The following is a 288358-nucleotide window of genomic DNA, read 5'->3' on the forward strand; positions in this document are numbered from 1 at the left end:
TGCCGACCACTGCCTGATGAACTTGTGGTCAAAGGTGTTTCTCTGCATAAATTTTCCCACGAGGGACAGGTGGTACGGCACGGTCCAACTACTTGGAGCGTTCCACGGCAGTGTGGCCAGACCCATCCTTCACAACACCGGGACAGGTAGAACCTCAGCAAGTGGTGACAGTTGGTGGTTGGGTACCGAGGTCTACGCACAGCTTGATGCAGCCGTACACAAAGGTGGCCATCAATATGAAGGCGATGTTGGGCACATTTTTTCCCCCTTTATCTAGAGGCTTGTACATCGCGTCCCTGCGGACAAGATCCATTTTCAACCTCCAGATAAAGTGAACATTACTGATGCCTGCACCTCGGTAGTGCTGGTCATTGCTGCCAGGATGTAGTAGCAGGTGCCAGAGAGTTCTCTCATTCTCTCTGTGTGCTCTCAGCACCTTTGAGGTGGGACTGGTCCCCATCACACCAGCATCTGTGACCAGTGATGCTGTGCACCAGCTGCTGAAGGGCTGAGGTGCTGAAGGCGGACACAGAATCAGATGCGTTTAAAGTTTCATGGCTGCATCTCTGAGATGGCCTTGATCATGAAGGGCAAGCGAGCTGCCCTCAATCAGACAGGAATCAGACATCCTCAGATGCTATGTGAAGATCAATGGTGTCCTCACTGCATGTTGTCATCATCCTGTGATCGAGCGACTATTAGGGCTTCCATTGAATCTCCATGACAGGAGCATTCTCACAGAGGATATGCGTGCTGCCATAAGCCAGACAGGAGTCAAACATTCACAACTGCGATGTGAAGATCTATGGAGACACCTCGCTGCATGTCATCATCATCCTCCACAAATCTGACAGCTATGAGGGCCTTCTGAGCACTCCAGCCTCTTCGAGCCAGTGCGAGAGCCTCATCCCCATCATCGTCACCACCGAGGACCCCCTCACCCTCATCCCCATTGGTGTCCTCGTCATCGGAGGAGACCTCTAGCTCCTCCATCTCCTCCTCTCCCCATTGCAGGTTGTAAAGGGTGCAGCAGACACGATGATGTGTGACACCCTCTGTAGACTGTATTGCAGGGCTCCACCAATCCGGTCCACGCACCGGAATCGCATCTTCAGCATCCTGATGGTTCGTTCCACCATGTTGCGATCTGCTGTATGAGCCTCATTATAGCTTCGCTCTGCTGCAGTCTGAAGCCACCGCACGGGTGCCCTCATGGCCTCTGCGGGTAGCCCTTGTCCCTGCAGCCTCTGTGGATCCTGGAAGACTGCAGGGATCTGCAAGTGACTCAGGATGTAGGTGTCGTGCACATTCCCTGGAAACTGTGCATAGCTGCAGGATACGTTTCTGGTGGTCGCACATCAGATGCACATTCAGTGAGAGAAAGCCCTTGTGGTTGGTGAAATCCACCGAGTGTAGCAATGGAGACCTGAGCACCACATGAGCGCAGTCAATCGCACCCTGCACCTGTGGGAATCCTGAGATCAGGCAAAGGCCCTGGCATCCTGGTTGTCCTGATCCCAGGCGAAATGCACAAGGTTGTGTTGCCATGGAGAAGATGCATCCATGACCTCTTGGATATATTTCTGGGTGGCGGAATGTGAAACCCCACAGAGGTCAGCTGTGGAGCCCTGAAAGGAGCCCCTGGCATAGAAACTGAGCGCTGCAGTCACTTTCACAGCCACTGGCAGTGGATGCCCTCCATGTCCCCTTGGGGCCAAGTCCTACAGTAAGTGGCAGATGTGAGCGACCAGATCCCTAGACATGTGCAGTCGTCGGCGACACTGGTTCTCAGTCATCTGCAGGAATGGCAGGTGGTGTCTATAGACCCTGGGCGTCGCTAGGCACCGACCAGCCACAGCTCACTGTCACTCCTGGGCAGCATGTGCGGGAGCCCCTACTGCCCCTTCATGAGGTTGCTGCTCCTGCCTTTGTACAGCCAGGAGCCTCAGTCGCTCTCTCCTGAGTCTTCCACAGTCTCTGTAGGTCATCAGGCACACAGCTAGGTCACCAGGATCCATCATCCTGACGTGGTCCTCCTGCAGCATGAAAGAGAGAGAGACGTGGTTATCATGGCTGTTCTTAGCACCTTTCCTGGCCCCGTGTGACTGCCCCTTAATGCTCCCCAGACAGTGCTGGTCACCCCTTGGATGGCCAGAGATGAGTGCGCTGCATGGCTGCCCTGTTAACCTGTGACATGGGGGACACTGGCCCAAACCAGGATGCTGAGATTGCAAGAGGCTGTGAGTGCCTCCAGCAGTGACTGCTACATGGCCAGTGTTAGCGAGGAGATTGTACAATGTGTGCAGTCCAACTGCTCCAATAAAGCGGTGGCAGACTTGGGGTTGGGGGGGTGGGGGGGTGGGGGGGGGGGGGGGGGGGGGGGGGGGGGGGGGCTGCGGTTGCAAGGGTAAGATATGAAGCACTTGGTGGCCCTTTGGTGCCTCTGCGTTGCTTGCATGGGCAGGCAGGCTAGGAGCCTGACCCCAGTCATATCACTGTGGCTGTGCCTGATCTGTCTCAGTTGCAGAGGCCTGGTCAGTTTATACAGGTGTCCCTAATGCGTGGCCACTCCCCTCGCTTACCCTGAGCCCCACCTCGATTGCCTGAGCACAGGATGCAGAGCCAGGGCAGCGCTTGACCTCCCCTACCACTACCCCCCACCCCCACCGACAACGGTCGCTTCCGAGGCTGGCCGGCACTTGCCCCCAGACACTGCCCACCTCAGCAGTTGCTTCCGGGGCCAGGCATCAGTTGCCCCCGACCTCCGGCACCCCTGAGGCCCGTAAACAACGGGCGAGCTGTGGAGAACGCTGCCGCTCACTCACCTCTGTTCCCCCAAAGTGAAGGCCGCCAAGTACACGTTGCCTGAGTGCTGTTGTGAAACAAGTTGGCGTGCTTTCCCGCCAGCGTGGACAGACGATTCCGTCATCGGCAGGCTGAGCGGACAATCACAACCTGCCTTCACGCCACCATGAAGCAGGTCCCCCCATATTTTTAATGATTGCCACCAGCGGGCTCGGAAAATTCCCCCCATTGTTTTGAAAAGTCAGTTGTTTCTATTGGCCATGAATAGAGGGAAATAAAAAAATAAAGATAGTGAAGTCTGTTTTGACTTTCCCATATGTCTGCTGCACCTGGGATGAAAAAGCCACAAAACCTCAGACAAACAATATTTACACTATTTTTCCAGGGGTTGTTGCATGTCTCCTTCGGCCAAGCTGTGGCAGAAAATTGGGATGTACCCATAGAATTTCACCCATGAGTTGTAGGTGGCCGTCAGATTCAGAAAACTCCATCAGATTTTAACCAGAAACATATGAGGGATGGCTTTGACCAAGCTCAGTTAGAAGTTAGTGGACCAGAAATTCATTGGCCCCGAGTCACAGGTGCAGGATTACAATTTGTGATGTGCCCACGGCCATTCAGACTGAAACAAACACAAAATACTGCAGATGTTGGAAACATGAAATAAAAAACTGAAAATACTGGAAATACTCCGTGAGTCAGGCAGCATCTGAGGAGAGAGAAAAACACTTGGCATTTCAGGTTGATGACCTTGCTGTTCCTCTGATGAAAAGTTATCGAACTGAAAAGTTAACTCTGTCTTTCTTCCCATTGTACTCAAATGTGAATTATACATTTCTTAGTGTAAGATTATCCCAGCTTCAGAACTCCCCCATCCTATTTATCCATGTTCCCATCATTTTCTTATCTCTTTTGAAACCACTAACCACACAGGACTACAATTCCACATGTCATCCTGGGTACCTTACCCAAGAGACTTTACATATGAACTAAGAAACACAGCAGGCTATACATTACCATTAAACCCAATTCTGTCTTCACGAAGAATCACCAAGGAATTAAGAGCAGAAATTCTGTTTGATTTTCTTCTCAACTTCGCCCATAACACTGAGGTCCTCGTCTCCCCAGCTGAGATCAGCTAATTCAGTTCAGAATAGGGATTGAATTTTGTCCCTTCTTGATCTAAATGATTCAATAATAGACTTCTAATCATCGAATGAGCATAATGTCTAATAATTTCATTCTAATATTTGAACCTGTATTTGTTTCTTCAAGGAAGTGTCCATGCCATATAATTAGCATATTTTATTTCAATGAATGTATAAAATTCTCTTTATCTTTTTTGAAACATAATATGCAAAATAGTAAGATATCAATGTATTTTAGGATTTTATCTTATCAGTTTATCTTGTCTTGATAGGACTACTGGCAGAGCACTGTGCAGCAATGATGTGGATCCATGTCTAAACAGAGAATGGAAAATGGTATAAATCAATGACCTGCACTTTATGGTAATTAAACATAGAGTAGGAGAGAGCACCACATTACCCAAACAGGAGGACGGATTGTGATGAAGGAACAAGATGGTGAAGGAGCAGCAAATATGTAACTGAAATTGATATAACTTTGAGGTCCTCCAATAAAAACATGTCAGCTTTAAATAAAGCTCTCATTCCATACCAGTGTTACTTTAGGAACTCACTTCCCTCACTTACAGAAATAAGAAAGCTTTAATTCTTTAAAGAGAAAAATAATGGTATGAGCATTTATCATTAATGGCAATAATGTAATCACGTTGGTTTGACTAGTAACCTCTGTAGTATGTCCATATCTGTTTATATGGAATGGAATGCACTGGTTTTGTTCACTCATTTTGAATAAATAAGAAATATGTTTTTGTAAAGGCCTAAAGCCCAAAATCATAATTGTAATAACAGAGCCACAAGCCTGATCACAAGTTTATTATATTCCCCAATGTGCAATGCTGTCTCTAGCATAGAAACACTAAAGTTCTCAAACAATGCATTGCAAATCAGGCTCACAAAGTGCTCACCATAAGCTCTTTCACAATACTGAAAACAGGGGCCTGATACTTTGCCAGACAAACCACAGTCAAAACAGTTATTGATTTGAAATGTTTAAGAAGTGAGTACTGAGAATCCTAGCTGAAGGAGTATGCTGATTTCCTGAAATCTTGTAACTAATAAGTTTTGGCCATAAAGAAATCTGGTATAGCCAAGTTCTTCATAAACTCGATTACCAGGTCAAGAAGAGAATCACTTAAATAAACCTGAGCTCCTATGGATCAATTATTTTAGTTCTGCTTTGGGAAGTCTCAGCCTCTTCCTTCCAGACATTACCAGGTGCCAAAAAGGACGTCACTGTTGCTTCCCAGGATTTTTAAACAATTATGTTGAGAATCCAGAAAATGCCTCATTGCACAGCGAGTCTAATTGCCAGGTAAAGGGCACAGTTGAGCTTGGCTATGGGCATTTTTTGAGTCACTGTAGCAATGTCATTAAATGTGGGAGCACACATCTACTGCCTTTGTGTAGTATAGCAGCTTGGCTTGGAATTTCCTGTCTATTTGCACCCAGAGACACAGGTAACTGAGGAACAACTCAATAACACAACCTTAAAGATTATAGAAATTTGAGGATAAGAGAGTTAAGGTCTTATGTACAACACGTCCAATCGTCTCGATCCTTTTCGGCTGCCAATTGCCTGAACACATCTCTGTCTGTAAGACTGGCTCCATCCCCAGGTAACAGTGTCTTGCATGTGAACTTCTTACAATTGCATTTGTTCAGATTCTCTGCCAATCATGACCAGACTTTCAGGAGTAGCAGGAAACAAAATCATTCTTCAGATACTTTATTGCAAATTTTCTTGAGAATTGTTTTTAAAGCTATTGTCAATGAGACTTGCCCTGCATTTTATGTTTCTTTTAATGCATTTTATGGTATCTCTCCAAGTAATGTTAACAATTGAAAAGCTTCCCTGATTTTCAGTTTTTCGAGATGCTGTGCCTGATGTGTATGTAGGTTAGTAGAATGAATTGAAACCTTAATTTTCATACTTAAGGAAACAAAATGTGTGGTATGCTATTTGTTGTTTCCTTGTGCTCACATTATTTACACTAATTTATGCCCATTGACACATTCAGGCACATGCTAATAGGATTGGCAGGAAATTTGAGCAAATTGGTGTGGGACTGGGTCGGGCTATAACTCCTGGGTCACATCTACGGTGGAAATTCCAGGCCACTGTATGAAGAAAAACATAGGAACAGAAATAGACCATTCAGCCTCTCGAGCCTGTTCCAGCATTCAATGAGATCATGGCTGATCTATATCTTACCTCCATCCACCTGCCTTGGCTCCATATCCTTTTACGCACTTGTCTAGCAAAGATCTTATCCATTTCAGTTTTAAATTTATTAATTGAGCTTAGCATCAATTGTTTTTTTGTGGGAGGGAGTTTCACACTTCTACCACCCTTTGCTTTAAGGCGTGTTTCCTAACTTCACTCCTGAATGGCCTGACTCTGATTTTAAGGCACAGTCATCTTGTCCAGACTCCCCCACTAGTGGAAAAAGTTACTTTCTTTCTACCCTACAATTACTTGGAAGCTGAAAGCCTTGTTATTCTCATTCCTATATATACATAATGAATATTGTCAAGAAACCCACAGAATCCCTGGCAATCATGCAATGCAAATAGCTGAATAGCAAACTTTGTGAATTTGAGTCTGCAGCAGTGAATACCATACAGTGTTAACTCTTGTCCTCCAGTCTGCTGTCACTGCACTTGAGTGTTGTACTGTTGGAGACTAAAGTCATCAGTTAAAACAAAGCACTATGTGTCACCCTTTTTGTCAGTTGTGTCAACAATGTATAAGCTTGTAATTCCCTTGAAAGCTCAATGCACTGATTAAGTGCTCTTAAATCATGCAGACTAGGAAGCTTCAAGGTTCAAGTCCTGCTCTGTGCTGAGTTAAGTTGATCTCAGCTACGATGGTTTTCAGGGAAAAATAATTCCCAAAGCCCATTCAGTCCCAGGGCAAAACCAGTCACTTGGAATATGGGGTCAAACCTAGCTTCATCAAATTCTGTTTCATTTCTTCACTATTGTCATTTAGAAAAGCAGGTGTGGTGCCAGTTTGTCACTTTGCTATTGCCTATTTTGACACACTTCACCCCCAGTAAATCTTAAATGCTCCCTGTGCTTAACTGGAAGGAGGTAGAGACAATAAGATTAAAGGCAGAGGTGACTTTGACCATCACTAGTAGAATCGATGCTGTGGTGAAGAAGGCTGGCTGGATATTTCCTTGTAGGCTGTGCCACAACACTAGGTGGAGCACTTCTTGCACATGCACAGTGCCAGTTTCAGTGTCAGTGTATCAGCTGCTGCATTAAAACGAGCAAGTTGGTTTGACTCAGACGAACAAAACTGTGCAGTTCTTAACCAGTTGCAAGTTCTTTCCCTCTGTAAAACATGCTTTTGATGATTGAGTGAATGATGAAAATATATAATCAGGAAATTTCAGTAAATGAGGTTCCCAACTCCCAATGAACTGGATAATTCATTGTAATATTTTCTGGTGAAAATGAATATAAAAGAAAAAGCTTCTTGAATAAAATACTTAGGAAGAAATGTATTATCATGTGGGATTCAAACAATGTCCCTGGGATTAAGAGTTCGACGATCATCCAACTGAACTAAAAGCAAAATACTGCGGAAGCTGGAAACCTGAGGCAAGATTTTTTAGGTTGGTGCACGGGTGTGATCAGCGGGCACAGGATCCGACAGGGAACGGACCACCTCCCACGGCCTTTAATTGGCCAGCCAGCGTGAATTGCACACTGAAATGCTCAGTGCTGCCGGGGTGGAGGTGGGAGGAGGGCGAACGCTGAAGTCAGTGCGGGAGAGGGAGAGCGTGGATCAAAGCTCCCTGAAGGCAGAGAGCCGCCTCAGGTAGCTGAAGAATTTAAATGCAATAAAAACAGATTTTAAAATCTGGAAAAAATGCCCACGCATCAGAATCTTTCACCTGAACATATACAAGATGAAAATTCTGTCCGTACGTTTTTTTTTAAATTTAATAACGGAAACCTCATCCCACCGTGGATGAGGTTTCCTAAAAAATGCAAAGGCCGCCTGGCCGATTCACCTGCTCGCCAACTGTAACTTTGGACGGGCAACGAAAAATCTCTGTTAATTACAACTTTAATGGCCTTAATAGGCCTCTTAATTCTTGGCAGGCACGCTTCTGAATCTTGCACAGGCCTGCCAACTGAAATATCGTGCAAATGCGCGATGACATCAGGACACTTGCCCGATGTCATCACGTGCTATTTCACTCTCGAGAGGGTCGGGCGCGCCCACATGCCAAGCAAAAAATTCTGCCCCTGAAATAAAAGCAGAAAATTCTGGGAAAACTCAGCAGGTCTTGGCAGCATCTGTGGAGAGAGAAACAGAGTTAACGTTTCGGGTCCGTAAGACTCTTCTTCAGACTTGAAACGTTAACTCTGTTTCTCTCTCCACGGATGCTGCCAGATTTGCTGCGTTTTCCCAGCATTTTCTGTTTTCAATCCAGCTGAGCTGCTTGGGCTGTGAGGGGTTCCCTGCACAAAGCCTTAACACACTGAGGGAAGATAAATGAGTTAAATAAACTCATTTATTTTGTTTAATTCCATGATCTGATTTATTATGGTTTAAAGTAAGTTAATTGGTGTTCTATGTTGAGCTCTCTGTAGATGCAGCTCTGATGTAAAAAAAATTCCATCTTGCCACTGGCGTCAGGAATAGTTGCATCTCCGCAACTGTTCCTGCCACACTTCCGGTCAGTGGCAGGAGTTATAGTGTTCCTGGTAACTGCCTCCTTACTTGACCTGAGCTCGCAGACCAGTTCTCCTCCGTTGTTGTTGTGCCTAGGCCTGTGGATATGGTTAGTGGCATGACGGTGTGTGTAGCAAAGCCAACTGTACACTACTGGATCTCTTTTTTTTGAAAAATATACTTTATTCATAAAATATCTGGAAGAACATTACAAAACATTTCTAAATCACCATCACAAAAGTACAATCAGATTCAACTTTGACACATGGATCACGAGGTGCATCAATACAATCAATGGATATTACAATCATTTCGATAGGGTCAGTGCAGACAATCAGACAATGGTATTGGAGTTACCAACATACATCATGTTGCACTCTGAGGTGCTTCAATACAATTATAATACAACTATTATTCAAACCTGTGATAGGGGAGCAATCCCTGTCACTCACAAAGGAACAAAAAAGACAGTGTTACCTTTAAGGATCCCTTCCAAACTGATGGTAGCTGTGCTACTCTTTTAATACTCATTTTAAATGGAAAAACCTAGTGCTCATAGGAACATTGGAGAACAGAGGAATTGTGGGTGACCAAAAAGATGCTAGCTTTGAATAAAATTTGGCTGCTAAATGAAGCTCATACACATGCTGTGTGAGAGAGGCCTGTAACAGCTACTGGACAACCAAGCAGGGAATTGTGCGCATGGCAGGAAGCAGGCCAGGGGCTGCTGAGTTCTATTATCCATAATTCTCTGGGCTCCATTTGCCCTGTTCCTATTGGTAAAAGCCCCTTTTCCCAGAAAGAGCTTTCCACATCACAGAGGTTGCGTTCAGAAACTGGGATTGCAAAAAATAGATGAATGGGGGTGGACAAAGATAAAGGTAAAATTATAATGTGTAGTTTACTTCTGACATTAAATTGTCAGAAAGTTGATAAGATGAAGAAAATGCTGCTTCTTACATTTCTTTTAAAAAGAAATTGCAGAAATCACTGAGTGCAATGACATCTCAAATTCCAGTGAAAATCTACCCCAGAGAGTCATAATTTATTTTCAGTCACATTTCTTTTCAAATCAAAATAATCGGCCCTATTTTCAAGGAAAGTAATTCTAAGCAATTAGATTTGAGAAGCTGAGCATTTATTTCCCTAGTCTTTCATAGCGCAACTTGAGGTCTTTAATTCGTGTTCTAAACACTGTCTTTTTAACCATAACTCCTAGGATTATGTTTACACAACATCAAAGGCAAAGTAATAACCACAAAGCAATAAAATTATATATTACAATGACTTTTTGACACACTTGTCTTTGTTTCATTATAATTTTACTGAGGGATAATTTGCTTGCTATTTTCTTCATGTTAAAAGTGTATATTAGCCTATCTCAGGCTAAGATAAGGATCATAAGCCAACTGCAAACCCACAGCCAACACTGACATCTCACTTAAACCCAGCAATCCGTAAGGAAGGATCATCCTCAACATGAGGGATTGCGATTGGTAAGAAGTATATAAAAAGCATCATGGAATCATACAGCACAGACGGTGGCCATTCAGCCCATTGTGTCTGTGCCTCTTTGTAAGAGCTGTCCAATTAGTCCCATGTCCCTGTTCTTTCTCACACAGCCTTGCAAGCTTTCCCTTTTCAATTACATATCCAATGGTGTTTTGAAAGTTGTAAATAAATTTGCTTCCACCACTTTTGGCAGTGTATTCAAGACCCGCTGAAAATATCCCTGAAGCTGCCATTGATTTCTGCAATGAAAACAAATCTTCTAAGATGTTAAAAAAAAATAAGAACTGCAGACTTGAAAATCACACCTATCAGTTGCCATACCTCAGTGATGGTGGATCTCAGAGCCTGCATTTGATATGATGTTTGTCAAACTTCTGAGTTGCACAATTCTGAAGCAACGAGTAATCTTCTCCTCAGCCTTTGGGAGGAAAGTGGTATATCTTCATTCTCATCATCCCTCCAGCACCACCTCCCCCCTCCCCCATTCTATGCAAATCGCCCAGTATCACACCCCCACTAACATCATCAATTTACCCTTGGGTGAAAGTATCTGAGCTGGTGCCTGGAAGTGAAGAATTGAGTGAACCAGGTGACGAGTTGCAGAAGATTGGGGCAGAGGAACACAGGGCAGATGGGCTGAAGTTGATATTATCTTCCTCTTCAGCACCACCATCATCCTCTCCTCTGCTCACCTGTTGATGTGATAGATTTACAGGTAGAGATAGAAGCTGACCTTTGCCTCTTTAGGAATAAGCAGATAGAGACCTGTGTGGAAAGTCCTTTCTACACGGCTATGTCAACAATGAGGGTGGCAAAGAGGGTGCTCAGTCATTAACCTAGCTCCGACAAGATGCTGGTGAAGTTGCCATCACCTACAGTAGGGCAGATTGCCTTCCCGTGATCTCCAACACCTCTCCTTAAAGGCCATGAGTGACTTACAGCTGTGGTGCCTCCTCTGATGGCCTGCCTCTGCCCAACATAGTGACTATTTCCTCCTGCAAGAGGAAAGCTTGTAACTGAAAGGTGTAACTAATAGGGTAGATGAACGGGAACCAGTAGATGTAGTATACTCGGATTTCCAAAAGGAATTTGATAAGGAGCCACACAATAAGTTAACATGCAAGATTATGGCTCAAGATGTTATGGGTAATATATTAGCAAGGATGGAGGATTGGTTAACGGACAACAGGAAGCAGAGAGTAGGTATAAATGGGGTACTTTCAAGTTGACAGGCTGTAACTATTGGAGTGCCAAAAGGATCAGTGCTGGGGTCTCAGCTACTTACCATCTATATTAATGCTTTAGATAAAGAAACAGAGAGTAACATATCTAAATTTCCTGATGATACAAAACTAGGTGTGAATGTACACAAAGAAACTATAAAGAGATATTGACAGTTTAAATGAATGGGAAACTAGGTGGCAGATGGAGTATATTGTGGAAAGCATGAGGTTATTCACTTTGGTAATAAGACTAGAAAAGAAGAATACTTTTTAAAAGGCACGTAAATGTTGATGCTCAGAGGGACTTGGGTTTACTTGTACAAGGAACACAGAAATTTAGCAAGTGGGTACAAAAAGCAATTAGGAAGGTAAATGGCATGCTGGCTTTTATTGCAAGGAGACTGGAACACATGAACAAGAAAGTCTTGCTACAATTGTGTAGGGCTTTGGTGAAACCACACCTGGACCCACAGTTTTGGTTTCTAAGGAAGGATATACTTGCCTGGGAGGTGGTACAGCAAAGGTTCACTAGGTTCCTGGGATGAGAGGGTTATCCTTTGATGACCAGGATGAGTAAATTGGGCCTATATTCTCTGGCTCTTAGAAGGATGAGAGATGATCTAATTGAAACATACAAGATTCTGAAGGGGCTTGACAAGCGTCACAGACAGAATATATGTATTCTCTTACTGCCTGTAATCAGTATGTTTGTATGGAAAGTGGTTTGTCTTTTCTTACCCTTGGAGTGTTGCTATGAAAGCCAGACTTGCTTTGGATGTTGAAAGCTGGAGTCAGAAACTCCAAGTCCCGACACACCCCAGAGTTTCCATGCGCACACAGACGGGGAGCGGGCTGCACATATATAATTCAGCATTTTTAAGTTCTTGGGGCCCAGCATGTCTTTGCAGAAAGGGAAAACGGTGCAAAAACCCATGTAATGTAACTGGGAGTGGAGAACCATTGAAGACAAGTGTCCCAGGCAGGGGAAAGGCAGAGGGAACAAAAGAGGAGTTCCAGACAGGGAACAAGTCCCAGTTCAGTTAAAAAGCAGGAAAAGGGCCATGGTTAGCAGACTTTAAATGAAGAGGGCTCAGGAGGAGCCCTGAAGATCCAAGAAGGCAGCAGAAGGCTGGTGACCCCGTGCTGTGTGCTGTTGGGGCAAAGGTACCCCTTTGGAACAGTAGTGTTCAGTTCGGTGTGGCCAAAGAGCTGAAGTTGTGCTTGAGAGCTGGCACTTGAGTGCAGATTGGGGAATCCAGGGGAATGGAACCTTGGGAGATGAGATTGAAACCCTACGAGTTGGACCATACTTAAGGCGGCCCAAGTTGGAACAGCTTGTGGGGAGAATCCCAAGGCAAGATCTTCAGTGAAGACTGGAATCCCTCTTGATAGAGACAGAGTTTCAACATGATTGGTTGACTCACAATGTTTACTGAAGTCTGGGTGCATTGTTGAGAAGTCCATGTTTTCTCTCTTGTTTGCACCTGTCAAGTATTGTGCAGAGTGGTGTGTTCGACCACAGTTTGCCTGTTAATTCACATGTACCTCATATTTACCCTGAATGTGAGTATAGGGTAGATATTGTAACTATTTTTATCTTTCTGACCTCATATAGTAAAGTTTATTTTTGTTTGTTCAAAACCTATGGAATCTTGTGGCTTTAGTCTCTGAGCAAGTGTTTTTAATCTCAAACCATGTCTACTTTAAACAAAGCACTATTGGTCCCTAACTGCATCTTACCAAAAGATTGGGGGTCTGGTCTAGGATAATAACAGTGTGTATTCCAAATAAACAATTCAGCAGCAAATTTTATTGAGTTTAAAAATAAGGAACATCATTTATTCTCACACATTTACTCGAATTAACACAACATCACACATTCAGTTTCACGCGTGCACACACACACACACACACACACACAAAGATTGAATATAGATAATGATAGTGTACTTATATAGATCACAGTTAATTCAGTCTCCCACCTGGCACCTCCCACCTGTGGTTTCCTGAACGTATTCGAGGATTTAAAGTTGAAGTGAAGCTCTTGTAGAGTGAAGGGTTCACAGCAGATTGTGAGATTTCTTGTAGTTGAATATCGAGGAGGATCTTTCTCAGGTGAACTTTGAAACTGGAACAGTTTAAGTACTTTGACTGGTTGATGACTGATGGTTCTGATGGATCTGCTGGGTCCTGAACTAAAAACGATGCAGACCCTGAAACAAACTTGGATCACATGACCACTGGGTTGACACTTTTGAGGTCCACCCAGTGTAGTTTGGATAGAGGAGGCCATTGAAGTACAATGGAAAGTTGATCATGGCCATTGAGTTTTGATCTCTCCTTTTGTTTAGTAGGAGACATGGAGACAGGCAGCCTGGAAACTCCAAAGCCTTTAGGTGTTGGCCCATCCTTAAACACCAAGGTGTGTAAATTCCACAGATGGCTGAGGTACCCTCGCCTTGTCCATATTTAATTATGTCTTTGCTGAAGACTTAATACTCTCTGTAGTCCAAGTGCCAAAAGTCATATGATTTGTGGCAGCCATCTTAACAACTTGTGTCTAATTTTTAAAAGTACCAACTGAAAGTTCATACTATGACATGTCTGTACTGTACTGTAAATGGTAGACTCTGAGGGGTTGTTTCCAATGGCTGTGGAATCCAGAACATGGGAGCACAGCCTCACGATAAGGGATTGATCTTTTAGTATATTCAAGGCTGAGATATGCCCTCAGAGCATCAAAGCATATGAGAAATAGGGAAACGTGGAATTGAGGCAGAGGATCAGCCTTGATCATATTGAATAGCTGAACAGGTTCGAGGGACTATATGATCTACTCCTGCTCCTATTTCTTATGGTCTTATATGTGTCATTGTTAAAGTGAAGGAAGGAATTATAGGTAGCATGTAAATCATTGCTGCTTGGGGCATGTAGGTGATTATTATGCCTGATGCTATGTTGCAGCAACTGCGAAGGATTAGTTATACTTAAGAATGTAAGTCTGGTGTCCAGGGTGGGCAAGAAAGAACATAAAGTGTGCCCAATGTGTTACCTAGTCTGCTCTGGTGAGGTCATTAAACTGCTCTTGAAACTCTTCAACAACTCTGAGTGAGTTGGCCATCAGCACCGGTGTCGCCTCTCCCCAGGTAGCATGAGTAATGGTTTTTGTTGATGCTGAGGCACAGGATTCTATGCTTTTGTCTTCAATGTCATCTAGGAGGATTTAGAAGTCACAGTTGGGTAAGTTCTGGTTTCTTCATCTTCTGGGACTCTGTCAGGCTGCTTGATGCTGCTTTTCCTGCTCTAAACATTCTTGGAAAAGATTAATGCAGCAAAATCATCTGAGCGGCCAAGACCTGCTCCTTCCTTATCTGGTTGTCCCCTGGTCTGGTATGATGTATATAAATTAAGCAGCATTCTTAAATACTGTCCAACAGTTTCCATGCATGCAGCTAAATGCAGATTTTTTGCACCAGATTTATGCTAAGGGTGACTCCAAAAGGTACGCAAATGAGCACTTGTGTAACAAACTACCTCTTCAGAGCTCTGGGTGCAAATCTTTTTGATTGGCGTAGCAGGGGCACAATTAGCCACATGGAAATTCTGGGCCGGTGTTTAAACTGAGTGTTGAAACATTCCCATTAACAAGTAGCAATAACAACAACATCTTGCATTTATATAGTCCCTTTATTGTAGCAAAACATCCCAAGGCGCTTCACAGAAGCATTATCAAACAAAATTTGACACCAAGCCACATCGGACATATTAAGGGCAGGTGACCTAAATCTTCATTGCAAAGGTAGGTTTTAAAGAGCATCTTAAAGGACAGGAGAGAGGCAAAGAGATGGAAAGGTTTAGGGAAGGAATTCCAGGGCTTACAGCCTTGGCAGCTGAAGGCACGGCCGCCAATGTTGGAACGATTAAAATCGGGGGTGCTCAAGAGGCCAGAGTTTCTGAACAGCCAATTCCATAATGAGGCTAAGAAGCCTATAATTCAAGGAAAATTACATATGTATTTACCTAAACAAAAGATCACTTTAGACTAAATGCCCCTAGCCTTTAGAATTAAGCTTAAATGCTCCCTCTGCAAATATTGCTGCCAAAAAAATCAAATCTGTCTTTGTGGCAGTCAGTTATAATCAACGCATCATCTCATTTAACTTTCAAAACTCATTCTGAGGGGGTGGGGAAAGATTAGCAAAGCATCTTGGCAAAATAAATTCTGCTGTTTTTATCTTCAAAGGTAATCTTCAAAGGGGACTGGGTGGTACCGTTAGCACATTATGCTTTGATCTCTGGCACTTGAGTATGAATCAATCTAATCGGATAAAGCTTCATTTGTCTACTGGCCGTAAAGTCTCTGTATAAGAGCACTCTAGTCAGTCCCAGCATAGTTCTGAGTCCCCAGAGCAAAACTGCCCATAATTGGGCTCTAATTGTCAGTCTCATTCAGAGAAGCCACTAAGGTTTCTTGGTGTGGGAACTAGAAATGTTACACTGATACAATGGGGAGAAGGGATGGCTTTCTGATGTTGAAAGTTAAAACAGATTGTAGAAAACTGGCAATCTAAACAGTTTTTCTTCATGGACCAATCATCATGAAGCCTTTGGGCCATATATAAAAGGCCACATACGACTACCATCTTTCTGAACCTGCTTAAGGCAGGACCGGGACTAGCTGAGTTCACCCATTTCACATATTTTAGATGTTTTAGCACTCTCTCCACACCAATCTCAGATCCCATCCCTATTTCAAAGAAGAGCAGAGTTGATCTCCCTCTACCAACATGGAAAACTAGATTATCTCATTGCTGTTTTGGGGTCTTGCTGTGTACGTGCTGGCCTCCATGTTTCCTTACATTATGACAGTGACTATATTTCAAAATCACTACAATGGCTGATAAGCAGTTGAGGATGGTCTGATTAGGGTCATGAAAGATGCTATTTAAATGCACGTCTTTCTCTTTTTCAAGTGGCAGTTTTCTCCCTCTCCTCCTAATTAAAGATGGTACATTTCAAGTTTCTGTCCTTTCGCAAACGCCCATTCCTTGCCGTCCCCAACCACCCCCCACCCCCCAACCATCACCCCAACACCCCCACCCACCTCCTGCTCCAATTCAGATTGTCATTCTTCTCCTACACTTTTACACTCATTTTTGTCTCCCCTCTAGCTTCATGCTGGCTCTTATTGCTTCTTCTTCAGTTTTATGCTGCCTACCCTTCCCCCAACCCTCTAATTCATCCTGACGCTGTTGTCTCTCCCTCTCAACCTCCATTTTTCCATCTTCAAACTGGTACTTTGATGTCCTCAGTGCAGCTTGAGGTGCAACCATGAATATAACCATGGACCCACTAATACTTACAATGAAGACTAAGCTTTTCAACATCTCTTGAAGACAGTATAGCAAAGTTAAAGAGAGGGCTGGCTCTGTGGAAATTATATCAATTAGTGGTCTCAATCCAAGCAGTGCCTTCTTGTACCCTTAGTGTAAATGCATGAGGCCCAATTTTAACCTGGAGTGGGAATCAGGCAGGCAGGGGGCTGAGGTGAGTGCCAAAACCCATGACCTCAGCAACAGTGGTCTTGTCAATTTTATTTCCTAAGCCTCATCTTTGTGTGTTTGTTCAGTTGCCTGTTTCCAGTGTGTGGAAGCATAATTGTAGGTGAAAGGAGGTCCCTGGCCAGCATTGGAAGGAACATTGGCCAGCACTAGGTAAGCTGTAGGGAGGGCAGTCTTAGCATAGTCTTGCATTTGTGGTGAATGTTTTGAAGAAAGAGGAGGCCTGACCTTTCTTTTCCTTGTGGGGCCCCTCACTTCTTGGTTTTACAAGGAAAGCCTTTTTAGAAAAAAAGCTTGTGTGATTGAGCTTCTTCAGGTGACTGATCTTCTTCTCACTGTCTTCATCTGTTGGGAAAGCTTCCCAGCTCAGGCCACCAATTAAAATAGCATTTGGGGCTAAGGGAATCATTAGACCCTGAAATGCATATTTAAATGAGAGGCCCCACTGGCTTCAGGCAGGTGCCCTTGCCTCTGCTCAGATGAAAACATAAAACAAAGGCAACAGAATAAGATGCAGGTGGTTAAATCTCCTGGATGATTTTAACTGCCTGTCCACCCACTTACTCAGTTCCCACCCGGTCCGGAGAGTTAAAATCAGGCCTTTTGCTTCCATTACAATCTGTTCTCTCAGAAGCCTCAATGTAAAATTGTTCAGTTTTTTTGAAATCATTATAAGTGAAATAATTTTTGATCCCTCAATATTACGACAATCTACACAACAGACTGGAGCCAAAATCATTGACAGATTTCGTTCAATAGCATGCATGGCAGTTAGACAAAAAGAGTTTTGTTTCCAAAACACAAGTGCATTCGATCTCGAGTGTTTGAGTACAGTTTGGCTAATTTAAAGCACATTGTACTTGCTTTCAGCAGATGTATTCTGGGAGAGGGGGAAGGTCAGAAATTTTCTGTTTAATTCCAAAATCCACGCAATTGAAATTTGGGACTATAATGCTGACATCGCAGTTTGATTTCCTTCCCATTTTACTGTCAGGGTTTTTTTTTGTTTGGAAAGTTATAATTGTATAACAGAATGAAGCTGTGGACTGACAGCACTTTTCATACAGTGCTTGTTGTCAGTAATAGGCAGAGTCCCTCAGGCCAGTAAAAAATGGGTCTGAACTGCTGTGATTGGTTATAATCAGCACCTCTAATTGAAACAGCCTGTGTTACTGGTGGAATTCTGGGATCCCTGGCTGGCTCCCAAGAATGCCCAGAATGTTAGCTTTTTTTTTTCTCTGCAGGCATCTTACATCAGCTTAGTTTATGACAGAGAAAGTACGGAATTCTAAGAAACTTCAGCCCAAAGACAGGTCGGTGTACATACACACAGACAAGAAACAAAATATTCTAGCTGTTCACGTCGAGGAAAGTGATCTTTGTCACAAAGGTAAGTCTTCTTTGTAAATCCTTTGTGACAGCTCTGTACTGGACTTCTAGTGTTTTTGTTTAAACTGGGAAAATCTTGCTACTTTTTTTGAAAAGATGGGTGAATCATAGCTCGTTAAAACCTAACAAAAATGAAGAGCAAGCACATCATTTGCAGTTCTCGTTTCAAGGAGACATTAGTATTGAAAACTGATGCAATGTGGAAAAAGAAATGTTTTGTGGTTCAAATATAACTTTTTTTTTGCTGTCTGCATGGCAGGCATAACCAGATGATCATCGACAGCACCGATAACTTCAGTGCATGCTCTGTATCCAGACGCAGGTTTCATCGGCTCTTAATTTTCAGGAGCTGTGGAAGTGGAAAGCTTCAGAATTAGTATCCATTGCCAGACTAATGTGCATTGCTATGATCATGCATTAATATTGTATTATCTATTCAGAAGTTTTTCCGTCCATATCTATTTTTTCTCAGTTGTCTAATTGTGCTTACTAGTATTGGCTGTTCTATATAGATCGCACCTTCCCAGCTGTTTTTACAGCTGTTTAATAGTGGTACTTTGGGCTCTTATTTCTGATATGTAGAATCAGTTTTGCAAGCTAGTTTATTTTAATAGGGGGGATGGTGGTGTAGTGATAATGTCACTGATCCCAGTAATCCAGAGGCCCAGGCTCTGGGGCATGGGTTCAAATCCCACGATGGCAGCTGGTGGAATTTAAGCGCAATTAATAAAACCTGGAATTGAAGGCTAGTCTTAGTGATGGTAACCAGTAATAATATCATCAATTCTTGTAAAAAAAAAAACATCCGGTTTACTAATGCCCTTTAGGAGAGGAAATCTGGCATCCTTATCTGGCCTGGCCTACTTGTGACTCCAGAACAATAGCATTGTGGTTGACCCTTAACTGCCAGCTGAAATAGCCTAGACAGCCACTCAATTCAAGGGCAATTAGGAATGGGCAACAAATGCTGGCCTTGCCAGTGACACCCATATCCTGTGAAGGAATAAAATCATTTTCCCTTCCATCCTCTTTCTGAGCACCCAAGTCGATTTAGCTTTAGACCAAAAGTCCATGGGTGGGAATTTCCAGCCCCGCCCACCGGTGGGATCACCCGGTCTCACCGAAAGTCAATGGACTTTTGGCTGGGCCGCCAATTCACCCAGGGTGGGGGGAGCGGGCGTCCCACCACGATGGGGCCTGAAAATCCCGGCCTGTGATTCCAGATCCAGGTGTAGAAATGTTCCAAAATATAGATCTGAACAATGGCTGGAGTTGGGTCGGCGTGGGTCTGCGAAACTCCCTAAGCAGATGACACTCATTTTCCAGGTACTTTCAGGAGCTATGGAAGTGGAAAGCTTCAAAATTAGTATCCATCCCCAGACTGCTGTAAATTGCTATGATCATGCATTAACATTGTATGATCGATTCATAACTTTTCCAGTCCACATCTACTTTTCCTCAGTTGTCCTTTTTGTGCTGACAAGTATTGGCTGTTCTGTATAGATTGTACCTTCCCAGTTTTCTTTTATAGCTATTTAATAGCGGTACATGGGCTCTGGTTATATTATTTCTGTGGGCAATTTCCAAAGAAGCCCACTAACCTCTCAAATTCTGGCCAGGATCAGTGTTAGATGGAGTCAGTGCTGCTTGTGAAATATTGGAAGTCAAATGTCTTTTACCCTCTATTTAAGTCCAAAGCAGCTGCATTATTAATCTTTGATTAAAAGCAGAAAATGCTGGATACACTTAGCAGGTCAGGCAATATCCGTGGAGAGAGAAATGGAGTTAACTTTTCAGGTTGATGACAGTTCTGATCGTAGTTTTGTGTTTACTTATTAATCTTTGATTTTAGAAATCAGTATTTACCTGGTGACTGTAAAAGTCCATGGTGCATTGAAGTGCAAAGGATAAATTAGTGCATGAAGACAAAGGGTGACCAAAAAGTTGGTAAAAAGAGGAAAGTGAATATGAGAGTAAACTAGCCAGGGATATAAAAACAGATTGTAAGAGATTTTACAAATATATAAAGTAAATATTGTTTCCCTTAGAAGCAGAGACGGGATAAATCATCATGGGGAATGAGGAAATGGCAGAGACATTGAACAAATAGTTTGTATTTGTCTTCACTGGAGAGGACACAAATTACAGACTAGAAAAAGAGGGTAACCTAGGAGCTAAAAAGAGTGAGGAATTTAAGGTAATTAATGTCAGCAGAGGAAAAACTTAAGGAATTAAAAGGTTACAAATCCCCAGGACTTGATGGCCTACATCCTAAGGTTCTAGAAGAGGTAGCTGTGGAAATAGTGGATGAACAAATTTGACAAAATTCCCTAGATTGTAGAATGGTCTCAGCAGTTTAGAAAATGTAGCACCGCTATTCAAGGGGCCGGGGTGGGGGAGGGGGGTTGTGTGGTTGAGGGGAGTGGGAGGAGAGTGAAAACAGAGATCTACAGGCCATTTAGCCTGACATCAGTCCTCAGAAAATGCTAGAATCTATTAAGGAAGTCTTAACAATGCACTTAGAACATCATAATATGATAAGACAGAGTCAACATGGCTTTATGAAAGGGAAATAGTGTTTGACATTATCAGAGTATTTTGAGGATGTAACTAGTAGGGGAACCAGTAGATGTAGTCTACTTGGATTTCCAAAAGGCTTTCAATAAGGTGCCTCTCAAAAGGTTAATGCAAAAGATAAGGGGTCATGAAGCTGGGTATAATATATGAGCATGGATGGTAGTTGATAATGGGCAGGAAGCAGAGAGTAGAGATAAATGGGGCATTTTCAAGTTGGCAAGCTGTGACTAGAGTGCTACAAGGATCTGTGCTGGGGCCTCAGATATTTACAATCTATATTATTAATGAATAGTGGTTTGGTAGTACAGAACTTGAGTATTGCTGAAAAAAGAGACATGCTGAAGCATTTTATCTTGCACTTATCAGGACACTTCATAAGAATACTAATATAAGGGGAAAACAGCAATTTATACTGTATGTGAAGAGAGTGCTGATTGGTTGGCAAGTGGACTCAGATTGGTAGAAGTGTTGCCATGGAGAATGCACCAGTGATGGCAACTGACAGTTAACTGCCAAACATAATGTCAAGGAAAATTTAAACTAGGCAGCTTGACCTTGGTTTAAGGGTCCTATGATGAAAGGCTAAATAAATTGGGCCTATACTCTCTGGGGTAGAAGAGTAAGAGGTGACCTCATTGAAACATACTAGGTTCTGAAGGGGCTTGACAGGGCAGACACCAAGAGGTTCTCTGCCCTGGTTGAGCAAACTAGAACACGGGGTGCAACCTCAGGATAATGGGCAATCATCTACAACTGAAATGAGGAGAAATTTCTTCACCTAAAAGGTTGTGAATCTTTGGAATTCTCTATCTCAGAGGGTTATGGATGCTCCTTTGTTGAGTATATACTCAAGACTGAAATTGAAAGATTTTTGATCTCCTAGGGAATCAAGGGGTATGTGTGCAGGCGAGAAAGTAGAGCTGAGGCAGAAGTTCAGCTACGATCGTAATGAATGGCAGAGCTGGCTCAAGGAGCTGAATCTTCTACATCTGCTCCTATTTCTTACGTTTTCTTCACAGGGACAAATAAATGGCTTGTTGTAACTTTGTTTCGAAAAGTAGCTAGTCTTTTGAAAAAATGTGCGACAACTGTTGTACAAGGAGTACAAAAGCAAAATACTGCTGATGCTGGAAATCTGAAATAAAAACAGAAAATTCTTTCAATCTGTTTCGCTTTCCATGGATGCTGACTGATCTGCTGAATAATTGCAGCATTTTCTGCTTTCTCCTTATTGGATAAGGAGTTTCCCTATTTCTTTGCCCAAAGTTGCCATATCACTATGTTGGGAGTCTGGAGCAGTTAAGAGTTTGGTGCATAAATCTACTCAACCTTCATATGTTTTCCCAATGGGACAGGATTCAATTTTTAATTAATTGAAGGATGAAATGCTGGGCCATTGAAATTTTTGTATTGAAATAATCTTTAGTACTTCCTCTAGTACTCTCTCTCTCTCTTTCCTTCCTCAGCCCCAGAGGCAAGGAACGATACGAAGGACAATTTTAACCTAACCTGCCACTCAGTACTGACAGGGTCAGATGCAATGCTAGTTTTACACTCTTTGATTAGTGGAGAGTAATATTGGTTAGAATGTAAAACTATTGTTCCACCCAATCCCGTGGGTCTTCTGCACTGTGAGTTAGGTTAAAGTACCTCACACTGAGTCAGTGGCAAGGGAGCAGAGTGCACATTGCATGTCTACCTTCATCATTCCCAATTATGAAATGGAGGAAGTTGTTATCATCCATGACTTGATATCGTACATGTAGTCTGATGAGACCGAGGCAGTCAAGGGTTCAAGAAAAGTGATTTGTGACTGTAACATGGACTATTTCAATGCTGTGAGGAAAGCTGACTCTAGCCTGGAGGGAATCAAACAGGAACTTCAGGAGAGATAAGTTGGGGTTAAAATCTATTAATAGGAATGATATCTGTAAAGTGGGCAGCACTTGGGCTGAATAACATGCAGCTTGAGCTCATTGTATAAAGTGACTAGCACAAATTTCGTTCTTAACTCTGCCCGAACTGTTCCCCTGGAAAAGTTGTGCTATCAGAACAGATATTTTTCATCATTTAACAGTTTCAAAGTGACATTCTGTCACATGGAGCTTTTCTATTGTTACAATAGATTACGGAGAATTTCATTCAATTGGAGATTTAAACCTAAATTTACCTCCTGCTAATCAATCAATTGTTCAAATAGTAATTTTACTATTACTGCATTTGGAAATTCATTCCAGATGTGTTCGTTTTGAAATGGTAATAGAATTTCAAACTTTCAAATCAAATTATGTGCATTAATCTTCACATGAAACCGACTTTATTACTTTTAGGTTTATAATTTCAAACCTGAATACTGTAACATTCATGTTATTTGAACAGGATACTTTCAATTTACCTTTTTAAATAGCCTGTTATGGTCCATCAATCATAGCAATCAATTAGACCACCACAATTGCGTTATTGGAACAACTGGGATTTCCTGATCCAGATATCAAGTGATTGCTATGAGAATAATTGGCAAGGCTTTCTGTTAATCATTATAGACTGAGTAACTAGAACAGGAAGTGCTTGTAAATCCAGAACAGATAAAATGATCTCATAGATTTGTAGGGAACTGTGATTGATAGCGAGTGAGAAAAAAAGTTGAAAGTTGGGTCTGATATTTAATTCAGACCAATCACATGAATTGGACAGCACTGTCAGCCTTGACCCAGCACTCTTGCATCTGAGTCAAAATGATTGGTGTCTTTGGTTGCAATGTTGGAGCTGCTGTCTTTGAGGTATGGGGCAGTAAATCATCTGGTGGACGTAAATCATCTTACGCATTACTCAAAGAGAAAATGAGTTCCCACAATATCCCAGCCAACATTTATCTTGTGACCAACGCCTAAAAACAAATTATCTCGCCACTTATTTAATTGTTATTTGTGGGATCTTGCTGTTTGCAAATTAGCTGCCATGTTTGCAACATGACAACAGTGATTATGTTTCAAAAGCAGTTCATTGGAGTGCTTTGAAATGTCCTGAAATTGTGAAATAACTGCAAGTTCTTTCTTTTTTCTCTACATTAATACATTTCAGATCAAATTATCTTGTGTCAGTGTCAAATTTTGTCTGATTAAACTCCTGTGGATTACTGTAGGATGTTTTATTGCATTAAGTTGTTGCCGCTTCATCAATATTCATTTAGTTATGTGTATGAGTCTTATTATTCTGTCCCTTACTAGAAAGCGGGCTGATGGGGTCTAGAGATAGCAACTTCTGAGTTCTTTCCCCCTCACTTACATATATGGAATGGTGCCTATTCCTTACTGAGATGGTAGTGTTCCCCCATACTACATCAGTGATTAGGAACTCAGTAGAACGAGGAATCACACTTACCTCACATCACCTTGCAGAACTGTTCGGGCAGAATGCAGCTCCTCTCCCTTCAATTATATTATAGGTTCAAAAGTGAACTCATAAGTCTGAATATATTCACAAACTAAACAATGTTGTATTTGAAAACTTGATTCTGAAAAATGTTGGCACTTAATTTAAACTGTGTGGTTTCATGCATGAACCTAACTCAGTTTGAGCCACATAGATTTCAAACTTAATTTCATTGCTATATGAATTAAAATTAGATGAATGAAATAATATGGCTGGGATTTTCCAGGCCAGACCCTTCAAGGCTGAGATGGAAAATGACAGCCTATGTCTCTGAGCATGATGTGCGTTTTTTCACTTAATCCTGTTTAAAAAAAAAAAATGGCCAATTTGCAATAAGAAAGAAAGAACTTGCATTTATTTTGCCACCTTACATTATTAAGGCTTCCTAATGCACTTTAAGGCAATGGATTACATTTGGACTCCAGATTTTGTTACTATTTAAGCAAAAGTAGAATCCAACTTGTGCACCCACAAACAGCAAATGCATGAACAACCAGATAACCTGTAAACGGGGTATAGGCTGAGGGAAGAATTTCGACTGGAGCACCAAGAGTGCTATGTGGGCTTCTTTCAGGAAGAAATGGGATATTTTACATCAACCTGAGTTAGCAAACAGGAGCTCAGTTAAATGTAAAAAAAATTAAAAGTGGCGTCACAGTAACTCTGTGATCTGATTGGCTGGTCGAGAATCTATACTGAATTTGAAACTAAAACATTGTTAAGCTAATTAAACCAAATAAATTAATCACTTAATTAATAAGTAGAGGGTATTTAGACCAGAAGCAGGGGATTGTTCTTAGAATTTAGCATTTATAGTAGAAATCTAGCCCTGGGGAACGTATAGTTAATAAGGTGTCAATAAGCAGTTATTAGATTTAAATTAATTTATTAAATAGTTCTAGAAATGGCAGTTTCTGGGATGAAGTGCTTCACCTGTGGGATGTGGGAAGTCTGTGATGCTTCAAGCATCCCACACAACTACATCTTCAGGAGTGAAGCCCAACCCAAACTGGAGGGAAAGCACCCCATCTTCCAACTAGGCACTTTACAGCCTTCCGGACTGAATATTGAATTCAACAACTTTAGGTCTTGAAGTCCCTCCTCCATCCCCACCCCCTTTCTGTTTCTTCCCCCTTCCTTTTGTTTTTTCCAATAATTTATACAGATTTTTCTTTTCCCACCAATTTCCATTATTTTTAAATCTTTTATGCCCCCCCACCCTCACTAGAGCTATATCTTGAGTGCCCTACCATCCATTCTTAATTAGCACATTCGTTTAGATAATATCACCAACTTCAACAGCTGTGTTCTTTTGTCTGTGACATCTTTTGATGATCTGCTCCTATCACTGCTTGCTTGTCCCTACAACCACACAACCCCCTTCACTTCTCTCCCACCACCCAACCCCCTACCGCACCCCCCCCCACCCCACCTTAAACCAGCTTATATTTCACCCCTCTCCTTGGATTCACCTAGTTCTGTTGAAGGGTCATGAGGACTCGAATCGTCAACTCTTTTCTTCTCCGCCGATGCTGCCAGACCTGCTGAGTTTTTCCTGGTAATTCTGTTTTTGTGTTACATCTGCAGGAAGTGTACCCAATTGCAGCTCCTCACAGACCACATGGATAGGTTGGAGCAGCAGGTGGATGCACTTAGGAACATTCAGGTGGCGGAAAGCATCGTAGACAGGAGTTTTGCAGATGTGGTCACATCCAGGGTACAGATAGATGGGTGACCGCTAGAAGAGGCAGGCAGTCAGTGCAGAAATCCCCTGTGGCTGTCCCCCTCTCATTTTGGATACTGTTGGGGGGGATGGCCTATCAGGGGGAAAACAACAGGAGTAGCCAGAGCAGTGGCACCACGGCTGGCTCTGTTGTTCAGCAGAGGGGGGTCAAAGTACAGAAGAGCAATTGTTATAGGGGACTCTATAGTCAGGAGCTCAGATAGGCGCTTCAGTGGTCATGAAAGAGACACCAGGATGGTATGTTGCCTCCCTGGTGCCAGGGTCCAGGATGTCTCTGATCGGGTACGGGACATTCTGAAGGGGGAGGGAGAACAGCCAGAGGTCATGGTACACATTGGTACTAACGACATAGGCAGGAAGAGTGACGAGGTCCTGCAGCGGGAGTCCAGGGAGTTAGGCAGAAAGTTAAAACACAGGACCTCTAGGGTTGTAATCTCAGGATTACTCCCTGTGCCACGTGCCAGTGAGGCTAGAAATAGGAAGAAAGTGCAGCTATACATGTGGCTGAACAGATGGTGTAGGAGGAGGGTTTCCAATATCTGGATCATTGGGATTTCTTCCGGGGCAGGTGGGACCCGTACAAGAAGGTCGGGTTGCATCTAAACTGGAGGGGCACCAATATCCTGGCTGCGAGGTTTGCTAGTGTCACTTGGGAGGGTTTAAACTAGTATGACAGGAGGGTGGGAACCAGAGCAATAGGTCAGCAGGTGAAATAAATGACTGGGAACTAGTGAAAATGGCCAGTAAAACTAAGAGGAAGAGCAGGCAGGGAGAAATTACTGAACACAGTGGGACTGGGGGTCTGAAATGCATTTGTTTCAATGCGAGGCAGATGAGCTTAGAGCTTGGATTAGTACTTGGGACTATGATGTTATTGCTATTACAGACACTTGGTTGAAGGATGGACAGGATTGGCAGATAAACAGTCCAGGATTTAGATGTTTCAGGCAGGATAGAGAGGGATGTAGAAGAGGTGGGGGAGTTGCACTGCTGGTTAAGGGGAATATCACAGCTGTATGACAGGAGGACACCTCGGAGGGCTCATGCAGCGAGGCAATATGGGTAGAGCTCCGGAATAGGAAGGGTGCAGTCACAATGTTGAGGGTTTACTATAGGCCTCCCAATTGCCGGCGGGAGATTGAGGAACAGCTATGTAGGCAGATTTTGGAAAGATTAAAAGCATTAGGGTTGTTGTGGTGGGTGATTTTAACTTTTCCTATATTGAATGGAATCACTTAGTGCTAGGGGTTTGGATGGTGCAGAATTTGTAAGGTGCATCCAGGAGGGCTTCCTGAGACAATATGTAGATAGTCCAACTAGGGAAGGGGCAATACTGGACCTGGTATTAGGGAATGAACCTGGCCAGGTGGTCAAAGTTTCAGGAGGGAAGCTTTTCGGGAAAAGTAACCATAATTCAGTAAGTTGCAAGGTACTGGTGGATAAGGATAACAGGAGTCCTCGGGTTAAGGTGCTTAATTGGGGGAAGGTTAATTATAACAATATTAGGCAGGAACTGAGGAATCTAGACTGAAGGCGGATGTTTGAGGGCAAATCAACAACTGACATGTGGGGGGCTTTCAAACGTCAGTTGATAAGAATTCAGGACCGGCATGTTCCTGCTAAGATGAAGGATAAGTACGGCAAGTTTCAGGAACCTTGGATAACGAAGGATATTGTGAGATTAGTCAAAAAAAAAGGGAAGCATTCGTAAGGGCTAGAAGGCTGGGAACAGATGAAGCCCATGGAGAATATAAAGAAAGTAGGAAGAAACTTAAGCAAGGAATCAGGAGGGCATGAAAAGTCATTGGCAACCAGGATTAAGGAAAATGCCAAGGCCTTTTATACATATGTAAAAAGCAAGAGGGTAGCCAGGGAAAGGATAGGCCTACTCAGGGACAGAGGTGGGAATCTGTGTGTGGAACCAGAAGAAATGGGAGATATAATAAATGAGTACTTCTCATCAGTATTCACCAAAGAGAAGGACTTAGTGGTTGATTTATCCAGGGAAGAGTGTGTAGATAGCCTGGATCATGTTGAGATCAAAAAAGAGGAAGTGTTAGGCGTCTTGAAGAATATTAAGGTGGATAAGTCCCCAGGGCCAGATGGGATCTACCCCAGAGTACTGAGGGAGGCAAGGGAGGAGATTGCTGGGGCCTTGACAGAAATTTTTGTATCCTCACTGGCTACGGGTGAGGTCCCAGAGGACTGTAGAATGGCCAATGTTGTTCCATTGTTTAAGAAGGGTAGCAGGGACAATCCAGGAAATTACAGGATGGTGAGCCTTAAGTCAGTGGTAGGGAAATTATTGGAGAAGATTCTTCGTGACAGGATTTACTACCATTTGGAAGCAAATGGGCGTATTAGTGAGAGGCAGCATGGTTTTGTGAAGGGGAGGTCGTGTCTCACTAATTTGATTGAGTTTTCTGAGGAAGTGACAAAGATGATTGACAATGGAAGGGCAGTGGATGTTATCTTCATGGATTTTAGTAAGGCTTTTGACAAGGTCCCTCTTGGCAGACTGGTACAGAAGGTAAAGCCGCACAGGATCAGAGGTGAGCTGCAAGATGGATACAGAATTGGCTTGGTCACAGAAGACAGAGGGTAGCAGTGGAAGGGTGCTTTTCTGAATGGAGAGCAGCTGTGACTAGCGGTGCTCCGCAGGGATCAGTACTGGGACCTTTGCTCTTTGTAGTATACGTAAATGATTTGGAGCAAAATGTAACTGGGCTAATTAGTAAGTTTGCAGACTGACACTAAGGTTGGAGGAGTTGCAGATAGTGAAGAGGATTGTCAAAGGATACAACGGGATATAGATCGGTTGGAGACTTGGGCGGAGAAATGGCAGATGGAATTTAATCCAGACAAATGCGAGGTAATGCATTTTGGAAGGTATAATACAGGTAGGAATTATACAGTAAATGGCAGAACCCTTAAGTGCATTGACGAGCAGAGGGATCTCGGTGTACAATTCCACAGGTCATCAAAAGTGGCAATGCAGGTGGATAAGGTAGTCAGGAAGGCATATGGCATGCTTGCCTTCATTGGCGGGGGTATTGAGTATAAAAGCTAGTAAGTCATGCTGCAGCTGTATAGAACCTTGGTAAGGCCACACTTGGAATATTGCATGCAATTCTGATTGCCACAATATCAGAAGGATATGGAGGCGTTTGGAGAGGGTGGAGAGGAGGTTTACCAGGATGCTGCCTGGTCTGGAGCTTATTAGCCATGAGGAGAGGTTGGAGAAACTCGGATTGTTCTCACTAGAGCGACGGAGATTGAGGGGCGACTTGATAGAAGTTTACAAAATTATGAGTGGCGTGGACAGGGTAGATGGTCAGAAGCTTTTTCCCAGGGTGGAAGAGTCAATTACTAGGGGACATAGATTTAAGGTGAGAGGAGAAAACTTTAGAGGAGATGTGCGGGGCAAGTTTTTTTACACAGAGTAAAAAGTGTCTGGAATTCGCTGCCAGAGGAGGTGGTGGAAGCAGATACGATAGTGGTGTTTAAGAGACAGCTTGACAAATACATGACTAGAATGGGAATAGAGGGATACGGACCCTGGAAGTGCAAAATGTTTTAGTTTGCCAGGCAATATGATCGGTGCAGGCTTGGAGGGCCAAAGGGCCTGTTCCTGTACTGTACATTTCTTTGTTCTTTGTTTCACAGTAATGCCATCTCCACCAACAATGCAGTATTGTCTCAATGCTGTATTGAATCACCACACTAGATTATGTGAAATGTTGGTTGAAATTTAAATTAATGCCCAGAAGGCTTGATAGCCCCCTCTAACCTTTAAGCTTTTGATGCCTAGAGACGTGGGTTTGCATACAAGGTTCATTACTGAAGCCAGTAAACAGTCAAAGGGGAAAGGCACGGTGGTTGTTCCACCTCGCATCCAGTTAATGGGTGTTTAAAATCTGGCAATTAATCCAAAGGCCTGACATTCTTAAAGAGCAAAGTTAAAGCATGTATGTAAAAGAAAGGTCACGCCTGCATGTGGGACTGAACAGGAAAATAGAGCATAAAGAAGGCAAAAACAAATAATTAAGCATTTAATTTGTAGGTTTAGGGAAACAATGGATAATTAGCCAGTAGAGCTTTAATTGTTTTATTTAGCCTGAGGCTGGAGAACAATTTGTTTATAGCATATCTTTAGCAACAAAAAAGTTAATCACTTAAATTCTTCCCATTGTAATATTATCCAATGTAAAATTTGAAATTGCTGAAATAGCAAAGCTGTTCCACCATGTACTTAGTATCACTGCAGCAATGTAAGGTATGGTAACACAGTGGCTATGTTATCTGACTAGCAACCCTGAGGGTCATGAGATGGAGACCTGTATTCAAATCCCAGCTGGGAATTTAAGTTCAATTAAATCTGGAAATTTAAGAAAAAAATTCCCATCAGTAATGGTGCCCATGAAACTAGTGAAATGATATAAAAGTTGATTTGATTCATTAAAGATCTTTAGGAAACTCTGTTTCCCTTATTATTCTGGGCTATATGTGACTCTAGACCATGATCTAGATCAGCTGCACAGCAACCCCCTATGCACAAGTTGGCCCCTTTAAGTGGCCCTGCAAAAAAAATTAATGGGTTTGTCAATTTAAACAAATCATCTGCACAATATTTTAAAAAATAATTAGAGGGTACATTGCTCCACACCCATGGCAAAGTGCTTCTCTTAACTGTCCTCTGAAACGGCCTAGATAACTTACCACTACCTTCATAAGGGTATTTTGGGCTGGACAATAAATACTAGCCTTGTCAGCAATGTCCACATCTCATAAATGAATGTAAGAAATCTACAGCTTCATTTCACAACTTGCAAAGGTTTTGAAAAAGGTGGTAATGTCAAGATTTCAGAAAAGGGTTTGTTTGAAAAGATAGGGCTCATTCAAAATTAAGACCTACAATTCATTAGAGTTTAAAGTGGATTGAAATATAAAGATGTCAAGATCTCCAAATCCTGTCAAAATTTGTGTATTATTGTTCTGCATTCTTGGATGCTTTGTGCATTCAATTATGTTTGAGGGTAATAGACTCTGACAAGATGCATATGTCAATTTGAATGATTTTGTACAAATTAACAAATATCGCTTATTGCTTGTGTCCATTTGATATAAAAATGAATCTGAACTTTGTTAATGTGGAGCTCCAATCTCCCAATAGCTTGTTTGATGAAACTGAAATCTTTGGGTTTGTGGAGAAGGAAGAAATAAAAGAGAAAAGAATTAAAATGTGTTCAGTCCGTTTTGGCATGTTTTTTATTGACATAGCTGTTTGAAAGCGTAAACAGTTCACATCCCTTGAAAAACAAACTTTACGATAGTTATCTTTATTGTTACTGACAGACTTTTACTAATTTAGTTATTATGAATAACCCATCAAAATTGCACTCTTGCTGAAGTGGTGACAATATATGTGGTGTCTGAAGCTTAATTATATCATAAAGTTAACATGTTATTTTCCTTCTCTCTTCCCACTCAGAATGGAGAACTGTGCTTCACAACATTCTCTCACTAAATGGAGGTGCTACTGTTCTGTCTCCAGTTGTGCTTTCTGTCTCTCTCTCTTTCACACTCTCAATACTCAAAATCACACTTCAATTAGTCACATGGAGGTGGGTGAATTAAAAAGTGCCTTGCCTCTACATATCTCTCCCAGTGAGGTGATGATTAAAAATCTGCTGTCTGGAGATTTATGAGTGCAGACCCACATCCTAATAATGTGTGCCAAGCTGTATCAATGAGGGATAACTATCGATAAAGTTTGAATTTCTGTTTCTATATAAGGTATCTCTTTATATTCATCTGAAATATTTAAATGAAAAGTTAATCATCTCGGAATTTAAAATGTAGTATTTTCGATGCTCCAGCACTGATTGCCTGTTCCATGTTGGCCAGTAGTATACCTGTTCCATGTTGGGACTGTACCGTACCTGTCCCATGATGGCCCATATTGTATCTGTCCCAGTAATCTTATAAGTGTTACCTGGAAAAACTCAGCAGGTCTGGCAGCATCGGCGGAGAAGAAAAGAGTTGACGTTTCGAGTCCTCATGACCCTTCGACAGAACTTGAGTTCTCACTCAAGTTCTGTCGAAGGGTCATGAGGACTCGAAACTTCAACTCTTTTCTTCTCCGCCGATGCTGCCAGACCTGCTGAGTTTTTCCAGGTAATTCTGTTTTTGTTTTGGATTTCCAGCATCCGCAGTTTTTTTGTTTTTAATCTTATAAGTGTGACCAGTGGCAGCATGTGGAAATAATTAACTTGTGGGAGTTAAAATTCCATTTTTTATGTGCTTTGCAAACATGACAGCATATGTTTTAATTACAAAACAGACATGTATATTTGTGCAAGGATCCAGTTTATAAACATGAGGCTCTGCATTTCTGAAATGGAATGCATGTTGTGAAAATGTGAATATTTTTACAATGAACAGATCCAGAAAAATGCCTTTAAAAAAGGAAGTTTCCTTGGGCACAAAATTCAATAACTCCCGAAAACGGATCTGGAAATTGCAATGTGCGATTAATGTGTGCCTGTAGATGATCCTGACACAGTCAGCTCACAAACAGTGTGCTGCGTGCCTCAGCTCAGGAAGAATAAACTCATGAGAGGTTAACACAAGTTCAAGATAACTTGCATTATAATCTAGCCTGCAGTTCTTAAAAGGGGAGAGGCGTTGTGGATGCAAAAGGTGGTGGAAGTCACTCTGAAAGTGATTTTAACTTGGGAATGATACAAGAATTGCACATGGTAGAGGAAAGGCTTCAATACTTTCTGACATTGCACTGGAGCCCTTGGTGCAGGAGGTGGACAGCAGGAGAGATGTCATCTATCCACAGGGAACCCAGAGATCCTCCCGAAAAGCTTTGAGAAGACAGTGGAACCAGATAGATGAGGTGCTTAATGCCAGGAGTTAAGACCCTTGGATGCAGTGCTGCAAGAGGTTCAGTGACCACACATGAGTGGTCAAGGTCAGTGAACACATCATCAAATATCCGACCTGCTGTACCATTAACCTCAGGCATTACTCAATACACCACACCTCCATCATTCACCTACCAACATTCTTTATCAATCATGACTCATATCTAATATTCATTGCTTCACCTCACCCTCACACATTCAGCACTGCTACAAAAGCCTCACTTTAACATTTCACAATTTTCCCACAGTCAGCTACTCAACCATGACAGTCCAATCATCTACATTGCTCCACACACTGAGACACTTCCTACTCACAGGACAAGTTGGCACACAATCCGAGGCACCTAATTGGTGGGGGCAGGCACGGCTGCATGTCCTCACCCCTATAGTGGAGACAATACTCACTATCATTGAGTAGCCACAACTGAGGCCGTGCTCAGTGGGAAGTCTGAAACCATCAAAGATGGTTGGTGAGCTGTTACCTAATCCTCCATCTCACATCCCATCCCTCCTCTTCCCATAATCTCTTCTGATTTATAGGCTGCAGATAGTGTAAGAATGCACCTCTTGCTTTCTCCCCCAACCCTGAGCATGTGCCTACCCTTGTACATTTATCCTTTCAGCTATCCAAGAACTGTAGCCTGACCAGGCAGTGATGAAATAGGAAGAACAGGAAGACAGTTATGAAGAGAAAACACTTGTCACTTACTCTCACACTTACTACCAGCTCAGATACTGACACAGTACATACTTTGGAGGATAGTCTAGAGGCAGGATCTGCATGTGGTGCGATACTAGGCACAAATGAGCTGCAGCCAGGGCAGGGGACAAGGGTATCACCAGTGCCAGCTTGCCACTATATGAGGTCACATAGGAGTTCTGGTGCAGAGATCTCAAATGAGCAGTTTGATGGTGCGGGCTACCTAAGAGGGGTGATGAGTATGCACAATGAAATATTTGGTGCATTAGCGGGCCTGCCAGAAAGCCTCCAGTCATTGTCAATGAGCATGGAGATGTCTGGCACCAAACTGACATGGGGCTTTCGCAGAGATTAGTGTCCATCTTTTTCAGTCTTGAAGTGGTGGCCAAATTCACGAGCACACTTGCTGACCCAACCGTAGTACAGCGACTGATGGCCGATGTCTCGGCTTCTATTGTAGTGCAAGCAGAAGCCACCCGACCTCTGAGAACTGCAGCGGAGGCTCAGATTGATGTCATTCAAGCTCAGTTCGCTGCCACACAAGCTTGGGCTGCTTTGGAAACTACCAAACACTTCTAAATTGCAGCAGGAGCCAGTAGAGCAACTAACCTGAGAGGAGTCGATGATTCCTTTAAATAGCACTGTTGGGGAATCCTCCTGCTGCTTAATATGTGTTCAGCCAAGTGAGGTCAAGAGAAAGAGTTAACTAGAGCATTGAGATCCAAAATGGGATGGCTGATGTCAAAAGGCATTACGCTGATTGTCGACAAGATCTGTTTATTCTGCCAGTTTTGAGTGGATTATCCTTGTACTTGATAATGACCTGACCAAAATGGCATCCAGGATTTTTAGCACAATAAATGTGTGCGCCTGCTGTTGACACCACTTTGGAGACAAAACAGCACTCATAACACCAAAGAAACAGACACTACAAATGTGAATAATAGTGTTAAACTCCTATATGTAGAACAGGAAAAGGTGCATGGTGACTATCACAGCTTTAACAAGTGATGAGGGAACTCTGTGGAGCACACACTTCTGCCATGCTTTGTTAACTTATCACAACTGAGTATGTCTGAAAAAAGAGACATGCTGTCAAAGCTTTTTATCTTGCACTCATCAGGATAGAATCTCAAGAATACCAAATTTCAAAGGGACCAACAAATTTATACTGCCTGAGAAAATTGTGCTGATTGGTTGGTAAGTGGACTCTGGTTGAGGTATTGCCATGGAGAATGCACCAGGGAATAGTTATCTGTCAAGCATTTATTTAAACTCAAGAGTATTAGATGGGCTCACAATGTGGCACTTTTAAGCTTACCAGAAGCTACATATATTCATACGCAGGCCTTGTCCTCTGCAAACAAAAAGAACATGTTCAGGCATTGAGTTTTTTTTTGAGCTAAACAAAAGCTTGGTGAACTACAGTTTTCTGGTGTATTCTGCATGGCAACAACTCAATCAGTCAGAATCTAGTTGCCAAATAATCTGCACTCTTTTCTCATGCAGTATCAATTTGTTGTTCCCTCTGAAACTTGGTATTCTTGTGATTCTGTCCTGATGAGCGCAAGATGAAAAGCTTCATCAGCGTGTCTCTTTATTCATCAATACTCAAATTATTATGATTACCCTTCCTTTAGGCTTTCCCCTGCCTGGTTGATGCTCTGTAACTACAACACTGAAAAAATAAATATTTTCTCTAAAGAGATTCCAGCCCAATGAGGAGGCTTTGGGCCAATCCCTATCTGACAACCTGCTCTGAAAACTCTGCTCACATTTTGACAGCTATGACACAGCAGCTGAGAAAATCCACAGCATTCTTTAAGTAAAAGTAAATTCACCCTGTCCCCCAATGTTAATAGATCTTTTTAAAAATTTCAGGATCAAGATCCACATCTTCAACAAAAACTAATCAGCTCTTCCTATCTGTGTGTCAAGTCTCATTGAAATCGATCCATGGTGGCAGAGGTAATAAATGACCAGAGCATTGCATATGTTAACACTAACCCTAGGCAGATCAGGGTTTAATATCTGTTACTCCAAGTCAGTTACAGCAGTTGATCATTCCCAAGCAACAACATATTTTTGTCAATCCCATCTGCTAACAATTTTCTTCTGTTGGTAATTACCCCTCATCATGATATTTATCATTTTAGAAGATTACACAATGTCTGTTGTTTCTGAAGTATAGAACAAATCATAGTAAAGACGGATAGCTGGGTTAACTGATGCCAGCAAATGTTGGATAGTCAGACAGCAGGGAAGGAGACAAGATAAGATTAGAACAGTCAAAGGTCAAAGTGAGTATGTACCACAGGAACATAAATAATAATGAGCCACATGATAATGGCAGATCATTCCATTATATGTGGATGTTATGACTTACTAGTCATCATAATCTCATAGTTACCAAGATGGATGATTTTGCAGAGTAAATAGGTTGTATTTTGAAGGCCACATGAATGGAGGCAACACTAGTTTTGAATGTTTGCTTCTCCAAGTCTACCATTTCCATTTTGATAACATTGGAGCTAAATTTCATGAACATTTACCTCTGTTAAGCAGCTAGAAAATTCAGCATGATAATGCATTATAATACAGGTACTAGTGCAAATGCAGGTTAGAAGCACAATGAATAGTGTGTGTGTATGTGTCTGTGTGTATGCGCTGGGGTTGGGGGGGTGCACAGGGGTGGGGTGTGTAAATAATAAGATGTCTATTTTTGCTGAATAATACTCATTAGCAGCTCAGGATAGGAACAGAACTTAAGAGCATAAAGTAAGAGTTACAGATTGCAGCTATAGACTGTGACTACCTGATGAAGAGACAGCAAGCAGTACATGGTAAAGATGCTGAACAGGTTGTAACTCTTTAAGTTTACCAATCATAGATTCTTGGAATCAACATGGGCAGGATTTTTACCTCATCGGGCCGGTACAGTGGGCGGGGCCGGGAGCGGCACAAAACTGCCCACCACCTGCAATTGGGCCCCGACTGTGATTTCACATTGGCTGGCCAATTAATGGGCAGCCAGCATGAAACACTCAGTGCTGCCTGGGTGGGGGTTGGGGAGGAGGCCAAGCACAAAAATCAATGCGTGCACGCGGGTACGCTCAGTGAAAGCTTCCTGAGGGCTCCGTGCTGAAGACCTCTGACATTAAAAATAAAGATTTTAAAATTAAGGTAAACATGCTCCCATATATGAGCCTGCCACATGAGCAGGGACATGTTAAAAATGAGATTTAAAAACTTTTATTTTATTATTAATTAACATTGGAGACCTCGTCCTGCCCATGGATGAGGTTTCCTCAAAAACCCAAAGGCCACTTGGCCTTTCGGTCGCCCGCCAACTGTAAGATTTGACAGGCAGGAAAAAATTCACTTCAATTAATTTATTAATGGGCTTAACAGCCCTCTTAATGTTTGGCGGGCGCGCTGCCAATTCCAGTGGTGCCTGCTGACCGAAATATCACGCGAGTGCGCAATGGCGTTGGGACATTCGCCCGACATCATCGCGCGCTATTTCACTCTCATGCATTTCAGGCACGCGCCTGCATGCCAAGCATAAAATCAAGTATTTTTAACTGATTACGGAAGAGATCAATCAAAATCTAGCTGCTGCTTGGCCAGAGAACTGCATCTGCGCTTTATCAGGACAGCATCACTTAAAGAATAAATTGCCAGAAGATTGTCATTTTGTAAGAGCTGAATGCATAAATAACTTAGTGCTTATGTGATCATGAAGGACTTTGGTTTTTACGACTGTGTTTGGGACTTCAACCAGAGGCAAAGATTTTATTGCCAATGCGAGGTTTTTGCTGCAAGTATGTTGCTCTTGTGTACTCAGCTCTACTCGCTGGATTTTTGCTACAAGCTGTACCGTTAAGTTCTAAGGGTGATTCTTATTTTTGTAGAATCTTAAAGCAGATCGTCAGAGTGCCAGCTCAAGTTGAGGAGCCAAATGAACAGATTAAAGACATTTTGAATTGCTTATTGTGGGAGATGGCTCATTTCTTGACTTCAACAAGCAACGGGTGGCGCTCTTGAAATTTTTACTTGGGCTCATTAATCCCTTTCTTGAGGAATATAAATCTGCAGATTTGGGCTAAACATAGATTAATAATCTGTGTGTGGTCCCTATCAAAACTGCCGCCTACTTACATCCACTTTATCATTAAAATTATTATATAAAAGAAAGATGTGGTAATCACATTAAAATCCTGGGAAATCATAGAATGGTTACAGCACAGAAGGAGTCACTCAGTCTGTGGAGTCTATGCTGACACTCTGCAAGGGCAATTTTGCTCGTCCCACGCACCCTACTGTCCCCACCCCCTCCTTCCCCAATAGCCATGAAATTTCCTTTTCCTTTTTGGGTGCTTATCCAATTCCCTTCTGAAAACAGGCATTGAATCTGCTTCCACCTCCCTCTCAGGTAGTGCATTCCCCATTCCAACCACTCATTGCCTAAAAAAATGCTTTTCCTCATGTTGCCTTTGGTTCTTTTGCTAGTCGCTTTAAATCTGTGCCTTTTGATTCTTCGACCCTTCTGCCAATGGGAACAGTTTCTCCCTGTCTAGTCTATGCGGACCCTTCATGATTTTGAACATCCCTATCAAATCTTCTCTAAGGAGAATAACCTCAGCTTCTCCAATCCATCCAAGTAACAGAAGTCCTTCATCCCTAGAACCACTTTTGTAAATCTTTTCTACACCTACTCTAAAGCCTTTTCACATCCCAGGATTGGACACAATATTCCTATTAAGGCTGAACCAGAGTTTAATAATGCAATTTAAACAGTTTCTTAATTGAACCAGTGACTTTTGCTGAAGCATATTCTACAGTAAGACCCCAAATTCCTTTGGTTTAGGGAAAAGGAGACTTTTGCTTGGGGTGGAAATTTAGGATAAAAATCATTCTGTTAGACTCTGTCATACTAAAGTTGCCCTTTAAATTGCAGTAGGGAATCATGTGCTGCACATTCCCTCTTACCTACGGCTAGAATTGACTATTCTCAGGCTATCCAGGGAAATTCCATCTTCATATGAGTGAGGGCTGACGTGAATTCTCTGATGGCCTTAAGGAGGCTCTAATGCCCTATTAAAGGAACGTAACCAATCCTATTGCCTTCCCCAAGAAGCTTGGGGAGCACAAGAGGTAAAAAAGGAAGATTTTCATTGTACCTGCGGGATATCATCTCCAACATTCCAATTTTTTTACTCTGGGCCGGAAACCACGGATTCATCCTCGCAGGCACAACAAACCTACAACAGCATAGTAAATGTCAAATGTATATGGCATATCTGGCAGCTATGTAATCCCCATTTTTGCTTTTCAAGAGTTGTCCATGGTGTCTGATTTTTACACCACACTACAGATCACTACCAGAATTATAAATCTTTGGTTTTACAGTATACCACATGTGTGCAATATGGTAAACAAAACTGATCTTAAAATAATGTCAGATGTTCCCTATGTTGACACTGGAATTATAACATCAATGTTACTGATTTTGTACAACCCTATTGAACCAAATAGGTTTTATCTGCATCCGGCAGATGTACGCCAATACTGATGCAGTTTATAGAAGATACATCTGTACCTGTGCTGTATTTCTTGGGATCACTGTCCCCATGCCAGCACCACTACACTGTTACCCATTCTGAAGCTACTGCTAATTCCTTCTCATCCTGCACAAGGAAACCTCAAATTCAAATACAATGGGCATTAAAAGTTGGGAAAAGAATTGCTGTGGAAAATTATCAGCTATATATTCAGTTGCACATCAATAATTTTTTCAAGAAAATTAGAAGTGAATAAGTAAGGTGGGTATCCCCTTTATCTCCATATTATTATTTTTCATGTGGTGAAGCCTCTTCTATACCTCCTCCTCCCAGTTAGTTATAATAGTCAGCTCCAAACTGACCTGGTTGGTAATGTATTCCTTTGCTGATCCTTGTAGCAAATGTCCTAGAGCCACCCCCTCACTTCTGAAAGTTCATTTTTCATAATCCTTTTTGTAAAATGCTGCCCATCAAAAACTCCAGGTCTTGATCAGCGAAACAGGTTTCTCAGTGAGTCATTCCTTACAGCACATGCCGCAGACAGAAGAACAACATGAGATGTGTGACAGAAACATTATTAAAGGTGTGTCATGATCGGCTGCCTTTTCGTTTCTTTCCTTCTATGGAAGTTAGGATGCAAAAAAATCTTCTGGCAGTAAAATTATGCAACCTTGCCATTTTGACTTTCTTCAGTTAAATTCTACAATCCTTCACAAAATAGGAAAATCAGCCCCAATGAGCAGTAAAATAATTCAACTGTAGGTATTTTCCTCGCAAATGTGTATAGCAGTTTTATTAGAGCGCTGCAGTGCCACAAGAGATGGACCCGGTCAATATGAGCAAGTATGCTGAGATGTGGTTTAGTTGAGGCATTATAACTTGGCCACTAGCTTCTCATTTGGTCGCTGCTGGACCACATTTGGTGAAATGAAGGGGAAAAAGTTGACTGCTATTCCTTGCTGAGTTGACCTATAAGAGCACACTCTAAATTAAATTAGAACAAAGTATGTCTGTGACTGAATACTCAGGATCAGAGACTATGACTTAATTTTAAAAAAAAATTAAATACTAAATAAATTTAGTGAATGATTTCCCGTTCATTTCTTTAGGGATGAGCAGCACCAGGAATTGTACCAAATATTAGCTCACGTCATCTGCCATTAATGATGCATGAAAAGCCCAGCCCATCAATTTGTGGTGAGGAAGAAATGCCCCATTAGTTGTGAATTGCCACAAAATTTGTGCTGCTCCACTATTAACCTTGCAAAAATAGGGGCCTGGAATTTGTGGTCAGCAGTGAAGCAGAGACGCTTGCTGCTGATCTCGAAGGAAGCTGCCCACTATGATGTAGCAATTTCTGTGGCATGGATTTCCCCTATCCTCATTGCAGTTCAAACCTGATGCCAAGACAAGGGGATATCCAGGCATGCAGCAGCCGTGATGTCAGCTAGCAGGATAAGCAACCAATTACGCTGAAGTATTCCTACAGGCAGCAAACCAGGAAGTTAAAAGCATTGAATGCCTTTATTTTTAATTTAATATTTCAGATAGCAAAATAAACTATTATGTTTAGAAGCTTCATTGAAGACAAGCAAAAAATTGAAAATGTGGAGTTTTTTATTATATTAAATTTGATATTGCACAAATATAAAATTAGTATTTCAGACAAGAGTGTTTAGCAGTAATTGTGACATTAGTATGCCATTTAAAGCTAAGTTGCATCTCATTCAACAAGGTTTTCAAGGGTTTTTTATAATGAGACAAATAGCATAAAAAGGATGGAAGTTCTGGTCAATTCATAATTTGATAGCAGTCTGGAGGGACCTTAGCAGAGAAGTGTAGAATCACTGACAACTTCTGGATCTCTGTAGTATTCTGTGCATGTGCAGACTCCAAAAAAGTGCTGTGAATTTCAGTAAATATGTCAAACTCTGACAGTTGCGCTGTTGTTATCACTTTAAAATCTGGGCCAAACACACCTTTAACTCCACCATGAGTTTCAAGAAATTGCTGTATTTAGGCTGTAAATACAAATGAACCTCACCATAGATAATCAGATAATGCTTTCTCGTATTCTAAGGGCCATGTTAAAAACATGACCTATGTTCCTGCCATGAAACTTAACTTCTCTGGCCCAGAAAGGTAAGGATTGAAACTGTGGGATCTTTTTCCTGAAGGTGAAAAAAATGTTCCTAAGAGGTCTTACAAATTATAAATGTTATGCTTTTAAACTTTTTTCTTACTTTTCCTTTCTGTCTCCTTTTCTCTCTTTGAAATCTAACCTCTATCCTCTTTTTATTTTTCTTTCTATTCTTAAAATAGAATTAAGAGTTAAGAATAGAATAGGAATTCTTTCTATTCTTAAAAACTATTAAAGCCTATTCCCTTTTCTGTCATTCACTTCGGCCAGAATCTTCTGCTCGGCAAGTGGGGGTGGGCCCCACACACCGACACATAAAATAACGCGTGGTGATGTCGGGCGTGTGCCCGCCGAACTGTCAAAGGCCTATTAAGGCCGTTAATGATCCAATTAAACTGATTGTCGGGGCTGCCCGTTAAGGTTGGTGGGCAGGCGAAGAGCCCAGGCGGCCTTCAGATTTTTCATGGAACCTCATCCACGGACGGGATGAGGTTTCATGAAGAGTTTATAGCTTAAATAAAAATTTTTATTGAAATTCATAAACATGTCCCAGCTCATGTGACAATGTCACATGAGGGGACATGTCTGAATCAGTTTTTTATTCTTTTATTCCATTTTTCACGATGACATTCATCTCCCTGAGGCAGTTCAGGGAGATTTCTGCGCTCTTTTGTGTGCGTGCCGACACATAAAATGATGCGCGGACTCTCCGTCCTCCCCCTGCCCGCACAGGTAGTGCTGAGCGCTTCTGGGTGTGCGTCACACTGGGCGGGCCTTAATTGGCCCGCCCACATAAAATGGCGGCGTGCAACCGATCGTAAACGGTGATCGGCTCTGTGCCCGCCCCCGCCTGCTCCCAAACAGCCTGCCCAATGGGGAGAAAATTCTCCCCTTTGTTTCCTTCTCCATCCTTAAAATCAATTGGTTAAGGAGACAATACACAATAGGGCTCCTTATTTAAGATGCTCCTAAAATCTAGCTCTTGTCTACCCTAATTTCTCTGTCTTTGCATCTGTATCTTTTTGCCTGACAGTCAAATGTCCAAGAGTGTTTCACAGGAGTACTATATTAAATGTGCTATATAAAAACAAATTGTTATTGCTGTTGTGTGCTGCATTAGCAGAGGGTCTATCTTTCTGATGAGATGTTATACCAAGGCCCCAAGAATAGAAGAGTTCTCTTGATGACTGGGCTAACATCTATCCCTGATGTAAAATCACCAAAACAGATTAGTTGATCATTTAATTTATTTCTATTTGTGGGAACTTGCTATGTGCAAATTGTCTGCTGAGTTTTTCTACATTACAGCAGTGACTTTACTTCAAAAGTATTTAATTTTAAGATTTTGTGAAGCTTGCTGTATAAGTTAGTTCTTTCTGCTGCACTGAACTGTACTAAATTCCTGTAAAAACATATTTTTGGATGATGTGAACAAAATACCATGTCAAAGTCACCAGTGCACCGTGGCAGCAATGTGTACCATTTACAAAATGCACTGCAGCAACTTGCCAAGGCTCCTTTGACAGCACCTCTTAAACCTGTGACCTCACAACCCTGGAAGGACAAGGGCAGCAGGCCTACGGGAACACCGCTGCCTCCAACTTACCCTCCAAGTCATGCACCATCCTGACTCGAAAATATATCACCGTTCCTTCATTGTTGTTGGGTCAAAATCCTGGAACATCCTCCCTAACAACATTGAGGGTGTACCTTCATCAAGAAGGCAGCTCGCCACCATCTTCTTAAGGGCAGTTTGGAAGGGACTGTAAATACTGGCCTAGCCAGTGATGCTCAAATCCCTTGAATGAATACAAAAACAAATTGTTAATTTAAATTTTGTTCACTGTTTACCACTTTAAAACTAATGTTTGCTTAACTTCTCTGAGGCTGAGTCCATTGTACGTCTGTTTATACATTGGCTACTCTACCTGGCCTCCACCTACACCCCCATACACGATGCTGCTTTAAGGAATCAAATACATAGGGTCCCATTTTAACTCTATAAACCATATTAACCGATACAGAGTTAAAATGGGGCCATGTATATATTTTCTTCTGGTGTTATGGCAGCTGTAAGCTCTTAGCAAGAGAGTGACTAGCAAATTCAGCCAGAGCTCAGCACCCAGGGAAAGAAACCACACCAGAATTCCAATGTTGGATGTTTATTCCCAACCGCAAAAGGGAAGAAAAGTCCAACATAAACGGAATTATTTGGATGCTGAGGCAACAAAGGCCTTTGCAAAGATTGTCAATAAGTCTTGTTTTTTTTTCTGTAAGGTACTGTCAGTTTTCATTAAAGCTGCTTAAAAGCACATTTTGAAATAACTTGGCTTCTTGTCTACTGGGGACTAATTTCTGTCAGGTCAGCTCTGTTGTGGATCACAAAGTTCAGTGATTCACTTCTTTTCTCAGAATATTTGACCTCCCCTGTTGCATTGAGCAGATCTTTTAGGCGCTAAATCTGTATTCTTCCCTTTTTGAACTATTCGGTAATCACAATGTGTTATGCAAAAATACAACCACAATGACTTAAAACAAGCTGCGGTTGGAATTGGACTTGAATGGAGGCACAAGACGAGCAGAGTCGCTTTTGCCAATTATGATAGAACACATTTGATTTTCAGGAAACTGAATATCACGGAAGGGAGGGTTGTATAACGGTGAATGATGCAAAACTGCCAGTATTGCACCCTCACCCATGTCCAATATCACCCTCATTCATTCTCAACTAGTCAAGCTTTCCATTGTCCCATGACAGTAACCACTTACCTTGCAGTCCATTGATGCTTCAGTGGCAGCTGTTAATGTTGCACATCACCAATTTCTTATCCCCAGTCTGTAGATTTCGATATTGCATTCCTTACTTCTCAATACCTTGGTCGCTTCCAATGGATCCTGGCAATTTTAGTGGCACAGCCTTCAGAGTGGTAACTCGTTTCGTGTGGGACTGGCTCAGCTTTTACTTGTGGAAATTAAATTATAGGCTGGCTGTTTTCAAATAGTAAAAAAACTTTTCTCATCGACCTAAATATAATGCTAAGAATGTTTGGCAATATTAATTTCTTCTAGCATTCATTGGAGTATTGTAACATTTAGTACTTTTTCGAACCATAGAAAAGTTACAGCACAGAAGGAGGCCATTTGGCCCATCTTGTCCATGCCAGCCCGAGGATATTCTAATCCCACCTTCCTGCAGCCGGCCCATAGCCCTGCAGCTTACAGCACGTTAGGTGCAGATCCAGGTACTTTTTAAAAGAGTTTAGAGTTTCTGCCTCTACCACCAACTTGGGCAGCGAATTCCAGACACCCACTACCCTCTGCATAAAAAAGTTCTTCCTCATGTCCCCCCTACACCTCCTGCCATTTATCTTGAATCTATGTCCCGGGTTCTAGAATTCTCCATCAAGGGAAACAATTTTATCCTGTCCACTCTATCTATTCCCCTCATAATTTTGTACACCTCAATCAAGTCACCTCTCAGCCTTCTTTGTTCTAAGGAAAATAACCCCAACCTATCCAATCTCTCCTCGTAGCTACACTTTTCTAACCCTGGCAACATTCTTGTAAACCTCCTCTGCACTCTCTCCAGAGCTATTATGTCCTTCCTGTAATGTGGTGACCAGAACTGCACACAATACTCCAGTTGTAGCCTCACCAGTGTTTTATACAATTCCAACATTATATCTTTACTTTTATATTCTATACCTCTGCCAGTGAAGGAGAGCATTCCATATGCCTTCTTTACAACCTTGTCTATTTGAACTGCTGCCTTCAGGGACCTATGTACTTGTACGTCAAGATCTCTCACTTCATCTACCCCTCTTAGTATATTCCCATTTATTTTGTAATCCCTGTATCTGTTTGAGCTCCCTAAATGTATGACCTCACACTTCTCTATGTTAAAATCCATCTGCCACTTTACCACACACTCCACCAACCCCTCTATATCGTTTTGGAGGTTATGGCTATCCTCTACACTATCCACTACTCGGCCAATCTTTGTGTCATCTGCAAATTTCCAAATCGTGCCCCCCACGTTCACGTCCAAATCATTATTATATAACACAAACAGCAAGGGTCTCAACACCAAGCCCTGTGGAACACCACTTAAGACAACTTTCCATTCGCAAGGGCATCCATCGACCATTACCCTTTGTTTCCTGTTACAAATCCAACCTTTTATCCAGTTTGCCATGGGCTTTTACTTTCCTGACTAATTTGCCATGTGGGACCTTGTCAAATGCCTTGCTAAAATCCACGTACACAACATCCACTGCACTACCTTCATCAACCCTTCTTGTCACTTCCTCAAAGAAATTACCTCCCTAAACCTCTTTGCTACTCCACTTTCATTTGCTCCTTTAAGATCCTCTTTAAAAATCAATTATTTAATCAAGCTTTTAGTCATCCCTCCTAATATCATGGCTCAGTTCCTATTTTTGTTGAATTATGCTTCTGTTAAGTATCTTGATGTTTTTTTGCATTAAAGATACTATATCAATGTAAGTTGTTGTTTCCATAATAGCTATGCAGGATCTAATTTTATATCTTAAAATATCCTGCCTATTGCTGCATCTGCTAAACTAACACTGACTTCACCAATGTGATTTGACACTTAACAATACATTTTCACCTCTTTGAATACGTTGGACACCTTCAGTGCTAATGCTGTATAAATCTTAAGGCTTTTGTCAAATACAATATACTTAGAATATTTTGAATCTAAGTTAGAATGTTTAAGTTGGAAGAGTGCTAATTTCAATGGGATGAGAAAGGATCTAGCCATGGTAAAATGGAACCAAAGATTGAACAGAAAATCTGTAATGGGACAACTGGTAACATTTAAGGAGATGCTTCAGGGTAGGTACATTCCAACAAGAGTGAAAGGTAGGGAATCCAAAAACAGGCCTTCTTGGATGACAAGGTGGGTAGCGATTACGATGAAACAAAAAAAGGTATATGATGCATGTCAGATGAATTCTTCAAATGAGAACCAGGTCAAATACAATGGGCGGAATTTTCCATGCCCACCAGCATTGGGCATGATCGATGCTGTGAGCAGAGAAATGACATAATCAGCTTTACGACAGCGGGAAACCAGTTGGCCTGCCAAAGGCGGGCCATGTTTCCTGCCGTCAGACGCCAGGAACCTCATTGTAATACATCAGCATATCATTATCAGGCCAGCTGGCTGGAATCGTCCCCACACCCCGCTGGACCGTTCGTCCATGATGGCGAGAAAGCGAGCCGAAGTGTTACACAATAGCACATAAAAGACATGCACTTGGCGGCCTGAACTTTGAGAGGAACTCAGAGGTGAGTACACAGTAATGTTGTGCAGCGCTTGCCAGGGCTGCCAAGCTGCAGGGGCGTCGGCGGGGGGACGGGTGGAGCAAGGGCAGCCTTGTTGCTGAATATAGCACACAAGCATTCAGGGTGAGGGGATAGGGTGGGCGAGGGAAGTGGCCACACATTCGGGAAACCTGTAGAAAGTGACCATTCCTCTGCAACTCAGACAGTTCAGGCGCAGCCACATTGATATGATTGAGGTCAGGCTCCTAGCTTATCTGCCCAGTCGAGCAACGCAGAGGCATAGAAGCGCCACCAAGTTCTCCAGAGCTCCCCCACCACCCCGGCATACTGCAAATTCATCAGAGTTTTAGTGAGCTGAAGAACAGTTGGATGACTGCACGCGTTGTACAATCTCCTCGCTAAAGCTGGCCTTGTAACAGTCACTGCTGGAGGCGCTCACAGCCCCTTGCAATCCCATTATTCAGGTTTGGACCAACCTCCCCCATGGTTCAAGCTAACAGGGCAGCCATACAGCACACTAATCTCTGGCCATCCAAGTGGTGGCCAGCACATCCGGGATGCATTAAGGGCCGTTACACTTAACCAGGACAGGTTCTTGGTACACCCACGGTAACCACGTGTCTCCCTCTCTCTCATCCTGCAGGAATACATCAGGATCATGGAGCCTGGTGAACTAGCTGTATGGCCTGATGACCTATAGAGCGCGAAGATGACGGAGGAGAGAGCGACTGAGGCTCCTGGCTGCGCAGAGGCAGGAGCAGCAACCTCAGGAAGAAGGGGCAGCTGGGGCCCCTGCACACGCTGCCCTAGAGCCACAGCGAGCTGGCACCAAACAAAACGTCTACAGACGCCGCCTTTCATTCCTGCAGATGACCAAGAACCAGCGTCACCGAAGACTGCGCATGTCCAGGGAACTGGTCGGTCACAGCTGCCAGATACTGCAGGATTTGGTGCCACGGGGACGTGGAGGGCATCCACTGCCAGTGGCTGTGAAAGTGACTGCGGCGCTCAATTTCCACACCAGTGTCTCCTTTCAGGGCTCCACAGGTGACCTCTGTGGGATCTAACAAGCCTCCACCCACAACTGCATCCATGAGGTCACGGATGCCACCTTTGCAAGGACACACAACATTAAACATTTTGCTCAGGACCAGGACAGCCAGGATGCAAGAGCGATTGGATTCACTCAGGTCTCGGGTTTCCCACGGTGCAGGGTGCGATCGACTGCAGTCATGTGGTGCTCAGATCTCCATCGCAACACTCGGTGGACTTCATCAACCGCAAGGTTGTGCAGCTGGTGTGCAACCACCAGAAACGCAACCTGCAGGTGTGCGCATGGTTTCCAGGGAGTGTGCACGACTCCTAAGTTCTCAGTCAGTCACAGATCCCTGGGGTCCTCCACGGTCTACTGAAGCAGCAGGGATGGCTCATCGGGGACAAGGGCTACCCACAGAGGCTGTGGCTGAAGACACCTGTGTGGCGGCCTCAGGGTGCAACAGAGCAGCGCTATAATGAGGCTCATGCAGCAGCTCACAACTTAGTGCAGCAAACCATCGGGACGCTGCAGATGAAGTTCCAGTGCCTGGACCAGTCTGGTTGGACCCTGCAATACAGTCCACAGAGGGTGTCACACATCTTTGTCGTCTGCTGCGTCCTTTAAAACTGCTGCAATGTAGAGATGAGGTGGCTGAGGAGGAGATGGAAGAGCTTCACGCCTCCTCTGATGAGGAGGACGTTAACAGGGATGGGATTGAGGTCTTTGGAGGCGATGATGACAGGGATGAGGCCCTCCCACTGGCTAGATGAGGCAGGGGCACACGAGAGGCCCTCATAGCTGCTAGAGTTGTGGAGGATGATGACGACATGCAGTGAGGTGCCCACATAGATCCTCACATCGCATCTATGAACGTTTGACTCCAATCTGGCTTGTGGCAGCGTGAACACCCACTGAGATGCTCCTGTCATGGAGATGCAGTGGAGGCCCTAATAGTCACTTGATCACAGGAGGATGATGATGACATGCAGTCAGGACACTCCATAAATTTTCACATAGTTTCTGAGAGTGTCTGACTCCTGTCTGGCTTGTGCTCTGTGAATAGAGTCATATCATAGAGACGCAGTCATGAAACTTTAGAAGCACCTGATCCTTTGTTCACTTTCAGCACCTGAGCCCTTCAAGAGCACAGTGTTACTGGTCACAGATGCTGAAAAGATGAGGGCCAGCCCCTCCTTAAAGGTGCTGAGAGCACACCGAGAGAATGAGAGAACTCTCTGGTGCCTGCCCGCTACATTCTGGCAGCAATGACCAGCACTGCTGAGGTGCAGCATCTGTAATGTTTCCAGGGAGTGTGAGGCTGGACCATCACTGTGGTCTGAAGACTGCACAGGGAACATGGAAGAGGCCCTGGACTGAGACACCTGCCTTTACCTTGTGCAGAAAGGTTTCACATCTGAGTGACAAGAAAACTGCTCATCAGAACAAGGAGCCATAGGCAGGGAGACATTTTTGGGAATTTATTGACAGTAGTGCACAGTATGTACAAGTGTTTAACACCCATGCCCAGGCTGTGCAACTAATTCTCCTTAACTTTACTAACCCTGCCACTAAATCTTGGTGCTCCCCGGACACCTACAGTGGAGGTAGAGGCAGCCTGCTGACTGTGACTCCCTGCCTGTGATGACCTTGGGCATCCTCTGAAGGGCCAAGGCTTGGTGGGCCCCGGTGTGCTTTCGGGGTTCTTCTGTGTGAAAGTGGCACCCTCCTTAGCCTGTGGAGCTGGAGCTGCAGAGATCACAGGAAGAGGGGAGTTGGATGGGCCGGACACACTCAAAGTCACCTGGATGGATGGGCCCAGAGTGTGCACCTGCTGATCCTCCTCCCTGTGGGTGCCCCGGGTGCCAGGATGACTCCTCGAGGAGTAGGGGTAGCTGGATTGAGATCGAGCTGCCCCTCACCCCTCTCATGTACACACTGTTGGAGGCCAACTATGGCATCAGCGATGGAGCTGAGCCCACGCAGCAGTGCAGGAGCGACGTCCTGGACCAAGGCCTCCATAGCAGCCACCATCCTGCCAGTGTTGACCTCGGTGCCTTTGCTTGCCGGCACTATCACCTCAGCCTGAAGGCGGATGGAATCCTCCAGCCTGTCTCACAATCTGTGAAGTGCAGCGGAATCACTTCCAAATGTTCCCAAGCTGTCTTTGCAACTCCAGCAACGGAGACATGACCAAGTCCAGAGGTTCGTCACTTGACTCGGACTCAGCAAATTTCTGACCTCCAGGAGTCCTCCAAGTGCCGGGGACCTGGGAAGACCCTGCCACTGCCTGCTGTGGATTAGAAAGTGTGATGTGCTCACCAGATTGTGATCCTGGGGCTACTCTAAAACTAGGTCCCACTGAGGTGTGTGTCTCTGTGCTGGTGGAGGGTGTGGGTGAGCGCTGTGACGGGACCTCAGGGAGGGTGCCTCCAGATTCCTGTTCAGAGGTTTCTTCAGGGCTTGATTTGAGGCCATGTGTGGTGGATTCCATGAGCTGTTTCCCAGATGTGCCTGAGGAAGAAAGGGAGATAATTAGTGGATGGCAGTGGCCTGTGAATCAGGACACATCAGTCACAGCATGGTTGTCTGATGGATGATGCTGAGCCCTCACTTGGTAGAGCACTGACGACCTCATCATCAGCACTGGACCAGTCCTGGTCATCGCCGGCCAGCTGGATGGCTCTGTTTCCAAATTCTGAGAACTTTGATGTTCGGGCACTCTGCCACTGTCTGTGACCTCTCCCTCTTGTTGTGTGTCAGCTTGTCCTACATGAATAGAGATGGAGAATGTGTAAGTAGGACACCTGTCAGGCCAGATTATAAGTATACCTGGCCTGTGTGGGTGGTGAGTTGTCCCGTGGACGGGCTAAGGACAATGAAGGTGAGTGTGAAAGGTGATGTCCCTTGAACCGGCGGTGAGTGAGATCAGTGTGGACGTGCAATGGGTTTGTGAGTTTGTGATTTGAGAGTGATGAGAAGAGTGACCCACCCTGGCAGAATGGAGGAGATCATTCATCCTCTTGCGGCACTGGGTGACTGTCCTCTTTTTCAGGGTGTTGGCGCTGACCACCGCTGCCACCATCTCCCAAGCCAGGTTAGTGCTGTTGCTGCCCATCCTGCGGCCAGAGTGGGAATAGAGAACATCAAGGCAGGCCTCCCCTGCATCCAAAAGGCGCTCAAGGGGCGTGTTGCTGAACCTGGGGCCTGCAGTATTCAGTTTCAGGGCCATATCTTCCGTGCAGCAGTCGTGGCCTGGAAGCACTGAGATATGTGCTTGCGGCTGGACCTTAAATGTGGCACCCGGCGTGGTGAAGCAGTGAGGTGATGGCAGGTGGGCGAATGAGTGCCTGGCCGCCATGGAAATGGCATGTTTCCCGGGTGTGCATAATGTGGTGGGTTTGGGGAGATATCGCGTAAAAGCCCGCCATTATGGCAAGCGGGTAAAACATCATTTTACCCACCTACTGCCGCACTTAGTGCAAAGCTGGGATGATTCCACCCAATAAGTTGCATGGGGAATTGGAAAGGTAAATAGACTGGCAAAGAGAGGATAAGAGAATACAATGATAGTCAACATAAAAGGGAACTCCAAAACCAAAGTATGAGGCAGAGTGGGTCCTGTTGGAGATAAACAGGTGATATATGCTTAGAGGCACAGAAAGGTTAGAATACTTAATACTAAGAGAACTTTGTACAGGTGTTTACTAAGGAAGAGGAATCTGACAAAATATTAGCAGAAGTGGAGATGGCGGAGGTTTTGGATAGACTGAGGCAGGAGGTACTGAAGAGGCTGGCTCTGCTCGAGTGGAAGTCACCTGGTCCAGATGGCTTACATCCCAGGTTGCTAAATGAAGTAGGGACGGAGAGAAAGGGCTTACCGTAATCATCCAATCTTCCCTAGATGCAGGGAGGTCCTGAGGATTGAAGAATGGCAAACATGATATCCTTACACCCTTTCTTGAATAAGGGGCAGCAACTACAGGTCAGTTAGTTTAACATCAGTGGTGGGTAAGATTTTCAGGGGAAAAAGTCAACAAGCACTTGAAGGGTTTGAGTTAAATAAGGAGAGCCAGTGCAGATTAGTAAAAGGCAGATCATGCTTGGCTAATCCAATTGAATTTTTTGATGAAATAATATAAAAAGTTGTTGAAGGGAAAGCAGTGTTGTCTGTATAGATTTTAAGAAAGCGTTTGACAAGGTACCACATAAAAGACCGCTTAACAAAATTATAGCTCATGGAATAGGAGGGTCTGTGTCAAGTTGAATTTAAAAAATGGCTTAGGGACAGAAAACAGTGAGTCATGGCCAATGGTTATTTTTCAGGTAGACAGTGGTGTCCCTCAAGGGTCTGTGCTAGGACCACTGCTTTTTTGATAGATAAATATTACTTGGATGTTGGAATACAGTGTAAAATTTCAAAATTTGCTGATGAGACCAAACATGGAATGGCAAACAGTGAGGATGATACCAATTGGCGGCAACTGGATGTAGATAGATGAGCAGAATGGCAGACAAGTGCTAGATGGAATTTAATACAGAAAAGTGTGAGTTTATGCATTTTGGCAGAAGGGATAGAAAAAGACCAAATAGACTTATTGTCACATTCTGAAGTATACAGGAACAGAGGGACCCGGGGGTTCAGGTGCATATATCTTTGAAGATGGCAGGATGTACTGAGAGAGTGGTTAGCAAAGTATATGAGATCCTGGGCCTCATAAATAGAGGCATTAAGTACAAAAGCAGGGACAATATGCTGATATTTTTAAAAAGCTCTGGGTAGACCCCCAAATAAAGCATCCAGTTCTGGTAACACACTTATGAAGGATGTGAGGCTTCTTGGGGGGTGCAGAAGAAGTTTACCAGAATGTTTCCAGGAATATGGGGTGGGGGGGGTGGCTTAGTTAAAAGGTTAGGTTGCAGAAGCTGAGGTTGTTCTCCTTACAGCAAAGGGGATGGAGGGGAGATTTGCTAGAGGCATACAAGATTATGTTTGGATAAGGTATACAAGGAAAACTGTCCCCATTACCTGATTGAACAAGGACTAGGGAATGCAGATTTATGATTTTGGACAAGCGATGCAGGGAGAAAGTGAGGGAGACGTTTTTTTAATGTATGGAACTCACTGCCCTTGAGGGTGGTGGAAGCAGAGACGATTAATGATTTCAAAAGCAAATTGGATGGGCACTTGAGGGAAATAAACTTGTAGGGTCACAGGGGTAGAACAGAGGAATTGGACTGACTGGATTGCTCCACAGAGAGCCAGCATAGACTCGATGGGCTGAATGATCTCCTTATGCTCCATAAATCAGCCTGTGACTCTGATCTAAACAAGTGTTAAAGTTTTCTCAAAATTCATCCCACAATTCTGATCTGTACTTCACTGACAGCCACTTTCATAATCACAGTGATGACTATCTTAACCGTTCTAAAATGCCAAGAAATCATATCAAAGCAATTTTAAAGCTCAGAACAAACTGTTCTTTCAAATTCAAATTCAATTGCAAAAGAGAAGTTTTCGTGCCCTTTAACAAGCTTAATTTTATCAGCTGTGGCTTAGAGATAACGCTGTCACCAATGAGTTAGAAGGTTGTGAGTTCAAGTTTGACTCTAGAGACTTAAACTCATAATTTGGGCTGACTCATCAGTGCAGTACTAAGGGAGTGTTGGTCTGCTGAAGGTGCCAAATTTCAGGTGAGACAGATTGAGGCCTAATCTGTCCTCTCGGGAGAGCGTAAATGATTTCATGGCACCATTGGAAAAGCAGGAGAGGAGTTCTTGCTGTGCCCAGTCCAATTTTTATCCCTCAATCAACATCACCAAAGCAGATTATTTAATCATTTTCACATTGTTGTTTATGGGGCCTTGCTGTACACAAATTGGCTGTCGCATTTCCTGTTTCAATATACCTTTAAGGAATTGCAACATAACATCACTTGAAAGGACATATGTCATGCAATCAAGTTTTAGTTTCACTTTTGCTTTTATGCAGAGCACACACGGACACTCAGACAGCTCTGCTGCTGGTGTCTTCAAACTTTATACCCATGTATATCTGTTCTCAAGTGTCCAGTCTCAATAAATGAACCCACAGCGTGTTTACCCAATCGTTTTATGAGTGATTGGTGCCTTTATATCACTATAAAAACACAACATTTTCTACATTAGAACAGAGACTACACTTGAGAAAGGTATTTAATTGGCTGTGGAGTTTAAGATGTTCAGAGGTTGTGAAAGGTGCTACAGAAGTAACATATCCTTCTTTTTCCTTTAGTGCACCCTTATCAGTGAAACATCCTGCTAGTCTGGTTCTGGGGCTATCTTTTTGCATTCCTGGCAATGTGAAATCTACTAATAGTCATGGTTAGGTAAATAATCTCATGGTATACCTGGACTTCATCTTTTCAAAAAAAAACCTTGGTCAGAAAATCATAGGTTCAGGATAGACCATTTCCCAATTTTGCACTCCTGGCATAAGCAGAGATTGCTGATGTAGAAAGCCCCTCTTAAATTCATGGATAATGTTTAATATGAATTTCTTTTGCTATGACAAGTGCATATAATTTGGACAAGTCATTTATCCCCAGGACTGTTATTTTCTAGAAATATCATACAACATAGTGAACTAAAGTTAAGTGGATGAGCTGAGCAAATCACCTCGCCTGCAGCAAATCAAAGGGAGGAAATAAAAAATAAATCTGTTCCTTTGGAGCTTCAGGATTGTATCACGTTTCAATTGCAAACCAGATATTGCACTTATTTTGGTCATTTTCTTTTGTTTTAACTTTAGTATTTCCAACATTGCTGACTCCTTTCAGAAGAAAGGCACCAAAATTGGCAGTCCACTGTATCAAAGACCCTAGCGCTGGAGGTAAATGATAAACAGGGGCCTAAAGAACAGGATGGTTCTCTAACAAGTAAAGATCACCCAACGTAAGTAAAAAAAAAAAGCTGTATGCCATGTGTATTGTTCACCTTCAATAGTATTGCGCTGCAGAAAAATCACTGTTATAGGTTCAATCTAAGTGTGAAAGCAGCTCTGTTGCTCAATCACAGGCTGTGTGATGATGATTCCCTGTTATGACACAGCAGTTGGTAAAGACTGAGTTGTTTAAATCCTAGACGGAAACTTAAAAAACTGTCATAATCTATATTTTCAATTGGTATGTTTGAGATGCAGCTCTGATTTCAGGAGTAAGACCACCGAGTCTTCCAAAGGTTTTCTATATAAACCTAAATTAAACATTTATTCAATTAACAACAAATTAAACACATACACATATCTACAGATTGTTACCATAATAACTTTTAAACAAATCCCCAAATTAATCACTCCCATGCAAATCTTCACCAAGGCACCAATAGCCCATAAACTTTAAAGAGACACCAGACAAAGCACATTTGACCTTTCAAATTCAAAATGAGGTTCCTTGCAGTTTGGTTTCTTTGCAGACACAGATTTACAGGCTGGTTAGATCTTAAATGCCTCTGACTTACCCACAAACCCCTTTCTGTTTATACCTAGCTTCCCCTTTGAATGTAAATTTTCCAGTGTATTACTAAGGTTTTAATTTTACCTCTCCTAACAATAATATTTTCATCCCACTGATTTTATTAGTAATATAAACCCATTGCTTGGTGTCTCCCAGTTAGATGCAAGATTTCACCCATTCTTTTGAATGGTTTATTTAAAAATGCAAATTGTACTTTACCTTTTAACTTACTTACGTTTATCTAATTAACATCTCAAAGCTATTATACATCAAAGCACCCTAGATGGCTTTAATCCAATTAAGCCAGATGGCTTTAATCCAATTAAGCCACACACAGATACATGCATAGATACAGGCCCTACTACAATACCAATTTAAAAATAATTTCCAATAACATTATAGACACTAATCATGACATCCTCTACATTTTGCATTCAGCCAATCTCTTCTCCCATTACCCCATTCTGCTCGGGAATTTAGAGATATTACTTTTCCACCTTTACAATGAAGTAATGAATGTGTTTAATCCTTTGTGTTGGAGAGTTGAGTCACAAGTACATTCTCCTTTGAGCTTAATTGATTTGTCATCTCTTGTACTTTCCCATGTGACGCGAAAGGATGTTCTTTTGTTTCAAAACCATGTTTCTGATATCTGAGACATATAAGATCCTGAGAGGACTTGACAGGGTGGATGCTGAGAGCATTGCGAGGAAGTCTAGAACTATTGGACACAAGTTGAAAATTAGGGGTCTCCCATTTAAGGGTGAGATGAGGAGAATTTTTTTCTTTCAGAGGGTCATTAGTCTGTGGAATTCTCTTCCCCAGAGAACAGTGAAGGCTAGGCCATTGAATATATTCAAGGCTGAGTTAGATTTTTGATCGACAATGAAGTCAAGGGTTATGGAGGCCAGGCAGGGAAGTGGAGTTGAGGCCACAATCACATCAGCCATGATCTTATGGAACGGCAGAGCAGGTTTGAGGGGCCGAATGGCTGACTCTTGCTCCTAATTCTTGTATTCTTGTGTTCTGGAGTGATTAAATAATTCTGTACAGTCTTCCACAAAACTGATGATACTTGATGCAAAAAAGCTTGATGTGGACAAAATCTTTTCCTAAGGCAAGAACTGCAATAAACCAATTTCACGGTTCCTAATTCTCCCATTTTTTAGGATTCCTAACACAGATGTATTTGATTGATATATATGTACTTGAACACGTACATAACCCCCCTCATATTTGCAATACCAAGTCAATTTTCTATGCCAATTGTCTCCCCATCTTGCCTCCTGCTACAGTTCTACAGGTGCTATAGCTGCCCTCCAATACTTTACCAAAATGTACATTTCTTGTGTTAGTAAGTTACTGTCTACTGGAGAAAATATGCAGTAACAAAGGTGAGGCCAAACCTATCCCACCCCAATGTTTGAATACATGCACCTCGCAGCAGGGGTTCTTACTATGATCAGGAACTGGAAACTGGTTTATTTTTCTTAGGAGATCACCTCGATCTGTAATTCTCAGCTTTCTTGACCAATTAAGCCAGCCAAAGACACTTCCAAGCCAATTTTGTATTGCACTGCTGACAGCAAGATACAATTTGTTTTGCACAAGCTTCCATTTCAGAGATCTAAGTAACAGAAAACATCCAAGCAGCTTGCAACTGGATTTGGACTCTGACCATTGCATCTCTATTCAAACTCACCCAACTGTGTTCATTCCTGCTTATGAGAATGACTCCATTGCACAATATTCTGTTGCATAATGTTTATCTTCAGTCAGGAGAACACTCTGTTACATGATAAATGGAATCCAGTAAAAATATAATTTTGGGTCTCAAAGTGCTTGCCTCTTCCTTTATTATGAAATGCAGCCATCATATGGTTTTATTCCTAATCATGGCACAATGTTTATCTGAGTCAGAACACACTCTGTTGCAAGTCAAATGGAACCTAGCAAAATAATTGTTTTTGTTCGGAAGTCCCTTTCAACACAATCAAAATTATTTTGAAGCTTAACATTCCCTGAAACTTTGCCCATACATCCAGCTGCAAGTGACATTTTGATTAATGCCATTTGCCCTCATGATCTATCGCTCAGGAGTCCATCAATGTCATTTAGAAATAGGCAGGCTTCACTGTTTGGCGTGCTAGAAGTGTTTGCTCTATTTTAAAATATGCTTTATTTCTGCAACATCAGTTATCGTAACGCCCAAAATACTTCAACATGTAAAGAGTTATTCCAATCATAGGCTTCCTCAGTTCTCTGAATTTGTCCTTTAATTATATTTTCTTTTAAAGAGGAATTACCATCAATGTTTGTTGACTGTAAGACGCTCCAGCCAGCAAAAACCAGGTGGGTGGGCAGTTATAACTAGCCAGGTTACATACTCGCTGAAAACCAGCAGGAATCCATCATTCTGAACCTTAACTTCATTGCGCAGGCAGCAAAGACACCTATAAAATCTTCTACCATGAGGTCGCTGCAGCTCACATAATGGAAACTTTGGCTGGGCAATTGTTCCTGATGTCATTGCACCAAGTTTGCCACAAGTCCTACTGTTTATTGGAACAGATAAGGCAGATGAGGTGGCAGTAACTGCTTTGGTGTATGGGTGCAATTCATAACTGGGTGATATCTTCTGCTTCCTTTCATAAATTTATCTAGAATATAGTTTATCATGTTGGGCTCAGGCTGTCGCTCAGTTGATGGCACTGCCTAGTGTCTCCCTCGCAGGATGTTTGGTAAACTTGAATAGACCGATTGCAAGTAGGAATGCTGAATTGACCTAGCAGTACCTGGGATTGCAGAGGTAAACATCAATCAGGGTTGCCAATCCTGGTTGCCATCCAGAAAATTTTTAAGTCTCTTGTTGTTAGGATTAGATTTGGCTGTGATGCCTACTACAGTTGAATAGCCAACTTATAGCCACTATTTAGGTTCACACATTTAAAGCACTAGAAGGCAACAATCACCTGCACCCAGGTGAGATAAGAGGGAGGGAAAATGATTTTCTTTTAGTTTTTTTAAATGTTTCAGTCATGATCTGGATTTAATTAAATCTAAAACTATTTTCAACTCCATTTTTTAAATTTTAACATGGGATGATGTATCTGCATCTTATATCATGCTGGAAGTTGCAAGTTCTGGTTAATAAATAGCTCATCTTGTCTACAGTATTCATTGTAAGGTGGACCGATCTCATTTCAACTGTTAGGGAGGGCTACAAAAAGGCATTGAATGAAGAACTCCAAATTATTGGGATGCTGCAGATAACAAAAGGTTACATCTAGTCAAAGAATTCTTATATCCAAGCACGTCACAGGTGAACTGAAGATATCACTATTTTTGCAACCTGTGGCTCAGTAGGCAGCATACTTGCCTTTGAGTCAGAAGGTTGTGAGTTCAAGTTCTACTCCAGACGCTTGAATTCAAACCTAGGCTGACACTCCAATGCACTACTGAAAGATTGCTCCCCTGTCAGAGGCACCATCTTCCAGGTGAGATGTTAAAGCGCATTCCTTTCTACCCTCTCAGATATAAGATCCACATCACTGTTCAAAGAAGAGTAGGGGAGTTCTCTCCAATGTCTTAGCCAATATATATACCTCAATCAATATCAGTTACACAGATTATCTGCTCATTATCACATTGCTGTTTGTGAGAGCCTGCTCCATGTAAAATGAATGCCTTGTATCCTACATTACTTCAAAATACTTCATTGACTGTAAAGAACTTTTGGACGTCCGGAGGTTGTGAAAGGTGCTATAAAAAAAATGTGCTTTTTTTATTGCTTTGACAGACTACAGTGAGTGTGAGTCTCCTACCTAAATGGTTTGATCTGAATATTTCACATTGCATTTTCTTCAGCACACAACTCCCCGTTACTAGGGGCACTGTACTTTCTTAAACATCACTTTTGTTAAAACTATACAAGCAGATTCTGAACTCTCCTCCACAATACTGAGTAATTGTAAAAGTAGATCTGTGCGCACATTGTTAGACAGTTTTTGCCACTTATTTTTCAGTTATGCTTTTCCTTCTAGCTTCACAATTTTTTGCTGTTGAGAGATTTCTTAATTGGGTTTCTGATAATAAATTTGGGCAGTGATATTCCTCTTTAATGTAATAGGTCAGAACAATAAAACAACCTGGAAATAAAAAGCTGGCATCACTAAAAGTGGCCATGAAGCTATCAGGCTGTCAGAAAAACCCAACTGATTTACTATCGCCCCCAAGGAAACCTGTGTTCTCATCCAGGCTGGATCATATGTGTCTCCAATCCCACACCAGTAACGGTTGACTCTTAACTGCCTTCTGGAGTGGCCTGGCAAAGTGTTATGAGTAATAAATGTCAGCCCTGCCAGTAACTCCCTCATCCTAAGAAGCAATCTGAAAAAAAAATAGCAGTTTAGAACCAGATTTGTACTTCAGAGAGCAGACTGTATTAGCGTGCAAAGGGTAAATTGGATTCTGATGAAATTTGTTCTATTTGAACTTTCCCAGGAAATGAGTTGAGGAAAGATACTCGGTCAACCCAGTAGTTTTTACACTGCATTTTATGGGGGGAAAGGGAGGTCTGATTCCTGCTGAAATCTAACTTTTTATGCCACTATAAACGACACGGGCCATAATTTTTGAATTGGCAGCAGCATAGGCCAGACTTGCTGGAGGAGTCAGTCACTGTCAGTGTGGAGCCAGGCACCTGTGGAAGCTCTTCTAATATTAAAATAATAATGGATTAGTAACCTGAGCCCTAACTGGAAGCCCTGCGCATTCCACCCCCTTCCATGCAACTTTTCTCTGCTTAACTGCCACCCGAAACTGCATCAGCACCATCATGTTCAGAAGAAAGGGAAGAAAAGATGCAATGTGTTTTCTAATGAGGGACCGAGAGCTGTTAACCAGGAAGGTTCAACTCCAGGGGTAAAAGTTTTAGCTTGGCTGGCGCACCCGACCTGACTGAGCATAAAATGACGCGCGATGACATCAGGTGAATGCCCCGACGTCATTGCACACTCACACGATATTTCGGTCGCCGGGTGCGCGCAGGAGTCGGCAGCGCATCCACTGACAATTAAAAGGCCTGTTAAGGCCCAGCCCAGTAAGTAATCAATTGACTTGAATTTTTCGCTGCCCGTCCAACCTTACGGTTGGCAGGCAGGCAAAAAGGCCAAGCGGCCTTTGCACTTTTTAGGAAACCTCATCCATTTGGGGGATGAGGTTTCCAAAAGCAAATAAAAATAAAATATAAGTTTTAAAACTTAATTAACGACATGCCCCTGCTCATGTGACAGAGTCACATGTGAGGCCCTGTTTCATTACATTTTATTTTCTTTATTTTTTTTATATACAACACATCATCTCGCTGAGGCAGCTTTGTGCCTCAGGGAGATTATGAAGCACGCATGCACCAAGGTCGCACTGGCCCTGCTCGCACTCCCCGCAACCCCCTGCCTGCGCTGGTACTGCTAAGCGCTGCTGCTCGCGTTTTGCGCTGGGCGGGTCTTAATTGAGCCGTCAGCATGAAATTGCCTTCCGGCCCCGATTGCGATCGACTTCCCGACCACCCCCACTGAGCCCACCCAACAAGGGTGAAATTCTGCCCCATTGAACTGGTTATATCTCTATTCAGGGAGCAGTAGGAAAGTTATAATTGACCCCACGGTGTGTCGGACTTGGGGTTGGGTGGCAGTGGGGATCAGGTTAGGGAGTTAGGGGTGGAATCTGCTTAGGGTTGCCAAACCTAAATGCAGCAAATATGTTTGCCTGGACATTAGGCAGGCACAGAATTGACCTTGTCTGTGATAAGCCCAGTACCTGAATAACATGCCAGCACATAACTATTGAGGCTTGTGTGATTAGCATTACTTGTTATTGAAAAGGACCAGGGGAATGGAGAAATCAGAGAACATTTTAAAGTTCAATTTATGTAAACGGGAGGGTTGGTAACCAGAAGACACAGATTTAAGCTGATGGGTTAAGAAAAAACAGGTGGAGATGAGAAGAAATGTATTTACACAGTGGGTCGTTGTGATCTGGAATGAAAAGGTTACATTTCCTGAGCTATGGGGAAAGGGTAGGGGAATCGGGACTAATTGGATCTCTCTGTCAATGAGCTGGCACAGGCACAATGGGCCAAAGATTCTACAAATATCAGGGGAAATTTTATGAGCCTGTCTTGCTAGTGGACAAGGAATCTTTCTGCCACGTTGGTCAGAATATTGTGGGCATTGCATATCTGAATTTTCAATTTGTGCTGCACGTGGGAAAGTTTCCCAATTGCATTACAAATTTCGAAAAGCGCCCCGAGTGTGCCTGTATACTGATTTACACCTGCACGCAATGCACAATCACAAACATTGCAGCATGTACTTCATTGTAAAGTTATAAACTGTTCTTTTTAATTCGTTCAAGGGATGTGGGCATCACTGGCTGGGCCAGCATTTATTGCCTATCCCTAACTGCCCTTGAAAGCCTGCCAGCTGAATGCAGCGTGAAGGGATAAAGAAAGGAAGACTGAAAGGCAGACTCCTAGTTTAGATGAAACTGCTCGCTTATGTATCTTAATAAATCCACCTACTTAACTCAGACAATGACGTGACTTCACTGTTTGTAACTAACTTTCATGTGTGTATTTGATTATTCTAATTGGCTGCATTTAGTGACACCACCCACTATAATTAACAAGATGTGGTATTGGCTCTTCTCGGAAGTGGCGGGCCAATAATTACCCAACAATTTGCTGGAATGTGTGATGTGATTCACTCAAGCTGTAGACTCAGAGGCCTGAATTTTCACTCCCGCTTTGGGAACACAGAGTTTGCCTACCCGGGAGAAAGTGCCCCAGCAGGTTAGATTTTTGGTCAGGGTGGGGGTTGGGCTGCAAGTAGTCATGGCAGGCGACCCCGGAATGTGTGCAGAGGCTGCCGAGTGTGGAGGTGGGCTGGGCGAAAGGCCTGCCTCGATGCACTGGCATTGTGTCGGTGTTTTTTAAAAGAACAATAAAACATGAGACAGATCTCCAGCCTCCATCCCTCAAAACGCCTTCACCCCCATGCACTCCCCGTGCCCCATCCATGCCAACCCATGCCAACCTCATGCTCTCAGCTATCCCCATGGCCCTTCATACCCGCCATATACCCCGCATCATCCCCCATGGCCCTCCATGCCAGCTACAATAATGGGAAGCTGTGAAATCAGTATTGCAACACTAATCCAGTAATGACAACCCTCAAGCTTATGTCAACAGAGTAAAATAATGAGCATTAATTTTTTTTCAACACTGCAGAGTATTTTTTCAAATATTTAAATGGCAGGAGTTGCTTGATGCTTTGACAGCTTGACAGTTCCCTTTGACAGCTCCTTTTGTCAACTCCTTTTGACAACGCTCTTGACAGTCCCAATGAGCTTGACTGTACTTTTTACACACATTCATGATTATTTTTAATAATCCCAAAGGGTAGTTTACTTCTCTCAAAGGACACCTGACTTCCCCCAAAGGTATCCCAGGACCATGTCCAAAAGGGTACCCTACCCATTTGAGCAACTTCACAAAGTTTAGACCTGCACCTACTAATCAGCACACGATGCATTTGCTCTCCTGGCTAATGAAAATTAGGCATGATTGGAGGAAGGTGTTATTTTATATAGGCGGCTGTCTCCATGAACTGTGCAATTTGGAACCCACCCAGATTTCCCCCACAGCTCCCCACCCCTGACTCCCTGAAACTGCTGGTGGTGGCCATATTCAGGGGAGGCACCTCCAGACTTCTGCCTCCAGATCCATTTCCATAATGGCCTAGAGGCGCTCCATCATTGCAAAAATTTAGGCCACAGTGTTTGACTGAAGTTCTCTGTGATTCTGTTCAATATGTAATTTGTCATTGTGTTGGGCCACTGTATTCAGATAGGTACAGCATTAACATTCCCAAAATCACTCAATACACAGCATTAACACTCCCAGTTCAGACAACACAGCATTAATACTCCCAGATCGGACAACACACAGCATTAACGCTCTCAGTTCAGGCAACACACAGCTTTAACACTCTCAGTTCAGACAACTCAGCATTAGCACTCCCAGCTCAGACAACTCCCAGATTCAAACAACTCACAGCACGAGCACTCCCCAGTTCAAATAACACACAGCACTAATACTCTCCATGTGATAATATTGGAGGTAGTGATGTGCAGTGCTTATAGTAGTGAAACCAATATTGCATGTGTGCAGAGGATGATGCCATTGAGTTTAGCAAGAGCCAGAGGTTCCAATACTATCATCAATCACTTTGTCAAACTAAAGGACTGAATTATACAGGGGGCCACAGTCCCTGCATCCCAAGATATATTTATATCTTGGTATATATATATATGTAAAAAGCATGGGAGTCTGAACTAAGTCTTGCAGAACCCCACTGGAAACAGCTTTCCAGTCACAAAAACACTTGTTGACCTTTGCTTCCTGCTACTGAGTCAATTTTGGACTCAACTTTGTCCACCTCTCATTTCATTCACCTTTACTTTTCTGACCAATCTGCCTTGTGTGGCCTTGTCAAAAACCTTGTTAAAATCCAGGTAGGCTACATCAAGCATGCTACCCTCATTGACCCTCCTTGTTACCTCCTCAAAAAATTGAACTAAGTTAGACAGACACAACCTTCCCTTAACAAATCCATTAACAGGAGGGAGTGATAAGGAGTAGGATGATAACTGTCTCATTTGGAAAGTGTTGCCATGTTCGTAGTTTGGAAAAATGTTCTTTTCTGCAGAATACAAAAGCTGTTATTTTTTTATCATATGGGGCTAGATTTTTGCGGAGGCAGGGAGATTCTGCAAACCTCTAAAAATGGCAGCCAGGACCCAAATCCGGGATTCCTGACCACATTCGTGGGGTTTCCAATTTTAACCAGGGCCTTTTAAGGGTGCAGACTGGTTTGGGTGGCGAGCCAGCACGCTGCATTCCTGACCTTGCCAGCCTCTTTGCGGGGATTGGCATGTCTTTGTCCCTTGTAAGTTTCATGGAATCAGGCTGGCTTTTCATAGTTGTGGCTCATGGTACCTCAGAGGCATCGTGAACCATCGTCTGTGTGAGGGAACCTTTTGAAAGGTAAGTTCAGAATGTCCTCCTGACTGCCCATCCCCTGTGGCTCCTCATGCCCCCCATGCCAAGGTATGGCCCACAACAACAACTATGGCACCTCACACCCCCATGCCTTGGTATGCCCACTCACCACCCACTATGACCCCTTTATGCCCCTCATGTCAAGCTAAGGCATTTCCATATCTGTTCACCGATGGAACACTATATAGAACCAATGAGCCTAATGGTGACAGTAGATGTGTAAAAAAAAAAAGCTTTAAAAAACAATCATTCCTTGATAACTTGCCACTCTTTTAAAGAAAATATCCCTTTTACTTCAGGCCAATAAAATGGAGGTTGGGTGGGGGGTATTTGGGTGGGGGCATATCTTGGCATGGGAGGTATGAGGGACCATAGGGGGTGAGTGAGGGACATAAAGTGTCATGGTTAGACTTTAGGGAGCATGTGGAGAATGTGAGGGGTGAGGGCTGAATAGCTTTTGCTGTTTCTATTATAACTGGGATAAAGTCCCACAGCCTTTTAAACAGCCCACCTCCACACCTGGCAGCCCCTGTCGCTGCCTCCAAACTCTTCCCCGGGTTGGCTTGCCTGCCCCCAGCCTGCACACACCACTCCCCACTTCCTGACTCCTGCTACCTGCCTTGAGGATGAAAATCCAGCCATTTTAACACTCCACCCTGCTCTCTTGCCCACATGTCTGTCCTTGGCTTGTTGCATTGTTCCATTGAAGCCCAACGCAAACTGGAGGAACAGCACCTCATCTTCCGACTAGGCACTTTACAGCCTTCCGGACTGAATATTGAATTCAACTACTTTAGATCTTGAACTCCCTCCTCCATCCCCAACCCCTTTCTGTTTCTTCCCCCTTCCTTTTGTTTTTTTCCAATAATTTATATAGATTTTTCTTTTCCCACCTATTTCCATTATTTTTAAATCTTTTATGCCTCCCCCAACCCCACTAGAGCTGTACCTTGAGTGCCGTACCATCCATTCTTAATTAGCACATTCGTTTAGATAATATCACCAACTTCAACACCTGTGTTCTTTTGTTCTTTTGTCTGTAACATCTTTTGATTATCTGTTCCTATCACTGCTTGCTTGTCCCTACAACCATCTCCCCCCACTTCTCTCCCAAGCCCCCCCGCCCCCCGCCCCCCGCCCCCCACCACCTTAAACCAGCTTATATTTCACCCCTCTCCTTGGATTCACCCAGTTCTGTTGAAGGGTCATGAGGACCCGAAACGTCAACTCTTTTCTTCTCCGTCAATGCTGCCAGACCTGCTGAGTTTTTCCAGGTAATTCTGTTTTTGTTTTGGATTTCCAGCATCCGCAGTTTTTTGTTTTTATCTCTTAGAAAGTCCAATCCTATTAGTCCCTAATCTCCTGTTCTTTTCCCATAACAATGCACATATTTCCTTTTCTGTTCTGGTGGTGTGTATAAATGAAGTTTAATCCTATCCTCCCCTCTGGGTATTGCCATGAATTTAAATCTGATATTCAAAGAAGAATTTGCATTTATATTAGAAGGTTGATGTACTGCAGCTAAAATATGCACAATGCAGTATCTTGATGCCTATCTTTACTCTTACATACAGATCATTGTTTGTCAACACTGACAACTATCAGATCATGAGTCAGCGTGTCTAATCGTTTGATTAAAAGGTCATTCAACTATGTGGATGGAATGTGTGCCAGAACTCCACAAAGACACAAAAGTAGACTTTAGGCCGAAAGAGAACGTCAGTCAAAAATAACCAGAAATAATGCAAGGCTGTCCTGAAGTGTAGGGGGAGCCTCTTTGGCCTCCCATCCGGTATAAACAGAATGATAACACCCTAAAACTCACAGGGCAGATCTTATCACTTCATTCCCATCCTTGCCCGAAGCAAGCACGTGACCGATTTCAGTATTTAAATTGGGATCCGATGATATTAACATGAACCTCCTGCCATTTCAGGGCTCAAATGGGCAGAGCTGCCATGTTGCACACTGCCCCCAGTTTGAGTTGGCGGTTTAACCAAAGAGTTCTGAGGCAGAGGATTCAGATGAGGATTTTGAAGGGCTAGACTACAGAAAAAGATTGATGGGTGTGCAGTACAAATTGCTTGGCAAATTGGGAGCTCTGCCAGGAAAATTGTAGTGAATGTCAAAGAGCATGTAGGAAGCTGGCACCAAGTTGGCACTCAGTTTTGCACAGAGCTTAGAACTGATCCTTGGCAGCCTGGAATTGGTGTCCAGCTCCAACAACACATATATGGACCTGGCCATAATGCAATGTCAGACGGTTGATGTCTCATATTTCATTCCAGTGCAAGCAGAAGCCACCCAACATCTCAATGCTGCAATGGAAACTCAGATTAAAGCAAGTTTAGACTGCCAGAATCATGGCTGTAGATACCAGTGTTCAAAGGACTTGCAGAGTCCCACAGCAGCCCAGCAACCCGCACCCTGCCCGCCCCCCAGTAGATTATCAGGGTTAACAGGATCCAAGCTTGGTGGTGAAGCCAAAACTAAGAATTAGAGATTTTCTTTATTGATAGAGTTTGTTGACTTGTTCAGCCTCACAGGTCTCCTCTCACACAAACCAGTGTCCCAGCTATCCCCAATTTGTACTCTTTTGAGTCAATCGATGATAGTTTCCCTGGTCACCATTACTGAGATTAGCTTTTAATTCCAGATTTATTATGTGAATTTAAATTCCATTAGCTGCCATGCTGGGATCCCCAATTTATATGCTCTTTTGAGAAAAACAATGATCAGTAAAATAATTAACAATTAAGAGGGGTGACAGCCCCTGATGAGGCACTGTAACAAAAATAAGACTTTGAAAGGAAACTTTTAACTAATTAAATTAAAATGATGTTCCTGGGACTGATCCTCTATTTATATATGCTCAAAGACAATTAATGCCCGTCACCTGTTTCTCTTAACTTTAACAATCTAATTGACAAGACATTACTTAGGATTGCTGAGGTGCTGCCTGAGGAGTGTGGTCGTGGCTTCCATGGAGCATGAACCTGATGTCCGCTCTCACTGTGATAGCATTTGTCCTCTCATCACTGCCAATCTGCCAATGCACTTGTTATTATCTGTCAGCCAGACTGCTACTGCTGATGCTTAAGATGACAGAGTCTGAACCCAAGCCTCTTAACTCCCTTAGAGCTGCTTGACATGGCCCTCCAAGGCCACCTGCAATCTCTCCTACTGTAAAGCAGCAGCCAATCACCAGTCTTGCTGCAGCCACTGGTGTGGTTCTGTGTTGGAGCACTAGGACAGGCAGTAAGGGAATGCAGAAGAGTGAATAATTTATTTTTGGATGCAAAGTAGCATGATTTCACTTATACATTTTGTTTGGAATGTGTATTTTGTGTTGTCTTTCAATTTTGCATTGTGGCCAATGATGGTTAGTGACAGAGGGAAGATAAGGAGCGTTTAACTGTTGATGAACTTGGAATTGGACTTGTAGTTACTGGTACCACATTTGAATTAGTTCTTCACATACAGCCAGGGAGAAAGGGATTGTTTAGGTTGCTGCCTTGCTTCCTCATCCTCTTCCTGCTACTCTGCATGCTCCTGCTCCTCAGCTTCTTGCCCGATAGGTGATGACAAAGCCTGGGCCTGCATATTGGCAACATTGTGCAGCATGCAGAATACCATGATGAATCTTGAGACCTGCTCAGCCAAGGGCTAAAGGCCTTCCCCAGAGTGTTCCAAGCAGCAGAATTGTTGTTTCAGTATGCCAACGATTTGCTCTATCACATTTCTTGTGGCAGCATGGCTCTCATTGTATGCATGCTGCATATGTATGGTGGTTTACAAATCAAATTTATCAACCATGTCATCAGTGGCTATTTCTTGTTGCTCATTAGCCACCCTTTAGTTTGCCCTCAAGGTTGAAATACATCTGGCAGAGTGGACTGCCACAGAATGAAGGCATCATGCCTGCTGCCAGCATGCTTGGCATAGACTGGCATGATTTGCTATGGTGACACTGCAGCTGGCTGGTGAGGGAGTGGAAACCCTTTTGGTTCCAGTATATGGCTGAACTGGCATGTGGTGCCCACAATGTACAGTCAATGGTAGCCTGGACATGGGGAATCCTGGCCAAGTCTTGTGGTCATTCTCTGTGGCAAGAGGGAATGAATTGAAATGATCTCACTTGTATCGAGAGACTTGTGACCACAGACACCTTCCCACTCACTGTCAAAGCAGTTCTGACCCTGCCCTGAAGTTGGAGTTGTAGTCGCAGCAGTGGGCAGATTCCAGTGAGGAGGTCTTACTGAAGTGCAGACGTCTGACCTGCTGTTCCTCATTGAGGTTCAGGTAGCAGAATTGCTCTCTTAACACCCTGAGTGGAGATGGCCTCCTACTGAGAGTCCTCCTCCCCACCCTCCTTGCTCTTCCAGTAGCTTGTCCTTCTCTATTTGCCCCCTTTGCCTTCTTCAAGTCATGCTTCATTCTAAGAGGAAAGCCAGCGATTGGACCATGGCAGAGAGTAAGTGCTTTGTGCGGAAGCCTTGAAGTCAGCAAAAGATACGACAGCAGCGGCCAGACTGGTCCATGTAGATTCTTCAAACTTGACGCAATTAGGAAAAGCACCAAGAATGCAGAGAATTACAGCGATAGCCAGAAGAAATCAATCAATAACTAATCTGTAGTAGTTGTTGATCTCTTTAAATAGCATTGGTAGGGGGGGGTCCTTACTGCAGTTTAACACAACTCAGCTGTGTAAGGTTAAGAGAGGGCTATGGCTGGAGTGTCATATGCTGATTGATGTCACGATCTGTTTGCTTTGCATACCTCTGGCAGGCTAATGCCTTTAACAAGATGGCATCCGACATAGTTGCGTCAAAAGTGTGTGCACAACACTGCGTGTGCCATTTTGGAAACATAAAGGCACTATAACACCAAGAAAAAAGATTCCATCAAGTCCAATTTCCAACCATTTGTGCTTCCAAGTTGCACACATGTGAACTATCAGAAAGCAGTCCATACCAGCAAGGATTCTGGAGTGTTTGTGTTTCCCAGACCAACAGAATCCTTTCAAATAAAAAAAAGACCAGTAGGTCCAAAGGGTCCATCCACTGTGGTCTGAGTGACTTAAACCATGAGGGATCCCAGTTGCGACATGTAGCCAATCTCTGAGCCAATAATGGGGGCGGAAGGGACAGATGCTGAAATTGGTTTCGGCCCCATTTGCTAGCCTGAGAGAGAAAAATGTCTTTGGATTTCTATCTAACAGTGGCAATTCCAGCTGACGAGTACGTTTTGTTGCTGGTGAGTGGAAACAGGACTGAACTCATCAGTAATGTCCTTGTAGTCACGTGGCCTGCTGACGCTATAAAGGAAGATGGGCACCTGAATGAGACACTGAAGGCCCGTTATCACCTGTAGAACTGCATTTGAGCATGTGGTTTGAAGAATTGTCTTCAGAAGACAAGGAGTATGGAAGGAGAATAATAATAAAACCACAGAAATAATATAATCACAATTCATGGGTGAGATTCTTTGAACTGAATGTAGTAGTTAATCACCATCACAAGTTCTATTGTCCAACAGCCTGCTACATGGGAATATTAATAGGACTATATGCCTCAAATTTAACCTGATCTCTCTCCCCTGAGCTCTGACTTCACCCTGATCTCGGATCTCAATCCTGACCTCTGACCTCTCCACTGATCCTTGATCTCCTCCTCGCTCCTTCTTCCCCACTTCCCGGCTGTGGCCTGCCAGTGCATCCAGCCTCTCAAGCTGCCTGGTCCACTGGATCACCAGTAACTGGGGGGGAAGAGCCCAGCAGATAGGAAGAGAGGTGGAAATCCATTGCAAGCTTTGTCTCCAATCATACTTCAGTATCCCATGAGAACCACAGGTAAAATGATTGGGGACAGTGTCTCAGCTCAGGCACTGTAAACTATGATAGGAAATAAAGAAAAGATACTAAATTCGTAAAATTAACTGAAACAAATGTTATCTTTTCCATGAAAAGGTTTTCACTGCCAGTGTTGGATACAACACCCGCCTCATAAATCCATTAAAAAATATCCCAAGTATAATGTCACACTGGGATGGCTCAAATTGCCAACAGAAAGGAATTCCTGGAAAAGGCAGCATGCGAGTGAATTATTTTGCAGCTTGACAATTGTGTTGTCACCAAAAACTGCTCTTTTTGTCTTTGAAATGGATATCTTGGCTATCGCCAGTTTATGCTCTTAAGAATTGTCAATGAACTTAGCACAAAGCTGAACCTTTCAGGAAAAAGAAGTATGAAAAAAAATCCCTATTAAAACCTCCTTGGAGTAAAGTCCATCTAAGTGTAGGTTTCACTACACACTGCACAGGTTTCTGACAGCCACTCATGACAATTGTTCGAAACTCTGTATACTGTCTCTGAGTGTGAGCTAAAAACATTTTTTAGGGAGTTTATATTTTGCTGCACATTCTGCATTTGAATGAATTCATTTTTTTTAGCAATTCTTATCGCTTTTTAAAAAAAAATATTGGGTGTCTAAAATAATTGCATGTTTTTGCAGCAATCTACCTCTGCAAGATTCTCCACTCCATCAGTGGTCCAGGGAGTCCTCAACATTGACTCCGGATCCCATGAAGTCTCATGGCATCAAATAAAACATGGGCAAGCAAACCTCCTACTGATTACCACCTATCACCCTCCCTCAGCTGATGAATCAGTGCTCCTCCATATTGAACACCACTTGAAAGAGTGGCTAGAGGTGAGGCTAGCAGAATGTACTCCGGGTGGGGGACTTCAATGCCCTTCATCAAGAGTGGTTTGGTGGCACCACTGCTGACCAACTTGGCAGCAGATAGTGAGAGAACCAACAAGAGGGAAAAGTCTATTTGATCTCTCCCTCACCAATCTACCTATCACACATACCTCTGTCCATCATGGCACTGATAGGAGTGACAACCACACAGCCCTTGTGAAGATGAAATCCCATGATTGGGGATACACCACGCTGTGTGGCACCACCACTGCTAAATGGGATAAATTAAGATCAAATCTAGCGACTCAAAATTGGGCATCCATGAGGCACAGTGGTATTCAGCAGCAGAATGTCATTCTACTATAATCTGTAACTTCATGGCTTGGCATATCCCACACTCTGCCATTACCATCAAGCCAGGTGACCAACCCTAGTTCAATGAGGAGTGTAGAAGATTATACTAGGATCAGCACCAGGGACACCAAAAAATGTGGTGCCAACCTAGTGAAGCTACAACATGGGACTATGTGCATGCTAAACAGTGGAAGCAACATGTTATATATAAAGCTAAGTGATTCCACAAATAAATCAGATCAAATCTCTTTAGTCTTGGCAAATCCAGTTGTGATGTGAGGGCCAATTAAGCAACTAATGAGAGGAGGAAGCTCTATGAACATTCCCATCTTCAATGATGGCAGAGCCCACAAGGAGTGCAAAATGCCCAGCTGAAGTGTTTGCAACCATCTTCAGCCTAAATGATCCATCTTGACTTTCTCACGTAGTCCCCACCACTGCAGATGTCAGTCTTCACTCAATTCACTCAACATGCACATAGCAAAGGCTACAGGCCCTAACGTTATCCTAGCTGTAATGCTGAAGATATGTTCTCCAAAACTGGCTGTACACTTAGTTCTCTTTCCACTGTGAAAATGAGTGTACAAAATACTCATTTAACAAATATGGTACTGCTTTATTGTCTATTGTTGTCTTGTCTTCCTCATCTGTATTTTTGCTCTGTGGCAAACAGCTGCATTCATGTAATGGAGCCGCAATCTTAGACCGGTTGGATATTGAGCTGAGTTTCTGTCTGAGAATGATGGATTTTTTTTTATTATAGAATGCTCTTATGTTCAAAAAACATTTCCGCTCTAATTGCATCTTAGTCACTGCAGGTTGTCGGGTAGCAACATGTCAAGGAATTGCTGCATTCCAGACATTTTGTAAAGATCTATCCTTGTAGTTTTAAGTCTCGTTATACTGGATGACTTATATGTGTTACATCAGCATAAGGCATACCGCATGGGGTAAATCTTCAATGAAGTGCTTTGAGACATGTCTTCAGATTGTGAAAGGTGCTCTATAAATACACCCCACCCTCTGGCTGGAGGGGTCTAGAACAAGGGGTCACAGTCTTAGGATACGGGTTAAGCCATTTAGGACTGAGATGAGGAGAAATTTCTTCATTCAGAGGGTGGTGAACATATGGAATCCTCTGCCTAAGAAGGCTGTGGAGACCAAGTCACTTAAAGAAGGAATTAGATAGATTTCTGGACTCTAAAGCCATCAAGGGATATGGGGAGAGCACAGGAGTACAGTATTGAGATACAGGAGCAGCCATGATGGTATTGAACGGCAGAGCAGGCTCGAAGGACCGAATGAACTACTCCTGCTCCTATTTACCATGTTTCTGTGTTTCCTTCACGACAACATTAATCATCTTGTAATTCTTGTGTACAGCTCCACTGCTTCCCCAGTCAAAAAGATTTGCCAAAATTCCTCCTTTTAAGGAGTGCGCCTTTTAACATCAAAAGCCCTTCAAGGCCCTGGGAGTCATTGATAGATGCCTTTCATAGTACAGAGCATAGGGAAATGTCATGGAAGTGCGTGTGCTTTCTTTGTGTATGTAGCAAGAGTATTCCGAAATGATATTCTGACTCATTATATGGGGGTTTCCAGATAGCTGTCCAGTGGGTAATTTTCATAAAAGAACATTTACTGTGAAGGATGTTTGGGCCCAGACCTTTTCTTGAAGAATATAAGAAATTGCGATTCTGGAAAGCTTTTTGTGCTGCACAATTTGTATCACTAACTCCCTTTGCAGACTTATTTTTGGACTGAGGTTAATTTTCAAATCCTGGAGGATGAAGAGCCTGGAAGAATTTCAGAATCTGAGATGGAATATGGAAAAAGTCGTTAGAGCTGCACAAGTCTAAGCCTCACGATATATTCTCCTTGTAAAAACTGTTATTCTGACTTTGATTTCTGACAATGCCCATATTTTTAGCGGGGGAGTTGGGTTGGAGGCGGGTTTGAAGGGAAAGGGAGGATGTGCTTCTTTTCCAAAAAAAAGTGTAATCAAACCTATATGAAGCCCCTACTGGCCAAATGCCTTTGTCCCAAATTGCCAGTCTGGCTGCTTCTTTCAAATTGCACATTTTACTGGCAAATTGTGACCACTGGAACTTGTCAGACTTTTCCATTTTCCCTTCCATCGCAGACATATTGTGGTGACGTTCCCTTGTGATATTTTCAAGCCCTTTATATGCCAACCAAATAGAAACAGATTCAAGAGACTGCCATTTTGAGAATGTTGTACTAACATTGAAAAATACTTTTGGCTGTGAGAGAATTATAAAGGGGTGTGAATTTTGCAAGGGGAGACACCTTTTTAAAAAAATATAGGAGAAATCTTTTGTGATAGTATTGTTGTTTCAAAAACACGCAAGTGTTTAAATTTTAATACAAGTTAATCTACAATCAAGAATGTAAGAAAGGTATATTTACCAAATTATATTTTTACACTATGGGAGTAATTTTGTGAGGAGTTCTAGGACCAGAGATAAGGTAACATGAATTCTCCAAACCTTGGCACTAGCAACACTGCTGTCTGTGGCATCTTACAATATTATTCCTTGTATTTATTTAAATATTTAATCCTGATAGTCAAATTCTTACCAATTTCTGCTACATTTTTTCTCTTAACTTTCCTAATAAATGGAAAAGTCATGTTGAATTTTTACGGCCAATTTATTTACAACCTTGGCGATGCATTTTTGAAGAAAATTCCAGCCCAAAAGAAGCAGTTCAAACCAACCAATGATGTTACTTATTCACTCTGATGGCATTCTTTGTCACCAATACCTGGTCATCAAGATCAAATGAGTGATGGGGTTTTTCAGACACAGTATACCCGTCGACCAACTGTGACACTCAAAACCAATGAGCAACTGTTAACGGGAAACAGACACAATGGCTGAATTTTCAGGGTCCCCAAGGTTGGGAACAGAGGTGGGGGCAGGGCCAGAAATACCAGCACCAAGCGGTGTGTCAGTTCCAATACACTAATCCTGGGCACCAGCAATAATTAACAGGGCAGGGGGAGGCAGAAGGAATCCAGCTCTCTTCCAATCCGAGACCAATGAAAGCTGTTTATAACCTCATTAAAAGGAGGTGAGGGAGGCCGGGGATGTGTCTTTACAGCACTGCTTGTGGGCCAAGAGGAGGAGGAGAGTTTTCTGCAGTACAGTAAAATTACCTCCATGCAATTGGCAAATGTCTGACGCATATGGCAGTATCCAAATTTCAGTATCCAAATTTCACCTCCCCACAATGTCTGACTCCTCTCAACATCTACACCACTCCCCACAGCCCACCCCCGCAATGCCACTCAGCCCCACAATGTCAAACTTACCTGCCAACCACTCCCTGGCTGATTTCCAGCTTGACGGACAGCCAGCTTGTTATCGGGGGCTTGTCAGATGAGAAACCCACGGAAAAAATGTGAAATACATTCTGCCATTATATTCAGCAGCATGTCCTGGAAACTTGCACTTCTGGGTTTCCTATCTGGAAATTCTTTCCCGGGCCACAGCTCTCACTATCCTTAAAGCCTGACTAAATATCGACAATAGGGTCTCTCGGTGCCAGTAATAGATGAGATTTTTCTGTAACTGTTGCTCCCACAAATTAATCCAAAATGCTGCCACTGTTCAGAAATGAACTTGTTGAGCGGTTGCACCATTGCTATTGGTCAACACAAACATTTGGAATAATCAATAGGTTATTATTGGTCAATAAGCTGCTTCAAAGAGACAACTTACATCATGTTTTCGGGTCAATCTAATATAAATCAGGAGAAGGTGAATGGTGTCCATCAGCTCCTACACCATCGGCAGACTGAGACTGAAAATTTTACCTTTATAATTATACTTCATACAGTCACTTGCAGGATGTTATTATAATACAAAATGGTAGGGAACTTTATATTCTGGTAGAGTTTCTCTTAGCTTGGTGAATATGTTATCCATTGTCTAAAGCTTGAAACATCAAAGAACGTTTGTTATCCAATATGTTGTTGACATTGTGAAGTTTGCAGTAAGACTGATGAACGATAAGTTGAGTCTTTTTGGAGCATTCATGAACTTGAATTATTGGAATTGCAAAGGATGTGCCTGCGTGTGTGCTTGTGTGTGTATTGTGTCTTTATTTTCTGGTCTCTTCAGAGCACAATCCGCTTAACATATCACTGAAGCTGATCTCCCCACTGCTCAACAGCAACAATACATTGATGATCTTGACAATAACTCTTTCACTGATACTCCCCATGTCCTTTGTGGAGGGGCCTGGCCTCAATACAGCTGATAACCACAGAGGGATTGAACCAAGGGAAAGATTTGTAGGCCCCCTGGGACTAGAAATGGAGACAGAAGGGCACTAAAAATAGCACCACTGGACAACATATAGGTTCCGCAATTTCATCCTGCCCCAAGCAATTTTCCTGAGGCGAGATGGGGTGGGGATATGGGAGGGCTACCTGCCTGCATGTGACTGAATGCCAATTGAACTAATTAAATTTAATTGAGACCTGTTTTTAGAGGTTGACTGGGATTTTACAGTTGGCAGGAGACAGTTGAGCTGCTTGCGTGGCGCAGTTTCTTGGTGGTGCAGTTTCTTGGTGGCACAATGCAGGGTGTGGCACAGCAACCCCCCCGACTACCTGGATTCAGCAGGAGCCTCAGGCTGCCTCCATTCGAGCCTGATGGCAATGTCCAGAAGCCCACAGGGAAAAATCCTGCCCCAGCAAGCAGTCTCACTTTAATTCACAATCGCAATGTAAGGTGCTCTAGTATACATTTTACATACAGGGCAGAATTTTCTGTCAGGCCCGATACGCTGATGCGTAAAATGACGCGCGATGACATCAGGCGTGCGTCCCGACATCATCGTTTGGCATCGCGATATTTCGTTCGGCGGAATGTAAACGGCCTGTTAAGGCCATCAAGAAATTAATTAAAGCACTTATCAATACTGCCTGTCCAAACTTAAGGCTGGCGGGCAGGCGAAAAGCCCAAGCAGCCTTGGTGTTTTTCAGGAAACCTCATCCACAGATGGGATGAGGTTTCCTGAAGCTTTTATTAAATAAATAAATATATTTTTCATACATTTAAAAACATGTCCCAGCTCATACGACACAGTCACATGAGGGGACACGTTTAAATAAATTTTTAAATCATTTATTCAATCCTTTTAACATCCATTCAGTCTCCGAGCGCGCAAAAGAGCGCCGGCCCCGACTCTCCCTCCTTCCCCTGCCCACACAGATAGCACTGAGCGCTACCGGCCACGTATTATGCTGAGCGGGCTTTAATTGGCCTGCTCGTGTAAAATGGCGGCACACAGCCGATCGCGGGCGGCGATCGGCTCCACCCCCACCCCTGCCTGCTCCCGCCCAGCCTGCCCGACATAGGGAAAATCCTGGCCACGGGTGCGTTGCAAACTAAGTCGAGACAAATACCTTCTCTTTACTTCTACTGTAGTCAAACTTCATTGTAATGAAGTTAATTATTATTAAAAAAAACTACCCATCAACATTTCATAATTGTTAAGATAGATGGTTGAATTAAAGTGGGATTTGGGAACAGGGCAGACACAATGAATTAGGACTACTGCATGTTTGGGCTGAACAGCCTGTTTTCATTGTAAAAATTGCAAAATAATTAAATGCAATCAAAGCTACTTATTTTCCTGCTTCTGGCTAACTTCATCATCTGCTCTGGAGTACTGCCACAATAATAAGATGTACTTCATCACAACTCTCACACCATCTCCACAACCCCACCTCCCCCGCTTGCCCCCGCTTCACATGTAAAAAATGCAGTACCGAATCCCACAGACATCCAGATGCAATTGTTTTGGCTTCCAGGATATGTCTAGTGCCACTGATACTTCCGACAAGAGAAATAAGTGGGAAATATGGTGCAACGGTAGCTGCTTCATAAAAGAATTCAGTAAGAGAAAAAGGGCAAGGGAAGAGCCATTTCCCCCTCTTTTTGTTATTTAATTATTTAATTAAAACTGTGAACACTGAAAAGAGTACAGCCACATTACACTTTTTTAATGCAGTGCTGCACTACTCAGCTGCTGGTCACACTAATGAAACCAAACTTTTGGCAAGACACCATGAAAGGAATTGTTCCCTTCAACTGTGCAGCCTATTTGATTGGAGTGGTGAATACTTCTGAATCTGACAGGCCTGGACCACACTTAAGAAATTTTTGAATCAAAATGAGTTAGGCCAATTTAGCCCAGGTCAGCCTCCAATCATAGACCTGCTAATCTCTAAATTATACAGGCTAGAAGTGACTGCTTGTGATACCAAACTGAATACTTAGCGTGTTCATATGACATTCCTCAGTCCTCAGTTTCAATGGAGGTTTTAACCCAGTTTAAGTTTTTTTTTAAATTACTGTATTGTCTTCCCTTAAAATAATAGACAGAAATGAAGAATCCTGCTTTGGATACCATGAAGTAGGCTTCATAGTCTTGAGTATATTAACAGCAAGTCTTTATTAAGCACTCATAACTTTTTACATATATACAGCAAGGGATATAGGTATGGAGCTGACTCCATCCTAGGTTTTTACACAACTCTGCCCATCCTTGACTGTCTCTGGCTCTGAGTCATGTACTTTTTTACATCACAGTATGGGCGGTTCTGTACCCAGTCCCGCATTAACCCTACGTGTACAGACCCTACTAGGATAAGAAGAACAAAACAAAAACACCTGGAAAAACTCAGCAGGTCTAAGAAGAATGTTGTGTGAATACATTAAGCACTCTTGAATAAACAATGATTTCAAGGCTTAAAATCAATTTAATAGGATCCCACTCCTTGCCCATTTACCAGAATAATCTTATTAATGGGTGGGGATTATTTGAAAATGAAAAAGAAATTCTAACATTTATACACAAACATATTTGGTGTTTAGTGATGTCGGTTGAGGCATAGGAGAACTCCCAGCTCTTCAAAATAACGCTATGGCATGGATTATCTCCAACTGAAAGACAGAGAGGCTCTCGGTTTCTGAAGTACCCCTGCACCACCAACAGTGCAACCCTTCCTCTGTACTGTCAGCATAGATTTTGTGCCAACAACCTTCTGGTACAGAGGCGAAAGTGCTACCAACTGAGCCCTGGCTGGCACTCTAGTCGTAAGGTTTGCAATGACCCTGATGACCTATTTACAGGACGCCTATCGGGTCAAATTAGTATCATTTCATGCCAGAGCCAATACCAGGCTTGCATTCATTTTACTATGGCTTACATTAAAAGTTCCAGGGATCAAAACTTCCTTAGCTGGAGAACTATTTGGCAGATCCCCCTAGGACTGGCCACTACCTGAATCAGTGGTTAGTGTCCAATCAGTTATGTCACAATATTATCATGCTAACATAAGAGAAACAATACAAAGGCCCCTTGTGCCTGTGCTGGCTTTTTGAAAGAGTTATCCAATTAGCCCCACTCCAGTGCTGTTCCTCCATAACCCTACAGCTTCCTTCCCTTCAAGCATATATCAGATTTCCCTTGAAAGTTACTACTAAATCCACTTCCACCATCCTTGCATTCTAGACCACAACAACCCGCTATGCAAAAAACTAAATTCTCCTCCACTCCTCCTGACTCTTTAGCCAATGAACATTGTCACAACCGGCCCAGGAAGAGGTTCCCAATTTGTTAAATTCCCGGATGAGATCCCCAATTTGTTACGAATGGGACAGGACCCCAATGTTGTTATGATCCCGGGTGAGGAGGAATGAGCTGGTACCCCTCTTTGTTCAATCTCTTCTGTTGGTCAAACAAGCTTAGTTTAAAAAATCTTTTCCCCGTGGATACCTTTTCCCAGTCCAAATGTATTTACTTCCTATAAGGAGCCAATTTAACCAGGCTTTCTTGAGTCAAAGAAAGAGTAAGTTTAGTAGCTACTAAATCTGAGAAAAAATAATAAAGATGGGACACACACATACACACTCTGATCACAAATGAAGAGTTAAGAATCCAAATAAAAGTTTAAAAATATACAAATCAGTCATGGCTTGTCCATGAGGTGTAGTTGGTGGTACGTCTCGGTCGTTAAGTTGGGTGATTTTGGTAGGGCTGAAATGGCAGATTCACAGTCAGCTGGAGACACTTGTTAGCTTCTCCCGGGGTAGGAACCCTGGTTCTCTCTGCAGTGTAACTGAAGAGGCTATCTTGTTTCTTTTTACTTGTAGCCTCTGCTAGAACACACTCACCACCAGCAAGCGAGAGAGGGAGAAAGAGAACTCACCAGCTTGTCTTTGCAGGGGTGACTGATTGGTGTGTCTTCTTGTTTGTGTCACTCGCAAACACTGGTCTGTAGCCAGTTTTTTTTAACCCATTTTCTTATGTATTCCCAGGAGGGGAAATAGTCATGCCCTGAGCCCAGAGTCCATTTTTCTTCCATCTCAGACCATTTTACACATTCTGAGATATAAATCAAAAGGAGATGGATTTTTGGTTGACTGCTGAGATGTGGGAATCAGTCTCTATTGTCTCCACAAACACAGGAGTTTAAAAAGGTCCAGTCTTTTTGCATTTTTCCATATCTTCCTTTCAAGTGACTCTGTTTGAAGTAGGCTTTGACACCTCTTCAGATGTAACATTCCATGTTCTCTCAGGACAGGTCTGTCAGTATAATGCACATAGGAATTTTCCAGAAAGTGGTCACTTTACATTATCAGCCATCTTTTGATCAATCTTTACTTGTATTTCTTTTAAAAACACAGGTCTTCCTTTAAAAAAGTTCAATATGCCTGTAGGTAGTTGGTAGCCATAGTCCGCTTCCATGACATCAGAAACCTGTGTCCTTTCATTAATAACTCTTCTGCCAGCGGAAACAGCTTAACTTGTAGATGGGCTGCACTTTATAGGAAGCATCGAGTTGGGGATACGTTGTTAATATTTTTCTTTTCCCTGGGAGGGGGGGGTTTAAGTTTGTGCTGCAGCCTAAATGTGCAGCATTCAATCCCCACAGCAGCTCTTCCATTAATTATTAGTGACATGTTTGATAGTTTTGTGAGATAACCCACTAGAAGGGAATGAACTGCTCCCTTGGTTTGCACATGCACAAGCAAAGAAATGCAAGTCTAAATATAACTTCAGCAGAGATCCTGAAGAAGCCAGTTCTCTGCTACCTTGCTGGAAAATAGTGAGTGAGGGAGAAGTGATGAGCTGGGGATGTCAAAAATGAGAAGAGACACTCTTTTTCTCACATTAAAAAGGGATTTTGTACATCCACATCCCTTGCTGTTTTGTTGGAATCCTCAATGTGTCCTTTATTCATGAGACACTCTTCTTGTAAATAACTCGGCCATTTCTACCAGCATGGGGTATATCGTGCAGAGATGACTAAACATTATTAACAACATCTGGATTTGCTGGCAGCTTTTTTACATAAGGCGGAAAGCTGAATTTCCCTTGGATTGCTCTCCTCGTGGATGAATGCCTCAGAGAACATACTAAGTCTGCGAAGAAATGGGGTAAAGTCATATAAATCAGTGACTAAGAGAGCAACTGTACACAATCCCAGCAGAATTCCGAGAATTCCGAGTCCTCCACAAACAGTTAAAATGAAAACTTCTGCATTGTGTAAGCTGTGGATCCTACGATCGTGTGTCTGCTTTAGTTTACAACGTACGGCCTTTACAAAGCTTGGTGACTTGCATCTCGCTGTTTGAAAACTTTTGAGTAGCCCTTCTCGGCAAGTACCTTATAATCCTGAAATGTAGACTTCATTTAACCTGAGCCAAGAAAAATGCTCCAGCGTTCAGGCCTGCAGGCGTGACCTGATTACATGATTATCTGTCCCCCAATTTCATTGGATGAAACTGGCAGACAGAAACTTAAATTATGTTAATGTGGTGTTTTGTACAAAAACGAAGATGCTACCTGCCCCTTCTCAGAGCTGGACTCTCAGTCAGTTAAGAGCAGGGCACTAGTGCCAGGAGCTGGACTCTGAATGTAATGTGAACCTAGTAATGTATGAGGGAAAGTGTTGCTGACGGGATGTGGATGTGATTGAAAGCCTTGAGGAGGAAAGTTAGGATTAGCAGAAGATCTGTTGTTCAATCAGCTAAGGTATGTGAATCACAGAACAGAACTTGCTTCATGGTTTAGCTTGGGCTTGCTAATTTACCTCTATTTAATCCTGTCCTGTCTCCTTTTTACTGTATTGTTTTCGGTTAACACACACTCAACTTTACAGTGAATTAATTGATCCTTTGTTCCAATGCTGGGATTGCTTAATGAATAAACTGATATCAGGTAACCTGTGTGCTTCAGGTTTGTCGCTGATGACCTGCACACTTGCTGCACTTCCATCTTTACAGTTACTAGCTGAAGCGTGACTGACAGCAGATCGGAGGCACAGGGTCTGGAGAAATGAGGTGCTTCTACCTTCTGCCGCAAATGTTCCTCGTGCTTCTCTGGGTACTCCCGATTGCTGGTTGAATTGAAACTTTTTTTGTGCTCCGTCCCCCAGCGCTTGAGTGCCATTGCTTCAGTTTGTAGTAACATTTTATTGTGATTTTTTTTTTGTTCTCAGATGCATTCATTTCACCTTCTCACTTCTCCTAAGTTAATAACGGTAAAGGAGAAAAGTTGTCCATAGCTGATGGGAACAATGTTCAGGGTTTACGGTTAACAGACTGACTCCAGAAGGAACGTACTGCGGAGGCTGGAAATCTGAAGTAAAAACTAAATGCTGGGAACGCTCAGCAGCTCTAGCAACATGGTGAAGAGAGGAACAGTTAACAGGCAGAGTCCCCCCCCCACCGCCCCCCCCCCCACCACCACCACCACCACCACCACCACCACCACCACCAACCCTCCTCCCATGGTGGCGGGCTTGGAGGTGGAGGAGATACCAGGAAAAAGAGTGGGGGGAGGGGGGGTGGGGGGCACATCAGGGCAGCTCCCCAAAAACATTCCTGCCATCAGAGAAATTTCCTATAGCGGGCAGAAATGTGGATTCGCTTCCCACAGCACAGAAATGGGCAGCCACTTTACATAATTAAGGTCCTAAATAGGGGTGATTCTCCAGCCTCGCTGGCATTTTGCCAGTAGAGGAGTGCCCCTCCCATCCCGTGCTTAATGGACACAGCTTTCCTGTGGCAGCTCAGGGGGCCATCAGAGCTGGAGGTTCCATCCCCCAAAGAGGGGGCAATGAGCATAAAAGTCCACCCCCACATTACTAACGATCCCCTTGGAGGGCTTTCCTAGCCATTTCCTGGGGCCTTCTGCCTTCCCCACTCTGAAATCGTTATTTTTATTACACCTCTGAGAGTGCCTCCATATTGAGGTGTTCTCACAGTCTCCTACCTCCCTCAACAGCACCCTCCTTTCCCCATGAGGCTTCCTAAGCTCTGGAGCTGCCAGTCCTCTGGGCCTGTAGCATCGAGAGCCCGCCCGCCATCCTTAATAGGGCAGCAAGAGCAATACAGCCAATTAGGAGGCCACCTCCGGTAAGAATATTGAGCTGTTCTTGTCCCTGTTTAGTGTGGGCTCAGGGTCCTCATTTGATCCCGACATTAGTGTCCTGAAACCAATGGGGGAAACTCCTGCTCAAAGTTTCAGGTTGATGACCTATCACCAGAACTCAGAACCGGTTCTGATGAAGGGTCATTGACCTGATATATTGATTTTGTTTTTCTCTCCATAGATGATGTCAGACCTCCTGAATATCACCAAAAATGAAATCCAACTTGTTCCAACCCTCACTCAAGAATTGGCAGTGAGGAGGTTAACTCACGCCTCAAGAGAGTTGACCTTTCAGGAATGAATGCATGTCTGTAGCCACTTCCTATCCAATTTAAAACCACATCTTTAATAATATTATTCAAATAATAATCGTTAGTGATCCCACCCATTTGTCCCTTCGGGCATTAAACATAAAAGACAATCTTCCCACAATCTTCCTAATGTCAGCCATTAAAAAAAAAATCAGAAAATCATTCTGGAGGCCAGTGCAGGTCATTGCATGTAAACCTCAGACACAGCTGCAAACTGGTTAGTATAACCCTACTATTAATGCAGCAAGCTGTGTGGTGTCATTTACATTCTGAGTTCACATTAAATAGGTTAATGTAACCTTTCTCCCCCAATACCTCCATGGAATCAGCAAGAATGGTTTAATTAGATGCAATCACCATCTATTATCCTAAATAATATTCTTAAACATTAACTTATTGTGAAGTATAATTTGCGCCAATTAAATATTGGGAAGCCTGAAACCATTGTCTTCAGGCCCTGCCACAAACTCCATTCCCTAACCACTGACTCCATCCCTCTCCCTGGAGTCTCTTTCAGGCTGAACTAGATTATTCTCAGTCTCCATCATAGGCAGCCTGGCCTTCTAGGCCCAGGGCTGCTCCTGGTCGACCTCCAAGGCCATCTGCACTCTTCTCCACTGAAAGTCAGCAGCCATGTCAACCAGCCATGCTACTGCCACTAGGCTAGAGCTAGGACAGTCAAAGGTATCCAGCAAATGGGCACCAGAGAATCCACATGGGTAATGAGTTTATTTTTTGTATGGCATGATCTAATTTATAAATTTGAATTGGAATGTATATTTCATGTTGGCTTTTATTTTTTGAATTATGTCCTAGAGGCTGTAATGATGGTCATTAACAGAGGGAAGATAAGGAGTATGGGACTGTTAGATGGGGAATTGGGGTTGAAGTTAAAGGGAACGTGGACAAATGAGTTGTTTACATAGAGCCTGGGCAGAAAGGGGCTATCTTGGTTACAACTTCATTTCTTTTTCCTCTTCCTCTTCCCCCTCCTCCACCTTCTCCTTCTGCACCTGCTCCTCTCCTGATACATGGTGGCAAAGGCTGTTCCCAACATGATGACCAGTTTTTGCAGCATGCAGCAGACCACCACAAACTTTGGCACTCACTCAGCCGAGTATTGCAGGGTTCTTCCAGAGTAGTCCAGACAGCAGAATCGTTGCATCAGAATGCCAATGGTTTGCTCTATCACATTCCATGTGACAGCTTGATTTTCACTGTATGCTTGTTGCACACATGTGCGTGGGTTACAAACCAGAATCATGAACTTATCCTCAGCGAACAGCCCATCGCCCTGTAGTCACCTTTTCGTTTGCCACGATGACTTAAATACAGCTGGCATTGTGGACTTCCACAGAATGAACACAGGACATCAGACCTGCTGGATTCGCTGCCTATGGTCAGACAGCAGCCAGGCATTGAGAGAATGGAATCTCTTTTGGTTCTCGTATATAACAAATGTGCTGCAAAATGCAAGCTGTTAATGGCACTCTGTACCATGGAGAAACCTGCAGTCAGAGCAAAGTTGCATGCTTGCTCTACCTATTTAATGAAGTGAAGTGATAAAGAGCCTCAGTGACCTCCCTTATACAGAAGTGCATTGCAGACATCATGATGTTACTTCTGCCTCCAGCAGTGGCCGGGAAGGAGTCAGGTACATTAAAGTTCCTGGCTATTGCCACCTTGACAGCTGCTGGCAATGTTATCCTGGTCCTTCTCTGAGATTGTAGTTGTGGCTACAGCAGTCGATAGACTTCAGTGAAGACGTTCATCTAGAAGTACAGACCTCTCAAACATTGGTCGTTGCTACAGTTTAAGTTTGTGAATTGCTTTCTGATCATTCTGGAAGAATGAGGCCTGACACCAAGTGCCCCTCTCCCCCTCCCCTTCCTCCTCTTCTTTCCTCTTCCAGCAGCTTGTCCTGTTTGCATGGCCTCAGGTCGTTCTTCCAGCCAAGCATGATTCCAAGAGGAAGGCCTATGAGGAATTCTATGTAGAAGTCATGAAGTCAATATAAGGTCCTTAAGCACCTACCACACCATTCCCTGTAGAGGTTTGAAATTTTAAACTGGCAAACCAAAACACCAAACTTTTCAAGAATTGGAGCAACAGCCAACAGAAATTAAACAGAAATGAACCTGCGAGTAGTTGAACACTTTTATATAGCACTGGTAGAGGGTAGAGGGGGTGTTTTCTGCTGCTTAATGCATGTTCATTTCTGCCAGATTAAGAGAGGCTATAGGCTGGGGTATGGACCTCAAAAATGGCAGTGCTCATTGTTAAATGCTGAATAACATTATGAGATGCCTACTTCCAGTGATGCTGGGTGTATGCTCATGAACCCCATTACCAATATCAATTTGGAGAATTTACATCAGAAGTGTGTGCACTGCTAACATCAATTTGAAATCTTAGGGGACCTCGGGGCACCCAAAAATGGCCACCTTGGAGCCTTACTTTGATGCCCTGAAGGTCTGCTCCTTAGCTACAGATTTTTCTCAGTTTGCAGAATGTTTATAATAGTCTATTGTTGAGCCAAAGAAACATGTTTGTGTAACGGGTAAGGAATGAACCAGTTTGAGTATATCAAAGGCCAGCATGAGGTCCTTGTTGTGAAGGTAGCGAAAGATCACGTTGTAGAGATATGATGCCACAGTTTGTTGGGGTTCCGATGTGCTATCCCTCAGAATGGTGGGGTGCCAATTTTACACCATGGATTGCTCTTGCCCCTGTTGTCAGGGGCAAGGCACAAAGCAGTGACTCGGTGTTTTCATACATGGAGAGAAGGAAGAAATCACACTGCCCATACACCCAGTGTTGGCCGGGTCAGGAATACTATTGGTGGAGCCCCGGCAGAAGACATTCTGCCTTCTGGTGTCAATCGGCAAGTCGGGCTTGGCATGATGAGATTCAAAAATGAAAGCCTGACTTCCGCTAACATTGCCAGGGGTTTTAAATCATATTATACCCCAGTCCTTCCACCGCGGTTTAATATATATTATCCTTCATGATGATCTTCTTATGTCTGTTTTTTTAAATTTCCTGTAGTGCTCTGCGCATAAAGGCAGCTGTTGTTAATGTAATATAAGGGAACCTGTGACATGCCAAAAACAGCAGTAAAATGCCGCCTTAAAGGGACACTTTCAAATTGCAAAACTACTTGCTCTTTTTATGGCAATGACATTCCGCATGAGTTTTCATGTTTCGCATACTTTAATTTGGCTTTAAAACAAATTACTTTCTCCACAAAGATGGTGGCCTTCAATAGTCTGTAACGTAACTATAAGCTGAGACAGACATGGCAAGTTACGGATAATACAAATAACCAGGATTGAATCCATTTGCAAGATTTTGAAAGGTTCTCCAGAATGCGGATCTTTCGGAGTGCAAGAATTGGAAAGAACTTGTAGTCTTGTAGACTTTCACAGACTTTCCGATGTACTGTTTGTAGATTGGTAAACTAATTTTGCTACTCACCAAATGGAGTGCAAATGTCAATACTGGAATCAAAATCAACTAAAGATAAGTATGTGTCAAAAGAAGCTCTTCGTGCCTCATGTAATAATTTTGAAACATTAACATTCTTCCTTTCAAGTTATCAATTAATGAATCATCCACTCAACATAATGAATGTTTGTGCCTCCATGCAAACTTACAAACATTAATACTTGGAAACAATTAAGACCTAAAGTTTGATGGACTATAATTTAACTTTATCGATCAAATGTTCATTGTACTTTAAAAGAAATCAATAATTCAGTCAATAGTTATTGTCTTTCAAGAGATTTTTTAAATTAGCTCATCATCTAGAACAGAAATTCTGGACTCTGGCTGACAGTGGTATCAAGCGCCTTTGCCTGAAAATACAGATGTATCAGCACATTTTTGTGTTTTAACCCTGATCAGAGACAAAGGAGCTCTTTCCCAGTTATAGGCATCTGAAGCCAAAATTGAATTCACGTGCCCTGTCTCTTTAATGTACTATAGAAAAAATATAATGGGTCATTGCATCAGAACTCTGTTTTATCACAATTATTGCAACTTGCATTTATCTAGCATTTTTAACAGTAAAGAATTCCAAAGTGCTTCACAGGAGCATAATCAAACAAAAATTCCACTGAGCCAAAGCAGGAGACATTCGGACAGATGACCATATTCTTTGCCAAAGAGGTAGATTTTAAGGAGCATCTTAAAGGAAGAGGGATAGAGAAGTGGTGATATTTAGGGAGGGAATTCCAGGTCTTATGGTCTAGAAGGCTGGAGGCAAAGCCACTAATGGTGAAACAACAATTGGGGATACACTAGTGACCACAATTGGAGCATTGTAGGGTTCGAGGAAGTTAGAGGGAGGGAGGGATTTGAGTACAAGGTTGAGAATTTTAAAATCGAGGCATTGCTGGATGAGGACCCAGTGCATGTGGATGATGGGTGATTGAGCCCTGGTGCAAATTAGCACACAGACAACAAGATTTTGTTGAACTTAAGTTTACAAAGGATGGAAGATGAGAGGCTGATCAGAGCGGCATTGGAATAGTTGTGTCTTAAGGTAACAAAAGCGTGTTCCATTTGATAAAGATAACAATGTGGTCTAGTGATATAGTTTGTGAAACTAGGAAAGGGAGAAGGAAATTTTAAATAAGAAATGTTACAGTCATACCACTCCAATGCAATTACTTGATTTTTCATAGAAGTCTCAGCTTTTTGATGTAGTCCAGTTGGTGCAACTTAGATATTCACCATCCAAGCTCCTAATGTAAGCATTGTGCCATCCGCCTACAGTGATGTAGACTGTTGCGTTGCCCTTCTGTGAAGCGGGAGAGACATGTTGCATTAATAAGAGTTGTGGTCAATAAAAAGCCAAAACATTAAAGCTGCTTATAACCCGCATAAATCTTGTTCATTGATCACTGATATGTGTGAACCATTCAAAAAGTCAAACAAGAAAATAATCTCTCAACTTTCACCAAAGTTCTAGGGGTAAGAAAACATCGTTGATAAGTTTAAGAACTTAGCATTTGCTTTGGGTTATGCTGATAGCAAAATTACAATGACTGGAAATAGACTAACTAATTCCACTATGTATTAGTGACTAAAAATATAACATCCTCTTCATATCACTTATGCAGAGGTGCAGACCTTTCAGTACATTGTTTAGTGACTTCTTGTTTGTCCAGACCCTCACATCTAAGGAGTTTAAAAACATTTTCATTGCTCAGGTAACTCCACAGAACTCCACTAATGCTTTGAAAATAGACGTAGTTTACATTATGATTTTGTGAGGTTATTCAGATGAATGTTATAAAAGGGTAATATTTTTAATGGGATTTGATGTTGGTTCTTGGTTGGTTCTAACCTGCGTGGGTTAGATCGGAGGTTGTGATGTATGCAAGGGATTTTCCCTATCTCTGGTGTGCATATTTATTAGGGTGGAGAATTCAGGAGAGAAGATTTCAAGGGGTGTAAAATTTGGGAAATTAAAATCCAATTATCCTCATCCTTTGTCGTCCACCAGGGAATATTAAAACGCCCCTCACGATGAGTCATCATCATCATCACCAACAATAACAACTAATCCGGCTACATCACAGGGGTTTAATCAAGAAAAACGTAATACCAGTACGCCATCAAGCAATTGGATATTTCATAACTCCTCTCCTAGATTTACTTAAAGAATTTCATTATTCATGTGGAAATTTGCTCCTCTCCCACACCTCATAAATAAATGCATTTCAGTATGAAACCCTGGCCCACAGGCCCCAGAAGATGCTCTTGAGTGTTGAGGTAACTGATCTCAGCCAACAATGGCAGCTCCACAAGTAGGTTAGGAGGTGAAACAAAATCAGTTGGCAATCCCAGCTCTTGAACGCTATCATAGACTCTACCAGAAACCATACCTGTATAACTGACATGCGAATAAGAAAGAAACTTGCATTTATACTGCGCCTATATGACTCAGGATGTCGCAAAGCACTTCACAGCCAATGAACTACTCTTTGAAGTGTTACTAGGCTAAAGGATAAATATTGGCCAGGACATTGGGGAGAACTCTCCATCTGTTCCAAAAAAAAATCATGGTGCAACTGCTATCGACCTGAGAGGGCAGATGGGGCCTCAGTTTAACATGTCATCTGAATGATAGTGCAACACTTCCTCAGTACTGCACTGGAGTGTCAGCCTGGATTTTATTCGAGCCTCTGCAAGAACTCAATCTTTTGACTCAGACAAGGTTGCTGCCACTGTACCACGGCTGAGAAGACAGAATGAGATGTGACTATGATTCTCCTGCGGTCAAGTATTGAACATGCTGGTCTATGCAGTCACTTCTTTGGGAAAATACTGGAGAACTGCATTTATTTATGAAATCAGAAACCCTTTATGAATTACCTTCAGGAAAGAAGGGATGAGAGCAAAAAATATAGAGGAGAAAAAGTTAGAATGATTTGATGGCAGAAAGAAATGGTCATAAAGCTACGAGGAGCATTTGACTGGGGGCAGGAGTCATTCTACATATTCCATCAGCAATAGGAACAGTATGCAAGAGCATCAACTTACTCAATTCAGCTTGAGTATTTCACTCTAATGATAAAACTGTTATTGTTCTTTATTATTTTTATGGACACAATCATGTTTATTTTAACTTGCGGAAAATGTGACAGTAAAATGACCAGACTGTTTCAGACAGCCATTTAGTTATTTCGAAATACCTCTTGCATTGCCTTTCAATGTTGTGACACGGGTTGCATTAACTAGCCTACACTGATGTGTCATTTAACTGTGCCATTCTGTCCCAATCTAAGTGCTTTGAAACTTTATGCTACAGGGATCTTCTGTTTCCACTGAAATCTGGTTTTCATTACTGCTCGGAGGGTGTGTATAAGGCCCAGGTTTAAGGCCAGGCAGTAAATATTTCTGCTGCAGGATATACCTTTTGACATTTGATGTGCTTTGAAAATCAATTGATTTGCTTAGTACTCCTCTCTGGGGAGCTTTTATTGATGAATAAGGAATTTAAAAGGTTTCAACTTTCTATCTTATGCATTTCAAAGATTGGTCGGCTCGATGAAATTCTAGAAGCTTTGTGCCTGTTTGGCACATAGAGTAGGTCTGCTAAGCAAAAATTGGCCTTATTGTTTTCAAATTCTCAAAGTATACATGGAAACATGTTAATGGCGTTGGTGGATGGTAATCTAGTGGCAGTGAGGTGTTCAATAGCTGAAAAGATTAACCTGCTGGATTAGAGCTATCATTGAATGTGCATTGAGAATGATTGGGACAGGTTTGCATTGTATTTGTGTTAACATTCAGGGATTATAAAGGAAGAGAATGGCAATTGTTGATGTATCTTTAGGCTGCCATCATGTTATTTGGTTGTAATATTGATTTGCTCTTGGGATGTGGGTGATGCTGCCACATTGATTGACCATCCTTAGTTGCACTGAGATGATGGTGGATCTCCTTGAGCTGCTGCAGTCTTTGTTTTCTCCATAGTGCATTCTCATGATGTGAGCAAGGCCAGCATTTATTCCGTATCCCTTGTTGCCCTTGCGAAGGTGCTGGTGAACCTTATTATTGAATCAATGCAATCTGTGAGGTGTTGGTGCTCCCACAGTGCTGATAGGTAGCAAGTTCCAGGATTTTGAGGCATTGATGAAGGAATGACAATTTATTTCTAAGTCAAGCTAGTCTGTGGCTTGGAGGGGATCTTGCAGGTGGTGGTGCTCCCCTGCACCTGATGCCATAGGTCCTTCTAGTTGGTAGATGTCACAGGTTTGGGATTGTTGCAGTGCCTATAGCTAGGGCCTGTAAAGGGCATTACTGTCATGGCCCATCCTGAGTGTTCTGCTCCAGAGCAGGCCAGATTTCAAGTCTTACATGTGAGTTTCTTGAGCCATTTGGAGGGAGGAGTAACTGAGATAATTTCCTTTTGCCTTCCTCATGGTTTTCAACTTTGAAGTCTCTTGGGCTGCAGCCAAGACTCCAAGCTATCCTTTACAATGCAGGAAGATACACAGATAACCCTACCTAGATGTCAATACAGTTTCAGCACTGATGCTCCAGTCTCTAATTGCTCTTCAGTAGCCACCTGGAGATTGGCCTGAGCCCAGCCCTTCTGCTTAGAGATATGAATACTACCACTAAGTCCAGGATCACTACATCTCCAGGAAGTTGAAGGAACAGGAATATATGTCCAATTCAGGTTCATGTGTAACTTGGAGGTGATAGTGATTGGAAATGCCTGGATTAATTAATGGATTGACATGAGTGTGATCTTTCCCAGATGAAGATTCACTAAAGAGCTAAAGGACTGAGACCTAAGGTGGAATTAGCCTGTTACGGCATTAAAGTTCCTTTTGTTCTGATTTCTGTTTGGTGTTTGGGTGCAGCTCCACTCAAACATGGTCTAAAAAGAAGCTAGCATGTTCCCCCTCCTTTCAGCTTGGCACTGATGATGCTGTTGGCAATGCCAAATGTGTGTAACTGAAATGGGCTGAGAAAAGTGAGCACAGCAGGTGATCTTGTAAATTCAAGATGGCAACCCGCAAAATAGGCACTACATGGGGGAATTGTACAGCAGTGGTTCAATTGGTAGCAATCTCTCTTGCTGTCACAGAAGGTTGTGGGTGCAAGTCCCTCCCTTGGAACTTGAACACAACAGCTAGGCTGATATTTCAGTGCAATTGTGAGGGAGTGCTGCACTGTCAGGAGGTGCAGATGGGACGTTAAACCGATCAGCTAGATGTAATGATCCCAGGGCACTATTTTGAAGAAGAGCAGAGGAGTTCTCTCTGTTGCTGAGGCCAATATTCGTCCTTCAACCAACATATAAAAAATGGATTATTTGTTCATTATTGCATTACTGTTAGTGGAATCTTCCTGTATTTATTAAGTCTTTATTTCTTTCTTTCATAATATGTGACCTCCCTGTGCATCAGAACATTTTACTAATAAAAAGTTTCTAAATCGAATAACTTAACAAAGGAAAAAGACTTATTCACCTCTGAGCCATTGCAGTTCTTTTTGAGGATCTGACTTGGTCTTTTTTCACAAATTTTCCTCTCCAGATCTAGACTATAAAGCACAGTGTTAACAAACTCTGGTGCTGCTATATTTTGAAATGCTTTACATCAACTTGATTTACACAAGCAGGAATTCACTTAGTTTGAGCCTCCTCTCCCAGCAAACTGCTGTACATGCAGGTTGTGAAAAATTGTATAAATGTACAAGTCCCTTCTTTCTTTCATGGAGTACACTCAAGTTGCAAAGAATGACTTGGCGACTCAATCTTGGCGTCTTTCAGAAAAGAAAGAACTAGCTGTTCAATTTTTGGACTGACTCCTAAGATATCCCTTGTGAGTGCCTGGAAAGAGCCCCTGGCACAAAAGCAGGCTATCTCTGCCACTGTTAGTGATTGCAATGGACTGGCTGACCCTGCAGATCTTCATGGATCAGCCCCACTGGTGAGCCTGTGCCTTATTCATGTACTGCTGCTCTGTAAAACCTATCAAATCGCACTGTCATACCAGACTCATTGTCTAGCATTGTGAATTGTGCACTTTGTGTTCACAAGCTAGCCTCACCGTTCCCTTGTTTCTCCCTCCCTTCCTGTCTCCCCAAGTGCCTCTCCATCTGCCCCTCGATCCTTTACCCTCAATGGCTACTATAATCGTTTCTTCTGACAAAATGAACAGCTTCACATGTCACTGCTGTAGTCAATGCGTTGAAGGTTCCAGTTATTTAAGCTGATCAGGTACAGATTTAACACGCAGCAAAGTACTCACTATTTAACTTTATGGAAAGCTACACAAGGTCAAAGGCAGTGATCTTAACTGTCTGTGTTTTTTTCTCACTCAATTTTAACAATGTCCGTGACTTAAATTCTGACTGAGAGAGAGAGCCAGGCTAAGCAGGTAGCCCGTGAGCACTTTCTACTGGCATTCAGCTGGTGCCGACCTGATGGGCCAAGTGGCCTCTTCCTGTGCTGTAAACTGTCAACGATTCTATAATTCTACAACTCTTTTGCTCATATCTACTCTGGCGTTCAAACGATCTATCGGGCAAAAAGTACAACCAGAACAGCCTCAACTACTCTCAGCATTTGTTAGTCCAGACCACCACCACCACCCCCCCCCCACCCCACCCCCGCCGAGAAGATTTTGGAGACAGCATCCCGCAAATATAAAACAGCCTCCTGAAATGCTGTTACTGAATCTGGAAAGGTGGGCTACACGTGGGTTTGGATGGCAAATCATTTGTTATAAGTTTAAAATAAAGAGAACCACATTTCTTTGTTTACCCTGGGACAGAATTTTTACCTCATCGGGCGGACATAGCGGACCGGCCCAGGCACAGCCGCGCAACGGTCCACTGCCCCGCTATCGGGCCCGGATCGCGATGTCACGCGGATTGGCCAATTAACGGCCGGCCAGCGTGGAGACACGCGCTGATAACCTCAGCGCTGCTGGGAAGATGGCGGGGTGGGGGGGTGGGGGGGTGGGCGCGGGAGGAGCCGGAGCGCTGAAATGTGCACACGCGCGGAAGCGCGCTCAGTGAAAGCTCCCTGAAGGCACAGAGCTACCTCAGGGAGCTGAACATTTTCAAGATTAGAAATGAAGATGTCAAAAATAAGGAAAACGCCACCCCCCACCCCGCCCCTCCCACCTCGTGTGATTCTGTCACATGAGCAGGGACATGTTAAAATGAGTTTAAACATTTTTTTTTAAATTTACTATGCGAAACCTCATCGCGCCCCTGGGATGAGGTTTCGTTAAAAATGCCAAGACCCCCTGGTCTATTCGCCCACCCGCCAACCGAATGGTTGGACGGGCAATGAAAAATTTGGTGAAATGAATTGATTGAGGGCCTTAATAAGCCTCTTATTTGTCGCCCCTCGTGCCCACTGAGCGAAATATGAGAGTGCGCAATGACGTTGGGACGCTCGCCCGACTCTACTCTCGCTCGGGTCGGGCGCGTGCCCAGCCGATGAGGGAAAAGTTCTGCCCCTAAGAGTCCGTTACGATTACACGTGTGAAAACTGTTTGATACACTTAGCACTGAAGCTGCAGAAGGAACGAAATTAAAAGTAGACAATGCTTTGAGCACTCCACGGGTTGGTCAATTTTGGCAACAAGTCCGCACCTTAATCATTAATTAGCTTCTTCTTTCCCCTGATGCTGACTGAGCGACTGTCGTTTTTCTGCTTTTGTCCCAGAGTTCCAGCATCTGCAGTTTTTTTCAAAATTATTTCAGGAATATATGTAGATTGATGTAAAAGGACAGATTATCAAGCCTTCTACAAGTTCACACAATGTCCTGCTTTTGTTCAGTAACAACCAGGCTAGACTTCACAATTGGAGTTTCTGTTTGTGTGTGAGTGTGAGGATGTCCTGAGTATGATTGTGGCTCTGAAAATCAGAAATTAGTTAATGGATAAAAGCTAAAAAACTGCAGATGCTGGAAATCCAAAAGAAAAACAGAATTACCTGGAAAAACTCAGCAGGTCTGGCAGCATTGGTGGAGAGGTTCTGTCGAAGGGTCATGAGGACTCGAAACGTCAACTCTTTTCTTCTCCGCCGATGCTGCCAGACCTGCTGAATTAAATAATGGACATTGTTAAAAACTGACAGAGGAAGGAAAGAAGACAGTTAAGATCACTGCTGATGACTGCGTGTGTGCGCATAAGGGTTAAGATTGTGTGCATGTATGTGTGAGAGAGAGAGAGAGAGAGAAACTGGAGGTCCTGTGAGCATGTGAGACTAGAATGAGTGTTCTGGTCCTGTCTACACATGTGGGTACAAGTAGAGATCCTGCAATTGAATGTTTGCATGTACAGATATGTAAAAGTGGAGGCCAGTCCTGCGCATGACTGTGTGTTTATACTTATTAGTTCTGCAAGTGTAATTATGTGTGCAGGAAGTAGACTAGCAGCATTTAAATGACACCCGAGAATTATAATACTCAAAGGCTGAAACTGGAGTCGGCGAGTGCCTTCCGTACTTGCTCTGCCTCCCCGCCCATTCAAAATCTATTCCATATGTCTCACAACACATTTACCCAATGAACTACAGGGCTCCCCGATAGTTGTTCTTTGAGCCCAGTTTCAAGTATAACAGTAGATCATAGCATCAGAGGTGGAATTGTCATGACGTTCTTTGAGATTCATCGTACGTCAGCAGGCAGTGCCACTTCTCCAGCAGTGAGGTTCTATACCTTGCCCATATAATGCATGGCAATAATAAGAACAAAAAAACTGCGGATGCTGGAAATCCAAAACAAAAACAGAATTACCTGGAAAAAACTCAGCAGGTCTGGCAGCATCGGCGGAGAAGAAAAGAGTTGACGTTTCGAGTCCTCATGACCCTTCAACAGATGCATGGCAACACTTATTGTTGGAATGACAGCTTGGTAGACCAATTTTGTTAGCTTGAACCAGTCAGCACACAGACTGCAGCCTTGACATCTTGGCAGGTCTTTACCAATTCTGCATCCTCTGCATCAACAAATTTGGATGGTAAACTATATCACAACATTTGCCCAGATTTGTTTTTGCCTTCAAGTTCTCTAAACTTCTAAGAAAGAAAGAGATAAAAGATGTTTGTTTTCCAGGTGACTACAGAACCAAGTTAATTTACGTTTTAAAAAGTCTATTAAGACGCATGCCAAGTATTCCCAGGAAGCTTTGTAAAATGTTGAAAAATATTTTTGAATTCTCTTTAGCAAGTACATGAATTTGTGCACTTAAAATGGAAAGAAAAAGCTCGTAGAGTTTAAATGGTGCACTGGATTAATATAGAATTTGAATCTAGCTTATGCTGCTGTGATTTAACCTTTCCTCCCTCTCAGGTGAAATATCAAGTTTAGAACTACTTCTGCAATAACTGGTATAACATTTGCAGCATCACTCCAAGAGGGCTGAACAGTGTGTCTTTTGTAGAAAATGAAACTATCCTAAAGGGGCAGTTTTTCTGAAGTTTGTGCCAGAAGAGGAAGAGCTTTAATCTTGAGTATCGCCCTTCTATACCTGACCTGGGTTTGATACAGATACTAGATGTAAAAATGTTCCTTTGTCCAAACACCAATGTCTTTCATGTTGGACTTAAACTCTCCAATATCTGGCCTGAAAAATTTACTTCAATAAGAACACAATAAATAGGAGCAGGAGTAGACCAAATGGCCCATCAAGTCTGTTCCGCCATTTAATACGATCATGGCTGATCTTGGGCTTCAACTCCTCTTTCCCACCTGCTTCCCATATTCCTTGATTCCCTGAGAGACCAAAAATCCATCTATCCCAGCCTTAAATGCATTCGGCAATGAAGCATCTACAACCCTCGAGGGTAGAGAATTCCAAAGATTCACAACCCTTTGAGTGAAGTAACTTCTCCTCATCTCAGTCCTAAATGATCGGACTCTTATCCTGAAACTGTACCCCCCTATTTTAGACTCCCCAACCTGGGGAAACAAATCTCTCAGCATCTACTTCAGCAAGCCCCTTTAGAATTGTGGAGGTTTCAATGAGATCATCTCTCACTCTTCAAAGCTCCAGAGAATATAGACCCAATTTACTCAGCCTCTCATCATAGGATGACCCCTCAACCCAGTGGTCAAGTTAGTGAACCTTCGCTGTACTACCTTCAATGCAAGTATATCCTTTCTCAAAGATGAAACCAAACTACACACAGTATTCCAGCTGTGGTCTCACCAAAACCCTGTGAAATTGTAGCAAGACTTCTTTATTCATGTACTTCAATCCCTGTGCAACAAAGGACAACATGCCATTTGCCTTTCTAATTGCTTGCACCTGTATGCTAACTTTGTGTCCCTTGTACGAGCACACCCAATTATCTTTGAAAATCAACACTTAATTTCACATCTTTTTAAAAAAGTTGTGCTTTTCTATTATTATGACTAAAGCGAATAACTCCACACTTGCCTACATTATACTCCATCTGCCAACTCACTTAACTTGTCTATATCTTTTTGAAGCCTCTCTCTGTCCTCCCCACAGCTTACCTTCCCACCTAGCTTGGTATCATCAGCAAACTTTGATACATTACTCCCTGTCTCTTCATTTGAGTCATTAATATAGATTGTAAATAGCTGAGGCCCCAGCACTGATACTTGCAGCATTCTAGTAGTCACTGCCTGCCAACCTGCAAAAACCCTGTTTATGCCCACTCTCTGCTTCCTATCCTTTGACCTAACCTCTATCCATGCTAATATATCATCCCCACCTCCTTGAGCCTTTATCTTACCTATTAAACTTCTATGTTGCACCTGATTGAATGCCTTTTGGAAATCCATCCATACTACATCTATTGGTTCCCCTTTATCTACCTTCCCAATTAAATCCTGAAAAAACTTGAATAAAGTTGTCAAACAGCATTTCCCTGTCGTAAAACCACATTGACTTGTTCTAATCATACTATGCTCTTCTAAGTATATTGTTAAGACTTCCTTAATAATAGATTCCAGCATTTTGCCAACAACTGATGTTAGGCATACTGGCCTGTAGTTCCCTATTTTCCCTGTCCTTCCTTTCTTGAAAAGTGGTGAAACATTTGCCAACTTCCAATCTGATGTGGCCATTCCTGAACCTAAGGAATTTTAGAAAATCATAGCCAGAACATTCACTATCTCTGCAGCTATCTCTTTTAGAACTCTAGGGTGTAGGTCAACAAGTCTGGTGGATTTGCTGGATTTTAGTCCCTTAAATTTCTCCAATAGTTTTTCTCTGCTGATATTAATTTCCTCAGCCTTTTTAGTCCCCTTAATCGATTTCTGGTATGAAACTTGTGTCATCTACTGTGATCGACAGAAACAAAATATTTGCTCCATGCCTCTGCCATTTCCTCATGCGTCTAGGAACCAACGTTTAGTTTAGCTACTCTCTTCCTTTTTTATTTTCTTATAAAAGCTCTTACAATCTGTTTTTATATTTCTGGCTAGTTTACTCTCATATTCTATTTTTCCCTTTTAATCAACTTTCTGGTGGCCCTTTGCTGGTTTCTAAAACACTCCCAATCCTCAGACCTGCTCCTGGTTTTTTTTTTGGAACATTGTAGGCATTGTCAATTAATCCAATACTATACTTAACTTCCTGAATGAGCCATGTATGGGTCTTTCTTGCTGAGTTTTTGCCTTGCAGTGGAATGTATTTTTGTTGAACAGTTTGAATTGTTTCTTTAAATGTTTCCCACAGTTGACTTACCTCCATTCCTTTTAGTCTAGTTACCCAATTAACCGTAGCCAGTTCTCCCCTCATAACTATGTAATTGGCTTTGTTTAAGTTTAAGATTCTTGTTTGTGATTAGAATATGTCACTTTCAAACTTAACATAGGGCAAAATCTTTCACAGAGTGGGCGGGCACGTGCCTGACCCACTCGAGCAGAAGATAGCGCGTGATGACGTTGGGTGAGTGCCTGACATCATCGCGTGACATTTCGGTCAGCAGGCGTACGCGGGAGTCGGAGCTGCACCCACCATCAATTACAAGGCCATTAAAAAGGCAATTAAACTGTATTTTATGCTGCCCATGCGATTTTGCACTCGTCGCACAGGCAAAACAGGCAGGCAGGCAGCTGACAATTTGCTAAACCTCATCCAAGGGAGGGATGAGAAAAGATCAACAGCATTGCCAGTGTGAGTAGTGAGAAGTTTTGGGAGATAATTTGCTTCTGGTGGCTTCTTGGTACTTGGCAGCTCCATCTCTGTTCGGGGCTTCATCGTTAGCATTTCCAGGCTTCACTTCAGGACTTATTAACGTCGCCAAGGCCCCGGAGGATTCAAACCGTGTGGACCCTTCCAGGTATCAGACAGCCTTCTGTTACCCTGGTCTCTGCTGGTGGTACATCCTCTGAGGAGGAAGAGAAGGGTAGAAGGGAGAGGAGGCCACGTGTCCCAATGCAGCTTCCAGGGGAGTGACCTATGGGAGGAGAGGTGCTGGCACAAGGGGAGCAGGGCCAGTTGGAAGTCCAAGGCAGAAGGGGCCACAGAAGATGCCACAATCCTGCTGCCAAGGTTTACAGGCAGTGATGCAGCTACCACAATATGTCTGAGGTGCAATGCCGAAGGAGGCTCCGCCTCTCAAGGGAGACCATGACCTCCATTTGTCAGACGATTGGGCCTGAGAGCAGCTCCAACTGTGTGAGTGGGCACTCCATGCCCGTGGCTTTGAAGGTCGCAACGGCCCTCAACTTCTATGCCTCCGGCTTTTTCCAGGGCTCAGTGGGGGATCAGCGTGGAGTCTCCCAATCAGCTGTCCACAGTTGCATCAAGCTGGTGACAGAAGCTCTGTTCAGGCGGGTACTGACATTTATTCTTTACCCTACGGACGAGGCCAACCAGGCTGAGTAACCCAGAGGCTTTGCAGCAATTGCTGGGTTCCCCCACATCCAGGGTGCCATCAACTGCACACACGTGGCCATCAAGGCACCACCGGGTCAGCCGGGTGCCTTCATCAACAGGAAGGGCTTCAACTCCATGACTCCATGAACGTGCAGATGGTGTGACCACAGGATGCAGAATCTGCAAAGTCTGTGCAAGGTACCCTGGCAGCTCCCTTGATGCTTACATCCTGAGACACTCCCAAGTGCCAAGGCTCTTCATTGCTCCAGCGTGACTGGATGGATGGTGCTGGGTGACAAGGGCAATCTGTTGAAAAGGTGGCTCATGATGCCGCTCCGCCACCCAAGAACAGAGGCAGAGCAGCGTTACAGTACGAGTCATGCCTCCACAAGGGCGGTGATAGAGAGGACCATAGGTGGTCTTAAGATGCGCTTCCGATGCCTAGACCATTTCAGGGGGTGCACTACCATACCCCCAGAGTGGGTCTCACTGATAGTGGTTGCATGCTGCGCTTCTCACACAATCTGGCACTGTCAAGGGGGGACCCACTGGAGGAAGAAGATCTTGATGCAGCTGCACAGACCACAGAGGATGAATTCAGTAGTGAGTCAGAAGAGGAGCACAGTGAGCAGAATGCTGAGGGCGTGAAGGCAGACCTCGGTAACCTCCACAGAGGCAGGGACACCAGAGATGCCTTGATCCAATGCTCCTTCAGCTAGGTTACCAAAGATCTGCTTCCACCTCATGCCAGGGCTACTGCCTCCATCCTGGATGTCTGAAATTACCCATTCAACGCCTGTGCAATAAAGTGTCCAGCCACTCATGTCCAGCATTACATATTGGCGCGCCCTGCACTAGGAAGAAAAAATAGTGAAGTATACCCAGGCCATCAGAACCAAAGCACATTTAATGTTATCGTCACATTGAATGCATAATGACATTAGCACTACTGGTGTCGATGTCCACACCAACAGACATATAAACCAAACATAAATGAACTGTTCCCCTTGCGCTCATGGTGCCTTTAGCTTATGTTTCTGAGTGCTAAGTCTTGGTGCCCTGTGGCCCCCCCACCCCCGTCACTGGCACCGGTATTGGAGGCAGCCTGCTGACTCTGCTGTCTTCTTGGCCTTGATGACCTTGGTGGTCGTCCTCTGGCCACTGGAGCCTGTGCTGGCCCCGCCTGGGAGGGAGCGTCCAGTGCCTTGGCTGGCATCTCCCCAGTCACTGCAGCCTCATCAGATGCTATGATCAGTGGTGGACGGGCAGGGGAGCCCATAGAGCTGACAAGCAGCTCGTGCACCTAAGTGAGGTCACTCTGGACCTCCCTGCTCACCACTAATGGATGGGCGCTTAGCTGAGATACTAGCGAGCCTCATCCATCTCCCACACTGGTACTGACCTGTGACTACTGACCACCCGTCATTGCCTGTGTGAGGACTTGCAGGTCCAAACACAACCACAGGAACCCCTGATTGTTCTCCAGGAGGAGCCTCTCCATTAGAGTCGCTGCTGTAAATGGAGGAGGCAGTGCGCTCGGCCATGAGGGGTAACGCAGTGCTCATGCTCTGCAGGGACTCCTCCACAACGGAGACCCATGGCATGCAGACCCTCAAGGATCTCTGCCAGATCTTCCCACACATCCCGCTGGACATCCAGCATCTGCCACCCAATGGATAACTCCAAAGGCCATCATCTGCCTTTGAATGAGCAACGTCCTGGTCCCCAGCAGTCCTCATACTGCCGGCACCCTAGGCACTCTCTGCCTCCGCCTGCACCTCAAGCAAGTGTGAAGTGCCCTCACCAATGTGCACCGACATTTTAGCCACCCATCTAATGGTCACCGAGGTGCTGGTATCTGTGCTGGTGCCTGGTTCAGAGAGTGGGTGAAATTGGAGCCTGGTGACCCTCCTGCATCAGGGCTGGCTCTTCGGGGTCTAGAGAGCGAGTGCATGCTGGCAAATCTAAAAGGGTGAACAAGGACATGTCATTAGTTAAAGTCATCATAGTGTCACTGTGCATGCCAGGCACCCTGGTGAGACAATGGAAATGTGCATCATGGTGCCATCATCTTTCAATGATCAATGAGGACTCCAGGTTTGAGACTCCCATCAATGAAAGGACTACACTAGAAAAGTTGCCCAAACCGAAACTCTCACCTCTGTGCACTGCACTCTTTCCTTCACCTAGCACCCCCCCACCTCTCCACACCCAGCAGCGTGGGGAGCACGCCAGCTCTCCAGCTCAAGGGCATCCTGCTCGAACCCGGTCAGCAGCAGCAGGTTGGGAGGGCCTTCACCTGTACATGACCTGTCTGCTTCGTTACAGCTTGTCTTCTCCTGAAAGGACAGAGGAGCATTGATTAGTCCTCTATCTACCTGCAGCGCCATTGCAGCCTGGCCAACACCAGCTGAGGAACACCGCAGGGCACATCCGAGCAGTAGCCCTCAAGCAATCCATCCAAGCAGCCAGGGCTCACCCCCTTGGCCAGCTCCGGCATCACTGGCAGTTGGCACTCAGACTCTAGCACCCCTTAGGTCCACGGGGGGATGACCACATCTTAACACTTCTGCACACTGACCCATGCCAGCACGGTACTCACCCTTCCTGAGAGTAGCAGGTCATTAAACTTCTTCAGGCACTGTACCCATGTGCGCCACACCACGTCATGGCTGCTAACGGGAACTGCATCCTCCTTCCTTGCCCTCTTTGTGAGGTGCAGTGGCCTCCTCTTCCCATCTCTGGAGATAAGAGTGTCTCTCCTGGCAGCCACTTTCTCCAGAAGAACTGCGAGGCACTCATCTGAAAATCGGGGGGGCCGAGTGCCCACCCGACTTGCCCTCCCGCCTGGTATCTCCAGCCGTACTCGACTCCATCACCTTGCTAACGCAGAACAGACGTTCTTCCAGGGAAACCTTCCAGGGGCTGTCTGGGTTGTTTTTAAACTGGCCACCGGGTCGTCATTGGTCTCAGCAGCCAACAAGTCCCCACGTCCACTCGGCCCTTCCAGACCACTGAGGAGCAACGTTTCACACTGGGTGGGCCTTAATTGACCTTCCAGTGTGAAATCGCGGTCAGGGGCCAATCGCTGGCGGCGGCCCCTTTCCCAGCCCACTCCCAGGCCCACCGAGCTCAAAATTCTGCCCTTCGAATTCAGTGGTATAATGATCACTATTTCCTAGTGGACTTTTTACTAATTAACTTTGCTTCATTACACGTCACCAAATCTAAGATAGCTCTATCCCTAGTCAGTTCCACAGCATATTGCTCTGAAACTGGCACAAAAACATTCTATAAACTCATCTTCCAGACCACCCTTGTCAATTTGATTGTCCCAGTCTATATGAAGATTAAAGTCCCCCACAATTATTATATTGCCTTTGTTACAAGCTCCAGTAATCTCTTGTTTAATGCTTTATCCGATGGTATAACTACTATAAACTACTCTTACTAGTATTTTCTGACTCTTGGTATTCCTAATTTCCATCCATATTGACTCTACTTCATGATCTTCTGAGGCCAGACCCTTTCTCACTAATGTCCTTCTGTCATCTTTTACTGTCAGGGTTACCCCTCTTCCTTTGCTCTTCTGCTTGTTTTTCTGAAATATTGTGTATCCTGGGATATCTATTTTCCAATCTTGATCACCTTGTAACCAGGTCTCTGTAATGGCAATTAGGTCTAAATCATTTACCTCTATTCGTGCTGCTAGTTCATCTATATTATTGCTGATGCTTCGTGCATTCAGATAAAGCATCTTTAATTTCATTTTTTTTACTTCTGTGCCTTGCAAAGACTTCATTCATTGATGTACAAATTGTATTGAACTCTCTGTCCCTTCCTGTCCCACTCTGCTTGTCTTTACCCACATCACTATACTGCTCCAATGCCCCGACCTTTCCCTTTGGATTTCTAAATCTACCTTTACCCAAACCCTCCCCATGCCCCATTACACATGGTTAGTTTAAAGCCCTGTCCACAGCCTTAGTTATACAATTGACCAGAACACTGGTCCCAGCCTGATTTAAATGGAGCCCATCCCAACTTAATAGCTCATTCTTCCCTGAGTACTGGCGTCAGTACCCCATGAATCAAAGCCCCTTCTACCCACAGCACTCTATGGGCCTCGTGTCTAATTCTCTGATCTGCTTGACCCTGTGCCATTTGGCACGTGGCTCAGATAACAATCCAGAGATGAATACCTTTGATGTTCTACATTTTAAGTTGGACTCTTAACTCCTCAAATTCTCTTAGTTAGAACCAGGAATGATGTTCTGCTACGTCGTCAGTAAGCTAGAATCTTTATTCAAGCAGTTAATCTAAAATTAAATTCATTTTGCAATGTTAAAACATAAATCAGTTTATAAGCAGTAAGTGAAGTTTAAGCATTTATTTCAAAATCAGAAGCATTTTAATCAAATGTTTGATGCTTTTAGCTCTTTTGCTTGGCCACCATTTGTTAGACAACAAAAATTAAACTAGTGCTTTTCATGGTTTCCATCCAAACATTTTACAGTTTTAGAGCAACTGATGGAATTTCCAGTTATCAAGCCAAAAAAAAAAGGTTGCTATGCGAACTTAGTGTTTTGGGAAAACAACTTTTTTTTTTGCCCATATGTTGTTCTCGTGACTAGAATGTCTAACTCTTACACTATACGACAGACAAAAACAACTGTGCTTGCTTCACTTCAACCTGCATTTGAAATAACTTTAATCCGTTATCCCAAGTAGAGGTTTGCTGGCTTTGTTTTTTAACCCAGCTGCAATAGCAGAGAAATCAATAAAACCATCTTTGTTTATTGAGCAAGTTTATAGGATTTAAACATATCAAACAAATGTCACATTCATCCCAATAAAAATAGTTGAGTGGAATCACTCGGTAAGGCACCATCTGTGGGCAGAGAAACAGAGGTTCAGGTTGATGACCCTTTGTCAGGACTGGAAGATTTTCAAAGGTCAAAGTTGTTGATCACTAAGATCTTCCACATCTGATGGAAGTTCAGTCCGAAAACATTAATACCATTTCATTCACTTCACATTGGGGGTGAGGGGCTAGAACTCAGGAACACAGTTTAAAAATAAGGGATCTCCCTTTTAAGACTGAGATGAGGAGAATTTTTTTCTCTCAGAAGGTTGTTGGTAGGTGGAATTCTCTTTCCCAGAGAACAGTGGAGGTTGGTGTCTTTGTATTTATTCATGGCAGAGTTGGACAGATTTTTGATAGACAAGGGAGTCGAGGGTTACAGGGGAAGACAGGAAAGTGGAGTTGAGACCACAACCAGATCAGCCATGATCTTATGGAATGGCGGAGCAGGCTCGAAGGGTCGAATGGCCTATTCCTGCTCATTAGTCCGATGTTCATTTCAGATGCTGCCCAATCTGCTGAATAATTTCTGTTTTAAATTCAGGTTACGAGCTTCTACAGTATTTTGTTTTTGTCCAATTTACTACCCAGATTTAACTTAATTTTTATTATGTTAATGGGGAGAACAATTTGAGACAAAGCATGAAGCAACATAAAAAATTTTATGACTCTTCTCATAATAAAGATCTTCTACTAAGGAAGTAATAATGTATTATTTGGAATGAGGCCAACAAATAAGCAATCCGACCATAGCTGTGCACAGCAGTTTGCAAAATAATCAGACCACATGACCACCAGTTCATATTGTCAGCAGTAACGAAAGATAATGTTTATTTTAAAACAAAAATAAATACAGCTGTTAAATAAACAAGATGATACTTAGTAAAATATCAGAACTTGAGTATTACTGAGAAAATAGACACATTACCAAAGCTTTTCATCTTGCACTCATCAGAATAGTTTGCAAGAAATTACCAACTGCAATGGGGAAACAACAATTTATACTGCATGAGAAAAGAGTGCTGATTGGTTGGCAAGTAGACCCTGGTGGAAGTGTTGCCATGGAGAATGCAACATGGAATAGTTAACTGCCCAGCTTTGTTTAAATTAAAACTGGGCAGGTTGACTCTGATTGATTAAGGAATTGCCGTGGGGAATAAAGTCAAGGAATGACTGTTCCTTAAGTTTTTGTTTAGCTGAAAAAGGTGCAAAATGTGGACATGTTCCTTCTGTCTGCAAAAGACAGGGGCTTGTGAATATATGTTGCTTCTAGCACATATAAGTGAGCCATACTGCGAAAACAACTGACAAGGAGGAATTGTCCCAGATTTGCACTAAGTGCGGTAGCGGGCATGAAAAAAGTTCTTTAACCGCCGGCCACAATGACGGATTTTTGTGCCATATCTTTCCCTTCCCACCTCATAAATTATGCAATCACAGGAGACATACTGGATTGCTGGTGCAGGCCTCTAATTTGCAGGCCACATCATTACCTCGCCGTTCCCTCACGCCAGGCACCATATTTAAACTGCAGCCACATGGACATTTCTAGATGCATGCAGCCCAGGACTGCTCCGGTGAAGACATGGCCCAAAAAGCCAGGAAGAGTGCAGTCCCGCCGATTCAGTGACATGTCCTTGGAACACCGCGAAGTCCCCTATCCCCTGCTCTGGCTGCAGGAGACCCATCAGTCTCACCACTCTGGCTTGGGAGGCAGTGGCAGTGGTGGTCAGTGCCAACGCTGCAAAGAAGAGGTCGGTCATCCAGTGCAGAAAACGGATGAATGATCTCATCCGCACCACCAGGGTAAGTCAACCATCTCATCAATCTCAACTCGTTCATCACATTCACTGGCATCTCACTCACTGCCAGCTCAAGGGACATCATCACTCACTCTCATACACCCTCACATCTCCATCTGGCCTCATCTGCTCTGGAGATTGCCTCCTTATCCTGTCCTGGCTCCATTCAGCACACACGCACACCTACCATCCTTCTCATTTGGCTTTATATTTTACCAAGTCGATGCCTTAACTTCTGATTATGGATTAGTGGCAAATTAATCTTTGGCTACCTGAAGAAAAAAAAACAGTAGAAGAAACATCTTAATGATGCCATTCATTTTGCCAGTGCAGATGAGCCATATTCCTGCAGTGATCATATCACAACCATCAATAAACACATTGGCATGTATCTGAGCATACTAAAAGAGCAGGAAGAAATCCTGTAATATCTTCCCAATCCATTGGACAGGTTAGGGGGCATCCATTAGATAATGCAAATTTTTACCCTATCCTTGGCAACCACAGGCGGTACTGAGTCTAGGAAGCGAGGGGTTGCCAAAACATTCAAAGTTTCAGAAATTTGAGGAAATTCTTCCCAATTCCATGAAGTGGTCAGTCAAGCTCCTGAAGATCATGGTAATCTGTGAAGTAACACTAGGTGAACTCAACTAACCCATGCACTTCAATACAAGTCAAATCCACTGCAATCGGCGATTTTTGATTTGTTCTTCTAATATTGTAAACATAAATATATGTCTTTATGAAGAATGAAACAGTGATTTTCTGTTTGAATTTAATGATCTTCATATATTAATGTTAAAAGTGTTAAACTGGAGCAATTCTAGATTTTAATTTTTCTGTCATGTTTGCTATGACATTCCCTGGAATTTCTATTGCATTCCCTCAGAAGTAGACTTTACAGCTCCATGCTAACCCAGAGTTGTTCAGGAATTGGAATATTTCTTACTTATTTGTTTAAGCTCTAGAGCATTTACTTAGGATCAGTACCTAATCATAGAAAGTGTAAGGATCAAATGTATATATCAATTCTTGCCATAACTGTTGTCAATACATGTGGCTGGGCCACCAATAAAGATCTGTAAGAAACCAGCCACACTGCTGACCAATACTAGCACAATACTGAATGTGGCCTCAATGTGGGCACTCAAAGAATTATTTCCAGCTCTCCTTCCTTAAGGGTAAAGACCCTTTATGTTGTGCTTGGACCCATGTTCTTGCTAAATTGTGACCTGTAATTTTTTTTGCGCGAATTCTCACCTGAACCTGCCTGAACAGTTTATCATCACCCTGATTTAACCCAATCAAGTGGAATATCATTCATGGGAATCATTGTTTTGATAGTGTCATCCTGGATGTAAGGAAGATGTTCAGTCAAATCGCATGGTCTTTCTGTGGTACCGCATGATGGATAAGATGTTAAATCAAGATGTGTCTGCCCTCAAAGGTGGACTTAAAAGGCCACCTTTCAAAGAAGAGCAGGGGAGTTCTCCTAGGGGCCCTGGGCAATATTTAATCGACAACCAAAATCACCAAAAGCAAATTATATGGTCAGTATTATGTTGCTACTTTTGTGGGACCTTCCTATGTCCAAATTGGCTCTCATGTTCCTCTACATTACAACAGTGGCTACCGTGGTCAGATAATCTGTTTTTATTGGTGTTGGGTGAGGAGTAAATATTGCCCAGGACCCCAGCAATAGCTCCCCTGCTTTCTTTCGAAAGCTGTCATGAGACCTTCTTCATTCATCAAACAGGAATGCGGACGGGAACACAGCTTAACATCTCATCCAAAAGTCAGGCACCTCAAACAGTAAAGCATTCATTTAGTACTGCACTGAAGTACCAGTCTGGATTATGCATTCAGTCTCTGGAGTGGGACCTGAACCCATGACCTTATGACTCCATGGCAAAAACACAGTTGTAGTTTTGGACATACAATTATAGGAGCATTGCTTTAATAATGTAAAGGTACAGTGTAGATTAGGAGGTTACCAGGAATGAAAGGTTACAGTTTAAAGAGCAAGGTGAGGAGTTAAGCAACAACCTGATGAAGGCCTTCAAGAGGCTGAAGAGTTTTTTATTTTGTTTATTCTTTCATGGGAGGCCAGTTTTTGTTGCCCATCCCTAATTGCCCTTGAACTGAGTGGCTGTTGCAGAGAGTAATTAAGAGTCCACCATGATACTGTGGGTCTGGAGTCACATGTAGGCCAGGCCAGGTAAGGACGGCAGATTTCCTTTCCTAAAGAGCATTAGTGAACCAGATGGGTTTTTTATGACAATGGTCACCATTACTGAGGCTAGCTATTTCATTCCAGCTTATTAATTGAATTCAAATTCCACCAGCTGCTGTGGTAGGTTTTGAACCCCTGTCCCTGGAATATTAGCGTGGGTCTCTGGAGTACTAGTCCAGTGGAATTACCATTATGCCTCCATCTCCCCCAAGATTCTCCAATGATTGACAAGACTCTAACAAAAGGTCACAAATGTAAAGTAATCATAAAAAGAATTGACGGCGAAGTTTAGAAAAAAATCTTTGTGCATTTAAGTAGTTAGAATGTGGAATTCTTGGTCTGTCACAAGCCACAGTTAAAGCAAAGTTAATAAACACATGAAAGGAGAAAACCATTCAGAGAGAGGAATTAGACTAGACGTCTTGTGGAGAACAAGACTGGCAGATTTTAAGGACCAAATAGTTTTCTTGTGCAATGTTCTATGAGTCTATGATGGGCTTTTGCTGGGTTATATTTATTTATCCCTTAATTTTGATTATGCTTTAACCTGGCTGCCTTAATTTGTTTACCTAATTTTAACTGTTTTATTTTGGTTGGTTGTGTCCTTCTTAGTTCCTCATTTCTACTTTCACTGAAGTCCTTTACTCTGTTTGATGCATCTGTATGAGCTTAGCGCACATACTACATATTCCAGATTTTATTAATTTATGCACTGTTCTCATTATATTTTTCTTTTTTGCATCATTGTTTTTGTTTTGGTTGTAATGTTTAAAAAATTGAAACATAAACAAATTAAAAAAAAATCCCTTTTCCAATGGGAATCTTCATTCCGTGGTTTGCCTGCTCCCTAGGCAAGACTCCGATAAGCAGGAGCACGCTCTGCATTCGGACTGCCAAGTACGCTGGTACACTAGGAAGGCAGTTGGCAAAGTGAAATGGAGCTGCATAATATCTTGGAGGAATTCATCTAAGTTTGTACCAGTGAGTGTGTTGAACAGACAATCATGTACGTTTGCAAGCACATGGCATCTTGACAAGACTTCAGACAACTTCAGAGGTCATCTATCTATCTACTAGGTTCAGCAAATCACAGCTGAACTGGAAAGTTAGGAATAGTAAGGTCAGCTACTTGACAAAGCCTAACAGACCCCCATGATTTCCTTTAACTGAAATTATCAACAAATTAAACTTCATGAAATAAGACACCGACAATTCATCTAATCCCCAGACCATTCTCCACTGCAGAGGGTCTCATTATAAGATATAGGGAAGCGATGAGGGGCGTTAGGGAGAAGTGATGGTAGAACCTCACATAAGACCACAGGATATAGTTAATATAAAAGCTCTGGCTAATAAGTTAAGTTATCTACCTTTCTTTAAGGGATCCTTCCAAGAACTTGCACTTAGGTAATGCATGAGAGAGGGCAAACAAGGGAATACACAATAAAAGTAAGATACTGAGAAATGTAGAGAAACAAAGGTATCATGGAGTGCACATCCACAGATTCCTGAAGGTAGCAGAGAAAGTAGATAATGTGGTTTAAAAAGGCACACAAATACTTTCCTTTATTAGCCAAGATATAGACTTGCAGAGTTAGGGAGGTTATGCTAGAAGTATGTAAAACACTAGTTAGACCATAGCTAGTGCACTGCATCCAGTTCTGGTCACCACATTACAGGAAGGGTGTGATTGCATTAGAGAGAACACTGAGGAGATTTACAAGGATGTTGCCAAGAATGGAGAATTTTAGCCATGAGGAAAGGTTGGAGAGAGTGGGATTGTTTTATGTAGAACAGAGGAGGCTCAGGGGAGATTTAATTGAGGTGTTGGAAATTATGAGGGACCTATAGAGTGGATAGGAAGGAGTTATTTCCATTAAAAAATAACCAGAGGGGAATGACTTAAGTAATTGGCAGAGCATTAATAAAGAGTTGAGAAGAAAAATTTCGCTTGGAGAGTGCTGGAGGTCTGGAACTCACTGCCTGAAAGGATGCTAGAGACAAAAACCCTCTTAAGATTTAAAAAAAAACACTTGAATTTGCACTTGAAGTGTTGCAACCTACAAGGCTACGGATCAAGAGCTGGAAAGTGAGATTAAGCTGGCTATCTCGGTCGCCATGGTCACAGACAGCTGAATGTCCTCCCTGTGTGCCTTCAATTTCTATGACTGTGACTTAAATCAGATTTATGCAAGCTGAATAAATACTATCGATGGGGTGGGGGGGGGGGGGGGGGGGGGTGGTGGTGGAATGAGGCACAAATTATAAGATGAAGAGGAGAGCAGTGATGTGGATTTCTGTCGCTGCAACATAGGAAACATTAGAACTGTATCAAATGTTGCAGTGGACACAGCTCCCATTATCCTGAATTGTCTGTATCCCACCACTATTTAAAAAAAGACTTCTCAGTATCTTGTCATTATCAAATGCCTTGACTATATCAATATACACAATTACTATAATTTTCTAGCCTGTACATTATGAGATTCTCTGGTTTTCTTTTTAGTATTTTTCTATTGCATGTATCAAAAGAAAACAAAGCATTTGGAATTCGGAAGGCTGTGGAATTTTTTTATTTTAGTCACTTCCTCTCTGGGTATTGCAGGATCATATGTGATTGGGGAGCAGGATGGAATTGCAACCTTTCCCTAAACTCTGTTACAGTAACTGTTGAAACTTCTTTTCACTAACATTTCAGGCATTGAACTGGAGTAACAGATGTGAGAACGACAATGAGGGAATTTTGTTAACGACAGACAATGGACAGGATTTTGCCCTTGGCATGCAGGATCAGCCGGAGCGGTCAGGAAGCCGACCACCGGCCGCGATCGGCAGCGCACTGTGAATTTACGCAGGCAGGCCAATTAAGGCCCACCCAGCGTGATACGCGAGCGGCAGCGCTGAGCGCCGCCCGTGTGGGCAGGGGAAGGAAGGCGAGCCGGCCTAGCACGCGAAGGAGCGCTGAACAATCTCCCCGAGGCACGGAGCTGTCACATGAGCGGGGACATGTTTTTAATTAAAAATTAAAGTTATTTCATTTGTATTTGATTTTGGAAACCTCATCCCGCCCGTGGATGAGATTTCCCAAAAAATGCAAAGGCCGCTTGGCCTTTTGGCTTGCCCGTCAACCATTAGGTTGAGCGGGCAGTGAAAAATTCAGCACAATTGATTATCTAGTGGCCTTAACAGGCCTTTTAATTGTCAGCGGGTGGGCTGCTGGTTCCGGCGCACGCCCACCGACTGTTGCACGACTGCACGTTGACATCGACACGCTCGGGTGACATCATTGCGCGTCATTTCACACTTGGTCAGGTCGGGTGCATGTCCACTCACCAAGCTAAAACTTCTGGCCAATGTCTTGTAGCCAAGGAGGTGCTTTGCTCTATGGGGTGGAGTAGCACCAGTGCGACTGGAGTACATTGATCCATGGGCGTTGCATTAGGGACACTGGACCGATTCGGAATAGCATTTACTGCTTTATTCACCCTCACAACAACAGAGCATTTTTAATTTGCGTGCGACTGTGTAAAATGGGAGAGCGGGCAGATTGAAATAGTCCCGAATTTAATAGTGGGACCTGTAGCGGGTAGGATCTGCAGTGGGCTTTGTGGTGGCTCCGTAACTGTGTCACGGCATTAGCATTCCACTTCTAGGTTTCACAATCAATCAGAGACGGGGGTTCAGGATGATGCACCGAATCTGTCAAAGGAAGGATTTCTAATTAAAGGGACCTTGGCAGGGATCAGAATGGCTGAACTGGACATTGATTCCTGTGGCTGCACCAATGACAGGAAGGGAGATGATACCTGGGTTTGTCACTCCTATCAGGAAGTCCTGCTCTGGGATCTGAGGGATTGCAGTGAGGTGAGATCTCTCAAGGACAGCAGGAAGCTCACGCTCACATGACAGGTCGCTGCTGCCATCTGAAACCTCCTGGAACAAGGAGGCTCCTTCCCAATTAGCCAGGTGGGCACACATTGCCAAGGGCCGTAAAGGTGCCTGTCGCTGGAAGACCACCCCCTGCGTCTCTGCCTCTTCTAAAGTTGTGTGCTCTCTTTATCTTCAAGGAGAGGCAACTGAGAGGGATGAGTATTAGAAATGGAGAGGAGGGGAAGGCAATATTTGTGGAAAGTGACCGTGAGGCATTGGTGGGAGAGGGTAATAGACTTAGGGTGGAGTGAGTGTTGGTTGCTCAGTTGGGAATGTGATGTGGCTGGAGAGACAGGAATGAGTGAAGCTGCAAGGTGTGCGGTCCTGATGAATAATGTACGGGAGAGTCAGAGTGTGAGGCCTAGCACCTGAAAGTGTTATTCCACTCACTCTCTCATCCTGCACTGAGGCCCTTGACCGTTTTGGTACACTGTGTCTCATTGGAGTGACGACACCTCTGCTGCTTGGTTCCTTGGTGGTTTCCATCCACACCTGCTTGGTTTGAGAAGCTGGCCTCTTTTTTATTATTATTTGTTCATGGGAGGTGTGTGTCCTTGAGAAGGTGATGGCGCTCCGCCTGTTTGAACCACTGCAGTCCATGTGGTGTAGAACACTCACAGTGCTGTTAGGGCGGGAGTTCCAGGACTTTGACCCAACAACAGTAAGAGTACAGCGATATAGTTCCAAGTCAGGCTGGTGTGTGGCTTGGAGGGGAACTTGCAGGTGGTGGTGTTCCCAAGCATCTACTGCCCTTGTTCTTCTAGGTGGTAGAGGTCACGTGTTTGGAAGGTACTGTCAAGGGAGCCTTAGTGAGTTGCTGCAGTGCATCTTGTTGATGGTACACACTGCTGCCACTGTGCGTCGGTGGTGGAGGGAGTGAATGTCTAAGGTGCTGCCAATCAAGCGGGCTGCTTTGTTCTGGATGATGCTGAGCTTCATGAGTGTTGTGGGAGTTGCACTCATCCAGGCAAGCGTAGAGTATTCCATCCCACTCCTGACTTGCGCCTTGTAAATGGTGGGCAGGTTCTGGGGAGTCAGGAGGTGAGTCACTGGCCATAGAATTTCTAGCCTCTGACCTGCTCTTGTAGCTATGGTATTTATATGGCTGGTTCAGTTTCTGGTCCATGGTAACCCCCAGGATGTTGAACGTGGGGGATTCAGCGATGGTAATGCCATTGAATGGCTTCTTTAGAGGCACATAGCTCGATTCCCACCTCGGGGAAAAAGTGCCCTGAACAACAGGGTTTTCATTCAGGTGGGGACAGGCGCAGGATAAAGGTGGGCCCTCTAACCCTGGACGCAGCTCAGAAAACAGCCACAGGGGCAGCTGAGTGCCATGGCAGACTGGTTAAAAGGCCTGTTCCAGTTCTCTGGGACTTCATCCCAGTTGCTTTGTTTAAAACCTGCAAACTCCATGCGGAATAAATCACACAGTGATGATGAGTATTGTATTTTTGCTTTTGAGGCTAATGCACAGGTCAGCTGCAAACACACAACACTGTCAGTAATGTTTTAAAGTTTGGGATCTGTAACTGGAAATAAAACTGAGAATAGTTGAAAATTTTGTATGAAAATTACTGCAGAAATGCTTTTCAGTTTGTTTTTAAAAGTATATAAATGACTAAATGCAACACGTAAATGTTTACAACAAAATATAGGAAGTTACTAGTACATTAACGAGCCAAGTACTGGCAGTTATTGCTGTTATAAAGAAGTATCCCTAGAACAATTAAATGTTTTATTGATTTTAAAAGTTGACTTGGGAAAAGTTTGATTTTTCTGTATTTCGTAACACGCAGGCATAGGAAGTTGCATAAGGTCAAGAAAATTAAACTGTACACCGGTGTGACGTAGTCTTGCCCCAGTCATAATTCTACCACAATAAACTATCCATGTGAACTAAAGCAATGTAACCTATTTGTCTCATTGTTAGCTGTGGCTCAGTGGCTGCACTGCCAGCGATGCTTTAATTTGGATGTGATGTTAAATCTGCCCACATGCAGGTGGATGTAAAACATTTCATGGCACAATTTGAAAAAGAGCAGGAGAGTTTTCCTGATGTCTCGGCCAATATTATTCCTTATGACTAAAACAGATTGGCTACTGTGTTTCCCTACATTGCAAAGTGCTTTGGGATATGCCAAGGTTGCGAAAGGCACTATATAAATGCCAGTCCTTTCTTTCTGTGCCTGGTACTCATTGTCCTAATAAAAACTACAATTAACGTGAAATGTTGCCTAGACATAAGAAGAAACAAACAGTAAATATGATGTTCATTTTTTTAAAAAAATGAATTCTTTATTAATGGCTGATATTTTTAAGTAATTGTGGCATATTCCACATTCAGATTATGAATATCACGTTGCTCCTGTCCTATTGAAGATGTTGCAGTGGTAAGATGATTAACCATGGCTGTGGAGTGCAATGTAAAGACTTGGTACATATTTTGCAATAATTTCTTCAGTGTAGGTGAGGTTTTACAGCTGTTTATAATCTCAGAAAAATATATAAAAGTGAGGCTAATGAGATTCCAGGCATGCTATATAAATAAGGTGAATTTACACAGGCAAAATACAGTTTAGACAAGGTGATGCCATTATTTTCAGGTCAACACTAACTCTGATTCTCTTCTCAGACCTGAAAATCTGCTCACCTGAGATGGTCACCACTTCCTGTCCAATTATGCACCTGCTGTTGATGCTGCTACTTTGCTTTGGTCTTGCAAGTGCTCAGGTGAATCCAGGTAAGGTGCCAGCCAGCAATACAATTGGTGCAATGCTTTGGGATATAATTTCTTAGGATTAGATATGTATTATATGGTTTGACAAATTGTTAAATTGAAAAAATGACAGTACAAACAGTATGAACCATCTTTTCCTCGTGCCAAACATTTTAACTTCCCAGAGCCTATGTTCTATTACATAATAAGTGAAATACTTAAAAATGTCACTTAATCAAAAAGGGAGCTTTTTACTTAACTTTTCCTTTATTTCATGCCGCATGCTAAATTAGCTTATTGTCTTCTGGCTCTTTACCATGGGCAGGTCAGATATACAAACCACTTCAGCCTGTAGAAGCTTCAAAGATGCTGTTAAAACTTTAAAAAAAAACTTAAAATAACTTTTTACAAAATTTCCAAGGATTAAGCAGTATTGCAGGAAGGAGCACTACTGGAGTCCTGATCAAGCTTAATGTCCATTTCCATTGATTGGCTATGCTGGCTATAAGCTATTTCACACTACTGCACAATGTCAACATATACTTCAATTGACTGAGATTGATATGATGAATCAACAACTTCATTATTTTTTATCATGCAACTACCAACATGGTAGAACTAGATTGGCTAAACCGAAATAGACAAACCAAATCTAAAATAAAACCTGAAAACAGTAAATGCTGGAAAAACTCAACAGGTCTGACAGCATCAGTAGAGAGAGAAAAACAGAGTTAACGTTTCAAGTCCGTATGACTAATAGACCGGACTCGAAACGTTAACTCTGTTTCTCTCTCCACAGATGCTGTCAGACCTGTTGAGCTTTTCCAGCGTTTTCTATTTTTATTTCAGATTTCCAGCATCCACAGTATTTTGTTTTTATCTAAAACCTGAAAATGTTGGAAAGCAGATCAGGATTATTATTATTTTTATGTTTACATTTTGAATGTAAAATTCTTCATCAAAAATTGAACTTTCTGTTTTAGCAAAGGATCTGCAACAACAAAGTTTGTCTTTTTGTCTCTTTTTGAATGCATTATGATCAGTGCATTTTCAACATTTACCGCTTTTATTTAAAATTTATTATCTATTTCATAACAATTTCATCTACATTCTTCACAGATTTATATTTGCTTCTATTGTCAAGAAACAAAGGCAAATGTGCAGGATACGTGTGTGTAGCTACTAGAATAAATACTTGCCCTCACCAGCACCCCTGTCCACTTCAAGGTGTGCCCTGAAAGAAGCGTTCAGCTTCAACTCGATGAAAGGCAAATTTGAGATTAATTTAGGAGGTGGTGCTTGACGAAAAGAACAATCAACCTATCTTTGGAGGGTAGAAGAGGCTAAATTTTTGAGCCATTTAATGGAGAACTGCATGCAGTGTTGGAAGAGGCTGGTGGATTCTTCCAACTGAACACAACAAGAGGAGGTGAATTGGCCTCATCCATACTTACCATGAGATCCTGTGAAATGAGTCTGACAGGAAAATTCCCAAGGAAGGATGGGCAGGTTCAGGATTGGGATATTTTCTTTAATCAGTTGTCAGGACAACACTTTATGTTTGGTGCATCTGGTATAATTCTATTATGAAATAAAATCAGTATTTTTGCATTTAACATAGTATAGGAAATTTAATTGAGGCTGCTTATGGTGCCACATTGTCACTGTAATAAGCAGTGACAATATGATTCCTTCCTCCACTGGCATTTCTCCATGCAGGTGTGAGAGACTGAACTTTAAAGCACATGAAACAGAAAAACATCTAGCAGCTAAAATCCCCCTCCACCTGCAGGCCCTCGTGATTGCCTGCTACTTTCATCACTTAGTAGCTGTGGAATTTTTCGCGGTTGTGTTCTCATATTTGGAATTCTTGTTAAATCTTAGTCAGGCTGAATAAGACCAGATTTGTAGTATCTGAGCATGTACCCAGCATTGCTGTAGACATTCTGAGGCACAATTTTAGGCACGGCCAGTTACGTTGAAGCCATCACTGCACTGATGTGGCAATGTTTGGATGGTCAAATATTCCTGCAATCACTTAATAAGACAGCCAGAGAGTCTTTTGACATCTTGTCTAAGTCACCCCTTCTTTATTTGTGAAGCTAGACTGTAAATATCAGCAGACCATTTAATCATACCGAGAGGAGACATCGTAACTAAACTCATTGAGTGCTACGACATCTCTCAGGTTCCTATAATTTAACTTTAGAGGACCTACTCTATCACTCCCACCCCTCCAAATAAATGAATGGTAGTGTTCTGGGACGTCATGCATTGCTGGTATGTCTTCTCCAAGGTAGCCAATGGGAGGTGCATAAGGTTGCAGCTTGTATTGATTCGCAGTCTGATTCCTCCTTCCTCCATTGAGGAAAATGCCTCTTCCTCATTTGCTAAGCAGCCAGGCTGAGATTAGGCACTTACCAGACAGCGAAATTGTGGATTCTCACTCATGTCTTGTATTTCTAACCCAGTATTTACGCCAGTGAATTGCCCAGTAAAGCTACAAAACTGAAACTAAGTCAAACTATTTTTGAAGAAAAATTAATGTTGTATCGACTTTAAGAATAAAACAGGTCCAGAATAGGATGCTTTCGTGCTAATTCTAATACAAAAGCAAAATCCTGCGGCTGCTAGAAATCTGAAATAAAAATAGAAACTGCTGGAAATAGTCTGCCGGTCCGGCAGCATCTGTAGAGAGAGGAACAGAGTAAATGGGCTGAATTTTATCACCATCCCTGTTACTTGGGACAGAAATGGTTGCCGACCCCTGCCAGTGGGCAGTGGGACCCTGGCATTTTGCTGGCAGAGCCAATTTAGGATAGCGCCCCGCCTCCCAGAGCTGTAAGCCCAATCAGAGGGTTGCCAGATAATTAGCTATTGGAACAACTATTTCTGCTGGTGGGCTCCTCAAATGGTCAATGAGCAGCCATTAAGGAGACACTTCGCCCCCCCACCCCCCACCCCCCACCTGGCAACATGCCTTGGAGGTTGAAAGATGTTGAGCTTCCCCGCCACCCCCTCCACCCCCTCGACACCTTCCCTCGTCATATTACCGGCCCTCACACCTCCTAGCCCATCTCCAGATGGCTGGAAAAATTCAACCCACTGTTTCAGGTCAATGTCCCTTCATCAGAACTGGAAAAAGTTAGAGAGATAACAGGTTTTAAAAAAAAATGGATGTCTGGAGGCAGGGAAATGGGAGCATGGAACAATGCATGAAAGGGAAGGGCTGGGATAGGGTGGAATGGAGAAGAGGTTAAACTGCAACTTTGGGAATGATTCTGCCAATGCCACTCTCACTTCCTCTTTGCCCATCTTTTCTTTGCTTGTACCATTGTCATTCTTTTTTTGCCTTGCACCATCTTTACGTTATAAAATGATGCAGACAACCTGAACTATTCGATAAAGAAAATATAGCGCAATGTATTGCTGAAAAAAGACATTTTGTCAAAGCTGTTCACCTTGCACTCATCAGGACAATCACAAGAATACCAATGTCAGGGGAAGCAACAACTTTATGCTGTCTGAGAAGAGAGTGCTGATTGGTGGACTCTGGTAGAGGTGGTGCCATGGACAATGCACCAGTTAATGGTGACTGACAGTTATTTGCCAAGCATTCTTTGAAATTTCAGAGCAGGCAGCTTGACTCTGATTGGTCAAGGCATTGCCCTGAGGAATGACCCAGCGATTGGCTACTTATTTTGTTTAGCTGAAACAGGCGCAATGTGTGTACATGTTCTTTCTGGCTGCAAGTAACGGCACTGTGTATTAATATATGTAGCTTCCAGTACACACAAATGCACCACATTGTGAGCCCAATTGATAATCTTAAATTGGCTGTCAGCGTAATGTTTACTGAGGATTATTTAGCAACTATTGTCCAATCGAGGAATCGAATCTAATGTTGGACACTGTGTTTTGAGTTTTGCAAGCACGGGCTGGTTGGGTACTGCCTATTTGGAACAGCGGCTGGGACTTGCAGTTTGATACGCTCCTCCAGTCTTTGGGATATACGGCCTACATACCTAGCATCACAGTGGCACTGAAATTCATATATCACATTTTTATTTGTGTGATAGGCAAGAACATCTTTTTGGCTTGATGGTAGCATCCTGTTCGTGGCTAATATCACTTGTGTTGCTACTGCATAGTAGCAGCGTGAAGCAGCTAGCTTCACTTGTTGCTTAAATTTTTGAGATACCTTGCCCTTCCAGGGTAATCTGGGGTAAACTGGGCACTCTTCAGGGCTGAAAGTAACAGCCTCAGGCCCGTTCATGAACTTGCTTGATATACAGCGCAAAATGATCTGATCAGGGTAGTCATCATCCCGCAGAATGTCTTTGATGCACCCTATTTCAGCATCAAGCTTGCATGGTGTGCAAATGACTTGGGCCCTATTTGAGGTTGCTGATAAGACCAATCTTTTGGTGTATGGAACTGTAAGAATCTCAATGTGTATATTGACCAGTGAAGGTAGGCTTGTGGTAGACCGTGGTAGAGAACTCCCTGGCAGATTTCTCAACTCGTAAGTGAAGGAAGGGAAGTTCATTTGACTGTTCCTTTGCAAAGGTGAATTTGAGTGCAGGGTGGAGCCTATTAAGACATGCAGGGAAATTGTTAAATGCTGCATCCACCTATTGGAAATAGTAGGAGAGGTAGGAGGTTAGGTGTCATTCCATCAAAGGCATGTTTCTCAGGAAATCAAACAAAGATGTTTGTGAGAGCTGGGCCTCGAGGGGTTCCCATCTAAGAGGCAACACCATCTAATTGGGCATACATGATGTCATTAAAGCTGAACTCAACTGCGTGAGTTGCTGAGTTCATAAGCTCAAAGAATGGTGACGGGTCTAGATCACCAAGGGCAGAATTTTTCCAAGGTGGGGAGGGCCCAGGAGCGGCCATGATTCCGACCGCCGCCCACGATCAGGTTCCAACCACGATTTCACACTGGCTGCTGGTTAACGGGCAGCCCAAAGTGAAATGCGCGCTGGGAGCCTCAGCACTTCCAGGGTGGGGACAGGAGGAGCGTGAGTGCTGAGCTGTGCACGTGCAGGGGGGATCACGCACTGACAGCTCCCTGAAGGCACAAAGCCGCCTCAGGGAGCGGATGGATTTTAAATACAAAAATAAACTTTTAACGTGTGAGAGAAACCTGTCCCCACATGCAACTCAGTCACATGACGAGGGACATGTGGAAAAAGGACATTAAAAAATGTTTACTTTTTTTTTTAGTAAGCACTGGAAACCTCATCCTGCTTGGGATGAAATTTCATTAAAAATGCAAAGGCTGCCTGACCTATTCGTCCGCCTGCCAACCGAACGGTTGAGTGGGCAGTGAAAAATGCAGCTTAATTAATTACTTAAGAGCCTTAATAGGCCTCTTAATTGTCGGCAGGCATATTGCGGCCTCTCGCATGTGCCCATCGACCAAAAGTCGTAGGGGTGCATGATGACATCAGGACGCTCGCCCGATGCCACCATACACTATTTCACTCACATTTGGGTTGGGCGCGCGCCTACCTGCGGGATGAAAAATTCTACCCCATGATATAGCACTGCAGCACAAATGTCCATGGCTTCCTTAAGTGGAACATTGGTGAATAGGCTAGCAATGTCAAATGAGCACATGGAAACAGCTTTGCTATCGATATGCAAGTCTTGTGTGCTCTTCGCAAAGGTGAAGGAATCCTCCATTACGCTGACAACCAACTTTAAGATTGTCAGTCAGGCTCACAATATGGTGCATTTGCGTGTACTGGGAGCTACATATAATAACGGGGCCCTGTTTTTTGCAGGCAGAAAGAACACGTACCCACATTGCGCCTGCTTCAGCTAATCACAACCGATAGCCATTCGCTGGCTCATTCCTCAGGGAAATGCCTTGACCAATCAGAGTCAAGAACCTTGTTTAAAATTTAAAACTATGCTTGGCAGTTAACTGTAAGTCACCATTAACTCATGCATTCTCCATGATAATGCCTCTACCAATCAGTGTCCTCTTGCCAACCAATCAGCACTCTCTTCTCATACAGTATAAAGTTGTTGCTTCCCCTGACATTGGTATTCTTCTGATTGTCCTGATGAGTGCAAAACAAAAAGCTTAAAAAAAATGTCTTTTTTCAGCAATACTCAAGTTCAGTACTACTAAACAACTAATAGCACAATGTCTGCGACTCATTATATGATTAGTAAACTGGAATAGGTTGTTACTTTGTCACTTATGTTTTATATAGTCCAATTTCACCACTGCAAAACATCCATTTCATCAAGCTGTATATTCCCTGCGTGCAGAATCACTGATGAGAGATCCCCTGGAGTACACAGATAACTAGCATAAGCACTGGCCATTTTCCATTTCAAATCAGAGTCCTTCCATCTAATGGACATGTAATTTTCCATTTCACCCCAAAATAAAACCATTTGAAACTGTTTTTAATTTGTTCCAAAGAAAGAAAAAGCTCTTACACACATATAATGAAAAACAAAACAAGATAGGAACTGCCATATCATTTCCTCGCCAACTCAAAGATTAGATCACATGGAAATTTTATAATCCTTCCATTTCAGCACAGAGGACACTTCACGGAAATACTCTGGTGATATATTGAACTACTTGTTCATCCAAGATCTTAAAGGGATGAATCGAGGTCACTGTACTCCTTGCTGTGACATTACAGAAAAGGAATACAGTCCATTCCTTTCATTCACGACCCCCTCAATCGCAAATTTGTTTACCTGCGTGTAAGTGCTTGTACACCTGATTGTGGTTTGCGGCCCCAAATTTTCATCCATCCGCAATTTAAACATTTGAAACTTCTCACCTAAACATATGTCGGTCCCAAAATAAATAAAATACTCAATTTATAGGCCATTAAAAGAACAATGATTCCATATTATCTTTCCCACTTAGAAAATGTGCACTGCATGCATATCGTCTCAAGTCACAGCAGACTGCGTGCCATTCATGGTAAATGCTGACCAGTATTTTGCAGTACAGGTACAGTACAGCACTTTACTAAAATATGAGTGAGTCAGAGCCAAGCAGAAACCATCCCAGGAAAGTGATAACACTTGAACAAAAAGTCACAATCTTAGATAGACTGAAAAATGGTGCAAGTACTAACATGTTAGCCAGGGAATACTCTGTCAATGAATCCACAATCAGATATTTTAGACAGTCTGAAGAAAAGAATAAGGGCCAGTGTTAGTGTTCCTGGTAGCCATACTGCCAGGTTAATTTTTGTAAGCAGGAGAGATCCACACTTAGAGGAAATGGAACAGTTATTCAACATGCGGACAGAGCACCAGCATAAAGCAGGACCCCAGTTAATGGTGCTATCATTCAAGACAAAGCACTTGAATTGTACCTGCACATAAAGAGTAGCAAAGAGAGTAATGATGGTGTCACTGTTGACAATGAAGGTGGTGCAGAAGGTGTCTTTCCTTTGACTTCCAAAGAATTCTCAGCCAAAACAGGATAGTTTGATCGCATTAAAAAGCATTTCGGGCTACATAATGTGAAGTTTTGGGGGAGGCCGCATCAGCTGACCATGCAGCTATAGGAGAGTTTTTCAAAGTGCTGCAGAAATACATTGGGGAGAGACGCTACCAGGCAGAGCAGGTCTTCAACGCAGACAAAACTAGCCTATTCTGGAAGAAGATGCCAAATAGGACCTACATTTCAAAACAGTTTTAAAACAGCAAAGGACAGGCTGACACTTCTGCTATGTGCCAATGTAGCTGGTTTTAAATGTAAACCAACACCGGTTTATAGGTTAGAAAACACTCGAGCTTTCAAAGGGAAAAATAAATCTCATCTACCAGTCTTTTGGAAGGCTAACAGCAATGCCTGGGTTACAGCAGTAAAATTTGAAGGCTGGTTTACCAGTTGTTTTCTGCCAGAGGTTAGGACTTACCTGAAGGAAAAGAGCCTGTCTTTCAAGATCCTACTAATCCTCGATCATGCACCTGAGCATCCACACTCTCTTACAGAGAGCCATCCAGATGTTGATATTTTGTTCTTACCTGCAAATATGACCTCATTTATCCAACCAATGGACCATGGGTTCATTGTCTCGTTCAAGGCTTACTACACCCAACGGAGTTTCAGCCACATCCTTCATCTTCTGGAAGCAGGCTCTTCAACCACAGTTCATGATTGCTGGAAGGAATTAAGCATACCTATTGCAGTACCCACAATTAAGGACTAAAAGGATGAAGTAAGAGCTTCAACCATAAATGCCTGCTGGAGAAAAGTTTGGCCTGCACTTTTGACAAAAGTAAATTTAATAACTTTGCCTTATTTATTTACAATTTCTGCCAGTTGTAAGACTTCCTGTTATGCCTCTTTGAAATTCAACAGCTAACAATTCACTCCTCACCTATCTCCGAATGCAAACTCCATTCATACTGTATCTACCGGGATCTCATATTAGCTCATTGATCTCCATTTCAAAATACCTGCTTTTACATCTAATCTCTTTTTGATGATTTAAACCTTGCAGTCTGACTATTTTCAGTTTAATTAAATTAGACACACCCACCCACCACCACCAACACATCCCACAGTAATATTAGGAAAAGTGATATTCTCTTTATACCTAGCTCAAAGGAAGATGGTTGTGGTTGTTGGAGGTCAGTAATCTCAGTTATATCACTGCAGGAGTTCCTCAGGGGTAGTGCCTTAGGCCCAACCATTTTCAGCTGTTTCATCAATGACCTTCCTCCCATCGTAGAGAAGTGGGGATGTTCACTGATGATTGCACAATGTTCAGCACCAATTGCGACTCCTCAGATACTGAAGCAGTCCATGTCTAAATGCAGCAAGACCTGGACAATATCCAGGCTTGGGCTGACAGGTGGCAAGTAACATTTGCACCACACAAATGCCAGGCAATGACCATCCCCAACAAGAGAGAATCTAACCATCGCCCCTTGACATTCAATGGCATGACCATTGCTGAATCTCCCATTATTAACACCAAGAGTGTTACCATTGACCAGAAACTGAACCGAACTAGCCATATAAATACTGTGGCTACAAGAGCAAGTCAGAGTCCAGGAGTCCTGTGGTGAGTAACTCACCTCTTGACCACCCCCCCCCTCCCCCCAGCCAAAGTCTGTCCATCATCTACAAGGCACAAGTCAGGAGTGTGATGGAATACTCCCCACTTGCCTGGATGAGTGCAGCTCCAACAACACTCAATAAGCTCGACACCATCCAGGGCAAAGCAGCCCACTTGATTGGCACCCCACTCACAAGCTTTCACTCCCTCCACCACCGATGCACAGTAGCAGCAGTGTGTACTGTCTACAAGATGCATTGCAGCAACTCACCTTAGACTCCTCAGACAGCACCTTCCAAACCCACAGCCACTTCCATCTAGAAGGACAAGGGCAGCAGATAGATGGGAACACCACCACCTAGAAGATTCCCTCCAAGCCGCTCATCACCCTGACTTGGAAATATATCGCCGTGCCTTCACTGTTGCTGGTTCAAAATCCTAGAACTCCCTCCCTAACAGCACCGTGGGTGTACCTACACCACAGGGACTGCAGCAGTTCAAGAAAGCAACTCACCACCACCTTCTCGAGGGCATTTAGGGATAGGCAATAAATGCTGATCCCCACATCCCATGAACGAATACTAAAAAAAATTCCATGCAAAGGTGCTGAGCAGGTCATCTGTTAGATGTCTTCCAATACATCTCTGATCACATGGGCAGGGTTTACTTTGAGCTTCAAGACCCTGATGTCAGGATCAAATAGGAGTCCTGAGCCCACAATTGCCAGGTACCAGCCTGGAGGAGATATTCCACCAGAGAATGGTAGGGAGACTCCTAATGCTTCCAGCCCATTCACAGGGCCCGTAGCTCTAGAATCTCGGCAGCCACACTGGGAAAGGTAGGCATTGCTGAGGCAGGTAGAACACCTCAAGGAAACTTCAAAATGGGAGCCCTTGGCACCCAGAAAATAACTATTTCAGAGGGGCCAAGCTGGTAGTCCTTTGGATTGGAGGAGAAATCCCTCCAGTGGTACCATTTGAGCTACGGGTGTCGCCTTTACAGCCCGTGGTCCCCTCTTTGGGGGATGGAGCTCTGATGGCTCTCTTAGAACCCTTACAATGAGCATTCCCTAAACAGTCAGGTATGCTAACAAAAGTATGACAAAAAATAAGGAGGTTCATTTAAACTTTACCTTTCATGCGCCATGGTAGCTCCATCTGCTACAATGCAAACCTATACCCATGGTACGGCATAGGAACCTTTGTAAGCATTTCTCATCAGGTTTTTCAACCATGGACTGCTTAAATTGCATTCTATGTATTGTCAGTTTATTTGTCGCAGTGTATTTGATTAGAAAGAAAGAAAGAAAACAACTGAATATAATGCCTTTCCCGACCTCAGAACATTCCAAAAAGCTTTACAGCCAACAAAATTCTTCTTGAAGTGTAGTCACTGTTGGAATGTAGGAAACATGACAGCCAATTTTCACAGCAAGATCCTCCAAACAGCGATGTGATAATGGCTAGACAATCGTTTTTTGATAGTGATGTTAGTTCAGGGATAAATTTTGGCCAGAGCACCTGGAAGAACTTCCCTGTTCTTCTTAATATCATGCCATATGGGATCTGTTACATCCACCTTGAAACATAGAAACAGGAGCTGATCATTTATCCTCTTAAGCCTGTTCAGCCATTCAATGAGATCATGGCCGATCTGTGACTAACTCTGCATACCTAGCATTTCCCAAGATCCCTTCTTAATTTTGGTGAACAAAAAGCTATCAATCACAGTTTTAAAATTAATTGATCCAAAATAAACTACTGTTTGCAGAACAGCATTCCAAAATGTGTGTAGAAGTGTTTCCTAATTTAACTCGGAAAGCTTTGGCTCTAATACTTGGACTGTGCCCCCTAGTCCTCTACTCCCAAACTAATGAAAATGGGTCCTCCCAATTTATGCTATCTGCTCCCCTTAATGCCTGGAAAACTTTGATAAAATCACCCCATAACCTTCTAAATTCCAGAGAATGGTTTGTGTAATCTCTCCTTTAAGGTCAGGCATCATTCTGGTAAGTCTATGCTGACTTCCTCCAAGACCAGTATATCTTTCCTGTGGTGTGGTGCCCACAGTTGCTTACAGTATTCTAGGTGTTGTCTGACCAGGGCTTTGTATAGCTGAAGCATGACTTTGACCTTCTTATATTTTATTCCTTGAGATACAAAGACCAGCATTCCATTAGCTTTTTAGATTATTTTCTGTACCAGTTCATGACAGTTTAATGATTTATATACCTGGAACACACCCCCCATCTCCACCCAAGTCTCTTTGGACCTCCACAATACAACCTTTCACTGTTTAGAAAGTATTCTGTTCCATCCTTTTTAGATCGAAAGTGGTTGACCTCCCACTCTCCTACGTTGAAACCCATTTGCCACAATTTTCTCCCTTTTACTTAATATATCAATATCTCTTTGTAATTATATGATTCTATCTACACTTCTTAAAATGCTGCCTATTTTAGTGGCATCAGCAAAGCTGGATAAGTGTCTTTCTATCCCATCATTAAGTAGTTAAGTAATATGGTGAATAGTTGAGGCCCCAACACAGATTCTTGGAGAGACCAGTAGTCACATCCTGCCAACTCCTGCCCATTATCCTGCCTCTTTGTCTCTTTCCACTCAGCCAAATTCCTAACCAGGTCAATAAGTTGCTTTCAATTCTTTGAGTTTCAGCTTCAGCTAACAGTCTTTTATAAGGCACTTTATCAAATGCCTTCTGGAAGTCCATATGCTCTAGTATGCATAGACATTCCCCTGTGCACTACTTTTGTACCTAAGAAGGGAGACAGGTCACCTATTTAACAACTTATCCAAAACAAAAAACAGCACTTCCAATTATGCAGCACTCCCTCGATTGTGTGCAGGTTTTGTGCTCAAGTCTCATAAGTGGGACTTGAACCCACAACTTTCTTTTGTAGTTTGAGCCATTCATGTTTGAGCCAAGTACCAAGCTGGTTGTGAAGCTTCGCAGAAGATGGCAACACCCACCTTTTGGCAGCATTTTTTAGTTATGCTGTTCAGAGACTATCATATTTCTCAAAAAATGTGAGATGTGCTAGATTCTGTGCACGTATAAGCAGAAAAATAACTGATTCATTTGCCGATAAAACATTTCCTTAAGCACTTCCAAACATCAATGTTTATTCAGAAAAACTTTGTATCAGCTGAAAAAAGTCATTTGTTTAAACAAAAAGGTATTCAAGAGTTCCTTTTCTGGAACGTAAATATATTTTTCTATTTACATTCTCTATTTTCTTCTCAATGTTCGGCTGTAATATCTGACATGAACTGACTCTCTGCTCAAATTATATGATGCACATTAGCTGAGTCTAATGATAATGTATGTGTGTTGGAGCCAGTGGTAAAATGGTAAATATTGGGGAAACAATTAGACCATTCAACTTGCTTTTTTTTCCCACATTGCTGCCAAGGTCTACAGTGCTGGTTTAGGATTGTACCAAACAGCTGTAAAGTCAGGGTGGAATCGAGGCTAGTACTTTTCCATTCTTCGTATTCAAAACTGAAAGTCTTCTTTCATCATACTGTAACCTATACATGCTTTCAATCCATGGGTCTGTCACTAAGGCGCAGGCACTCAGTATACTGCTGGATACCTGGAGTGCTGGGAAAGGCAGAGGAGGTGACAATTTGGAATGTGCTCCAAACTGAATCTCATGAGCCTAACAACTTAATGAAAATAAACCCAAAATGCTTTGGAAGCGTAGTGATTGTGTAATGTCTGCAGATTCAACTCGGCTTGCTTTGCCCAATACCATGTCAAAGATTCTGTTTTCAAAATACTTCATAAAACAGTAATCCCTCCACCCCACTGTGCCACCTCATCCGAGCGGAGACTGAATGCCGAGATGTCCTTGAACTTTTAACATTTTTTCGTAGATCACTGTATCTTACTGCCATAAAGAATGTACGTTCAAAGAAACAGACTTGTTTTGTTTGGAGACATTATCAAACAGTATTAACAAACCTCCTGGGGTTTGCCACTCTGAGAAAGGTGCCTTCATACACTGAGCTTTGAAGTTTGTCATTTCTTCAAACCAGAATGAATAGGGGTTTTCAGCAACATGTAGCTTATCCTTAAATTAATTATTGTCTTATTATTATTTGTCCTTTCTTTTAAAAAAAAATAGCAACGTAAGTAATGCACTTAACAAATACTACAGCAGCTAACACTGTTTTCAAGAAATCCATTGAACTTTGAACACCAAATGGTGACCTGGCACTGAAGGCAGTATTTAAAGATAAATGCCTATGCAGAGTTGGGAACAGGCAGTAATGATTACCAAATGTCCTGGATGAGTATCTTCATCCTATTCATTAAGCTTTACTGCTGAGAGCAAAGCAAGGAGGCTGTGGTAGACTGTCACTTTGGGTGACAGTGTAAAATAGATGATAACGGGTTGGTAACCCATTTTAAATCTCCCCCCAGTTTTATTCCGATTGGCTACAATTCACACTATTTGACAAAGACAAGTTCTAGCCCATTATTCCTTTGCTCTCATGTAAGTGACTTGTAGTTAATCAAAAACCATGGTCAGAAATTTTCACTTGGCGGGCGGGCGGGCGGGCGTCCAACCCGCTCGGGCGTGAATGGACGTGCGTTGACCTCGGCCGAGTGCGCTGACATCAACACGCAGACACGCGATAGTTCAGTCAGCAGGTGCGCACCAGAATCTGCAGTGCATCCGCTGACAATTAAAAGGCCTATTTAGGCCATTAAATAATCAATCAACCTAATTTTTTCACTGCCCGTCCAACCCAATGGTTGTCGGGCAAGCGAAAAGGCCAAGTGGTCTTTGCATTTTTTTGGAAACTTCATCCACGGGCGGGATGAGGTTTCCAAGAGCAAATAAAGTAAAATAAAAGTTTTACAATTGAATTAATAACATGTCCCAGCGCATGTGACGTGAGCGGGGACATGTTTTATTAATTTTTTATTTTCTTTATATCCCTTCTTTTTAACAACCTTTCATCTCCCTGAGGCAGCTCTGTGCCTCAGGGAGGTTATGAAGCGCTCACTTGCATGCATGCACAAAGTTCACGCTTGGCCCAACTGCCCTCCTCCCCCCATCCCGCACAGGCAGCGCTCAGCGCTGCCGCTCACGTTTCACACCAGGCGGTCCTTAATTGGCCCACCGGCATGAAATCATGGTCAGGTGCCGACTGCAGGTGGCAGCCAGCATCTTGACCACCCCCGCCCGCCACGGGCAAAATTCTGCTCTATGTATAGATCCTTTCAAATAGCTTTCAGCCAGACGTATGACACTGCAACAAGCCTAGATATTAAAAATAATATAACTGAGGGAGTGGGATGGGATTGAAGTGATTGCAATGTGATCAGTCCCCTTCATTGAATTAAAGCATGCAAGAAAACAATTATCTAATATTCCCTTTGGACGTTATTTGTTTTTATGAAACGCAACTTCTACAGAGTGGGTCTGTTCAATGAAGGAGTAAACCTGTGGCCCAAAACAAAGGCCTGGATTTTGCAGTAAGCAGCAAAGCAAGGGCGCTTGAAGAAAGCCTCACTCAATCTAGTGATCTTTGTGACAAGAACTTTACCTTTCTCACCATGCAATGGGTTGTAATATTCCCTAATCGGGATTCCCAGTGTGGGTTGCGGTCATCAGTCGGGCCAAGCAACCAATTCCATTGAAGAATTCTCACAGACAGCCAGGCAGGAACTGAAAAGCACTGATAATTAAATCACTTTTTCAAAAATTTTATAGAGAATGAGATAAAGATCGGGGCATACACCCATGGTAGAAGCTGAAATATTGTGAATAAACTTTTAAAAAATTACTTAACAAAATTTAGTTTAAAAAATCTAGTAAGTAACCATAATGGAGATATTTAACAACATTCCACAAATATAAAATTATTTTCTTAGAGCAATAGTTATCACTCTGATCACTGTTTAAAAATACACTACACTGATCAAGATGTAATTTTTAATGGAATTTCTAACTGTGATGTGAGAGCGGGAAAAGGGTATCTTATGCCAAATCAGCAAATTTCTTTGATAGCTGGTTCTGTGGAAGGGGGTCCACAGTACAGCCTATGGCAAGCAGAAAGCAAATTCAAGATTTCTACATTTTAATCTAAGCTTTCTCTAAATCCTGAACTTGCAGTCAGATTCAGAGGAGCAAAGATGTTGAACGCTGACAATTCATGTGTAACCATTGGTTTACAAGAGAACCTGTTATCCCTGCACAACAGCCAGCTATGGCTCTAGAGAAAACTGCTATCATTAGAGGGCAGCCTGCTGTCACTCTAAGCAACCGACTATCACAGTCACAGAATGATCCTGTTATCTGTGAGATAAGCATAGAAACATAGGAAAATAGAAGCAGGAGTAGGTCATTTGGCCCTTCGAGCTTGCTCCACCATTCAATATGAGCATGGCTGATCATATTAAAGGGTCACACATTTCCTATGTGAGGACATATTTGTCCCAGCACAAACTGGCACCTTACCCAGCGCCCCACAGCACACTTCTGAACTGACATTTTAAACATTCACTAGTCTTGGGAGAAATAAAATCGTCTCATTCTTTTTTTAAATGCCCAATTGCTCTGAATTAAATTTCCCAAATAAAACCATCAGTGAACACAGCCATCTGCCACACCCAAAGGTCTCAATTTTAGCAAGTTTAATTCAAAAAGCTAAATGACAATAAGGCTCGAAGTTGGTTACCTGCCCATCTTCCTGTCTCAGTTAAAACTAGAAGAGGATGGGCTGGAGTGGGTTTGGGTTGACAATTTGATTTTTAAGAGTTTAACCCTCCATCGATCTGCTTCAGTTTGGTTAAAATTCCCTTGTCCATGTGGAATGTATTTTAAACGCAGGAAAGTTGCAGGGAATTAACACATATTAATATTTTGCACTGTGCTGTTTAATAAATTTGTAAATGAGGTTTATAAGCACCACGTTTATGAATTTTTTAAAGGTAACGCACAGACGGAAGAATCAGTAGCAAACTTTCTGCAGGCGAAGTTTTCACAAAGTTTCTGAACATCACCCCTAGTGGGAGAAGTATGGGGCACTTTTAACCCAACCTGCCTGTGTTAGTTTTATCCTTCACTGAAATCAGTGCAGATTGCAATGTAAAACCAGAATTCCATTTGGCCTTGTCAGTTAGGTTAAAATTTCCACCCTTGAGTTACCATGCAACCTTCCTAGAGAGAAATAGCTGTGGATAGAAATGTGCCATGTCAAACTCCTGACCTCCTGTGATCTTCTACAGCCGTGTGTCGCTACCCTCTTGGGATGTCAGGGAGGAAAATCCCCGATGAAGACATTACAGCTTCCAGCCAGTGGTACGATTCTACCGCAGCCAAACACGGAAGGTGAGTGGATTGCCCACTTGCAGTTGCCTGGGATGGTATTTCTGCAACGACCACATGGTAAGGTATAACATTAGGACCTTAAATGTCTCGGGATTTATTTATGTCACAATGTAGGAAAATCAGAGGGGAGATTCAATCCTGAATGGTGCCCGAGGCAAAATGCAGCAAAAGGATAAAGAAATGGCGGGTCAACATTTCAGTAGTGTCCTCTTCATCAGAACTGAAAACAAGAGAAAGAAAGAGCTACACAAAAAGCAAGGGCACAGGACGGATTGATAGCTCTTTCAAGAGGTGGCTCAAGCAAAATTGGCGGGATTTTTCAGTCCTGCCTGCAGTGGGACTGAAAATTCCCACCCAAGGTCAATGGACTGTTTGCTGTTCTACCAACTTATCCGTCCCACCTGCGATGGGCGGGACTGGAAAACTTAGGCCAATACGTCTGCACTGTGTCCAACTTGTCACATCACTTATCCAACACCTAGCGCAGGATGAGCAGAAAATTCCTCCGACTAAGTATTGGGAAGACTGAAACCATTGCCTTTACCCCCCATCACGAACTCATCCCCTAGCCACCGACACCTGTTAATTCCAATAATTGTACGTTGAGGAAGAATGAGCCTGAAGCTAGTCTGTACCTTAAAACAAGTTTATTTCCAAGACAGCAAAGTAAAGTCACAGACTCTCCCAATTCCCCACAGATACCCAGAATAAAATGGATTATATACTTTTGCAATGATTCCCTGATCCTTTCCCAACTGGGGACTGATGTGCTTAATTACCAACTTAAAGCATTTTTCTATTACAGCACAATTTCAACATTAACAATGCTATCCCTCTCCATGGCAACTGCCTGAATCAGACTGTTTGCAGCCTTGGTGCCATATTTGATGTTGAGATGAGCTTCCGGACATATATCCACACCACCATCAAGACATCCTACTTCCAGCTCTGTTACATTGCTCTGTCCCTGTCTCAGTTCATCTGCTGCTGAAATCCTCATCCATGCCTTTATTACCTCTAGACTCAATTACTCTAATGCACTCCTGACTGGCATCTCATCTTCCACCCTCCCTAAACTTGATCTCATCCAAAACTCTGCTGTCCATGTCCTATTTCACACCAAGTCCCATCCACCCATCACACCCATGCTTGCTGACCTGCATTAGCTCCTAATTGAGCAGCCCACTGATTTTAAAATACTCATCCTTGTTTTCAAATTCTTCCATGGCCTCAGCCCAGCCTATCTCTGCAACCCACTTGCAGCCCTACAGAGATATCTGAACTCCTTTAATTTTGGCCTCTTAACAATCCCTGATTTTAATCATTCTAGCATTGGTGGCTGTGCCTTCAGGCCGTGATCTCTGAAATGACCTCCCTGCACCTCTCTGCCTCTCTCCCTCTTTCCTTGCTTCTTTAAGACGCTCCTTAAAACTCACCTCTTTGCCTAAGTTTTAAGTCATTTTCCCTTATGTATCCTTATCCACAGGGTGGCAATGGCATAGTGGGAATGGCACTGGGTTAGTAATCCAGAGGCCCAGGCTGAAGCCCTGGGGATGTGAATTCAAATCACTCCATGGCAGCTGGTAGAACTTAAATTAATTAAATCTGGAATTGAAAGCTAGTCTCAGTAATGGTGACAATGAAATTATCATTGATTGTCATACAAAAACCCCATCTGGTTCTTTAATGTCCATTACAGAAGGAAATCTGCCATCCTTACCTGGCCTGGCCTACATGTGACTCTAGACTCACAGCAATGCAGTTCAACTGCCTTCTGAAATGGCTTAGCAAGCCACTCAATTCAAGGGCAATTAAGTTTGAACAATAAATGCTTGCCAGTGATAATCACAAGAACAAAAAAAAACCTGGCTCGGTGTCGAATTTTGCTTTATAATGTTTTACTATGTGAAACACAAATTGTTGTTCTTTGATTCTATGGATGTGAAATTATATAATAGTGCCTGCCATGCCTTTATGATCTGCCAAAACTTGGAAGTATTGTGAATTGCAAGGAGAACAGTGATAGACTTCAAGAGGATATAGATAGGCTGGTGGAATGGGTGGATATATGGCAGAGGAAATTTCATGCAGGAAAGTGTGAAGAGATACAAATTGGTAGGAAGAGTGAGAGACAACATAAAATAAAGGGTACAATTAAAAACTCAGGGGATATAGTGGCATAGTGGTATTGACTCTGGGTAATGGTCTGGGGACATGGGTTCAATCCCACTATGTTGAAATTTGAACTCAATAGGAGATCACGAAACCGTTGTCAATTGTTGTAAAAACCCATCTAGTTCACTAATGTCTTTTAGGGAAGGAAATCTGCTGTCCTTAGCTGGTCTGGCATAGATGTGACTCCAGACCCCCAAATGCCCTCTGAAATGGCCCAGCAAGCCATTCAATTCTCAAGGACAATTAGGGAAGGGCAATAAATGCTGGCTTAGCGATACCCCCATCCCATGAACGAATAAAAAACAAATTCTTAACCGGGTGTAGGAGTAGAGGTAAATGTGGGGGTAAATGTGCACAAATGGTTGAAGTTGGCCAGGTTGGTAGACAAAGTAAGCATATGGGATTCTGCGGGCTAAAAAAATCAGTCTATACAGTGCTAAAGCAAGGAAATTATGGCAAATCTTTAAAAAACTGGTTAGGCCTCAAATGAAATATTGCATCCAATTCTGGGTACCATACTTTAGGAAGGATGCGAAGGCAATTGAGAAGGTGCAGAAAAGATTCACAAGAGTTGTTCCAGGATGAAGGACTTCAGTTACATGGATAGATTGGGGCAGTTGGGTTGTTTTCCTTAGGTCAAGAGGAGATTTGATAGAGGTGTTCAAAATCATGAGGGATCTAGACAGAATAGATAGAGAGAAACTGTTCCCATTGGTGGAAGGGTTAAGAATGAGAGGACGCTGATTTAAGCTGAATAGCAAAGAATGAAAGGCCACATGAGGAAAAACTTTTTTTTAAACATAGCATGTGGTTAGGATCTGGAATGTAATGCCTGAAAGCAGAGGCAGGTTCTAACATGGCTTTCGAAAGGAAATTGGATCATTATCTGAAGAGAAAAAAATTAAAGTGCTGCGGGGATAGAGCGGGGGAGTGAGAGTTCTGAAGAAAAGTCATATTGGACTCAAAACATTAACACTGTTTCTCTTTCCACAATGCTTCCAGGCCTGCTGAGTTTTTCCAGCAACTTCTGTTTTTAGTTGGGATTATCGGAGTTGCTTTTGCAGAGAGCACAACGGGTGGAATTGCTGTAACCATTCTGTGATCCTATTTCACCCTTCACACTTCCACCAAATTGTTCTTTGTTCACTTGTCCAGATAGCAGTAATATTTCAAGCAGTCAACTGGAACACTATTGTGTTCTGCCACCATAACCCTAGCAGTGACAAAGTCTCTTGCTGTCCCACAGACTGGATTTTGAAGAAGGGGATGGAGCCTGGTGTCCAGATGGTCCAGTAGATCCTGAGGACATGGAATTTCTTCAGGTTGACCTGCGAACTCTGCACTTTATTACCCTTGTGGGAACTCAGGGGCGCCATGCTGGAGGTCATGGCAATGAGTTTGCTCAGATGTATCGGCTCGACTACAGTAGGGATGGAAAACGATGGAATTCGTGGAAAAATCGACATGGGAGACAGGTAAATTAGACAATAAAGGCATGCTAAATATTTGGTTCACCTGTGAAAGGTAGCAGGTGAAATCATTGCTCAGTGGTGTTTGGTAACATCTACATTCTGTGGCTGGAGCACAGATGGTCAATAAAATATACTATAGTTAAATATAACTTGCGAGTTTAAGTATTGATCTTCCAACTAAGCTCAATTGGAATAAATTAAACTGAACAAATGCAACTACAGTAGGGGTAATTTTGACCTTGGTTAAATTGGAAGAGATGTATAACAAGTGGCTGAATCAATATTGCCTGTTCTACACAATTGCCCAAATTCAAAATGCACCCAATGTGTCTGATTTAATCTCAGTTGAAAGTCCAATCACACATCCAGTGAACAAATAAAGCACCAATTGCATCTTTCATTAGAGTATCTTCTTCCTCCCTACTCTGGCTTTAGGATCTTACAAAACCCATGTAGGCCCTGTCTATTTTGTGGGCTGTGATTTGAGGTAGGGAGCCTGCTCCCATGCTTTGGCCAATATTTGGCAACGATGGGAGAAACTCTGGATTCTTTTACCTGTAGGACACAGCCCCTTGCTGGGAGCAGGGGATTGATGAACTTAATCCTATTTGGCAAAGATTATTGGTGTATCACATAAAACTAATGCAGTTGTATGAAATAAATAGCAAATATGATCAGTATGCAATGCACAGCAATCACTGGCCATATTGAATATACAACAAACCCTGTCACTATGAAATATGTAATGAACATGATCAATATACAATAAGCACTCATTACATTATATATAGTAATGACACTGTAATGAGGTGCACAGTGAAGGGAAATTAAAAATTCAACATGCTCACAGTCACAAATTACTATTTCATGATACAAGTAAGATTGTAAAACAGTGTTATTTATCAGACAACTAAACCCTGTAGTACTAATACCTATCACTATCACTGCTTGCTTGTCCCTACGACCACACCACCCCCCTCCACTTCTCTCCCCCCACCCAACCCCCACCGCCACCTTAAACCAGCTTATATTTCACCCCTCTCCTTGGATTCACCCAGTTCTGCTAAAGGGTCATGAGGACTCGAAATGTCAACTCTTTTCTTCTCCGCCGATGCTGCCAGACCTGCTGAGTTTTTCCAGGTAATTCTGTTTTTGTCCCGTAGTACTAATGGCTTCCCATCATGGGTAGAATTTTACAGTCCAGCCGACGTCAATGGACTTTTGAAAGGCTCATTGCATTTTACAGCTCCACCCTCAATGCCGCCGGGATGGGGCCATAAAATTCCACCCCATCACGGAAGATGTCCCGTCTTTGTCACGTGACAAAAAATCTTTATACTTATTAACAGCATTCAATAACAAAATGCTTCAATTGTAACGACCCAGGAGACAAAATTCAAAAGCGTTGCAATGATTCAAATCAGACAGAATTAAATAAATATTGCGGTGTGTCTGAGAGTCTCTAACATCATCGTAATTCTCCATTTTGCATGCAGGAGCCTCAGCTGCTCTTCTGAGATGACCTGATCACTAAAACTATCAGACTGATTTTTGGTTTGTGGTGTCTCGTTATCTCATAAAGCTCCAATTTCTAATCAATGGAGCCCATAATGGTATCCAACACAAAAAAACCAAACTGTTTTTGTTTTGACTATACTGAAATATAACTAGGATCTGAGAGAGATTGTGCCTTCGAGGCATTTTATTTTAAAATCCTGATTTGAAGTTTTATTTTTGGTGAAATTGCAGAGGCACTGGCCATAATCTTTCAGTCTTCCCTAGACACGGGGGCGGGGTGTTGCCAGAGGACTGGAGAATTGCAAACATCATGCCCTTGTTCAAAAATGGCTGTAAGGATAGGCCCAGCAATTACAGACCAGTCAGTTTAACTTCAGTGATGGGCAAGATTCTAGAAACAATTATTCGGGATAGAATTAGTAGTCACATGGAAAAATATGGGTTAAAAAGGAAGAGCCAGCATGGATTTCTAAAGGGGAAATCATGTTTAACTAACTTGCTGGAGTTTTTTGAAGAGGTAACAGAAAAGGTCGATGAGGGTAATGCTGTTGATGTGGTGTACATGGACTTTGAAAAGGCATTTGACACAGTGCCACACAACAGACTTGTGAGAAAAGTTATTGCTCATGGAATAAAAGGGACAGTAGCAATGTGGATTCAAAACTGGCTGAAAAATAGGAAGCAGAGAGCAATGGTCAATGGATATTTTTCGGGCTGAAGGAAGGTTTATAGTGGAGTTCCCCAGGGGTCGGTATTGGGATCCCTGCTTTTCCTGATTATATATTAATGATTTAGATCTTGGTGTGCAGGGACAATTTCAAAGTTTGCGGATGTTATGAAGCTTGGGAGTGTTGTGAATTGTGAGGAGGACAGTATGGAACTTAATGAGGGTACAGACAAGTTGGTGGAGTGAGCAGATAGGTGGTAGATGAAATTCAATGTGGAGAAGTGTGAGGTGATGCATTTTGGTAGGAAGAACACGGACAGACAATATAAAATAAGGGGTGGAATCTTGAAAGGGGTGCAGAAAGACCTGGGTGTATAGATGTATAGATCATTGAAGGTGGCTGGACATGTGGAGAGAGCAGTTAATAAAGCATATCGTATCCTGGGCTTTATCAATTGGGGCATAGAGTACAAGAGCAGGGAGGTTATGCTGAATTTATATAAGACACTCGTTAGGCCTCAGCTGGAATATTGTGTACAGTTCTGGGTGCCACACTCTAGGAAGGATGTGAACACATTGAAGAGAGTGCAAAAGAGGTTTACAAGAATGGTTCCAACAATGAGAAACTTCAGCTATGAGGATAGATTGGAGAGGTTGGGACTGTTCTCCTTGGAGAGAAGGCGGCTGAGAGGAGATTTGATAGAGATGTTCGAAATCATGAGGGGGCTGAACAGAGTAGATGGGGAGAAGCTGTTCCTGCTTGTAAAAGGGTTAAGAACAAGAGGGCACAGATTTAAAGTGACTTGCAAAAGAAGCAAGTGTGATGTGAGAAAAAACTTTTTCACACAACGAGTGGTTCAGGTCCAGAATGCACTGCCTGGAAGTGTGGTGAAGGCAGATTCAATCGAGGCATAAAAGAGGGCATTAGATGGTTATTTGAATAGAAACAATGTGCAGGGTTATGGGGAAAAGGTAGGGCAATGGCACTAGGTCATAATGCTCATTTGGAGAGCTGGTGCAGACACAATGGGCCAAATGGCCTCCTTCTGTAACATGAGGGGACATGATTCATTACATTTTTATTTTCTTTATATAACTCTTCATCGCCCTGAAGCAACTCTGTGCCTCAGGGAGATTATGAAGCTTGCATGCATGCACGAAGTCCGGGCTCGCTTTGCACACCCTCCTCTCCCCAACCCACACAGGCAGCGTGAGCAGTGCCGCTTGCGTTTTACGCTGGGCAGGTCTTAATTGGCCCGCCAGCGTGAAATCACCTTGTAGCTCTGATCGTGGGCGGCGATCAGCTTCCTGACCTCCCCTGCTGAGCCTGCCCGACAAAGGCAAGATTCTGCCCTTGATTGCTAAAGTTCATCCTGCTGTCAGGAAAGTGATTTTTGACCTCACACAAAATTAGGTTTCCCCACCCACCAAGCCACCCAGTACTGGTGGGCCCAGAAGATTCCGCCCTGTATTCCTCATTCTGTACCTGATTTGTAATTCACCCTATTTCATGGTGTCAGGCCGCAGTCCAGAGATTTAAGTACATAATGTAAACTGACACTTCAGTGCAGTACCGAGCAAGTGTACTGCCTAAAATGCCATCTTTCAGGATGAGCCATTGAACCAAGGCCCTGCCTGCCCCCTCAGGGGAACATAAAAGATCCCACTGCTTTATTGAAAGAACAACGGAGTTCTTCCCAACACCCTGGCCAACATTTATCCCTTGAACCAGCAACTGCTAAAATAGATTACTTGGTCAGTATCACATTACTGTTCTAGGACCTTGTTGCACACAAATTGGTTGGAATTTGATCGGTGCGGCATGGGTTCTGACGATGGGCCCGAATGCCAGGTGCAGTCCCACCCTAACCATTTGTGGGACACCCAGCTGCATTCTTTGGCCTTCCAGCAACTAATGAGCTGAGGTTGCCTTCCTTTTAAAGGATGGGCCAATCGGAAGGCCAGCAGCTCTGCAGACTCAGCAGCACCACCGGGAACAGTGCTAGCACAGCACCTAGCAGAGAAGGCCATGGGAGCAGGCTATCCTCGCAACTGCTAAGTGAGGTTTGGGATCACCATGGCCAGTCAGGCAGGCTCCAATCAGGTTCAAGGAGGATGGGATTGGTGAGGGCTGAGGGGCTGGGGGATGGCATTTGCCACTGGGTAGGCGGGGGGGAGGGTTGCTCCTCTGTGGGCCACAGGGTATCCAATTGGAGTACACCACCATGACCAGCCTGCTCCCTCCCCCCCAACAAGCCCGCAGGGACAGCACTAGGGCTCACCAGGTGGTCTCTCACCGCAACAGATGGCCCACTCACCACTGATAAAATGCCAGAAGTGATGGGAAGTGTCTCTTAATTGGCCAATCACAGGAATTGACCCCTGGGTGGAGGGCAATCCTCCACCTTCCCCACCACTGTTAAAATACTATGGCAGTGGGAAGGTGAGGGGCACTCCGCCCCCACTTTCGTTGGCCATTTTACGTGCTTCCATGCCTCCCAGCCCTCTTCTAGATGGCCGGTAATATCCAGCCCATTGGTTACCATGTTTTCTACATTTCAGCAGTGAGCTAGACTTCAAAGGTATGCATTGGCTGTTAACAGTTTTGGGAGGTTGTGAAATCATGAAAGATACTATATAAATGGAAGCCTGTTTCTCTTCAAATTCTCTTATTCTCTGTTCCTGTACATTTCATTATGTCTATGAATAATTTACTGAGGTTCTGCCATCAGTTCAGAACTTAACAAAGATGTGTTAACTTTTTTCAACAACACATTGATTATATGCAATATTACGTACAATATATACAACAACATACATATAATCATTTTACAAAGTGCTATATACATGTACATTTAGTGATTGGGGCAGTCATGAATTTTCAGCTGTAATGTATGAAGAAAAATAATGACTTGCATTTACATACAGCCTTTCATAAACTTAACAACCCTGGACACTCCGGGTTGCAGCTCGCTTTGCAGTTCTCACACACCGTGCCACTCTTCACTTTAAAATCAGAACCAAAAGCTCTCAAGTAGGGTATGAACCCACAACCTTCTGACTCAGAGGCAAGAGTGCTGCCACTGAGTGAAGTCTAACACAAACCTTCACTCAAAATCTTGAAAGGCCCAAGTATGTGAAAGCAAGATTTGTCTCATTTTAACCTGTGTTTTTGTATCTTCTTCTTCAGGTGATTGAAGGAAATGCAAACCCATATGATGCTGTACTGAGAGATCTGGAGCCACCAGTGATAGCTAGATTTGTCCGGTTCATACCAATTACTGATCACTCCATGAGTGTGTGTATGAGAGTGGAGCTCTATGGATGTGAGTGGTTAGGTAAGTGCGTGAACAGTTTCAAAAAATAATACAATATGTTAAAGGCAGGCTTTGATCAAGTGATATTGGCATCTCTGCTGCCCTTTCGTATTTCCACTTCATTCTGAGTAGCCGATGTGGGATTACCTCCACTACATCCAATTTCATCCAACAATGGCAATATACTCAAGGTACCTTTCCTGTACATGCGTTTATGTATGCGTCTGTGAATGTGTATGGAACATTAACAACTGGCAATTATATAGCGCCTTTAATGTCACAAGGCACTTCACAGGAGCATTATTAACAAAATATGACAGCAAACCACAAAAGACATTCTTAGGGTAGATGCCAAATGCTTGGTCAAAGAGGTAGGTGTTAAGGAGCACCTTAAAGGAGGAAAGAGTGGTAGAGAGACAGAGGGGTTTACGGAGGGAATTCAGAGTGTAAGGAGTGAAGGCCCAAACACCAATGGTGGAGTAATTAAAATTGGGGTTGCTCAAGAAAGCAGAATTTGAGGAGCACAGATAACTCAGTATAGCTGGAGGCGATTACAGAGATAGGGAGGTGCAAGGTCATGGATGAGTTTGAAAGCAAGTTTTATGTCTTAAGTAAATGAGTTTGTTGGCCAACTGAACTCTAACTGCATACCTTCCTATGTTCTCTTCAGTTGCTATAACGGGGAGAGACTGATGGAAGAATAAACAGTGATGGTTTATTGAGACATAGGGCAGAGCACCGGATCATTCAGAGATGCTCCCTCAGAAACTTCCAGAACTTGACTTATAGTTCCCAGTTGCCCACACTGTACAGTGATTAGTCAGTGCTGTCACACTTGCATTCTCTTAAATGGACAGAGTACCTCACTTTACCACAGCAACGCGTTTAAGATGAGAGTGTGTGTTTGTTTAAGCATATGTGTGCATGTATAATGCTTCAAATACAGCAACATCACTTTGTGAGGTGAATTGAAGTAGGAAGAGAATGTAAAAATCAGATTCTCCCAAGATGACCTATTTTGGGACTGGTCTGGATGAGTGCGGCTCCATTGACACCCAAGAAGATCAATACCATCCTGGACAAAGCAGCCCGCTTGATTGGCACCCCCTCTACCACCAAGGCACGGTGGCAACAGTGTGTGTACCATCTACAAGATGCACTGCAGTAACTCACCAAAGTTCCTTCGACAGCACCTTCAAAACTCGCAACCTCTACCACCTCGATAGACAACAGCAGCAGATGCATGGGAACCACCTGCAAGTTCCCCTCTGAGCCACTCACCATCCTGATTTGAAAATATGTCCCTATTCCTTCACTGTCAGTGGGTCAAAATCCTGGAATTCCCTCCCTAACAGCACTGTGGGTTACCTACACCACATGGACTGCAGCAGTTCAAGAAGGCAGCTCACCTCCACCTTCTCAAGGGCAACTAGGGATGGACAATAAATGCTGGCCTACCCAGCGACGCTCACATCCCATGAATGAATTTAAAAAATGGGTTTCACCTTGTGGTTGGTTGGCATTTAAACCCAAAACAATCCTGCCAACAATTATTTACATTTTCCAACCTACTTTACAAGGTGAAGGAGCAAGATGGACACAGATCATAACGGAAAAGGGAAACAGAAGGATTATTGTGGTTGTGGGGGATAAGAAAACATATTTGAAGAGAAGAGTTTCAAGAAACTTTCTGAAAACAGGGAGAGAGGTATTAAAGGGTAGGGATTTAGGGAGATAAGGGCATTGAAGCTGAAATAAAGATTATGCCCCAACCATCCACTCAGCCTATATAATCTCCACTGGTGAAAGGTTAAAGTGCACTACCTTTGAGAAAAAATGCTTGTAAACCTTCCAATACACCTTGATGTAAATCACATTGAAACGTGTCATTAAGCTACTTACATCAGTAACAAAAAGGATGCCCAGCTCTTCTTTTCATTGAATTTCTCACTGAAGAATACAAAATTTTTACAGGGTTTGACAGGAGAGATGCAGGAAGGATGTTTCCCCTGGCTGGATGGTCTGCAACCAGGGGACGCAGACTCAGAATAAGAGGGTAGGCCATTTACACTGAGGTGATGATGAATTTCTTCACTCAGAGGGTTTGAATCTTTCGAATTTTCTACCCCAGAGGGCTGGGAGGCTCAGTCATTTAGTACGTTCAAGACAGAGAGTGATAGATTTCTGCATGTTAAAGATATCAAGGGAAATGGGGATAGTGTGGTAAAATGGTGTTGAGTAGAAGAGCAACAATGATGTCGTTGAATGGCAGAGCCGAATGAACCTATTCCCGATCCTATTTCCTATGTCCGTATGTTCTGGTTTGTCATCCAAAAAAATAAAATTGTTGAATAACTGAGATGCCTGATGACTATTTAATCGAGGCAGAATCTTATACAACTAGAACCCTGCTTCAGCTGATGATCCTGGTTGTCAGTGCAGCCTCTTTAGAACACTTCCTCCTTATAGTTCTGGGTTCTTGTTACATTTCTGGTAAATCTGCGTCATTATAGCCTGCGAAGGCAGCACCAATTTGGTCTTGCTAAACTGCAAAAAAGAGACTCAATCAGACCTACAGTAATCAACGATTTAGCTATCATTATCCCTGGTGATTGAAACACATTTTGGTTTTTCTTCTGGACACAAACCCCAAACCTTCTGCAGTGCTGCAGATTGGCAGCATAATGTGGCTCACAATCACGAAACAATAGCTGGCCTGTTTATTTTAAACTAATTTAGGAATTCGCAGCATGCGAATGTTAACAGTGGATGTAAAGAAAACAGTTGCATTTATATGGCACCTTATGACATCTTCAAGACACCCCAGAGTATCTGTGTCCAATCGATTACTTCTGACCATACCAGATCTGTGAGGGTATACTTATCAGGAAGGTTACAACAAGCTGGGACTCCTTTCTCTAGAACAGAGATAACAGAGAGGTGACCTGATAAAGGTCTTTAAAGTTACAAAACAAAAACAAAAACAGAATTACCTGGAAAAACTCAGCAGGTCTGGCAGCATCGGCGGAGAAGAAAAGAGTTGACGTTTCGAGTCCTCATGACCCTTCGACAGTTCTGAATATTGAGTTCAACAATTTTAGATCATGAACTCTCTCCTCCATCCCCACCCTCTTTCCGATTATTCCCCCCCCCAACTTTTTTCCAATAATTTATATAGATTTTTCTTTTCCCACCTACTTCCATTATTTTTAAATGTATTTCCATCCATTTTATCTCTACCTTTTAGCCTTTTTAAATTCCTTCCACCCACCCCACCCCCACTAGGGCTATCTGTATCTTGCTTGTCCTACTTTCTACCCTTAATTAGCACATTCCTCAGATAATATCACCACCTTCAACACCTCTTTGTCCTTTTGTCTGTGACATCTTTTGGTTATCTCCATCTATCACTGGCCCTCTATCCAGCTCTACCTGTCCCACCCCCCGCTTAAACCAGCTTATATTTCACCTCTCTTCTATTTGTACTTAGTTCTGTTGGAGGGTCATTCGGACTCGAAACATTAACTGTGTTCCTTTCCGCAGATGCTGCCAGACCTGCTGAGTTTTTCCAGGTATTTTTGTTTTTGTTACTGACATAAACTTATTGAGCCAAGTGGCCTGTTTTCTGCTTTTAAATTCTATGTAATTGTATGAACTGTGCTCACTATTATTATAAGTAAACATGCTAACCATCTGGCAAAAGCTGAGTTCTCACATAATGAATTAAATGGTGATAGTAGTTGAGGGAGGCAGCTAGCCTGAGTACTTTGAGAGGGGAGGGGGATTGCAGATAAAATTCCTCCTATTGATGATTATGTGGTAAAGTTGGCAAAAATTCAAAATGAAATGTGATACTATAATTTTCAATGAAACTTTAGACTGGAGAATTCATTGCTTCTTTGAGTTGAGAGTAAAATTGAATAGGGCATGTTATAACTGCTGAGCTGGCAGTTAGCTGAATGTCTGGGCAGACCCACCAAGGTGTGCATGTGCAATGCACAGTCTACTTTAATAGCCAGTTCTCATTGCAATATAAGCCCATTCTCAGATGGGCAGCTTCCCATGATTGAACCTGTGCAATATTGGGGGACCTGGCAAGAAGTGTCATCAGTAGGAGCATGGTGGAAGGTTCGAGAATACAGAATTGGAAGGAGCCTGGGCATCAGTGGCTCAAACTATTTGTTGTGTGCTTCAGTGGAAAACCTCTGCTCCTCCTGGCCCCTCAGTGGACATTTTTTTTTACTTACCTTGGAGGGCCTATGCTTCTGGCCAAACTCCTCCTAGTCAGCAGAGTCTCTACAGCAGACAACCCACTCACTTGGCCATGCAAAAGGCTTTGGGATCCGAGCAATGTAATACACCCTGATTAGCATCAATTCTTGAGGATCCAGCCAGCCAACGTTTAGGTGGCCTTGGGATGGAAACAGATTGGTAAGTGGGTCAACTTTGAGTTTAACTCTCATATTGTTCAGTTTCCATCGAGTGGAGGGAGTACAAATATCCACCAAAATTTGTAAAATGGTTAAATCTCAGTGAGCATGTCTTTGATTTGACCTGTTTATGTCTTTATGCAGATGGTCTAGTGTCTTACAGTAGCCCAGTTGGTCACCAGATTTTCTCATCCAGGAGTCCCACTGTTTATTTGAATGATTCAGTCTATGACGGTGCAATTAGTTCAAGGTAAGATGTCCTACACTCTCTTTAACAAGTTTCTTTTAGCTCTTCCCTCCAAGCACACTTTTCTCATACACTATTTTCTGTAGTTATGATTAGACTTGGCCTCAATGAACTTGGTTACATGCTGCAGTACAAAGCAAATGTGTTGAGGAGGTTGTGAGGAATATAGTTGGGAAGAAACAAAGGAGAGAAACTGGTATATATTATCATTAAATACAGCACAATGTATAGGGTCCAAACTCTTACCTAAAGATGTATCCATCTTAAAAATGGTTTTCTTTTTAGCCACTTTCACTTTTCTAAAATTATTTGCTATCAAACGTAGCTTCTTATTAAATCAAAAACTCAATCTCTCAAACAAGTAGAATATTCTGACCGGGAGGTTGTGCTGACCACAACACATGATGCCAAGCCACTTGAGAATTTTGATCTTATTTTGAAACAATTCTTTCTGTCTTACAGAAGGATGTGGTGCAGAGAAAATAAACTTTTTTTGAGCAATGGGATCTCACCAAAACATAAACTTTTTACAGCAAGAAGCCTGAATACCACTCAGCAAATTAGTTTGCTGTGTTTCACAGATGGCAGTCACATATTCTGTCATCATGGTTCAGTTAGTTTTGTTTTAGTGAATTGTAATGATAACCAAACCTCCCCCTACCTCAAGCCCTACAACCCCTCGAGAGCGATGGGTGGGATTTCCGGTCCTGCCAGCATTTGGCATCATTGCGGGCAGGATGGGAAAATTTGGAGAGTGGCCAAAATTTTTTTGGCCTCTCTCCATATTTTCCCATCCCACCCGCAACAATGCCTGTTGCTGGCGGGACCAGAAAGTGCTGTCCTATGTTCTACCAACTCTGGTCACTTACGCATTCTCCACTCCCTTCACTCTACCACTGATGGACATGTCTTCAGCTGCCTTGGTACTTAGTTCTGGAATTCTCTCCCTAAAACTCTCTGACTTCTCATCTCTCTCCTCCTCATGCTCTTTGACCCAGCTTTTGTCACAATTTCTAACATATACCTCCTTAGCTCGATATCAATGTTTGTTTGATAATACTCCTGTGAAACATGTTGGGACCTTTTCCCATGTTAAAGGGGCTAGATAAATGCAAGTTATTTCTGTTATTTTCTCTTGTTGTCATTACCTCCTTCACAGTTCTAATTTCCTGATCCTACTACACATAGATGTGATCTACAGAGATTGATGAATATCTTAAATTTTGAGAGTGCTGCTGATGGGTTGCCAGGGCTCAGATGAACCAATGCGGAAAAAGGCTGCATGAGTCTGTTCAGATGAATGTAACTGACCCTGACACTATTTGAAGAAGAGGAGGGAAATTCTCCCCTTGTCCTGCCAAACAGTTACCCCCCAATCAACATCCTGAATAACAGATTAACCCTTCATTCATCTCATTGATATATGGGATCATGCTGTGCACAAATTAGTTGCTATTTTCATCTATAAAACAATGATGGAACATAAAAAGCAACAAATTACTGAGGAGTACTTGAACACCATATCCCCATTTCTGTCTGGACCATTCATGATTTTCAACAGCTCTACCAAATCTCCATTCAACTTGCTTCTCTTAAGGAGCACAACCCCAGCTTCTCCAGTCTGTCCACATGGCTGAGGTCTCTCATCAGTGAAAACATTCTCGTAAATCTATTCTGCACCCTCCCTAAAGCCTTCATATCCTAAAGATAGCTTTTGGAGTTATATTCCTTCAAATGTATAAATACAGTTTATTTGTTTGTCCTCTATTTCTTAGTAATTCATCCTCTGTTTAAGAAAAGCAACTTATAGAGAGATAGCATGTGCATTTACACTGGGGGAAAATTGTATCAAGTTGTGAACTGGAATGAATTTTTAGTGAGCTACACTGTGCCTAACTTATGGTGAACATTCCCTCCAAATAGAGCAAACTTCACCCACTATTGGATAGAGCATATTGTTAAAATTTGTGGAGACTTGTTAGCTACTTCTTAACAAGATCTCAACTTATTGAAGCCTAAACTCCCCACTAACTAGAATGGAACATCTGCCGGCACTGAACTGATAAGTCATTTGAAATAGTGAATTGTTACTGTAATATACCTATTTAATTATCTCATTGGTTCTAGCAATGGAGCATGTAAAACTACACTTAGCCTCCAAGTTTAACATTGGTACAAAGCAGTTCTGATTTTGCACCAGATATATGTAGTATTAATTATGTGTCAGCAAATTGACTCCACAGTGAGGCAGACTGAAACTCCATCCATCAGGTCGGGCCCTACTTTATAAGAGATTCAAGTCACATTTCACTTGCATCAATGCTACAGTTTTAGCACCAATACTGTACACAGAGCAACAGAATCTCTGCAGAACTATAGCAATAGGATGAAATTAAATCGAATAATTTTAGAAAAATAGAGTAACTATGATATAATGATATTGGGATATCACAGCATATTCATGCAGCAGTGAATCTGTCTTCAGATAATGTTATTGTCAAGTTAGAACACTGCCGTGCAGTGGTAATATAACCACAAAATATTTAGCAGTGCTAATTTAAAAAGTATTAAACACAGGAATATGTTATTTTGGTGCTTCCATCATGGTTTTTTTTTAAAAAGAACAACTGACTATTTAAAGAAATGTAGAAAGAATGCAGCCACCATTAACCCTTTACTGTTGCTGGGTTTTTTTTGTGGAAAATTGAAACTGAGGCGTCATTATTGGAAAAATCATCCAGCTAATGGACTATGGTATAAAAGTAGAAAATGCTGGAAATGTTCAGCAGGTCAGGCAGTATCTGTAAAGTGATTAACAGAGTTCATGTTTCAGGCCGATGGCCTTTTATCAGAACAACACATCCGCTGCATTTTGCTTTTGTTACTAATCGATATATTCATTTTCTTAATCTTCTACCACTTGATCGAATAAAAAAGCTGCTGATAGACACAAAGAAATTTAGTTTGCCCACATTGGATCCCATAAACCATGTAATGATGCTTAGAGTCTTTTAACCCCAATTTTGTTACATTAATCTGTGCTTCTGAATAAATGTCATCATGTCTCCCTGTTCCCAGGATGGTTTCAGAAGGACTTGGTCAGATGACAGATGGCGTCTGGGGTTTGGATGATTTCACACAGAGCCATGTATACAATGTGTGGCCAGGGTATGACTACTTGGGATGGAGGAATGACAGCTTTGAAAATGGCTACGTGGAAATCCTCTTTGAGTTTGACCGGGTCCGAAATTTCACAGCAATGAAGGTACAAACTTTGTCTTTTTTATTTCTGTCTTTTTGAATATCAGTAAATGTCTGATGGTCAGAGTCTTTAGATTTAGGTTAATGGATCAACAACATAGCATTTTCAACATGAAACATTCCAAGCTGTTTCATAGGAATATTATCAAACAAAATTTGACATTGAGCTACTAAGAAAAAATTAGGACAGATGTGCAAATGCTTTGTTAAAGAGGTAGGATTTAAACTGCATTTTAAAAGAGGAGAGTGAGGTACAGACTCGGAGGTTTAGGTAAGGAATTCCAGAGTTTGGGGCCTAAGTATCTAAAGGCAATGCCATTGGTGAAGCAATGGAAATCAATGGTACGCAAGTGGCCAGGGTTGGAGGAACACAGAGAGCTCAGAGGGCTCAGAACTGGAGGAAGTTACACAGTTGGGGAAGGGTAAGACTATGGCAAGATTTGAAAACAAGGATGGTGCTTTTAAAATCAAGGTGTTGGCAGCCTGGGAAACCAGGAAACTGGGGGGGTGGGGGTGGTGGTCAAACGGAGTGCTTTGAAAATTACCTTGATTTCCCAAGAGTTGAACCTTCACCTTTCCATTACAGGGTACAATAACACAGCAGCAGATGTCAGCGCTCATCACCAATATTTTGACTGCTTACATTAGCTGAACAGATCCCCACATAAAGAGATGGAAAAAAAGGCAGAAAAGGGAAATAATTAAAACCAGCGTTACTGGCTCCCCCTCCAGCTCAGTGAGTTTATCCAGTCCACCAGCAAAAGTTCCAAGTTCCATCCCAAGTCTGTATCATTACCTTATTTCAGCTAGGATGGCAGGGGAGGCTCTGCATCCAGTCTCCCTGCTCCTTGCTATGATAGGAAAGATCAATCTGGACTCCTGCTCCTTATAGCCATTCAGTATTGCCTGCAGGTAGTGCACTAATGAAGGTCTCAGGAACATCTGAATAGCCTGTTACACTCACCATGAAAGCTTACGCTGGGACAATAGCCAGTTTGGAGAGATACAGCAGAGCAAATATTCTCCTACTAATATTTTTAACCTTACACATTTGGAGTTAATCCCCATATTTTCCTTCTCTTTGAAGTATGGTTTGACATTTATTGAATAAGATATAAATTGTTACTGTCCTTTTACACGTCAACATTATAAAACAAAATGTCCATACAATGATTGTTCTTTATCAGTCCTCACAAAATCATAACTTTGGTATCCCAATGGGTAATTCTATGGCTCCCAACAGTCATAAGTTAACAAAAGGCTACTGTACAAAAGCTCCTACCCTTTTTCCCACCTCCCAGTGTGCTCATTCACCAACATTGGCTGCCAGTTAAACAATGCCTTATTTTAAAATTCTCATCTTTGTTTTCAAATCCCTCCATGGCCTCTCCCCCTCCTCTCTTTGTGATCTCCTCCAGCCTTACAGACTAAAATCCTTTGCGCTCTGCCAGTTCTGATCTCCCAAGCAGTCCCAATTTTAATCACTCCGCCATTTGTGGCTGTGTCTTCAAATATCTAGGCCGTAAGCTCTGGCATACCCTCTCTGTTTCACTTTCCTCGTTTAAGACATCCCTTAAAACCTAGCTCTTTGGCCAAGCTTTAGGTCAGCAGGCCTAAATATCTCCTAACATGGAGTGTCAAATTCTGCTTGATAACGCAGGTAAAGCACCTTGGAAAGTTTTATTACATTAAAGGCACTATAGAAATGCAAGTTGTTGTTGTTGACTCACCATCATTTGTACCTATGGCACCCAAACATAACCCCCTGTGGAATGTTTCGTTCAGTTTTTTCATTTTGAAAATATTTTAGAAAGCTGTGCAGGTCACAGTTTATGAATCAATAAACTCTTCAATTAAATGTCAGATTGGCACAGCAATATCTCATTTGAACTCAGATTCACTAAGCCCCAACCCACACAAATTGAAACGCTTGAAAATGGTATTGCAATAAACAGCATTAACTGCCTAATTACAAATAATAAATCAATAACATAATGAAATATTTTATTATTATTAAATATTATTAAAATAATAATCAATTACAAATAGATGAGAATCTCATTCTCCTTTGCAGATATTCTCCATCACTTACCTGGTTAGAATTAATTTATCCTGTTAGTGTGAATGGATCTAGAAGTAGTTTCCTGTAAGAATTAGGCTCTTCATAGCTCTGTCAGAACAATTCCATAGATCAGCTTCTGAAAGGTTTCTGGATGATGGTAGAAAGGTGATCTCTATTCCTATATCTTTCCCCAACAGAAATCCTCGTAAACTAGCAAAGCTCATGATTACATGTATATCCAACAGATTAAAGTGTCAACCTCCATTAAAACTCAAAGTAGCAACTGCAGAGGTGCCAGTTGCCATAAGCAGATATCAGTCCAGTCAAGCTTTTGTTCATAACTTTAATCGCTAGTTTTTGCTAACTCTAGACTGAACAGACAGTGGAATGGGGAAATCAGGAGGACACCTGAGTTTTGAGTTCCTCTTCTGATTCATTGAGAACTTTAATAGCTAGTGAGCCCCATATCATCAAAAAGGCAGTGAGTAAACCCACTATTTTACAAATATACGAATTAGGAGTAAGAGTAGGCCATTTGGCCCCTCGAGCTTGCTCCACCATTTGATAAGATCATGGCTGATCTGATTGTGGCCTTAACTCTACTTTCCTGTCTTCTCCCCATAACCCTTGACTCCCTTGTTAATCATGAATCTATCTAATTCAGCCATAAAAATATTTAATGGCCCTGCCTCCATAGCTCTCTGGGGTAGAGGATTTCATACACTAATGACCCCTCTGAGAGAAAAAAATTCTCTTCATCTTTGTCTTACATGGGAGACCCCTTATTTTTAAACTCTGTGCCTGGTTCTAGTATCTCCCACAAGGGGAAGTATCCTCTCGGCAATCACCCTGTCAATTCCCCTCAGAATCTTAAATGTTTCAATAAGATTATCTCTCAATCTTCTAAATCCAAATGGATACAGATCCAAACTGTCTAACCTTTTCTCAAAAGATAACCCCTTCATCCCAGGAATCAGTTGAGTGAATCTTCTCTGAACTGCTTCTAATGCAATTATATCCTTTCTTAAGTAAGGAGACCAAAACTGTACACAGTACTCCAGATGTGGTCTCGTCAATGCCCTGTGCAACTGTAACAAAACGTTCCTACTTTTATACTTGATTCCCCTTGCAATAAGCACCAACATTCCATTTGCCTTTCTAAACACCTGCATACCAAGTTTTTGTGATTCATGTACCAGGACACTCAGATCCCTCCATAACTCAGAGTTCTGAAATCTCTTTCCATTTAGATAATATACTGCTTTTCTGTTCTTCCTGCCAAAGTGGACATGTACACATTTTCCCACATTACACTCCATCTGCCAAATTTTGCCCACTCATTGATCTATGTATGTCCCTTTGAGTCCGTATGAAGTCATATGGACTCGAAATGATAACCCTGTTTTTCTCTCCACAGATGCTGTTAGACCTGCTGAGTTTTTGCAGCATTTTCTGTTTTTGTTTCAGATTTCCAGCATCCACAGTATTTTTTTCATTAAAGTAATTAATCCCATCAAGAATACATTTTGTGGAGGTTTGAGTCCCTGACAGCATGTTTCATCTTGTCGGGGAAATGTGGAACTAAGGGGCACAGTTTCAGAATAAGGAGTCTCCCATTTAAGATAAAGATGAGGAGAAATTTCTTCTCACAGAGGGTCATTAATCTTAATTTCTACCACAGAGAGCACTGGAGGCTGGGTCATTGAATACATTCAAGGCTGAGTTAGACAGATGGTTGATCTACAAGACAGTTAAGGGTTATAACTCTTTTGAGTACAAACCCATTTCCATCTTTTCCTATTCAGATGAAGTTACATTGTTTCATAGTTTGCCATTGTGAGATTTGAACTCTTGATCTTGGGGTTACAAACCCAGTACCATAACCACTTGGCTATTTAGGCCAAGTAGTTAAGGGTTATAGGGGACAGGCAGGAAAGTGAAGTTTATGCCATGCTCAGAAGAGCTGTGATCTTATTGAATGGCAGAGCAGGCCTGATTGACTAAATTAACTACTCCTGCTTTCGTTTCTTACGTTCCCTAACTGTATTGCAGCTTTCACTAAGGTTTGGAAAAGCAGTGTATAATTGAGTGATTTGTATCTAAGATTTAATTGTACTTGAAAATGATTAAGGCAGATTGCATTGTTCGAGAAAATGTCCAATTGGTGCTTCATGAATAAATGGCAAAAGGCTGTGTTCTATGTTACATATTAAAAGTGAGAAGACTTGTTTTATATAGCATGTACACCAATTTGGGGGAGCTGGCGGGATGGTTTGTGTTAAACACAGTGTACAAATCTAACATGGAATGTTTATCCTTTCATCACTGCAGGTCCATTGCAATAACATGTTCTCAAAGGCGGTGAAGATATTCAGGGAAGTGCAATGCTTTTTCTGCTCAGAACCGGGTAAATGGGAACCAAACCCAGCCACGTCTGTTCTGGTTCTAGATGATGTCAATCCGAGTGCTCGCTTTGTCACCGTTCCACTACAACATCGTATGGCAAACTCCATCATGTGCCAATTCTACTTTGCAGATATATGGATGATGTTCAGTGAAATTTCCTTCCAGTCAGGTAGTTGCTAATTATATCTGTTTGAAAGGTTTTCACCCCTAATTCCCACAATATTATTTCGATATTTCTCCCCTCTGCGTGCTGCTTGTCTTTATACATACCACCCCACAATATCTGGAAGATCAGTGCTCCAAATCAGTCTTGTAAATGGCTGCTATGATTGTTTAACATAACGTTAAAATGAGGTGATTTTTTTACTTTCTACCCTTCACCACCCCGATGTGTTTCATATGCTGTGTTCGGCGCCTTAATAAAGAAGCAGTAGCAGTTGGCTCTAGGTTCAGTGACCCACTGGCAAGTCAAATACTCAACTTCTTGATTGACCTCTCACCCAATGACCCTTTTCACTGTCCCCGTCACAGCTTCTTGGCTCCATCCACCTGTATCTATCTTCAGCTCATTTTGCAGGGAACAAGCTCCCTTATACACTTTTTAAAACCATGGCAATCATTTGGTCAGGCAAATAGGGGTGCAAGTGGTGAAATAAAAAGAAGATTGTGGATGCTGAAAATGTAAGGAATAGAAAATACTAGCAATACTCAGCAGGTTAGGCACAGCATCTGAAGAGAGAACTAAAGTTAACACACATTAGAACAAATAACCACAGGCAGCTTGTAGAGGTTACAGATTCTTATAGAGAAAGGTTTTTGGGCAACTCTGTTCAGTTCCTAGTAGGAAAACCTACCGCTGTATAAGATGGATGCTTGTTCTCTTCATAGTTGAACACTGAACCTATATGTCTGAAACCTAATGAAACTCAATCTATTATTATTCCAGAATCTCCTTTCAAAAATATGTTTCCAACAAAGTACTGTTTCAAAAAATACTTTTCTGCAAAGTTTTGCTGTCTAAAATTATGCACACAGAATCAAAGGAATGTAACAAATAAAATACTAATGATTTATTTGAGACTACTTTATGGCTGGAGTAGGGGTTCGGAGGAGAAAAGCTCAGACTCCTAATCAACACTTTTTGTCTAAAGGGAAGTGGGCTCAATACCCTGGGGTTGAAAATCATACTGTGTTATTAGTAAAAAACATCTTGAATGCATTTGTATGAAATCCCTTTGTTCGCTATTTGAAAGAAGTCATTAAGTTATTTATTTTAAATGAAGTAACTTTCATTAAAAAAAATAAAGCAGCACTCCATTCTCATGCATTAATGTATTAATTAATAATTTTGCTCAATACAATTTCAAATTTTATCTTTCATGAGAGGTAGGGGAGTCACGTTCTCTGGTCCCAGATGTTTATACCATTCTTGGTATGCACAGTAAAATTGTAAGCCTGGCAGTTATGTTGACCGATGCAATTGTACAGGCACTTAGTGCATTTGTATCACAAATCTCTCCACTCAACAGAGGCACTTAAAATTAACAGTAAATCCAAGTTCTAATCAACAATATGTGTGAATTATATTTAACATTAGTTTTTCCAAATAACCTGGAAACATACCATATAATTGCTGTTAAGAAAGGTTCTATCATACACAGAAAATATTATTAATGTTAATTAATAAAATTAACATTATATATGAGCAATATATAATAAGGCCATGAATTGGGCTGCTGTTTACATTTCACCCTTTTTTAAGAGTATGAAACCCCTCCATTTAAGTCTCTCAAATATCTACGCCTAGTCCTCCTCAAAGCTGACCAACAAATTGTTTTGTCAGTATCATCTAATGGTGCATTGCCTTTTAGGTAAAACTGTTTGGGAATAGCACATTATTGCTTCATGATCAATTCTACAGCTTTTGTGATGTGTCTCCATTGACTGATCAAATACGTTTTCATGATGGCACTATTGTTTCTCATTGCAGACACAGCAATGTACAACACTTCAGGGGTTTATCCAACGGTTAAAGTAGACAGCACAACCCATAGTGAAAAAGGTAAGAGGCTATTGATTCAACTCAAACCTCAGTAGACATTTGAACAAGACCTCTTAATGCTTTCCATTTGGTTTTCCCAGAGAATTCTTCCTTTAGAAAAAGTTAGCCTTTTTGCTTAAATATAGATCTAGTGCAGAACATCTGTTTGGTACCATCACGTAACAACTGCCGTTGGATAGTCCTTCATTGTTTCTTAATTTCATGAAATAATAGCAGCGATTTGAGCAATTGGTGCAATTGTCAGAACCTAAAATGGTTAGCTCCTCAGATGCATAGATAAGGTGTTATTTTATAGCTTATTTTCCATCAAAACGTTTTGGCTGTACAAATACTGCCCCCCCCCCCAACTCACTGCATGGTTACAACAATGTTCCTTGCTTTATCTGAAACTTGTGCCTGTTATTTTCAGAGGTGTACACATGTTATTTAAGCATGATGAGTCATAGTTTGAAAATGTACATTATTCTCATTCCATTTTGTGCAATCCAGTATAACAATTCCCATTTTCCCCATTGTGTTCTCAGATATCAACCCAATGCACAAAGTGGATGACAGCAACACTCGAATCCTCATTGGCTGTTTGGTGGCTATTATTTTTATCCTGGTCGCCATCATTGTCATCATCCTTTGGCGGCAGTTTTGGCAGAAGATGCTGGAAAAGGTTTTAACAGCTTTACTGAAGATTTTTCCAAGCTCTGTTTTAGGAGCTGCCAATGGCACTTTCTATCCCTTCCGTGTGGGATGTTGTGACTGGAAAGAGATGAGTCAATTCATCAATGAAATAGTAAAAACAGAAACACGCACACTGGGCAAATGGGAAATTCAGGAAATGAACACTAGCTCAGTAAATATCTAAGGAAGGTAGATGAACATTTCTGCTGGAGCCCTTCACCAGAACTACAATTCTGACCAAAATTCCCACCCACAATGTTAATCTACCTTCCCTGCCCACTGACGCTCTGTGCATTTCCAGCATTTTCTGGTTTCACCGCCACCATCCAATGTCAGATTAAAAGCTGTGCCCAGAACATGTGATAACAATTGACTCATGTATTTAGCTGTGACTTTGCTTGACAGAAATTCAAGGAACAAGCAAGCCTAATAACACCTAATGTAAATATAACCAATGCTTATGTGGCTTTTCCTGGCTCTGGTTCCAAGACTGGCAGGAACCCTGCTGTGTGTTCAGCGAAATGGTCATGATTCAGACATAAGCCTGGACATCCAGTTTCAGCAAGCTGTTTGACCATTGGAGGCACCACGCCAAACCAATCTTCACCAAATTTCCACTTCCAGTGACTGGATTGAATCAGGAATGGGAACCCTGGATGATTTTCTGCCCTCTAGTCTAGGGTTACTTAAGTCAATCAAAGAACCCCAATTTCCTCAGCTAATATGCAGTCATAAGGATCAAACCTGCCATGTTCAGCATAGTATCATGTCAGATGGTAATTTTAGCCAAGCAATATTTAGGGCACATATGCGAGCACATGTGATGTACACTGGATTCCATTGTTCAGACTTGCAAGTAGAGTTGCATGATTATAACTTCACATTATCTAATATTGTATTATTTTTCTGTGAGAGAGTATATGCAAAATAACCAGTTTTGGGAATGTGGACTTCACTGGTACATATTGTACATCTCTAGTTGACCTTGAGAAGATAGTGGCAAGCTTTCTCGAACCATATGTTCAAAGTACTCCCATAGTGTTTAAATCAATAACCAGTTGATTTATACAGATAGTGTACATGTGCACATAGAGAGACTTAAAATCAGGAGTAGGTCATTCAGCCTCTCTACTGTTCCACCATTCGATTACATCATGATTGATCTGTACCTTAAATCCATTTGCTCACTTTCATTCCTTATATCGCTCTCCATCCAAATCCTGCTTCTCCTACCAATCCCTACTCCTTTCTGTATCCGCCTGCACTCCTAAATTCCTAATTGCCTAGCCTTTCACCCTCTGTTCATCAGGACATTTCTGTAGCTACCAATCTGCTCAACCACACCCTCACCTCCACCTTTTACACTCTAGTCCCTTTTAAACCCATTACTCTCTCTCACTCTGGCTTTCCCACACTCCTCTCCACTTCCTTAAGTCCAAGGGATGCAGACTTGATTGTTATGGTGGCCAACTGGTTTAGCTATTCACTGCTAGAACGGGGTCGACCACCAAAAACACCATAGAGTGCAGTTCTCATATACTAAGAACTACTCACTATTCCAGGATCACCCTGGAATGCAAAGACAACCCCTGGCTTATTTTCTCTACTGCAAGTTATCATCTTAAACCTCTTTCCCCTCTCTCCTCAACCCTCACCTTCAATGACAGTTGCAAAGAACTCATGGAATTCTTTGTCACTGAGATTGAGACAATTGGATCAGCTGCCTCTGCCACTTCATTCCCTTCCACTGGCCCTCCAGGGCAAACCTTCTCTAAGGCTCTGCCTGCCCTAGCCCTGAATTTGTTCTTTCTCTAGTTTCTCTACTCCGCTCATGCCCTGTCCAAGCTCATTTTGTCCATGAGACCAGCTTCTGCTCGCTTGACTACATTTCCACTAAACTACTTACCATCCAACATCCCTTCCTGGCTCCCATGTTAGCTGACATTGTTAATGATTTCTCTCCTCAGGTTCTCTCCTTCAAATTTGCCATCACTACCCTTCTCCTTAAAAAAAAAAATCCTTGACCTCCTCCCCTTGCAAACTACCACTCCATCTCCAAACTCCCTTTCCTCCCCAAAGTCCTTGAACGTGTTTTCGCCTCCCAAATTCGAGCCCATCTTTCCTGGAACTTCATGTTTGAATCCCTCCAATCAGGTTTTCCCCCCTGCCAAAATGAATACTGAAACAAGCTCTTGTGGCTCAATGGGTACCTCTGGCTCCCAGCAAGAAGTTTTGGGTTCAAGTCCCACTGCAGGACTTGTTGGCCCTGGAAGGATTGTTCATGATGCCACTCAAAATGTTGATAATCAGCCTGATAATCCTTCAAACACTTCTCCACTGTCCCCCAAAGGGGGAGATGTGTGTGTAAAGATACGAAATAAACAAACAAGACCACAACAGCTCTAATCGGAGTCACAAATGACATCCTATGTGACTGTGACAAAGGAAGACTATCGCTCCTCATCCTTTTCAAGCTATCTGCAGCCTTTGACACGGTTGACCACACCATTCTCTTCCAACACCTCTCCACCATCATCCAGTTGGAAGGGACTCCTCTTGCCTGCTTCCATCTTTATATATCTAATTATAGCCATAGAATTACCATCAGTTGTCTTCTCTTCCCATTCTGACACAGTTGCCTCTGGTGTTTCCCAAGGATCTATTCTTGGTCCCTCTGATATCTCATCTACATGCTGGCTTCAGCAACATCATCCAAAGATACAGCATTAATTTTCACACATATGCTGACAGTACCCAACTCCAACTCACCATCACCTCCCTCGATCTTGTTGCTAAATGATCAGACTGATTAGCACATCCAGTACCGGGTGAGCAGAAATTGCTTCCAATTAAATATTGGGAAGACTCAAGCCATTATTTCCAATCCCTGCTGCAAACTCTGCTCCCTAATCACTGATTCCATCCCTCTCCCTGGTTTAATGATGCTTAACCAGACCATCCACAACATCAATGTTGTATTTGACCCCAAGATGAATTTTCAACTACATATCTGCATTGTCACTAATTCTGCCTATTTCCACCTCCGAGACATCCCTTGTCTCCTACTCTGCCTCAGCATTTCTATTGATGAAACCCTCATTCAAGCCTTTGTTACCTCCAGACCTGACTATTCCAACATACTCCTGGCCCGCATCCCACAATCTACCCTCGGTAAACTTCAGGTCATCCAAAACTCTGCTCCTTGTCCTAACTTGCACCAAATGCTATTTTCCAATGAACACACAAAATAGGTATAGCAGTAGGCCCTTTGAGCCTGCTCCACCATTCAATAAGATCCTGACTGATCTGTTTGTACTTCTAATTCCACATTCCCATCTACCTCCAATAACTTTTGATTCCCTTGCCTAACAAGAATCTATCTACCTCTGCCTTAAAAGTATTCAATTACCCTGTCTCCACCACTTTCTGAGGCAGAGTTCCAAAGTTGCACAACCCTCTGAGAGAAAAAAATTCTCCTTATCCCTGTCCTAAAAGGCGACCCCTAATTTTAAAATAGTGCTCCCTAGTTCTGGATGCACCCACAAGAGGAAACATCATTTCCGCATTCACCTTGTCAAGACCATTCAGGATCTTATATGTTTCAGTCAAGTCACCGATCACTCCTGTGCTCGCTAACCGACATTGGTTCCTCAATTTTAAAATCCGTATTCATCCATGGCCTCACCCATCCCTTGCCCTGTAATCTCCTCCAGTCCCACAACCCTCTGAGATATTTGTGCTCTCCCAATTCTGGCCTCTTGAGCATTCCCAATTTCAATCGCTCCATTATTGGTGGGTGTGCCTTCAGTTGCCTAAGCCTCAAGCTCTGGGATGTCCTTCCTATACTCCACTGCCTCACTACCTTGCTTTCCTCCTTTGATGCTCCTTAAAACCTATCCCTTTGAGCAAGCTTTTTGTCTTCTCACCTAATATCTCCACATGTGGCTCGGTGGCATATTTTCTTATAATACCTCAGTGAAGTGACTTGGGACATTTTATTTTGTGAAATGCACTATATAAATACAAATTGCTGTTGTTGTTGGTTCCATAGTCCTTCAATACTCTTGCCTAACAAAAATCTATCAATCTCAATTTTCAATTGGGCTTTTCTTAAAAACATTTGCAGGGAGATAATTCCAAATTTCCACTACTCCTTGTGTGAAGAAGTGCCCCTGAGCAATCCAGCTCTCATGTTTAGGCTATGCTCCCTTGTTCTGGATTTCCCCATCAGAGGAAATAGTTTAGGTTTGATCTACCCCGTCAATTTCTATAATCATTCAAGCACCTCAAAAAAAACCTTTTATCATCTAAACTGAAGGCAACACATGTATCAGTAATAGCTTCCACACCAATTGATTAAATATATGGCTTATTCATTAAGATAAGGATGCAGAATCTGACGATATTTGCACTGAATTCATTGACTGATGGCTTCTCTTTTAGGCTTCACGCCGAATGCTGGATGATGAGCTCACAGTGAGCCTCTCACTGCAGAGTGAGACCATCATGATAAACAACAAGTCCTCGCCACCCAGTGAGCAGGAATCCAATTCCACATATGACCGGATATTCCCGCTCGGCCCCGATTACCAGGAGCCATCAAAGCTGCTCCGCAAGCTTCCAGAATTTTCCCTGAGTTGGGATGAGCCAGGTGAGGATATTGAAAGCCACATAAGCTGCTGAATTCATTCATATAATAGTTTTAGCAAATTGACATTTAGATTTGGTTGCAGCAGTGTTTGCTCGAAGAAGAATTCTTGGTGTTTGATTCCGTTTGTGAGAGTTGCTCTTTATTTTCCTCCCATTCAGAAAGGAAGTTTCGGATCTCCACTTGGCGGATCCCCATGGTAGCATGCCTGAGATCTGGAACTCACTAAAAGAAAGCTCGTGTTCTCATCCCTTGAGTGCACTAACCCAGCTCCTCACCTTTATTTGTCAATGTTTCTCCCAATTATTTATGATCTGAACAGGACGTAAACATCTTCACCACTGAAATAACAAAAGTGCTTGTGATCTGAAATAGAAGAAAATGTTGGGACTACATGGTAGGCCTGGAAGGAGACAGGGGAGTTAAATAGTTGTGGGTATCATAGCATAGTGGTTATGTTACTTTACTAGCAATCCAAAGATGTGAGTTAAAATCCCATCGTGGAAAATGAACTATTTAAATTCAGTTAATGAAATAACTCTGGAATAGAAAGCTGATACGAATGGTACTGCTGGGTCGTCATAAAACCCATCTGGTTCACTAATGTCCTTTAGGGAAGGAAATCTGCCATCCTTGCCTGGTCTGGCCTACATGTGACTCCAGACTCTAGCAATGTGGTTGGTTCTTAGCTGCTCTCCATTCAGCTGCCACTACCATCTTCTCAAGGGAAATTAGGGATAATCCAGCAATTCCCACGTCCTGTAAGCAAATAAAAGAAAACCAGAGAAAAATTCTCCATCTCTCTACCAATGAAGGAGTTTTCTCAATGGACAAACTTTATTTAGTTTGCAGATTATTTTTTATTATTCATTCATGGGATGTGGATGTCACTGGCTGGGCCAGGATTTATTGCCCATCTCTAATTGTCCTTGAGAAGGTGGTGGTGAGCTGCCTTCCTGAACCACTGTAGGTATACCCACAGTGCTGTAAGGGAGGGAGTTGCAGGATTTTAGCCCAGCAACAGTGAAGGAACAGCAATATAGTTCCAAGTCAGGATGGTGTGTGGCTTGGACAGGAACTTCCAGGTGGTGATGTTCCCATGTGTCTGCTGCCCTTGTCCTTCTAGATGTAATGGTCATGGGTTTGGAGGATGCTATCTAAGGAGCTTTGGTGAATCCCTGAGTGCATCTTGTAGATGGTATACACTGTTGTCACTGTTCATCAGTGGTGAAGGGAGTGAATGTTTGTGGATGGGGTGCCAATCAAGCCGGCTGCTTGATTTTAGTAGCACATCAATTTATTTAGAAGAGACACTAGCTTCACAAAGAAAGGTTTTACAAGCTTTTTATTATTTTGGAGAAGAGTCATATGACGTTTTCATCATGGTGATGCAACACACCCAATAACACGTTGATTTATCTCAGCACCAACATGTTATAGTTACATAGCATTTTTAACATAATTAAAAGTTTAAGGCGCTTAATAAAACAAAGTATGACTCCGAGCCACAAAAGGAGATATTAGGTCGGGGGTGTTCTAAAGGAGGAAAGCAAGGTAGAAAGGTGAAGAGGTGGAGGAAGGAAATTCCAGAGCTTGGGGCCTAGGCAACTGAAGGTGTGGCCACTAATGGTGGAGCGAATAAAATTGGGTTTACTCAAGAGGCCAGAATTAGAGGAGCACAGATATCTTAGAAGGTCATGGGACTGGAGGAGATTACAAAGATAGGCAGAGGCACGGCCATGGAGGGATAAATCAAGACATTGCTTGGCTGGGAACCAGTGTACGTCAATGAGCACAGGGTTGATAGATGAACATGACTTGGTGCGAGTTAAGACACGGGCAGTGGAGTTTTGGATGAGCTGAAGTTTATGGAGGGTATGATGTGGTAGACCACATTGAGGACCCTGAGCCAGGCAGTCAGAAGCACCGAGTGGAGAGTGTAAGAGGAGGACCCCGAGCCAGACAGTCAGCAGCACCTAGAGGAGAGCAGAGGAGCTATAAAAACAGCACGAGAAGCGGCGAAAATTCGAGAGCAGAAGTGACTGAGGGAGTTCAATGAGGGGGGAGGAGGTGCTCTTTTCCTTTTCTACCTTTCTTCAGAAAGAAGAGTAATGGCCTTGGTAAATAGGACCTGGTGATTAAATTAGAAAAGTGTAATATTTTTAAACAAGTAGCTATACTTCAATTTAACCAAGAAGCACCAGGAATAAGGGGAATTTAAGGCCAATATAATAAACTAATATAAATAATCTAAAGTAGAATAAAGTTAACGTAAGGGAAGTAGAGTTAAGATATCAGCTCAGGCGAATCGAATGCGTGTCCTGTAATACGTGTGAAGTCACGGATGCTACCGGTGTCCTAGACGCCACATGTGCAGGAAGTGCTGCCAACTGCAGAAACTTGAGCTCTGGGTTTCAGAGCTCAAGTGGCAGCTGGAGTCACTGTGGCACATCCGCAAGGCTGAGAGTTACGTGGATAGCACATTCCAAAAGGTGGTCACACTGCAGCTTAAGACCTGGAGACAGAGAGGGAATGGGTGACCACCAGGCAGTCCAAGAGAAGTAGGCAGGTAGTGCAGGAGTCCCCTAGGGTCCTGCTCACAAATCGGTTTTCTGTTTTGGAGTGCAGTCAGAGCCAAGTTTATGGCACCATGAACGGCTTGGCTATACAGGAGGGGAGGAAGAAGAAGTGAAGAGCTATGGTGATCGGGGATTCATTGGTTAGGGGAACAGACAGGTGTTTCTGTGGCCGTAAGCGTGACTCCAGGGTTGCCTCCCTGGTGCTAGAGTCAAGAATGTCACAGAGCGGCTGCAGGATATTCTTCTGGGGGAGAGTGAACAGCTAGAGGTTGTGGTCCACATTGGTACCAATGAAATAGGTAGGAAGGGGGATGCGGTCCTGCAATCAGAATTCAGGGAGTTAGGTAGAAAATTAGCAAGCAGGACCTCAAATGTAGAATCTCCAGATTACTCCCAGTGCCACATGCCAGTGCGTACAGAAATAGGAGGAAAAGGCAAATGAATGCATGGCTGGAAAGATGGTGCAGGAGGGAGGGCTTTCGATTCCTGGGACACTGGGACTGGGTTTGGGGAAGATGACCCTGTACAAGCCGAACGGTTGCCCCTGAACAGAGCTGGTAATGAGTTCTTTGCGGGGCGTTTTGCTAGTGATTTTGGGGGAACGTTAAACTAATTTGGCAGCGGTGTGGGAACCAAGAGAGGATATTAGAGAGGAGTACCAGGGTGCACAAAATACTGGGAGGAACAGATAGCACTAAAATAGAGAATAGTAAGTTAATAGGTGAAGTCGGGCTGAGGGAGAAAGTAACAAAATCTAATTCAGAGTTACTGTGCATGTATGTGAATGCATGGAGCATAGTAAAAAAGGTTGGTGAGTTACAAGCACAGATTGCCATGTGTAAATATGATGTTCTGGCAATAACAGAGACCTAGCTCAAGGAAGGGCAGAACTGGGTCATAGAGTCATAGAGGTCTACAGCACAGAAAAAGGTCCTTCGGCACATCGAGTCTGCGCCAGTCAAACAAGTACCTAACTATTCTAAGCCCATTTTCCAGCACTAGGCCCATAGCCTTGTATGCTGTGGCATCACAAGTGCACATCCAAATACTTCTTAAATATTATGAGAGTTTCTGCCTCTACCTTTCAGGCAGTGAGTTCCAGGTTCCCACCACACTCTGGATGAAAAAATTCTTCCTCACATCCCCTCTAAGCCTCCTGCCCTTTACCTTAAATTTATGCTCCCTGGTTATTGATCCCTCCACCAAGGGGAAAAGTTCCTTCCTGTCTACCCTATATGCCCCTCATAATTTTATACACCTCAATCATGTCCCCCCTCAATTTCCTCTGCTCCAGGGAAAATAACCCCAGTCTATCCAATCTCTCCTCATAACTAAAACTCTCCAGCCCAGGCAACATCCTGGTAAATCTCCTCTGCACTCTCTCTAGTGCAATCACATCCTTCCGATAATGCGGATTCCAGAACTGCACACAATACTCTGGCTGTGGCCTAACCAGCATTTTATACAGTTCCAGCATAACCTCCCTGCTCTTATATTCTATGCCTCGGCTAATAAAGGCAAGTATCCTATGCCTTCTTAACCACCTTGTCTACCAGACCCATTACCTTAAGGGACCGGTGAACATGCACACCAAGGTCCCTCTGATCCTCGGTACTTTCCAGAGTCCTACCATTCATCGTGTATTCCCATGCCTTGCTTGTCCTGCCCGAAGCATCACTTCACACTTATCCGGATTAAATTCCATTTCCCACTGATCAGCCCGTCTGACCAGCCTGTCTATATCCTTTTGTAATCTAAGGCTACCCTCCTCAATATTTACCACCCCACCAATTTTCATGTCATCCGTGAACTTACCGATAAACTCTCCTACATTCAAGTCTAAATCGTTTATATATACCATAAACAGCAAGGGACCCAACACCGATCCCTGTGAAACCCCACTGGACGCAGGCATCCAGTCACATAAACACCCCTTGACCATCACCCTCTGCTTCACTGCCACTCAGCCAATTCTGGATCCATTTTGCCAAATTGCCTTGGATTCCATGGGCTCTTACCTTTTTTATCAGTCTCCCACAAGGGACCTTATTAAAATCCTTGCTGAAGTCCAAGTAGACTATGTCAAATGCATTGCTCTCATCTACACACCTGGTCACTTGTTCGAAAAATTCAATCAAATTGGTCAGACATGACCTTCCCTTAACAAAACCATTTTGACTATCCTTGATTAATCCCTGCTCCTCCAAGTGTAGATTAATTCTGTCCCTCAGAATTGCTTCCAATAGTTTTCCCACCAATGACTGGCCTGTAGTTCCCTGGTTTATCCCTTCCTCCCTTCTTGAATAATGGTATCACATTGGCTGTCCTCCAGTCCTCTGGCACCTCTCCTGTGGCCAGAGAGGTATTGAAAATTATTGCCAGCACCCCTGCTATCTCCTCTCTTGCCTCACTCAACAGCCTAGGAGACATTTTATCCAGGCCTGGAGATTTATCTATTTTTAAGCCTGCCAGACCACTTAGAACCTCCTCCCTTTCTATGCTAATTTCTTCAATTATATCACAGTCCTTCTGTCTGATTTCCATATCCATGTCATCCCTCTCACTTGTGAACACCGACACAAATTATTCATTCAAAACCCTACCTACGTCTTCCAGCTCTAAACACAAATTACCACTATGGTCCTTAATGGGCCCTTTTCTTTCCCTAGTTATCCTCTTACTGTACTTGTAAAATAACTTTGGATTTTCCTTTATTTTACCTGCCAATTTTTTCATGCCCCTTTTTGCTCTCCTAATTTCCTTTTTAAGTTTCCCCCTACACATTCCATACTCCCCTAGGACTTTCACTGTTTTGAGCCCTCAGTATCTGCCATAAACCTCCCTTTTTCTCTTTATCCAATCCTGTATATCCCTCAACATCCAGGATTCGCTGGATTTGTTGGTCCCACCCTTTATCTTTACTGCAATATGTTGGCCCTGTACTCTCCCTATTTCCTTCTTGAATGAGTCCCATTGCTCTGAAGCAGATTTACCTAAAAGTAGCTGCTCCCAGTCCACTCTGGCCAAATCATATCTGATCTTATTAGAATCAGTCTTCCCCCCCATTCAGAACTCTGATTTCTGGTCCATCTTTGTCCTTTTCCATAACATCCTTGGATCTAACGGAGTTATAATCACCATCTGCAAAATGCTCCCCCACTGACACCTCTACCACTTGCCAGGCTTCATTCCCTAAAATTAAGTCCAGGGCCACCCCCTATCATGTAGGACCTTCTACGTACTGGCTTAAAAAGCTTTGCTGGATATATTTTAAGAATTCCGCTCCCTCTAAACCTATCACACTATGACTAACCCAGTTAATGTTAGGGAAGTTGAAATCCCCCACTCTTACTACCCTATTATTTTTACACTTCTCTGAAATTTGCCTACATATCTGCTCTTCTATTTCTCTCTGACTGTTTGGGAGCCTATAGTACACTCCCAGCAATGTGATTGCTCCTTTTTTGTTTTCAGTTCTACCCATATGGCTTCATTTGAGGATCCTTCTAAGATGTAATCCCTCTTTACTGCTGTAATTGATTCCTTGATCAATATTATGATATCCCTTCCTTTTTTACCCCCTTCCCTGTCTCGCCTGAAGGCCCTATGTCCTGGAATATTGAGCTGCCAATCCTGCCCCTCTCACAACCATGTCTCTGTGACAGCAATGACATCATACTTCCATGTGTTAATTTGTGCCCGTGACTCATCTGACTTATTCGTCAGATTCCTTGTATTAAAATAAATACCATCCAACCTTGCCAAACTCCCTTGTGCCTTAACTGGCCTATAATTTCTAAGCCTTCCAGACTCACTTGCTCTCTCTTCTAATTTTGGCTGTGTATCTCCCCCGATGAACCTCCTCTCAGGATCCCAACCCCCAAGCCAAGTTAGCTCCCCAACAGCATGAACAAACCTCCCCGCAAGAATGTTGGTCCCATTCCGGTTCAGGTGCAACCCGTCTGCCTTGTACAGGTCCCACTGCTCCCAGAAACGGTCCCAAATTCCCAGAAATCTAAAGCCCTCCCTCTTGCACCATCTCTCCAGCCACGCTTTCACCTGGACTAACCTCCTGTTTCTATACTCACTAGCATGTGGCACTGAAGTAATCCAGAGATTACTACCTTTGAGATCCTGTTTTTTAATCTGTTTCCTAGCTCCCTAAATTCTGCTTGCAGGACCTCATCCCTCCTTCTACCTATGTCATTGGTACCAATATGTACCAGGATCTCTGTCTGTTTGCCCTCCCCCTTTAGAATGGCCTGCAGCCGTTCAGTGACATCCTTGACCCTGGCACCAGGGAGGCAACATACCATCCTGGAGTCACATCTATGGCCGCAGAAACCCCTGTTTGTTCCCCTTATTATTGAGTTTCCTACCACTATTGCTCTTCCCCTCTTTTTCCTCCCCCTTGTGGAGCTGAGCCACTCACAGTGCCATGAGCGGCTGCACTCCCCATTTTCATTCTCACCATTTTCCAACACAGAAAAACGGTTCTCGGGTGAGATGCACCCTGGGGATTTCCTGACTACCTGCCTGACACCTTTCTTCTGACTGATGGTCACCCATTCTCTTTCTGTCTGCACTTCCATAAATTGTGGGGTGACCACATCTAAAAACGTGTTATGCACCAAGCTCTCAGCCTCAAAGGTGCACCTCAGTGCCTCCAGCTGCCGCTCAAGTTCCAAAACTCAGAGCTTAAGTAGCTGCAGTGGTAGCACTTCCTGCACACATGGTCAGTCACATAACACGGGACTGAGCTGTCCTGCCATGCCTCTAGTTAAAAAAAACCTTATTTTAACTTAAATACAGTAAAAAAACATTAAATTATTTATGTATTTTAAATAAAAACTAGAACTCTTACATTTCCTTAGCTTAATCTAGTTTAAACCAGAGAAATACTGGAGAAAACCACTTACCCACTACTCACCAATCAGCTCTCATCTTTGTGATGATGTCACTTTTTTATAAGCTTCCCCGAACGCGTGCTGGTTCTGATTTCTCCGCCGCTCTCTCATGCTGTCTTGTGATGTCACACTTGTTATTTTCAACAAGAACTGACTGCAGGACACTCTTTCCAGACTGCTTCACCACGATGCTGACTGCAGCACACTCTTCCCAGGCTGCTTCACCATGGTGCTGACTGCAGGACACTCTTCCCAGACAGCTTCACCACGGTGCTGACCGCAGGACACTCTTCCCTGACTCTTAAATATTCCTGGGTAGAAGGAGTTCAGAAAAGATAGGAAAGGAAGGAAAGGAGGAGGGGTGGCAAGATTGGGTAAGGAGAGCATTGCAATGCTGGAGAAAGAGGGTGTCCCAGAAAGTTCATGGACAGAATCAAATTGGTTACAGCTAAGGAACAAAAAGGGTGCAGTTACATTGTTCGGTGTAGTCTATAGACCGCCAACTTTTTTTTATTCATTCATGGGATGCGGACTTCGCTGGCTGGGCCAGCATTTATTGCCCATCCCTAGTTGCCCTTGAGCAGGCAGTGGTGAGCTGCCCTCTGGAACCACTGCAGACCATGTGCTGTAGATACACCCACGGTACTGTTAGTAAGGGAGTTTCAGGATTTTGACCCAGCGATAGCAAAGGAGCAACGATATATTTCCTAGTCAGAATGGTGAGTGACTTGGAGGGAAACTTCCAGGTGGTGGTGTTCCCATCTACCTGCTGCCCTTGTCCTTCTAGATGGCAGTCATTGTGGGTTTGGAAGGTGCTGTCGAAGGAACCTTGGTGAATTCCTGCAGTGCATCTTGTAGATGGTACACACTGCTGCTACTGTGCATCAGTAGTGGAGGGATTGAATGTTTGTGGAAGGAATGCCCAACAAGTGGCTGCTTTGTCCTGGATGTTCTCAAGCTTCTTGAGTGTTGTGGGAGCTGCACTCATCCAGGCAAGTGGGGAGTATCCCATCATATTCCTGACATGTGCTTTGTGGATGGTGAATAGGCTTTGGGGAGTCAGGAGGTGAGTTACTCATTGCCGGATTCCCAGCCTCTGACTTGCTCTTGTAGCCACAGTATTTAAATGGCTAGTCCAGTTCAGTTTCTGGTCAATGGTAACCCCTGGGATGTTAAAAATGGGGGATTCAGTGATGGTAATGCCATTGAACGCCAAGGGGCGATGGTCAGATTCTCTCTTGTTGGAAATGGTCAATGCCTGGCACTTGTGTAGCGCAAATGTTACTTGCCTTTTGCCAGCACAATCCTGGATATTGTCCGGGTCTTGCAGCATTTGGACATGGACTGCTTCAGTGTCTAAGGAGTCACAAATGGTGCTGAACATTGTGCAATCATCAGTGAACATCCCCACTTCTGATCTTATGATGGAAGGATGGTCATTGATGAAGTAACTGAAGATGGTTGGGCCGAGGACACTACCCTGAGGAACTCATGAGAAGGACATAGAAGAAATTGCAGAGAGATGCAAGCGTTATAGAGTAGCTATAATGGAAGACTTTAATTACCTGAATGTAGACTGGGACAGTGGTAGTGTAAAGGGTGGAGAGGGGCAAAAGTGCCTAGATTGTGTTCAGGAAAATTTTCTACGGTAGTATGTGTTCAATCCAAAAAGAAAAGATGCACTGTTGGACCTGGTTCTTGGAAATGAGGTGAGCCAAGTAGATCAAGTGTCAGCGGGGGAACATTTATGAGACAGTGTCATTGTATTGTATATTTTGGGATGATGGTAGAAAAGGACGACGGGCATTCCAGAGTAAGAAAAATTAACTGGACAAGAGCCGACTTTGATGGGGAAAGGACAGAGTTGGGCCAGATAGACTGGAACAAATGATTGTTGGGAAAAATTGTAGCTGAACAATGGGCTACCTTCAAAAAAGAATTGGTCGGGCACAAAGTATATTCCATCGAAAGGGAAAGGTAGGGCAAACAAATCCAGAGCTCCCCAGATGAAAAAGGGGTTAGAAATTAAGATAAAGAAGAAAAAGTGTGCTTTAGATAGGTGTCAGGTAGAAAATACAACTGAGAACCAAGAGGAATACAGAAGGCTCAGAGGGGAGATGAAAAAGCATATTAGAGAAGCAAAGAGGGATTATGAGAAAAGACTGGCAAGCAACATAAAGGGGAATCCCAAAGTCTTCTACAGGCACACAAATAGTAAAAAGGTGGTAAAAGGAGGAGTAGGGCTGATTAGGGACTAAAAGGGAATTTACACATGAACGAAGGGGCCATAGCTGAGGTGAGAATACTTTGCCTCTGTCTTTTCCAAGGAGGCAGGTGCTACTCAGGCCACGGTGTCAGATGAGGAAACTCTGTCACTAGAAGGGTTCAAAATTGATAAGGAGGAAGTGTTGAATAGACTATCAGTACTTCAAGTTGACAAGTCCCCGGGACTGGATGAGATGCATCCAAGGATATTGAAGGAAGTGAGAGTAGAAATTGCAAGGGCACTGGCCATAATTTTTCAGTCTTCCCTAGATTCAGGGGAGGTGCCAGAGGACTGGAGAATTGCAAACATTATGCCCTTGTCCAAAAAAGTTTGTAAGGAAAAGCCCATCAATTACAAACCAGTCAGTTTAACTTCAGTGGTGGACAAGATTCTAGAAACAATTATTTGGAATAAAATTAGTAGTCACATGGGAAAATGGGTTGTTAAGGAAGAGCCAGGCAAAATTGTGTTTAACTAACTTACTGGAGTTCTTTGAAGAGGTAGCAGAAAGGTTGATGAGGGTAATGCTGTTGATGTGGTGTACATGAATTTTCAAAATGCATTTGATACAGTGCCACACAACAGACTTGTGAGAAATGTTATTGCTCACAGAATAAAAGGGACAGTATCAATTTGGATACAAAATTGGCTGAAAAATAGGAAGCAGAAAGTAATGGTCAACTGATATTTTTTGGGCTGGCAGTGGAGTTCCCCAGGGGTCGGTATTGGGACCCTTGCTTTTACTGATATATATTAATAACCTAGATCTTGGTGTGCAGGGGACAATTTCAAAGATTGCAGATGATACAAAGCTTGGGAGTGTTGTAAACTGTGAGGAGAGCAGTGCAGAACTTCAAAAAGACATAGACAAGTTGGTGAAGTGGGCAGATAGGTGGCAGATGAAGTTCGATATGGAGAAGTGTGAGGTGATGCATTTTGGTAGGAAGAACATGGACAGACAATATAAAATAAGGGGTGAAATTTTGAAGGGGGTTCAGGAGCACAAAGACCTGGATGTATATGTGCATAGATCATTGAAGGTGGCAGGACAGGTGGAGAGAGCAATTAATAAACCATATATTATCCTGGTTATTAATAGTGGCATAGAGTGCAAGAACAGGGAGGTTATGCTGCATTTATATAAGGCACTCGTTAGACCCCAGCTGGAGTATTTGTACAGTTCTGGGTGCTACATTATAGGAAGGATGTGGACACATTGGAGAGAGTGCAGGAGAGGTTTACAAGAATGGTTCCAGAGATGAGAAACTTCATTTACGAAGATAGATTGGAGAGGTTGGGACCATTCTTCTTGGAGAGAAGAAGACTAAGAGGAGATTTGATAAAGGTGTTCAAAATCATGAGGGGGCTGGACAGAGTAGATAGAGAAAAGTTGTTCCTGCTCGTAAAAGGATCAAGAATGAGACGGCACAGATTTAAAGTGATTTGCAAAAGAAGCAAATGTGACACTAGGAAATTTTTTTCATACACTGAGTGGTTCAGGCCTGGAGTTCACTGCCTGGAAGTGTGGTGGACGCAGATTCAATCGAGGCATTCAAGAGGGCTTTAGATGATTATCTGAATAGAAACAATATGCAGGGGTATGGGGAAAAGGCAGGGCACTGGCACTAGGTCATCGTGCTCATTTGGAGAGCCAGTGCAGACACAATGGGCCAAATGGCTTCCTTCTTGCTGTTAAAATTCTGAGATTCTGTGACCAGTCAAAAGTGCATTGGGATAGTAAAGTCTAGTGATAGCAAAGTCATAAGGTTTTCAGCGCAGATGAGCTGAGACTGGGACAAAGTCGGCTGATGTTACACAGTTGGAAATGAACAGTCTTAGTGGTGGCATGAACTTGTCTTTGGAAGCTCACTTCGGCATCAAACATGACACCAAGGTTGTGAGTTGATTGGTTTAACCTTTGACTGTTGCCGGTGAGAGGGACAGAGCCAGTAATTAGGGAATGAAGTTTGGAGTGGGAACTGAAGGCAAGGACTTCAGTCTTCCTAATATTTGGTTGAAGGGAATTTCTGATTATCAGTATTTAAAAAAATTTTTTTATTCATTCATGGATGAGGGTTTCGCTGGCTGGGCCAGCATTTATTGCCCATCCCTCGTTGCCCTTGAGAAGCTGGTGGTGAGCTGCCTTCTTGAACCACAACAGTGTAGGTACATCCACAGTGCTATTAGGGAGGGTCCGCTTGGGACCTAGGCAACAGTGGAGAAGTTAAGAGAGGTAGTGCAGTAGAGCCAGGTGTTGTCAGTGTACTTTTGAAACACTGTGCTTTCAGATGCCACCGCTGAGGAGCAGCCTGTAGATTGGAAATAAGAGTGGGCCAAGGATAAATCCCTGGGGGAACACCAAAGGTAACGGTGCAGAAGCAGGAAGAGAAGCCATTGCAAGTGATTCTCTGGATATGTTTAGATAGATAATCATAGAACAAGGTGAGAGGAGTCTCAACCAGCTGGACGACTTGGAGAGGTCAACCATGTCAAAGGCAGCAGACAGGTTGAGAAGGATGAGGAGGGAAAGTTTACCTTTGTCATCCGGATGTGACTTTTATAAGAGCTGTTTCATAACTGTTGTGGTGGGGTAGAAGGGTGCAGTGGTGGTTGGAGAGGTTCAGGAGGATTTATGTAATTACAATATACATTTCCAAGCAAGCAGGAAATGACTTGCTTGCACTCGTACACAGTGATCTGGTTCTCTGAGAAGCCTTTTTATTCTCCCATTTTAAGCATGATGATTTTTTGTTTTTATATTCGTATCATGGGATGTGGGCATCACTGCCTAGGCCAGCATTTATTGTTCAGAGGCCAGTTAAGAGTCAAGCACATTGCTGTGGGTCTGGCCAGGCCATGCAAGGATCAACCTAAAGGGCATTAGTGAACCAGATGGGTTTTTACAATAATCAACAGTGGTTTCATGGTCATCACTTTTAATTCCAGATTTTTATTGAATTCAAATTCCACCATCTGCTGTGGTGGGATTTGAACCCACCCAGAGCATTACCCTGGATCGCTGGATTACTAGCCCAGTGACAATACCACTACACCACCGCCTCCTGAAGGGAAATTTGTATTGCAGAGGAATTGAGTAAAATGTTGTTCTTTTTCACTTAGGGTGTAGCAGTGACTACGCGAAGCCACTTGGAGCACCGCAAGATAATGTGCCACACTATGCAGAGGCCGATATTGTGAACCTGCAGGGTGTCACTGGAAGTAACACTTATTCTGTCCCTGCTGTGACCATGGATTTGCTGTCTGGTAAAGACGTGGCTGTGGAGGAATTCCCACGCAAGCTGCTGACACTTAAAGAAAAGCTTGGAGAGGGACAATTTGGGGAGGTTAGTGCAATACTTTGGCTGTAATTAACCATTAAACTGGAGTGCAAGAACATCAAGAACTGGAATAGGATATTCAGATCCTTGAGTCCGCTCCGTCTGTCAATTAGATCACAGTTGATCAGTACCTTGACTCCATTTCCCTGCCTATACTTCATATCCTATCCGAGCCTAACAAAAATCTCACTATCACAGTCTTAAAGTTTCAGTTGACTCAGCATCTCTACCTTTTTGAGGAAGAGAGTTCCAGCTTTCCACTATCCATCATGTGAAAAAGTGACTCCTAATTTTGTTTCTGAATGGCCTCACTCTAATGTTGAAATTATTGAGGTGACTTTTGTGGCAGGGGGACAATTACTTGGGCGCGAGGGTGGCAGGTGGGGAACACTGCCCTGAGGTCCAGGATGGGAAGGCTCATGGACTGTCGACTGAAGTCCTTAAGTGGGAAATGAATGCCCACTTGAGGGCCTCATCTTGCCACCGCTGGTAACCAAACTGGGCAACTCGGAGCTGTAGAGGAACAAAGTGATTTGGGAGTCTGAATACATAAGTCATTAAAATATATAAAAAGTAATCAAAAAGTGTAATGGAATTTTGGCCTTTCTCTTAAGGGGTCTGAATTATAAAGGATTGAAAAGTTATGCTGAAGAAAAAACTGTCCCTATTAGCTGCTGACACAAGGAGTAGAGGACACAGATTGAAGGTTTTGGGTAAGAGATACAGGGGGAATGTGAGGAAGAACTTTTTAACAATGCATGGTAATGACCTGGAATTCGCTACCTATGAGGGTGATGGAAACAGAAATGATAGGCCATTCAGCCCCTCGAGCCTGCTCCACCACTCAATTGGATCATGGTTGGTCTGTACCTGAATGCCAACATTCCATTCAACTTGAGAATTTTTTGTATATTTTAATGACTTTTGTACTTGGACTCCCAAGTGTCTTCGCTCCTCTACAGTTCTTAGTTTCTTTCCATTTAAGGATAGCCTGCTTTATCTTTTCTCAGCCACAAAGTGGATGGCCTCACATCTGCCCACTTTATAATCCATTTGCCACAGTTTTATCCACTCACTTAATTGTATGAAAAGCAATTAGCCTCAGTTTGGGGCTCCATTTTATTCTGCGTACCTGAAGATAAGAGCAGCAATTCATGAAGAATAATATAGCTTCTCCACAAAGGAAGCGCTAAAATACGGTCCTCAGTCTTCAGATCCCTTTACTCATTCAATGAAATAAAGCTCTATTTTATTGCAATTATCGCCATCATTTCCCTAACCTGGCATCTATCTTAACTGACAATGGGCAGGATTTTCCTCCTATAGGGGTGCAAGTACAGAGACTAGCGGTGTGAAAATTCATGCCCCCGTAAGTGGCAGGTAGCCATAAAACTTCTGGCGCAAGCAGCAAGGTGGTAGCGGGAAGCCTGATTTTTTAACTTAAATGTTTAAAGGTGGGAAAGAAGGGGGCTGCCCTTTGCCGATTGTGGGGCAGCCCTCCTTAGGTCAAACCATGCCCCCCCCCACTTACTTCCAACCCACTCCCTCCCTGAAACCCACCCCCTACCCCAAGACCCTGGACTTACCTGCTCTGGGGATCCATAGGTTATGATCTTCTTTTCCTTCTGCAGTCCCGCCAGCGGCCACCGACGCCTCCCTGGCACTGCTGGGACTGATGGCCGGTCGGATTGGCCAGCAGTTCCAGGAGGCGGGACTTATGTCCCAGCGAGGGGAGGACATCCCATTCGGCCCTCATTATCATCCCAGTCCTCCCCACTGCACTTTATGACTGCGGGGCGAATTGGCATGGAGCATGTTGGCTCCACAGCAATGTTGTTTCTGGGTGCTCCCCCTCCCCCTCCTATTTTTCAGCGCACTGTGGTTTGTGGCCCCAATTTGGGTCCCAACCCAAAAGGCAAAATCCTGTCCCACATCTCTGAAGTGATAGATCACTCAAACCCATGAATAAAAGATTTCTTCTCTAATAACTGAGGATATAAGCAAAACCTAAAATAAAAAGATAGGAGGAGTAAATACATGAGGGACTTTGCAGTGTAATTGCTACACTATGCTACTCCCAGCAGAAGGAAATCTAGTTACTTTGATTAAAATGATGAAAGTACCATAGATATCAACAAGGACACTGTGTGGTATAAATTTCCAATGTGTGACACCTTCATTTTTAAACTTTGTTGGTTGGCAGCAGTTTGCATGCCACAGCGATAACCAAACCCTCAATGCCAAAATCTAACAATTCTCTTCGTGTAAATTTATAAGCTTCAAATTCTGATCTCCTCAGGTTCATCTTTGTGAAGCAGAAGGGATGCAAGAATTCATGGACAAGGAGTTCCCATTTGACATTTGTGTCAATCAGCCAGTGTTGGTTGCAGTGAAAATGCTACGATCAGATGCCAACAAAAATGCTAGGTGAGCACTCCTTGGTTCCCTCACTCCAAAATCTTTTCCAAGGATCCTGCCAGGACTTCACCGCCACCACCACCAAACCTATAAGGAGATTGTCCATTTGGTTCAATTGGCAAATATTTTGCTTGGGTTACAAGTGAAAGAAAGTTTTCTAAGAATGAGGAAAAACTATTATAAACAGATCATTTCACAAAGCCTCCATATTACCCAGTGCCTTGCAACAGCATGCCAGTGTGAAGTCACAGACAACAAAATAAATATTTTTGAACGTTTAAATACCCAATTTGAGTATCTATCATTACCTAGTGATAGTCAGATTCGGACTTGCCAGTTGTCAATGTTTGGCTTTACCCTGTACAGTGGTACTGGAATAATAATCCAAAGGCCTGGTCTAATAATCCTGAAGAGTGTAAATACTAATTCCTTGGCTGTTTGAAAATTGGACTTGTTTTGTTTTAATAAAAAGCTGGTATCAGGGTAATTGACCATAAAGCTGTTAGATTGCCATAAAAGTTCAGCAGGTTCACTAATGCCCTTTATCTTATCTGGCATGTATCTGACTCCAGTCCCACCTTTAACTGCCCTCTGAAATGCCCCAGCAACTACTTGTATCAAAATCAGCAAAAAGGGATGGGCAAGCAATATCAGCCTAATCAACAACCACCACCCCTCCCCACCCCCCACCTATCTTGAGAACAGCCAAAAAAAATGGGGTATATCTTCTCGATAACTTTGTCACAATTTATTTGCACTGTTAATGTAGAGAAAACTCCTGAGGCACTTCACAAAGACATGAGGGAAAGTGGGGAAAAATTATGAGGAGAGACCAAAAGCTTTGTGGAAGTGATGGGTTTTAAGAGGGTCTCAAAAGAGGAGAGTGTGATGGAGTGAGGGAGGGGGGTGTTAGGGAGAGAATTCGGATCGTGGCACCTGGATGGCTGCAAACAAGGTCACCAGTGATGGGGGAGAAAGGAGGAGCCTGAACATGAAGCAGAGTCTGAGAGAGAAGAGTTGGGCAATGGTGGGAGTTGGCAGGGGGTTGGGGTGCAAAGACTAGGAGGTAATGGAGATAAGGAAGGAAGAATATCAGTATCTAAAAACATTTCAAAATAGTGAGCTTGTTTGACCAATTTTCAAAGTAAAAATGGAATAATTTGTACTTTCCTCTCAAAGATTCAACTTAACAAGGATGTTTTCTTTGTTTTTACCTAGTGGTCTTTAAGAATGAACTTAAGTGATACACAGATTTTATGATGAAATCTAATTTTAATCATTTTTCTCTGGGTTGTTAACTGTGATTTTTCAGTTTGAATATTTTAAATAACTTTGAGGTTTTTTTTTGTCTGCATCCAATTTTCTCCAGTTCCTACATTGAAGGCCTTGGGAGTAATTTTTGACCTCTGGTAACCTGCTGGAGCAGATCACTCACACATTGTAGAATCCAATATAATAATCAAGTTGGTTCTAGAAAGGTTGATTGATCTAGTTCTCCACAAGGTTATTGTCCAGGCATCAAAATTGATGGTGGCTCTCAGTGATTCCCTAATTGGTCTCACAAGCAGACATTCTTCAGTGCAATAATGCCCCAAGGCAATTTGCAATAGTATTATTCAACAAGGTTGATGCTGAACCACGTAAGAAGATACTACAACTTGTGACCAAAAGTTCAGATCGAGAGGGGAGTTTTAAGAAGCGTCTTAAAGGAGAAAAGAGGATAAAGAGGGGGAAAGGTTTAAGGAGAGAATTCCAGAGCTTAGTACCTCCCTCGAGTGACCCTTATACTGCTATCAGCCTGGATACTGAGCTGATAGGGTGTTGCACAACAGTAGAGGCATCACAGCCAAGGGTGCTCCTATCACCAGCTGGTATCGCATGCTCGCATTGCAGGAATTGTTGTGTCTTCCTTCCTCCAAACCTTTAGACACTGCAGCAAAATTAACCACCTCATCCACTGCCCTGACCAAGGTCAACTAACTCAACATAGACCAGGGATTGAACCAGAAAACTTCCTAGTCCGCATGGCTCAGAGGTCATGAATTAACCGGAGGCCCTTAAATATTTCTGTGCGTCTCTGTCTTAATCTTCCTTCACTATACAGCATAAACCATGTTTTAATTAAACTCAATCATATTTAACGTTCTGCAGAAATGACTTCCTGAAAGAAATCAAGATCATGTCACGGCTGAAAGATCCAAACATTATCCGGTTGTTGGCAGTCTGCATCAGGGATGACCCCCTTTGTATGATCACAGAATACATGGAAAATGGGGACCTTAATCAGTTCTTAACTCGCCATGAACCAGAAAGTGCAGAGCCAATGGCAAGCAATGCACCCATTGTAAGGTGAGGCTTCTATATGCAGTTGTTCAATGTCACTTCGGTGCTTGGCATGAAATTTTGTCACATTACAGTGTTGCACATATATCTGAACAGCACAGGGAGGTATCAAGATAAAAACTGAGCTCATTCAAATGTGAGTAGTTCAAGTGACAGAAGCCTTTGCTACTAAGCTCATGCAAAGGTTTTGGTTTTTATACTGTAATTGTTTTCTTATTAATAACAAATGAACCCTCAAAGCTCAGAATGTTTCATTGAGTTGAAGGGGAGAATAATAATATTAACAGATTAAATTCAGTTTTGGGGGGCTATTCATAATTTCTACCTATGAATGACTTGTTTATCGGTATATTTAGCTCCTGGTTTCATATTTAGCTGTGGTATCATTTTTTTTTGTCAAACTCACCGTACAAAGTAGCAGTAACTCATTTCCTGTGCCTCTGTTTAAGCTATGCTGCAGTCTGCAATCAAAATCTACAGGCCTCTTTTCACATTTTTGCAATTCTTTTGTTCTGTAAATTTAATTTAGAAAATGTTTTGTCAGCTGTAGCTTGGTTGGTAGCACTCTCTCCTCTGAGTCACAAGGTTTTATGTTCAAGTCCCACTCCAGGACTTGAGCATAAAAATCAAGGCTGACGCTTCAGTGCAGTACTAAGGGAGTGCCAACTTTCAGATGCGAAGTTAAACCAAGATCCTGTATGCCCACTAAGGTGGACGTGAAAGAAGAGCAGGGAAGTTCTCCCCAGTGCCCTGGCCCATATTTATCTCTCCATGAACATCACACAAAAAAAATCTGTCATTATCACACTGCTGTTTGTGGGGGCTTGCTGTGTAAATTGGCTGTCATGTTTCCTACATTAAAACAGTGATTATATTTCAAAAGTACTTCATTGACTGCAAAGTGATTTGGAATATCCAGTGGTTGTGAAAGTTGTTACATAAATGCAAGTTTTTCTTTTCTCTTTTATCATTTGCATTTCGTATCTGTTCTTGACATAAGAAACAGGCATGTAAATAAGTACCATCTCCTTTCATTGGTCTCTCTTTTTTTTAATCTCAGCTATGCCAACCTCATATTGATGGCCATGCAGATAGCTTCCGGCATGAAGTACCTCTCCTCCCTCAACTTCGTTCATCGTGACCTTGCCACTCGGAACTGCCTGGTGGGTAAGAATTACACAATCAAGATAGCAGACTTTGGCATGAGCCGTAACCTGTACAGCGGAGATTACTACCGAATCCAAGGGCGAGCTGTGCTTCCTATTCGCTGGATGTCATGGGAGAGCATTCTACTGGTGAGCACCTCAAGCTAAATTCTAACTCATTGGCTGGCTGCATTATTTTATTTTAAAGTTGATGTTTAACTGAATAAAGTCCTTTGGTGTGTGTGTATGTCCAATTCAGCAGTGCACCACTGTCCTATTCTTTGCACTGGTAATTCCTGAACCTGTTTTATGACATAGAATAGGTTTGCCAACCCTCGAGGATTGATCTGGAGTCTTCAGGAATTGAAGATCAATCTTCAGGAAAGCGCTGCATGCAATCCTGGGGAAAAATCATTGGGACATCAAAAAAATAGTTTATTTTTAAATTTTCTTTCAACATTTCCCTTTATCAGATATAAAAATATTGAAGATGGGAATAAAAAAGGCAGTCAAGCATCATGCAATTGGGTAATGAGTCTTCTTGCTTTCCAATTGGTGTAGGAAGGCAATACATCACAAGATGGATGTGTTGGCCAATGAATGGTGGGGGTGTGGGGGGATGTCATGTGATGAAATCTCCAGGAATACATTTGAACACAGTTGGCAACCCTAACATAGAATGACATAGTAATTACAGCACCCAGCCAGGCCCTTGAGTCTAACGGGTCCATGCCAGTGTTTATACTCCATTTGAGCCTTCTACTTCATCTAACCCTATCAACATAAGAGAAATAAGAGTAACATTGAAACTAAAGCAAAAAGTATAGACTCAGTAGATAGACAGTAAATGAGAGAATGAGAATATGAAGATATTACAATTAAAAAGTTAAAGAAGCAATTAGGAAATCAATGCAAAACTACTAAATTAAACTTATTAAGCAATATATTAAAAAAGTAAAATATTCTACAGACACATAAATAACAATATAATAAACCAAGAGAGGGATTGGGTCAATAAGGGGTACGCATAATAAACTCACAGGGAATGACAGTGAAATGGCAGAAATATTGAATAGTTACTTCGCCCCTGTATTTACCAGGAGACTAACAAGGGCATGACATTTTTTTTATTTGTCCATAGGATGTGTGCATTGTTGGCAAGGCCAGTATTTATTACCCAACTTTAATTGCCCTTGGGAAGGTTGTGCTGAGCTGCCTTCTTGACACATTGGAGTCTGTGTAGTGCAGTTACACCCACAGAGCTATTCTGAAGGGAGTTCCAAGATTTTGATGCAGCCACAGTGAAGGAATAGCAATATAGTTCCAAGATATTTGAAGAGACCAAGAAGATATAAAGCCATTTAAGAAAGAAAATAGGAGAATAATTGATAAACTAATCAAACTTAGAGAGGATAAAACCCCTGGTCTCTCAGGAAATCAAGGCATATGGGGGAGTGGGCAGGAAAGTGGAGCTGAAGCCCAAGATCAGCTATGATCATATTGAATGGCGGAGCAGGTTCCTGCTTATTGTGTTCTTGTGACAAGGAATCAGTGGCTTGCAATTTAACAGTGCTTGGTACTTTATAAAATAGAGATGAATGAGTAGCAACATGAACAAGAAATCCAGATGGAAGTTTTGATCATCCTCTCGATTTCTACAGGTAACAACGATTTGTCAAGCCGTACGTCAATTCTCTTTCATTTCTTCCTCTGGTGATTCAGTCATAGTTTCTCTTTCAGTTAAAAAAGTAACTGCTTATTCCTAGTTTTTGGTGATATATCCTTATTTTGCCTGCTTTCTCTTTAGGGCAAGTTTACTACAGCAAGTGATGTATGGGCTTTTGGAGTGACCTTATGGGAGTCATTGACCTTCTGCCGAGAACAGCCCTACTCCCAACTGTCAGATGAGCAAGTCATTGAAAATACTGGCGAGTTTTTCAGAGATCAAGGTCGACAAGTAAGCTTGCGTTACAATGATCTTAAACTTATAATGAATTCATGGTAGCAAAATAGCAAGTCAAGGAATCATTCAAAGACCAATAAAGTATGTGCTATATTTCCTCTCATACAGTATACCTGAATATTTTGTAACAATCTTTTGATGAGACACATAATCAATAATGCCAGTTAATGGATATGCTTTATTAACTTTATACTCAGCCCTTTACGTTTCCACCCAACAAAGTACCTCACGAAGATACGAACCTGAAACCTTAAGCTCCGATGAAAGATGGAATGTCCAACAATGCAGCAGTCTGCCAATACGCTACTGAATTGTCAGTCTGAATTATGTGCTCAAAGTCCTGGACTGAGCCCTGTAATCATAGAATGGTTACAACACAAAAGGAGGTTTTTTGCCTAATGTGTCCGCGCTGGCACTCTGCAAGAGCAACATGAACCTATATTGTTCTGTCTGAAGCATAAGTCCCATCAACTGAGCTAAGCAGACACATAGACTAGAATATTTCCGTCGGCGAGTTGGGGGTGGGGCCTGCTCACTGATGCGAAAATGACATAGGGGAGGAACCCCTGACATCATCCCGCCCCATTTAAATATTCAGGAAGGCGGGCGGACAGCGAAATCAGCTGTCCGCCTACCGACCTGTCAATGGCAATTGAAGCCATTGACAGGATAATTAACCCAATTAAAGGACCTGCCCGTCCAACCTTAAGGCTGGTGGGCAGGCCCAGGAGCCCCAGCGGGCTTCTGAAAAAACACGAAACCTCATCCACCGGCGGGATGAGGTTGCATGTCGGTTTTTTAAAAACTTTAATAAACTTTATGTAATATTTATTAACATGTCCTATCTCGTGTGACATTGTCACGAGGGGGACATGTTAATAATTTTTTTTATTGTGCTATTTTTTACGTTTATTAAACTTTCAGCGCTCTCTCTGAGACAGCACTTAGTCTCAGGGAGCAGTGTGAGTGTGAAAGAGCAGCACTTTGACAGTTGGGGAATCCCTCCACCCCCAGCACAGGATGCACATATCGCTTCCTGTCGGGCAGGCCGCTGGGCGAGCCTTAATCGGTCCGCCCAGTCAAAATGGCGGCGGTGCCCGTTTCGGCAGTGGAATTCGGCTGCCCGCCCACCGCCAAGCCAGTGGGGCCCGCCCGCCAGCCAAGGGCAAAATTCTGCCCATAAACACTATGGGTGGAAATTTCCCTTTGAGACTAAGTGTGGCGGTGGGAGGTTTTGGTGGCGCCCACCCCACTGGCTGGAACGGCGGGAACTCACACCTGATTCCACGCTCGGACGTTCATTAATTATGCACAGGTGAGTATCGGGCCGAATCGCCTGGCGGGTCAGGAGATTGATTCGTCTGCCCCCCCCGTCAAAGGCACCACATTTAAATGCCAGACCAAAATATACATTTCACTCTCTCCAGCCCACCTGTCTTCAGGCCATGTGCAGAGATGACTTCCAGCCACAAGGAGAAGGCCGAAAGCCTGAAGGAGAATGCGGTACCCTGCTTCACCCTCAAGGCCCTCCAGGCCTTGATCTGAGGAATGTGGGCGCACAGGCATGTCCTGTATCCCAGGGATGGCTGCAGGAAGCACATCAACCTCACGTCTCCAGCCTGGGAGGCAGTCACAGAGCAGGTCAGTGTGGCTGGCAACCACACCTGAAACGTCATCCAGAGCAGAAAGAGGATGAACGATCTGATCCGCTCCACCAAGGCAAATCATCCTTCAACTCGCTCTATTAAACTCTCAACCTGGCATAATACACTGAAACGGCTACTCTCTTCAGGGATCTCACACAACCATTAGCGAGGAACACATATCAACACTCATTCTCTCACCGAGGCTTTCACATCACCACCATCCCATCTCTCATGTTGCTCACACTCCATCCTCTGGTCTTCCTGGGGAGGGCTCACCACACAAAGGGGACATGTATCTCACCCAACCTCTGCTCCATCCCTTCTCACCACCTGCCTTTCTTTCTTCTTCATACAGGCCAAGCTGGCACAGAAAAGGTGTGAAAAATTGCAGACTCAGGGAGGGACAGCCAAGATCATCACCCTCACTGAGTTGGGGAAGGTGCAGCCAAGCTTTTTGGGGAGGATAGGGATCACTCATGTGGAAAAGGGGTGATCGGCCTCTCCCAGGAACCTAGTACGGATCACAGTTCCATCACTTCATCTAATCCTGACACTCATAGTGAGTCAAATACAGTCTGATCTAGATCATGCTCATTAACTGAACTCTATTTTCTGTTTTCTAGGCACCAGCAGATCGAGGACCACAAGGCAGCCGAGCACCTGTCTGAGCACAAAGACCACGCCCAAAGAGGAAGCTCTGGAAGAACTAACACAGTATTCACACGCACCCTCCAGCAGTGCAGAGACACACGCGTTGGTGGGGCACAACTGTAGATTAGGCTCGGGCTCACTTTCTGGGGAACACCTCACTGACACGACTCCACAGCAATTGGGGGCAGAAACAGCCCAGGTCTCCAGCACTCGGAGGGCTGTTGGAGACCAGCCACCTGCTTGGTCCGATTCAGATAATGAGCCCCTGGAAGTTGGCTGCCAGCTCTTGCTGGAGATGCAATGACAGGCAGCAGAATATCAGGCAAAGATTCGACAGTCACTTAGCAGACTAGAAAGAATAAAGGAGGAGTCCATGTGTGTTTTGTCTGATGTTATGGTTCTGACATATGAGTGCTTCGAGGTCACCATGGGAATGTTGGTGACCTTCATGGAGACCTTGGCCCAGCAGGTCTTGCTGGATTTGTGCTCAGCCCTGCACTCCATGGCCATGGGGACGAGGCACCCTGACTCCCTCCAGGACCACCATCTCCTGAAGGGGTCCGGGCGGGACCCTTGGGCACCTGCAAGGAGGATGAGCATCAACTGGACACCCCAATATCTTCCTCTCAGGACACTCCAAGGGTGTGTAGCCACTCATAGCCCTGTCTACCTGTGACCCCATCCACTCCAGCTGCTCAGGCCACTGAGAGTGCGTCTGCCACTGAGCAGGTGACCTTTATCAGGCTGGGGCCCTCCAGGCCATGGGCCACCAGAGGACATCCGCCAAGATCATCACAGACATCAAGACGCAGCAGTCAGCTGGCTGCCTCCACATCTGCTGCAGATGTTGGGGCTGCACCCAGGTGTAGCAGTAGGGTTAGGAAAGTTAAGAAATATTGAAGTAACTTCTAGATCATTGGTGAGCTATAACTGTAAAGAAGTTGCACTTTTGTGAATACATTTGATGGTTATATGAATGTTTTTGTCAACTGAATGCATTGTGAATTTGTACATTGAAATCCTCTTACTTCGACGATTAGCCATCCTCCCATTCAGTGATAGTGTCCCACTGTGAGATTCACAATCATATAATGTCAACCTCAGTTGAACTAGTCTCTGCACCCTTGTGTGATGTCAGGGAGATATGTTTAAATCTTTATTTTGAATGATGTAAGAGTTTTAACCCTTCTTCCTCAATGGACACTATTGAGTGAGGGCAGCTCATCAGCCTGGATATTCTAGCAGCATTTGTGATTCCTCAGTGGTAGTGGCAGAAGAAAAGACATGCACTGGAGGAGGAGGAGATCCCTAGTCATGTCCACATCTCAGTTGCAGCAGTGTTTGCATCATGTTGGCGGCGAAGGCTTGAAGTCGTCTCTCGCATCGCTCTTGTTCCTCAGTGGATTCTCAGTTCCCAGAGTGCAGCGCATTCAGATGGCATCGGGGACCAAAGTGGAGATCATAGCCTGGCAAATCATGAGGCCAGAACGCGCAAGTGTGAATTCAGGACTCGTTCTCGCTGCAAGTGGTCGGACATCCCTTGAAATGAAAGTAAATGGCATTGCGGGCTAGGAGAGAAGTGGCCATACGCCCTCACTTAACTTTACTCTTCATGGAGCCTTTCAGCAATTAAAGTATGACGGGCACATCTTCCATCTCCTCCTTCCTCCTTGGTTTAATCACACTCATACTGACCCTCAGCAGCCTCGTGAGGTTCCTGGGCCTCTGGATCTTCATCCTCCAATGAGGCTCTTATCCTCCTCCAGTTCATCCTCTGGCAGGGGTCCACCTCTTTACATTGCCGGATTGTGAATGACGCAACACACTGTGATGATGTGGGAAACTCGGGAGTATATTGTAGTGAGCCACCTGAGCAATCCAAGCGTTTGAAGTACATCTTCAGAAGCCCTATGGTCTGCTCTATAATGGAGCGTGTGGAGCTGTGAGCAGTATTGTACCTGTCCTCGTAACCACTCTGAGGGCAATGTACCAGTGTCATCAGCCGGCATTTCAGTGGGTACCCCTTTTCCCCAAGCAACCACCACTGCAGATGTAATGACCCCTCGAAAATTTCAGGCACCTGGGAGTGCCTCAGGGCTTAGGAATCATGGCAACTCCCAGGGTACCGTGCAGAAACGTGCAGTTTGTGCTTCCAGTGATCACACACCAGTTGCACATTGATGGAATAATAGCCCTTGTGTTTTACAAACATTAGGGGCTGCTGCCATGGAGCCTGTATAGCCACATAGGTGTAGTATATCGCACCCTGCACTTTTGGGAAGCCTGAGATGGCAGCAAAGCTGGTGAATCTTGTAGCCTGGCTAAATTCATCCAGGGTAAACCTGACATAATCATAGACCTGGAAAAACTCAGCAGGTCTGGCAGCATCGGCGGAGAAGAAAAGAGTTGACGTTTTGAGTCCTCATGACTCTTCGACAGAATCTGTCGAAGGGTCATGAGGACTCGAAATATCAACTCTTTTCTTCCCCGCCAATGCTGCCAGACCTGCTGAGTTTTTCCAGGTAATTCTGTTTTTGTTTTGGATTTGCAGCATCCGCAGTTTTTTTGTTTTTATAATCATAGACCTTCCTGTAGAGGGCATCTGTGACCTCCTTTATGCATCAATGTGTTACGGAATGAGAGATGCTGCACAGGTCGCCTGTTGATCCTGGGAAAAACCCAGAGGCCAAGAAATTGAGTGCTGCGGTCACCTTCAAAGCAGGGAATACCTTCCGACTCCACGTGACGTTAGGTCTTCATGACGAATGTGGCATTTGTGATGTACCAGATCTTGGGACAAGTTCATACGTGCACGGCATTGCCTCTCACTCATTTGTAAGTAGGAGACTCATCTATGATAAACCCTTGGTCTGGCGAGTCACATCCGTTGTCTGGGTCTCTCCTCCTGATCCTCCTGTTCATGCTCTGGTTCACTCGACCATGTCCCTCAGGCATGGCCTCCTGCTAGGGTTTTGCGTGGCATTGCCTCTCCCTCCTTCACCTCCTCCATTGCATTAGGAACCTGACAAAGGCAGCATTGAGCTCTTGATCCATTAATGATTCAAGGGGCAAGAAAGTGAAGCTCAGAAGATGAAATGTATGGAAACTTTAAGGTTCCATAGTTTTTTCCGCCCTACTTGCATGGTGGCTGATGCCGCCTTGCCCCTGAGACACTCGTACACACATAAAGGTGACCAAGATGGCATCGCAGATATGTAACATCTTGAACCCTGTGTGGGATGCTAAGCTTTAATTGAGATGAGTGACCCAACCTAGCTCTGTGCTCCAATCTCTGATGCTGCATATTTATGACCAATCAGTTGCTCACAGTCAGTGAGTAATTGCCAATTGGCCCATGAGGAATGTCAAATCTGGTGAACATTTGACAGGCCTTCATTGATGGAATGTCATATATGATACAGCTGTGCCTCCTTCACTATTGTCTACATTCCCAAATTCTATATTCCCATGTGTTACACTTGAGATGCAGTGATTGTAATGTGAAGCCACTGAATTCTGAGTAGCTCTTTAACAGTGCTGATGAAGCCGTCAGCTTTTAATAGCTTTCATCCCAAGGAGGTCTTCCTCCTTTCTCTCTAAGCAGACTCTTGTTCACCCTTGCAGCAACAAGTTAGAGGACAACCCTAGAAAGGCACACTCGTGTTCGCCTTTCCCCCTCACTGACCTTCCACTGCCTTCCTTCCCCATTGGCCACCTTGTATTCATCATCCCCACCCTCATCTCACATCCCACCCCCAGTCAAAGTGCTAGTTTCTGAAAGTGGAGTTCTGCCTGACTACCACTGTACAGTGGTGTCCTTGTGGACAACAGTCTCAGATACCAGAGCAGAAGACCCCTGCACTCCCCAACCCCGGCCGCAGTACTGGTCACTGTCTGAAAGTGGAGACCTGCATGAGTACCACAGCACAACGGTAATTCCTTTGGGACAATGTAGGCAAAGAGCAGGAGCAGAGCAACCTTACAACCCCAACAGTGTGGAGTTCATTTCAACAAGACTGGCGCAGCACTATGGCAGGTAGGCTATGTATGTTGCACTCACCTCGAAGTTACAGGCGAACTGAGGTCCGACTTGTGCATGCCACTCCTTTTCAAGCGGGTTTGAGGCCAATGTAATTTTCCGATGGTGTGTTGCAAGATTGAAAGGCATGACAAGATTCCAGCGATCAGCTGTTTTAATGAGCATTCATGAGATGTTAATGAATGAAAATGGGGTTCACACCACTAGTTGGCGGGACAACTGACCTGTCATTAACTGGCCATCGGGAGAATTGCAAAGCGTTTTTACATCGGCCTGCCTGCCGCTGGATTCTCTGCTCCCGCCCACCACGAAACCCGCCACGAGTGGGATGGAAAAATTCCACCTTATTTTTGGGGAAATATTAGGGCTGTGATTATGATCAAAAAAGCTGATCCCAAATCTTTTTAAATAAATGAAACTGGGTACACTGAAATGAAATTTCATATAAATGAAATAGGGTACATTGTTAAAACAAAATGAATGAACGGCATTCCCCTGCCACACACTCTCCCTCACTCTCACATGAACGCACACACACTCGAAGGTCACACATACACACACATAGATTACATTGATACATGGATAGTGGGGAATGATAGGGTGGTCAAATTCGAGTCTGTAAAAATAAAAAGAATATAAAATCTGTAGTTTGGTTACTCGACTGGCTTCGGGCTGAAATCAGTGGTCTTCTGACTCCTTCAGTGATTTAAAGATGTAGAGGGCAAAGTTGGCTGTTCTCCTGTAAAGAGTAGTGCTGGGTCCAATTCTTTTAAGTCTCTGTCTGCAACAGGAGTGTGGATGGTCACAGTCAACAAACAGGGTTCAAAGCTTGCAAGGTAGGTTGGCGAGAGAGGGAGAAAAGAGGGACCTTACTCAGATCTTTTCTCTGTGTCACAGCTGCTTGTTCCCTTCTGCAGAGAAAGCAGAAGCTTAATCACACAATGGGCGGGCCTGTCACATGACCATGATTCAAACGTGGTTTTCACCCGCAACTTTAATCAGGTCATGTCTAGCAAACGCCCTCTCACAGCAAGGATTTTATTGTTCAACCGGTAACGTTTAAGGCATTCCCACGATAGCTTGATGAGTTCATGTCTGAGAACTCCTCTCGGCTTGTGTCCTATTGTCCAAGTGATTAGGTTTAATGGTTCATCCTCACTAGTTGAAGAGTCATACAGATTCGAAACGTTAACTGTATTCCTCTCCACAGATGCTGTCAGACCTGCTGAGTTTTTCCAGCTATTTTTATTTTTATTTCAGATTTCCAGCATCTGTAGTATTTTGCTTTTATCTTGAATATTTTGGCTGATTGCCTTGATAATGGGGACAAGATATGAAGTTCACCCATATTCTGCAAGTCATTGTCCTTGATTGATCTTTGCAGACATCCTGTCTCCATCCCAACGGATTGGAATGTGCAGTGGTGCAAATTGACCATCTTTGGCTGCTAGCTCAAGTCACCTTTAATCTCTGCATTTAAAAGGTCTCTGTATTTAAAAGTGCAAATTGGATTTCCAGCCAGTGGATTAAAAATCATTATTTGACAATAAAGCACATCTTCATGACAATATGAAAAATATTAGTCTGCACAGTCCCCCTCACATTAAAGAATTTTCAAATCTGTGCAAAGTAATTTGAATTCTTTTTAGTGTTTGGTTAAAATTCAAGGTCGTAGCTCCATCTAAATGGCAGAATAAAAACCTCCTAGAATCCAAGAAACCAAAGGTTGTTTCTGGTGCAAACACAACACCTGAAGTGGCTGTCTTTTGCTAAATGTGCCCCAGTAACTTCATGCTGGAAAATAGACCAATGAAAAGTCTCACCAAATTGGGCATGATCACCTGATGTCAAGCAACAAATTACAACTACAACAAATTACTGAACATTTTAGTAAATTAAGGATCTTTTAGCCTTTTATTTCCAAAGAGCACACATTTCCTGCAAGTGTTAACCATATTTCCTGTAATATTTTCCATGTCATACTTTATTGTCAATACTTTTAACATTGATAAGTTTTTTTTTATTACTCTAGCATGCATGATGTTGATCTCCTATGTTGCGATCAGGTGAGGAGAGGTAGAATGGCTCTTCTCGCTTCCCACTCCTCGTTTGACCACAACGGGATTTTTTTAAAAGAATATGCTTGCTAACTCAGTATGTGTTTAACTGTTTAAATGTTGTGGCTGTGTAATTGATAGTAAAGAGGATAGCTGTTAACTCCAAAATTATATCAATGTTTAGTTGAGTGGGTGGAGAAGTGGCAAATGGAATTCAACCCAGAAAAGTGAGATGTAATACATTTGGGGAAGGCAAACAAAGCAAAGGAATACTCAATAGATGGGAAGTTATTGAGAGGGGTTGGGGAAGTGAGAGACCTTGGAGTGCATGTCAAGGTGGTCAAGAAAGCATATGGAATGCTTTCCTTTATTCGGCAAGGTATTAAATACAAAAGCAGGATGTAATGATGGAACTGTATAAAATGCTGGTTAGACCACAGCTGGAATTTTGCGTACAGTTCTGGTCACCACATTACAGGAAAGACATAATTACTCTTGAGATAGTGCAGAGGGGATTTGCAATGATGTTGCCAAGGCTTGAAAATTGCAGCTATGAGGAGAGATTGAATAGGCTAGGGTTGTTTTCATTAGAACAGAAGAAGCTAAGGGATGACCAAATTGAGGTGTACGAAACTATGAGGGGCCTAGATATGGTAGACAGGAAAAACTTGTTTTCCCTAGCTTAAGGGTCAATTACCAGGGGGCATAGATTTAAGGTGATTGGTAGAAAGATTAGAGGGGACATGAGGAAAAACTTTTTCATCCAGAGGGTTGTGGGTGGCTGGAAATCACTGCCTACATTGATGGTGGTTGAGACCGAAATGCTCAACTCACTTAAAAAGTACCTGGATCTGCATCTGAATTGGGGTAACCTGCGAGGCTATGGACCAGGTGCTGGAAATTGGGATTAAAATGAACAGCTGGTTTCTTTTTTCTCTTTTTTGGCTGGCGCAACACAATGGGCTAAATGGCCTCTTTCTGCACTATAACATTTCTTTGGTTCTATGCTATACAATGGGGAATGCTTGGTGGCTGTTCACATCTGCTTATGATAAATTGGTTTCTCTCCCACTCTCTTTAAGTGTTGAGCTCAGAGACATTTCGTCTGGGAGTCCAGAGATTCTAAGATTTGGTAATTACACAGACAACAGGAGGTGTAAATTCCACAAGTGGTTTCATCTCAGCATGTCCATTCCAGCGAAGGCAACCCACTCATGTTCATTCAATTAAGAATTTTCCGGAAACCTGAGGACACCTGACTCTCGGCGGCCATCTTAGCAGCAGCTGATTTAATCATTGGAAAGCTGGTTCAGTCTTTTAAACCTGAATCAGTAGTTTTCAGCCAGTAAACACATAAAGTCATTTTTCATATACAGCATGGCTTCGCAACAGCTAGAATAAATAAAAAAAACTATTGCTGGAAATGTGTAGTAGGTCAGTCAGCATCTAAAGAGAGGCTGCATCAGTGTAACCATCTTTTTCCCGTTGTGTATTTTCAGCATTTTCTGGTTTATATTTTCATTAGGTATTAGTTGGGACAAAGTTGGTAGCACTCCCGCCTCTTAGTCAGGAGTTTGTGGATTCAAGGGCACAATCTATGCTGACACTCTCAGTATTGTACTTAGAGAGTACTGTACTGTTAGTGGTGCCATCTTTCAGGTGAGATGTTAAACCATGACCCCAGCTGCCCTCTCAGGTGGATGTAAAACTACATTTACTGTATTTTACCATTTTGAAGAGATGCAGGGGACCCAAATCCTGGTCAATATTTATCTTACAAACAACATCAATAAAATAGATTATCTGGTCATTGTCACATTGCTTTGTGGGAATTTCCTGTGCAACAATTGGTAGCTGCAATCCCCTGCACTATAACAGTGACTATACTTCAAAGAATACTACATTGGATGTAAAACACTTTGAGACATTTACAGCTATGAATGGTGCTATATAATTGCAAGTTTGTCCTTTTTTTTGAAACATTGCCGTGGTTTTTAATGTAATACATGCCAATGGATTTCTTACACTTGTTTTCCTTCTGTGTTCTTTGTGTGTAGGTTTATCTCGCTCAGCCAGCTATCTGTCCGAATGGCGTGTACAAGCTGATGCTCAGCTGTTGGCGACGTGAACCCAAAACCCGGCCAACATTCCAAGATATTCACCGCGTTTTGCAGGAATCCGCCATTGCATCTGGGCTGGAGGAATGAGCGCATAGTGAGGGGGACGTCCAAACAGTCATGACTTTAAATAGACCTTTTCATGTCTGATTACTACTGCGCATTTTGGCGTGTTTAAATTGTGGAGGGTGTGGAATGAAAGCCACAGTTTCCAGTGCCGCAAGATGGAAGCATATTTGAAGGAGGAAGAAATGAGGAGAGCATATGCAAGTGGAAAGTCTTATTTTCACAATAAAGGTGGAAATTAGAACTTAATGATATGGCACTAGGCAAACATCCTTGCCTTCTTGTTCATTTGGACTTCCTACAATTGAGTGGACAAGATAATGAAAGCAGATCCATATCAGAGTAGAAGGTTTCTTGGTAGGGCGCAAGGACATGTAGAAAATGAGAGATTAAAAGCAATACATGTACAGTAGCTTATAAGCAGTAGAAATTCTTCCTATGGACACTTTTATTCTAAAGGTTCTATTCACACTTTTCAGTAATACTTCAGGAGAAATTGTAAATGCTGTTTGGAAAAGGAGGGTACAATATGTCTGGTAAAGTGTTATGTCTATGATTTTTCTTTAGCATCTGGTTCACTTCAAAGAACATCGCTTCGGAATACAGAGAAACTTTTTAGGTTTTTTTTTAAAAAGAAGCACTTTTTGCTACTAATGTCTAGGAAAAGGCACAGTCATGAGTCTGTTCAAAGTGCAATTTATATTCAAGAATAAGATTGCTTATGGCTTAATGACAGGTATTACAGCATCAAAAGTAAGTCTACTAATGCATGTTGTTCTTTGAGTTATGACCAAGCAATAAAGATGCTGGTTTAATTTAGATATCAAAATGTCTATTGGCAGACTTGCGTCATTGCTATATTATTTTGGTTTTGGATATCTGTATATTGTCTAGATGTTTTCATTTTGAGCGCAGTTACCCAACTGTATTTAGATATTTATGCAAATTTTATTAAATATACATGCAAATATCAATCTTCTCAGTACCATCTTGTAAGACTTTTCTTAGCCCTAAAAGGGTTTTAGAGTTCTGACCCGAGAATTGCAGAAATAATGAGATCACACTCAAAATCTTAACCATTGAAAATTCTTATTTGCAATATAATAATTCATTACACTTGTAGTAATATACTGGCATGGGAACATGATGGCATAGTGGTAATATCACTGAACTAGTAATGCAGAGACCCAGCCAATGGTTTGGGGACAGTAGTTTAAATCCTACCAAGGTAGCTGATGAAATCTGAATTCAATTAATAATATCTGGAATTGAAAGCTAGATTCAGTGATGGTGACCATGAAACTATCACTCGTTGTTGTAAAAACCCATCTGGTTCACTAATGTCCTTTAGGGAAGGAGGTCTGCCACCTTTACCTGGTCTGGCCTACATGTGACTTCAGGTCCACAGCAATGTGGTTGACTCTTAATCACACTCTGAAATGGCCCAAAAAGCCATTCAGTTCATGGGCAAATAGGGATGGGCAATAAATGCTGACCTAGCCAGTGATGCCCACATTCTGTGAATGGATATGAAAAAAAAGCAATAGAACGCACAGGAACATGGAGTTACAAGGAACTTGTATCTACCAGTCAACCGTGAATGGTCAGTTCGGTGTTGATTCTAGTCTTCAGCGGTTCACCAAATCACCTCTCTATCTCTCTCCCTCTCTCTCTCTTAACTGCATTCCAGAATTCAAAAGTAACCGTCTTTTCTTTAGTTCAAGTTCCATCAGCATTACTATGTTGGAGACCGATCATTACTTTCCAATGTTCCTCAGCCGAGCGTGGTTCCGCTCGACTAAGTTGGCAATTCTCCAGATGTGCAGCCTGAGTGCTTCATTTGTTGGCCAGTAGTTAGTTGTGCTTATCAAGCCTTGGGACACAGACTGACACAAATCTGGTGTCACAGACCTTCAAGCTCATTTTTTAGCCTTTTTAAAAATAACTCTTCTTTGTCCTCTCCTGACAACACGGTGTGGCTCCCATGTGAGAAAATTACTTCAACACACATCCCACAGCCAACAAGCTTAAGCAAACCAAATTGTTTCCCACCAGCCATGCTGCCAAAGTCACAAAGCTTGGTGGATGTTCTTAGTCAAACTTAAGCATTTTACGAATATATCATCATGGTTGGATAGCCTATTTGAGTCTTAATCATAAGCTACAGTTCTTCTTTCTACAGTTTCCATATTCTACACATCTTTCTGCTAAAGCAAGCCACCTACCATATATTTTCGTTGCTTCACACAAATAGCTACACAACGCACAAGTTTACATGCATATGCACATTTTCCCGCACACACAAGTACACTATTGAATGTAGCCATGCAAAACATATCTGAATGCAGAGGAAAAAGATGGATCGAATCAATTTATTGGAGATTATGTTTTGTCATTTGTGGCCTGGTGAGTAGCAGAAGCTAGAAAAAGAGGGAATGGAGAAGCAAGATCAGAGGGTGAACAAGTGGGCAGATAGAGCTGGTAGCTCTAGGGGTGGAGAAATTGCTGACACAACATTTACATTTTCTTATTTGCTGTACTGTAATGGAAGTTAATTTTTATTTGGTTTTCTGATCCACCAAAAAGTAATTCTGAAACTATTAGTTACAACAAGAACACCAAATTAATCAGCAAATTTGCATGCAAGCCTTCATTCAAACACAGCAATGATTGTGTGCGAGTACGTTTCTTCCTCTAGCAAGGTCTCATGTATCTCCTTTCAATCTCCTTTAGATAGATCACTGGGACAGTCCAAGTCACAGTCTGATGTACAGTGCTAAAGGGAGAAGCGTAAATATGATGAATAGCGCCACTAAGAATAAAATGGGAGTGTGGGAGGTGAGAGGCATTTGGAATACTTTCCAAAGTGTAACATATTCAATATTTACACACCTGGTTTTCTTAGAAACTGTTCAATAGTGCTTTATTTTTAAGCTTCCAACTGGCCAATGTGTCCATTGATGTGTTTGGCTCTCTGATCCACATCTTTGTTTGTACCAAGCTCCAGAAATGTTTGGCATACAAGCCAGAAATTCCAGACAAATGTAATACTTTGCCCACCAGAGATGAGAGGAGTTAACAGATACTGGTGAAAACGTCCATGCCTTATTTCCAATTCCCAGTTAAAGCCCAGGAACAAAAAGTGCAGTTCAACTGTCCATAAGAAAAGAGGAGCAAGAGAAGGTCAGTTGGCCCGTTGAGCCCATTCACTAAGATCATGGCTGATCATCTACTTCAGCTACACCATGCTGCACTGGCCCCACGTCCCTTGATTCGCTTAGTCTCTGTTTTGATTATACTCAAGGACTGAGCATCCACAGCTTTCTGACAGGAAATTCCAAAGGTTCACAACCCTTAGAGTGAACAAATATGTCCTCATCTCAGTCTTAAATGGCCAACCTCTTGAGACTCTGACCCTGTGTTCCAGATTCCCCAGCCAGGAGAATCATCCTCCCAGCATCTACCCCATCAAGTCCCTTAAGAATTTTATGTTAATGAGATGACTTCTCATTCTTCTAAACACTAGGAAATATAGGCCCGTAGTCCACTTTTGCAAATATTTTGTACAAATTATTCTGCCAATTTCAAAGAGATGCTATGAAGCATTACTGCAGTTAACACGATCAATTTCAGGTAAGTAAGGAAACAATACCCCATTCTCATTTCATGGGATGTATTATTTATTAATTATGTATCACAAACGCTTTTGTTACAGAGTTCAGTGGTCTCAGTTACCTGAACTAGAACACCTTGGAATAAACTTTGCAAAGTGAGGCACCCAGTGCCAGAATCTCGCTTGATTAGAATTGCTTTGCTGATCTCCACATCCAATTCTCTGAGTAAGGCTCTGTATCAAGAGTCTTGCCGCATAAAATTAATTTACTCTTATGTTTGTGAATGAGATTCATAGATTAATTTGTTAGACAGACCACACAAAAAGTAAGGGCTCATGAAGTTGGGGATGGCATACTAATATGGATAGAGGATTGGTTAACAGACAGGAAGCATAGAGTAGGGATAAATGGGCATTTTCAATCTAGCAGACTGTAACTAGTGGAAGGCTGCAAGAATCAGTGCTGGGGCTTTAGTTATATATAACCTATATTAATGAATTAAGAAACAGAGTAATGTATGTAAGTTTGCTGACGATACAAAGTTAGGTGAGAATGCACGCTGTGAGCAGGGCACCAAGAGACTACAAAGAGTCAAAGACAGGTTATGTGAGTGGGCAACAAGGCAGCAGGTGGAATATAATGTGGGGAACTGTGAGGTTGTTCACTTTGATAGTAAGAATGGAAAAACAGAATATTTTTTAAAAGGTATGAAACTTTCAGATAAAGACATTCAGAGGGACTTGGGTGTGCTTGGACAAGGAACACAGAAAATTAGCATGCAGGTACAGTGAGCAAGTAGGAAGATAAATGGTATATTAGCCTTTCTTGCAAGGGGCCTGGAATACAAGAATAAAGAAGTTTGCCACAATTGTACATGGCTTTGGTGAGACCACTGTTTTCACAGTTTTCGTCTCCACCATTAAGGAAGAATATACTTGCATTGGAGACGGTACAGTGAAGGTTCACTAAATTGGTCCTGGGATGAGATGGCTGTCCTATGATGGGAAGCTGAGCGAATTGGGTCTATTTCTCTGGAGTTTAGAAGGATGAGAGGTGATCTTATTTAAAAATACAAGTTGCTGAAGGGGCTTGATATGGTAGACATCAAGAGTTTGTTTCCCCTGGCTAGGAAATCTAAAAGACAGGGGCATTGTTGCAGGATAAGGGACTGATCATTTAGGACAGAGATGAGGGGAAACCTCTTCACTCAAAAGGTTGTGAATCTTTGGAATTCTCTACCCTAGATGATTGTGGATGCTCCATCATTAAATGTAAAGTTTTGGTCTTTCTGGGAGCATGCAGGAAAGTGGAGTTGAAGCTGGAGATCAGCCATGATTGTATTGAGTGGTGGTGCAGGCTTGAAGGGCCGTATAGTATACTCCTGTTCCCATTTCTTGTGTGTTATTATATTTGTGTATAACAGCGATTAGCCCCAATTTTAACTGAACCTGCAATCATTTTAACTACGTAGCTATTAAAAGTGAGGAACAAGAGTTTTTTCAATACAGTGGGTTTTAAGGAGGTCTTCAAAGGAAGAGCATAGGGACTGGGACTATGTCATTCAGTCCCTTGAACGTATTTGAGATTCTAAGGGATCTTGAGCAGGGTAGATGCTGAGAGAATATATCCCCTCATGAGGCTACCTAGAGAGCATAATTTCAGAACAAGAAGTTGCCCGTTTAAGACTGAGATCAGGAGGAATTTCTTTCCTCACAGGGTCATTAATCTTTGGAATATTGTATCCCAGAGAGCAGTGAAGGCTGGGGAATTGAATATCTTCAGAGTTGAGATAGACAGATTTTTAAACCAGAAGGGGGTGAAGTATGAGGAACGCAATAGGGAACAGGCAGGAAAGTGGAGTTGAAGTCAAGATCAGATCAGCCATGACCTTGTTGAATGACAGAGCAGGCCCGATGGGCCAAATGGCCTACTCCAGCTCCTATTTCTTCTTGCAACAAACAGAGTCCTCATGCCACTTAACCTCCTTTGCTCCATAATGCTTAACCCTGTTGCCTAACAGAAATCTGTCCTAACCAGTCTTGAAAATTTCAATTGCTCCAACATTTACAGCTTCCTGGGAAAGTGAATTGAAGAGGCAGAGGGCTTAGGGAGGGAACAGGAGGCCTGAGTGGCTGCCACATGTGGGAGAAAGAGGGTGGAGTATGGCAAAATGCACAAGAGGATGGGGTCAAAAGAGAGAATGTGAGGGGTGGGTTATACCTTGGAGAAGGTCAGGCGGAAATGGAAGTCTAAAGTCATAGACCAATTAATTACATAACTGAGAATTTAAAATAATAGACACACTACACTTCCCACATATGGAATAACTTTATCTGCATTCTGCAGCTGCCAAGAACAGAAGCTCCTCTCCTTATAGACTTCTGTCATCTATTCAGTCTGCCTGTTCCGGGTCTACTATGCTTATGCAGCTTCCCTCTTATTTAAAAAAACCCTCTCTTTTATCTCTCTTCACAGACAGATCAAAGGATTTTCCAAAAACAATGTGGAATAGATCTTGACTTTGTGCGATAATGTAAAACGAATGATAGCAAGTTACAGTCCATTTTACATTATTGCTGATTTTTAACTCACTATCGTCCATTTTACACTAACATATAAAGTCAAGATCTACTTCACTGGGTGAAACGTCTTCACAGTTATGCAGCAAACTAACGGATTGTTCAACATTTAGCTCATGGGAAAACAACTTCCATTTGGGATATTAACCACCTTTCATCTTAGAATCCCCTCCCAAACTTTAAAATACATTTTTGCTTGGAAAAAACCCTTTAAAAGTAAATCTTACTTTTAAATGGTTCCAGTAGAAAAAAAACTCAAAGCATTGTGAAACTCAACAGGAGGAGAGGAATCTGGGGGAGCACAAAGTTCAAACAGAACCAAATAAAATGTATAAATAGACAGAACATTGGTAGATAGAATCTATTCTGCATACATGTAAAGTAATGGACATAAGGAAGAAAATTGAATGGGCTGCACAACTGAGTCATCTATGTCGCCATTAATTCTGAAGTTTAAAGAAAACCAGGGGTTTTAGACCAATTCAAGTGTAAACTTTCCACCATAGTGGTTAAGTGTCTCAGTGCTAAGCTCTGCAATTTCCTCCTTAAATGTCTCTGCCTCTCTCTCCTTTAAGAGCACTTTAAAACCTTTGCCCAAACTGTTGGTCAGCTTTCTTAATATTTGCTCTTGTAGCTCAATGTCAAATATTATGTGATAATCACTCTTGTGAAACACCTTGGGGTGTTTAATATATGAAAGGCACTAGGTAAATTGCTGTTGTTCCTATTGTATTACTCTCCATATGCCTTTGAGTATTATTTTTAAATGTACAAATGGAACCTGTGTACGTGATTATAAAAGACTGCTCGGTTCTTTTCAGGGAAAAAAACAGTCACGTGAAACGACCATCCAGAAAGACAAGGGCAGCAGCTGCAAGGGAACACCACCATCTGCAAGCTTCCCCCCACAAGGCCCACAAGCCACACACCATCCTGACTTGAAAATATATCACCGTTCTTCACTGTCGCTGGGTCAAAAATCCTGGAACTCTCTCACTAACAGCACTGTGGGTACCTACACCACATAGACTGCAGCGGTTCAAGAAGGCATCTCACCATCACCTTCTCAAGAGCAATTAGGGATGAGCAACAAGCACTGGCCTATAGCCTGTGACACCAACATCCTATGAAAGAATAAAAACAAAACCCAAATTGCTGAAACAAGAGACATGTCTAAGCTTTTCATCTTGCACTCACCAGGACACTTCACAAGAATACCGATATAAGGGGAAAACAATAATTTATACTGTATGTGAAGAGAGTGCTGATTGGTTGGCAAGTGGTATTGCCTTGGAGTTAACTGCCAAGCATCATTTGAAATTTAAACCAGGCAGCTTGACCCTGATTGGTCAAGGCATTGCCCTGAGAAATGAGTCAGTGAATCGATGTCACTTATTTTGTTTAGCTTAAACAGGCGCAATGTATGATCACGTTCTTTCTGTCTGCAAAGAACAGGGCCCTATGTATTAATATATGTAGCTTCCAGTATACACAAATGCACCACATTGCGAGCTCAACTGACAATCTTAAATTGGTAGTCAGCGTAATTCTTAGCACACTGAAGATTATTTAGCAAACGTTGTCCAATCACGGAATCACAGTGATGGACACTGTATTTTGAGGTTTGCAAGCACAGCCTGGTTTGGTATGGTGTGTACCCTGCCCGGTGTGAATAGCGGCTGGGACATGTTGCTTGATATCATCTGCCAGTCTTTGGGACATGTGGCCTACATACTTAGCATCACACTGGCACTGAAATTCATATACTATATTACCCATTTGTGTGTTAGGCAGAACATCTTTTTGGCTTGACAGCAGCATCCTGTTAGTGACGAATACCATTTGTATTGCTATTTTCCCCTTTCTATTGGTATTCTTGCCAGCATCCTGATGAGTGCAAGATGACAAGCTTTGACATGTCTTTTTTTTCAGCAATACTCAAGTTCTGAACTACCAAACGAATAAAACACAAATTGTACAAAAGTCTCATTCATATGTTCCATTTAACTTATTGATATTTTAGGGAAAGAACATCACCTTAGCAGGTTAGGGAAGTCAATTCTAGTGTAAATTCTTAACAAGGACCTGGCAAATACAAATCGGCGTTACCAATTAATTGGACTGATCTGGAAAAATTCACTGGAATGTTCAATTGGTGAACAAAATAAAATAAATATAAAGCTCAGAGCAAACAGCAGAGCCAGCAAAAAGTGAGGGAACAGTACACAGATAGGAATGTTCTTTGGAATGTGTGCCACTATGCATCAAATCCACAGGGATTTCTACAAATTAACAAGGTAAAGTCAGGATTATTCCCAAGGACTCAAAGGCCAGAATTTTACGTTCCCACCAAGGGTGGGATGGCAGGCAGGGGTGGGGGTGTAGGAGGAATAAAATTAGGTGCGATGGCAGCAGCATCAGGCTCATTGACTGTCCATCCGCCTATGTACCCACGGGTACTTTACCTGCAGCGGGGGAGACATTAGGCAGCCCAATCACCCCTGTGGGCCAGTGGAGGCCCTGAACTAGCCTGTTAATGGGACAGGCTCATGCCAAGTCTCCAAGCGGCCCGACAAGAGCTGTCAGCCTGGTGAATGGCTGTGAGAGGGAGAATACTTCCTGATTGAGCCTATCGGAGGGCTGCCCAAGTAAACTCCCTCCCCCAACGTTCCCCTGACTTGACTAGTCACCCCCTGCCCCGCAACCCCTCAATCCCCTTGCTGGGGCCTACCAACCTGACCCCAGCGAAACCCCAGACTCACTTCTCAGTGGCGCAGCTGGGGCAAGAAAGCTGCCAGCCATTTGATTTTCTTTTGGAAGGGGATGGAAGTCCTGCCTCAAGCCATTTGTAGATCCAACAGCTTCAACTCCACTTTCCCATCCACTCTCCATATCCCTTGATTCCCTCGGTCTATCTCAGTCTTAAATATATTTAACAATAGAGCAACCACAGCTATTTACAATCCTTTGAATGAAGAGATTTCTCCTCATCTCATTGTTAAATGATCCTAAATGATCTCACAATCAGCAGCCCACCGCTGTTTATCTAAGGTGAGGGATGCACTTTTTCTGAGGGCATCAAACTTTGATGTCTTCAGCATAGATGTGGCCAATCAGGCACATGGGATGAAGGGTTTACCTCAATGGCAGGATTCCCTCAGGTACAGGGCATGACTGATTGCACATGATTCACGATTCATTATTCCTGAGGAGTCACAGATGTTGCAATGTTCATCCCACCACTCAGTCTCCATGAATGGCTCCTGACTGACAAAGGATATCCAGTAAAGAGAAGAGATGGCTGCTGATCTCAGTGTGAAACTCCACAACTGAGGAACAGGAGAGATATAATCATTACCAGCTCATAGGCCACCATTGATCAGGCCATTTACTCTTGAATTTGCAGTTCTGGTGCTTTGACCCATCAGTGGACACCCTCCAGTTGGCCCTTCAATGGTTTCCTGTATTATTGTGGTCTGTTGCGTTCTGCACAACATGGCCATCCAGGGAGGAACTGGAGGAGGTCTGCTTGAGGATCTCAAGCAATATCGATTGGGGTGGAGTCAAGAAAACCTAGAGATTGGACATATGCAGATTCACACTGACCTGGATGGCAATGAAGACCGGGATACCCTGATCCAGAAATGCTTCTCCTCAGTATAGTGATCTGGAAGCTTTAAATCAAATTGCAGTTTATACATAGCAGCCCCTCTCCAGAAACAACTACAATTCCACTTCCCATGGGGCTTAACACTCATCATGAGGCAAATCTTCAGTGAGCACACATGGCACTGTCAGACCTCATACACAGGCGGGGCCCAATGAAAATGTTGCTGTCTCCCACAACAAACAACATGGTACTTTTTGAACACAGCTTTTTTGCTCACGTTAAAAATGCAAGGATTTAACAATAGCTTTATATTCTGCCACCAGGTGAAACCCAGTGTGATGTTAGCACCATTTCTCTGCTCTCCGATGAGAACTCCTACACAGTGCTCCCCCTATTTCTGGAGCAGGTGTGGAAGCAGGCTGCTCAAGAGGGTGTCTTGGTGGCTGAGATACCTGTGATGCTTTTCATCAGCCATGAGGACATGAGGCTTATCGTGTGTCTCAATCAGAGCGGTGGAGACAAGGGCTCCAGAAGAAGAGGTTTCTAGGATAGTGGCACCATCTACATCATCCCTTCCTGCCTTAGCCTTTTCATAGCCCAGTTGCACACCTGCACCTGATCAGGTATGCATGCATCCGTACACAATCATTGCAAGGGTACAGAATGTGTCATACACCCAGTTGATTCAAGTTCAATGCTCCTGCACCCTCTGATGGATGCCACATATGACTCTCCATGAGGGTGGCCAGTCTTTCAATGGAGGGGCTCATACCCTCAGATGCCTGAGACATTGCGATGCTCACGTCATGAATGGTCTCCTCCATTTTCATCGCAAGGGACTACACTTCCTCAGAAAACTCTAACAGTTGTTCATACATCTCCTATTGCTGCTACACTAGCACTCCCGAGACTCAGCATCTCCAGCTGCATAATTAAATCTGGAGCTCTCCTCTAACCCCTGCCGGAGGACTGCTCACAGGCGCCTCTGCCTCCATCTCCTGCTCACATGTGTTGTTATGCTCCCTTTGTGTCACCCATTCTAAAGTCACCGGAGACCCCACCATGGTGTGTGAATCTGTGCTGGTGGAGGATGCTGATGGTTCCTCAAAATGCAAGTCATCTTTTGAGGTAGCTGCAGCCTCCACACTCCTGGTGGGTCTCCCACATTCTACCCTCCATAAACTTGAATTCATCCAAAATTCTGCTGCCTGTATCCTTACTCACACAAGGCTCCATTGACCCATTGCCCATGTGCTCGCTGGCCTACATTGGCTCCCGGATAAGGGGCACCTCAATTTAAAAATTTTCATCCTTGATTTCAAATCTCTTCATGGCCTCACCTCTCCATACCTCTGTAATCTCCTCCAGTCTCACAACTCTCTGAGATATCTGCACACCCCTAGTTCTGGCCCCTTTTGTGTCCCCAATTTTAATTACTCCACCACTGGTGGCTGTGACTTCAGCTGGATGTGTCCCAACCTCTGGAATTAACACTAAACTTTTCCATCTCACTAACTCTCTATCCCCCCTATAAGACACTCCATAGAGCATTGTTTTCTGGCCAAGCTTTTAGTCACCTGCCTAAAAATCTGGTTATGGGGCTCAAAACCAGATGTTGTTTTCTAATGCTCCTGCTTCTTGGGATATTTTATTACATTAAGGGCACTATATAAATACAAATCGTTCTTGTTATTGACTGCTCTGAACAAAGTCTTCTCTCTGTGATGGATAAAATGAATCTGGTTGCTGCCGGATGCAAGTCCAGTTCACAATACAGTTAATTGACTTTCTCCCGTGAGACAGAGTAAAATGGCAAAGATCCGAGCAATTCTGACTGCACTTGGAATAACCTCAATAAATAAATAGGTGAGCCAATAAAGTTACAGGATGCCCAACTACTAGAAACAGGCATCAGTAGTTTGAACCATCCATTTAAAAAAAAATGACATTCAGACCATTACCGATCTCAAATGATAATATCCTGGATTGTATTCCCCACCTTTAATAAGTATGGAAAAACCATGAGATGGTTACATTAGATGGCTACATTACATGGGTACATTACATTGTTACATCCATTAGGTAATTTAAAATAGCTGAAGTTATTGGAATTGGGAACTTGAGAGAGGAATGCCCACACTACCACTCAACTCAAACAATAAATATGCACAGTACCCCACCATCTGCATCATGCTATAAATGTACTGATATGTTTCCCGTATTAATAATAAAATCCTCCCCATGAACTGCAATTGAGTATTGCATGTCAGAATTAGGTACAATTTCTCAAGCATCAAAATACCCAGTTTGGTTTCCACTGTTACTTTAGCAGCCGTATTAAATTGAAGCACAAGGTCATGACTGGTTTGGATTCCATGTTATTCAAGGGACAGCTTACAAATGAAAGCTTAAGGACATTGACCTTTTCAAAGAGCTTCAGCCGTTGAATCATTGTGATGCTGGAGGTTGCACAAGGCCTGATCTCTTCCTGGTGCGTAGGATGGTCCGCCAGATGAGCATGCATATGTTTGTCTCTGTATGCATAGTCTTTCAACACACCAAGGCCACTGCATGTAACGAAGGAATCACAATACAAAGGACTGGAACACACCTCAGAAATGACATGCCTGTGAAGGACGCAAAGCTTGAAGTTGAGTTCCAACATCGCCACCCCCACCCCCAAACCCTTCACACTCCCCACCACAAGGCTAGTACCAGTTTGCTCTATATCTTGCCCTCCTTTCTCATTCACTCATACATAAACATAGTCACAATCATACAAATGTTCACACACATTACCTTGCAATTGTCATGATCCCCAATAGAGACCAACAAATAAAAAGAACCGAATTTACTGAATGACCCCAACAAAAAAACAATGGTCAAGATTTCACTTTTTGTAACTTTACCAATCAAACCAAATCAACATAAATTAACTATGAATTAACAGGTAAATTGTGGCCATATAAACTATTAAACTATAACTTTAAATAGCAGATACAACAAAGATAGGTCTCATAGATTTATCAGGTAGTCCACTCAGCACGTAAGGCACCACATCCAGCCACAAAGTCTGCCAAAACACTTTCTTCCTCAAGAAGAGATTCAGTTCCTTTCTATATGCAGGATTTAGCCATTAATTCTCCTTCAATAACTATTCCCAACCAACCCAAATCCCACGGGCACGGTCTTCATAAAAATGGCCGGCTCTTGTTAATCGGCCCCTTTAAAATAACAAAAACAGTGACAGCAACTTTACTTATCTTATCCCTGCTCCCAGATTCAGTCTTCAGGTTTCCTTCTTTAAACTGCCCCACACACAATACCCCACAGCATGTCAGGGTCTGACAAAACAAAAGAAACATAAAAAGTTTAGGATTAAGTGTCAGTGCAACCAACAGAACATTTAACCAGCTACCTGTTCAGACAATAGGTCACACAAGCTTCCCACTGGTCCTGCAAACCACAGATTCCAACACACAATGTAGACTTTGCTGGATGAAAGGCTAGGAATCCTGCAGCGAGTAACTCACCTCCTGACTCCCCAAAGCCTGTCCAACATCTACAAGGCACAAGTCAGGAGTATGATGGAATACTCCCCAGTTGCCTGGATGAGTGCAGCTCCAACAACACTCAAGCAGCTTGACAGAATCCAGGACAAAGCAGCCTACTTGATTGGCACCCCATCCACCACCTTAAACATTCACTCCCTCCACCACTGACGCACAGTGTATAGCAGTGCTTACCATCTACAAGATGTGCTGCAGAAACTCACCAAGGCTCCTTAGGCAGCACCTTCCAAACCCACGACAGCTACCATTTTTAAGGATAAAGGTAGCTGATCCATGGGAACACTACAACCTGGAAGCTCCCCTCCAAGTCGCTCACCATCCTGACTTGGAAATATATTGCCGTTCCTTCACTGGTCACTGGGTCAAAACCCTGGAACTCCCTCCCTAACAGCCCTGTGGGTGTACCTACACCACATGGACTGCAGCAGTTCAAGAAGGCAGCTCACTGCCACCTTCACAAGGGCAATTAGGGATGGGCAATAAATGCTGGCCCAGCCAGCGATGTGCGCATACCGTTAATAAATTTTTAAAAAGCTCCTTTCATAAACACAGGATGCTCCAAAGCTCTTTACTGCCAATGAAATACTTTTGAAGTGTAAACACCGTTGTAATGTAGTAAACACAGCAGCTAATTTGTGCACAGCAAGCTCCCACAAATGGCAATGTGATGATGAGCAGATAATTAGTTTTAATGGTGTTGGTTAAAGATGTTTCTGAGACACAACATAATATTTGTTCTTTTTCTGTCACTGCACACCTTGAAGGACACCTGCCACTTGCCTGCCAGCCTAGCAGAAGAGAGGCCTGGAACAAGAGAGCTTCTTGCATCTCACAGACTATTTGAAAGCAACCGGAACAGTTGCACGCACATTCCAACAGAAGCAGTCAGTGAGCTGGATGAGCTAGCTAGCAACTAGTGAGTCATAGAGTACCAATGAGGAAAATAGCAAGTGAGGGGAGGCAGAAACCTGGATGGCCTCCTGGCTGTTATTAATGGCTCTCTTTACTTTAGGAAGAGTAGCGCTGCATGCTCATTTTGCTAATAGATGAGTATGCTATTATAGTGAGATGAAATAGGGCGGGAGGAAGCTCATGTGAAGCATTAACACCAACAGAGACCAGTAGGGCCAAGTGGCCTATTTCTGTTCTGTACATTCCATGTAACGTAATTTGATTCAATGAGAAAATAAATAAAAGAACTGGTTAAGCTGACTGACACATCACTGCCCTGTTTGGTGCATTATCGGGTACTACATGGGATGATGCTGCAGATGATCTGTATAAAGGCCTGGAGGAAGTTGGACACAGAAATGTTAAGGGCAATAGGGAACCTGTTACTGGCGGTGCCACCCCTGTAGTGTAGGGCAATTACAGGTCCCCTTTGCGCAGTTGGGATTGCTCTGCAGTGGGCTCTCTGCTGACCCTGTACCTGCGTAAGCGGTTGTCCTCAGTCCTTGCCACGTCAAGGCATGCAGATATAATTGATGGTATAATGGTGGATAAGGGCAATCCATCGCTGGTGCTGAATTGCCGATCAAACAGCAAAGCCAGAGAAAAGAGGAGCAATTGCCTCTTAGGAAACAGGTTGACCATGATTTCATTGCAAGGTTGAATAGTTACTCCTGTCCCTAGCTTCCTGTTTTCATATGATCCACCTGGTACACCCTCTTTCCTGTATTACTTCAGTATGTCCCAATCCTTCATTTTAACTTGAAACTGGCTCCAGTCACGGGACTTAATAACTTGCATTTTGATACCTCATTGATCCCAGGCATCTGGAAAAGTATGTGCACCTCCTCTTTTCAAACTCTTCTTGTTTCTGCTGAAGTTTTGTAAGTGCTTGAATTATGTTAGGCTTTCCATGATTTCACAATCCACACATAATTCAACAAGAACATTCTCCACGTATTACAATACAAAAAAATTAAAAAAGGAATCAGAAATTGAAATAAAATCTTTTTAAAGGTTATTTTTAAAATCACAATTTAAATGTGTTAGGAAAACGAAAATTTAAAAGATTACACAAAAAAGCACTTGCCCCTTTCAAAGCACCATTGGGTGTTTCTCTCAGGCTTTTAAATCTGCTGTATGTCATTTATCTAATGAGAGGTCCTTTGATCCTTATCAGTGAATGGATCACACAACATGATTCACTAGAACACCTTCGGTCTGTCCACAGGCATTACCCAGACCTCCCTGTCGCTTACCATTTCAACACTCCACCCTGCTCTCATGCCCACATGTCCGTCCTTGGCCTGCTGCATTGTTCCAGTGAAGCTCTACGCAAACTGGAGGAACAGCACCTCATCTTCCGACTAGGCACTTTACAGCCTTCCGGACTAATGAACTCTCTCCTCCATCCCCACCCCCTTTCCGACTCCCTCTTTTTTTTCCAATAATTTATATAGATTTTTTTTGTTTTTTTCTTTTCCCATCTATTTCCATTATTTTTAAATGTATGTCCACCCATTGTTTCATCTCTAACTTTTAGCCTTTTTCAATTCCTTCACCCCACCCCACCCCCACTAGGGCTATCTGTATCTTGCTTGTCCTGCTTTCTAGCCTTAATTAGCATATTCCTTAGATAATATCACCACCTTCAACACCTCTTTGTCCTTTTGTCTGTGACACATTTTGGTTACTCCACCTATCACTGGCCCTCTATCCAGCTCTTCTTGTCCCACCCACCCTTAAACCAGCTTATATTTCACCTCTATTCTATTTTTACTTAGTTCTGTTGAAGTCATACGGACTCAAAACGTTAACTGTGTCCCTCTCCACAGATCCTGCCAGACCTGCTGAGTTTTTCCAGGTATCTTTGTTTTTGTTTTTAACGTGATTCACTATCCTAGCACAAAGGGCTTTACACAGTGCACTTTATTCCCTAGATTTCAATTAAGCTTCTGCACATTTTATGCAAAAGTGCTTCAGGTCAACCTGTGTGGCTGGCAGGAAGATAATGACCAACTGGGAAAGAAATTTCATGAGACGGCTTGTGGGCCGTTAAGCTTTACTCACACATTCTAAGCAGCCAGCACCAAGCCCAGCCCACCAGCTACAAATATAGCCCAGGGTCTTTGAATATCCTGCAAGATCTCTTGAGTGATCGTGAAAAACTTTTTTCATTAAGCACCCTTCAATTAAATTGTGTAGGGTGGCAGAAAATTACAGTGCAGCAAATCCATTCATCTAAGCCAGAGGGAAAACTCTATTTTGAGGGAGCAATGTCTTTACAAGAAAGGTAATTGTTTTGTTTGGGCAGCGAGAAACACCAAAGGTGCAGTGTTTTTTTTCTCAGGGTGAAATCAGGCTTAAATAATGTGAGAATGCATTTGAATGGTATTTATGTCAGTTGTAAGTATTTATGAGCAAACAGGGAAATAAAGGATCAGTCAAAAACTCTTTTAGAAGTAATGTTCCTTTGAGCATTTAACAACAACACCTTATATTTCTATTTATATACTGCCTTTAATGTAATAAAATGTGCCAACGCACCTCACAGGAGTATTAGGAAGCAAAATTAAATACCATACCACATAAGGCAATAGTAGGGCAGATGGCCAAAATCTTGTCAAAAAGGTCAGTTTAAAAGTGTTTTAACCAATGGCAGTTCCTACTTGCAATACATTTACATACCATGAATAGTCATTATATTAAAACGTTTTTGTAATTACACCCTACCCTCATGATAAAGTCAGCAGTGCGTGAGAATCTTGTGGCACCCGGTTCACATTACTTTAAAGCTGGCATACATCTGTCAGCTTTGTGCAGTTTTGTCTGAGGTCAGCGGATTTCCTTGCTGAACTCAGCAGCAAAAGGGAGAGAAGCAGGAGAATGGCAACTTGGATGAAGGCTCAGGACCAGCAAGGATGAATCAGTTTGTGAGGGGAGGGGGGGCGGGAGGGAATGCAGTGGGGCGGTGTGGATTGGGATCAGGGAGACGTGGAAGAGTGGAAGGGATTTCAAGGGAGGACAGAGGGGGGCATGGGGGAGTGAAGTGGGATGGACCTAGCATTCTGGGTGCGGTGGGAACAGTCAGTTAAGTTAAGAAAATGGGGGGCAGAAAGGGAGGTCTCAATACTATCACATGGGGTCCATCTCAGGGTGTTGGCTGGAAGAGTCCTTACAGGGCTTTGAGTTCAGCTACAACATTTCAATTATCCCCGCTGAGAGTGATCTCGGTCAATGTCCTTTACAATGCAAAGAAGGGAGGGACAGCTGAGCTTGCAAGTTCAGCCATGTCCTACAGAGTAACGAGTACAACACTGGACACCAGCATGAATATTCAATAAAGAGTGAACAAAAAACACAACATTGTTTTTTCCACAATAAAGGAAATGCCCCAACTCCCCTGTAACAACTGATGTGTGCCAACCGTGAGATGTGCCAGCACACTTAGCTCTCTGCTAAGCTAGTCTCAACAAATAACAATGATGCACACATGAATAAAGTGAAACTAATGTAATGTGAATTATTTACAAGTGAAATTTAAATTTGAAAAAACACCCGTGACAACTTTGTGCTCTCAAGCTAAGGGCAATGGAGTTGAGCAGGATAGTTGTGGCCGTGATGAAGAGCCTCCCTGTTTGTCCAGGAGGCTCTTTGAGAGCCCATCCAGACATTCTGTATTGTCAGCTGGCAACAGGTTTAACCACTGAAAAGCTTTCCCTGCCACATGACGGCACCTGTCTCCTGTGCATTCCGCCAGCACTTTCAATTCTAAGTCAAATCGCGTAGGCACCAACAAAAAGCAAGAGAGTGGAAGTGGCACCCACTTCCTGTTCTACCATCAGGAACAACACATCCTTGTTAAAATTCTGCCTAAAATGCTGTTGCTTCATCTGGAGTATTTTCTCCATGTGGCTGGTAGACTGACAGACTGATACATTTACTGCCAGTGCAGCAGTAAAATGTGGCACACCAGGATATATATTCACATAACAATTAGTTCCTAGCTCTTTACAAATAATAGAACAATATAACAGCCATCCATATTAAACCCATCAGTCATCACTTTTATTCCTTTTCTATTTTAAGTCCTGATAGTAGCATGATGCTATTGCTAAATTTTAACATAATGACAGCTCTTTAGCTAACTGGCACACAATTATCATTCCTCCGTTGCTGCCATCACTTGCTCTTTACTTGTATTCAGACTCAAACAGTGCTACTTAAACTCAGAAACTACGTGCAACTAACGAACATGCGAGTTTCAAAACTTGCATTGGTGCTTGGTGGGAAGAACAATCTGCAGTGTGTTGCTGTCTTGTTCTGGACCTGTGCTGATGGGCTGCTCTTAGAGACTTACATGGATGGTAAAAGGCACAAATGTCAGAAGGTTGGCTCCAAGAAATCCTTTTTAAACAGCTCGCACATCCCCATCAATTCCAGGAATTCATATTTTAAAAGCTTGGAAATGGAATTTTGAGATTAAATTGCACATTGTGTTGTTGAGTAAAACCAATAAAATAGTCTGTGCACATTCTCCATTTTAATTACAGATTATTGGCATTCAACATGGAGCATGTTTACTTTACCAAACTTCAACAGTGAGACAGATTTGCTAAGGAATTCTGCCATAAGCAATGGTTCACTTTATTTTTTATTCCTTGCCCCATATTTCTGCAGCAATTAAGAATTTTATTGGATATAAGCCATTTATAGCACATGTAGCACATTAAATTCCTCCATAATTATTGACCTTAAACTCAGAATTTTCAATAAATCCTTCATGTATTGACTGTGGTTAAGTTCCTTGATTGGGACTTGAACCTATAATTTTCTAATTCTGAGGCAGGAGCAATACTGGATCTAGTCATTCATCATGCGGGAAACAATGTTGGATTAATTATGTTCTGATCCTCTCTAATCTCCATACATGGGCCGGAATTTTCCATTCTGGACCCAAGTCCCGTGGTGGGAGCAGGGACCGGAAGTGTTTCCCGCCGTGGAGCCTGGTGGGAATTCGCACCAAATCGTGTGATGCTGGGGTCATTAATTATGCAGTCGGGGGTTTCCCAATGTAATGCACAGCTGGATGATGCACGCCTGCCGTCACATCTGGGCGCCATATATAAAATGTGCCTGGACATCAACTTCTTTGTCGCCAACTGACCATGGAAGGAGGAGATGGCCTGGCGATCCCAGGGAGCTCCAGCCCCCAAGCTCAGTCCCTCGATGTGCTGCTCAATGTAGTGAAGGCCAAGAGGGACATCCTGTACCCCAAGGATGGAAGGAGGAATCCGAGCCGTGTGACCAACCCTGCACGAGAGGAAGTCTCCAAGCCGGTCAGTACCCATAGCTTTCACCGGAAGACGGTCCTGCAATGCCAGAAACAGATGAATGACCTCATCTGCACCACCAGAATAAGTGAACTCTCAACTGCTCACAGTCACCTCACTGAACGGTTATGGGAACGTATGCCTAAGTGGCAAGGGCACCATCCATGTGGCCCATGCATAACAGAGCTACTCAACGTGATAAGGTGATGCCTCAAAGCTGCACTGAAGCCCATCTAGTCTGCAGGTGGAGAGGCCACTGTAGACCCCTCAATCTTCCAGACAGAGAGGTCAGATACTGTCTGGGTTGGGGAAGGGGGTTAGACATTGAGGGCACCAGCAGACACCTCTAATGACAAGCCTTTGTGAGCCTTATCCTTCTATCAGCATGGGTCACCACTCTGCAGGGTGTGGCCCCAGAACCCTAGTGGACAACTTGCAGTGCATCAATCACATGGCACACAATCCAGAGGGCTATTTGTAAGATTGGAAGGACGAGAAAGAAACATGAAACCCAATTGCTCTCAACCTCATCTTCTCTCCTTGCATTGGAAAAGTTACGGCACAACATGATAGAGAGACAGAGGGAGAGCGAGAGATGGGAGGGGGCCCACCTCAACTGAGGAACTTGACAGAGTTTGAGAAGCAACCAGCCCAGCTAGCATGGGAGGAACCAGGCCGAGCCTGTGCAGATGGAGAGGTCAGCAAGCAGCCTCCATCCAGTAAGAATCCATGTATAATGTAGTCACATAGAAACCTAAGGGTCATGCATTCCTCCATGTTGGAGGCAGCTCATGCGGTCACTCGCTCTCTTCTCTCTCACTTACAGGTGCCAGCAGGAAGAGGGGAAGGCCAGAAGAAGACCTGTTCAGCAGTACCTCAGCCGTAGAGGACTGAGGACATTGGGGAGGAGGAAGAAAGTGCACCTGTAGAGGTATCACAGCCGTCACCTGCACCTTCCACCAGCCAGAGATACACACCCTTGGTGGATACTAGATTTAGTTTTGGCAAGGTCTCACATTCTGGTGGTCACCACACAGACACGTATCTGAAGCAGGAGGCAGGGTTAGCCAAGCTCACCAGTACTTGGAAGGCCTGCTGGGGAAGAGGCATCTGTGACATCCGAGTCAGATGGTGACCCTCTGAGATTGGCCCTGCACGAAATGCTGAAGAGGTAGCGAAGGGGGAAGGCGGGGGGGAACATCAGGCAGAGGTGGCAGAGGCTCTCAGCAGAGTGACACGTGAGGCAGAGGAGTCCGACTGCCTGCTCTCTGGCGGTGGTTCTGACCTGTGCACACAAGAAAATCTCCATGGGGAGGATGGCCGCTGCACTCCTTAGATTGCAAGGCATGATGGAGGAGTCTGTCAGCCTTCAAGCTGAGGTGATAGTACTGGCATGCCAACACATCGAGGTAAACACTGGTAATAGGGCTGCTGCCATGGATGTCACTCCTTCACTGCTGCATGGGCTGAACTCCATCTCTGATACCAACAGTGTGTACCTTCTGTACTTGTTCTGTTTCTTTTACTGTTTCCTTCTTGAGATAGACAAGGTAGTATACACACACACATATTATTAAATATTTTATCTTGGAACCGTGGATAGCCTTGTCCAGCAGAATGCCCAGTTTCTGTGGAAGATGTGCACACTCCATCGCTGTAGCCATGGGTGAGATCTTGCTGTGACTATGCAAGAGGGTACACGGCACCATGGCCTCTCTCCAGGTGCCTCTTCTCCTCAAGGAGTCAGGCAGGGCTCCTCGGGCCCCCAAAGGGAGGAGGAGCGGCTGTTGGATACCCCCTGGGACCTCCACTCAGGACTCTTAGAGGGTGTCCAGCCCTTCAGAATCCCCGTTGCCTGTGACCCCTTCAGTTTCAATCTCTGTGACTGCAGAGGACGCAGCTGCCCCACAGAAGGGGACCAAAGTAAGCCGGGCCCGCACTCCTCCCCCACCTTCCCCGCCCATCCTTGGGTCTCCAAGGCCCCCCAAGGTCATCCAAGACAACAGGGCAAACTGGTCAGCTGGCTGCCTCCAACCCTGCTGCGGGTGTCAGGGGAGAACCTAGAAGAACCGGAATGAAAGATTGAGAAGTTATGATTTGGAATATAAAGCTAGACCATGAAACTATCGATTGTTGTTAAAAACCCACCTGGTTCATTATTTCCCATTAAGGAAGGAAACCTGCCATCGTTACCTGGTCTGGTCTATGTGACTGCAGACCCACAGCAATGTGGTTCACTCTTAACTGCCTCTGAAATGGCCTAGCTAACCACATGGTTCAAGGGCAATTCGGGATGGGCAACAAATGGTGGCCTTGCCAGCAATGCTCAGGTCCCATGAAAGAATAAAAAAAAAACTGTACAGTGAATTGGTTAGACCACACCTGGAGGACTGTGTATAGTACTTGTCTCCTTACTTAAGGAGGGATATACTTGCATTGAAGGCAGTTCAGAGAAGGTTCAGTAAGCTAATTCCTGGGGTGCTGGTGTTGCCTTTTGAGGAAAGGTTGAATAGGTTGGGCCTGTGCTCATTGGAGTTTACAACAGTGTTGTTATTGAAACATATAGGAACATACATACAAATTAGTAGCAGGAGTAGGCCACTCGCGCCCCCACCCCCCCCCCCCCACCCCACCCCAACCCCGAGCCTGCTCCGCCATTCAATAAGATCATGGCTGATTTTAACCTCAGCTCCACATTCCTGCCTACTGTCATGAAGCTATTAACGTATATAATATTATTGGAAAATATTTTTCTTTTAAAATAGAGGTTTAGTCTGTGGCTGTCTCTCAATTGGATTAAAGCCAACTAGCCTGGGTGCTTTGATGTGTACTAGTTTTGAGATGTAAGAGAGGTAGAGTGCATTTGAATTTTTTGAATAGAGCATTCAAGAAGTGGAGCAAAATCTGGCACCTAGCTAGCAGAGACCAAGCAATATGGTTATATTACTAAAAAATTGGTACTATGAAAAGGGTTTTATTATTAGGAGAAATGGAGTTCAAAGAGGCCAGTGATAACAATGAGAATTTACATTCAGTGAGATGTACTGGATATAACCAAAGGCAAATTTTGTGTGTGGGCGACAGGCAAAGTAAGATCAAAGAAGCTGTAAGCCTACAACTGTCTCTACAGGAACCAAAGTGAGAGGAACCTCATTTTGAATTCGTAAGGTAAAAATGCTTTGCCTGCTGTCTGGTTAAGTCTATGGGTGCCTTTGCCTTAATAGAGATTAGTTTGAGAATTTGTTAAAAGTTATGATTTGTAGCCATGTATATATATTTAATGTGTTGTAACTCAATAAAATGTTTCATTTAGTTTAATATAAAACCTCTCGAGAACTAGTGGTCTGATTCCTGAATTTAGAGTTGTATCTCAAACATACCACTTAAAAATATAGGTTATGATAGTTGTTTAAGGTTTCCCTCTGGGAATTTTAAAGAACTCAGCTTTACTAACTGCTGGGTCATAACACTACCCTCAATAACCTTTCACCCCTTTGCTTATTAAGAATCTATCTAGATATCTCTGCCTTAAAGATATTCAAGGACTCTGCTTCCACCCCCTTTTGAGGGAATGATTTCCAAAGACTTGCGACCCTCTGAGAATAAATATATTTCCTCATCTCTGACTTAAACGAGCAGACCCACAGGAGGGAAAATCCTTTCCACATCCACCCTGTCAAGACCTCTCAGGATCTTATACGTTTCAATCAAGTCGTCTCTTACTCTTCTAAACTCCAGTGGATACAAGCCTAGACTGTCCAGCCTTTCCTGCCCATTCCGGCTATTAGTCTAGTAAACCTTCTCTGAGCTGCTTCCAATGAATGAATGAATTAATTAGGATTCTGAAAGGTTGTTTCCACTCATGGGGGAATGTAGAACTATGGGACACAGTTTCAAAATAAGGAGTCTTGCAATTTAGACAGAGATGAGGATGAATTTTTTTCTCTCAGGCAGTCATTAGTGTTTGGAATTCTCTTACCCAGAGAGCAGTGGAGAATGGGGCATGGAATATATTCAAGGCTCAGTTATTCAGATTGACAAAGGAGTCAAAGGTTATGGGGCAGGAAAGTGGAGTTAAGGAGACGATCAGATCAGCCATGATCTTATTGAATGGCGGAACAGGCTCAATGGGCCGAATGGCCTACTCCTTTTTTCTTATGTCCTTATGATTTCACATGTGGTTGCATGGACACTGCAATTGTTAATGTTCATACACTTTTGTAAATAGACTACACTTGCACTTTAACGAGGTCTGATGTGGTTTAATTGTGATTCATTGCTATTAAGCCTGTGTATCACCCCTCCTCTCCACCCCACAATCTTCAGGGGGACACCCCAGGCTGGGTCTATGTCCTCCAAAATCATGCATGTGCAGGGATGCAAGGATCTTTGCCAGGGTCCCTTGCAAGCCATGTGTAAAAAGCTTCCCACACAGGTTGGGCCTTTGCCCTTCACACACTCATCTGTTGAAACACCTTAGCATTGTCAATACTATGTGCTGGGGTCCCCCTTCGGTTGTCCAGTACAGATGACCTGTCGCTGCACCCACCCCTGATGTCCCAACTCCCATTCAGCATCTCGAGATCTCCACTTCAAGGTTCTGGATAGCTGCAAGCAGCCATGGTGCATGTGACTTTTCAGGTAGAGTCCAACACCTTCCAACTTCCACCTGTGACCTACGCCCTGCCCACCATAACTATTGACCCTCCTGGTGTGACCTTTGACCTCCCCAATCACCCTAAAAATCTCCCCCATCAACCTCTGTCCCATGCAGGTTAGTGTGCAACCCTACTTTCCCGAGGTACCCACCCCCATTACAATAGACATGTTTCTCACCCCCCTCATCCTGCCGACCCCCAGAATCTGGTTTTACTTCTGTGTCCCATCCAGCAACCCTCAGTGTCCCTTCAACGTCATCGCAGGGCTTTCACTCTTCCACCTTAGTGGCTCCCATTGCCCCCTTTAATACTCACCATCCTTTCAAATCACAAATTCCCTCAGTTTATCCCCCAGGACTCATCAGCTGACAACACAGACCCCTCCCTCTGAACCTTTTCCCACTTCCCCCAGCACCCCATGCCCGTTCACACCTGCACATGTCCCCATGCCTGCTCACACTTGCACACACCCCCATGCTCGTTCACACCTGCACACACCCCCATGCCCATTCACACCTGCACACACCCCCATGCTCGTTCAAACCTGCACACACACCCATGCCCGTTCAAACCTGCACACACCCCCATGCACATTCACACCTGCACACACCCCCATGCCCATTCACACCTGCACACACCCCCCATGCCCATTCACACCTGCACACACACCCATGCCCGTTCAAACCTGCACACACCCCCATGCACATTCACACCTGCACACACCCCCATGCCCATTCACACCTGCACACACCCCCCATGCCCATTCACATCTGCAAACCCCACCCTGCTGCCCACACTCCACCACAGCCCTTCCCATCCTCCCATTCCATTAACCACCTCATCCAATCCACAGCCCCCGCAGCATTTCTCTCTTTCCCCTACCACCCCCACATCCCCTGTTCCCCTCTAGGCCTCCACACCCACCCCACCTTTCATTCCTCTCCTCCCCATCTAATAACCCCACCATCAGCACAGACCATCACCGCCAAACAGTATCTCTTGCAGCCGACCACCTTCAGTACGAAGATCCATCTCCTGGAAGCTCCAACAGTGTGAACAACCACACCCTGGAATCTCCTGCAGTGCGAACATCCACATCCTGGAAGCTCCTGCAGTGTGAACATCCACATCCTGCAAGCTCCAACAACGTGAACATCCACATCCTGGAAGCTCCTGCAGTGTGAACATCCACATCCTGGAAGCTCCTGCAGTGTGAATGTCCACATCCTGGAAGCTCCTGCAGTGTGAACATCCACATCCTGGAAGCTCCTGCAGTGTGAACATCCACATCCTGGAAGATCCTGCAGTGTGAATGTCCACATCCTGGAAGCTACTGCAGTGCGAACATCCACATCCTGGAAGCTCCTGCAGTGTGAACATCCACATCCTGGAAGCTCCTGCAGTGTGAATGTCCACATCCTGGAAGCTCCTGCAGTGTGAACATCCACATCCTGGAAGCTCCTGCAGTGCGAACATCCACATCCTGGAAGCTCCAACAGTGCGAACATCCACATCCTGGAAGCTCCTGCAGTGTGAACATCCACATCCTGGAAGCTCCTGCAGTGCGAACATCCACATCCTGGAAGCTCCTGCAGTGCGAACATCCACATCCTGGAAGCTCCTGCAGTGCGAACATCCACATCCTGGAAGCTCCTGCAGTGTGAACATCCACATCCTGGAAGCTCCAACAACGTGAACATCCACATCCTGGAAGCTCCTGCAGTGCGAACATCCACATCCTGGAAGCTCCTGCAGTGTGAACATCCACATCCTGGAAGCTCCTGCAGTGTGAACATCCACATCCTGGAAGCTCCAACAACGTGAACATCCACATCCTGGAAACTCCTGCAGTGTGAACATCCACATCCTGGAAGCTCCTGCAGTGTGAACATCCACATCCTGGAAGCTCCTGCAGTGTGAACATCCACATCCTGGAAGCTCCTGCAGTGTGAACATCCACATCCTGGAAGCTCCTGCAGTGTGAACATCCACATCCTGGAAGCTCCTGCAGTGCGAACATCCACATCCTGGAAGCTCCAACAGTGTGAACATCCACATCCTGGAAGCTCCTGCAGTGCGAACATCCACATCCTGGAAGCTCCAACAGTGTGAACATCCACATCCTGGAAGCTCCTGCAGTGCGAACATCCACATCCTGGAAGCTCCTGCAGTGTGAACATCCACATCCTGGAAGCTCCTGCAGTGCGAACATCCACATCCTGGAAGCTCCTGCAGTGTGAATGTCCACATCCTGGAAGCTCCTGCAGTGTGAACATCCACATCCTGGAAACTCCTGCAGTGTGAACATCCACATCCTGGAAGCTCCTGCAGTGTGAACATCCACATCCTGGAAGCTCCAACAGTGTGAACATCCACATCCTGGAAACTCCAACAACGTGAACATCCACATCCTGGAAGCTCCAACAGTGCGAACATCCACATCCTGGAAACTCCTGCAGTGTGAACATCCACATCCTGGAAGCTCCTGCAGTGCGAACATCCACATCCTGGAAGCTCCTGCAGTGTGAACATCCACATCCTGGAAGCTCCTGCAGTGCGAACATCCACATCCTGGAAGCTCCAACAGTGCGAACATCCACATCCTGGAAGCTCCTGCAGTGCGAACATCCACATCCTGGAAGCTCCAACAACGTGAACATCCACATCCTGGAAGCTCCTGCAGTGCGAACATCCACATCCTGGAAGCTCCTGCAGTGTGAACATCCACATCCTGGAAGCTCCTGCAGTGTGAACATCCACATCCTGGAAGCTCCAACAGTGTGAACATCCACATCCTGGAAGCTCCTGCAGTGTGAACATCCACATCCTGGAAGCTCCTGCAGTGTGAACATCCACATCCTGGAAGCTCCAACAACGTGAACATCCACATCCTGGAAACTCCTGCAGTGTGAACATCCACATCCTGGAAGCTCCTGCAGTGTGAATGTCCACATCCTGGAAGCTCCTGCAGTGTGAACATCCACATCCTGGAAGCTCCAACAACGTGAACATCCACATCCTGGAAGCTCCAACAACGTGAACATCCACATCCTGGAAACTCCTGCAGTGTGAACATCCACATCCTGGAAGCTCCTGCAGTGTGAATGTCCACATCCTGGAAGCTCCTGCAGTGTGAACATCCACATCCTGGAAACTCCTGCAGTGTGAACATCCACATCCTGGAAGCTCCTGCAGTGTGAACATCCACATCCTGGAAACTCCTGCAGTGTGAACATCCACATCCTGGAAGCTCCTGCAGTGTGAACATCCACATCCTGGAAGCTCCAACAATGTGAACGTCCACATCCTGGAAGCTCCTGCAGTGTGAACATCCACATCCTGGAAGCTCCAACAGTGTGAACATCCACATCCTGGAAGCTCCAACAGTGTGAACATCCACATCCTGGAAGCTCCAACAATGTGAACGTCCACATCCTGGAAGCTCCTGCAGTGTGAACATCCACATCCTGGAAGCTCCAACAGTGTGAACATCCACATCCTGGAAGCTCCAACAGTGTGAACATCCACATCCTGGAAGCTCCAACAATGTGAACGTCCACATCCTGGAAGCTCCTGCAGTGTGAACATCCACATCCTGGAAGCTCCAACAGTGTGAACATCCACATCCTGGAAGCTCCTGCAGTGCGAACATCCACATCCTGGAAGCTCCTGCAGTGCGAACATCCACATCCTGGAAGCTCCAACAGTGTGAACATCCACATCCTGGAAGCTCCTGCAGTGTGAACATCCACATCCTGGAAGCTCCAACAGTGTGAACATCCACATCCTGGAAGCTCCTGCAGTGCGAACATCCACATCCTGGAAGCTCCTGCAGTGCGAACATCCACATCCTGGAAGCTCCTGCAGTGTGAACATCCACATCCTGGAAGCTCCTGCAGTGCGAACATCCACATCCTGGAAGCTCCTGCAGTGTGAACATCCACATCCTGGAAGCTCCTGCAGTGCGAACATCCACATCCTGGAAGCTCCTGCAGTGTGAATGTCCACATCCTGGAAGCTCCTGCAGTGTGAACATCCACATCCTGGAAACTCCTGCAGTGTGAACATCCACATCCTGGAAGCTCCTGCAGTGTGAACATCCACATCCTGGAAACTCCTGCAGTGTGAACATCCACATCCTGGAAGCTCCTGCAGTGCGAACATCCACATCCTGGAAGCTCCTGCAGTGTGAACATCCACATCCTGGAAGCTCCAACAGTGTGAACATCCACATCCTGGAAGCTCCTGCAGTGCGAACATCCACATCCTGGAAGCTCCTGCAGTGTGAACATCCACATCCTGGAAGCTCCTGCAGTGCGAACATCCACATCCTGGAAGCTCCAACAGTGCGAACATCCACAACCTGGAAGCTCCTGCAGTGTGAACATCCACATCCTGGAAGCTCCTGCAGTGCGAACATCCACATCCTGGAAGCTCCAACAGTGTGAACATCCACATCCTGGAAGCTCCTGCAGTGTGAACATCCACATCCTGGAAGCTCCAACAGTGTGAACATCCACATCCTGGAAGCTCCTGCAGTGCGAACATCCACATCCTGGAAGCTCCAACAGTGTGAACATCCACATCCTGGAAGCTCCAACAGTGTGAACATCCACATCCTGGAAGCTCCTGCAGTGTGAACATCCACATCCTGGAAGCTCCAACAGTGTGAACATCCACATCCTGGAAGCTCCTGCAGTGCGAACATCCACATCCTGGAAGCTCCTGCAGTGTGAACATCCACATCCTGGAAGCTCCTGCAGTGTGAACATCCACATCCTGGAAGCTCCTGCAGTGTGAACATCCACATCCTGGAAACTCCTGCAGTGTGAACATCCACATCCTGGAAGCTCCAACAACGTGAACATCCACATCCTGGAAGCTCCAACAACGTGAACATCCACATCCTGGAAGCTCCTGCAGTGTGAACATCCACATCCTGGAAGCTCCTGCAGTGTGAATGTCCACATCCTGGAAGCTCCTGCAGTGTGAACATCCACATCCTGGAAGCTCCTGCAGTGTGAACATCCACATCCTGGAAGCTCCTGCAGTGTGAACATCCACATCCTGGAAACTCCTGCAGTGTGAACATCCACATCCTGGAAGCTCCTGCAGTGTGAACATCCACATCCTGGAAGCTCCAACAGTGCGAACATCCACATCCTGGAAGCTCCTGCAGTGCGAACATCCACATCCTGGAAGCTCCTGCAGTGTGAATGTCCACATCCTGGAAGCTCCTGCAGTGTGAACATCCACATCCTGGAAACTCCTGCAGTGTGAACATCCACATCCTGGAAGCTCCTGCAGTGTGAACATCCACATCCTGGAAACTCCTGCAGTGTGAACATCCACATCCTGGAAACTCCTGCAGTGTGAACATCCACATCCTGGAAGCTCCTGCAGTGTGAAGATCCACATCCTGGAAGCTCCAACAGTGTGAACATCCACATCCTGGAAGCTCCTGCAGTGTGAACATCCACATCCTGGAAGCTCCTGCAGTGTGAACATCCACATCCTGGAAGCTCCTGCAGTGTGAACATCCACATCCTGGAAGCTCCTGCAGTGCGAACATCCACATCCTGGAAGCTCCTGCAGTGTGAACATCCACATCCTGGAAGCTCCAACAGTGCGAACATCCACATCCTGGAAGCTCCTGCAGTGCGAACATCCACATCCTGGAAGCTCCTGCAGTGTGAACATCCACATCCTGGAAGCTCCTGCAGTGTGAACATCCACATCCTGGAAGCTCCTGCAGTGCGAACATCCACATCCTGGAAGCTCCTGCAGTGTGAACATCCACATCCTGGAAGCTCCAACAGTGCGAACATCCACATCCTGGAAGCTCCTGCAGTGTGAATGTCCACATCCTGGAAGCTCCAACAGTGTGAACATCCACATCCTGGAAGCTCCTGCAGTGCGAACATCCACATCCTGGAAGCTCCTGCAGTGTGAACATCCACATCCTGGAAGCTCCAACAGTGTGAACATCCACATCCTGGAAGCTCCTGCAGTGCGAACATCCACATCCTGGAAGCTCCAACAGTGCGAACATCCACATCCTGGAAGCTCCAACAACGTGAACATCCACATCCTGGAAGCTCCTGCAGTGTGAACATCCACATCCTGGAAGCTCCTGCAGTGTGAACATCCACATCCTGGAAGCTCCAACAGTGTGAACATCCACATCCTGGAAGCTCCAACAACGTGAACATCCACATCCTGGAAGCTCCTGCAGTGCGAACATCCACATCCTGGAAGCTCCTGCAGTGTGAACATCCACATCCTGGAAGCTCCAACAGTGTGAATGTCCACATCCTGGAAGCTCCTGCAGTGCGAACATCCACATCCTGGAAGCTCCTGCAGTGTGAACATCCACATCCTGGAAGCTCCTGCAGTGTGAACATCCACATCCTGGAAGCTCCAACAGTGTGAACATCCACATCCTGGAAGCTCCTGCAGTGTGAATGTCCACATCCTGGAAGCTCCTGCAGTGTGAACATCCACATCCTGGAAACTCCTGCAGTGTGAACATCCACATCCTGGAAGCTCCTGCAGTGTGAACATCCACATCCTGGAAGCTCCTGCAGTGTGAACATCCACATCCTGGAAGCTCCTGCAGTGTGAACATCCACATCCTGGAAGCTCCTGCAGTGCGAACATCCACATCCTGGAAGCTCCTGCAGTGTGAACATCCACATCCTGGAAGCTCCTGCAGTGTGAACATCCACATCCTGGAAGCTCCAACAGTGTGAACATCCACATCCTGGAAGCTCCAACAGTGTGAACATCCACATCCTGGAAGCTCCAACAGTGTGAACATCCACATCCTGGAAGCTCCTGCAGTGTGAACATCCACATCCTGGAAGCTCCAACAGTGTGAACATCCACATCCTGGAAGCTCCTGCAGTGTGAACATCCACATCCTGGAAGCTCCAACAGTGTGAACATCCACATCCTGGAAGCTCCTGCAGTGTGAACATCCACATCCTGGAAGCTCCAACAGTGTGAACATCCACATCCTGGAAGCTCCAACAGTGTGAACATCCACATCCTGGAAGCTCCTGCAGTGTGAACATCCACATCCTGGAAGCTCCAACAGTGTGAACATCCACATCCTGGAAGCTCCTGCAGTGTGAACATCCACATCCTGGAAGCTCCTGCAGTGTGAACATCCACATCCTGGAAGCTCCTGCAGTGTGAACATCCACATCCTGGAAGCTCCAACAGTGCGAACATCCACATCCTGGAAGCTCCTGCAGTGCGAACATCCACATCCTGGAAGCTCCTGCAGTGTGAACATCCACATCCTGGAAGCTCCTGCAGTGCGAACATCCACATCCTGGAAGCTCCTGCAGTGTGAACATCCACATCCTGGAAGCTCCTGCAGTGTGAACATCCACATCCTGGAAGCTCCTGCAGTGTGAACATCCACATCCTGGAAGCTCCTGCAGTGTGAACATCCACATCCTGGAAGCTCCAACAGTGTGAACATCCACATCCTGGAAGCTCCTGCAGTGCGAACATCCACATCCTGGAAGCTCCTGCAGTGTGAACATCCACATCCTGGAAGCTCCTGCAGTGCGAACATCCACATCCTGGAAGCTCCTGCAGTGTGAACATCCACATCCTGGAAGCTCCTGCAGTGTGAACATCCACATCCTGGAAGCTCCAACAGTGTGAACATCCACATCCTGGAAGCTCCTGCAGTGCGAACATCCACATCCTGGAAGCTCCAACAGTGCGAACATCCACATCCTGGAAGCTCCAACAACGTGAACATCCACATCCTGGAAGCTCCTGCAGTGCGAACATCCACATCCTGGAAGCTCCAACAGCGTGAACATCTGCCAGATACCACAGGATTTGGCGCCACAGGGACATGGAGGGCATCCACTGTCAGTGGCTGTGATAGTGACAACAGCGCTCAATTTCTACACCAATGGCTCCTTTCAGGGCTCCACAGGTGACCTATGTGGGATATCACAAGCCTTCACCCACAAATGCATCCATAAGGTCATGGATATCATCTTAACAAGGACACACAACTTTGTGCATTTCGCCCGGGACCAGGAGAGCCAGGATGCAAGAGCGATTGGATTTGCCTAGATCTTGGGTTTCCCACAGGTGCAGGGTGCCATCAGCTGTACTCACATGGTGCTCAGATCTCCATTGCAACATACGGTCGACTATGTCAACTGCAAGGGATTCCAGTCGCTGAACGTGCAACTGGTGTAGCTGGTGTGCGACCACCAGAAACACATCCTGCAGGTCTGCGCATGATTTCCAGGAAGTGTCCACAACTCCTACACTCTCAGTTGGTCACAGATCCCTGACATGTTCGAGGGTCCACAGAAGCTGCAGGGAATTGCTCCTCGGGGACAAGCATAGGACATGGCTGATGACACCCGTGTGGCGGCCTCAGATTGCAGTAGAGTGAAGGTATAATGAGGATCAAGTGGCAACTTGCAACTAGGTGAAGCAGACCATCAGAATGCTGAAAATGAGGTTCCAGTGCCTGGGTTGGTCTGGTGGAGCCCTGCAATATAGTCCACAGAGGGTGTCATGATGGTCAACACCTACTTTGTCCTTTATAACCTGGCGCTGCAACAGGTAGAGGAGACGCTGAAGAGGAGACGCGGGGACTGGAGGTCTTTTCCAATGAGGAGGACGTTGATGGTGATGAGGCTGAGGAGGTCCTTGAAGGTGATGATGACAGTGATGAGGCCTTCGCAATGGTCAGATGAGGCAGGCACACTCAAGAGGCTCTCTTAGCTGCTAGATTTGTGGAGGATGATGCCAACATGCAGATAGGAGACATCATAAGATCCTCACATTACATCTATGAATGTTTGACTCCAGACTGGCTTATGGCTGCGCACATACGTTCTGTGATAATGCTCCAATCATGGAGATGCAATGGAGGCCCTAATAGTTACTCGATTTCAAGAAGACGATGACAACGTGCAGTGAGGACACTCCATAGATCTTCACATAGCCTCTGAAAAAGTCTGACTCCTGTCCGGCTGAGGGCAGTTCATTTACGCTCTGTGATCAGGGTCATATCATACAGACATAGCCACAAAGCTTTAAAAGCATCTGATCCTGTGTCCGCCTTCAGCACCTGAGCCCTTCAGGAGCACAGCATCACTGGTCACAGATGCTGAAGAGACAGGAGTGAGCTCCACCTTAAAGGTGCTGAAAGCACACAGAGAGAATGATGATTCTCTGTGATGTCTGCTCCCAGCATTCTGGCAGCAATGACAAGCACCGTCGAGGTGCAGGCATCAGTAGTGTGTCCAGCGGGTGAGAGGCCAGGTCATCACTGTGTCTGAAGGCTGCACAATGTGGAGGGAAGAGGCCCTGAACTGAGGCACCTGCCTTTATCTTGTGCAGAAAGGTTTCACATCTGAATGCCACAGACACTGCTCACCAGAACAAGGAGCCATATGCAGGGAGACATTCTTGGAAGTTTATTGACAATAGTGAACATTACGTACAAGTAATTAACATCCATGCCCAAGCTGTGTAACTAATTCTCCTTAACTGTCCTAACCCTGCCGCTATGTCTTGGTACCCCCCCCCGGCGACCTACAGAGGAGGTGGAGGCGGCCTGCTGACCTTTACGCCCTTTCTGTGATGTCCTTAGTGGGCGTCCTCTGGAGGGCCAAGACCTGGAGGGCTCCAGCCTGCTTTCAGGGACCTGCTGTGTGGCAGTGGCACCCTTCTCGTTGACCACCGCTGCCACTGCTTCCTAAGCCGGATTAGTGAGGTTGTTGTCCATCCTGTGGCCAGAGCTGGGGTAGAGGGCAACACAGCGAGCTTCCATTGCGTCCAAAAGGTGCCCCAGGGATGCGTCATTGAACCTGGGTGTCGCAGTCTTTTTGCCTTTCAGGGCCATGTCTTCTTAGCAGCAGTTGTGGGTTGGAAGCACTGAGAGGTGTGCGCGCGCCTACACTTTAAATATGGCGCCCGGAGTGATGAAGCGACGAGATGATGGCGTGGTGGGCGAATGAGAGCCCACCTGCCATGGAAGCTGCGTGTTTCCCAGGAATGTATAATTAATGTGGCAGATTTGGGACGATACAGCATGAAAACCCGCCATCGTGGCCTTTAGTGCAAATCTGGGACAATTCTGCCTGCTGAGTGCTTGATGTAAATATCTGTGACACCTACTGGCTAAACATCAGTACTGCTCACTCTTGTTTAAAAAATTGCAAATGCTGGGCATCTGAAACTGAAACAAAACAGTATTAGCATCTGCGAAGAGCAAAGACTGGATAACAAACTGGATAGGGCCCTTTTGGAAAACTAAAATTCAAAGGATAAGCAGGCATCTCAACAATGGGTTAGGGGTGAAAACGAACAACTGATACACCAAGCACAGGGATCAAGTTAATGAAGTGAAGCACATGCTTGAAAGAAAATGCAAAAGATTGTTAAATGATTTAAATGATCAGCTCAGTCAAAAAGGAGCTTTAAAGGAATGAAGAATATCCTAAAAAGAAGAAACAAATAGTCAAGACAGCCAGAGGCTCATGAGAAGAGTTTCCAACTTCAGCCCTGACATCATGAGCATGAAGAGCAGAAACAAGAAATAGGAAAGGGAACAAAAAAAAAAATCAAGGAACACGTCACTTCTCAAGTATTCTTGTGCAATTCTGAATGGAGAGAACAACCATAATCATAGGCATGACCTGGGAGCAGTTTGTGGGCTCATCTTCTCCATTCAGCTCATTCAATTCCTCATGTTTTGGGGCCTTGAATTCAGACATGGACCGTCCAAAAATAAGTTAAATTCACAAGAGCACCCAATGGCAGGAAAGCAGTTATTAAAATGTATTTCCATGTACTATTTTGCCTTGTACTGTATATCTATGACTTGTTAAATTTTTTGAAATGTGAAATATAAACTATTCTGCCCATGCATTTGTTTACATTTTTGCATTTTCTATCATTTGTGAGAGTGTGTATTCCATTGATTACAAGCCTGCAATGACTCATTGGAAACAGAGCATTTCTCCATAGAACATAATCCTTATGCTATGGTTTATTTTACATTCAAATATAAATAGTAGACTATTCATCAACTAGTCAGCCTATTGCCCCAGTACAGGCCAGATAAGACTACAAACCTCAAATCCAACAGCTTTTCAATCTGGTGGAACTGTGTTTGGATCCAGTTAAAACAGCCTATAGATCCAATATAACAGGACAGAAATAAAACATTTCATTTCTTTAGTTCCAGAAAGCTCCTTGCAGGCGTTACCCATCTTTTACCAGGACCTGATCAAAGCCTGGAACATGGTCGCCTCGTGACGCAGCTCTCCTCCGTCAGGAGTAGTGAATATCGTCAGAGAGCTGCAGATCAGGAATCCGCCCCTCCGTCCTTTTCAGGGGCTGGCGGAGAGGAGGGCTGTGGCTGCCGGGGTGACCAGGATCGGGGACGTACTGGGTGGCGGAGGGGTGGGCTGGATGCTTCCACAGGAGTTGGTGCGTCACACGTCCGTAGACATCCGCCTCGCGGCCGATGCCATTCAAGACTTTAGGACGGTCGTGCTCGGCCCCGACATCATACTGGGCCTCAAGGTGATGCAGGTGCGCGGTGGTCTTCCGTCTGAGCATTCCCCTGTTCGGACGGAATTCCATATTGGCCCCAGGCCCCGAACCCTCCCTGGGGAGCCGGTGCCCCGCAGTATGAGCCGCCTCACAGAAATGCCCTCCGTGTCCTTTAGCACGGTATGGAGGAGTTTCCTGTACGAATGTTGCTGCACACCCTTCACTTCCTTGCCCTCGCCCGCCGCCCGGACACGCCCTGGCACACCTTGCTGCCATCCGGCGGCGGAGCTCCCCATTGGAGGGCCCTCTACGGTGGTGTCCTCCCGCTTTCCGTCGGGAACCTGGGGTGGAGGATGTTGCATGCAGCAGTCTCCTACAATCGGAGAATGTGTAGGTGCACGGACTCCCAGGACACCCGCCCTTTTTGCAGCCTTGTGGAGTCCGTGGACCACGTTTACAACGGGTGTTGTAGGCTGCACTCCCTCTTCAGTTATTTAAAAAACCTTTTATTACTGTTTTGTTTGCACTTCAGTCCCACGCTCCTGATCTATGGACACCCGGTGCGGAGAGGGGCTGGGAAGGAAGAGGACCTCCTCATGAACTTGCTCCTGGGCTTGGCCAACTTAGCCATTAACAGGTCCAGGCAGCGGGCAATCGAGGGTGTCATCTGACCCGACTGTCTGCCCTCTTCAGCGGCTACATCTGCGGCCGGGTATCCCCGGAGAGGGAGCACGTGGTGTATGCAGGCACCCTCGAGGCCTTCCGTGCCCGGTGGGCACCGAGGCGGCTGGAGTGCTTTATCGATCCTCTTAATCATATCTTGGTTTGATGTTGTAAGTCTCCTTTAAATTTTGTCTTTGGTTTTGCAGTAACCCTAACTTAGGGGCTACGTTTTATTTTATCCTTCATTTTGTTAATTTAGTTTATTTGGTTAGTTAAAAAAAAATCCAGAAATTGTCCTTGAATGAATAAAATGATGTGAGACCACTTTGTATGAGTATTACAAATTACACTTGTTATGAACACCAGCTTTATGTCAAATAATGATTTTAAATCAAAAACAGAAAATGCTGGAAAAACTCAGCAGGGCTAACAGCATCTGTGGAGAGCGAAACAGAGTTAATGTTTCAAGTCCATAAGAGCCTTCTTCAGAGCTGAAGAGAAGTGGAAATGTGATTAAATTTATACGTTAAAGAGGGGGTGGGGCAGGTGGAGCTGGATAGAAGGCTAGTGATAGGTGGGGACAAAGAAAGGATTGACAAAGATGTCATGAACTAAAGGACAAAGGGACTGTTAATGGTAGTGGTTACTGCTTAAAAAAAAGGTGCTGATAGTGGCATAAAGGTAAGAAAGCAGAGTGTGATAATAGCAGAACAAAGGTAGCATTGTGTGAAAGAACAACATGGAACAGGTAACAGATGCCCTGTAGGGGATGGGGTGGGGGGGGGGGGGGGGGGTGGGGGGAGGGGGGGAGGGGGGGGGGGGGGGGCAGTGGTGAGAATGATGATTTTTAATCCATTAGTTGAAAAGCTGAATTGGATTTTTAAAAAACAGAAACTTTTTAAGAACAGAGACTAAAGGTGACTTGACTTTGCAGCCAAAGATGGCTACTTCAATTTGCATCACTATACATTCCACATTCCAATCCTTTGAAATGGAGACATGTCTAAAAAACCAACAAAGTCAATAACATTAGGGGAACGTGAAGTACCCACATCTCCTGTCGCTTAGCATGGCATCAAGATGATAATCTGAGGTATTCAACTGTTGGAGATGAACCATTAAGTCTAATCACTTGTACAAAGGGACCCTGGCTAAGACAGCATCCTAGACATGATCTAATCAAGTTACCCTTGACCTCAATGACCTTATTTGGATTCCCTGGGTAGTTGGGTGGGGGTCATGTGACAAGCTAACACGTCATATGCTTAAGCACGTTTTTCTGTAGAACAGAAGACAAGCAGTTGAGACACTGAGCAAGAAAATCTGAGTGGGGTCCCTCCTTCCCCCCTCCCTCCCAACCAACTTTCAAGCTTCAAACCCTGTTTGATCACTGTGACCATCCAGGGACACCCCTGTTTCAGACAGAGCACTGGATTTTATGTGTCTCCCACATAAAATAGGGCGGGTGACACCTTCACTGTCTTACCACCCATTATCCGGAGGGGGACGGGGAAGTGGGCAGATGTCGAAATCAGCAGACTACCCGCCATATTTAAATAAATAATCATAGGCTAACTGAGCTTGTTAACAAGCCAATTGACCTCAATAATAAGCTTCCCACACTATAACACAGTTGGCATGGGCAGTCAGGCAGGAGTGGGCAGGCCTCTTTTTAACAAACTTTGAAAGGGCGAGAAGGAAGGGGTTACCATCTACAGGGGGTGCCCTCTGTGCATTGGTGAAGGGGGGCAGGTCCCTAAAGATAGTAGCCCCAACTTCTTACTACCCGCCTGATCTATAAAACACACCACCCCCGCCCCCCTACCCTCCTCCCCCAAACCCTTGCAGTCCCAGCAGTGCCCACTCATGCGCTCTTGGCAATGCTGGGACTGCTGGAGCTGCCACAATTGGAATTGTGAGCAGCTCCCAAGGGCAGAACTTCCTTAGCAGTGAGGGGCAGAAGTCCCACTGGCAGCCTATTTAGCACGCCTTCAGTGGGTTATGGTTGTGGGGCGAGCTGACGTCCAGCAAGTCAGCTTCACACCGACTTTGTTTCTCCGTAACATGCTGCCCAGAGACCTTTTAAAGGAGTTCAACCCAGTACTACCATCTGCAAAAGAACAATCAAATCAGTCATCCACATCTTTAAATCAGAAACATTGGGACCACTGAAGAAAAGTCTCAAGACCACCGAATTCAGCCTGAAGTCAGCCAAGTCACTGAACTACAGATTGTAGGTTCCTTTTATTCTTTATGGACTCTAATTTGGCCAACCTATCCTTCCCTTCTCTGTAATCTATATTTGTGTGCGTGTGTGAACTTTGAGTGTGTGTGTGTAAAAGTCAGAGCGTATTTTATTATTTTACTAAGATTGGTTTAAGTATGAGTTAAGCTAACTTCTTTCTTTGTTAAACTCAGGAAAACCTCTCCAATTGGTTCTCTTATGATCACAATGCATAAACAGTTAACATGCCACTAAATTGGCATGTATATCCTTTCCAAAACAAAAAAAACCTGTTGTAGTCAAACAAGGAGAGGGAAAAGATGGGAGCTATATGACCCCTCCTTACCTGATCATGACACACAAAACATAATCTTAGCTGGCATGAGATGGCTCATGAAAAGTGATGCTGGAGCGTTACTCAAACCAGAAGCCTATGCCATGATTTTGCTAGTGATGGGGGGGTTGACATATTGGAACACTGCACTATACTGTTGGGGAGAATTCCCGTTCCCCAGTACATAAGTCTCCATTTCAGGAGACTTTTGACCACTTTAAGATGGTAAGTACGGAATATTCTAATAAACTAGCTTTGATAATGTTTCTTCATAGACGAACAAATATCAAGCAATTCAATGGCTTGTCTTAGAATGAACACTTCCCACACATTGTGTTGGAAAAGTTTTTGACCTCTTTCTGACTGTGAAGAGTCAGGAAACAGAGGAATATTGGACATCTAAAAAAAGCAGTCATGCTTTTGCAATAGATAGGCAAAAAGGCAGGCTCCAAATCTGTTTGCTCCTGTGGACAACACAGGATCTATTGTCATCCCACATTGCCCTGAGAAGGCAGGCAGTCATTTGTAGGTCAGACTAGTTGGGGTCACAGGTTCCCTTCCCAGGACATTAGTAAACCGCTTGGGTTTTTAATGACAATCCAGCAGATTTCACGGTCATTTTTTTGGCACCATCTGACAAGTTACTAGATTTAGTCGATTCAATTTCATATCATTACCATACTAGAATTTGAAGTCACAAACCAGTGTGTCAGTGACCACTAACCATAATATTACCATATTGCTTGGAAATAAGTGGCATTTATATAGCTGACTAATCTGATAATAATGATTATGTTATGCATTCACCTTCTAGTGACATAAAGCAGTCCAATGTGAATAGATTGAAGAAACACAAATGCAAAAAGACATGGATGTCTCATTCAGCTAATGAGGAGGTTTGATTTTTACACATCAGATCTCACTATCATACGAGTAAATACAGGTTAACAGGAATCAATGGCACAGCTGATGGTAAATGCTGAGCTGCTCAAATCCCAGAGGGAAACTTGAAACAACTGCCAAAACTTATTTTGCAAGTGGTATAAATTTCAAGATGCGTGCCTTGAATTTAGTAGTAATAAGACCACCAAGTCTTACAAGGTTTCTTACACAACTAAATATAACCTTTATTAACAGAAGAAATTATTTTAAATACATACATAGATCTACAAATTACTACTATGAAATTTCTAAATCTCCTAATTAATCTAACTCCCAGTTACACTTTCGTTAAGGCAACAGTAAGACACATAGATTTTAAAAGACCCAGGCAAAGAAACATGATACCCTGAACAATCCAATTCAAAGTGAGTTTTCTTAACTTCAGTACTTTGCAGACAGCAGCTTGAAGCATAGATGCTGAAGGTTTTCACGCTTGTTAGATCTTAGAATGCCTACGCTTACACACAGCCTTCTCTCCTTTAAACATATTTTCCCCTTTGAATGCAAATTCCCATTGTTTCACTATGGAACATTTAAAACAAAACCTGGACACTGAATTGGAGTGATTTCTGTTGATACCAAGGACTTGTATATATATATATTTATTTATATGTATAGTTATGTTAATGCATGCATCTGGTAATGTAATAGTGTAATAAGTATAGGAGATAGTGTGAGGTGGGTCATTAAAATGAAGCCCTCTTTTAGAGTTATGACAGTTCATTTTCTGATAAGGAGGGGGATGTCATGAAGCTATTAATGTATGTAATATTTTGGAAAATATTTTTCTTTTAAAATAGAGGTTTGGTCTGTGGGTATGTCTTAATTGGATTAAAGCCAGGTAGTCTGGAAGCTTTGATATGTACTAGTTTTGAAATGTAAGAGAGATAGCGTGCATTTGTATTTTTTGAATAGAGCATTCAAGAAGTGGGTGAAAGCTTGTCACTTTTCTAGCAGCTACCAAGCAATATGTTTATATTACTAGTAAAATTGGTATTATGAAAGGGGATTCATTGTTAAAAGCTGAAGCTCAAAGAGATTGTTGCTACAATGAGAATTAACATTCAATGGATCTGGTAAGTATAACTTCAGTAGTTTTCGGGTGTGCAGGCAGAGACAATGTAAGATCAAAAGGCAGCTGCAAGCCTTCAACTGGCTCCACAGTGAAAAGAACCTAATTTTGAATTTGTAAGGTGAAAACATTTTGCCTGGTGTTTGGTAAACTTTATGGGTTGCTGTTGCCTTAATGGAGATTAGTTTAGAAATTGTTAGAAGTTATAATAGTAGTAATTTGTAGCCAAGTGTACATATATTCTAACCTGTATAAATTAATAAAATGTTTCATTTAATTTAATGTAAAGCCTTGAGAACTAGTGGTCTGATTCCTGAATTTAGAGTTGCATCGCAAACATAACACTTAAATTTATTGGTTATGACAGTTGTTTAAAGTTTCCTTCTGGGATGATTTAAATAACTCCGCCTTACCAACTGCATCAGTCTTAACAATAAGAGCAATCGAAAGTCAGCAAATAACTGGGAAAGGGTGAATAATGTGGACAATACACATAATTGAAAGCTGAATTTAAAGTAAATCTACTTTTGTACATGAGGATGCTGGTCAATCTGATGAAGATGCACATGAGGACACTATGGAAGTCCTAACATGCAGGCCTATGTGGGAATTGCAGGGCAATAGGAAAGAGCTAACACCATCTTCTGGAGAAATGGGGCTACAGAGCCCAAAGTAATTGGCACAGCACACAGAGGTATAATTTAATCCTCAGTTTAAAATCATACATGTCCTTATTTGTATTACCTAATACTGTGATTTGAAGTTATGATTTTTAGTTGAATAGCAGAAGGTACAGGAATTTGGAGAACTGAAATGTAGAATTTGTGTGTAGTACAAACCAAGCAACTGGGAGCTACACAATTGAGGTGATCCATTATCCCCTCTGGAGGGTTGCGAGAATGTAGATATGTTGTGACGAGTTTATCTAAACAGATTCGATATAAGTGTGGATATCAGGATTTGTAATAGGGAAAGTCACCATAAAAATATGACAGGAAGTTAGTTTTTGTAATGAAAGCAAAAAATTCTGGAAATACTCAGCAGCAGAACTGGGAAAAGCTAAAAATGTAACAGGTTTTAAGCAAGTGAAAAAGGGAAGGTTGGAAAAGGAACAAAAGAGGTCTGTGATTGAGTGGGAGACAGGAGAGATTAAATGACAAAAGGTTGATGACACAAAGTAAAATTTTATATACTGGTATAAGTGCAGCTATAAGAATTTTAATATTTCACATATATATTTTAGGTTAAAATTTTGTCATATATGAACTGTGTAATGTCCTGTAACATTGGTCATAGAATCATAGAATGGTTACACAATAAAAGGAGTCCATTTGGCCCCTCCTGCCAATTCAGGCTCTTTGCAAGAGCAACTCATCAAGTCCCACTTACTCGCTTTTTCCCCATAGTCCAGCAAATATTTTCTCTCCAGATAATTATCCAATTCTGTTTTGAAGCCTACGGTTGAAGTTGGCACCACCACACACTCAGGCAATGCATTCCAGATCCTAACCACATGCCAGATAAAAATTGTTTTGCCTCATTTCGTCGTTGCTTCTTTTGCCAATCACCTTAAACCATCTCCTCTGCTTCTCTCTCAATTCTTCCGCCAAAGGAAACAGTTTCTCCCTATCCACTCTGTCCAGCCCCCTCATAATTTTGAACACCACTTTCAGATCTTTCCTCGAGGAGAACAGCTCCAGCTTCTTCAATCTATCCATGTAACTAAAGTTCCTCATGCCTGGAATCATTCTCGGGAATCTTTTCTGCATCCTTTCCAATGTCTCCCTATCATTTATAAAGTGTCATGCCCTGAACTGGACACGATACTCCATTTGAGGCCAAACCAGTGTTTTATACAGGTTTATCATAACTTCCTGGCTTTAGTACTTCAATGCCCCTATTTATGAAGGCCAGGATCCCATAGGCTTTATCAAACAGCACTGCTATCTTCAATGATTTGTGCACATTTACCCCAGGTCCCTCTGCTCTTCCATCCTCTTTAGAATTGTATCATTTACATTATAATATAAAAACAGGAAGTGCTGGAAATACTCAGCAAGTTTGGCAGCATCTGGAAGAAAAACAGAGTTAGTGTTTCGCCTCAAATATGACTCTTTTTTTGGAACTGGACTTTACTTTATCTTGCCTCTCCTCATTCTTCCTACCAAAATGAATCACTTCACACTTCTCTAACTTAAATTTCATCTGCCATTTGTCTGCCCATTCTATCAGCCTATCTATCTCCCATTGAAGTTTATCACTATCCTCCTCACAGTTTACAATACTTCCAAGTTTGGTGTCACAAATTTTACCTTGTACACCCAAGAAAAGCTGGGGTCTTAACCGACCCTGGGGAGCCCTACAGTGTACCTTCCTCCACTACTTTCTGTTTCCTGTTACTTAACAAATATCATATCCATGCTCCCACTGTCTCTTTTATTCCATGAACTCTAACTTCACTCACAAGCCTGTTATGTGGCACTTTATCAAATGCCTTCTGAAAGTTCACGTGCACATCAACGGCCTTACCCTAATCAACCCTCTCTGTTACCTTATCAAAAAACTCAAGCAAGTTTGATTTGCCTTCAACAAGTCTGTGCTGGCTTTCCTTAATTAATCCACATTTGTCCAAGTAACTGTTAATTTTGTCTTGAATTATCAGGTCCAGTCTTCCAGTCACTTGATCAAAGGAGACCAAACATATGACTGAATAGGCGCATCAGGACCCTGTGGATGTCTTGACGTGCAGCTCTACGTGGCAATTGTCCGAGAAGTTTAAATTCTAATGGGCAATTCCCCAGCTCCCCAGGACTCTCCACAAATGTCTCTAACTCTGAGTCAAAGGCTTTGGACAGTTCCGCGGTACTTACCTGAATAAGTTACCCAAGAAATGTTAGACAGATTAAAGCTTAGGCTGGCATTTTCCACCCCCATGGCGAACCTGGCGAGAAGGCCAAAAATCAGTTTTACATCATTGTGAAACCAGTTTGCGATCGTCCGCTCTGCCCGTCAATGGCAGGCCTCCTTTCCCGCCATCCAACCTCGGGAACTTAAGTTCAATGCATTTGCCTCTCATCATCTTGCCTGCCTGCCAAGCTGGATCATCAGAGCACGTCAGTGTTTCACAACAGCGTTTACAAGGCGTGCACCTGGTGAGTGAACTTCAAGAGGAATTCAGACACGTGTGCACACTCACCTTGTGCAGCGCTCGCAAGGGTCACCCATTCAACTTCAAGGAAGAGGTAAGGGCACAGGCAAGTTGCTTTTTCCCAGCTGGCTGACAGTGCAATGCCAGGGCAAGGGTTGCACTGCATTGAGGTGAGGGGTGGAGGGTGCAAGGCAGCACAGTCTGATGGTAAAAGCACATGTAGGAGAGGGAGGCAGAGGGAAGCAGTCACGCATTAGGGAAACCTTGTATTAATTGAGCATTCTTCTGCAGCTGAGACCGTGCAGGCACTGCTACATTGACATGCTTGGAGTTGGGCCTCTCGCTTATCTGCCCACTCAAGCAATTCAGAGGCATGAAAGTGCCACCAAATGCTCCTGAGCTTTTCAACCCTTGGGGATCAGACTGCAAATTAATGAGAGTTTTAGGGGGCTGCAGAACAATTGTATGACAGAGAAAGCTGTACAATCTTCTTGCGCCATGGAGCAGTCTCTGGTGGAGGCACTCACAGCCCCTTGCAATGTCCTCATTCAAGTTTGGATCAGTCTCCCCCATAGTTCAAGCTGACAGTGCTGCCTTGCAGCATGGATTAGGAGAATGCCTGTGCCTGAGCTGAGAGCGCAGCATCCAGTCCAGTGGCCGAGGCTGCTGCCAATCAGTCAGGTAGAGTTGGACAGAGGTGGGGGGGGTTTTGGGCAGTCTTGCAGTGTATTAAATTCTGGCTATCCAAGTGGTGGCCAGCTCTCTGCAGCATGTGTTAAGGAGCCTTCAGACTTAACCAAGAGAGATTCTTAGTACATCCATGCTAACCCACACATCTCTCTCTTTCATCCTGCAGGAAGAGCACATCAGGAGCATGAAGCCTTGTGATCTAGCTGAATGCCTCATGGCTTACAGGGAGCGGAGATGACAGAGAAACAAGTGACAGAGGAGCCTGGCTGAGCAGGGGGAGGAGCAGAACCCTCAAGAAGAAGGGGTGGTTGGAGCTCCTGCACACGCTGCTGAAGGGCCACAGTGAGCAGTTGTGGATTGGTGCCTAGCCAGGCCCAAGGTCCTCAAACAGCGCTTGTCATTCCTGCAGATGACCGAGAACAAGTGTTGCCGAAGGCTATGCATGTCCAGGGGACTGGCCAGTCACACCGGCCACCAGTTGTAGGATTTGGCGTCACAGTGCCTTGGACGGAACTGCCAATGGCCGTGAAAGTGACCGTGGCGCTCAATTTTTACACCAGTGGCTCCATCTAGGCCTCCACAGGTGACCTCTGCGAAATCCCGCAAGCCTCCACACACAAGTGCATCCAGGAGGTCATGAATGCCATATTCACGAAGGAACACAACTTTGTGCATTTGACTCTGGATCAGAGAAGCCAGGAAGCAAGGGAGCTGGGATTTGCGCAGATCTCAGGTTTCCCACAGGTTCAGGTACCATCAACTGCACTCACGTGGCACTTAGATCACCGTGACAGCAAGCAGTCCACTACGTCCATTGCAAGGGCTTCCACTCACTGAATGTTCAGCTAGTCTGCAACCACAGCAAACACATCCTACAAGTCTGAGCACAATTCCCAGGGCGTATCCACAACTCCTACATTCTCAGTAGGTCTCAGATCCCTGACATCTTCCAGGGTCCACAGAGGCTACAGGTCTGGCTCATCAGGTCAAGGGCTACCCACATAGGATGTGGCTGATGACGCCAGTGCAGCAGCCTCAGAGTGCAGCAGAGATGAGGCTCAGGCTGCAGCTCACACATTGGTGGTGCAAATCATTGGGATATTGAAGATGAGGTTCCAGTGCCTGGACTGGTCTGGAGCCCTGCAATCCAGTTCACATAGGGTGTCATGCATCATCGTTCCCTGCTGCACCCTTCACAGCCTGGCGGCACTGCAACAGGGGGAGGAGCTGCATGTCTCCTCCGATGAGGAAGATGTCAAAGGGGATAATGATGAGGAGGTCCTTGAAGGCGAGGATGATGGCGATGAGGCCATCACATTGTCCAGATGAGGGAGGCGTGCTCAGGAGGCTGTCATAGCTGTTAGATTCGTGGAGGATGATAGGGACATGTAGTGAGGACACTCCATAGATCCTCACATTGCATCTATGAATGTCTGACTCCTGTCTGGCTGTTGGCAATGCACATACCCTCTGTGACAAGGATCCTGTTATGGAGAGGCAGCGGATGCCCATTGTCCCTACATTTCAGGAGAATGATTATGATATCCAGTGGGGACACTCCATAGATCCTCACATAGCTTATGTGAATGTCTGACTCCTGTCTGACTGAAGGCAGCTCGCTTGTGCTCTGTGAACAGGGTCATATCATGGAGATGCAGTGGGGAAACCTTAACTTCCCCTGATCCTATGGCATCCTTCGTGAGATGGACCCTTCATAACTACACTGTCACCGGACACAGATGCTGATGAGATGGGGGCAAGCCACACCTCAAAGGTGCTGAGAGTACACACAGAAAATGATGGAACTCTGTTGTGTTGGCCCAGGACATTCTGGCAGCAATGATAATCCTCATCAAGGTGCAGGCATGACTGATGTGTCCAGTGACTGTGAAGGCGTACCATCAGTGTGCTGGGAAGGTTTCACAAAGAATAGGGAAGAGGCCCTGGACTTTATCTTGTGCAGGAACCAAGGTTTCACTTCAGACAGACATGAACACTGCCCATCGTAACAAGGAGCCATAGACAGGGTGACATTGTTGAAAGTTTATTAACAATAGTCAACATTATGTACAAGTGATTAACATCCATGCCCACACATTGAAACTACATTTTCTTAACATTCCTGACCCTGCTACTAAACCTTGGTGCTTGCCTGACATCCACAGTGGAGGTGGAGGCAGCCTGCTGACTGTAATCACCTCGATGGGCATCCTCTGGAGGGCTGAGACCTGGAAGGCCCCACCTTGCTTTCGGGGTCCTGCTGCATGGCAGTGGCACCCTCCTCGGCCTATGGAGCTGGAGCTGCTGGGGTCACGAGGAGAGGGTTCGGATGGTCCGGACACTCCCGGAGTCACCTGGGTGGAAGGCCCCAGAGTGTACGTCTGCTGATCCTCCTCCCAATGGGGCAGCATTTTCCTCCCTTTGTCAGCCATCAGTTCAGAAGCTTCCTATGCCCAGTTTATTGAAGGCTTGAGGTGACTGGGGCGGGGGGGGGGGGAGAAGAGTGGTGCAAGCAAATCAGAGGCTGCCCCGCCAGCGACTTGGCAAGTTTCCCAGGAATGCGCCGGTACGGGGGCGATACTGCGCGAAAAGCCACCATTGCTGCCAGCAGGTAAAACGGCCTTTCTCCTGCCTGCTACCGCACAGTGCAAATCCGGGACGATTCTGCACTTAGTCTAACACCTGGGTAACTCCACAACTGACTCTCCCCAATCACCCTCCCCAAATACCCCTGCCAAGCTGATCCAACCCGGCCAACACCCCCACTCCCGACCTGACTACCCCCCCACCGAACAACCCAGTACCTGAACCAACTAACCCCCCCGACGCAACCCTACTACTCGACTACCCGATTCCCCCAGACCTGACCCGACTACCTCTTGACCACCCAACCACCACTCCCACCAATCACCCAAGTACCACCCCCGACCAGAGCTGACCAGCCCCCCCACTTGACCCGACTACCCCCAACCCACTCACCTACCTACCATCTCACCCACCTACCCATTCCCTCAGTCGCCCGTTCATCCACTCACCCATTCACTAACATTCAAAGACTGGGCCTTTAAACTTACTCTTCACTAGCTACTGCCATACAAAGGGAGCATGTCCTGTCTTTCCCCAACACTACTTTGCTCCAATGGAGTTCCCCAAGGGATGCAGCATATTTCGATGAAAGCCGGAATCAGAAGATCCCGGAAGAAATGCGCAGCCGCATTGACTCAGGGGAATCTTCAAGTGCCGTAGTAAGCTCTCATTATTGCCGCAGCTCAAGGGATTCAGGCCTACATTTCGAAAAGCTTTCCCACCACCGAGGTTAAACTGATTGTACTGTAGTCGTTGGGCTTATCCTTTTGCACCTTTTTGAACAAGGTTGCAACATTTAGCAATAGTTAGCCTGAAGTCTACAGAGCGGTTGTGCTGGTTACTGCAGTTGCCCATTGTGGGTGAAATAATTTAGATAAGTTTTGAGGTCATTGAATGTCATTGTTGTTCAGTTTAAACTAAATTATACATTGACAAGGAAAAACTCAGCAGGTCTAGCAGCATCGGCGGAGAAGAAAAGAGTTGAAGTTTCGAGTCCTCATGACTCCAGCAGGTCTGGCAGCATCGGCGGAGAAGAAAAGAGTTGACGTTTCGAGTCCTCATGACCTTTCTGTGACATCTTTTGGTTATCTCCACCTATTACTGGCTGCTTGTCCCAACAACAACCCACCCTCCCCCCCCCCCCTTAAACCAGCTTATATTTCACCCCTTTCCTATTTTTACTTAGTTCTGCTGAAGGGTCATGAGGACTCGAAACGTCAACTCTTTTCTTCTCTGCCGAAGCTGCCAGACCTGAGTTTTTCCAGGTAATGCTGTTTTTGTTTTGGATTTCCAGCATCCGCAGTTTTTTTTGTTTTTATACATTGACAAGTACTTGTGAGTCTCAAGCTGCAGTTCAAAGAAAAAACAGTAATGCCCCCTTTGAATTTTTTTTTAACACTCTGACATCTTTGGGGGGGGGGGGGGTCACTTATCACTGTTTTCGCCTGGCAGTAACGGGGCAATAATGCAAGGGGAAAGCACGCGGTTTTGTTTAACCACATCTAAATCAAACTTTAACAGAAATACCACTCACAAGTTAGTGAATGATCACCAAGGCAGGGGAGTGATCTGGCAGGGCTTTCTGCTCCACTCATGCCTAAACAACCCAGTCTCAAGGGTCATTGCAGGAGTTAAAATGAATTTTGGATTTCGTACCAGGTCTGAACTCTTGCGTTTGCTTTGTGGGTAGTCCCTCGAACACATTGGGCTCCTGGCTGGCGAAAATCTACCGCAAGAGAAACGGTTCCCCCGTTTCCAGCGCGCGCCTCCTGTCAACACAGGTAAACAATGACGTGTGACTGAGGAGGATGGAAGGAGAAGTGGCTCGAGCAAGAGGAAGGTTGTGATAACGTTTAAACTAGAGAAAAAAAAAACACAATTACAATGCAGCCAGCAAAGCCCACATCCCGTGAATGAATTTTTTTTTTAAAAAAAGAAACGTACTGCTAATTTCCGCCCTCAAGCACAAACCGCCATTTCGATCTCCTCCGCTCCTCCTCGCGCTTCGCTGAGTTCCAGAGCCCAGAGCCCGCCCACCGGCCGAACCGATTGGCTCTCGCCCGCTGGCGGGCGGCGCTCGCCGCAGCGATTGGCTGCCACCCCGGTGGTGACGGGTTGTGGCCTGAGGGGGAGGAGCCGGTGACGGAGCCGGTGGTCCGATTGGGAGCGGATTCGGAGCTGGGGCCACCGGGTGGCTGGAGGAGTTGAAGCGAGGAGCAGAGTCCGGCTTGACTAAGGCAGGCGGGCGGGCAGGGGGTGGGGTGGAAACTGACCGCGCGAAGGTGATGGCGGAGGAGGCCGTTTCCCGAGCAATGGCAGGGCGCAGGGTTGTCCTGGTTACGGGAGCCAACAGGTAATCATGGTAATAGGTGCTGCCAGACCTGCTGAGTTTTTCCAGGTAGCTTTGTTTTTGTTTTAGGTAACCATGGCGCCGGGCTGGGATGAGGAGAAACTTCTTTAGCCAGAGAGTGGTGAATTCATTGCCACAAAAGGCTGTGGAGGCCAGGTTATTGAGTGTATATAAGACGGAGATAGACAAGTTCTTGATTGGTAAGGGGGTCAAAGGTTATGGGGAGAAGGTGGGAGAATGGGGTTGAGAAACTTATCAGCCATGATTGAATGGCGGAGCAGACTCGATGGGCCGAATGGCCTAATTTCTGCTCCTGCGTCGTCTTATGGATGGCGCTGGGCTGGGACCCTGGTGGGATTGAAACCTCCTTATCCAGGGAAGGTGGAATAGTTGAGACTGGGAGATGAGAGTGACTGCCCTTGGAGAGTCAAGGCAGCATTGGACCTGGTGAGTATGGCATCCAGGAGGCTTAGCAAAACTGGAGTCAAAGGGATAAAAGCAAAATACTGCGGATGCTGGAAATCTGAAACAAAAACAAAAATTGCTGGAAAAACTCAGCAGGGCCAACAGCATCTGTGGAGAGGAAGACAAGAGTTAACGTTTCCAGTCTGTATGACTCTTCATCAGAATTAAAGAGAAATAGAAATGTGGTGAAATATAAGATGTTTAAAGGGGGTGGGACAGGCGGAGCTGGATAGAGGGCCAATGATAGTTGGAGGCAAAGGAGAGATTGCTAAAGATGTCAAAGGTGCTGATATTATCTAAGGAATGTGCTAATGGTGCCAAAGGGTGGAAAGCAGGATGAGCAAGTGACAGATGGCCCTCATGGGGGTGGGGGGAAGGGATCGAAATAGGCTAAAAGTTGGAGATAAAACAATGAAATAGAAATAGGTGGGAAAAGAAAAAAAAATATTATAATAATTAGAAAAAAGGGGATCAAAAAGGGGGTGAGGATGGAGGAGAGAGTTCATGACTTGAAGTTGTTGAACTCAATGTTAAGTCCAGAAGGCTGTAAAATGCCTAATCGGAAGATGAGGTGCTGTTCCGCCAGTTTGCGTTGAGCTTCCCTGGAACATTGCACTAGGCCAAGGACAGACGTGGGCATGAGAGCAGGGTGGCGTGTTGAAATGGCAAGTGACAGAAGGTGTGGGTCATGTTTGCAGACAGACTAAAGGTGTTCCACAAAGCAGTCACCCAGTCTGCGTTTGGTCTCTCCAATGTAGAGGAGACCACATTGGGAGCAGCGAATGCAGTAGACTAAATTGAGGGAAGTGCAAATGAAGTGCTGCTTCACTTGAAAGGAGTGTTTGGGTCCTTGGATGGTGAGAAGGCGGGAAGTAAAGGGGCAGGTGTGGCACCTTCTGCAGTTGCATGGTGCCGTGGGAGTTGGTTGAGATGTAGGGAGTGATGGAGCGGGCGGGGAAGAGAGAGCGGGCACAGGTGGGCGAGGACCCAGTTGGCACCTGCGATTGGGTCTGCTCCACCATTTTATGCAGGTGAGCCAATTAAGGCCTACACAGCGTATTTGCTGGCTCCTGTGGATAGCAGGAGTGTGCGGGTAGCAGCGGGTGTGCACAGACCGCTGGGTACAGTGGAAACCCGGCAGTCTGTTTAACAAAAGGCCTAGCAGCCTTTTGTCGGCTGCTCACAATGGCCAGTTCCAGGCCGCAGCAAAGGGGTTCAGGTGGGCAGGGCAGCGGGGGGGGGGCCAATGCGTCCCTTGTATTTCTGATGACTGCCTTGCTGCCCTCTTCGAGGAGGTGGCAGCACGGTGGGAGGTGTTGGTTCCCCCAGATGGGAGGAAGAGGCCCCCCACATGACCAAACGTGCCCTTGTGGTGGTGTAGGTCCTATTGCAGCGCTGCTCAGCTTCTGTTCTTGGATAGCGGAGAGGCGTCATGAGCCACCTTCTGAGGGGATAGCCCTTGTCACCCAGCAGCCATCCATCAAGCCGGGCCGGAGCACTGAAGAGACCCGGTATCTGGGAGTGTCGGAGGATGTAGGTGTCATGGGAGCTGCCTGGGTACCTTGCACAGACTTATAGAATCAGCATCCTGTGGTCACATACTATCTGCACGTTCATGGAGTGGAAGCCCTTCCTGTTGTTGAAGGCATCGGGCTCACTTGCTGGCGCCTTGATAGCCACATTTGTACAGTCTTTCGCACCCTGGAAGCGGGGGAAGTCAGCAATCGCTGCGGAGCCTCTGGCTCGCTGTGTCTGGCTTGTCTGGTTCCAACGGAAGTGGATGAAGGTCAATGCACGCCTGAACAGAGTGTCTGTGACCTGCTGGACACAAGTGTGATTGGGAGACACCACAAAGCTCACCCACCAAGCCCAGGAAGGAGGGCAGCTGTGACCTTTAGAGCCACTGGCATGGGGTGTCCACCCACACAGTTAACGAAGATCTCAGGCCCAATCATCTGACAGATATGGTTCACTGTCTCCCTTGACAGTCGGAGCCTCCTTCGGCACTGCGCCTCAGACATATTAAGGTAGCTGCTTCGCCACCTGTATACCCTGGCAGCAGGATAGTGGCGTCTTCTGCAGCCCCTTCCTCCTTGTACTACCTCTTGGCCCTGCGCCCCTTGTGCCTGTACTCCCAAAGGTGGCTCCCCTGGAGGTTTAATGTGCACCCTTGGCCTCCTCCTCCTCCTAGCCCTCCCTTCCTCTTCAGAGGGGCTGCCTCCAGTGGACAGATCTGCTCCTATACCCAGGCTAAGGGAAGGCTTCCTGAAACCTGCAGGCCCGGAAAAGATTCCTAACTGCAGAGTGCTGACCTGAAGGTTTAAAGTCCAGAAGAAGCTGCTGGCATGCGTTCTGAAGTACTGCAGATCACACAGGCAAGTTTGAAAAACTTCCTCCAATAAATAATAGAAATTAATAGAAATGTGTCCTGCCCGTTTTGCCCGTGTGCTGACCTGACGATCGCACGGGCACTGGTGCTGATTGTAGATTAAAGGGCCTTAAGTGGCCTGTTAATTAATGGCAGGAGCGCGTCAGACTTCATCACGCACCCACCCAGCGCGTGACGTTGGGACACTTGCCTGACGTCATCATGCGCCATTTTACACGTGGACATGCGGAGCCTGCCCCCCACACGTCAAACGAAAAATTCTGCCCATTATTTAGTTTTAACATAAGCCTCTTCAGTCCTGATTGGATTTCATTGGCAGAATTATATATTAGTGGATCTTTCTCAGATGAGCTGTAGAGCTGCAACCCAGTGTTTTATTGGTTCAATCAAAAATAGGATGGGTTGTCTGAGAGGCAGCTTCACCATTGGTGCAGGGACACGTGCCCTTTTTGCGGTCTTGTGGAGTCCGTGGACCATGCATATATAGGGTGTTGTAGGCTGCACTCCCTTTTTAGTTACTTGAAAAACCTTTTACTGATGTTTTGTTTGCACTTCAGCCCCACGCTCCTGATCTATGGGCACCCGGTGCAGAAGGGGGTCGGGAAGGAGGAGGACCTCCTCGTGAACCTGCTCCTGGGCCTGGCCAAGTTGGCCATTAACAGGTCCAGGCAGCAGGCGATCGACGGGGGAGTCCCGCCCGATTGTTTGTCCCTCTTCCGCGGCTACGTTCGCTGCCGGATGTCCCTGGAGAGGGAGCACGCGGTGTCTGCTGACATGCTCGAGGCCTTCCGTGCTCGGTGGGCACCGCGGGGACTGGGATGTTTTGTTGACCCCTTTAATCACATTTTGATTTAAAGTTTGTAAGGTTCCTTTAAATTTTGTTCTTGGTTTTACAGCTGACCTGAATTAGGAGCTGTGCCTGATTTATCCCAATTTTGTTGATTTGGTTTAATTGGTTTCACGTGAAAGATTATTGGTGCAGTGTTTTGAAACTGGACCTGTCAAGTGGATGGTGTTGTCCTCTTTGATGAAGAGGAGGGACGTTCCTCTGGTGTTCTCACCAACATTTCTCCCTTAGCCAGCATCACCAAGACAGATTGACCTGGATTTTGTGATATAAATAATAGTTAGACTATTGGTGATCAACATTGTTAAAAGAGTAAATCGGACAGCAACTCTCAGTGGCTACACATGCAAGTAAAACATGGAAAGCAGGGTGTTACTGTCCGATTTGCCCTGCTCCTCCAGAAACTTTGGTATATCAGTATCTCATCAACAGATTCTGCATTCAAATGCACAGGAAGGTGAGAAGTTGCAGTACCTACGTGATAGATACCAACTAAACACACCAGAAAAAAAATAAGCTTGTCCATTTCTGTGTAAGTAAAATTTTAACACCATGGTGAGTCTTAATTACTGCCAAACCTCTTTAGCACCGAAAATCAACTTTTCTCAGTGTAGAATCTCATTCTGTCAAATTTTATTAACTGCTGGATATGTTTTTAAAAAGTGACAATTTGAATAAACCTTATTTTACTTTCTCTTTCTGTCTCTTTTATCAATCTCTCTTGATCCCATCTCTTGTTCCCTCATTATTTCACTTTCTGTACCGGTTTTGATATTGAATTTAATATTCTAATTTACACTCCATGATTCAGACTCTGCCCCTCTCATTGAGAATTCTTCAATGTGATTTGTTAAGGATAGATTGCTTGCCCATTTCACACAGCTCCCAGGTTCTTTGTGGAGGGCGTCGTGCTGAAAAGGATTTCTAATCACCGCAAGTTCCAGGGCAAAAGCCCAAAGGAAGTCTGTAGGCAAGTGTTAGTGTATGGAATGGCTGGTGCCATTTGCTTACTGCTGACTGCAAAATATGAGCCACGATTTGGTCATTTATTTAATTACTATTTGTGAGGTCTTTTCATGTTCAAATTGCTTGCTGCATTTTTCTACATTAAAATCATGACTGCACATTGGCTGTGGCATGAAAAGCAATGTAAGTTAATTATTTCTAAAAACAAAATGCTGCTTTTACTGTAACCAGCCCAATTGTTTCAAGTTAGTTTGAAGCCATAGTCAAGTACATTTAATATAAAATAATAACCAGACATTGGATAATATTTGTGAATGGAGTACATATGAAATTATAATTTACTAGGTTTGTTCCAGCTTTAAAATGTTGCCTTCATCTAAATGTTCACTATAACTCTCAAACTGCATGCCCCTGAAGTTGACTTAATGTGTACACCAATCAGAAGATGTGTTTTGAGGTGGTAATATATTGCAGCAAAAAACTTTTAAAATCAGATCCTACAATCCCAAAGTAAATTATGTTCATCTTAGCTGTGGCTACACAAATCTCCAGTATAATGCTTATCCTATGTGAACCACTCCTGAACTAGTACATTTTTATGTGTCGAGAGCACTGGCTCGAGTGTCTGACGCAGGACTTATTTAAAAGTTTCTAAAAATCCCAACAAACCCCCGAAAACACTTTTTCAGCTCTGTTGACAATGTACTGTACCTAGTACCAAACCCAAGTTGGTGTGAGATAGCCTGCCAGAGTCCCTTGCCACTGTGTTTCAGATTGTTTTTTAAATCTTTCACGGGATATGAGCATTGTTGGCAAGGTCAAGAATTTATTGCTCGTCCCTAATTCCCCTACCAATGTGGGGATGAGCCGCTTTCTTGAACTATTGCAATCCATCTGGCATAGGTACAGCCACAATGCTTTTAGCCAGTGAGTCCTAGGATTTTGACCCAGCAACGTAGAAGGAAAAGCGATATAGTTTCAAGTCAGGATAGTGTGTGTGTCTGGTAGTGTTCCCATGCATCTGCTGCCCTTGTCCTTCTAGGTGGTAGAGGTTGCAGGTTTTGTTGGTGCTGTTGAAGGAGCCTTGGTGAGTTGTTGCAATGCACGAATTGTCACGTGCCACATCAGCCAAAACCTGAGTATTGTCCAGGTCTTGCTGCATATTGACAGGGACTGCTTCAGTATCTGAGGAGTCATGAATGGTGTTGAACATTGTGCAATCATCATCCACACTTCTGACCTTATGATGGAGGGAAGGCCATTGATGAAGCAGCTGTGATGGTTGGGCTAGGATACTACCCTGAGGAACTCCTGCAGTGATGTTCTGGGGCTGAGATGATTGACCTCCAACAACTAACTTCCTTTATGCTAGATATGATGCTAATTAGTAGAGCTTTACCCTTGATTCCCATTGATTTCAGTTTTGCGAAGGCTATTTGGTGCCACACTTGGTCAAATGGTGGCTTGATGTCAGGGGCAGTCACTCTCACCTCACCTCTTGAGTTCAATTCTTTACTTTTGTCCATGTCTAGACCAAGACTGTAATGAGATCTATAGCTGAGTGGAGCTGGCATGTGGTAATGTTACTGGACTAGTAATCCAGAGGCCCAGGCTAATGCTCTAGGGATTTGAGGTCAGATCCCACGATGACAGCTTGTGGAATTTAAGTTCAATTAAGAAAAAAAATCTGGAATTAAAAGCTAGTCCCAGTAATGGTGACCATGAAGCTATCAGATTGTCGAATAAACCCACCTAGTTCAGCTGCCATTTTTACCCGATCTGGCCTACATATGACTCCAGACCCTTGCAATGTATTTGGCTCTTAAGTCCCCTCTAAATTGGCCTAGCAAACCACTCAGTTGTACTAAACCACTACAGAAAGGCCAAAAAGCAATAAAACCAGACAGTTGCATTGAAGTGGCACAGCATACTGTGCTCAGTCAACCCTGCAAAGTCTCCCTTGCTAACATCTGGAGGCTTATTCCAGAATTGGGAGAGCTATTCCCACAGACTTGTCAAGCAAAAATCTGACATCGTCACACTCATTGGAACATTCAGAAGCCTCCATCATCATCCTTGTCCAATATGACCAGTAGGATAGACTCAGCGGAGGTGGTGGTTGGACAGTACGTTTACAATCAGGAGAGAGTTACCCTGGGAGTCTTCAACATTAACACTGGATGCCATGATGTCTCATGGCATCATGTCAAACATGGGCAAGGAAACGTCCTGCTGATTACTACCTACTGCCCTCTCTCAACTGATGAACCAGTGCTCCCCCATGTTGAACATCGCATGGAAGAAGCATTGAGGGTAACAAAGGCACAAAATGTACTCTGGAGGGGAACTTCATGGTCCATCAACTACAGTGGCTCAGTAGCACCACTACTGACCAAGCTGGCCGATTCTTAAAGGACACATTTGCCAAACTGGATCTACAGGAGGTGATGAGGGAACCAGCGAGAAGGAAAAACCTACGTTACTTCATCCTCACCAATCCACTTGTCACAGATGCATCTGTACATGACAGTATTGGTACAAGTGACCAGCACATAGTCTTTCTGGGGACATAGTTATGACTTCACACCGAGGATGCCGTCCTTGTGTTATGTGGCACTACCACCGTGCTAAACAGGATAGATCCAGAACAGATAAAGCAGCTCAAAACACAGTATCCATCAGCAGCAGCAGAATTGTATTCAACCACAGTCTGGCATCTCATGATCTGGCATATGCCTCCCTTTACCATTACCATCAAGCCAGGGGATTAACCCTGGATCAGTGAGGATTGCAGGAGAGCATAACAGGAGCAGCTCCAGGCATACCTAAAAATGAAGTGCCAACCTGAAGAAGCTATAGCACAGGACTACAAGAATGCTAAACAGTGGAAACAGCATGCAATAGACAGAGCTAAGCAATTTCACAACCAACAGGTCAGATCAAAGCTCTGCAGTCCTGCCACATCCAGTCATGAATGGTGATGGGACAGTTAAACAACTCACTGTAAGAGGGGGATCCATGAATATTCCCATCCTCAATGTTGGAGGAGCACCCCCCCCCCCCCCCCCCCCCCCCCCCCCCCCGCCCCCGCCCCCACATCAGTGCAAAAGATAAGGCTAAAGCATTTGCAACAGTGCATGATCCATCTTGGCCTCCTCTGGAGGGTCCCAGCTTCACAGATGCCAGTCTTCAGCCAATTCGATTCACTCCACGTGGTATGAAGAAACAGCAGAAGGCACTAGATACTGCAAAGGCTATGGGCTCTGACAATATTTCAGCAATAATGTTGAAGATTTGTGCTCCAGAACTTGCCGTGTTCCTAGCCAGTGCAAAAGACAAGGCATTTGCAACCATCTTCAGCCAGAAGTGCTGAGTGGATGATCCATGTCTCAGCTTCCACCTGAGATCGCCAGCATCATAGATGCCGGTCTTCAGCCAAATTTGATTCACTCCATTTTAGAAACTTTTTCTTCACAACTAACCTGTGTCATTCAGTTTTCAGCACTATTTTAATCATTGCTAACAAAATTAATCATAATGCAAAAGATATGGACTTTGTAGTTTTACAAGGAGTTATGTACACTGCTAACAATAGTGGAGTTAACAGCAGTGCAAGTACTACTTCCAGCTTTGATAAAATGGAGCAGTGAAGTAAATGTTGGTTTGATGAGCATCCCAGACTTTGTATGCTACTAAATTGGAAGTTTAAACTTGTGGGATAATTGCTTCGTTACTCAAATACTGAACATAAAGATTGTCAGAATATCAGAAACCGTTTCCCCTTGCAAACTTTGTTAGTGCTTAAAGTAGGTCCTGGTATTAGAGGTCCTTCAGCTGCCTGTTCAGTTGTAATTTTTTTCACAGGCAGAAACTGCAGTTTAATGCAATTTCTTCTGACCGCGCAATCTTCTCCGGATATCTACACTGCATTCTATACAAGTGATATTTTGTCCTCATTTTTTTTTTCCAAGAGTAGCTTCTGTGGTGTAAATTTTTAAGTGCATTAATGACGTAAAACAATTAACAAGTTTAAAGACTTTCTTGAGGTTGCAATATAGCACTAACAAAAGCTTTGAATTTTTTGCCTCCTTCCTAATACTGTCCTCTAAGTGCCCACACCTGCTTAACATCTTTTGCAAGGGTGTTCTCTCATTACGGCTTGCCTTTGCCCTATATTTTTATTATTTGCACTATATAAATACTGTCACCAGCTATGTGTTACCCTTCCAGTTGATAACAGTTTTATTTCTTTCCCAGTGGCATAGGCCTGGCTCTTTGTGAACGCATTCTTTCTGAAGATAACCAGATCCATCTATGTATGGCATGTCGAAACATGCAGAAAGCTGAGGCTGCTAAGTCTGAACTTCTCCTGTCCCATCCTGGAGCTGATATCAGCCTTTTGAAAATAGATGTTGGAAATATTAACTCAGTGATCAAAGCAGCAAAAGAAATAAGGCAAAGGTACCATACTATCATTATTAATAATATTGTTAATACGGCATGAATTTAATGGCTTGGTATTTGCCAAAGTGATTTTCAACGATTATTCCAGCAGGTCGGTATGAGACAAGATTCTCACGCCACGTTATGTAGCTGCAATGAAATGCATTTGCTTAGGTTTGGAGAAGCATTCATTCTTTCAAATTGAAATAAAGTCATTTCCATTCATTTTAATAAGTTTGTATTTTGTGAGTTTGATTATTGTTTGGTGACTTATCTCCTCACTACGTTCAATGTTTGAATGTCTAATTAGTATCTCGGAGAGCCAGTATTCGAGTTGTAGTTTGACCATAGCACTGCACAGTTTGGTCATTATGTCCTCTGATTAGTATTCTTGTATTGATTACACAGGTCAACATGCTATTGACTTGGTTGAATACCAGCCTGTATTATTTCAATATTTTGAGCATTGAGCCTGGGCCTATTTCAAATTTATCCTGAGCTATTTCAATGCTATTCATGGAGAAGTGTATGCTTAGTTTAATAATATGTTTAGTAAGTTTAGTCTTACTGTTTGCAGTACCTGACACTATTATATTGATCCACTGTTTTTTTGGACAATTTGCATATTTTGTTCAACTCATTCTATAATTTCTGAACTGCCTCCTCTGATTTTATTAGCTTAGTATCAACTCCAAATTTAACAAGTTTTCATTGGGTTTCTAAATTCAGGGCATTGGTGTAGGTTAAAAACTGTCGGGATAAATCTGGGCTTTGAGCCATTGACTTCAAGGAAATTAAAAATTGGGAGAGATGCAAAACAGGCCTTTGGCTATCACTGTCTTTTATTGCATAAAGTCAAGATCTACCCTGTGGTGCTTCCTATCTCATCTCACCTCTGACAGTCACTTGCTATTTCCTACCATTCAGCCAGTTTTGAACACCAAGTTAACATAACCCAATACTGTTGCAATGTCTACAATTGCCTCAAATTAGTTAGCACAGCTTTGAATTTCAGACCTAAAACAGAAATTTCTAGAAATATTCAACAGGTCACATGGCAACTTTGTTTCTCTCTCCGCAGATAACATTTCATGTCTATGACTTTTAGTCATTTTAAATTCCAGGACAGGCTGATACTGAGATCAAAACAAAAAACTGTGGATGCTGGAAATCCAAAACAAAAACAGAATTACCTGGAAAAACTCAGCAGGTCTGGCAGTATCGGCGGAGAAGAAAAAAGTTGATGTTTCGAGTCCTCATGACCCTTAAACAGAACTGAGTGAAATTAGGAGAGGGGTGAAATACAAGCTGGTTTAAGGTGGGGGTGGGGGGTTGTAGGGACAAGCAAGCAGTGATAGGAGCAGATAATCAAAAGATGTCACAGACAAAAGAACAAAGAGGTGTTGAAGGTGGTGATATTATCTAAAAGAATGTGCTAATTAAGAGTGGATGGCAGGACACACAAGGTACAGCTCCAGTGGGGGTGGGGTGGAATAAGACTAACAGAGCATAAAAGGTATAGGTTTAAAAATAATGGAAATAGGTGGGAAAAGAAAAATCTATATAAATTATTGGAAAAAACAAAAGGGAGGGGGAAGAAACGGAAAGAGGGTGGGGATGGAGGAGGGCGTTCAAGATCTAAAGTTGTTGAATTCAATATTCAGTCCGGAAGGCTGTAAAGTGCCTAGTCGGAAGATGAGGTACTGTTCCTCCAGTTTGCATTGAGCTTCACTGGAACAATGCAGGAAGCCAAGGACAGACATGTGGGTAAGAGAGCAGGGTGGAGTGTTAAAATGGCAAGCGACAGGGAGGTTTGGGTCATTCTTGCGGACAGACCGCAGGTATTCTGCAAAGCGGTCGCCCAGTTTGCATTTGGTCTCTCCAATGTAGAGGAGACCATGTTGGGAGCAACGAATGCAGTAGACTAAATTGGGGGAAATGCAAGTGAAATGCTGCTTCACTTGAAAGGAGTGTTTGGGCCCGTGGACAGTGAGGAGAGAGGAAGTGAAGGGGCAGATGTTGCAACTGTTGCATATGCATGGGGAGGTGCCGTAGGTGCGGCTTGAGGAGTAGGGGATGATGGAGGAGTGGACCAGGGTATCCCGGAGGGAATGATCCCTACGGAATGCCACCGGGGGGGGTGGTGAAGGGAAGATGTGTTTGGTGGTGGCATCATGCTGGAGTTGGCGGAAACGGCGGAGGATAATCCTTTGAATGCGGAGTCTGATGGGGTGATGTGAGGACAAGGGGGACCCTATCATGTTTCTGGGAGGGAGGAGAAGGCGTAAGGGCGGATGCGCGGGAGATGGGCCGGACACGGTTGAGGGCCCTGTCAACGACCATGGGTGGAAAATCTCGGTTAAGGAAGAAGGAGGACATGTCAGAGGAACTGTTTTTGAAGGTGGCATCATCAGAACAGATGCAAGGGAGATGAAGGAACTGAGAGAATGGGATGGAGTCCTTACAGGAAGCGGGGTGTGAGGAGCTGTAGTCGAGATAGCTGTGGGAGTCGGTAGGCTTGTAATGGATATTGGTGGACAGTCTATCACCAGAAATTGAGACAGAGAGGTCAAGGAAGGGAAAGGAAGTGTCAGAGATGGATCATGTGAAAATGATGGAGGGGTGGAGATTAGAAGCAAAATTAATAAATTTTTCCAGGTCCCAACGAGAGCATGAAGCAGCACCGATCCCCAGTCCCTTCCCACCTACATCCGCGATTCCTCTGACACCTTATGTCACATCAACAATTTCCAATTCCCTGGCCCCAATTGCCGCCTCTTCACCATGGACGTCCAATCCCTCTACACCTCCATCCCCCACCAGGATGGTCTGAGGGCCCTTAGCTTCTTTCTCGAACAGAGGCCCAAACAATCTCCATCCACCACTACTCTCCTCCGTCTGACTGAACTTGTTCTCACGCTAAACAATTTCTCCTTTAACTCCTCTCACTTCCTCCAAATAAAAGGTGTGGCTATGGGTGCCTGCATGGGCCCCAGCTATGCCTGTCTCTTTATGGGGTATGTGGAACATTCCTTGTTCCAGTCCTACTCCGGCCGCCTCCCACAACACTTTCTCCCTTACATCGATGATTACTTCAGTGCTGCTTCATGCTTTCATCGGGACCTGGAAAAGTGTATTAATTTTGCTTCCAATCTCCACCCCTCCATAATTTTCACATGGTCCATCTCTGACACTTCCCTTCCCTTCCTTGACCTTTCTGTCTCAATTTCTGGTGATAGACTGTCCACCAATATCCATTACAAGCCTACCGACTCCCACAGCTACCTCGACTACAGCTGCTCACACCCCGCTTCCTGTAAGGACTCCATCCCATTCTCTCAGTTCCTTCACCTCCATCGCATCTGTTCTGATGATGCTACCTTCAAAAACAGTTCCTCTGACATGTCCTCCTTCTTCCTTAACCGAGATTTTCCACCCACGGTCGTTGACAGAGCCCTCAACCGTGTCCGACCCATCTCCCGCGCATCCGCCCTCACGCCTTCTCCCTCCCAGAAACATGATAGGGTCCCCCTTGTCCTCGCATATCACCCCACCAGCCTCCGCATTCAAAGTATCATCCTCTGCCATTTCCGCCAACTCCAACATGATGCCACCACCAAACACATCTTCCCTTCACCCCACCGGTGGCATTCCGTAGGGATCGTTCCCTCCGGGATACCCTGGTCCACTCCTCCATCACCCCCTACTCCTCAACCCCCACCTACGGCACCTCCCCATGCATACACAAAAGATGCAACACCTGCCCCTTCACTTCCTCTCTCCTCACCGTCCAAGGGCCCAAACACTCCTTTCAAGTGAAGCAGCATTTCACTTGCATTTCCCCCAGCTTAGTCTACTGCATTCGTTGCTCCCAATGCGGTCTCCTCTACATTGGAGAGACCAAACGCAAACTGGGTGACTGCTTTGCAGAACACCTGCGGTCTGTCCGCAAGAATGAGCCAAACCTCCCTGTGGCTTGCCATTTTAACACTCCACCCTGCTCTCTTGCCCACATGTCTGTCCTTGGCTTGCTGCATTGTTCCAGTGAAGTTCAACGCAAACTGGAGGAACAGCACCTCATCTTCCAACTAGGCACTTTACAGCCTTCCGGACTGAATATTGAATTCAACAACTTTAGATCTTGAACTCCATCCCCACCCTCTTTCCGTTTCTTCCCCCTCCCTTTTGTTTTTTCCAATAATTTATATAGATTTTTCTTTTCCTACCTATTTCCATTATTTTTAAATCTAGTCTTATTCCACCCCACCCCTACTAGAGCTGTGTCCTGCCATCCATTCTTAATTAGCACATTCTTTTAGATAATATCACCACCTTCAACACCTCTTTGTTCTTTTGTCTGTGACATCTTTTGATTATCTGCTCCTATCACTGCTTGCTTGTCCCTACAACACCGCCCCCCCCCACCAAAACCTTAAACTAGCTTATATTTCACCCCTTTCCTAATTTTACTCAGTTCTGTTGAAGGGTCATGAGGACTCGAAACGTCTACTTTTTTCTTCTCCGCCGATGCTGCCAGACCTGCTGAATTTTTTCCAGGTAATTGTGTTTTTGATACTGAGATCTGCTAGTCTTGTAACCAACTGTGTGTGGTAAATTGCCTCAACTTTCAGCTGCTCTGCTGGGTATGATCTGTTGTTTTATTTTTTACATTTTTGGGCTCATCGAGTTGAAAAATATTGGTGCTGGTGAATGGTATATTCCCTGTTTATGGCATTCAAGTTTAGCATCAGGCACTCATAAGATAAATACAGCACAGTTAGATACAGAAAGTAGAACTCTCTCTGCTTAGCCCTATAATTGAAGATGGGAGGAAGGTAACCCATAATATTTTGAAATGTAAATCAGTAAGAGCTCTTTATTTCAGTGGTCCTGTTCTAATTAACTTACTTTAATCAACTTCTACTTGATTTATTCAGTCTAGCCCCATTTGTAATCTAAAAGCCTGACTAACCAGTTGTAATCCTAATCTAGTAATAATTGTTAATAGTAAAAAAAACTCTGCATTTTATGGATATTGTAGAAACATCACTTTTCACTAACTTGTTAATACTTTGTTTTGATGCAGGTATCAACATGTAGATTGTCTCTACTTAAATGCTGGAATTATGCCAAATCCTCATTTCAGTTTGAAAGCCTTTCTAACTAGTCTGTTGTCCAGGTATTGTACCAACAGTGTTTATAAATAATTGCTGAAGTTGCTGATTTGTATTGAACAAGAATGTACGTAAATGTATTTTAAAATTTTTCTTATCCACTGCATGGGCTGTTTTGTAAATGGCTTTAAATCTATAGCCCTGATTTTAATCTAACCCAGTAATGGGGACAGATTGGGTTTGGGCCAGGCACCAGTCTTATACCCAAAACAGAGCTGATGTTTCAGGTCAAGTGACCTTTCATCGACCCAATATGTTAACTCTGTTTCTCTCCATAGATGCTGCCTGACCTTCTGAGTTTTTCCAGCATTTTTGTTTTTACTTTGGAACATATTGCGGGTATCTCTACCTTTGACTATTCCAACGCACTCGGAATCACTCCAAGGCCACACCCCTCCCTATCTCTTTGACCTCTCCAACCCTGTAATACTTCGAGATCTCTGCGCTCCTCTGATGTTGGACCGTTGAGCACCCTCACTTAATTTGCCCCACTATTGGAGGCCCTAAGTGCTGGAATTTCCTCGCCAAACCCCTCTGCCTCTCCACTCCTCCTTTAAGTCACTCTTTAAAACCAGTATGTTTGATGAAGCTCTTGGTCATCTATCCTAATTTCCTTTTGTAGCACAGTGGCAAAATTTGTTTGTTAAGGCTATTGTGAAGCTTTAAAATGCACTATATAAATGCAAGTTGTTGCTGTAGTAGAAGCATGGATAATGGTTTCAGAAGAGGAGGGGTTGGTGGACGCTGGCAACGTTCTGGAGGTAGAAGTTAGCAGTCTGGGTAATAGGATGTGTTTCAGTTTGCTATGAAGAAACAAAATTTAAAAATTAAAATTAAAAATGAAAGAGAGAACCATATAATTTATTTTGCAGCCTCCTGATTTGTTTCACAGGCCGTTTGACCTCCGCAATTTAAAAGCAACTACAATTATTTGAATTTCACAGGGATTATTTAAACAATGCCTATTGTGGTACAAGTCTAGTTCATTCCTAAACATTACTGCCATGCTCTAGACTCCAGAGCAATACCACAGTAGATTGGTTGAAGTTATGAAAATCTGTTTGAGGAGCCTTGAAGAGGACAAGGGGAACAAAAGAGCATGTCCACATTATCTCAGCATGTAATTGATTGGTTAATGACCGCAAATAAGATGGCTAACTTAATACAGTACACAATCCTCTTTTTAGGAATGGAAAGCTGAAGTAAATTGCTTCTCATTTAAATGCATGCAAAATTAATTCTTGGCAAAGCCTACAATTAAAATTCAAGTAAAAGTGAATTCCAGTTATCTATTCAGCTGAGAATAAAGGTCTGAATGTCTTAATGCATAACAATGAATGGGACACTATGTGTTATCTGTTTGTGAGGAAGATAAATTGAAGCTAATAGTCATATTATCTTGTGATGGTGTTTTCATTTTAACAGAAAAGTTTTCATCATGTTTCAAACCGGGCAGGGATTGCTCACCCAGGAAGATTGGCTTACTGATGATGGACTACAGCAGGTCTTCATGACAAATGTCTTTGGACATTTCTTACTGGTAAGAATGTATGTGTATTCATGACAAGTAGATGTTCTTTCATGTATGGACCATCCATTGCATGCTGCCAGAGGGCTGGTACTGACTGAAGCCTTGCATGAAAATCTTGAACCACGGGTTCAGCAGGAGCAGCTGCAATGGTTTCCCATTGCATTCCCCATGGTTTTTATCTTCTCCTAGGCAGATTGAAGCCAAAGCCAAGGAGCCTCACATATCCTTTTACACTTTACCTTCTCCTCCTCACGTTTATCTAATTAACAATTCAAAACTACTGTACAAAGCATCTAGACTGGCTGGTTTCAATCCAATTAAGACACACGCATGGACCCTAACGTAGATACAGACGCTACTACAACTTCAGTTTAAAAATAATTTCTAACAACCTTATAGACGTTAATATCTGTTCATGACACAAGGATGTCTAGAGTGGGACTCAAACCCATCCTTTCTGACTGAGGGGGGAATGTAAACACTGAGCCAGAGGTCACTCCATCTAGATGCAAGTACCCCTGCTGGATATCACCCCAGTATTTGGAGACCATTTTCTAGTCTCCGCTTGCCAGGATTGTCTGGAATGGGATACAAGCCTTTTATCTTCTCTCATAAAATACTAATTATAATTGCTGAAGTAAGCTTCCATCTTCATGTCTATTGGCACCTTAATCTGTAAATTACTGTGTGAAAATCAATCATCAACCATAAGCATTGCATTTTTAGAATCAAATCCCTAGCTATCTGATTAAAAATTTGGACTCTATATTTTGTGGTTCCCATTTAAACAATGATTACAAACCTTTTTAGAATGGAAGAGGGAATATAAGTTTTCAGATTGCCTTTTCTGTGGCATATTTACATTGGTTATCTTCTTTCCACCTCCTCCTTTATAGTCTTTACCTGTAGATACAAAACCCCAGTTTTTTTTTGCCATCACCTACTTGCTCAAAGAAAAATCCAAAAGCAAACTACAAGCCCATCTTCAACCTCCGTTTCCAGTTCAAAGCTCTTGAACGTATTGTCGACTCCCAAATCCATTCTGTTCTTACCTACATTTCAACGTTTTAAGGCCAGGATTTTCCAGTCCCGCCAGCAGCAGGCGAAATCGCAGGCAGAACAGGAAAATTTGGAGAGCGGCCAAAAGTCAATTGACTTTTGGTCATTCTCCAAATTTTTCCAATCCTGCCCCAACAATGCCCACCACTGATGGGACTGGAATATCCAGCCATAAATGTTTCCACTTGGGTTTCCATCCTTGTCCCAGAACTAAAACTGCTAAAACCACCATTACAAACTACATGCTCTGTGACTCTTGACTATGGTGTACATAATGCCTCCTTGTTCCTCTTGACCTCTCTGCAAACTTTGATGCGGTTCATAGAACCAACATCCTCCAGTGTATTTCTGCTGTTGCTCAGCTTGGTGGGATTGCTTTCATTTAATTCTAACCAAAATGAAAAACATCTATTCAATCATAACCCAAGCATCTCTAGCAATGGCTTCTCTTCCTGACTCATGCAGTTACCACAAAGTCCCCAAGGATCTCAACTTGGCCCTCTCTTCCTCATCTATATATTGCCCCTAGGCAACATCATCCACAGATAACGGGGTCAGTTTCCACATATACACCGATAACTCTTAATTCTACCGCTTCGCCCCAGCCTCTTCACCCTTTATGCTGCATTACTGCTTGTTCTATATCTTGGATGAGCTACAATTTCTTACAGTTGAATCATTGGGAAGACCAAATCCATTGTATTGTCCACCAGCTTTGCTGCCCCAACTCACAATATTTCCGTTCCTTAGTCACATTCCCTCCCACTTCCCAGCCATTGTCAAGCTGAACCAGACTGCACACTGTCTCTGTTTTCCATTAGACCTAAGCAGAAATTCCAAACCAATTATTTGTCACCAGAAAGCCTGCCCAATTCCACCTCTACAGCACAACTTCTTGTATTTAATGATCTGTATATTTACACTTAAAGTCATAAATATAGATTGTAATTTCTTTATGTATTTTCACCTCTAAAATGTAATAATTCACATTTTGCATATAAAATGCATCTACTTAATTTATTTTATCTCCTCTGCCAAAATTTAGAAATTCCAGGTATAAAATTTGCCCTCAACTTCCTGTTTTTCCAAAGAAAGCAAATTACAGCTTACAATGAGGAAAATTAGAAAAAAAATGGCCCTAAAATTGGTATAGGTTTATACTATGTTCAGGGAAGCATCCAATGTGACCAAAAGATATGAATTTATTGCCTCAGCCTTTTATAAGGCAACATGAGAAAAGGAAAGAAGTCATGAGGAAAATATTGAATGTGTTATACTGCTAAACTATTCATTTTTAATATTAAGAATATCTATTTCTAGATAAGAAACCTGGAACCTGTACTTGGTCAAGCTGGTTGTGCATCACAGGTAGTTTGGACATCTTCTAGGAATGCAAGGAAATCTGCCTTCAGTCTAACTGACTACCAGCATAGCGAAGGCCAGGAATCCTACAGTTCTTCCAAATATGCTACTGATCTATTGAATGTTGGCTTGAACAAGCACTATAATAGCAAGGTAAACTTGGTGTCAATTGTTGCAGCACACTTGATGTAAAGATAGTGATGAGACCTATTAGTAAACTTGAACAAGCTATTTGTAACATTGTTAAAGTTAGAACATGAATCAATTTAGAAATAAATCAGTAAATATTTTCCTAATGCAGTGGGCCTGTTTACCCATATGCTTTTAAGTCATGAAGCACTTACAAACCAATTGGGGTGTCAGAGATTTTGCTACCCATTAAAAGACTACAGCAATGTACACCAAGGTATGTGGCCCTTCGCAACTTTCCTGAAAATAGGACTAGCCTGTGTGCACCCATGAGCATGCACATAGCAAGTTGTATTATAGATGTTGAATCACAGTTTTGATGCCCAGGTTGTATACTTCTATTATGTCTTGTGAAAATCAGCCTAGAAAAGAAGGGAAGGATGGGGTTGAGGACGAAGAAAATAATATCAACACATTCCAGCAAGCACCTCCATTGACTAATAAAAGAGCAAGACAAGTGACTTTTGTTTAAGGCAGTGATTAGCAATGCTGCCATTACATTCCATGGGAAAATAAGATAGAGACAAGTCATCTCCACTGTCAAAAAAAATGTAAGATTAATTCCTGGATTCTTTTAACTTTCAACAGAACATGTTCTAAAATATTATTGGCTGGAGCTGTAGATTGGGTGCCCTAGGTGTATCATGGGAGGAAGCTGTCCTTCTGCGTGCATTTGGCTTTATTGCCGAAAGAACTTCTAATCAACTTAATATTTATTTTCTCAACATGTTGCTGCCTTCAAACTTGAGAAGGGATTTTGGAACTGGTCATAGGCATACTTTAAATAACTTAACTTTCCATCTGCTTTTGATTCCAGGGTCTGTTTTCTAGTGTGGTATGTCCTGGTCTTGTTTTGACTAATTTGACCTATGGTATCTTTCCTCCTTTCTTCTGGACATTAATTACCCCCATTCTGTGGCTGGTGAGTAGAATATTCTGACATTTTCAAGCCATTTAGAACAGCTACTGTGATGAGTTTGCACTTTTAATAATCTTTGTTTAATTGTTCTGTTCTTCAGATTCGTCTATTCATAAACTCATTTACTCTGAGCCCTTACAATGGAACAGAAGCATTGGTATGTAGTCTAAAAAGAAGATAACAATTTTGAGAATCATTTTTAAAAATTGTAATCCTTTATTATCATCAATAACTCACAACATGTTAAGTGAAACAAAAGTTTTAAGGTCCTTGATGGTCAAATCTTATTCCCCAAGGACAGTCATTAGATGTCTTCATCTGCACACATTGCTAATGAAATTGCTTGATGGAGTAAGTCAGGTAATTTCCTATGAGCATATACCTTAAGAGTCATCAGATGAAATGCAAACTTTAAACACCGTACAAATAAAGACATAAACTTTTCTATAACACTACTGGTAATGTAGTGCTAGTTCAATAATGCTATTCACAAGAGGTTTTTTTTAATAAACTTAATAGTCAGCTGTGAGCTCTCAAATCACCCTCATTGCTTTCCTTGTTCCTTTGTAACAATCTTAACATAACAAAAGCCCACTTCTCAGCTAGGGAACAGTCCACCATATCAGAATAACCTAAGGAACAAGGAGGAATAAAATAAGGGAGTGGAAGGTATAGACAATTTATGTTGGCAGAATATGGGTTCTAAAGAGTCTTGTTTTCCAAGAATAAATGACTTGTGCTTATGGCAGTGCATTCTGGGAACTGGCTACTGCAATCTGCTCAGTGATGTTGACAGCCTTTTCCCCTCAGTGCTGTATGCAAAGATAGGCGATTCTAGTTTTTGAATTGCGAAGTAAAATTTAAAATATTGCAGCAGTATTAAAAATTGCAAGAGAGCTGTGCATTGAATTCCAGTTCTCATTTTGAGTTCTGTAGCTGCATTTATATAGCCTAGCCTACTATTTGCTTTGACAAAAGATGGTTCCGCATATATTTCTAAACATAACCTTAGATTCAAAAGGCTACACACTTAATTCACTGCTTTCAGCAGTTAAAGCACTTTTCCAAATTAGTCCTGACATCTTGTACCCTTGAACTTTCCAACTACATCTCCCCACAGGTGGTCAAAATGGAGGTCTTGTAGCACCCCTGCCTCTAAGCCAGAAGCTTGGGGTTCAAGTCCCACTCCAGGACTTGATGGACAAGGAAGGTGTGTTCATAATGCGGCAAACGAGTTGAGTATCAACTTGTAAATCCTTCCAACACACGCCAGTAGCAGGCACTAAGAGTGGGAGAGATTCCTGGTCAGCCATATGATGGGAAACAAATTGGAGCCTCTACCATCACTGTCCTTGGTTCCAGACTACAACTTGCATTTAAAAGTGTATGTTACAGCAACTTGGGGGGCCGTTTGGCTCAGTTGGCTGGATGGGCAGTATGGATCAGATTGCTGCCAACAGCATGGGGTTTGATCCCCATTCCAGCTGGGGTGGATTCAGGATCTACCTTCTTGCCATGATGGAGATTACAGCGCTGTGGTTGGAACCTGACTCTGGGCAGAGAACTCGAGAAGAAATGGTCAAAATCTTCAATAAAGTATTTTAGTAACATAGAGACTATTTTAGCCATGCTAGGACTAGGAAAGCAAAGGGTCATAAAACTGTATTTTTACAAATTATAAGCTTAGAGTTCCGTTCAATTGCAAATGAAAAACAAATGCTTGTCTTGTCACTTGGCTTCTGTTGTACACTTGTACGAGAGAAAAGTTCACTCAAGCCGATAATCTTTAATATTGTGCAATATGCATTTTAAGCAATGCTCTTAATTCATCACCCACCAGCATAGTTTACAGACCTGTAACCACCTGTACTTTATTTCTCCACCTGCGCATCGCACCACCACCACCTCCCCTCCCCCCCCCCACCACCACCACCACCACCACCACCCCACCACCCCACCACCCCAGCCTTGCATTAAATTCAAAGTCCTTGACCTTGTCCAAAAAGTTATATATGGTTTTTCCCCTCCCTAACTCTGCATTCTCCTCAAATCCCTTCCTGAGCATTTTGTCCCAACACAAGTTCTTCTGTGCCCTTTGTTACCCCATTTCTTGCAGAGCTTTCAGCTGCCTTGACCCTACAGTTCATTCATCACTGGCTAAACCCGTCTCTAAACCCTTCCTGGCTCAGTGACTGATTTCCTTGTGCTTTTTTGGAAAGTACCTTTGGATGTTTCTCTGTGTTAAAAATACAACATAAATATAAGTTGTTGCTGCAGTGGTAGTAATGAGCTAACTGATCTCGCCCAAGTGCTGGGTGATTATACTAATTGGCCTTTATGTCCCAAGGACACAATCATCCAGGGCTCCTGGGAATTCATATTTACTCTCCATTAACCTGTACTGGAAAGTGTGTGGTGAAAGAGAATAAGCGTGGTTAGTTTTGTCATGCGCCATGACTGAATCTTCTACCAATACTGGGTTAATACATAAAGAACAGTCACATGAGTAAGGTACTGGAATGTAGATGTGAACCATACGCCAGTATGAATTCCTGTTTTCAGGGATGAGTGGAAAATAACATTTACAACAGACTTTGAACAACTTTTCACTGCTATAAATTTGTGATGTGAGATGTGGAATATTTTCAATCTGAAGAATAAATAGGATGGTTGTCAATAAAGTATCACAAGATAGGCTGGACATAAAATATTTAATCCCTTAAATTGATGAGAATATTTATTTCCTGATATCTTTTCTGTTTCTTTGCAACCTGATTATAAATAGAAAGTACCAAAATAATCATCAATTTTATCAGAAAAGTCTTCAATTTAAAAACTTGACACATAAGTAATAAGAAGCTATTACTGATTATACAGTCCCAGTTATCTCACCCCTGCTTTCCATTTTCTAGCCATGTGTACTCAGTCTGTGTAGCTTTTGCCTTCAATGTTCAGGGGATTCTTAGAGTTTGCAGTGTAATTTAGTAGTAGCTTGTTGTCTCCCAAACTCCCATCATGTTACAAAGTGTCAAATAAAGCTAACTTTGGTGTATGAATCAGTTCTATGAGGTAATCAAATCATTACAAAAGTGAATTATTTTCAGATAATTAAATCATTTAATTGAAGGGCATGTTACCTTTTTTTTGTCATCTTTTGACCTTAACTGGGCCATAGGTCTCTGGATGCAATAGTGACCTGCTCTTCAGAGTTCAACTAAACTACTAATGATTGGCTGCTAGAAGACACCTGAGTGGCCTATTGAACACTATTGGTAATTCTCTGCATGTGGGGAGGCAGTTTATCTCTGAGATAAAAGCAAAATACTGCGGATGCTGGAAATCTAGAATAAAAACAAAAATACCTGGAAAAACTCAGCAGATCTGACAGCATCCGTGGAGAGGTTATCTCTGCCTTTGTTACGGATCTGCCACACTTTGAATGTAAACAAAGGTTTGTGAATAACCTGCATCCATTTTCAATCTGCCTAGTTAAACAAAATACATTAGATTTTTTTCCATAGGACCAGGTTAGGGAGCGATGCTAGATCTTTGTTGAAGATTGTGGATTCGATATTTGAGAGATAATCATTGACCACTCGTGTTAATGTGAAGCGTTGGTACAGGGCAAGAGAAATTCCACATTTTGTTCTAACTTTCCAAATGGTTTTGTCCTTCAAAGAAAAATAACTTTTTATATGGTGATTCCCATTAAGCTTATTATTCCGTTTCTTTTCTTTTTCAATTTTCTAGGTTTGGTTGTTCACACAGAAGCCAGAGTCACTGGACCCAATGATGAAATACCTCAGCTGTACATCTGTATTAGGGAATAATTATATAGCCCCGTGCAAGGTGAGGTGGTTACAAGTGTAGTACAACAAAGATCCAGTGAATGTTACCATAATATTTATAACTTTTTATTAACTTTTTACAACAAAAAAGAACCATGCTTGTGCATTGGATTTAATTACAGTTGAAGGCTGTAAATCTGAATACTTGGTAAAGTAAACATTTTCTATGTTTCAATATTCCCAAAAATATTAGTCTAATGTTACAGACAGGAGAGGGATTTAAATTAAACAGCCTGATTTCTCCTCTCACCATCCCTCTGTTAAACATAAAGGTGTTTTGATTTAGATTTCCCCCTTTTATAAGCAATTACATATTTACCAATCCCTCAGTTTTGGTGGGATCCAATTTCTATCAGTAACCCCACAGCAAACTTGAGAGAAGGTAAACTCAGAGGAGTAGTTTTATTTGCACACACTCAGTCACGAGGAGGAGTTGCAACGTAACCTCCTTTTTACTCCTACAATAAAAGAGGGGGTGATAGAGAAGTAAAGATTTATAGGGCGAAGACCACAGACTAAGGAATTATTGTTTCATATGGGGCAGGATTTTACGTGTAGCGAGCAGGGCCGGGGCCTGCTAGTCGATGCATAAAATGACGTGTGCTGACGTCGGGCGGAACTCCCGACGTTACCGCGCCCCATTTAAATTTTCAGGTTCAAAAATCATCAGCTCCGTGCCCGCCAAACTGTCAAAGGCCAATTGAGACCATTGACAGAGTCAATTAAGTAATTAAAGGACCTGCCCGTCCAACCTTAAGGTTGGCGGGCAGGCCAGGAGCCCTGGCGCGAATTAGAAAAAGCCTGAAACTTCATCCACGGGCGGGATGAGGTTTCATGTAGGTTTTTAAAAATTTTAATAAAGCTTTGGTAAAAATATAGACATGTCCCAACTCTTGTGACAGTGTCACATGAGGGCACATGTTAGGGAAATTTTATTTTTCTATTTTTTGCTTTTTGATATTTAGAGCTGATCTCCCTGAGGCTGCACTTAGTGCTCTTTCGTGCGCCTGCGCGAAACAGCGCACTTTCGATTTTGGGATTTACCCTCCTCCCCACCACCCGCCTGCACAGGGAGTGCATAGCGTTTCTGTGCAGACGTCATGCTGGGTGGGCCTTAATTGGCCTGCCCACATAAAATGGCGCCCGATCGGAAGCGCACCTGTGTGTACCCGTCCTTCAACTTCGCCCCCGACAGGGGGAAAATCCTGCCCCAGAGTCCAGAATCAAAGTCCAATAGTGCGTTCCTTCACAGAGGTCAGCAGGTTGAAAATTTATGCTAGGTAATTCACTTTTCCAGTAGAGATGATTTCCACAATGAGATAGGCACATAGAGATGAATTAGTCTTGTAGGTGCTTAAGTTTCAGTAGAAACAGTGTACGTGTGGGGGCCAGGTATTCAAACCTGGGCTGAGCTTTTTTTCTGAGCTGCTGTTTGCTAGGTGGAAAATGGCAGACTGATTGGCAGTGCAGCAAGTCAGTGTAACTGGACCTCCCAGCTTATGTTGGGAGGGGCATCATGTGACTCCCACCTCTCCACTTTGGCTTTGACAAAGAATATATATTCCTTTGTCTAGATTCGTAAGATTGCTGATGTTTCAAACATTAAGAATTTCAAAGGAGTTTGCAGGGTCCTTTGTCCTAGCAGACTGATAGACTCTGGTGGATTATGAAATGTGGATAGCCTTTGTAGCATTCCCTTTGAATTTGATCGCTGCAGTCAAAGTGGTTGTTAGCGTTTCTTCAGAGATAATGAGGTGTCAGCTTCTCTGATACTGCCAGGCAGGTCCTTTTTTGTTCAGGGTTAAAGATAGACCAAGCTTCATCCTTTTGAAAATCTTTGTCCAAAATATGTGTATGTATCTGTACATATTTCATAAAAATGTATGTGAGGTTTTAGTTCTGTTACACCAACTAGATCAGGATTCTGTTGATACCTATAAATCAATTACAGACATCATTGCTATTCAGAATATCTGATTTTTATTTAGTTAATGGAAATAATTGTGGTGACCTGACTGTTACAGCTTCCACTGAGATAACAGGCCTTTTGTGTTCTTCCTAGATGGATGTTGATATGGAAACAGCTGAAATATTTTATCAAGAGTTGTTAAAGCTTGAAGGCAAGATGAAAGAAAAGAATGGCATGAGTGGGGACCATAGTTAACATACTGCAATTTGTTAATGGTGCATGCAACAATTCTTAATGGCAGCAATTAGAACTTAGTTTATTAAGGGGTGATTTGGAAAGATTGTACTCTTAACACCAGAATAAACACTTTAATTATGGAATCTAATTTTTTACTTCCAAACAAGTTCAATGTTTCAGCAGAAACTCTGGTTACTATCTTTATTATCAAATTTATTTCTGAAATATCTACCGACATTACTGGGCAAAATTTTAACTGCGAGGGTGGGGAATAAGTTCTGGTGCAGGATTAAATCCCTGAAAAATGCTGACATATTGAAAAACAAACATGATCCTTCCCACTTTGTTTTTACTGGGGTGTATTCCAAATCGTACAGGAACCCTCAATGGACCTGTCAGGTCAGACATCTAGCTAATTATGCAAATACCCAATTACTTATGCCTTTAACCCAGAATTCTGACTTTATCAGCCAGAGCATGGGTTTCCCAAGCTGTGTCGAACTCAACAGAGTGAATGAGGTGAGAGCACAGCAGGGAGTCAGACAGATGGGAAGCCATAAAAGCTGAAACTGCATAGTTGTTGTCCTGCCTATGTGAAAGGCTTGTGCTCACAGAACTTGTTCCATCAGCTTCCCAACCAATACAAAGCATCCTTATTCAGCCGAACTGAAAGTGGTTTGAACTCATTGTATGCTGATCTTACAAACAACAAGGTACATGAGATGCATTCCCACAATAAGCACCCAAGTGAGTCTTCTTGTGCAACTTCTAGGCCTTCCTCTTCTGCTTTCAATCACTCCTACGTAGTACTACCACCAGTAGCTTCAACAGAGCTTGAGGCAGGCTGCTTGTTCCCCTGCTCCAACAGCTGAGATGTCCATGGTGGGCATCGTCTGGGTTATAGGGCCTGTGAGAGCCCCAACAAAGACTGCCCTGCCTGCACCTGTGCAAGGGCAGACTCTGTCTCTTGCCTGACAACAATGTGTTGGCGGGGGGGGGGGTCAAGGGGTGTGGTACAAGGGATGAGAAATGGGAGCACCTTAAAAAGAGTGCCCACTTCCATTTGCCCTTCCATCTTCCCCTCATGGTCCACCCACACTTCCTTCTAGCCAAGAGCTGAGGAGCACCCCAGTAAGGCATTGAATGGCCAAAGTAAGGCTTTCCTTCATCCTATTTAAAGTGACTGACCGAGTGTGCATGTACTCGGTTGCCTGCCAGGGCTAATGCTCCATGCAACTGGCCACTTTCTATGGAGGTGAACATCAGCCCAAAGGCCTGAGATATCATGGCACTTATAGTAGAGATGGACTCCTCTAATCTCATTCCAAGGGTGTATAGTGCCTCTGAAATGTATTCACAACCACACAAATTTTCCATTGCTACTCCTACTCGTGTCATGTGCTCCTCACCAGGTGTTAACTTAGCTATCTATATTGATGGCTCCATTAAGATGTTTGTTTTTGTGCAGGTTGGAGGTGTGCATGAATCATGTGATGGTGCTCCCTCAGAGTGTACACCTTTGGAGGACTCGTCAGCCCTCTCCATCACCCTGTGAGAGATGGAGGACACAAATTAGGACTGCCATAGGAAAAGAGCTCATCATCTAAATTGTGCAGATCTTAACGTTTTAGTTAACAGTTAGTTAGTTGTGACAGCAATTGACATGAGTGGCTGTCATGTGCAAGTAGTATTATGATACCTAATTCTGCCACCAAGCTTCGAGGAGACCTTCATCTCTCCATTGCTTAATGCCCCCTGTTGATCTCCAAGTCTTCCTCCTCTGCAGTGGTCAGGGGTTTGTTTGTCTTTCTTTGGAAATGTGCACTTCCTTCTGCGAAGAGAGCAAGAAGAAAGAAAAAAGGCTTGAGAAATGAATTTGTTCAGGGTAACTGTAAGGGATGACTGTGAGATGGCACTAAGCCATGGGTCAGTTTGAATGCTGGCAGTTCTGATGAGGATATGAGGAGGTGCCTCAAGAGAAAGGAATGGGGTAGAGCTGTAAGGTGTGATGTTCTGAGGAGTGCTGTGTTGGACAATGCTGGGGTAGTCAGGAGTGTGGAGATTCACACCAGAAAGTGTTATGCTACTTACTTTTACTGCCCTCCTGAGGTCATTGAACCTCTTGTGGCACTGTATCCATGTTCTAGGGTCGACATTCCTATAGACAGCTTCTAAGACTTGTAGACAGCTTCCAAGACTTCCAGCCACATCTGTTTGGTTTCCACAGGAACGGCACTCCTCTGCAGCTGCTCACTGCCTCCAACATCACTTGCCGGGAAGAGTCTGAGGCAGCCTTCCTATGTCCCACTTTCTTTGGTTCTGCAAAGAAAACATTCAGTTAGAATGCAGCCATGCTAACCCCTGCTACAGTCCCTGCTAATGGAGATCTTTCCATTGGCAGCTACAGTCGTTGGCACACCCACACTCTGTGATTGGTCAGGAAACCCGGAATCAGGATGCTAAGGCCGTGGCTGAGTTTAAAGTTGCAGCATTAGCTGTAATGCTGCAATGACTGGGTTCCCGACCCACAGCCATCAACCCCACCTCCAACCCCAGCCCACCACCCCACCAATCCTTGCTGCAAGCAGATAGGTTCCGCTAAAATTCTGCCCTATCTCTCTGCTTGTATGCCCCTTAGAATTAACTGTAGTCAAAGGATTAACTAAGTTTCTGTTTAGGATAAGGGGAAAAGTATTTTGCTAGCCAATTTAGGTATTTTTTTTTGAGTGTGATTACTGAGTTTCTTGTATAATTCACTAAGGAGAAAATGGTATTAAGTGTCCTCAATTCTAGACTTTTTTCAATGGATTCACTGGATTTGGGTTCTGGATCAGGACTCAGACATTGGGGTCAAATTGGGATCATAGTCCACACTCTCTGGGGAACTGTCACCTCGCAGTGATTTTGCCTAAATTGACCAATTAGTAACCAGAAGGCGGGTTCACCATCCAATTAAGGATGGTAGGCAGGCACTCACATCTAGAGGGCCAATAGAAGGCCCTCTGCTTAGAAGGAGCAACAGCCTGCCTTTTCAGGTCAGAGAGGGTGCCTCTATCTTGAGATGACCCCCCCCCTTCCCCTCCAACTTTTCAAACTTCTGAATAAAAAAAACTGAATCAGCAGCCAGGCCACCACTGGCCAACCTGTGGCCGTGGCTGTCATCAAACAATCAGAAAGGGCTTCAAAGCCTGTCTGGAGTGCTAGCCTCCTGGTCTTGGCAACCTCTTGGCAGCTAGCTTAGTCCCTGGGTGCATTAGGCTTCCAGTCAGCTTCTGACAATAAACATTAATTAACCTTTAAATACCCTTAATTGAAGGCTACCCCCGCCCCATTCCACCTCCAGGAAAATGACCCAGAGGCAGGATGGTACTGGCAACTCAAATTTTTTCCTGACGGTCTCCATGTCTGCCCCCATCAGAGAAGCCAAAGTCCTTACCCAAGTATCTGAACCTCCTTTTTTTAAAAAAAAAGGAACATAATTCATTTAATAGTTTTTAAACATACTCAGAAGTATAGCACAGTTAAATTCCAGTACAATTTTTAACCAATCATGATCTTTCAGCATCACACATCCGATTGTAATTATGTCCACTTGCGTTGGCAGTGAATTGAAAAGGAAAATTAACAATGACTTACAAGTTGGTCACCTCGATGCCTTCTTCCCCAGGGAATGATATATAGCATAAGGAAATGTGAAAGAGGACAAGGGAATATAATGCCTGATTTTCAATGAAAATACTTGTATTTATATAGTGACTTCACTTCTTCAGGAATTTGGAGGTGCTTTACAACTAAATTTTTTTTTATGTGTAGTTACTATTGTTAAATAGACAAATACAGCAACCAAGTTCCAAACAGCAAGGTCCCACAAACAGCAAATTAAATAAATTAGCACTGTTGGTGGTGGAGGTTGAAAAATAAGTGTTGGCTAGGGCACTAGAAAAACTCCTCTGTGCTTCTGAAAGCCTTGGGATCTCTTGCATCCATGCTTCAATGTAACATCTCTTCCAGAACACAAAATTCCTGGTAATACGGAGCTCCCTCAGTACTGTACTATAATGTCAGCCTAGCTGAAGGTCTCAAATTTGTAATGCGTCTTGAAGTCACAAACACCCCACTCTGGTAATAAATGCTACCAACTGAAACTTCATCCAGGTATCAGTCAGAATAAATATTTTACACTGTTTAGTCTCAGTTTTAAGTTGTTCTGGTTACCAGGAATAAATCGGGTATAACCTACAAGTAAATAATTCATTGTATTGAGCCAGGCATTATGCCTGGTGTTCAGTTCATTATTACATAACGTACATCATTATTTTACACTGGATCATGAGCTAGATTGAGGAACTTAGCAACAACAAATACATGTCTGGAATTTTGCTTTCATGCCATGTAAGTTATGTCAAAGAGGAGGTGCAGATCACTGATTCTCCTGTAACTTGTTGCAGAACCTGACTGGAAAATGCTTTCCATTTTGTATGGATGTTAGCTGATGTACTAGAAAGCACTGTTTGAAAGCCCCAGGCTCAATAAAAACTCTGAAACTCTACTTCCAGTGAGTGAAACTAGTAATCGGACAAACAAAAATTAAAGCATAGGAAAATAGTTTATTGCCTTTCTGTACTTTGTCTGCCCTGTGCATTGTAAACCCCATCTTCCTATGGCTAGTTCATATCCATGATGATATATTCAACTATTACATGGATCAATAGTTAATGCTTGCATTCTACCTTTCCCATCAGTCATTAATTAGGTGTAAATATAATGCAGGTTAAATTGGGCTACGTAACATCATGTCTTTAGGTGCTATGCTACCTCCTGTGACTTCAAAAATGCCAGCCCTTCGTACATGCAAATAAAGGGCTATTCCAGGTCCCCACTGCAACATTGGTTTGCCTTCTCAGAGAAAGCCAAGCCTGTCAAAAAATAAAGTATGCTATTTCCAACTGTCAGTATCAAGAGCTCTAGCACTACTGGACCCTGTTTTCCCAACCTCTGAATTCCAAGCTGGCACCAGTCCCCGATCTCCCTATGTCAAAAGCCCAACTCGGTGGCTAACATCCCTCTCCCTCTGTCCCCCTTTATCACCCATGTGCATGCACACAGAAAATTAAGCACAGCAGTCACCTGCGTGTTAAAAGTTCAGTTGTTAATGTTAAAAACTGTTACTTGGCTACTAATTTAGGTATAAAAATCTACAATTATTCATATTACATAAACCAAAGCTCACAATCCAGACTTTGGCTCCTTATTTTAATCATTATTTTATCTTAACACAGCTTTAAGCATTACTCCTTTGTATTTTGAAGAGCAGGGGAGTTATCCCTGGTGCCTTGACCAATATTTATCCCTCAATCAACATCACAAAAAACATTTTATCTGGTCGTTATCACATTGCTGTTTATGGGAGTTTGTGCAAAATTAGCCACTGCATTTCCAACATAACAACAGTGACTACAGTTTAAAAAAAACACTTCATTGTCTATAAAGTGCTTTGAGACATTCGTTGGCCATGAAAAACACTATAAATGCAAGTCATTTTATGGGTAGGGGAGCATATCATTTTTCTCAAGCCTTACATATCTCTTAAATATTGCTGTGTTTAATTATCTTGAGGTGATTTATACACCTGATTTATTGTGATTGACATTTGGGACTAAATAAAATATTGGTGTGTACATTCGTTGTTTTAATGTGAAATTTTTATTAACATTTAGAAATGCATTTTGTTATTAAACAGAAAATGCTGGAAATACTTAGCAGATCTGGCAGCATATGTGGAGAGAGAAACAGCTTAATAGCCTGAATTTTACTGTGAATCATCCTCCCCGCTCCCCACTGTGGTGGAAGACTGGGACAATAGCAGGGAACCGCGTTGGGACAGTTCCATGATGCAGTCCTGCCACCCGGAAAGTTTCCCAGATAAGAGGAGGGTTGGGTGCAGATCGGCTGTCCACTCCACAAAAGTGGGCAGCCGATTTGTAGAATTAAGGCCCCAGAATTAAGGCAGCACTGCTTCATGGGGAGCTGCCCACCTCATAGAGGCGACCTCCCCATGGCAGCCTGTGGGACCTTTGCAGCCAGAGGTTCCATAACCCAAAGAGAAGGCCCCAGGAGGAAAGGCAGCTCTCACACCAGCAAACCCATGAGCAAAGCAGTCTGAGGGAAATGGTGCCCTGGAACAGTTGCTGCCCCTTTCAGTAATTGGTTGGTGGTCTTCAGGAAGTACTTATAATTAACAAGTAACCAAAACTTGAGCCACATCCTCAATTGCTATTATCTGTTAAAGATCAATAAGCTAAGCTATGAAATGGAACAATCAGGACTGTTGGACCAGAGCAGAGAGGGCAGAAACCAGAGAACAGGATACCTCTGCAAGATGGTGGACAGAATCAGAAAGTGCCTAGGTACAATGGAACTCAAGATGTGTAGACTTGCTGGTTAAGCAGAAAATCAGAGTTTAAGCTAGCATAGTCAAAAATGATTGCTCTTATTGACTTAGATGACTGGCACTTTGGAGAATAAAGAAAAGGGGTTGTGAACAGTCAGATACAGGAGTAGAAGACAAGGAGGAGACATAGCTTATGTAGCTGGACATAAATGTTGGTCTGGAGCATAATACCTATCTAGCTAAAGAACAAGACAATACACGCTTCTCTGTCCAGCGACTGGTTGGATGATTACCATTCAGGGCTATAAAATGCTGCCATGAAATACTTTAATGTATTTATCTCTGCTAAGTGCTAATAAAAGATAGGGCTGAATTTTATGCCAGTAGGATTTTGTGGTCCCACCATAGTCAATGGATTTTAAAATGGCTCACTGCATTTTACGGCCCCACCCCAGCCCCTATGGGGCTGTTAAATTCCGGTCATCCTGTAACCAATTGGTATCAAGCCTGAATCCTTGAAACCTTACATCTGCCATGGTTTTGTCCATTCATTAATTTATGTCCCTTTGTAACTTCCTGCTCCCATCTACACAACTTACTATGCCTAGTAAGTTAGGGTCATCTGCAAACTTGGATATACAATGTCATATAAACCGACAGATCTGTAGCTACCTGGGTTTCTTCCTCTCTCCCTTCTTAAATAATAGTGAAATTCGCAATTTTCCAATCCAAAGGCAAACTTCCCGAATCCAGGGGGCAGAATTCTCCCAAACTGTAGCGGCGGGCGGTTTTGGCAGTGCCTAGCACACTGTCTGTAATGACAACAACTCCCTCCCGATTCTCTGCTTGGAGCCTCATTAATTATACAGAGGCACATTTCGCTCCAAATCACCTGGCAGGTTGGGAGCAGATTCGTCTGCCCACTGTCAGCTGGCGGGTTCGAAGGTCCAGGTGCCATATTTAAATGCCAGTCCAACACACAATCCCAACCTCTCCAGCCCACCAGAGGTGTCTGCAAACCCTAAGAGAAAGGCTGGGAGCCTCAGGGCAAAGTCTGCATCCTGCTTCACACGCCAGGCCTTGGTCAGAGGAGTGCAGGAACAATGGCACGTGCGCAATCCCATGGATGACCGCAGGAAGCGTAGCAGCCTCACTTCTTAGGCCTGGGACACCATAGCGGAGCAGGTCAGCACAGCTGACACCCGCACCCAAAGAGTCACCCAGTTCAGCAAGAGGATGAGTGATCTCATCTGCTCCACCAGTGGAAGTCATCCTCCAACACCCTCCAATTTCAAACTTTCATCATGGCATCATGCACCCAAATGGCTACTCTCTTCAGGGTTTTCACACAACCATTAGCAGGGGACACACATCAGCATTCGTTCTCTCACCAAGATGTCCACATCATCACCATCCCATCGATCATGTTTCTCACAGTCCATCCTCTGGCCCACCTAGGGAGGGCTCACCACACAGGGGACATGTATCTCACCCAACCTCTGCTCCATCCCTTCTCACCATATGCCTTTCTTCTTCATACTGGCCAAACTGGCGCACAATAGGCGCAAGAGATCACAGACCAGGGAAGGGACGTCTGACATCCTCATCTTCGGTGAATTTGAGAAGGCTGCAGTTAAGCTGGCTGGGGAGGACAGGGAAGGGGAGATCAGCCCCTCCCGGCGACATTGTACGGATCACAGCTTCATCACTTAATCAAATCCTGATAGTCCCAGTGAGTCACATGTAGCCTTATCTAGCTCATACCCATTAACCAAAACTCTCTTTTCTATTTTCTAGGCCCCCAAGCCATTCCAGCACCACCAGTGCAAGCCCCTGGAACTCATCCGAGGACGAAGCTGTGGAAAGACATCGTGGCGCTCACACGCGCCCTCCACCAGCTCAGAGACACACACATCGGTGGGGCACAGATTTAGATTAGGCTCAGGCTCACTTTCTGGAGAACACCTCACTAACATGTCCCCGCAGCAGTCGGAGGCAGGGACAGCCCAGATCTCCGGCACTCAGAGGGCTGCTGAAGACCAGCCACTCTCTTGGTCCCATTCAGAGGGTAAGTCTCTGGAAGTGGCTCCCAAATCTATGCTGAAGATGCCACAGCAGGTGGCAGAACATCAGGCAGAGATTCAGCATCACTCAACAGACTAGAGCCAACGATGGAGAAGTCCATCCGCATCCAGTCTGATATTGTGGCTCCGATATGCGAGAGCCTCGAGGTCACCATGGGAAGGTTGGCGACCAGCATGAAGACCTTGGCCCAGCAGGTCTTGCCGATTTGTGCTCAGCCCTGCACTCCATGGCTACAAACCCTGGTGGGCAGCATCAGGGTCTAGGCAACATGGGACGAGGCACCTTAACCTCCCTCCAGGTGCACCATCTCCTGCAGCAGTCAGAGCGGGGCCCTTGAGCATCCACAGGGAGGATGAGTGTCAGACGGACACCCTGGGGGCCTCCTCTCAGGACACTCTAAGGTTGTGCAGCCTCCTCTGCCTGTAACCCCATCCACTTGAGCTTCTCAGATCGCCGAGGGTGCTTCTGCCCCTGACCCGGTGATTGGACATCCACCAAGATCATCACAGACATCAGGATGCAGCAGTCAATAGACTGCCTCCACCTCTGCTGCAGATGTTGGGGCTGCACCCAGGCATAGCACTAGAGTTAGGAAAGTTAAAAAAAATTGATGTCACTTTTGGGTCATGGGTGTACTAGACATGTAACTAAATTGCACTTTTATTAATACATTTGATGGTTATTTGAACGTTCCTGTCACCTGAAGGCGTTGAGATTTTTTACTTTGGAGTCCTCTTATTTCGAAGTTTAGCCTTCCTCCCATTCAGTGATAGTGCCCCACTGAGAGATTAACATTCCTGTGACGTCAACCTCAGTTGAACTAGTCTCTGCATTACTTGTGCGATGTCAGGGAGATGCGTTTAAATCTTTATTGGAAGTGTGTGACGTAGCCACTTCTCACCTTTCTTCCTCGAAGAACACCATTGAGTGAGGGCAGCTCATCAGCATTGATAGTCAAGCGGCATACATGGGAGGAGGAGATCCCTAGGCAAGTCCACATCTCAATCGCAGCAGTGTTGGCATCAATAGATTGCAGCAAAAGCTTCAAGTCTTGTTTCAAAGTGGGCTCTCAGTTCCCAGAGTGAGCTCACTCACAGGGCACCAAAGCAAAGATCATGGCCTGGCGATTCATGAAGCCAGAATGTGCAAGTGTGAATGCGGGACTCGTTCTCGCTGCAAATAGGTGGACATCCCATGAGTTGAAAGAAGATGGCATTGAGGGCTAGGGTAGATGTGGCCATATTCCCTCACTTAACTTTACTCTTCCTGGAACTTGTCAGCAATTAACGTATCACGGCCAGTCTCCCACGTCTTCTTCCTCCATGGAGTGATCACACTCATACTGACTGTCAGCAACCTCCTGAGGTTCCTGGGCCTCTGGATCATCATCCACTGATGAGCTCTTATCCTCCTTCAGTTCATCCTCTGGAAGGGGGTCACTTCTTTGCATTGCCAGATTGTGAAGGGCGCAACACACTGCGATGATGTGGGAAACCCTGTCCAGAGTGTATTGGAGTGAGCCACCTGAGCAGTCCAAGCATCTGAAGTGCATCTTCAGAAGCCCTATGGTCTGCTCTATAAGGGAACATGTGAAGTCAAAATGACTCTGAGGGCAACACATCAGTCTCATCAGTCGGCACTTCAGTGGACACCCCTTGTCCTCAAACAGCTATCCCTGCAGACGTAATGGCCCCTTGAAAGTCTCAGGCAGCTGGGAGTGACTCAGGATGTAGGAGTCATGGCAACTCCCAGGTTACCATGCAGAAACCTGCAGTATGTGCTTCAGGTGATGACACACCAGTTGCACATTGACGGAATGATAGCCCTTGTGGTTTATAAACATTAGGGGCTGCTGCCAAGGAGCCCGTATAGCCATATGGGTGTAGTATATTGCACCCTGCACTTTAGGGAAGCCTGAGATGGCGGCAAAGCCGGTGAATCTTGCAGCCAGGCTATATCCATCCAGGGTAAACCTGACATAATCATAGACCTTCCTGTAGAGGGCATCTGTGACCTCCTTTATGCATCAATGTGTTGCGGAATGAGAGATGCTACACAGGTCGCCTGTTGATCCTTGGAAAAAACCAGAGGCTAAGAAATTGAGTGCAGCGGTCACCTTCAAAGCCACTGGCAGGGGATACCCTCCAACTCCACGTGGCTTCATGTCTTCTCGAAAAATGTGGCATATGTGATGTACCAGATCTCGGAACAGGCGCAGACGTGCATGGCATTGCCTCTCACTCATTTATGAATAGGAGACTATTGGACAATATACCCTAGGTCTAGTGAGTCACCCCTGTTGTCTGGATCTCTCCTCCTGACCTTCCTGTCCAGGCTGTGGCTCCACTTGACCAAGTCTGTCCTGCTGAAGCTGCGCGTGGAGTCGCCTCTCCCTCCTTCACCTCCTCCACTGCATTAGGACTCTGACAAAGGCAGCATTGAGCCCTGATCTATATCTGCTTTTGCCATCTCTCTGAAAGGAAACATTGAAGACATTAATGATTCAAAGGGCAAGAACGTGAAGCTCAGAGAATGACACCTTTGGAGATCATAAGGGTCCATAGCTTTTCCTGCCCCACTTGTATGGTGGCTGATGCCGCCTTGCCCCTGAGACACTAGCACACACATTGAAGTGACCAAGATGGTATCGCAGATATGTAACATCTTCAGCCCTGTGTGGGATGCTAAATTTTAAGTGAGTTGAGTGACCCAACTTAGCTCTGTGCTCCAATCTCTGATGCGATATATTAATGACCAATCAGTTGCTCACAGTCAATGAGTGGATGCCCTTTCTCTCATTAGGAGTGTCACATCTGGTAAACACATGACAGGCCTTCATTGATAGAATGCCATGTATGATACAGCTGTGTCTCCCTCACTATTGCCTGCATTCCCAAATTCTACATTCCTATGTGTTACTCTTGAGATGCAGCAACTGTGATATGAAGCCACTGAGTCCTGAATAACCCTTTAACAGAGCTAATGAAGCCATTGGCTTTCAGTGGCTCTCATTGCAAGGAGGTCTTCCTCCTTTCTTTTTAAGCAGACTCCTGCTTACTCCGGTGGCAACAAGAGGTTAGAGGGTGACCCCAGAAAGGACCCTCCTTGTATTCACCCTTCCACCTGTCATTCCACAGCCTTTCCCCCCACTTCCCCATTGCACCCCTCACGTTCGCCCGTCCCCATGACTGCCATTCCATAGCCTTCCCTCCTCATGTTTGTCAGCCCAACCCCTCACCTCACAGCCCAGCCCAGGTTGAAGCGCTAGTCTCTGAAAGTGGAGGCCTGCATGACTGGTCCTCGGGACAATGAAAGCAAAGAGAAGGAACAGTCGAACCCTACAACTCTAGCAGAGTGGCGTTCATCGCAGCAAGACCCAGCGCTATGGCAGATATGTTCCACTCACTTCGAAGTTACCAGTGAGGTCCAACTTGTGCCTGCCATCCCTTTTCAAATGGGGTTGAGGCCAAAGTAATTTCCCACTAGTGTGACAGAAGATTGGAAGGCTTGGTGAGATTCTGGCCTGCAGCTGTTTTAATGAGCAGTCAGGACATGCTAATGAATACAAATGGCCTTCACTCCACAAGTCAGCAGGATAACTGACTTGCCATGAAAACTCCGTCAGGAGAATTACGACCCATTTTTACAATGGCGGGTTTCCAAATTTCTGCCTCCCACTGGATTCTTCGCTCCCGCTCGCCACGAAACCTGCCGCAGGCGGGATGGGAGAATTCCGCCCAAGAGAGCTTTCTTACACCAATCTCTTTTAATGGTCCCCGGGTGGAAACCATCTATCCACTCAATGTTTGTCCGAGGGTCAAAACCCTGGAACTCCCTCCCTAACAGCACTGTGGGTGTACCTACGCCACATGGACTGCAGCGGTTCACAAAGGCAACTCCGCACCACCTTCTCAAGGGCAATTGGGGATCAGCAATAAATGTTGGTCTAGCCAGTGAAGCCCACATCACTTCATTGCAATATTTAAACCAGATGGATTTTGATAAACGTGTCCACACAGCAGCAAAGTCCTGATGTCATAATGATGGCATAAAGTCCTGATGAATAAAAAATGGTCCCATTTGTTTCCAGCACCATTTGTTCACTTGAATTAAATCCACTTTGACTTATTTTGAGGTTTTATTTTTGTTCAGTTGGCATTTTAGCTTCTTCCACCACTGTAAAAACAATGTATCAATTTAACAAGGTTAACATTTCTCTATTGTCCATTATAACCCTGACTTCCTTTAACAGACTCACATTCCCTTTAACACTCAGTCCACTATTAGCTTGGATATCCCTTGCAAGTTTCCATTTTTTTTAACCTCATTACTTCTTTGTAATTTTGTCCTTTGTTGCTTTTTATAGCTCTCCCAGTCTGCTAAATTTCCACCTCACTTCTATTTGTGTAAGTCTTTTAGCTTGATGCTATCTCTTACCTCATTTGTTGACCACAGTTGCTCAGGTATACAAGCAAATACCTTTAACTTGATTCATTATTCAGAATATTCTGTCGCTGGAGGAAGAGTGATAGAATTGGCCTGATAATGTTTTAAAATACCTAAGCATAGTAATGCATTGATGTGATATCATCCATCTTAATTATTCAGACCAAAGCCGAGGGTAAAATGAGCCAAGCTGGGGCCGCATGAATGGTAAGGAAATTCTTAGTTCTTAATTTATGTTAGAATCTTATGCAAGCTATGGATGGCAAAGAGATAACTGAGTGGACAACAAGGTGACAGTTGGAGTATAATGTGGGAAAGCAAATACCTTTAACTTGATTCAGTATTCAGAATATTCACTTTGGTAGTAAGAATAAAAAAGCAGAATCATACTTTCAAATGTTGATGTTCAGAGAGATTTGGCTGTACACATACAAGGAACACAGAAAGTTAGCATGTAGGTACAGCAAGCAATTAGGAAGCCCAATGGTACGTTGGTCTTTATTGCAAGGGGTCTGGAGTACAAGAACAAGGAAATCTTTCTACATTTGTAAAGAGCTTTAGTGAGTACTATGTGTGGTTTTGGTCTCCTTACCTAAGGAAGGATATATTTACCTTGGAGGTTGTACAGTTTTTTCCTTTATTCTTTCATGGGATGTGAGTGTCGCTGACAAGGCCAGCATTTGTTACCCATCCCTAAATGTCCTTGAACTGAGTGAATTGCTAGGCCATTTCAGAGGACAGTTAAGAGTCAACCACATTGCTGTGGATCTGGAGTCACATGTAGTCCATATCAGATAAGGACAGCAGATTTCCTTCCCTAAAGGACATTAGTGAATCAGATGGGTTTTTACAACAATCATTGATAGGTTAATAGTTGCTGTGACTAACATTAGCTTTATATTCCAGATTTTATGAATTGAATGTAAATTCCACCAGCTGCCATAGTGGGATTTGAACCCATGTCCCTACATCATTAGTCTGAGTCTCTGGATGACAAGACCAGTGGTATTACTGTAGTATTAGTGTGTTGAGGGCTTGAAGGGTTAATGTGTGGGACTGGAGAAACAGTAATTTTTAAATTTGTTCATGAGATGTGGCCTTTGCTGGCTAGGCCAGCATTTAAAGCCCATCCCTAATTGCCCTTGTTCACAGAGTCAACCACATTACTGTAGGTCTGGAGTCACATGTAGGCCAGACCAAATAAGGACAGCAGATTTCCTTCCCTAAAGGGCGTTAGTGAACCAGATGGGGTTTTTATAACAATCGACAATGGTTTCATGGTCATCATCAGATTTCTAATTCTAGATTTTTATTGAATTCAAATTTCACTATCTGCCATGTTGGGATTTGAACCCAGATTCCCAGTATATTACTCTGGGCTTCTGGATTACTAGTCCAGTGACAATACCACTTTGCCGCTGCCTCCCCCTTAACTTATTCAATGTTGTTATTTTTATATTAACTTTCTTTGTTTTTTCCCTCTATTGTTTTGTTTCACCAATTAGTTTTTATGTTTTAAGTTCTCTCTGATGTCTGTTGTTCTTTGCCTATTAATCCTCTTCTCCAGTTTATTTTCCCTCCAATCTTTGTATGTGTCTTGGAGCTTCCAGTTAGTTCTACAGATCAGCCCTTTATAGTGTGATAGCTCTCAGCCTCAATCCCACTGTGGGCTTTTTGCATGAACTCATTGAATAGCTTGCTTGCTCCCTCCTCCCTTCCCTTTACTGTTGAGAGAATATAGTTTTGGAAATCAGTTCCACAGTGAAAATGAAATAGTCGTATAACCAGAACAGAGAGATAAATGAATTATATCAACAGATTCACTGCAAGGCAAAGGCCTCACATTTAAGGAACCAAATAATCTTTAAGATACCTAGTTTTAGGGGTAGTACTAGCAGATTAATCTGGCACTGGAAATTTGGAGTTTATTTCTGGGCAAGTGAGACTGATTCCTTTCACCAATGAAATCAGAATATCTCAATCGATTGATAGCTCCAATTTAGAAAGAGCACTGCGCATTTGAAAATAAACCACTAATTACTCACATTCAGGATGTATTTCTCCACTGTATTATGTACCTGCATAACTTCAGTAATGTCACTTCAGCTAAGGTGCCATCAATTACCCAGTGACATGAAGTAAATCCTTCATTACCTTAAAATTATGTTAGTGATGAGAATTAAGATTAATACAGTAATAACGGCTAGACAACATATTAAAGTGATGACATAGTAATGATGACATAAGCCTCCTGTAGACCACAAAGAGAGCCAAGTGCTTTTATGTTGAGCTAATCCTTCGTACAAGTTCAATATTCTTCTAAAAGGCCTTACCCCCTCTTTGACTCTCAACCTAAGCTGTTGAACTTTATTCATATGTAATTGTTTATTATTTTCAAGATTTGACAGGTGAAAAGCATCTTCTTGAGAGATTCTGTCCATATAGTCAATGCCGGAAGAGCCTTGTCATATCCTCATTGTAATGGTGTGGCAGAATGGACACCTTGGTGCTTGTTGAGTTAAACCTGGATCTTTGGAGTCCACCATTGCCTAAAATAAAATATTTATTCATCGTCTCACCAGAGAAAATATTTACTTAAAATAAAAACTATATTTCTGTGCAAACTTGTATTAGATTTTTAAGAGACTCGTTCAAAGATACATACCCAACATGTAGCATCATGTATGTTAGTTCTTGATATTTCGATGAGACTTCATACCTGAGTAAATTAAGAACAATTTCAGGTTGATATGGAGCTTGCCACCATCTTTATCAGAGGCCAGTTCATTAACAGTTTGATCTTGCAAATTAAAAGTACTTATAAAAAAGATGTTGAGCTTATTATTCCACTTTTTTACTGCAATCAAAAGAATGTGAGAAATCGGCAACGCCAAGGGTTTTGTTTCTCAGCCATATCCTTGTGCTCAACAACAAAACCTGCAAAAACAAATTGTGGACAGAATTTAGTGCAACCCAATGGAAGTGTGTTTTGGGGCGGGATGGGCCATAGAATTGGGTGGGGGCAGACGAGTATGAATCCCAATGGTGGAAACTGACGGTCGAATGAAATGGCTGACGGGAAGGTAGCTGGGTAGTGAACACCCATCAATGTGGCAGGAAGCCAATATAGTTAGTTACGAAGGCTGTTAACATTCATTTGCATGCTGCTGAACAGTATTATATGTACCTTTTGGGATTAAGCACGTGGTGAGCGGGGATTGTGGGCTGTCAGATTGCTAACAAGTGAAAGCTTGTGGTGTTGAACCAGGGAGATGGAAGGCCAGTCATTTCGCTGCTACCTTCCACAGGAGGACAGAAAGAGCTGGCAAAGTTGCAACTTGAGGGGCACGGATCAGAGGGGGCAGAGCTGATGGAACAGTCTGAAAGGCACAGGTCAGAGTGGGAGGTCCTAATGGAACAGTCTGAAAGGCACAGGTCAGAGTAGGAGGTCCTGATGGAACAGTCTGAAAGGCACAGGTCAGAGTGTGTGGTCCTAATGGAACAGTCTGAAAGGCACAGGTCAGAGTGTGTGGTCCCAATGGAACAGTCTGAAAGGCACAGGTCAGAGTGGGAGGTCCCAATGGAACAGTCTGAAAGGCACAGGTCAGAGTGGGAGGTCATGATGGAACAGTCTGAAAGGCACAGGGCAGATTGGGAGGTCCTGATGGAACAGTCTGAAAGGCACAGGTCAGATTGGGAGGTCCTGATGGAATAGTCTGAGAGGAAGAGAACGGAAAATCAAATCCAGGGGCAGCAACCAGTGACATTTTTGTCAACTTAACCTCTGTACAACATAACCTCTTTGACATTGGAACCAGGGTTGTGAGAAATATATGATCCTACAAAAATGATCTAAGGACAGCACAATTTTGCATTGAATATAGTCACCTATATTTTTATATACTAAGGGTCATCTTACAGCACCCTGGTATGGAACAAGTCTAATGCTGTTCTTTCTATGAACAGTATCACTCAGCTTTCATCATTTTTTAATGAACAAGTGGAGCAGTCCAAGGGAGAAGTTGGCAGGCCTTAGAGGCACCATCATCAGCGAGACCAGCAAAAGGACCTGCCTTTGCCATGTAATTGGACGGGCCCCATGTGTCACATTTCCTAATTGGCCAGCCATTGCGTGATTGTGATCAGCTGGCCCTTTCCGGCCCGGTGGGGATCCTGCCAACTTCTGGGTCCACTGGCGGGACCCCTATCTCTTGGACTAAATTCCGCCCTCTGTTCAGAAATATAATGTGCAGAAGTTAAAAATTTCCATTGGACAAATATCAAAATTTCCCTGAGTCTTGGGTTTTTATATTACCAACCATTCAGTGTGTATTTCTGCTGGCAGTTTAATTTTGGTTGTTTAATAGCTGACCTTTGAGTTAGGCAATTATTTCTACCAGCAATACTTAAATTCCACTCCTATAGAAACAAACCCTTTTTTAATATTGTGAAATGTTTTGTCAGTATTTTCAGCTCTTTGCAAGAGAACACATTTAGGCATTATGTTTAAAACTAATGATACAACTATATATTTGAAGGCCAACGCACTATAAGCAAGGGGCTATTCTCATTAAGGGAGGTCTTGTGGCACAGTAGGTAGCATCCCTGCCTCTAAGCCAAAAGACAAGACTTGATAGCCACAGAAGGTGCATTCATAACATGGCCAAACAGGTTGATTATCAACCTGTAAATCTGTCTAATATGCTGATGTAGTTGAGGTGAATTGTGAGGCCATTTTATAACAACATGTCCTGGGTGATACCTTGACTTGATGAGAGTGTTTTGGATATATTTGTAGTAGAAATCAACCCATACCTCAGGCAAGTTTACTTTAATCATAATTAGGGGCTAGGAAGTTGGTGGACAAAGAGTTCCGACGAAGATTTATAACAAGATGCCCGGGCAACCTGTCTGTGCCTTTTCCCACTTCCAGGAATACACCGGAGAGAATTTTCTCCCCATCGGGCGGGCAGTTTGGGAGAGGGCGTGGGCGGGTGCGGAGCTGATCGCCATTTTGCGTGGGCGGTTAAGGCCCGCCAAGCGCGACGCGCACCCGGAAGCATTCAGCGCTACCTGTGCAGGCGGCGGGGAGGAGGGAGAGTCGGGGCCTGCGCTCTTTCTCATGCATGCAGAAATCTCCCTGAGGCACGGAGCTGCCTCAGGGGGATTAATTTAAGGATGAAACATTGCAGAAAAGAAAAAAAAAATTACTCAGGCATGTCCCCTCATGTGACAGTGTCACATGAGCTGGGACATGTTTATGTATTTGACTAAAAATTGTTATTTAATTTATAAACCCTTCATGAAACCTTATCCCTCCCGTGAGTTCTTCACCTGCTCGCCAACCTTAAGATGGAACGGGCAGCCCAGACAATCAGTTTAATTAAGCACTTATTGGCCTTAACAGGCTTTTGACCGTTCGGCGGGTATGCAGCCAACTCCAGTGCACGGAGCCAAACTGAAAATCGGAATGACGTGCAGTGATGTCAGGACGCACGCCCAATGTCGCTGTGCGTTAATTTACACGCCGGCGGGCAGGGCCCATCCCCACATGCCGAAAGGAAGAATCTGGCCACTGTCTTATGTATTTTTATAATTTTTTGTTAGACATTTAAATAAAATTCTCAAATAATTAGATTCCTGCAATCTTTAATGAGTCACCTAAAATACATTTCAATATTAATCAAGGCAAGAACGTTTTGTAGCTATTGATTAAAATGCAACAATAGAGTTCTGGTAACTAAAATATTCAACTGAATTGGAAACAGAAGTAAATCAATTGTTTGTTCATGGAGCTTAGAAAGATCTACTTAGGCTGCTTATCGCAGCCATTTACTGCAATACATACCAAGAAGGATAAGGACTGCTTCTCTGTTGACAAAATTAAGTGAAAATAGAGGAAGAATGAGCTTCTAATGTTAAGCTTGGGATTCATAAGCATGGGATGACCCAAGTGTTTACAACTGTGGGCCATGACCCCAATGGGATATGCAGGAACATTGATTGGGATCGCAAGATCCCCCTCCTATGTGACTGTTCTGGGCACTGAGGCCTAGCTAGCATCCAGCCCTGCCCTTGATTTATTTATCTCTTGGTCTCGGGATTTTTTCTTCTTGTCAAAACCATTTTAAAATTTCACCTGCGGGGCTGCAGCTGCACATCAGCTTGGGGCTCAGGCTTGGACTTGGGCTCGGGCTGTTAGACTACCGTGCCCTCCCCCACTAGCCACAATCAGCAGGCAGACCTGTGTATGTGGGGGTGAAAAAGGGGCTGATTGGAAAGTGTGTGTGTAGGGAATGGAGATTACAGAGTATGTGTGTGTGTGTGGTGGGGGAGAGGGACTCAGTACAATATGGGTGGGGGATGAGATGGGGAGAGGGCATGATTACAGAGTGGGAGTGGGGGGAGGGAGTGGGCCTGATTATAGTGTGTGTGTGTGTGGGTGGGAGGGCAGGGTGAGAGAGGTTGATTCCAGTGCGTGTTGGGTGGGGGAGTAGGGCTGATTGCAGTGTCTGTTGTGGGGGGACAGGGGGAGTGGGGCTGATTATTTTGCGTGTGTGAAGGGGGGGAGGTAGGTTGATTATAATGTATATTTTGGGTGAGGGGAGAGGGGCTTCACTGATTATTCTGTGACTGGGGAATATGGAAAGATTGGCTGAAACCTCAGCAGCCGGTAACTGTTGTACTTAATGTTCTATTCCACTTTCCACTTTCCCTGGGTTGGGCGGACCATGGCCTCACATTCAACTAAATTACTAAGCTTGCGAATTAGATCCATTTTACTTTAGAGCTGCATTTTGTGTAGCAAATTCCACAGTGAATCTTCAGTCCTTGAAACTATGAATATTATTTGTGTCATTTGAAATCCTCACAGAAAATTAGAAGTTCATTTGACTCATCTCACGTTAAAATCAATGATGCCTAGATAACCTTTAGGGAATAAAGGTAAAATATTGCAGATGATGGAAATCTGAAATAAAAAGGGAAAATGCTGGAAAACCTCAGCAGGTCTGGCAGCATCTGTGGAGGGAGAATTAGAGTTAATGTTTTGAGCCCATATGACTCCTCTTAAGAACTAAAGAGAGGTAGAAATGAGGTGGATTTGATACAGTTTAAGAGGGGGTGGAGTAGGTGGAGCAAATTAGTAGGTCAGGGATAAGCAGGAGCTCAGGAGTGATTTGACAAAGATGTAATCGACACAAAACAAAGGGAGTGTTAATGGTGGTGTTAAAGGTTAAAGAAGGTGCTGAAAGTGGCATAAAGGTAAGATAGCAGAATGTGTTAATTGCAGAACAAAGGGTCAATGCTCTGTGAAATCACAACATAAAAGCAAGTGACAGATGGCCCTGTGTGTGTGTGTGTGTGTGTGTGTGTGTGTGTGGTTGGGGGGGGGGGGGGGGCGCTGTTGGTGGGGGGAAAGAAATTGGATTAAAAAAGGGATCAAGACAGAAGAGAGATTTCATGGTCTGAAGTTGTTGAACTCAATGTTAAGTCCGGAAGGCTGTAAAGTGCTTAATCAGAAGATGAGGTGCTGTTCCTCCAGTTTGTGTTGGTCTTCAGTGGAACATTGCATCAGGCCAAGGACGGACATGTGGGCATGAAAGCAGGGTGGTGTGTTGAATTGGCAAGCGACAGAGAGGTCTGAGTCATGCTTGTGGACTGAATGAAAGTTTTCCGCAAACCGGTCACCCAGTCTGTGTTTGGTCTCCCCAATGTAGAGGAGACCACATTGGGAGCAGAGAATGCAGTAGACTAAATTGAAGGAGGTGAAAGTGAAGTGTTGTTTCACTTGAAAAGAGTGTTTGGGTCCTTGGAAAGTGAGGAGGGAGGAGGTAAAGGGGCAGGTGTTGCACCTTCTGCGGTTGAAATGGGAAGGTGCCGTGGGAGGGGATGAAGAGTTGGTGGTGATGGAGGAGTGGACCAGGTTGACACAGAGGGAACAGTTCCTACGGAATGCCGACGGGGGGGGGTGAAGGGAAGATGTGTTTGGTGGTGGCATTATGCTGGAGTTGGCGGAAATGGCAGAGGATGATCCTTTGAATGCGGAGGCTGGTGGGGTGAAAATGGAGGACAAGGGGGACCCTATCATGGTTCTGGGATGGAAGTGAAGGAGTGAGGGCAGAGGTGTGGGAGATGGGTGGGATATGGTTGAGGGCCCTGTCAACTACAGTAGTGGGGGACCCTCGGTTC

The 288358-nt window shown here is 43.6% G+C and overlaps 2 protein-coding genes and 2 long non-coding RNA genes across 7 annotated transcripts; 2 read left to right on the plus strand and 2 right to left on the minus strand.

Annotated features, from left to right (window-relative positions):
* The first annotated feature begins 18180 nt into the window (after positions 1-18180).
* ddr2a (discoidin domain receptor tyrosine kinase 2a) lies at positions 18181-193003 on the plus strand. 2 transcript variants are annotated; one of them, XM_041208395.1, is made up of 18 exons: positions 18181-18332; positions 54560-54702; positions 115043-115150; positions 131455-131557; positions 134979-135207; positions 140580-140727; positions 145281-145386; positions 148462-148648; positions 153038-153281; positions 155103-155174; positions 155699-155835; positions 160290-160497; positions 173367-173590; positions 175884-176011; positions 178154-178351; positions 179406-179640; positions 181298-181447; positions 191904-193003. In XM_041208395.1, exons 3-18 carry the CDS (start codon positions 115066-115068, stop codon positions 192051-192053), a joined length of 2604 nt encoding a protein of 867 aa, XP_041064329.1. In that variant the 5' UTR covers positions 18181-18332; positions 54560-54702; positions 115043-115065; the 3' UTR covers positions 192054-193003. The 2 variants fall into 2 exon arrangements, with proteins under 2 accessions (XP_041064329.1, XP_041064330.1); XM_041208396.1 differs by lacking the exons at positions 18181-18332; positions 54560-54702 and adding an exon at positions 81356-81521.
* Positions 87004-93684, minus strand: LOC121289201. The gene is made up of 3 exons (XR_005945504.1): positions 93547-93684; positions 92230-92302; positions 87004-88037 (listed from the first exon to the last, which is right to left on the minus strand). It is a non-coding gene; the product is annotated as an uncharacterized LOC121289201 (long non-coding RNA).
* Positions 193004-226439: 33436 nt separating the features above from the next.
* LOC121289260 lies at positions 226440-241550 on the minus strand. Of its 2 annotated transcripts, none has more exons than XR_005945524.1 (3): positions 241503-241550; positions 241215-241327; positions 226440-226577 (listed from the first exon to the last, which is right to left on the minus strand). It is a non-coding gene; the product is annotated as an uncharacterized LOC121289260 (long non-coding RNA). The 2 variants fall into 2 exon arrangements; XR_005945523.1 differs by having other exon boundaries at positions 241215-241416.
* A 122-nt stretch (positions 241551-241672) lies between these two features.
* On the plus strand, positions 241673-267386 carry hsd17b7 (hydroxysteroid (17-beta) dehydrogenase 7). Of its 2 annotated transcripts, none has more exons than XM_041208499.1 (9): positions 241673-241795; positions 250833-251036; positions 256105-256197; positions 257618-257732; positions 260103-260297; positions 261151-261255; positions 261353-261409; positions 265003-265101; positions 267163-267386. In XM_041208499.1, exons 2-9 carry the CDS (start codon positions 250894-250896, stop codon positions 267262-267264), a joined length of 909 nt encoding a protein of 302 aa, XP_041064433.1. In that variant the 5' UTR covers positions 241673-241795; positions 250833-250893; the 3' UTR covers positions 267265-267386. The 2 variants fall into 2 exon arrangements, with proteins under 2 accessions (XP_041064433.1, XP_041064432.1); XM_041208498.1 differs by lacking the exon at positions 241673-241795 and adding an exon at positions 241801-241911.
* The last annotated feature ends 20972 nt before the right edge of the window (positions 267387-288358 follow it).

This window comes from Carcharodon carcharias, chromosome 16, assembly GCF_017639515.1.
Source record: "Carcharodon carcharias isolate sCarCar2 chromosome 16, sCarCar2.pri, whole genome shotgun sequence".
NCBI lineage: Eukaryota > Metazoa > Chordata > Chondrichthyes > Lamniformes > Lamnidae > Carcharodon > Carcharodon carcharias.

Excerpts from the sequence above, each read along its gene's own strand:
- ddr2a (XM_041208395.1), top strand. The coding sequence starts at position 115,066 with ATGGTCACCACTTCCTGTCCAATTATGCACCTGCTGTTGATGCTGCTA. Across the intron at positions 155,175-155,698 it reads CACAACCCATAGTGAAAAAG|ATATCAACCCAATGCACAAA; the intron begins GTAAGAGGCTAT and ends TTGTGTTCTCAG. Across the intron at positions 179,641-181,297 it reads CATGGGAGAGCATTCTACTG|GGCAAGTTTACTACAGCAAG; the intron begins GTGAGCACCTCA and ends CTTTCTCTTTAG.
- hsd17b7 (XM_041208498.1), top strand. The coding sequence starts at position 241,844 with ATGGCGGAGGAGGCCGTTTCCCGAGCAATGGCAGGGCGCAGGGTTGTC. Across the intron at positions 260,298-261,150 it reads ACAAGCACTATAATAGCAAG|GGTCTGTTTTCTAGTGTGGT; the intron begins GTAAACTTGGTG and ends TTTTGATTCCAG. Across the intron at positions 265,102-267,162 it reads ATTATATAGCCCCGTGCAAG|ATGGATGTTGATATGGAAAC; the intron begins GTGAGGTGGTTA and ends TGTTCTTCCTAG.